Source organism: Lampetra planeri, chromosome 56 (assembly GCF_965212315.1).
Source record: "Lampetra planeri chromosome 56, kcLamPlan1.2.h2, whole genome shotgun sequence".
Lineage (NCBI taxonomy): Eukaryota > Metazoa > Chordata > Hyperoartia > Petromyzontiformes > Petromyzontidae > Lampetra > Lampetra planeri.
Window position 1 is genome coordinate 2,879,940 of NC_136162.1, and position 234,876 is coordinate 3,114,815.

At 50.1% G+C, this 234,876-nt stretch overlaps 1 protein-coding gene and 1 long non-coding RNA gene across 2 annotated transcripts; one reads left to right on the forward strand and one right to left on the reverse strand.

Annotated features, from left to right (window-relative positions):
- The first annotated feature begins 1,818 nt into the window (after positions 1–1,818).
- On the forward strand, positions 1,819–168,202 carry MYO16 (myosin XVI). Its single transcript, XM_078618109.1, has 34 exons — positions 1,819–2,157; positions 23,806–23,876; positions 27,448–27,591; positions 28,868–28,976; positions 34,210–34,334; positions 40,226–40,351; positions 42,105–42,180; positions 43,007–43,163; positions 46,738–46,879; positions 50,293–50,403; positions 57,490–57,555; positions 58,969–59,096; positions 68,769–68,874; positions 72,570–72,687; positions 74,727–74,874; positions 76,847–76,955; positions 81,867–81,984; positions 92,081–92,152; positions 95,186–95,324; positions 100,794–100,866; positions 103,457–103,606; positions 105,222–105,410; positions 106,567–106,642; positions 107,201–107,400; positions 116,449–116,532; positions 118,946–119,151; positions 128,244–128,346; positions 143,508–143,604; positions 154,152–154,386; positions 155,247–155,695; positions 156,829–158,061; positions 159,225–159,389; positions 160,326–160,474; positions 167,431–168,202. Exons 1-34 carry the CDS (start codon positions 1,857–1,859, stop codon positions 167,878–167,880), a joined length of 6,225 nt encoding a protein of 2,074 aa, XP_078474235.1. The 5' UTR covers positions 1,819–1,856; the 3' UTR covers positions 167,881–168,202.
- Positions 168,203–224,107: 55,905 nt separating this feature from the next.
- LOC144735677 (uncharacterized) lies at positions 224,108–226,561 on the reverse strand. Its single transcript, XR_013588672.1, has 2 exons — positions 225,790–226,561; positions 224,108–224,634 (listed from the first exon to the last, which is right to left on the reverse strand). It is a non-coding gene; the product is annotated as an uncharacterized LOC144735677 (long non-coding RNA).
- Between the last annotated feature and the right edge of the window lie 8,315 nt (positions 226,562–234,876).

A 234,876-nucleotide genomic window follows, 5' to 3' on the forward strand; every position in this document is an offset into this window, starting at 1 on the left:
TCATAGGAATGTGAAAATTCAAACATTGGCTCAGAGGCACCTATGGAGAGAGAAGAACACTTCACACCCTCATTTTATAATCCTGCTTCGGCCCTTTGTCAATCCACTGCTGGATGAAGGCATCCCGTCACCAAATACCGTGCGTGCTGTTTCCCCGTATTTCACAACGCTGGTTCGAGCAGGATGGGGTGGAGTGGTGGCACAGCGGTTAACACTCTGCCCAAATAATCCATCGAGCTGAGTTGTATCCAGGGCCATGGCTAGCATCAGTTGTGAGCAAGATCTGGACCAGTCCTGCGCCCTCCACCGTCATAGACACTATTAATAACGTCTATAATTATTATTTATCTTGAAAAGCCGCACTAAAATATTGAGACACTTTCGCAGGAGAGACCGAGACCTGCATTTGGACGTTTGGCCAATACCATTGAAGTCACGAAGGCCGGAGATCCCAGAGAAATCCCCACGCGTGTGAGGGGTGAACACTCGGCACTGTCATCTCGTGGTTACACCTCACAGCGCCACGTCTACAAAACCTGGCAAGCCCTGGGGTTCTGTTCAACTGCCCAACAATGATCAGCCCAGCTTCTCTGCTGAGATCCGACTTAGAGCGGGCGCGTTCGCAGTGATCTGCTCATCGAAGGCTTTTGAGCATTGACATACTTGACTTTGGTAAACGAACAAGCAGAATTAGTGTTGCACAAATTCCCACGGACAGATTATGATAATGAAAATAGCGTTGACCGCTAAAGTTGAGTCAGGGAGCTCAGGGGAGCTTGACGCCGTTTTCAGTACCGCTGAGATTCTGGGTTCACGCCCCAGGTGGCCGGATCGGTAATTCACCACCCCCCTTGTAGCCAGCTCACACAAATAGACTCCGTCACCAATGGCTGCACAAAAAGAACCATCCCATAAATTGGGCTTGGCATTTAATTTAGTTTATTCCCACTATCATAAAAGTCCAAGTGGGTTCCCCCGCTCAATTGAGCGTCCAGCAGCGCTCAACTCCTGTTTATAGCCCCGGGCAAGTGCTAAAAATTCCACATTCCTATGCCGGGGGTGAGGCTTTACACAGACTAATTGCTGACAACTGCCCCGCAAGATCAGTACTCGTTCCGTCAACCCAGGAAGGTTGTAAGGCTGAGCTGACCTCTCACCAGGGATTTGAGCTCACGACCTTGCGCTTGCGATCCGCGTGCTATCACCCCTGTGCCTGCGGCTGGCTTCGTTCGTGCTGTGATGGCGATGCCCGTAGCTACAGCCGTGGAGCGGTTCGCGGAGTGAACGGCTCCTATGAACAGCTGGTGATGCGCCATGAGAGACCCCCCCCCCACCCCCCGATGTCTCGAGTGGTTCTGTGTGGATGACTACTTTACACTGCGCCCGAACGGAAAAATAACAAATGGGTTTCACAGTTATCCGTCGATACACAGAGAGAGAGAGAGCAGAATCGATAGTGGAATTTTTGGGGTTTTTAATGCACGTTACGTGTTTTGGTGGCTACATTTGTATAGGAAGTTCCATGCCAAGGTTACTGTTACCGTGATCTTCGCACATGTTGAGAACTCGGTCTACCAGACTCACTCTTAAATCCCTTAGCACTGTGTCCAATCATCATGCAACCCACCCACCCACTCACACACTCACTCACCTACCCACCTATTCACCCACGCACTGGGTAGACAAAGGCGGTCGGGCGCGGTGCTGGCCACCCACGCCCTCGGTCTCTCATAGGTGCCACTCGGGAACAGCACTCGCACCCAACAGTCTGCTGAGGCTCCACGTGGGGACCGTTGTCTTTGCTGTGACCCGCCCCAGGTTGCTACCGCTTGTGCCATGCCTTCCGCTCCTATGACATGGACGTGGAGCAGTGCCTGCTAGAGTCCCTGCCGCTGGGCCAGCGTCAGCGGCTGGTGCGGAGGGCTCGCTGCGCCCAGCTGCACGCCTACTACCAGCGCGAGCGCGAGCTGCGGCGGCACGGCGGCCGCGGTGGGGCCGGGGGTGAGGCCGGCGGTGGGGTCGGAGGTGGGGCCGGAGGTGGGGCCGGAGCGCCCAGGACGGGGAGGAGCGCCGGAGGGCGCCGGACCGTGGCGCGAGCGGCGTTCGGCCGCCTGGAGATGCTGCACGACGCCATCCTGCAACACGACGATAAGGAGGGTACGTCACTCGCTCGCTCGGTCACTAGGTCGGTCACTCGCTCTTTCGGTCACTCAGTCAGTCATCGGTCACTCGGTCGCTCGCTCGCTCGCTCGGTCACTCGCTCGGTCGCTCAGTCGGTAGGTCGCTCGCTCGCTCGTTCACTCGGTCGCTCGCTCGGTCGCTCGATCGGTCACTCGGTCGCTCGCTCGGTCGGTCACTCGCTCTGTCACTCGGCCGCTTGCTTGCTCAGTCACTTGCTCGGTCGCCCGGTCGCCCGTTCGCTCGTTCGGCAACCAACCGCGCTCCCTCGGGCGCACCGCCCCTTGTGACCGGATAACGAGGAGCTGTCTCAGCTGTCAGTGATCATTGGCGTCGTCGTGGAGGATATTAATAACTTCACGAACGTATATACTGTATATAAAACTTTGTAATTGTGGAAATAACTTTATAATTATATAAAAAATGTTTGTCTTCTGCGCGACAATGTTCGTGATTACGTTGAGTTATGTATTGTGAGATTATTGCGTTGAACTCGGATCCCGTAGCGTCAAGAGAGCCTTCTTGCCTTGAACGTCTGGCAGCTCGCGAGCATTGATTCAAGCGAGCCTCACTCTGCTGACGATCACTGAGCTTGGAAACCGGTCCAGCGGTTGCTTGTCTTGAGACAATGCTGCCGAATTGATGTGTTCACTGGGTCAACAACCATTACGGACCGACGTATCTGGGCCACGCCGTTTATTCACGAAAAACTATTTTTTAAAAACACATCGATAACGACTTTCTTCCAATAGTATCATTCAATTTCAAAGAGCAGCATTACACAGCGAAGCACTTTAATGCAGACTCGCACCCATGATTCATGAGGTCTTTAACTGATAATAATGAACGTGATCATAACAAACACCGCTTTCATTCATAATAACTGCGCCGCTGAAAATGGTATTTATTTTTCATAATCACCGTGCAATCGTGAATGCTGGAATTAATCTAATCGCTAATTAATTAACAAAAAAAGATGCGGGGCAAACGAGGCAATGCCATCTCTGCCGATGTAGCCAATGCGTTGCTCTAATAATAGTAGTAGTAGTAGTCGTCGTAGTTGTTATTATTCAAGTCATGGAGGTGTTTCGGAATTGCCTTTTTTTCACCGTGAGAGCGCCGTGTGCATAATGAGCCGACGTACACTCGGGTGATCATTCTGCTTAACTGCCTGTGTCCTGGCCTCCTCTGTGGCTCTAAGTGATTTACTGATTCCGCAATGTGGCCCCGGCGCTTAGCTACATCGGGCCTCAATTTTGCTACATCGCACGTAAACACGCACACACACACGCACGCACACACGCACGCACACACGCACGCACACACGCACGCACGCACACACGCGCGCACACACGCGCGCACACACGCACGCACACACGCACACACACGCACACACGCACACACACTCACACACAGAGGGCCGCCAAAGACGCCGGCCACATTAGCATTCACGTGCACGCCACACGCTGGGATAAAACGGGCATTCGTGCGTTGCAGGCTGAAATACAAATATCTATATTAGATTTGTCTTTTTTTAATGTAACTTTATATTACGTTTATTTGGTTAACAACATTTCAACGCAGGTGTGAAGGCAGCACACAGGGAGGCAGTGTAGCCATCTGATCACAAGACAATAGGAAATGTGTTCTTATTGCCCGGCGCGTTGCTCACAAAGATTGTGCTTTAAAATAATCGGATTAGCAAACGATTTAGATTGCGGCCACGCTTTAAAAAAACTATTTTAATTTTTGTTTACAGGGAAGGCCTTCTATCGCAAATGATAGCTCAACGAAGTGGCTTATCATGTGGAAATGTATGGCAGCAGCCAAATAGTCTAAACGCGCGTTTCTAAATATGGAGGGGTAAACCCGGAGAAAAATCCACGCGACCACGGGGAGAGAGAGACACGCAAACTCCAAATGTACAGCAGCAGGCGTCAGGGTCGGGATCGAACCCACGACCTCCTGTACACCAGGCGAGACAGTTAACATCTCACCAACGTTGCTAATCACTGCACCCATGACGCGAGGCATATCAATCGCCGTCCGAAATCCATCCATGACATATTTACCCCCCAAACAAATGGAGTACTGGGGAACGCGTCACCCGTGAATGGGGCCCCCTTGGGCGCATCGCGAGATGCACCCAACGATCGAGGGGAAGAAACACAAAACTAGAAACCGCTCCACTCACGCCGCCACAGACTCCGCGAGTCGAAACGGACGCATCGGTCAGAGAGTCGGCGACGCTTTGCACGAAGAGGGGCGCTCGATCGCATCGGGCGGAGTAACCAGAGGGAGTGCAGCTTCGTGGTGAGATGGGAAAGGGTGGATACCTCCTCGCTCACAGCGACGGTCGAGACCAGGGGTGTAGAACGTCTGACCCGCGAAATCATTTGGTCTTGCCTTGCCAAGGCAACCGCAGGTGGGACTCGAAATTTAATACATTTAGGAGCAAACGTGGATAAGCAGTTGCGAGTAGCAACATCATCAATACCAGCTAACATCATCACACGCCTCACCAAAGAGAAGCAGTTCCAGTCATCACATTAGGGGTGAGTTAATTAAATGTTTGACCAAACATAACATGCAAATTTTTAAGTTGATAATTTTGTATGGCCCGCGAATTATGTTATAAATATCCGAATGGCCCTTGGCAGAAAAAGGTTCCCCACCCCTGGTCTAGACGGACGGCCACTGGCCACACTTTATTACCCCGCCTGGGCAGTTCGCGTGGAGGTGACGGACGGTTTCTGGCGATGTCCGCGTGTCACCTGCCACACAGTGGCCACTTAAAGACCTTTTGGTATCGTTTCATTGTGCACATTAAATCCAAGGAATTCAGCTTTAACCGCTTAGCCACCCTGTCCACCTCCAGAGTCCTGAATCATGAGGATGAGTTCCATTTCCGTTTTTATTGTTGCCGTTACTGTGGGCCCTTTGAAGACGGAGTGAAATCACGCGAACCTCCGAAGCTGCATTTCCACCCAACTTGTGCATATGTAGTAGTACCGAATTAGGTGCACACACACGCAGCTTGGAGGCAACACTATTTATTAAACGGCAAGTAATATAACACTGTACATAAGGTGGTGACCACCTTCCTCAACTCACTAACACTCTGGAACACGACACAGACTGGACCAGGCAGGCAACGGCCTGCCTGGCCCAGGACGACGACTCGGGACTTGACGACCGATGATGTCTTCACTTTGGAGTACAGTACAACAGCAGCCTCGCTCTGCGTTCACACCACGCTTATATTTGGTTTGGCGTGGCTGGCTCCGCCCCGGCGTGGCTGGCTCTCTTCAGGCCACGCCTCCCTTCCCAGGACACGCCTCACTTCCCCCACCTCTGGGAGGGTCCGGATCCCTCCACCACGCGACCCCCCAGGCACCCCCTTGGGGCCCCCAGCCTTCGTACGGGCCGACACAGTAGTGACCTTTCTCTGTCACTACATCACCCCCCCCTGTATAAACACACAGCCGTCCCCGGCTGTAACACAACTGTGAAACATCGAAAAGGTGTGCCTCCGAACCAACAACATCAATAAATGACCGGCGACCGATAAGAAATACAATCACGTAATATATACAGAATCGACGAGGGTAAAAGGGAACCGCATAGAAAACGGGGAATTAACAACAATTATACATGAAAACTGGCTAACCCACTTACGCTCCAGCACAGCCCCCCCACCCGTTAGAATCACGCATGCAATGACAGTCACCCATTAGCACCCCCCCGCCTTTCCGACGTGGCGTCACAACCAGTAGCACGCGTCGGCCATATCGGGGGGGAATTTCCATGTTACCACCCCACCGCCTTTCCGACGCGGCGTCACAACCAGTAGCACGCGTCGGCCATATCGGGGGGGGAATTTCCATGTTACCACCCCACCGCCTTTCCGACGCGGCGTCACAACCAGTAGCACGCGTCGGCCATATCGGGGGGGGAATTTCCATGTTACCACCCCACCGCCTTTCCGACGTGGCGTCACAACTAGTAGCACGCGTCGGCCATATCTGGGGGGGATTTTAACCCAGTCTCTCTCCAAGACTCGCATCGCAGCATATAGCTGTACCGACCAAGCCGAGACGACCCATCGTTCACTCACTGCACAACATGCACCCTAACAACTGAGGGATACAGTCTCAACGTAACAGGACAACTCCACCTGAACCTTACGAATCTCCAGCCCACTGTTTCAACGCACCTCGGAGTGTCTCACTCTCCGGGCCGTCAGGTCAAGCCATCAGACACAGCATGATGGGACCACACTCTCTGAGCCATGTGAGCGCACAGCCCACTTGGCTAGACAAGCCACGGAGTGTCTCGATCTCCGGGCTGTCAGGTCAAGCTGTCAGACAGCATGACGGGACCACACTCTCTGAGCCATGTGAGCGCACAGCCCACTAGGCTAGACAAGCCACGGAGTGTCTCGATCTCCGGGCTGTCAGGTCAAGCTGTCAGACAGCATGACGGGACCACACTCTCTGAGCCATGTGAGCGCACAGCCCACTAGGCTAGACAAGCCACGGAGTGTCTCAATCTCCGGGCTGTCAGGTCAAGCCGTCAGCCATTGCATGACGGGACCACACTCTCCGAGCCCTGTGAGCGCACAGCCCACTAGGCTAGACATGCCACGGAGTGTTTCAATTTCCGGGCTGTCAGGTCAAGCCGTCAGCCATTGCATGACGGGACCACACTCTCCGAGCCCTGTGAGCGCACAGCCCACTAGGCTAGACATACCACGGAGTGTTTCAATCTCCGGGCTGTCAGGTCAAGCCATCAGACACAGCATGATGGGACCACACTCTCTGAGCCATGTGAGCGCACAGCCCACTTGGCTAGACAAGCCACGGAGTGTCTCCATCTCCGGGCTGTCAGGTCAAGCTGTCAGACAGCATGACGGGACCACACTCTCTGAGCCATGTGAGCGCACAGCCCACTAGGCTAGACAAGCCACGGAGTGTCTCGATCTCCGGGCTGTCAGGTCAAGCCGTCAGACACAGCATGACGGGACCACACTCCCCGAGCCATGTGAGCGCACAGCCCACTAGGCTAGACAAGCCACGGAGTGTCTCGATCTCCGGGCTGTCAGGTCAAGCCATCAGCCATTGCATGACGGGACCACACTCTGAGCCCTGTGAGCGCACAGCCCACTAGGCTAGACATACCACGGAGTGTTTCAATCTCCGGGCTGTCAGGTCAAGCCGTCAGCCATTGCATGACGGGACCACACTCTCCGAGCCATGTGAGCGCACAGCCCACTAGGCTAGACATGCCACGGAGTGTTTCAATCTCCGGGCTGTCAGGTCAAGCCGTCAGCCATTGCATGACGGGACCACAACGTTCATGTTAGACACGCAACACTCACTGGGCCATCCTGGTCAGGACCTGCGCCCCAAGATAGGTGACAGCCAGCAGCACAATTACAAATCCCTGGCAGCATGTCACCATCGCAATTTAACACCATCACAACACATACAATTTGAATTATGATCCCCCACAGAACTGATCCAATGCCAAACAGGTACGCACAATTTGTGACGATCCCGAATATTCAATGGTCACAACAATACACCTCACATCCCGTATCCGTACACATCATCTCCGAGACTCGCATTGCAGCATGCAGCTGTACCAACCGAGTGGAGAGAGCAATGCAATTTGACGGCAATTAACGGAAACGCACCCCCGATCCATACAGAACACAAGGAGCATTCCCGCACAAAAGACATCATCTGTGCAACAACGGACAGGAACCAACCAGCGAGTTTGAAACAAACCGAACCTGTCATTTCTAAATCCCCTTCAACATTAACCATGGGACTCAGGGCATTCGAATTTTGAGAGCAAAAAAACTATACACAAACCCCAAGAATCGCCGAATTGATTAATACAGTATATGCAGTATACGAAGTTCGTACAGTAAATCGTTTGGCGCAATGCTCCATCCAGTCCCCACATGGCAACACACACAATCAATACTCCAGACAATCCGTACATAGTAAACAATCACAAGCAAGTACCCAACATTCCATACACTGTTAACAATTCCAAGCAAAGCTCCATACGGTCTGTACCTTGGCAACAATGACGATCAAAGTTTCTTACAGTTACACGTGACAATCACGAGCGAACCTCCATACAGTATACACAATAACAATGGCGATTTCGCAACAAAACGATGTAACAACACGAGTCGTTAACACGGCAACCTACAGCATATCAACGGAGCTCGGGACACCAACAACGAATTAATCATTAACTACACCCAGAAGATACCGATCTCGACGCCGTATTTAACCGTCCGCGAGGAACCCAAAACCGGAGAGTCAAACTGAAAAAGTCCCTCCCAGCAGTGTCTCCAACGTCGAAACCCTCTCTTCAATCACGGGCCCCTCTCGCTCTCACCACCGATGCCCTCCCCCGCTCTTCTTACTTCAATGTGGGGAGGGAGGCCCGTAATCACAGGGCTGCAGCAACGCGCCGCCAGGCCGGCGCAGCACACAAGGCGCAAAAGGCGGGAACGCCGCCATCGCGAAAACACTGCCGCGGTGAAAATGGCGGGAACGCCGCTGTGGGAAGTGCGGGAACGCCCACACGTTGAAATGGCGGGAACGCCGTCGCCGCGGGAACGCTGGCACGTAAAAAAAATGGCGGGAACGCCGGCACGTTGAAGTGGCGGGAAACCCCCGGCATGGTGCAAATGGCGGGAACGCCGGCGCTGTGAAACTGGCGGGAACGCCGCCGCAGTGAAATGCAGGAACGCCGGCACCGCCGAAACGGCGCGAACGCCACAGCTGCGTCATCTTGCAATTTCGCCATCACTCACCAACACCCGGCCACTCCCTTGCCACCAGCAGCTGGTCGAGTTGACGAGCGACGTCGCTCCAACTCGCCGTCGATGGCGACCAGCCCGGGCTCGCAGCCTCCTCCCATGCAGGCTGCAGTCGCCCATCCCCCGGGGCACATCCCCGGGGCCCCAGACTCCGTGGTCGTCGCAGGGAGAGGCCAGGTGCAACCCACACCGTCCATCCGCACCTCCGGTTGGGTCTTGCACTCCGCTGCCAGCTTTTACACCATGGCAGCGAAGGGTACAGCTTCTTCAAATTAATCAGCGAAAGTTCGATGACCACTTCTACACCAAATGTAGTAGTACCGAATTAGGTGCACACACACGCAGCTTGGAGGCAACACTATTTATTAAACGGCAAGTAATATAACACTGTACATAAGGTGGTGACCACCTTCCTCAACTCACTAACACTCTGGAACACGACACAGACTGGACCAGGCAGGCAACGGCCTGCCTGGCCCAGGACGACGACTCGGGACTTGACGACCGATGATGTCTTCACTTTGGAGTACAGTACAACAGCAGCCTCGCTCTGCGTTCACACCACGCTTATATTTGGTTTGGCGTGGCTGGCTCCGCCCCGGCGTGGCTGGCTCTCTTCAGGCCACGCCTCCCTTCCCAGGACACGCCTCACTTCCCCCACCTCTGGGAGGGTCCGGATCCCTCCACCACGCGACCCCCCAGGCACCCCCTTGGGGCCCCCAGCCTTCGTACGGGCCGACACAGTAGTGACCTTTCTCTGTCACTACACATAGACGATGGTTTGGCTTGAAGGGAATTAACGTCCCACAACATCCATTCCTGGACGTAACTGTGGATTGCAATCTCAACGTATTGTATCTTGATCATTCTGCTTCTGCAAGGCAGGTGCATGGATGGATGGTACAGTGGGTACGGTATCGTGCTGTGAGCCCAACGACCCGAGTTCGATTCCTGTCCACAGCTAACGATTGAGGATAGGTGTGGATTTGGTATTTATTTACTTACCTGCACAGGTGAGGGCACGGTGAATGGCAGTAAATCGCCTGCACGGCAATGTCTCTGTAAGCCATCATCGGCGTCATCATTTGGGCTTGTTTTAGTATCATTCACGAAGTAACTAAGCCAGGCCATGTGCGTCTAAACATGATTTTTTGTTTTATTTGACACGGTAGTAAAATCGCACAGACATCTGGAGTTGTTGTTTTTTTCAGTCACCGAGAGGGTTTATACTCGCCGGAGATCGACGCCAATTAAGCACGCACGCATACACGGCTGTAAAATAACAGCAACAGCAACAACAGCAACACCCCCACGTGCATCCGTGAGCAATGGCCACGATGAAACGATTCGTCTCAATGTTTCGCCAGACAAGAATCCGAAAGCGCGTCGGAGAAGCCTCTAGCGCGCAGTCGCGACGAACCCGCGCCAGCAACACATTTGCTCTCACGTAGAAAGAAACAACATTGAAAAAAAAAATGAAATGCAACACCGCCAGTGATGCGAAATCCCATCGCAACGGGGGAAAACGCGTGCAGGCTGGAAATAAATCGAGTGAACGTGGCGTGAGCACGCACGGTGGGAGCCGTGCGTCCCTGCCGATTGCGAGCAGCACACCTTTGCGTGTTAAATCTGTTAGGTTTGTTGGTCCCAGCCTTCTTAAGCCTATTCCGATTAAAGGCTTGCAGGCTACATTTGTTGATTGCGTCGCAAAATCACATTGAAAGAGAGATGACACTCCAGAGGGCGACAAGGTGGTGGCGTGGTGGTGAAGCTCGTGCCGCACAGCAACAAGCAACTGGGTTCGATTACAGACTCGGGCGACTTTCTGTGTGCAATTCTCCCCCAGTTCTGCAATGTGTGTGAGTATGTGAGTGTGTGAGTATGTGAGTATGTGAGTGTGTATGTGAGTGTGTGAGTGTGTGAGTGTGTGTGTGAGTATGTGAGTGTGTGTGTGTGAGTGTGGGAGTGAGTGTGTGCGTGGGGAGCGGTAGTGTAGTTGTTAGCGTGCTGCGCTGTGAACCTAGCGACCGGGGTTCGATTCCCGCTCACGGTCAACACCAGTGACGATTATCTGAACCGATCCTGGGCCTCCCCTCGGTCGACTCAGCCACAAATCAGTACCTTGTGGGGTGTGTGTGGTGCTGGCCACCCACCCCTTGTGTACTGTGCCGGCCTTCATAAGTGCTCGCTAACAGCACTTACCCCTACAGTCTGTTAAGGCTATACGGGGGAGCTTTGTCTTTGTGTGCATGTGGCGTTGCATGTGGCGTTGCATGTTCTCCCGCTGTCCTGAATGGGAGTTCTGAGTTTTCTGTTTTTTTCCTGTAGCAAAAGAAACACACTCACAATGGTATTGCTATTGGCCAAACATCCCGATGCTGAAACATTACCTTTAAATCCCTCATTTGGTGTTACACACCAACATCACCACCTTCTGCGAGAGAAAAAAAAACTTAGCCGAGACCCTCGTAAAAAAAGTCTCGAGGTTCAGCAGAGGCTTTCCTGGGTTAACAAAATAATTCTTGAGAGACATCTCATCGTTCACAGCCTTATCCAACTGTCAGCAAACTCCTTTATCTCGGTCAAATGCCTTTTCATGTTTATAGGCATAAGCCCCATCTGTCAGCCCCCATTGGCTGCTCCGTCGGCAGATGCGCTATTAATTAGAAGTGCAGATAGATACGATTGTGAACGCAAGTCAAATTAAACCAGCTCACAGCAAGTGCATTGCAGTGCTATGATTATTCGTAGTGAATTTCAACTTGGCTCACTGTTACATCAGTGCGTAGTCGACGTCGTTGTTGTCTTGGACGCGTCCTGCGTCTCTCGGATGGCATTCCACCACGTGCCCTCCTGTTTGTGTTCATCGCTAAGATGTCTCAGATGGTGTGTCTGCCCCCTAGTCCACGTGTTCCCTTCAGTGTCCCTCAGTGTGGACCGAGTGTGGTACGAGTGTGGTGCGAGTGTGATACGAGGCGCGCATCTCCCCGTGCTTATTTGCGTACTTCTCAGTGTTTGTTCGTCTTGTCAATCTTCATATCCATGTCATAGCTGGCACTGTGCACTGGTTGAAAAATATCTCCTTAAGATACATTCCTGCAGACAGAAAAAGGCTACAAAATAACGGATTAATTCCCACACATGCTATTTAGTGGTTTTAGTAGAAGCCTGAGAAATGTTTTGTATAAGCGTTCTTGTTTACCCAATAAGCCCTGAGTCTCAAGACACATTTTCATGACCGTCCTGTCAGGTTTCCACAGTCGAGGAAATGTTCCCTTGAATCATTCCAATTCAATAATTTGAGAATGATTTTTTGCTAGCAATAGGATGTTTGGCCGACAGGAAATACATTGCATGGGGCAGGTTATCTATGGGAAGAATGCGGAGAACCCGAAGGGGAAGAACGCACAAGCACTGTGCCACCCTGTCACATAATTGCTGAATCGATGAAGAGAAATTGCGTGCCTCCGTAGTCGTTATGATGAGCAGTGGAGAGACACAGAGAGAGAGAGAGAGACTGAACAGTCTGAATTGGGTCAAACCAGAGCCCCGGTGTTGTGGTGCCGCGGCAGCTCGGGTCAGGGTGGAGGCCCCCGATGCGGGTCAGGAATGCATTTCGCGAAGGGAAAACCGCGACCCGGGGGTCACGCTGCGAGCGCTCGGTTTTTGTGCTCTACAATCGAGCAGAAATGAAAGAGTTTCAACACTGCCGTTGCCGCGGCCGGCCGCCCACACTGACTGCCATCGCGGCCACCGCTGCTAGATGGGGCACCTCCTGCCACCTCACTGATGGGTTTACAGCAGCAGCAGCGCGTCATCTATATAGAGATAGACGCAGGCCCCCCGTAATAGCCTCGACAGACTGTTGGGGCAAGTGCTGTTAGCCAGCACCGATAAAGGCACGAATGGGTAGCCAACACCGGCCGCCTTTGTCTCCCCAGTGGCGATGTTTACACACCGCACAAGGTACTCATTTGAGGCTGAGTCGACCTAGGGGAAGGCCCAGGATCGGTTGAGATAATCGTCACCGATTTTGGGCGTGAGCGGGAATCGAACTCGGGTCACAAGATTCGTAGTATTTCGCGATAACCGATACACTACCGATTATCATCTATACAAACAGGCACAAACACTGCATTATATGCCCCGCTGAAGGGTGAGGGTCTAACCCACGCCTTGCGGGTCACCGGGAGAAGTGTTTGACCATACTTCACCACGTTGGTCAGTGAATGTGCTGCCCAGGGTTGGTTCCAGATATCCCTCGCCGCCAATGTTAGCAGAAGACGTTCATCAAACTCAGGTCTCTGGGTTTTTATGGCCGTTTCCGCTCACCACCGCGCCATGGCTAAACCTCCGATCAGCACGGTTGGCTACGTACGGTGCGAAAAAAGTTCACAATACGGATGTACATGAATACTCTGAAGTAGAAGTTGCGTGTAATTGGGTCACGTGACCTCTTCAGCCACTGAGGTTGCTGCATCCACGACTCTTTATTAACTCTCTCGCGTTTCAAATTACGCAAAGCAAAATGTGTGCTTTTGTTCAATGTGAGTTTGGCCTAAGCAACCCACTCGAATACGATAAACATTTTTTTTAATCATAAAATGTATACGCTCAATAGCTGATCGTATAAATGTCAGCGGACACGAGATGCCACGATTCCTATGTTGCTCCTCGTGCCTCTGCGTCATTGTCTCTCGTTACGAGTGAGCGGATAGCGTGCGGCGGGAGCGTTACAAGTTGAAATCATTATTAATTATTGTGATGTCCCTGCGAGAGAGAGCACGGGGTGAAAGGTTCACAGATGAAGGGGAATCCTCTTTGGAATTGCAAATTACCATTCAAAGCACACACATTATACGCTGGCCACAGGCTTCGCTTTAGAGGGAAGGGGAAATCATCCAGAATTCCTACTGAGTTGTATTACCTCTTGAAACAAAGCACTGACATTTGCATCATGAACTTGCAGGTGTTTACTGCAGACAGAGGCCCAGGCGTGGGTGATCCTCCGATTCGTCTCTTCTACACTCCCAGTATCGCGGAGCATTCGGTGTGTGGTGGGGTAACTCCGCTCCACTCACCACGCCTGATTTGAGCAAATTTGTGAAAATGCACATGGGACTGGAAAACTATGATTGCCCTTGGCCCGAAATGTGTGGGAGATTCATGGGCGTGAAAATTGTCCTTGAAATCTTCAAATTGAAAGAAAGATGACCTTCCAGCAACACTGAATGACAAGATAGCAAATGTTAGGCACACTGAGATCTGGTGTGTGTTGGTTTCACAGCACTATCACCCTCGCTGTGCCTATTCATGGACCCAATTGCTACATTTTTTTTCAAACATTATTTGCGAATGCAGGAAGATAATTAAATCTAAATTGCTGATATTATTCCAATTTAATTGTTTTGTTAAACAGATAATCGACGTGAAATTGGTTCTCACCTGCTGATAAACACTTTGATATTTAGCGCCGTCATTTGTATCGGTTTTGTAATAATTCCCTCCGCCCCGATTTTGATTTACGTTCACCGTTGTATATTTGTTTTTTTCTATAATTTCATTTTAAAAAAATCTGTTTTTTTTCTTGCGTTGTTGTTCGGCTTGCCTATGCGACGATGCTGTGATTATGATTCACGATCAGTTTTAAAGGCTGTAGTTATGGCCGCTGTTTGCATGAGTGTTATTGGTTCGTGTTCAGTCATTTTTCAATAACAAAAAAAACGATCACGTTCACAAATTATTTGGCTGAGGAAGTGAATTCCCCATCAATGGAAGTGACAAGACGAGTGTAAAGATATTAATTGAATGTGGCGTTCTGATTGGGAGCCCTTCCAGCTAAATCTATCTTCCTATCCATTTAAATTTAGGAGAAACAGTTCTCTCTCTCTCTCTCACAGCAGCATGAAATGAAATATCTACATAAGATATGTAAATATTCACCCCTATTGAAATCCATCGCTTTCGCAAATTCTGTATGGCTTTACGTCAATCTGTTGCTGTATGATGTCTTCACCACGCCCGTGTCATCACGTGGGTAGATTGACCATACTTCACCACGCTAGCCAGTGGAGGTTGGTGCTGGTTGGTGAAGGGTGGGGGGGGGACTCGTGACCCGGTCGGATATCACTCACCGCCGGTGTTGGCCAAACTCAGGTCGCCGCGTTCGTAGCGCAGCGCGCTAACCACTGCGCCACCGTCCACTCGCTTGTTATAGCTCTGCAAAATGTAAGGTTCAGCCTGTTGTGAGTCTGATCTCACTCTCGTACGCTGAGCAGGTGTGAAAGTGCTGGCCTCTGCTGCTTGCGTAGATCTCAGAGGTAGCTCTGTGATCTCCGCTTCCGTGGGCCGTTCTGCGACGCGAAGCGACGTGCACCCTGCTCTGTGAAAGGCCTGAAACGATGCTACGTCTCCATGACGCGACGCCGACATCGCAGTCAGGACACGACTGGGGGTGGAATAAAATTCACGACAACAAAAATCTCGAACAAATGCGGCTCGCCGTGAGCCGACGCCACACCGCCGCACGCTCGCGCTCGACGATCGGGCGCGAGCACGCTGACCGCTGCAGCATCGAGATCGCTGCTAAGTAGACGCGTGGCGTTTTGATTTTGGACAGGCGGCGACCGGGATTTCACAGCAGGGCAGTGAGCGAGCGAGCGAGCGAGCGAGCGAGGAGGTTCGATCGAGGTGGGGGCGGTTGGGGGTCGTTTGGCCGGTGGGTGACGGACAGGGGCCGCGCTGGGCCGTGCCCTGTTGTCACGTCTCTCTTCCCGAAGTCACGCACGTGTGTGCCTGTGCGTGGAGCTGGACACCCACACTCCCCCACCTAGTGTGCCGTGCTGGCCTTCATAGGTGCTACTGGCGAACAGCACTTGCACCCACCAGTCTGTCAAGGCTGTGCGGAGGATCGTTGTCTTCTTTGTTGTGTGTGTATTGTGGTGTGTGTTGTGGTGTGTGTGTGTCGGGAGCGGTGGTGTCGCGGTCAGCGCGCCGCGCCACGAACCCGGCGACATGGGTTTGATTCTCGTTCACAGCCAGCACCAGTGACGATTATCTGAACCGGTGTTGGGCCACCCCTAGGTTGATTCAGCCTCAAATGAGTACCTTGTGCGGCGTGTAAACATCGCCACTGGGGAGACAAATGCGGTTGGACGTGGTGCTGGTCACCTACCCCCTCGTGTACCGTGCCGGCTTTCAAAGGTGCTCGCTAACAGCACCTGCCCCTACAGTTTGTTAAGGCTACACGGGGGATCTTTGATTTGTCTCCATGGCAATGGTAAAGCAGCAGTATGTGTCACTTTCATTCTGATAGCGTTGCCTCGTCAGGTAGCTTAGCTTGCGACATTTAAATCCAGGCAGTTGTGGAGTCATTTTGAAAGGGTTGATTTGAAAGTGCAACATGTGGTCCAAAGGAAGGCTATTTTATCATATTCTACAGAGCCAGACTCCGCAAATTTGGAAATTGCAATGTAATAGTAAGAGAACAAAAATATTGTTTACTCATTTCTACGCAATTACTGTCACTCGAGTCTGTCTACCAAGAGACGTAACAAATCTCAGTTGGCCACCATCTGGTTAAATAACCCCCAATTATATTGTCTTAAACTGCGAAACATTTAAAGCTTCACATCGTGATAAACTTAGGACGTGTGAGTGTGTTTAATTTTTTGAAATTATGGTGAAAGAGAAGAATCCATTTAGCATTCACATTGCCAAAATTGGCTGTAATTATTGAACCTAAACCAACCCGATATGAGACGCTGATTTCGGCTGTTCATTCATTTACAGTCCAACTGCTTTCTGGACAATCTCTGACCCTCTAGCTCGAATATCGGTCAGCCCGTTCGTCTCCCTCATTGAACCAGCCCATGAAATAAAGCCATCGAGGCACGTGGAGTAGCATTGCCCTCTTTCGCAACGGGCGATTTGGTTACATCACGAACAATTGAAAGTGCACAGTTTTAAACAAAGCTTATAAATGTGACGAATCTGAACTCAGTTCACAAATTATCTGATGATGCCGAGTTAGCAGTTGGGGCATCAGCAATTATTTTTTAAACTATCGTTCACTCGGATATGATATGCCCTGTGCATTCATTGTGCCGTTAGAATGTTTAAGGGGGGCTGAGGTTCAGCGACTGGTGGCGCGGAAGGGGGGGGGGCATAGCCCCCACCAGTCCCCACCCCTCCCCCCCGACAGTACAGGGGGCACTCAGGGACACTTGGAAGTGGATGGTTAAGCCTTAGTAATGCTCTGTATGGGCCCAAGCTTGCCACACACTCCACTGGCCTATCCATTCACGTAATATGAAATATGTTGTAATTGTTAAGTTACTGCTGGGTGGCTGAATTAGCGAGTGTGTGGCAAAAACTTGCGCTAACGTAGGTGCATTATGAAAGCTCAACCGTCCACCTTTAATGAGGCTAACGGAGGAGGGCATTTATTTGAATTACAATTAAACGTTGGGTCAAGGTGAAAGCCATTTCAGACGCAATTTGTCATTGGCGAGAGAAACTTGCAGAGAAACAGATTGAAACCCTTGGCAGCCCTGGGACCTTAACAAATGCCATGTAGCTTGCAGAGACATTGCTTGACGTTGTTAGTTTGTTGTTGTTGTTGAAATTACGCCGCTTCCCCATCACCACGTGACTCTGGCACACGGCGTTACGCCAGCCAAATATCACATCGCTCCATTACTCATAGTGGCACAACAATTATAATAATAACAAACACAGTAAAAGCTAAGAAAATAATTATACCTGGACAATATTTTGGGTTAGAATTAGACACATCCAAATCATACTCTTTGGTTCTTTCGGTAAAGTCTCATAGGTATAAAAGAAAATAAATTAAATCACGACGTTTCGATTGCAACACAAGCAATCACCATTAGGTACCTGATGATTATAATGACTTTACCGAAAGAGCCAAAGAGTATGGATTCCTGCAGTCACGAAAACTTCAAATCTAGACATCCAAACCATGTTCATCATCAGCTATGGTAGAGCCACTGCTAGATTGAGGGCTATTCGAGTTATCATCGTCGTCATTATTATCCCTCAGGACCCTGCAATGCAATCCAGTTCCATTCTTGGACGCACGATGATCTCGCTCCATCTCCCTGGGGGTTCCCCCTCTTTAAAGCGAGACTTCTTCAATCTTTGACTTCCATTTAGCCATAAGCCTCCATCCACCAGCCGTCACACGTTCTGTCAACGTGTCCTGCACAAAGATGAAGATCCCCCGTATAGCCTTAACAGACTGTTGAGGCAAGTGTTCTTAGCGAGCACCTATGAAGGCCAGTACAGCACACGAGGGGGTTGGTGGCCAATACCACGCCCGGCCGCCTTTGTCTCTCCAGTAGCGATATTTACACACCACCCCTGGGTACCCATTTGAGGCTGAGTCGACCACACACACAGGCCCACGTTTACTCAGTCACGTTTTACACGTCACGTGTCTCTCATTTGCCTTTCTCTGGATTTTGTCCGTGGCATTCCTTCTTTCGTCATCTACCGCACTCCGTCTCTCATTGAAATTCAAATACTGTCACGTGTCGAGGTATGATTCCATAAAAAAAAAGACGCGGAAAATATTTTTTTGAAGTCCTGGAGAAGAGGAGATTGGTGGTGGCGATGGAGGCGGAGGGAGGAGGTATCCATGGCGATGCGCGGCGTGGATCTCCAAGGGAGCGTTCGCCGAGTCCCAGTGCAATGCAGTCAGAGGCCACCGATGCTGCTGCTGCAGCCGCTGCTGCTGCCGCTGCAAGGTCACACTTCTCATTTATCACGCCATTACGCGCGCCCTAGCCACCACGTCGCGCCGTCGTTCGCCGTCGTCCCGGCAACGGGCTGACGAGGCAGTCGACCGGCGCGGGACCCCAGCGAGGCTCTGCAGGCTGCTGCTGTGTACTGTGCGGTGGCTCACGTGTCTACAACACGCGACAAGGATGAAGACCCCCCCACCCCCGACGCCCCACGTGTAGCCTTGACAGACTGCAGGGGCAAGTGCTGTTAGCGAGCAGCACCTATGAAGGCCGGCACGGCACACGAGGGGGTGGGTGGCCAACACCACGCCCGGCCGCCTTTGTATCGCCAGTGACGATGTTTACGCACCGTACCAGGTACTCATTTGAGGCTGAGTCGACCTAGGGGAGGCCCAGGAATGGTTTGAATAGTCGCGACCGATGTTTACCGCAGCTGAGACGTGAATTGGCGCGGACGGGATTCGGAGCGCAATGCGCCAACCGCTGTGCTCCCAAATACATGGACGCACACACACACACGCACACACACACGCACACACACGCGCACACACACGCACGCACACACACGCACACACACGCGCATACACGCACACACACGCACACACACACGCACACACGCGCACACACACACACGCACACACACACGCACACACACGCACACACACACACGCACACACACGCGCACACACGCACACACACGCACGCACACACGCACACACACGCTCACACTCAATACACAAACACACGTGTGATGGGGCGCATGCTTGAGCACACAAACACACGCATGCCGTAAGCACCCAAATTCACATCCTCACGGGCACCACCGCGTTCGTGTTTGCCTTTGGCGCTGCACGGCTCCCTAATGTAAAACTTGGGGGGCTGATACAGCGTTGCTGTTCGGCATTCCGTCGGGCGTTTCCGTTCCTGAAGAAGCACCCAGGATGTGTAGTGAAACGTCGGACATCGTGCCGAGCAATATGCACCGTTACCCGCAATTTGCCAAGGTTGGCCCAACATTGGCATGCAGTCGAAACCGTCGCACCAACGTTGCTCCAACGTTCGACGTTTACTGTGGCGGAGAGTTCTGCAGACACGGATGCAAGCACGCGCACGCTTCAACATGTGCATGCACACACATACACACACATGTAAGCACGTTCATGCAAATATTGCGTACAGAGGCAAGCACACACTCGCATGCACTTACGCATAAATACATACATATTACGCACGCAGATACAGCACACACACACACACACTGCCTTAAGTACGCCCACGTGAACATACACACGTAAACACACTGAACACGTATTCTTGGGCCAACGGTTCCAACCACATGCCAACGTTTTCCCAACGTTGGCATGTTTATTGGGAATATATGAACACGAGCGCATACAGAGACAAAGGTCCCCGGTATAGCCTTAACAGACTATTGGAACAAGTGCTGTTAGCGAGCACCTATGAAGGCCGGCATGGCACGCGAGGGGGTGGGTGGCCAGCACCACGCCCGGTCGCCTTTGTCTCCCCAGTGGCGACGTTTACACATCGCACCAGGTACTCATTTGAGGCTGAGTCGACCTAGGGGACGCCCAGGGACTGCTTCAGATAATCCTCACCGGTGTTGGCCGTGAGCGATGGACATGCAAGCCTACACCACCTCTCACCAAATTATGGTCCATTTATTTGTATTCCATTCATAGGGAATAGAGTATACAACATTGGAGATCACCATTGTGCGCATTACATCAAGGGCAGTTCAGAGTTTTCATTTCGTATTATTATTATTGATATACAATAGGTGGGGGTGTAACAAATGGCATGCAATTACAACCACAGTTTTGTATTGCTATCGTATCTCAAGGCCATTGGATCTCAAGGCAGTGTGGTACGTTGCTGAATAAAGACCTCGCCACGCCGTGTCGGTAATGGGGCGTTGTGTTTGACCATACTTCACCACGCCTGTCAGTGCAGGTTATTGAAGGGGCGGGCGCAAGACCGCTTCAGATTATTACGAGCAACTGACGCTAGTCGTGAATCAAACTCACTCAACCCCTGTGCAGAATGTGCATTTGCACGCAGCTGCTGGATGAGTACCATGGGAGAGGGCAGGTTGTTTGACCACAATGCACCACGCCTGTCAGCGCTGGTTGGTGCTGGCAGACAGCACAGACGCAGAAGTACAGCGCAGCAATGCATGTATCTGCACTACTGCATACCGCGTAGCTCCGCAAACCCTACAACAATACTGTATGTGCACGGTGCTCACCAATGAAAACACTCGTCCAGGCTTAGCCCGGTGAAGTTGATGGGATCGGGTGCATTCCAGGTGATTTGGTGGCAAAGCGTGTCCTGAAATAGCAGCTGTAAAATTGTGGAACAGCACACAACTTCCAGACGTCTCGCCGATTGGACAATCGCGGACACGCTGTCCCACGTACATTCTCACCACGGAGCCAATCCATGTTGGGGAGGAGGTCGATGGTTTCATTCCTTGGGCCACGCGGTGATTTCTCTTTGATTTACGGCGTGGCATCATGTGCTGTAAATGGCCGTAAGAAAAAGTGACACCATTGATCGTCAAGAGGTCGCTGCATTCCGGGCGTAACAGCCTGAAAACTGCACTTTTGGGACATACAATTGCAGTCTTTTTTTTAGATTGTAACGACCGCTCTGTAATTACAGGTTTTTTTTGGCAAGTTCTTGTCTCTGCGCAGCAGATGGGGGCTCCGTCAACGTGATATCCAAAGCGATGAGGTTGTGAGATCAGACTACGGGTTGATCTTGATTACATTATTAATTTTATCATCCATAACCATGTCAAGTGGACGCTACCGTCGTGCTAACGGTACGGTTAGCACCACGGGACTTGCGACCAGAGGCCGCCAGATCGATTCTAACTCCCGGCATGGCAGCAGAAACAATTGTGCGAGTTTCTTACATTTTAGAAATTGCTGCCAACTTTAGTCTTTCCTTAAGTATACTAAAGCAGTCTACGTTACTAATGTACTTTCTTCTTATCAGAATGCCTCGTCCATTAAACAAAACAGACGCTTCTCTCTAATCGCCCCAACTTTCAGACTGGTCCTATGAAAATGTGTAAATTTCCTAAATTGCTCTAAGATTGCCATTCAATAGCATTCTCTTTTACCGTGGTGCCCCAAATAAACTTGAACAATTCTGTTTGCCTTCCCAGACATCCAGACGGCAATCAATAGCAATGTTTCTGGACAGTGACAGCCTAGCAAGGTCGCTCATGTCTGAGCCGCTTGCCAGGCAGGCTGCAATGTCATATTATATATCAGTGTTCAGAGAATTTTAGCGTTTGTTTATTGAGTTTAGACACATTTTTACGTGGGCACAACGTTCACTTTGAGGTTGAGGATTTCAAGCAATCGATAGAATTGTGAAATTGTAACGATGGCGAGAGCCAAACGCCGTTTTAAATCCAATGCGTTCGGCCAAGAATCAGCGTCTCATTGTTGGGGCACTTTTAGAGATGAATTTGAATCTGGTGGGACGAGACTGCAGAATGTCGCACTTTGTCTTCCGCTTGCTGGATAATCTATAAACAGGCCCTCAATTTAATTTCCCAGTCTGCAAGCTAATAAACGAGACTTAAAATTCCATTATCCATCTTAGCCTTTGTCTTGTCAATTAAATTAACTTCACACGGTAATGGCAGCATTGATTTGTTTTGCGTATTATTGTCAATTAAAGTTCGGTTTAATCTGAGCACCGGATGCTTGTCTTGTCGGTTGCATCAGCCAGCAGGGATCGCCGGCTCGGTCACCCGGCGTGGCAGTCGACACAACGGGGCACGTTTCTTAAATTTCCCCCACCCCCCATGCCTACCTCTGTCCAAATCTCAAATCTCCCCTCGCCTGCAACAACGGTTAGTCGATCGCCACCGCCTGTAGTAGGGTAACACGTTCGGTAAACCCACCTCTTCCGAGATGTCTGGCCAGCGTGGAGGTGAAGGCCAGGTACCCACGAGAAGAGGGCCCCTCTAGAGCCCTCTGCAGCGACGGCCCATCCGCCAGCAGTTGTGCGAGCAAGCGATTCATTGGCCACAACGCTTTGTGCGTCATGTGCTTGTAGCCGTTGACTACCAAGCTACCTACCATTAGCAAAACATGAGGTAGGAACCCGGCTTATTCTCGTCCTGCGTGCGCGTCTGCGTGTGATATTAACGTGGATGTGAGCGGCGTCAGCTCGGCAGCTCTTGATGTGTCTCTGTGATTGTCCTGCGCCAAGCAGCCTCTCACCCAGGGTGTGGTTGACGCTAAGCAGGACTGTCAGCTTCTGATTTTTAGTAAAATTGCACTGGGCATTGCCATTTGCCAAGAGGCCACACATGTGGCTGTAGAGCCACCATGCCCCCCTCCCTGCTACAGGCTCAGCATCTGCGAGTCGTCGATGTGTGAAATTGATTATAAATATAGAGGAATACCATTTGCAATGAAATGCGAGTGTTCACTTAGTAAAATTAAAATTGTATTTTATTTTTCTCCTCGGGAATGAGACAATTATCTTAATTTGAATCTTCTTAACGTAACGAGCCTTGGAACTCTGGGAAAACCCGCGACGGATTCAAGCGTGCAGAACGCGACACGAGGTTTGGAACGCGTCCACACAGTGGTTGACGTTGCAGGTGCGAGGTGGATGCTTGCCCGAGGGTACTGGCGGTGGCCTGGGAGGGCCTTCGTCCAGCAGTCGATTGAGCATGGTCAAAGATGAGGATGAACACTTAGACGTTGTACTCATGAAGAGCATTTACAAAAATATCAGCGTGACTCATGATAATATTAAAATTTTCATAAATAAAAAGTAAAACCCACGACTTTTTGTCGTCGGGTTTATTTTTCATTTTTATTTTCTATCTACGTGACTTTACCGAATGAACCAAGAATATGAAAATGGGATGATATGCCTTACAATTCATCAATAGCTTGCTCACTGTGAACAAGTCGGATGACCGTAGGCTACGTTGTGTGTGTTCTCTCGCCACAGTTTTGAAGCTGCTTAAAGTCTCCTTCAACCCCAACGCAAAAAACCTGAATGGAAACTCGCTGCTTCACACGGTGAGTTCGCGATGGTTGTTACCGACCGTGAGCTCAGTGACAATGATCTGAACCAGTTTTGTGCTTCCCTTAGGTCGACTCAGCTTTAAACGAGTACCTTGTGCAGTGTGTGAACATCAGCACTAGAAGGCGCCGGGCATGGTATCTGGCAAACCACCACCTAGTGTGTCATTGCGGCCTTAATTTGTGCCCGCCAACAGCACTTGCTCCAGCAGTCTGTTAAGACTACACGATGAATCTTAGTCATTGCTTCATATAGATATTTGAAATATCTTAACTTGAATGCGGTCTTGTCTATAAAACATGGGACGTTAATATACACAAACGTAGACGTAAATGAGCGGTCATCGGCCGTGTGTGCGGGTGCACAATTACTTTATTTGCACGTGAACGGACAAGGGAAAGGTAGTACCGTGGCGGGAATGTAGGAATCGATTTTGCGCGAAATGTCCGGGCATCATTGTAAGCCGCCCAATCATCCAACACAGCAGCCCGTGGCATCAACGTGGGAGTGGAACGGGGTGAACATGCTGCCCCAATCAAACTACAATTACAGGCGGCCGCCGCTGAACAGAACGTTTTAAATCCGACCGATAACCGTGATGACACTCCCGGCCTGATGACGACGGCCAGGTATGACGTTGTGAGTCCTGGGCTTTAGTGAATCGTGGCAACCCACTGACAATAGCTATCTCGTGGTCTCCAATAGGCGGGCCGTAATTGTTGAGAAAGATGATATTGGCTGTTGATGATAATGACAATGAGTTAATCACTACACATTATGAGGCTCAATTTGATCTTCATTTCCTCCGTAGTGTCAGGGTCAAGTGTAATGGATAGAAATGTAATAGGGCGGTGATGAAGAAGAACACGTGCCGAAAAGGCTAATAACTGCGCTGTTATTATTTTCTAATTTTCACTGATCAAATCACGTGGATTGTAATGCCAATGCATTGTCATTCCTCTGGTCGCCGAGATAAGAGTTACCGCGTGGCATTTCATTGACAGTCGCGCGATTCTATATAAAGGATTGTTCAATAATGGGTCTTTGCAGAATGCACGTTGCTGTGTGTAATAATGCATGAAAGCGCCCCAGATTGGACGACTCCTTGTGCGGGACTGTTCCAGTGTAGGTATAAGCCTCGTACGAGTGCAATATACATGGAGATTTCAAAATGAAGCACACGTTTTTGAGTGTGGGTAGAGAGGGTGGTGAAACACCGATGAGATGGTTCTGCTCAAAAAAGAGGTGAGTCGTAAGTGCAGAGAGTACAAATAATATACATTCATTCATGACAACGTTTTTTTTGGTGTTTGATTGCATAAATGCAAACGTGTCGTAACCACACCTCCACCCGGTACACGTGAACGAAACCGTGTGTTGGAGCGCTAATCCACAGCGTTTACAATTTGAGCATGACGCTTCGCTGTTGCTCGCAACCAGCATTATGTGGCGACTGCCAGAATTGTGGATGAAGACTTCTCCACGATTTTTCACAATTATGGCAATAACCTGATCATATTCGCTGAGAATGCGATGAATTTGCCACGTGGCTCCTCTTATCCCTGACAAAAATTGCGAGCATTAAGAGGCCACTTTGCTACATTCACTCTGGGCGAATAACCACAGATAAGGGGAAGAAATAGGGCCGCGGATTACAGTAGATTTCGTTAACCCGACAGCTACCGTAGATAGGATTAGTGAGTAATAGGGCCACGGAGAGTATGATTAGCGGGTAATAGGGCCACGGATGAGAGGGGTTCTCCTATAGGGACCGTACCGGCGAACGCTCGGTCGTGCAGGAAAACACTTTGACTTTTGCTTCGAAAGAGGAAATGAATCTGAGAGTAAGACGACGTCATGTTGAATTTACACGTGTGTAATATAATTTACATGTGTGTAATATAATTTGGTAAGCGTGCGTCACGTCGCTTGAAATGCAATGTGGATGAATGGCTCTGATGAAAGTGTACAAAACGAGGCAGAGTGGAAGCAAGAGAGATCGTTATGATGGAGACGTATTAAAAAGACAACGCGAACTAGACGGCTCGTGCAGACAGTGCCGAGGTAACGGATGCCCTCTGCGCGGAGAAATCTGGGAAGGGAACGGGCAGTGTGTGTGCCAGACACAACTGGACATGTGGAATGAATGCAAGCACACTCGAATTGCCCCTGTCAGAATGATATTAATATCATGCCAATTTTATACAAATGCTACTACTTTTAGGCTGACGAGTGAGATAGACAATACAGAGACAAAAAATGTACTTCGTTTGGTAGAAAGAATTATGGTAGTCGCTCTCAATGGTTATGGACTGGCCGCCAACGAATGGTATGCCTCAAGGTAGAGATGGAGCGATGGAATCAGCACACACGTGCAAGTACCAGGTGCATTATTACATCGCAGGAGCTTGACAGATTGTGATGACTGTAGGCCTTCATCCAGCGGTAGATTGATAATGGCTGATGATGATGATGGGTGCAATTTCTATTCACTGGAACTATTCATACCCTTGTCTCTATTCATCTGTCCAGATATTTGCCCATAGCAGGAAGCTAAGGTTCCTGCTACAGAGCCCCTTCAAATAGTGGAGGATATGGGTTTTAATAATTCATACAAACCAATTTATTTCCGCACACATTGGCATGTAAATATTTCATAATCACCACCTCAACATTTTTAACCTCTGAGCAGTGGCAGTGGCATGTTGGGATTAAATATGCATTACCCAGCATGCATTGCCTCAACTTTCACAATAAAACTGTCCCCTGCACTCAAAACATTGGCAGCCCGCGACAGGCATGGGAATTCCACATTTTTATGCCAGTCTATGCGTAGGTTGACCACGCTTTGAAAGGCTTTGAGACAAATGACATTGAATAGAAATCAGTCACAGCCTTCCAGTGTGGGCTCTCAGGACCCCTCACCACCAAAGAGCTTGTGAAACAGCACGTACAGGGCTCCCACTCACTAAGATCATGAGTCATAATTGAGTTGTGGGTCAGATCGCGTGAATTAATGTGTCGTGCACCCTCCTCCATCCGACACAGACAATTGATAAAGTTGACACTTGCACAAACGTGTCAATGTATTACTGATTCAGCACCACAGGTGTGTTGTTGGAGAGCAATCCACATTTTACAATTGTGTGCAGTTGTACCCAGTTTGGTACAGTTGTACTCAATTGTTAATTGGTGTGTCTCCATGTTCCTGTATACCCCTGACCTAGTCTCCCTCTATCCTGGTTTCCCCATGTTCCCCCGTGTCTCCGAATCTCCGTGTCCCCATGTCCCTGTATCCCGATGTCCCTGGATCCCTGTCTCCATGTGCCCCCGCGTCTCTGTATATCCGTGTCCCCATGTCCCTGTATCCCCATGCCCCCGTATCCCGTGTCCCCGTGTTCCCGTGTCCCTGTATCCCCATGTCCATGTATCCCCATGCCCCCGTGTCCCATGTCCCCGTTCCCCGTGTCCCATGTTCCCGTTCCCCGTGTCCCGTGTCCCCGTGTCCCCGTGTCCCTGTATCCCCATGCCCCGTGCCCCCGTGTCCCCATGCCCCCGTGTCCCCAGAGTGCGCGCAGTAACAACGTGCTGGCGGCGGAGCTGCTGCTGGAGCGCGGGGCGGACGTGAACGCGCAGGACGACGACTCGTGGACGCCGCTGCACGCCGCCGCCGCGTGCGACCACGCGGACGTGCTGCTCCTCCTCCTTCTGGTAGGGCACCTCCGTTCGTTCGTTTTGACACCCGAACACCATCGTCACCCTCAGTGCAAACCAGAATCTCGGGCGTGCTGGTTCGGTTCTTCCAGAGCCACGTGGCCATCTCCGGATTTCTATTTAAAATCATAACTCTGACGACGACGATGATGATGATGATGCTGATGACATTTGGTGAAATGCATGGCTTTAAATTTCACCAATAAACATGGAGAGGGGAATAGTTGTAATGAAGTTGGGAGACAGAAAAGGAGAGCACGCTCATTAAGGGAAATACGCAAGTTGATGATATCATTCGTACTGTTGAAGGAGTGCTGGTGATGGTTAAGAATAATAACGAACTGGCAAACAAAGAAAGGTACGCGAGTGGATGTCCACTGGGGAAATGGACCGAATAAATCAACGTCTCTGTAGGTGCTAGGTGAAGTGTTGCATTACGAAACAATAAAGGATAGCGGTGACTTTGGGAACGCTTTATCCAAAAGAGAGTTGATCATGTATGATGATGATGACGATGGTACATGCTCCACCTGCACAGCTCACAATGACATGTATACACGTCTATCAGTCCAGTAGTTCTATCCGAGGATGCTCTTCCATGTTTGCTCATGGACAAGGTGTTTCACCAGATGAGAACTAAAGGAATCAGCATGAGTCTCATTCACAGGAGTGACCTGGGGTATTCGTCTGTCAGTTCGGGGGCGATGATTTCTGCCGTGTATAATCCCGATTGAGTAATTTGCGAGCCATTTTAGGATTTGGCAATTTTGGGCCCTGACACCGCCACACAATGGCCTACTTTTACGAATAACATCAGAGGATATTTAACGTCCACTGTGAAGCAGAGGGCAGCGTACGATGATTAAATCAACTGCAGTTATTGACCATCGCGACCGCTGGAGTTCGAATCATGAACCTCTGCAACAAGTTCCGAACTCGCTGCAGCGGGGCCACGTCGCCGCACTACCGTCACCGCAGATTTTTAATCTCTCAACGAACTCGTCGTGAACATACACAGAGAGAGATAGAGAGAGGGGCCTTTGGAGGGTCTTCGGGATGTGCAAGAGGGCAGATGCGCCGATTGCAGAGTCGTGCGAGAGACGACAGCACGGCGAGGCCTTCATCCCACAGTCGATTGACGGTGGCTGCTGCCGCTCACAACGACGATCGCTTTGCCGTGAATGTCTCCGTCGGTGCGGGCCACGTGCAGCGACTGGCCCGTGCGCTGCGGTAACGCCACCCCCCACCCCTCCTCCCGTGCCGCTGCCCGCAGGCCGGAGCCAACGTGCTCCTGCAAGACGTGGACGGGAATGTCGCACTGGACTACACGCACGAGGGCACCCAGTGCCGCCACCTGCTGCTGCGGCACCTGGAGGAGAACGGTGGGCTCCGCAGGCGACCCACCCACCCACCCACCCCCCGCTACTCACCTCCACGTCGCTCGGCGCGATTCGAGGACTGTTGTTGTTGTTGCTTGACCCTCTGTGTCTTCGTCGTCATCATCGTCGCCAACTATATGCGATAATCGCTATAGATCCATCGTTTTAGTCATGCATTCATTATTGTGTATCTTGTATCATCACTACTGTTGCAAACTATGGTTTGACAGTTATGATATCACAAGTCTAATTTACACTTTGTGTAATTTTAACAACTATAGCTGTGTTTCTCATTTCGATATGATTTTGTCTTATTCGATTTCACGTACAATTGCGTTTATGTATGCCTGTGTACAATGTAACTTCCTCTACAATTTTCCACCATCGCCAGCATAGCCTGCCTCTTCATAGTGCATCGGGTTCTTCCAGCTTCAAATGTCTATGCTCTCATCACCAGCCATCATTGCGAGTCTATTGGTCGCTACAATGCACCGAAGTAAATTGAACTTCTTTCGCACCGTGCGCAGCAAACCGTGCTAATCGGTGGTGCTGCGGGTGGGGGGTCGGAGGTCAACAAGCTAAACACAAAAAGTAGATCTACAGAAATTGCTTGTCAGCCTAATGGAGAGGACTGGCCTCCTCGGTGTGGAAATTGGAATTCCCACCACTGTGGTGAGAGGCCTCGAAGAAAGGCGAGCGACGCGGTGTTGCTCGCTTGAGTGGGGAGACGGCCTGGACCGTGACCACATCGCGATGGACCTACTGACGAGCGAATTCGCGGAGTTTAATTTCCGAAAGCTTTAATAAACCATGCGATGCGCGCGTGCATCGTTTCGTTTTAATGCAGATTAATGTACATCGGGACCATTCGCGAGTAGCATTAGATGTTAATGTACATAAACATGCCAAACACAAACAGCGTAGCCTGCAGTGCATCATTTGTCCATGGAGGTGCCCCCCCCCCCATAACAGCAGCTCCCCCACAACACTCCCCCAGCGCTCGAGAGCCAAACATTGCCTCTTTGTTTGATGGGGCATTCCGCTGGAAGGGAAAACAAACAGCTCTCCCTTTGGTCCTTTTTATTTTCATGGAAACCAACATTGGTATTCCTGGGAGTACTTGGGAAGCAGTGCGAGAGAGTGTGTGTGTGTGATAGAGGAGGGCCAGTGGTGATGGTTAGCACACTGCACTCCAACACACAGCAAGCTTTATACCCGGCCACCATTGGGCGACGATTATCTGAACTGGTCAAAGGCCTCCCCCCTAGGTCGACTCAGCATTAAGTGAGTACTATAGCTGGCCTGGTGTGTAAACACCATCGAGCCACACCGCCCCTCGTGTGCCGCTCCGGCCTTCATCGGTGCTCACTCACAGCACTTCCCCTAAAAATCTTTAAAGGGTTTATGAATGAACTTTCTATTAATGATTTTGTTTACACAGTAAAACATGTACATTGTTAGCATGAATAAAAAAACACTCACCGCATGAATTATCATATTATCATCGCTCTATCATGGACAAAAATATATATAAGAATATGTTGGGCAATGGCCCGTCTAAAGGGCAGCACACGTAAGTGCATATTATAGTGTTGTGTATGAGCGAGTGAGTGAGATAGTGAGCGAGTATTCCATCAGAATAGCCAGCCATTGTCCAGCATGTCGGCCCACTATATTGTTCTGTTGTAAAGCAGTGTTAATGATGCACGCAGGCACGTTTGTGTGAGTGCTTTCTGAGCTGTGCCCAGGGATTAATTTCAGCCGGGTTCTGTGCGGGTCAGCGACCTGGAAAATATATTTGCACCCAACACACCACATCCAGTATAATGTACCTGTGGCTATTGCTGTGGCCACTATTCCCATGCCAGCCACTCCGGTCTACCAGCGACCGGGAAAATATTCAGTGAGTAATTAATCCCTGGCCGTGCCTTCTGCACCCACTGCCAACAGCAGGCCCCGTAATTTATTTCCGTCTCTTTGTGAGCAGCGCAGCCACTGAATTATTTCCCCGAGCAAAGATTTACATTCTGGAAATTTACAAAGGTTAATGGGTTTCAGTATGTGCGTGGCAGTTAATAGAGTTCATATCAATGACTGCACGGCATGTCACTGTAAGCAATAAACCCTCCGCGCATTTACGCTTTTTCTTGACATCGGTGGGGAGGTCCTTGCGTGGAGACCAAACTGCCACTCCCCTTCGGAGCAAAGTCGTCTCTGTCTGACCGCTCCGGTGGAGATTTAGGGTTATTTGTTACCATTCCCGAGGGGCTGTGCCCTCGAAATCTAGGGTTGCCCTCACACCTGCTCCCCCATAAATGGAATTCTCTGGAAATGGCCCCTCTTCCGTACAATGCCATTTAAAGGCTTCTCTTCGTAGATTAGCACCGAGTGTTGTTCGGCACGATGTCGAATGTCCCGCTCCACGCGCTGGGAGCTTGTGACGAACTGAATTCCTCAAGGTACTGAGCTCCCGAAAAAGCTGCCAGGTACCTGGAGCTGAACGCATGGCTGTCAACCCATACGGTTAACCCGTATTCTTGTCCAGGGAAATTGAGTTTTCAGGTCCATACGGCGTACAGCCGTTTCAATACGGGAAAATGTCTATTTGGTTGTGTTTCTCCCTTGTGATGGGACTTTGTAGGATGAACGTTGAGATTTACAAGGGCATGGGGTGACCAATACGGTCTGAATTGGTCTGTAGTAAGGTAGGCACTGATAAGGGGTTGACAGGTATGTAAACGTCGGACATCGTTTTTGAACAGTACCCTGTTACGACCCGAAAACACAACTCAAGAACCAGACAATGCAACCCACTAGAACCTACGAGGTAGCAGCAGCATCACTTCATTCATTGTTTATCTCAGCTTATTAATATTACATATGTGGAAATTAAGAATTTCCCATTAGAGTCCGGTCAATATTTTAAGTGTAAATGTTTAATATTTAGCATGATTAAGCGAGCAGTGATGGTGGTTTTCCCCACCCACGCTCTCGCTGCTCAAAGAAGAATGGTGCAGCGATGATCTGACCTGTCCACTCACCCACCGGGTGTTGCGGTTCACAACCGTAAAGGGCACCGATCACAACAAATATTGATTAACTTATTGGATCAAATGACTGCGATTCTCTCCTCGTGCCCGTTGTAATGCTGCCAATTCCACACCCCCAAAGTTCCTGTTCAGATCAAAACCCAAGACTGTCTGTCGTCTTGTCTTCTACCTGTGACTGGCCTGTCTAAAATTAAACATTAATATTATGTATGTTGAACTTCTTTCGCACCGTATGTAGCCAACCGTGCTAATCGGAGATGCAATTATTGTTCCGCTTGTTTAGCCAGAGAATATAGCTCCTATGTTCGATAGTTTCACTTTAATTGTGCAATGTCCTAACTTTGTTGTGTTATTTGTTTTGAATTTAATTATCGGGCTCTCATCTCCTAGGTCATGCAGAGGTCTTGGGGGCCTTCGGGCCTAATTAAAAATTAGGCTTCATAAGTAAGAATTAGTAAAATCTAAACTCCTACTCTGAGTAAGAAATGAATACACAATAACATGAAGGAATAGTTTAATTAATTACATAAACAACGTATTAACCATTCATAATACTATAACATATCACAAATTCAGGTAGTTGAGTAACAGACAAACTCACACTTGCTCCATTATAGTATTTCTGATGATGATTGCGATCACCATCGTTACGATGACTGTTAATGCCTTGCGATACGTTTGTCTTCGTGAAATTACAATGTTTAATTATTAATAGATAGATAGATCGTTTATTGTCATTGTCACCAGTACAACGAAATTTAAAATGCTCACCAGTCAGGGCATCATTCATAAATTTAAATTAAGTAAAACAAGAAAATAAAAATTAAATTAAATGAAAGATAATCAATGTATACTATATATAAAAACAGCCCAAGTATACCCACATACCCACATAAGGTTACATTTTGTCATTGCACATCTCTATTTCACAGTCAATTGAAAATACTATTACTTAATAATTAATTAGCATTATTGAGTGTGGTGATCGCTGTAAGATAAAAGCTCTGTTTGAATCTGTTTGTCCTTGTTTTGACTGATCTGAATCGTCTGCCTGATGGCAACAGCTCAAACAGTGAGTGTCCAGGGTGAGAAGAGTCCTTTATAATGTTCTGTGCTTTTTTGATGCAACGTGAACTGTGTAGTTCTTCCAGTGTGGGGAGATGGCAGCCGGCGATCTTTTGGGCTGTGTTGATGACCCGCTGGAGCGCTTTCCTCTGAGCCACTGTGCAGCTGGTGTACCATACACAGATGCAGTATGTGAGAATGCTCTCGATGGAGGCTCGGTAGAAGGACACCAGCAGTTTCTGTGTGATGTTATTATTCCTGAGGATTCTCAGTACAGAATTACAGTACAGAATTACATTTCATACTGTCGTTTATGGACCGCATTCTTATTTCATATTCCTCGTGCGTAAACCAATTCATATGCACTGGGTTCACAGTTTCATTCTTTCTGTTTTTTTTTATTGTGCGACAGCTTTGCAAATGCATTCCGGGGGAGCAATGCCTTCTCATCGTCGCTGCTCCCATGTCACTCAGCTCACGGCTCTGAACAATCGACGAATGGGGGAAACTCGCCCCGATGTCGGAGTCGATTCGTACCCCGCGTAGCGAACCGATCCCTCTCGCTGGCGAATCGCTCTCTTCTTCTCGCATGTCATACTCTCTCTCTCTGCACCATCCTTCTGCATTCTTACTCCCGGGGGAACGGTGGCCAGCGATTTAATTACAAACACCGACCCACGCTGCCGTGGAGAGAGAGAGAGAGGTGGTGGAGCCCGCGCTGATTGTGGCTTGTGGTCCAGAACGTCGCTGTCCAATCCAAAGGCTTTTCTCTGTAAAATAAACTCGTTCTTCCGCGCGATCTGCATTAAAAAAATGCACCCCCGGTCATCAATCAACATCCGACAGTGTAACATTTTCTTTCCCACTGAAGGGGGCTCGTGGTGGGGGGGGGGCTAAATTTATTTTTATTGCTTCACCCCCCAGGGTTGACGCTCCCGAGGTGCTGACTCGGCTCAGCACCATGACATTAACCTCCTTAGCCAGCCCATGTCACTCCTGCGCCCCCACTGCTTGATGGGACAACAGCAGGGGTCTCAATAAAGGATGCACAACGCTGTAGGGCTGGTGACTGGTTACTTTAAATTCATTTGCGTCTCCCTTCTCCTCCGCACCCGGCTCAGGAGTGGACGTGGGAGCCCTCAGGCAGCTCAGGAATCAGAGGCCCCTGTCCATGCTGGCTGACGTCACAAAGCTCGTCGCCTCGGGCAGCTGTGTCAACCTCCCCAACGAAGAGGGGGTCACGCTGGTGAGTGACGCTTCCTCCGCCCACACGGACACGAGGCCTCTCTCCACACGCACACACACCAACACACGCCGGGTCTCGCCATACAAACACACCAGCAACACCTACACAAGACAAAGATCCCCCGTATAGTATTTTTCAAGGGATACGCGGATTATATAGCAAATGCTATTTTTATACTGTATATATGTATGAAAGTCAAAGATCCCCCGTATAGCTTTAAAAGACTCTTCGGGCAAGTGCTGTTAGCGAGCACCTGTGAAGGGCGACATGGCGCATGAGGGGGTGGGTGGCCAACACCACGCCCGGCCGCCTTTGTCTCTCTAGTGGCGACGTTTACACACCGCTCTAGGTAATAATTTGAGGCTGAGTCGACCTAGGGGAGGCCCAAGACCGGTTCATATAATGGTTACTGGTGTTGGTGGCCGTGAGCTGGAATCGAACTCAGATCATCGGGATCGATGCGCAACCACTACGCCACCGCTCCTCTACCAGCACTCTCCATACATACACGGTCCCCATACACACACCAACACTCTCCTTACACACACACACATCGGGGTCTCTGTAAAGGTCAGCACTGCCTTGCTCACCAGATTAAAAATTTCGTCTGGGTTTTGACGTGTCGCTCGTGTCGTTTCCTCTCTCCCGTCTCCTCCGCACCGGCCTGTTCTCGTTTGCATACGATCTGCACACATTATAAATGATCGATTATTACACGCGCAGCCACAATCCAATGCGTGCAACCGTAAAATTATGTTTAAATTGATGGGTCGACGTGTCGTTAAGATGCCTAAACTGCGTAGAGCCTCTCTTCTTATCCGCGAACCCCCCTGCCCATACCACACACACACACGTCAAGTCTGCACACACGTGTTTATATGTGGACAATTTCCCTGCCCCCCCCCACCCCCCGCAAACGCCCATTATCTCTCTGTACACTTCCTATACCACTGCCGCAAGCAGCCTTTGTCGGCAACATACCAGAACGCCCGTAGGGGAATATGTGTACACAGCAAATTTCACACTCGCAACAGCTGCGATTGTGATGTTTACACGCCAACACACCCAGGCCCTGCGCGTTCTCCTGGATGTGTTTGTGTTTGGACCGTTACCTTGATGGGGATTCACCTGCGCTGGCTGATCGCTTCCCATCGTGTTCACGCCCCCTCTGTCACTGCTGGTCGTGCCGTAGTCGTGGCCAGGGGCTTTTATCTTCCAATTCCTCGCGAACCTGATGTTCTCTTGCTGCAATGTACTTGGTGCAATTGACACTTTTTGCTCATGTGCCAAATTCGTTTGATTGGCTAAGTGGGTAGTGGAGGGTTATAGTGTAAAAAACAATGTTTACATACCTACACGATCGAATCAAAATTAAACGAATTGTAAAATCGTATTGGTCGTGACAGACTACATATAAAATGAACGAGTGCACACGAGATTATTCACTCGTAATAATAATGTACATATACGTGTTTCTGTTAACTTTAAGTCGATCGGCTCATAACCTCCTGTTGACGGATATCGGTTGGTGGTGGTGGGAGGGTCGCTATCATACGTCCTCAAAATCTGTCAAATCGTGGGGGGACATACCTCCCCTGCCCTTCCCCGTAGCACCATCCGTGCAGCCGTGACGTTAACGGCGAGAATAGAATTCCCAGCCATTCACATTCCCTTCCTTCTGCTGGCAAGATTCGATGAGTTTGGAGTGAAAGCTCAGATCGCGTTTGGATTCGCACTGCCAACTTCGCCATGCAAACGTACATACATCGTCGCCCACTCTGTGGCCTAATTACGTTGGAACTATTTTTTTGTGAAATCGATACGCCCCTCTGAGCCTTAGATAATGCGATTACTGGCAGTAGAGGATGACACGCGTGCCCATGTAATTATGGAATGATTAATACATGATGACTAACATAACAGCAGTGCTGTCGGTCTCAGGGTGGGAGGGGGAAGGGAGCACGGGCTCATCATGACCAGCCTGCCAATTCTGCCCGACAGGTGTTGGCCAATTCAGGTGTCCGGTGGTTGCCAGTCATTGGGGCCCTGTTGGGTCGGTCCCCACTATAAAGCAGAACACCTTAACAACGCTAGCCTGTTCATTATAACGATAAACAAACTGCACACCACCGTCGCCACCTATGTCTACTCTGTCCCTGCCATGGTTGATGTTCCTGTGAATCTCACTCATTGATTCCTCACCCATGCTGACGACTCAGTCTGCCAGACTGACTATTTAGAATCACCCCCACTGTGTGAACCACAACGCAACACTCCTGCTTCTCCCCTCGTGCTGCTCAACAACTCCTGTAATGGATTATCTTCCCAAGATCTCGCGAGAACTTTGGTTCAATAATTGAATAATTATTTCACTCTTGTCTATTACGACTTTAATTGGCGCCGTTTCATTTTGGCCGCTTGCCATTTTGGGCCTTTGGGGCTATGCCTTTCACTCGAGATTAAAATATATATATACAGTACGCGAGAAATCTCTCACCGCCACAGGCTTCCGTGCCCCACCAATATATCTTTCCTTTGCCAGCGTCTAAAGGCCGAATGTGCAGAGGATGTGCATTCTAGTCACGCACACCTGATTTACCTGTCAGGTGCAATTTATAGAGCCTGAGAAGGCGGCTCGTTAAAATAGTCCGTAAATCTGCCCATCTCAGTTGCCGAACAACGACACGTGACCCAGTAGGTAGCTCTAGATTTGAAGCTTTCGTGACTGCAAGGATTCATACTCTTAGGTTTTTTCGGTAAAGTTACGTAGGTAAAAATAAATGTTAAAGTCCAAGTTCGCGAGCTTGGAACTCAGTCCTGGACTTTACGAGAAGCGAGTACGGTGTGTGCAGACCTGATGCCAGGTGTTTGACCTCTTGCACCCTTTGTACCAAGCGTGCTGTTTAATTCGGGGATTGTCGGGATTGGTTGGCAGGGCGGAAGTGGCATCGCAAGCATTACTATCGGTGTATTTCACCTCATTTAGCCTAAAACTAGGGAAACTCTTTATCGATGAGACACTGAAAGGCCCTTCTTGAAGTCCCTGACACCAATTCTGGGCTTGGCCGGCTTGCCACAATCCTTTTTTACTAAAAATTATTTCTGTCGTAATTTTCTCTTCAAAGTGAGCCAATCTCATTCCCCAAAGTTCAGCACTTGTCCCTTCAAACCAATCCGCTTCAACGCCCCCGTCTGTACTGCGCGGCGCTTTGTGCCGATTAAATTATTTTTCATTCAATTTCCCATTTTTCCTTGAAAAAAAATGATACTGTTTAGGAAACATACAAATATTTTTTTTTACACTTCAATCTACCGCTGTTTAAGTAAAATATATCAGTATATATATACCAAGCAGAGAGAAACACAGGTTTCCACATTCTAACCATGTTACAGGTATAACACATTGACAATGAATTCGCATTTCAAGCAGTGGCCCATGTTCAGAGATAAGACTGCTGTGACAAAGGGGCATTGTACATCACCGTGCCTGCAGTCCCGTCATGTATTACTTTGATTTTTACTGATCGTAAATTTATTGATTGTATCTATGTTGCCTCCAACGTTTCTCTGGGTTCACTGGTTTCCTCACAATCGCAAAAAATAACTCGGCAAAGAAAGTGACCAAGCCCCAAGTGGGATAATTGCGAACATACACTGTGCCTTGCGGAGTGTCAGTGTGGGGCAAGGCCATTGTATTGAGTCTTCTTCTTTTTATGGCTGATGGAGGTGTAGAGCAACAACTATCATTTTACTTTGAGGTGATCGAGCCAGATCAATGTGTCTGGGGTAGTGGAGTGGTGCACCATCGCTGTGATGATGGCTCAGGCGTGTTTGTGAATCGGGCTTTGAGGCAACCTGCTATGTTCTATGGTTCTGTTCTGGGTGACCACAGTGGCACACCGGACAGTTTTTATCTTTCCATTCTTGCGTCAAGTATCCGCATGTTTTGCCATGGTTCGTGTGTGGAAGTGGTTTAGCGTGGCCCATGAGCTCTGTGGAAGATGGAAGCCAGGGATATTCCTTGCCGGGTCTTTCACGAGGTCTTCGTGACTTCTTGTGACCTCCATTTAGCTTTCCACGCACCATCAGGGTCGAAGTGGCATTGCTGAAGGTTAAGGGCCTGGATCCAAGTGGGGGTGGTGGTGAGGGGCGTTATTGAGATTCCGGTTGGTGAGGAGACGCACGGTTTTCTATGATTCTCTGGACTTCCTGGAGGGTTTGTGGTCTTGCGGCGATTGGATGGGATTTGGTGACAAAGTCCAAGCGAAGAGATTTGTGCCAGTGGTCATAACGTGTCACCTTCAAGGTCGTTGCTTGACGTGACGTTGCGTTTAAAGACGCATCTAGAGGTGGGGTTCACATGTGGCATGGCCGAACATCAAAGTGCCTGAGCCAGCGGTGGAAATTCCACATTGTCATGGAAAGGCACCAGTCACTCCCTAAGAGAATACCGCTGTTGTATTCTCACAAAGTGGTTGCTTATTTAATTGACCGAACAGTTGATGGGCTGAGTAAATTAAATTTATGATAGCAATCGAAGCCAAGTGCTACGAGCAAAGTGTGCCGACACGTGCAATAAAGAGAATGGCACTGGAGGCGTGTGAGTGTGACTTGATGGGCAACACTGAGCACTCTGTGTGTCACTCGGCAGTGACACACACAGGGGATTCACACGCGTTATTTACAGAGCAGGTAAGACTCTGCTGAGACCGAACGACTCGTTTGCGAGAGATACGCAGATTACAAAGCGAATGCTATTACATATACTCTGTATATAAGACATATAGCCTTAACAGACTGTTCTGGCAAGTGCTGTTGAAGGCACAAGAGGGGGTGGGTGGCCAGCGTCACTCCCGGTCACGTTTGTCTCCCTTGTGGCGATGTTTACACACTGCACCGGGTACTCATTTGAGGTTAAGTCGACCTAGGGGAGGCCCAAGACCGGTTCAGATAATCGTCACTGGTGTTTGCTGTGAGCAGGAATCGAACGCGGGTGCTTGGGATTCATAACGCAGCGTAGCGCTTACCACGACACTTCTAATATAAATAGACAAGCATGTAACAAAACATGTCAAATCCGGCATCACGCGCAGTGACAGAGTATATTGGAAACGTTAAGTAACAATTACAATTGGTCAATAGAAGGATGAGTTAAACGTTGAGTGAGATTAGACTATGATATTGGATGTGACTTAATGGTTTAACAATCATTGAATTCTTAGCTTACGCTGCTTTTAGTTTGTTTGTTTTCCGCTGTTGTTTGCATTCACCAACACGTGCTCCCCGGCACTGAAAACGAGAATCAAAACAAAATGCGTCGACATTTAGGAAGCTCGGCATTTTACAACGAGGGGGCCATGGAACACGGTCATGATGGACCACGGAGTGGAAGCCGAGAGACAGGACGCATCCCAGAGGATCCCAGCTGGATGCTTGGCATCGTAGGATCGTCAGACGAGGTGGGAAGGCCCTCAACCAGCAGTTGATTGACCGAGGCTGTGGTGATGATATTTCGATGATCACCATCATTATCACCGGCCATGATCTTATCCACCAATTTACAAGATCCAATTGTTACGTACGCTGCAGCTATGCGCCGTTACGTCTCTGGCTGTACGGTAACGTGGGGTTTATTATACGCGAACGTCCGTGACGGAATTTTAGTTTTTGATTACGCGCCTTTTAAGCGAATTGTCGTCTATCCTGTTTGCTGTGGCTAAGTTGAGCACGTTCCCTTCACCCTGCGCTGGACTCTCACCGCTGTCACTCCCGACGCTCGAGGCCTCGATGGGGGGCTCATTGACCCCTGCGGCAGAGTCAGCGCCTCGCAAACTCTCTCTCTCTTCTCTCTCTCTCTCTTCCTCCCTCCGTCTATGTGTCCGCCGCGGAAGCTGCACATCGCGTGCGCCAATGGCTACGTGGACGTGGCGAGCCTGCTGCTGGAGAAGGGCGCCAACGTGAACTGCCTGGACGGGACCTTCTGGACGCCGCTTCACCTGGCGGCCAAGTACGGCCAGGTGGGTGGGTGGGCGGGTTGGTGGGTGGGCGGGTGGGTGGGTGCGTGGGCAGGTGGGTGGGTGGGCGGGTTGGTGGGTGGGCAGGTGGGTGGGTGGGCTGGTGGGTGGGTGGCCAGGTGGGTGGGTGGGCGGGTGGGCAGGTCGGTGGGCGGGTGGGTGGGCAGGTGGGTTCAGGTGGGTGGGCAGGTGGGTAGGCGGGCGGGTGGGTGGGTGGGTGGGCGGGTGGGTGGGCAGGTGGGTTGGTGGGTGGGCGGGTGGGTGGGTGAGTGGGTGGGTGGGTTAGCAGGTGAGTGGGTGGGTGGGTGGGCGGGCGGGCGGGTGGGTGGGTAGGTTAGCAGGTGGGTGGGTGGGCAGATGGGTGGGCAGGTGGGTGGGGGGGGCGGGTGGGTGGGCAGGTGAGTGGGTGGGTGGGTGGGCGGGTGGGTGGGCGGGTGGGCGGGTGGGTGGGTGGGTGAGTGGGTGGGTGGGTTAGCAGGTGAGTGGGTGGGTGGGTGGGCGGGCGGGTGGGTGGGTGGGTGGGTTAGCAGGTGGGTGGGTGGGCAGGTGGGTGGGCAGGTGGGTGGGTGGTTGGGCGGGCGGGCGGCTCGGAACACAGCGGGCGAGGGCGGCCTCCGCCAACGGGCCCCCGCTGTGGCACTCGCGAGGCGCTTTGTTGTGATTGTTGTTGTTGTTATTGTTTGTAAACACGAGGCACAAAAGGCCCAAATTGCCAAGGGCGGGCTTGCAACAAATATAACTACCCTAGTTGTAACGGATATATTTTTTCAATCAGAGGTTAAGAGGGCTTCGGAAAATATCAATGATGATAGATTGATAGCTCATTTATTGAGAACTGCTTTATGTGTTTAGTTTGTTGTCCTTCCCCCGCACCTCCGATTAGCACGGTTGGCTACGTATGGTGCAAAAGAAGCTCAACGTACGCCACATACGACGACGAGGGCGAATTAAACGAGAGGCACTGATATTGTAATTCATGAATTGCTCTTTCAAAGGGTCTCAAGGGGGTGTTGGGGCTGTCATTGTTTAGTCGCTTTGAAAGCTCACTCGGAGCACAGTCGCACTGCAAGATGCGGGTTTGTCCTCGCCGTCACCGATGGGCGATTCCCGGCTAGCCAGCAGTGCGACAATGGCATTGCCATTCATGGCGTTCTTCCTGACTCAACCCGGCTCGATGTAAATTGTCAGCTGCTACAAACTGCAGCCACGCGGTTGATCGACTCTGCGGAATAGGGGAACAAATGAGCACTTCCCGCCAGATATGGCAACATCTGGATACCGACGTTTTGAAGGTGAAGCCGTGAATTTGCGCCCGATTATTTCAGAGCCCACAACCCACCCCCCCCCCCCAGCATCCTAGGCCCGGCCACTGTAATCCATCGCGGCCAGGCCCCCCCCCCCCCCCTGAACCCATCTGCCTTCCAAGCATTGAAATAAGTTTCGTGAAATTAGCGTCGTCATTATGAAGCCCCCTTTTCCATTGCAACGTTGGTCATGCCCTTCTGTGTCTGTGTTAAGGTGAGTCGTGAAAGCGTGCCTCGTTCCTATTGCATTTAAATAAATGAGCACGTTTTTTTGTTTGGAGGACGTGTGGTTTTGATGCTTAGAGGCTGATGATTAATTATTGAGCGAGGTATGATCCATTGGCTTCCGGCAATGCATCATGCCTTGGATTGGCCCTTTTGATGAGAGGCGCAATCCTGATGTGATTACCATTATCGCTGTTGGACCCGCGGTCTTCCATTCTATCTCTCAGACGTGCATCGTGAAGCTGCTACTGAAGCACAGCGCAGACCCTAACGTCATCAACTGCAACGGAGAGAAGCCTTCAGGTGACGCCCACACAGACACACAGAGAATCAGAATCTTTATTTAGACTGGAGAAATCCGATTAGCTACAAAGCTCTTTTTTTCACAGATACCCAGTAAGTGCAGGTCAGGACGTTACAACAACAAACAATACAAAAGCACGATAAGAGTGCAAAGTATAAGAAAGGTAAAGAAATCACTTCAAAATATATAGAAACAAACTAAACAATATTTATAGCATCATGTAAAGCCCACTGAGCTATTAGCTTCTTTTTCAGAAGCGACCTGGCCGCAGATGATAGATCAACGAAGTGACTCATCATCGGGTGGAAATGTAAAGCAATAAAATAATCTAAATCTGAACGCATGTTGGCTACGTACGGTGACGAAATAAGTCCAACACATCATCAGACCTCCTTTGCCTTTGACGCCTTTTGGCATCCTCTGGTCGAGCACCAATTGAGACGAGGCTCAAAAGAAAGCCGTCTCTGGTGTGGACCAATCAGTTTCAAGGACAATGCATATATTATCAGAGTGTGTTTTTTTGCTTGCATTTTGACCACAAGTATTGTGGTTAATGCACACGTGATTCCTCGTAGAAATGTTTCAGTTTTGTTGCCAGAAAAAAGTGGAAAAACCCTATCATTATAAGTCTAACACACATACACGAGATAGAGACCCATACACTTGGGAGGCACGCAGAGATCGCGTTCAAAAGCTCGCGCCGCTGCGTCAAACTCACGCCGCTGCCGCCGGGTGCTCGCGAAGGCGTCCATCGGTGCTGATCCGGCGCTTGCCCTGTGTTGACACCCGGGGGTGGATGGGGTGCGGGGGGCTTGCCGCACGCAGAGGTGTCCGACTCGGACACCATCGAGGAGTTGCTGCTGGAGGCGGAGGCGGAGAGCGGCGAGCGGCAGCGCTACCGCCCGCTGGCGGTCGCCGGAGCCGACACCGCCGGGAGGGCTCCCGACGTCGCCACAGACGACTCCGCGCTGCTCCGCAAGCTGTACGTGGCACGCGCGGCCACTTGGCGTGCAACTGCTCCCCCATCTCCCCTCCCCCCCCCCCCACGTTGCAGTATTTTCACTTGCATTTATTACCCCCCCCCCCCCCGCTTTGCCCAAGAAGGGCTCACAAGCGATGTCATCACATCTACCACTCTGTTTAAGGAACCAAACAGGAGGACTTCTCCACAAATCTGGCTGTCGCCTGATGAAGCTGGTTGTAGTTACTGGCGAAACGTCGTACTCAGATTGTCAATGTTGTGGCTTGGCTCTCCAACACACCGGCGTGCTGTACTAGCACACGACACTATACACTACACTATACACCAGAGGTGTGGACTCGAGTCATGTGACTTGGACTCGAGTCAGACTCGAGTCATGAATTTGATGACTTGCGACTCGTCTTGGACTTGCATAACAATGACTTTGTCCCACCTCTGCTATACACTACACTACTATACACTACACCATACACTAGTGCTGTACTAGTGACGAATTGGCACGTTCTGTTTACGTGACAACCCTTACTAATTCGCTGTGTCGGGTGGTGTGGGTTTTAACGACACATTTATATATTTACGCGATCTAACCAAAAAAAAAACCTCTTATGGATGATTTCGGTTGCCAAAGCCTGCGTGTTAAAATATCCTAACTCGCTGGTAACTGCATGCGTGACGATATTTGTTTGTGCTCGCTGGTTACTCTTGGAAACCACATTGTTTACGACCAATGAGTTTATAAAGGTCTTTTAAATCGCTCTACGTTACCATATGGATTTCAATGTTATCAGAGTTATTTTATTTTTGTCAGATTCATACATTATTCAATTATTCACCGATGAATATCACGTATGATGTAACTTCACACATTTATCAACCACCTTTCGCACCTCCGACCACTTGTGTTGCGATCGAAACGTCGTGATTCGTTATAACATCGTTATAACATTGTTACAACGCCATCGATTTGATTGAAACGCGTTCCTCCAAAATTCATTCCACTTTTAACTTGCGCACCAACGGGAGTTGAACGTCGCTTTCCCCTGCCAACAGCCACGACGCAGAGACGATTGCCAAGGGTCCCGTCACAACCGATCACGCACGTTTTAATTCCGTACGCACACGGTGGGAGGTTTGTGTTTTTTCAATCCAAATCGGAAGTATCCAACGTTGGAATCTTACCCGAGGGCTTTATTCCATGTATATTAAATCCGCCCTTGGTGTGTGCATTGCTGGGTTCCCTGGGACGGCTACGGATTGAGCAGCGATGAGAGACGTCTGTGTTGATCGCCCCATGTTGCTGATTTCCACCACGGGGAGTGTGACCCGCCTGAGTCCGCCTCCTCTTGAGGTCCTCTGCTAACTCCTTGGTCACAACCTCATTTTAATTTAACAGCAAACGACAGCCTAACCTTTAGCTAACAGATCCCCGGCAGCAAACGTGTATGTCAGAAGGAGAAAAAAAACAACATTTTAGAACAACAGTTGGAGGTATATTTATGTCAGCAAGCTGCCATTCTTCACGAAAAACTTCATGTTGTGAGCACTCATCATTTTTAGGGGTTTTCTGTCAACGCTCCCCATTTGTGCTCCATTGCATCTCTCCCACCTGCGTTCAATCGTATTCGCTCGCACGTCTCACGCCATCGCCAAGCGCTCGGGTCCAAGGCTCGAGATTTCTTTGGCTGCTGGGTCCTCATTTATTAGGCTGTTAATACCGACTTTTGGGGGGTACAATTGAACTAAAATGTAATTGCTGACATAGCATGCAATTTAGACTTCATCGAGCACGTCCATCTGTAGAGAGATTTTAACATTGGCCCATTGCATTCGGCGTGATATCCTGCGCACATTATCTCGCCCATTGTAGGTGGTTGCAGTGTAAGAAAACTGCACTGTTTGATGCACCTCCGATTAGCGTGGTTGGCTACGTTTGGAACGAAATAAGTTGGCTATACATACACGCGCTGCCAGCACAACATACGGGTGTTCACAATTTAACTGCTTGAGTACATTTTTTAAGTGTCAAATGTACGTTCTTGTGAATAGTATTTTTTGTTTTGTTTTCGGCAGCTACATTTATTTGGTTTTCATTGTAACTTTCAGATCAGAGTTTTTTTACGATAAAACATCTTCATGATTTTAAACATTTCCACGGTCACAACGCGGGCAAGCGACGGCTTATTCGCACGTCCTGAAGGTCGCCGTGGCTTGCGGCAGGGATAGCGATGAGATGCGAGGGTGCGTATGATTGACAGGTGTTGCGCCAAGATGAAGCCGTGAAATCTCAGCGTAATCTCAGCGTATGTCAAGCAGCCTTCGAGCACGTCTGTTTTGAAGACGCATCTCAATTTGCTGTCAAAGTAATTCTCCTAGTGCTCGTCGCTCGTCTACAGCCCTGAGTCGGTGGTGGAAACTCCACATTGCTATGGCGGGGAGGAGAGTCGATCCGTAGCACAACCACCGGGACTTTTCCGCCAAAGCGGTGCTCGTTTATTCGACCCTGGAGAGGATATGGGCCTAGTCAATCTCCCCCACACAACAAGATTTGAACTCGTAACCTTCAGGCAGGAAAGCATGTCTGCCCATGTGACTACCTGATTTGATTGGCTGTGGCGAGTGGTGGAGGGTTACGTTAAACATTATCCATCGTAAAGGTTTTTTTTTCGTTTATAACGCGGAAATATAATAAATGTGCCGTTCAACCGCCACCACCCGATACAGCCTGTTAATAAGGTTTGCCACGTAAACAGAACGTGCCAATTCCTTACTCGTTCACCACGCCGGTTTGTTTGAGAGTAAACCCAAAACATTTACAAGTAAAAAAGTGATGTACATTGTACCTACACGTTTATGTAATCAAATCGAAAATTATTATGAACAGAAATAGAGACCTTCATTGCATTTAGCGCTGTCTAGGCCACGTGGTATGTGTTTACCAATCATCAGGTATGTCCAGCGTGTGACAACTATGTTTTCTTTTTAACGGAGAAGATCGATCGGTGGGTCGTTAAAACTGTAGGTTGGGAATCTCTGCATGACATCGCTTTTTAGTAGCACATGCAGAAAGGCGAATATGCATGAGCATGAGTGATGACACGTTCTCTCACGCGTTGTAACACATTTTACATCTTGACACCACTCCAAAATCACAGCAGGTGATGCAGAACATGCTTTGAGTGTTGTATGAATGGTATACACTCAATAATATTGTGCTGAAGCTGCTGTTTACTGCTGCTCCTGCCGTTGTTGGTTCTGCTGATGACGATGATGATGATCGTTGAATGATCATCAATTAATTAGCGATGATGATAGCAATGGTTATAAATGATCATCGTGATGGATTGATGATGATCCTGATGGCTCGACGAATAACGATCATCATGAATCGTTGGCTGATCGCGATTGAGAAAGGCTGAATGATGACGTTGATGAACTCGTAATGCTGATGACGATGACGACGATGGGATGGAATCAAATTCAGAGAACAATTCGTAACCACAGCTCACCGCACCTGTCACCTGGCCCCGCGAATGCCCCACGATCTTCACTCGAGCCCTCCCTTGTGCCGCACCAGGAAGCCTCTGCTGCTGCCCATCTCGAAGCAGGACAGCTTTGCGGAGAAGGACGCCATGTTCAAGGGCAGCGCCCTCTTCAAGCAAGCCTCGCTGGACGACAGCAGCGGCGGCCACAGCCGCATATTCAACAAATACGAGCAGGTCGGTACCCGCCACCACGTGCCGCTCTCCGCGAACTCACGGTGTCTCGCAGGCCAAACTGACGGCGGAAGATGTAGTGCAGTTCGAATATTTGTGTAGGTTAGTTGACAACAGGCGATGTCATTTTCACGAATGGGAACTTAAAAACGATCCAGCAGCGTGCGACTGTAGTCATCCACAACAGATCATACAACGCATCACGATGCAATGCCCGATCCACAAATACGAAGAAGGAGAAATCACGGCGGTACACTCCACTGCTACTCATGACGCAGTTATCTGGCTTGACCAGCTGAAGGTGAAATTGTAGTTTTGCTCTGCATCTACACGAGCCATAGGAAAGACAAGCAGCGATAGCCTTCATCCAACAGTGAATGGATCACGGCTGCTGCTGCCGATGATGGTAATTACGATGTTGTTACGTCTATGCTAATGGGGCGAACACAGCTGTGCAAGCGACACGAGACATTTAAAACTACACAAACGTGTTGGACAAAAAAAATACAACAAGAATAGATTCTTGATTAAAATGTTACCCTGAATCATGTTAATTCACAGAATTACTGGGGGAGTGAATCATTACATGCAGAACAATGATGATTATGATGAATGCACTAATTATGGCAATATTGACATTAATGGCAATGACAATGCCGGTGATGATGTAAGTATATATGTTGAACTTCTTTCGCACTATACTTAGCCAACCGTGCTAATCGGAGATGCGGGGGAAGGACAACAAACTAAACACAAAATGCAGTTCTAAAGAAATGAGTTTTCAATCAAGATTTAAAAATCTTCACGTAGGTTCAATCCTCACTAGTGAGAGGAGTCTTGTAGAAAATATATCAAATATATTTAAGAGGCATTGTACGATGATGTATCTGCAATGAAGAGACCAATGCCCCCAGAATGTTAAAGTGACTTTGTGCTCTAATGAGCATCGAGGCATCGGTGCTCATCTGACGTTTACAGCTCTGCAGAGCCAGGAGTTGTACTGCCCAGAATGCATCTCTCCATTGATTAATTCATCCCAACGTGCACATTAGCCCAGGGTTGAATTTTTCACTGAATATCAAGTTCCAGAGGCCACATAACTCGGAGCCATAGGCATCGCCGCGAGAGGTTCACTGGAAGTGCTTTGTTGGGTGTGGAAATATTATCCCGGACGCCGACCAGAATGGACCCAGCTGATATTGACTATCATGTTTTTTTTCTTCTTCAAATTATTGTGGCGTATTACTTTGCGTACGCAGTGTATGTAATGTACATGTATCGTTTCACACTGACTTCTGTACCAAGCAGAGATTTATGCGGGCTGGGTAATGCATATTTAATCTCAGTACATCATTGCGATCACAATAAAATGTATAGCGGATTAATTATATATGAGACCATTAGATCTGTGTGACAGGAGGAGGAGGAGGAATATTCAATGACACGTTCTTGAGAAGCATGTACCATCATCCGGGCAATTCACTAACGATACAAAATCATGCTGTCTATTTCCATCAATTTACGTATTAGTTTTCTAAGCAAAGCATCGACGAAGCTATAGATTTACAATTGGTCCGTTAACTTCTCATCAATAAACAATTGTTAAAAATTATAATTCCATGATCTTACACCAGTACGATTTACAGTAAGACTTTACAAATGGTTTATATATCCACAGTATTAAATAATGACAAACATCCCCCACATTGCCTTGACCAGACTATTGGAGCTAGTGTTGTTAGCGAGCACCTATTAAGGTCGACCAAACACACATATATATCCTTTACATATCTGACCCTGCACGTTAAAAATCAACGTATTTTTTTTTCATGCTTCCCATCAAATACAAGGACTTCCACGGATACATTATTTCAGCAGCATTGGTTCAATACAAGCCAACTCTGCACTGGTTTCGGCATAAAAGTGTCTCATCAGCAGTCAGCCTTGCTTGAACCAATGTTCTTTAAGATATAGATCCTTCAAATATGATATGCTAAGAAGGCCTTTAACCGTGATTGATTATTTGTTACTCTGCTGACAAGTGAGAAGATTACATTACCAACAGTGTACTGCTGGGCCAAATAGAATATGAAGAAAATAAGAAATAGGATGGTGCTAAAACATTGTGAGAAATAGCTGATACAAGGTGAGATTGCGCACGCAATCATCCTTTTGGCACTATCTTTCATGGCCATGCAGGGGTAACCGTATCACCAGATGAACATGGGTTATCTATTTGCATACATTTATCTTATCGATTGTAATGCGTTTGTGAAAATTCAATATTCCTGGCTAATAAAGTAATTCCTTTACATCTGCACATTGCCGCTATCACCGGCCGCCGTGTGTTAATGTGAGGCTGCATCCATCATCTTTGAGCCCAGGGTGTCACCTCTACGGCAGCGATAAGCGTTAGCTTGCGTGCTGACTCACAGCATGACCACATTTGCCATTGGCTGTGCGGCGGTGCGTTGAATATCTATCTGAGTTATTTCAAGAGGATGGCGGTAACGAATGGATTAAATGCTTTGTTTATAAAGCAGGTGAGAGCCCTTTGGGCTCAGTGCTGTTAAAGATGGTGTAATCCGTTACTAACTCTAGGGCACAAAGGCTACACGACAATAATTTGCCACAGCTAGTGATGCGCAGCCACGGAGGAAATAGGGATGTATTTCCACGCGCTTAGGTAAAGGGCGCCACGGTAGCGAGATGTTAACTACCTCGCCTGGTATGCAGGACTTCGTGGGTTCGATCCCGACCCTAACAATGCCTTGAAAAATGGGGTTTGGATGTTCTCTCCGCGTGGAATTTTCTCTGGGACCTTCGGGTTTTCCCTCCACATTGAAAAACATGCATTTAGAGTTTTTGGCTACTATAAATGTCCACGCAATAAGCCACTGCATTGAGCTATCATTTGTGGCCAGGTCGCTTCTGAAATAGAGCAATACAGATCAGTGGGCTTTACCTGGTAAAATAAAAACAATTGTTTCGTTTAGAAAAGAGCAGTGATGAGCAACATCAGATGCTCGACCGCTCTTTTCCACTGGCACAACCGAGCCGTGCCAGGGACCGTCCCGAGCCAGCCCGGCATGGCTCACGAGGCACAATCTTTGTTTTTCCACTGCATAAGCCGAACCGTGCCACCGACGTCGCACGCAGCGAATGAGTTGAGACGCGTGTAGTTGACGCGGTGATGTAATGTACATTATGACAGCTCTATTAGCCCCACCCCCTGGCGCTGCTTGGCCACATTCAGTGGCTCAGCAAACCAACGTTAACAAAGAGCTCCCCACATTTGTCTCGGCTCGGAAATGCCGGTGAAAAAGTGATGTGCAGGCGCATGACCTTTTTCTAGCGATGCTTACATTCGGCTGACCCTGCGCGGCTTTCTGCGTCCGCGTGGCACTGGCGAGCAGGTGAAGCTGATGCCCCCGGCGCCCAGCGACGACCTGGCCACACTGAGCGAGCTGACGGAGAGCAGCCTCCTCTACGAGATACAGAAGCGCTACAGCAACAACCAGATCTACGTGAGCACCGCGGCGGTCGCGGCGGCGGCATCGCAGCTCACTCTGTCCCGGGTGATACCGTGTCTAACCCTTCCACAGAGATTACACCAATTATTTGGTGATGCTGATGGCTGCTTTGACAGTGGTACACAAAGTAAAATATAGTATATATATAAACAAAACTCAACACGTTCGTCAATAACGCTGACTTAAAAGGAAAAAGGACAATAGTTCATTGATTATAACTACAATGGGACCATTGTCCAGTGCCGAACACAACGACGTGTCACGTGTAAACAGGCAAGAGTTATCACAGATGTGGCTTACTCTAAAATCACATTATCTCTTTTTAAAATAAATAATGATTTTGGTTGGAAAAGTCCTCCTTCCAGGCATTGGCAGTAAGATAACATAAAACTGTACTTTCCTGAATTATAATTTAAATTTTTTTAAATATATTTTTACCATTGTCCAATCTACCAACGGAAGATAGCTGCTGCATGTACCAATTAAGTTCAGTTGGGCATTGGCCCTTCCTCCGAGCACACCACAGTGGTTTAGTAATTGGTGGCATCATTATCATTGTCATTATCGTTGCCATTGTCAATATTGTCATCAGTAGTGCCGTCATTAATGTCATTATTGTTTTGCATGCAACGATTCACTCCCCCAGTGAGTCTGCGAATTAATACTATTCAGGGTCAAAGTTTTCATCAATAACCTATTTTTGTTCTGGTTTTGTTTCCATGACGTTTGTATAGTTTTTCCATTTTTAGTGTCACTTGCATAGCTGTATTCATCCCATAAGCATAGACGTAACAACATCGTCATCATCAGCAGCAGCAGTCATGATTCATCCACTGCTGGATGAAGGCCTCCACTGTTGTCACGATCCCGCGTGGTCCCTTGATGTTACGAGCCATCGAGCTCCAGGGCACAAGCCTATGTAATCTCAACCTCATCTCTCGGGCGTATTCCATTTGTCGGCACAACCACTCCCATCGCCAGTCTCGGCCACCATCGCCCCTCACGTCCCCGTCCTCCACGCCAACTTGAACAGTCACGCCCCGAACGCCGAATCTCGTGCCGGGTCTCGTCAGCGCACCGCGCGTGTCTTCTCGCATTATCTCCGCCTCTTGGTGCGTAACCGCCACACTGCAGTAACGAGAGGCCGCGCTGCGTGGGTTTCATTAAGCGGGAATGTCGCGGGTGTCCCATTGCATCTCAGTAATGGAACCACGCTGCGCTGTGTCACATTAGCCAGGGAGCTCGTGGCACGAGTCATTTTGACCGAGTCGTGGGGGCAGGCTCTGCATGCTCACAGCCACAAATGCTTCCTCTCGGCTTATCTCGTCTCGGTCGATCATGAAAGGATGCTTGTTTTGTTTCTACATCGCCAGCCTTGCCATGCACATGCCACCACGCCAAAGTGGTCTCTCGCTTCGAAAGGTTCGCGTTGTCTCGTGTTCACCCCCCCCCCCCGGTGTCTTTTGGCGTGCGACCTCTGCTTAACAGATGTGCGCTACGTGGTACAGACTAAAAGCGATGTGCTGGCACGTTTTATTCGGTTGTGCGTGCAAGAGGATTGCCAACTGAGTTTGTCTATGATCCTAAAGAGGATGCTTCCAAAAAAAGTCTTAAGACTTGCTGAGGCTTTTATATCTAAATAAACTCTGTCTTTACCAATTAAGAATGTATATAGCGCTATCTATATATAACTGCCACGATATAGGTTACTCTGGCGCACGGGATATGAAGTCTTATTTGATCTTCGCTTGATAGAATAACGGATATGTAATGTAACGTTCATTACTGTCAGCGGTCGAAATGGAAATGAGGAAACGTGAATACAGACTGAATATGAATATGTCTTGATTGGGAACATTCGAGGTAGCACAAGACACCGTGAGCAATTAGAATAACTGGATGCAACGGGGACGAGAATCTAAGGCAGAGGAGTTCTTGAGTTTACTTCTGTATATTATTTCGTGTGGCTTACGAAGATGCCGAGCAACAACAAAGAGTTCACCTCCAGGCGGTAAAGCCAGAGAGCCACGTCAGGAGTGACGGAGTGGATCACTGTCACGTCTCCTTCATAGTTGTGGATCGGGCGTTTGCGTTGTTAGTGAAAGATGGCAGCCTTCACGTGGCCCCCCTCTTTTGTTGTTTAGTGAGAAATCGCGACGAATGTCGTCAACGAGGCGACCGAACATCGATCGTCGATCTCCCGGTCCACAGAGCGACAACAACAACAACACGAGCTCCTGAGTAAACATCATGGACAAGCGATCAATGTGTAGGGATGGCCACGATCGCCCGTTGTCGTTGCGAGAGAGGGAGAGTCTGTGCGCGGACGGGAGTTCCTCTCCCCACATGATTGGAGGGGTGGCACAGCTGCGGGTCTCAGGCAGCGGCGATTCGCAGTGCGGCTGCCGAGCGCCGATGCCGCCGGATTTCCCACAAATCCTCGACGCCTCGAACAAGAAACGCCCCGACCGATGTTTTTTTATTGCGCGAAGTTAATTCGTGACGAGGGTAAATCTTCGGGCCGTGCGAACTGTCTGGGCACACTGCCGTAATGGGGGGGGGGGGGGGGATTGAAATTGCCTCGTTCGCTTCTAGTTCCTGCTGAAAGTTGATTTTTAGCACGAAAATTAAAGACGGGCTGTCATTTCTTGCACAATTACTAATGCCCACGTACTACATTATAGACTCGTTCATCTGTGCACGCCGAGAGGGAATGGAGTGCACCTGACGTGCATCGAAACCATTACATTGAAGAGGTAATGAAAGCTGCGCTAACCACGTTATATTAATTTGTGCGATCTCGTTCGACGTGGGAAGCTGTTCAGCGGGTGAGCTTGTTGCGTGCTTGGATGGGATACTGCCAAGTGAACATACCAGGTGTGGTAGGCTTGACCTGCACGGAGGCCAGAATTAGATGGCGCTGCAGCAGCGAATGCCTGCGTGTGTCGTTTTTTCGGCACTTTCGAGTGCTCCAGCTCACACGCGTGATTTCCCCCCCCTGCTTTTCTTGTAATGAAAACATTACAATTCGAGGATTAACATAACGGCGACACGTCACGTTGTTACAAGCAGCGGATTTAGAACAAAGTTTAAACGTGTGAGCGCTTAACGGCAATAATTGCACATCGTCGGACTTTTTAAACGTTTTTAAATGCAGAAACATCGAGTTCCATAGCAACAACCGCAGCAAGACGCAAGAGGCAGCCAAATGCCCAATGCCACTGTGCGGTGCGCCGAACGCCGCCATCAAAGCGGCCGACAAAATGAAAACAAAACCTCGAGTCTACGCGTAGCCACTGCATTATTCATGAGCGCGATGTATGCATTACGCCGTCGCATTAAAGCCTCACCTCCGCGCACGTCAAATTATCTCATCGAGACCCCGCCGAGGGATGGGGTCAGCGTCGGGATATGACGGCCTCCCTAATGCCTGACCGCACGGGCGGGCCGCCGTGCCGGTTGCCGTTGCCGTCGCATCACGTGGCCGCAAAGTGAGACGCTCGGACGCATTCGGGACCAGGCAGAGAGGGGGCCCTTGACAAGCGCCGCTCTTAACGGGCTCATCCCCTGGCAATGCTGACGCACGTTTCGGGCGCTGTAGCAATCGTGCGGTGTGGCTCTCCGACGGGTTTTTGTGAATTCACTCTCTGAATTAAATTCGGTGCCGAGCGAAAGCTCCCGGCACTTGGGGGAAAACGTCGGCATCGTGCCGAGCAACACGAATACGGCGATACCTTAGCGGTCGTAGCCATGCCAACGTATTCAACGAAAATTATTGTTGGATTACGCCTTCGCCAGCCCGCGCTGAACAAATAACCCCGACAAGCCATGTGCCGCGGGGAGGCCCTCATCCAGCAGCGCTGCCCACGATGAGCGTCGGTGGGCAGAGGCTGAGACGTGACCCGCACCCAGTCTAGCTCGGGGTGACCTACCGCGATCATCTCGATAAAGACGGGCTTGCGAGTCAACACTCACGATAAATTGCTTGGCACGCCCGCTGGCTCGTCGCGCTCGTTGGCGGAACACCGCGCTCCTGTTCGGGGTCGGGCGTCACCCGTGGTAGCATTCGTGCACGCTATAAGGACGCCACCGTGGCGAGATGTTAACTACTTCACCTGGTATACAGGAGGTCATGGGTTCGATCTCGACCCTGACGCCTGTAAATTTGGAGTTTTCGTGTTCTCCCTGTGATGGCATGGATTTTTCTCCGGGTCCTCCAGTTTTTCCCTCTACATTTAGAATAGACGTGTTTAGAATATTTGGCTGCAATAACTTTCCACGTAATAAGCCACTTCGTTGAGCTATCATTTGTAATAGCCAGATCGCTTCTGAAAAAGAGATAAATAGCTCAGTGGGACTTACCTGGTAAAATAAAAAAAATAGTTTAGTTTTTGTCTTGATTTGAAGCTTTCGTTACTGCAGGAATCCATACTGAGTCACCTGAAGACGGACGCTTGTGTTGCGACCGAAACGTTGTGTTTAATTTTGTTATTTTTTCTTTCTACGTGACGTTACCGAAAGAACCAGAGAGTTGAGTTTATATCTGTGTAAATGCATGGTCATACGTGCGATCAGAGTAGGTTAATCCCATGTGAAATCTTAAGCCGTCACTCTGTGTCTTTTGATCACGTGTGTCATTGCCGGAAGTCCAAGGAACCTACAGATAACGTAAAAAAAGTCAATCATAAGCCTGCGGTTAACAAGAAAAAATACACAGTCAATTTTAAGCCAGCCCCAATCGATCAAAGGTGCAGCAGATAAGATGGTTGCAGATAATAGGAGATTTCCTCCAAGCAGTATACAATACAGGGATTAGAACTACTGTACGATACAATTCCCATGACCAGATCCTCTCAAATACGTCCACAATTTCAAATAGTAAAAAATAGATAATGTTTTTTTTTAGTCAAAGGTTTCTCATGATTACCATATCTTATATTCCATGGGGGTTCCCCCCCCCCTCCTCCCCTATTGCACCTAGAGTATGATTGTTTACGCTTGCCATTGTTTAGTGGATTATTGAGCTGAGACCCTTTGGTTTACTGGACATCTGTTAAAAAGAGCTTGATAGGTCATCGGATTTCTCCAGGATAAATAAAGATTCTGATTCTGAAAATCGTGTAAACCACCGATGACCAAACTGGAACCCCCACCTACCACGTGGGTGCCATGTAAAAATTAAATGATGATGGTAAATTGTTATTTGATTAACATTATTCCAACACGACAAATACACAAAAGCACATGGTCAAGATACACTGTGAGCGTGCAACTGGCATGATCAACTCAGAGTCGTTCTTAGCTCGCTCTCCATGCACAATAAATCCATCTCAATTCGTGCGTCTTGTTACTTGAGAAGGAAACGATTATTTGTTTGCTCTATTGATGCGTAGCATTACTCTTTAGAGGGCACATGAGATGCGTGCTGCTGGTGTGGATGATGCGATGATTGTGTACGGCAATATTTGATCACATTTGTTGTTTGGATATCAACAACAACAAAGTCACGAGCATTTTTTTAATATTAAGACGAGGAAATCGACAAAATGTATATTTTACACGGTCTTGATCTCGCTGTGACGTCTGTGTGTGTGCATGCACATCCAGACAGCACTGTTTTACTGTTGTATAGCGTCAATAAAAAAAAAATCCTTAATCCGCAGTGTAGCAGATAACACGCAGAAGCTAAGTGAATTGTGTTTATCCGTGATGGACCACGGAACATTGTGCGCAAGAAGTTGCCCATCGTAGCATTCCAGTCGGTGTGAATTCCGCCGGTCCCCGATGCTCCCGTGTTACTGAACGGCCGTTTAATGCGATGAATGCTCCCGCAAGCCGAGCGGTGGTGGCTGCCAGCTTCCCGAAGCGTAAAACTGTCGCTGGGCTGCCCGCCTGCCGCTTTGAGCCGGCCGTAACTGCACCTTGGTATGTCAATTTAACGCTACAAGATTTGATTACGGCTCGGCAGTTGGCTGGCATGGGGCACCGCGGCCTCGTATAAATTTGGGCCGCGGAGAGCGTGTTATTCTACGGCTTTCTTCTGTGGCCCTTTCTATGCTCATTGGATATTAGGAGGCACGGATTACGTCTGAGAGGGTATTTTAATTATTATAATTTTTTTAAATAGGTAAAGGTGCAGCCCTGCATTTTCTTGCTCACTCCACTTCTGGCAGAAGGTGCCTCCACAAGAGAGGGAGCTTTAGAGAGAGAACTTTCTAGAAAGCTCTAGGAGGAACTTTCCAGAGAGCTCTGGGAAATTGGAGCCGAGCTCCTAACCAATCACAATTCAGTTACCGCAATTGGCCATCTCTACCCGACCCAGTTTCACCAGGTCAACATTTCCCCGGCTCCAACCTTCAAATCCGCTGACTTATAGAAAGAGGGAAACGGTCTGCATTCAAAGCTTTAACTCCCACATGTACTCCTGCGCCGTGAATACAAATATTATATTATCAATAAACAAGTTACGCTCTAGCACGGTAGGCTCCGTACGGTGCGAAAGAAGTTCAACATACATATGTACCACTGCTGGTCGTGCACACCACTCCCACCCCTTCCACCACTGCCCTAACCAGTCCAGCCGCGTATCCCGAGGAGCTGGCGGTCGTGTCTGCCATTGGTTGTCCGCCTCAAGGGATGGAAGGCCGATGGCGTGCGGTCTCTCCATTCCTCTCTTCGCCTCGTCCAAAGCAAGCTCCGTGTGTGCACTGGCATTCGTGCAATATCTAGTCGTCTTACGACTCGCAGATGACAGTGAGGCAGTGGTTGCCGAGCCGTTCTCTGCATCACATGCGTGTGCCTGCTCCTCCAGCTCAGGTCGTGCCCTTTTTAAAAAAACAAAAAACACTCGTATTTTGGAAAGAGGGTATTTTTATTTTTATCTTTTCAGTGATTTACTCATCCATTGTGGTACTTTAGCTTAGTGAGTTGCAGGCAGAATGGTAAATAACAAATGCCTTTCTGCATATCGATAGTAGCATAATGAGCTGCATGGGCAATGTTCGTAGGGTCAGGGGCGAGGCACTGGAGATGTTTACCTGTCCCATGTAACCGACGCTCTGACTTTTGTTGTCATTGCAGACGTACATCGGAGATACCCTGCTTGTTGTGAACCCTTGCAAGGAGCTCCCAATTTATTCGAACATGGTAAGTGGTATGGCGCGGGTCCCATGTATTAGTCTGTGTGTCCCTACACAATATCCCTAACCCCGTAATTCAAATTTCGCATGCATTCCGTGACTCTGTGTTACGTATGCATACATCTGATGTCTTCAGCATGATATATGCTTAATGCTTTGCGGTAAACCTACCGATGTGTGCTGGCTGGCTGACTCATTCGGTGGGTGGCTCCAGCCGAGATGGTGCTATTGGCAGGGCACTTGGCTCACAGGTTGGCATGTTGAATTGAATCCCAGTTTGTGGTTGACCGCCAAATCATCCTTCTGGAACTGATAAAATGGGTATTCTTTTGTGGGTACATTTTTACAGTTGTCTTCGGAAAAGTATTTTGGCCTGCCTTGTGAACATGTAATATCTACCACTGTTTCAATAGCGCATTGCGATAAGAGTACTACCTCATGCTAATTTGAGGGTGATGGCACTTCATTATTTCGTTGGTGGCCCATGAACTGGTGGCTGTGTTTTATTGTTGATAAAATCCAGATCAGTGTTCGATTTTGCGTGTCCGTAATATGTTTACCCTGAATCCGGAGCCCCATGAGCTACTTGGGGGCCCTCAGCTCTTGCTCCTGCCAACCTGGCGCCAGCGACCGCCAGTGGGAGGTCAACTGCACAATTGGATGTCTGTATGTCGATCTTTGTTGGCACCGTACAAAGCCAACCGTGCTCATCGGAGGGTGCGGGAGAAGGACAAGGAATAGGATTGGAAATATGTTATGCGCTGTGTTCTATTTAGTTTGATTTTAAACAGTTGCTGAGCACAAGCCTTAGGACCCAACAGTGTTAAGCGGCTAGTAACAAAGACAGCACTGTGAAAGCTGTAACACATATGGATTAGCACGTTGCTGGAATTTTTTGCAAGGCTTGGGGTAAAAGACGCGGACTGGTTCCACGGCCTTCTCTTACACAGCATCCACATTCTGAAATGTCATCATCACCAAACTTAATACTCCACATGTACCTTCCCTAGCCATGTTTGTGTTAAGTTCATGCTGCAGGACCACCTGTGTGTGCTCATAGATGCATTAACTAAGCTACGTTATGAAATGAGGCTGTACATATACGGTTTATTTGCATATGTCGGTGGCATGACATTTTGACACCGTTTGTTACTTGTATTTAAGCACTGTTTATTAATTACCCTGTTTGCAGTAAGTTTTGGCAAGGTTTTCGTGTATGTAATTGGAGGTGTTTTTGCCCTTGTTAAGTTTCCACATTCCCTCCGCCCCGCGATGGGCTCTTACTGCTGCTACTGCCGAGGGATTCTTGCAACCGAGCTGCTCGGCCCAGTGGGGCCTCTGCCGGCTGAAATAATAAAAGCCTGAGACAGCAACGGGGAATTAACTCCGCTGCGGCGTGCCTCGCCCTGTCCCCGCCTAGGCCACGCAGCTGTACTCGAGCCACTGCGGTCGCTTCTGCCCGTCGCTGCCGCCGCACGTCTTCGCCTGCGCCGAGCGCGCGTTCCACACGATGCTGCGTGAGCGGCGCTCGCAGTGCTTCATCCTCGGGTGAGATTTCATAGATCATAATCGGAACAACAAAAACTCGGTTTTTGTGAAGCGCCTTTTAAATGGGCGGTCTCAAAGCGTTGCGCTGTGCGTCAAAGGTAACAAACAAAAAATGTTATAAAAATAAAACACTGGCACACCAGTGAAAACCCAATGACAATAGAGTATAATCTTGATTTGAAGCTTTCGTGACTGCAGGAATTCATACTCTTTGGTTCTTTCGGTAAAGTCACGTAGGTACAGTGAGGGAAAAAAGTATTTGATCCCCTGCTGATTTTGTACGTTTGCCCACTGACAAAGAAATGATCAGTCTATCATTTTAATGGTATGTTTATTTGAACAGTGAGAGACAGAATAACAGCAACAAAATCCAGAAAAACGCATGTCAAAAATGTTATAAATTGATTTGCATTTTAATGATGACGGTATGTGTAATCCACTATTCGCCCCACTGCGCATCTGTTTAGCAGAAGGGCATGGTGGGCAAATCCGTTTGTCAAAAACTTCCCAGATTGGTGAAATATCATTGTTTTCAGCTATATTCCGGGCTGTATTTTCACCTAACGTCTCAGCCCTCCCCCCCCCGGGTTTAATTTGACGAGAGACAAAGCCCCGACTTCTAGGCACACGCGGCACTGTGACTAACAAACCAGTAAAGCCCTCACACCGCACGATGGGTACGTTTCCACCCCCTTACGCTCAAGGTGTAGTCGTCTCTTTCCATGTCTTTTTTTTATTTCTGTAGATTTTCATTTTTTCACGTTCTCGTGTCGAGCACTCGGCGGGGGGCCCTCAGTAAGGCCGCGTGTATAACGACGTTCGTTTTAAGAGCACAATTTAGGTAGCGGTGGGGGTTCAAGCCTCACACTGCGCCACGGGTTTGTCCTATTAAAATATTCAGCTCTCCACCACGTTTCCGTGGGGCCTTGGCGTTTGCTCAAGGCTGGCCGAAGCGCACGCTGTTCCCATTATCTTCTGTCTTGAGGATTTCGAATCGTCTCGTAAAGTTACGGTGATAATAATAATTACTTTCATTTTTCGATTTAAAGCTTTCGTGACTGCAGGGATTCATCTTCTTGGTTCTTTCGGTAAAGTCACGTAGAAGGGAAATAATAAAATAATAAAAATAAAACATTCTAAAATAATTCTCACGACGTTTCGGCCACAACGCAAGCAGCCGTCCTCAGGTGGAGAACAGGTCTGTTGGAAAGACACACAAACAAACCCATTGACATGCACACATGTCAGACCTGTTCTTCACCTGAGGACGGCTGCTTGCGTTGTGGCCGAAACGTCGTGAGAATTATTTATTATGTTTTATTTTTATTATTTAATTATTTCCCTTCTACGTGACTTTACCGAAAGAACCAAGAAGAATTACTTTCATTTTATGCAGCTTCATTCATGCAAACAGCATCCCACAAAGCTGTACGTAAATTGATAGATATATACAAGGACCAAATCGCGTATATGCGGTTGGCTGCGTTACGCCATGAAAGAATCCCAATGTGCGCACGCATGTACACACCAAGCAAATTAAAGCCCTCCTGACAGGCAACATCAAAAATGAATAAAAAATAAAGACTTGGCACCAAAACAAAAGACGGTGAAGGATGTATTTCAAAATATCAGACGGGTAATTCGTGGCCGTTTTTCAATCCACTTCTGGATGAAGGCCTGCCAATGTGGGTGATGTTCATTGGAGGTTGTTTGACCATACTTATATTTACATACTGTTTATAAACAAGATTAAGCAAGACGGCTTTTGTGTGCGAGCCAGACGGACCGAATGACCTTCGCTTATCCAAAACACCTCAGGTTCTCTTTATTAAAATATACGATGCTGGTTCTATTCCACCTTTGGGAAATCTTACGCGAGATTGGTTGCAACACGAGGCCTCGTAGATTTATGAGACTTCTCTCGGATAAATGACGTGCACGGAGAGGGATTTTAACGGGGACAGAAAATATTGTGTTTGTGTGTCTTGTGGAAAATGTAACGGCATTAGTGTTGTGTGAAAATGAATAAAATCTGTATTGTGAGCAGCACACAAAAACTTCCTAACGCTTGTGCATTTCTACATGGAGGCTAGCAGCCCTCTGTGTGTTTGCAGGTTTGACCCAGGGAAATGCCGTGAAGCATCATTGGGGAAGGGCAGGAAGCATTACGTCGGCACATTTACACGCTTCACTGCCATAGCCTGATTGGCATGGCTCTGCAGAGAGTTACAGAAGCATTGATGGTGCACCATCTGATACAGAAAAGGCTTAATTAACACGTAGTAGGCTTCTGTGACCGTTATTACGATTAATAATAGATTTTGGGTCAGATCGCGTACGTAACATGTGCATCACAATTCTGGCAACCGCCTGAATATGCTGGCTGTAACTACCAGTGAAACGTCGTACCCAATTATTTTATGTGTTGGGCATTGCTCTCCAACTCGGATGATTTGAATCCGCACTTTGCTGTACCACTGCCTCCTGGCACCTCGATGCCCACGGGAACGGAGTTTCACCACGTTTAAGTGATCCACCAAACACCGCTACGACAGTGCTGGATCACAGGCTACGTGCATAGCCACCGGCCTGCATGTGTAGAGGTCTTACGGAGGAAATATGTGTCGAGCTGATATGTATGGGATCCTACGGGAAACTAGCACAGTGGGCGGGGCTACGTCAGTGCACGGGCAGGTGCCCTCTACGACGTCCTCGCTTCGGACGTTACGATCCCCCGGGGCCCCACCCCTCAGGGAGGGGGATGTATAAAAGGGGAATGTATCGGGGGGCTAGGGAGAGTTGGGTTAGCTAAGAAGAGAAGACGGAAGACGTCCGAGATAGAGCCCTGGTCTCCCCCTGGTACGCCGTCCTTGTCAGGACCGCGCAGGCTCGAGCCAGTGGCGTGGTGCCAGAGCCAGAGCCAGTGTTGGTCTGGACTCTGAGTACCGGGCCCGACTGACCAGTGTCGGGCCAAGATAGCCTCCCCTAGTCCACGAGAGGAGGACTCTGAGGCAGGCTAGGGTTAGCTAGGAGGTGTGTCCTCAGATAGACGGGTGAGGGGGCCAATACCCCCTCAAGTGTGTATGTCACAACGTTTGCTGTAATAAACCTCAGTGTGCCTCAACCCCGGGTGTCGACCTGTATTCGACGGTACTACACATGTGCCACACGTGCGTGTGTGTGTGTGTACGTTTAAAGACATTGGCAATTTTCTTTTCACACCGGATAATAACGCACCAACAAGAATCGGCTTGAACCAGTTCCATCATTAACGAGAGAGCGGTGATTGTGTGCGCGCGTGCCTATTTCCAAGACGTTCGCACACAGCGGTGCGAGCAGGTGTTTCGGTGCTGGGTGGTAATGGATTGCAAGCGGCGTTGCATGAATTGCGAAAATGTTGCAGCAGCCACCAATCGCGACGGCGGCGGTGGGCACACACAGCGGGGGATGTCGCTGGTTCACCACCCGCACCCCTTCGCGTCCAGCTGAGCTGTGACCCCCCCCCCACTTGCGCCGATAGTCCTCGTGCGTTATACGAACCAACGTTCAGCCCAACCAAAGGGAATTTCCATCCACTGGAATAAAAATAACAATAATCCATAATAGAGTTTTTTAGGTTAGATCGAATATAAAAGTGTCGTTAAACCCGCCGCCACCCAGCGCAACCAATCAGAAAGGTTTGTCACGTAAACAAAACGTGCCAATTCAATACTAGTACAGCACACCGGTGTGTTGGAGAGTAAACCCACAACATGTACAATTGGAGTACCACGTAATTACCACTTGCATCATCAGGTGACAGACAGAGCTGTCGGGTTTAACAACACATTTATATTTACGCGATCTAACTCTAAAACCTCTATTATGGAAAATATTTGTCTAACAATAATAATTGTGTGTATAGGCCAGGACAGGCGAGTGGTACGTGATAAGGTTGTTGCCGTTGTTGTCAGCCTGTAACTTCCCACGACTGGGCAAAAACCTGCCACGCTGTTTACTTCCATTGCATCCTCCCCTTAATGCTTTGTCCAATGGGGTGCCTCGGTAACGAGATGTTAACGACCTCGCCTGGTATGCAGGAGGTCATGGGTCTGATCCCGACCATGACGCCTGCTGTATATTTGGAGTTTGCACATACTCCCTGTGGTCGCGTGGATTTTCCTCTGGGTCCTCTGGTTTTTCCCTCCATATTTAGAAACACGCGTTTAGAGTATTATTTGGCTGCTATAAATACCCACGTGATAAGAAACTTCCTCGAGCTATTATTTGTTGCCAGGTCGCTTCTGAAAAATATCTAGAGCTCAATGGGCCTTACCTGGTCAAATAAAAATTTGTCGGGATCAAATCCACGACCTCCTGTATACCAGGCGAGCTAGTTAACATCTCGCCACCACAGGCAAATTGGAACATCATGCGACAATGGGCAGTGACGCAGATCCCGAGAATCTAAATTCACGGCCTCATTATAATACGGGAAGACTACTTCTATTGCGTACGTGACGTGACTCAAGTGTGCGTATCTGTGTGCATCGCTCGTCGCGTGACACGTTAAGACAGACGGAAGGCGTTGACGGTGAACGGCATTTTGATCGAAAAAAAACCCTCGGTGCTTCGCAAGCCTCACCAATAAAACCCGCACGCAATACACGTGTGCAGCTCGCAGATCGGGTCAACAGCTTGAACAAGCTGAGCACGTGGCCTTTTGAAAGCGGCAAAGCAATTGGCGATTCTGTCGGGGGAAGAGCCGTTGTATTGTAACGCCGTTCGTTGCGGTGGCCAGAGCTGAACGGCCGTAAAGCCAGGATCTGTGCTCATTTAGTCTTGGGAATGGGATTGTTGAGCGTGCCAGTGCCCAATTTGTATGCAGGCCCTCCCGTTTGGGTGAAGAGAGTCGTTGTGGCTAATGCCCCCCTAGGCAGGTATATTCGTAGCGGTGGGGTTCATAACAAGTCTGCGCAGTAACGACCGTCCCTAACGAGACTGAAATGTTGCCCGCGTCGGTTTACCGCTGCGAGATGTTAAAGCCGCTTTCACCCAGTCAGGCTCGTGGCTGAATGAGATTTCACTGCTCACGAGATGAATAATTTGTTGTGCGATTCTTAATAGATTTTTGGGGGATTTAGGCCACGTAATGATCTAACCGAATGTGGATCGTGCTGTGTAGCGAATCGTTACGCGTTCAGTACAGTGTACGGTGGCTCCTCAGGAATCGAGCAGAGTGTAGGAGGACTTGGCTCTGATTAGTCTAAATTAGCGCTCATGTTTACCCAGTAAAGCCTCACTCAGTCTCAAGACTCGTTTTTCAAAATGGTCCTGTCAAGCATTTTTCTCAGTATGGCTCTCTGGCCCAACAAACCTGGAACCAGTTAGCGACAGATGTTCAGGGTCCTTCCTTGCGTGTGAGCCAGTTTTGGCTTTAAACAGTTGTTGTTCCAAAGAGCGTACACCGTGTGATCAGCGCGAATTTGTGATCGGACTGGACTCACAAGAGAGTGCAATAACACGTGTCGACACTAACGTTGCCAGTGTGGAATCTCAATTGAGTATTGCAAAGGTAACTTTTCAGCATTGGGTTGTTTTTGGTCCGTACCAGTTAGATTTAACGATTTGTTTATCTAGCTACAAGAGGGACAGGAGAACCATGCATAACAGGGGCAGCATATAACAACTCCATACATACAGGCAACTGAGCCAGGAATCGAACCCAGGACCTTCCTGCTGTGAGGCACAGGTGTATAGTTATGCCGGGTGGCCCATCCCTCTGCTGCCTATACTTAGAGATTCTAGATTTGAAGCTTTCGTGACTGCAAGGATTCATACTCTTAGGTTTTTTTCGTTAAATTCACGTAGGAAAAACTAAATAAGAAAATGGTAGAAATAATAATATAAATAAAAAAAATCACGACGTTTCGGGCGCAACACAAGCGTCCGTCATCAGGTGGGACAACCACAGCACGAAACAATTGAAGTGGGCAGGCCACGACATCAGGCGAGATCACATGTCAACACCTCTCTACGTGACTTTACCGAAAAAACCTAAGAGTATAGATTCAACTTTGATTGTGTGGTTCATATTGCGTGAGAAAAACGAGTGTCATCCACCTTCCACCACCAAACACAGCGATCAGCAATTTGTTTCTTGCTGTGGTTGTCCCACCTGATGACGGACGCTTGTGTTGCGCCCGAAACGTCGTGATTTATTATTTTATTTCTATTATAATTTCTATCATTTTATTATTTATTTTTATTTTTACCTACGTGACTTTACCGAAAAACCTAAAAAACCTAAGTGTATGTGTATGTACACTTAGAGATCACTGCACCAGCATCAGGCCAAACAGAACTGCGTACGTGCCCCTGTTACACCGATCCATCTTGGGATTCGGTCACTGCAGGGCATTGTGTGTGGTGCGATGCAGGTAATTGAATGACGGTCGTTTATTTGTCGTGCAAAAAGTCTTCAGCGGCGCTTATTAAGTCTGAAATATTAACTCGGCTCGAGCAATAGTACGCAAGTGGAAGCTGGGAGAAGAATGATTTTGTAAATTAATGCAGACGTTCGCGAGTCGTGCCGGGTGTGATTAAGGAGTTGGCCACACGCTGCGAATGAAGCGGCCGGGGGGCCCAGTACGATGCGCATTTCTGCATTTCCCTTGCCATGTCTGCGTTGACGCAAGGGAGAGGTTTTCAGCGGCGGCGGAGGATTGTTTGCGCAGGGCCTCTGGGTCTGAACGTGAAGTCGCCTACGGTTGAATTGCAAATGAGTGGGGAGGTGTGTCTACCCCCAACACCCCACTGATTTACGAGGAGGTTTTGTTGGGCAGCGTTCACGGAGGGGAGCGCACTGTCCTCTCGGGCGCTATGAGATCAGCAATTGAGAAGTGGGAGTGCATGGATGGAGATTGCAGCTGGCCCTTTGTGGAAACCTCTTGCCCTTCGGGATTTCTTATGCATCTAACGCAGATTTCGGTGTTATTATGAAATGTTAATGGGCTTGAAATGGCACTGTTTTTTGTGCAAATTTTCTATCTTAAAAAAATTGTGGGAGTTTTTTTTTCTTCCTACAAACGTGACTTGATACGGACCCTGCCTATCTAGGACTAGGCCTGGATAGGGCCTGATAGCACGTGGCACCTGGAAGAACATTCTAAATGGTGGCCCTATCGATGGCTTATGTACTGCTGCTCGCAGGCCTGATGGATGTTTAGTTCACACAGTAGAGTTACTATGGGAACCTGGGCCCTGCCTGCTAGGCCAGATCTCGAACAGAGCCTATATATTTGATCAGTTTTCAGGGAAAAGTGTCATCGGCTCACGGTACCTCTAGATCTGGTTTAGTGGGAATCATCCTCTCTGTGCCACTTGGTAGGCACAAATGGCTGTTATTTATTTTTTATTGAATTTGTAAAAGTATTATTATGCTCGTTCCTGCCCACAGCAATGAAGATAAGCATTGCCCCAGTGTTTCCAAAGGCTTAACGTGTGTTCTTGAAGATGGAATTTGTCGAAGTGCAGAGATGGAGTTTTCTCTTGACTCAACACAGGGAAATACACCATTGCCCAACCGTGACGAGGTCCATGCAACTACCAACTTAAACCCATTTGAGTGACGTCCTTTAAAAGCCTCTGCAGCTTCAAGAGATCAGATATATCTCCTGGCCTCCCTGAAGAAGTATCGCCCCTTCCGAGGCTTCTCTCCCACGTGTTCCTGAAGAAGCTCACAGAACGTGGAGCGAACGTCAGGCCTCGACACCGAGCCGCGGCCCGAAGTCTCACCGGGGCGCTGTGTAGATTTACGCCTCCGATGAGCACGGTTGGCTATGTGCGGTGTGAAAGAAGTTCACCGTGCACATGTACATATTGGGGGCGTCCAGAGAGCAGCAGCCCAGGTGAATTATTGAGGATCTTGCAGCCGGTTGCCCGTGACGCTTGTCGTTGCTTGGAGCCGCTTACCGATGAGGGAGGAGGGAGGGTGATGTTTTTAGGGGTTGCCTATGGATGTGCTCGGCAGTAACTCAGAGAGCATTGCCTCGTGGGTGGGGTGGGGGCGGCGGTGAAGTGATCGTGACTTCACGCAAAGCCGTCTCTCTGATATTGAAATATTTGACTGCCTGCAGCCCTCCTCATCCTCCACAGCAATGGCTATTTGGCTCATGTTCGCCCCCCAAAGCCACCTCCGATCTCGTCCCCTTTATCTTTGTAAATTATGTTCTCTCGAGCCTAACCCATGCAATCTTGGGACGAGCCTTACCTCTCCCTCGCCACGCTCTCCCAAGGGTTATTACGGCTGCTGCTGCTGCTGTTGCTGCGGCTGTGAAAGCCTCTGTGAAGCGTCTCATTCGAAATACCGAGGCTGTTTCCAAGATGAAATGCACCACATCCCCTCCACTCTCTTTGCCTCTCACTCCACGCCGCTTGCGACTCCTCTGTTCTCTAACGAATGCAAAGGTTATCGTCGCTGTTTTCTGAGCGGCTGTCTCCATCAATGTTCAGTCTCCCAATCCTCCCTTCTCCCCATCCATAAAGAACTTTTGCTCTTTTTTTTGTTATTAACGTATTCCAAAACTAGAGTTGAAAAGCATGAATGCGTTAGCTCTGTCTGTCCGTACGTCTGTGTGTGCATCTGTCCGCGTCCGCCTGGTTGTACCATGGGGTGACACAATGACTCTCGTAAAGAAGAACTGAGCGTTTGCTCATGCGGTCAGTTGGTCCTGGATTTGGTCCATCGCATACTGGGCCCACCTTCAACATGAACTCAGCTGGCCAATGATTGGCGCTGTGGATGCGTGTGTCAGAAGGTGGCCAATTCCTCAGGACCGATGTCCTCTGTGGACGCTGGCTTGACCTCTCTCTCTCACTCTGACTGTAAACATATTTAATTTTGACTACAGAGTACATCGGTGTCATCTATGTGTGTGTGTGTACTCTTTGTACATAGCTGGGGAGTGGTAGTGTAATGGTTAGCGCTCCAAGCCGAGCAACCCATGTTCGATTCCGCTCACGATCAGCAACGGTGGCGAATATCTGAACCGGTCCTGGACCTCCTCTAGGTCAACTCAGCCTTAAATAAGTACCCTCTGCGGTGTGTGTGAATATCAGCACTGTTGAGATTAATGCAGCCGGCAGCATGGGGGTGCTGGCCCCACCCACCCCGTCGTGTGGCGTGCTGGCCTTCATAGTTACTACTCGCTAACAGCGCTTGGGGGCCGTCAATAAATGACGTCACGCGATTTTGGACGATTTTTTACCTTTCCCCATCGTCACACGGCGTCACAAAGAAGTCAGACCCCCCCCCCCTCAAATATGACGTCACAAAGCTCTGCCCCCCCCCCCCAAAAAAATATATTAAACATGCTTCAAATCGTTTAATCTATTGTCATTGTAGTGCGTATTTAATGTGGCGCTGCACTCTAATGTTGTAGGAGAAAACATTTATTTAAACGTATATTTAATTAAGTAGAACGTGTTGTCGATATTTATTTAAAGTTGCGCATTTTGATGTGACGTCACATTTCTCACCCCCCCCTCCCCCTCGTCACACATCGTCACAAATGTCTGACCCCCCCCCCACCCCCTAGGTGCGTGACGTTATTTATGGACGGCCCCTTGCTCCATCAGTCTGTTGAGGCTATACGGGGGGGGGGGATCTTTGTCTTTGCGTGTGCGCGTCAGTGGAGAGAGCGGCTCGGGGAAGAGCGAGGCGAGCAAGCACATCGCCCAGCACCTGCTGCGCCGCGGGCCTGGGGACGGACCCGAGCTGCAGGCGCGACTTCTGCACGTGAGTGTTTACGAGTGGCCGTTCGGAAACTTACGATGGCATTTTTCGATTTAAAGCTTTCGCGACTGCAGGGATTCATCTTCTTGGTTCTTTCGGTAAAGTCACGTAGAAGGGAAATAATAAAAATTAAACATAATAAAATAATTCTCACGACGTTTCGGCCACAACGCAAGCAGCCGTCCTCAGGTGAAGACCAGGTCTGTCGGGGAGACGCTGTCTCCGACATGCCATCGTAATCTTCTTGGTTCTTTCGCTGTCTCCCCGACAGACATGGTCTTCACCTGAGGACGGCTGCTTGCGTTGTGGCCGAAACTTCGTGAGAATTATTTTATAATGTTTTATTTTTATTATTTGATTATTTCCATTCTACGTGACTTTACCGAAAGAACCAAGAAGATTACGATGGCATGTTGGAGGAGGGGGTGGGGGGGGAGAGGCTCCAGAGTCAGAGAAACACTGAGACAGCATCGTCATTGCGATGCAGGGGTTTGAATCCAGGTATTCGGCGGCCCGTAATTAAACCGCATCCTCGCTTTGTAGCAAGCGACAATGATTTCTCACTTTGCAGGGCGTGTAGGAAAGGGGGTTCCCCTCGAAGTGTCTGGATTCGAAGTTACGTGAAGGCATCTCCAAAGCAGCTGCGATATCACCATCCACAGGCTATTCTGACGCAGCAAGGAGGCAGCAAGGATTCCTGCAGTCACGAAAGTTTAAAATCAAGATTTAATAGCAACAGAGTCATACTGCTCTGCGTGAGATCCAAATGTATTCTTTATGCAGACTAACTAGTTATAAATGACATCTACGTCTAATTATCCGGCTATATCAAGACACGTCTATGCTCACCTTCCCTTTTTTTTAATGTCACATTTTCCCTCTCGGTGTAATCACCAGCAGGCCTTCACCCAGTAATGATACCCTAGGGGTAACAATGACGCTCTTAAATTAAACATTCCCGATGAAAGGTCTCGACTCGAGACGTACCTAATGTGATCCCCAATTACTGCCACCAGCAGAGACCTTCACGTGACGGACAGGTTGTCACGTTCAACATAATACATTGAATATTGATGGCAATGGTGATGACATATCCTAGCGGTGCCAGTGGATCGTGGTTCTAATCCAGCAGGCCACCCTGGTTATTGCCACGGGTGTATTCATTATGAAATACTGTGCCCCAACTACTACACTGCGGACATTGAAGGTCTCCTGACGTCATTCGAAAATGAGTTGTGCCATTGACATGCTGGAGTCACGGTCGACATTCGCTGTGAAACGCCGCGCGTTCGTGATGGACCGTGCAATGTAAGAATGCCGAAGCAAGGTCTCGGCACATCCCCCACCCCCACCCCACCATTCTATTCTAATTAAATAGCGGGGGGTTGGGCATTATGTCAGCTGGAGTAGCGAGCGCTTCGTTGAGGCTTCCTAGCGACCACAGCGTGAAGAAGCTCGCCTCTCGGTCGGGCCATTCGAATACAAAACGGTCTGCGAACGTTTTTGGAAGCAATGCGGAGATGTCAGTCTGTCGTGAGTTGGTGGCGTACGAATGCTGCGATCCCTGCTGCCCTTTTCGCTTTCATGGCTAAAATTATTTTAATGTAACGCATCGCGAGCCGATGGCCTCGTAACGAGTCCATGGAGTCCCACGCACCGCCGCGATGGAGAATTTTTCGTTTTAATTTTGCCGCAAGTTTCCTAAAGTCCTCGGCGGCACCGACGTCTGTCCACCATGCAGTATAGATGGGGACAACCGCAGTGATCCGTAGCGAGCGCACGTGTTGCCGTGGGGTAAGGTGCAGGTGCTCTCACCTGTTCCAAGCGTCTACAGCATGGGCGATGTCACCCCACCCCCCACCACCCCCCACCACTACTGCACAGGGAAAGCTGCCGCTGGGAGGTCTCTCTCCCACCCCCCATCTCCCCCTTCCCTCCTACCTCCCCCAATCCCCCTCCCTCGCTTTTTCACGCCATGCCAGCCACTGTCATAGACCTCTTAATTTTATCCTTCCATCTCACCTTCCCTTATCTTTTTTTCCGTTCAAATAGTTGAAGTGGCGTGGAATCTCAGTGTCTGCACGGAGCGTGAGTGCTGCGTGTTCAATGTTGGGAGTTGAGATGTCGCGTGTTGTTGTGCTGCTGATGTAAGCGCACTTGAGGTACGGTAGAGTAGGGGAGAGGGGGTGGGTGCTGGTGTATTCCTGGAGAGTCCTCGAGCCATTTAACCTTTAATTTTTTGAACGCGTAGATTAGATTAAAATATGACCAGGTTGGCTTTCACGCCTCCGTGTGCGTCGGCAGCTGTGTCGCTCTCAGGAGGGGCACCGCGCAAATAGAGAGGGACCCCCCCCCCCCCCTCCGTGGCTAATTATCTCCCTCAAATTGCACCGAAGCAATTCGGGTTGGAGGAGGCGGGGTGAAAGGGCAAGATTGCCGCGTGTGTAAGTTCAAGTGGCGGCGGTGGCTGTGATTGTAGGCGAAGAGGGCCCGCGTGCTTGCGTCCGATGCTCTGCCACGAAAATAAAAAGCAGCACCGAGTGAGAATCCGCCGCGGCCGAAAGCGCCCGGTGATGTTCAACTGCATGGCTGCATCGCGTCCCCCGCTAAGCCCCCCGCTAAGCTGGTGACCACCGCTCGGTGCGGATACAGCTCGGCACGCTCTCCGTTGACTACGGTTTTAACGGAGTTGCGATCCGCTCGGAATTGCGGGGAATTCCGTACTTGCGTGCAGCATTAATACGGCACCGGGACGAGCGTGCGGCACCGGACGTACGGTTCTCCGTGTGTTTGTACGTGTGTTGAACTTCTTCCACAAACGTACGTAGCTAACTGTGCTAATCGGAGGTGAGGGGGGGGGGAAGAACAGCAAAGAAGGGTGGTGGAAGGGCGGGTGGCATTTTGGCGTTGCGCTGTGCAGCGGGATGAAGGGATTATGCGAGCAGACCTCGCCGAAAGCGGGGGGTTACGTTCCTGGAAAATGCTGTGTTAGGAAAAGATTTGTTCGACAAATAAATCGACCTCGTGGGGAAAATAGGGTTGTGTTCCTGGTTCTGAAATGATCACCGCCTCCCTCTTTGTTTAAATAGTGCTACGTGATTTCCGCCCTTGTTTTTGTACTAAAGGATGCAGAGTAGCTCTCCATTCCTTGTGTGTGTGTACACTCTTTATTTAGTGTGTGTCTCCATTCCTCTTCCCGCACCGCGGCACTCACGCCCAACGCTCGACCCGAACAATTAAAATTCCAGCCCGATGCTCGCACCCTCAGACTCGTCATTAATCCATGATCAGTCCACTGCTGGATGAAGGCTCTCCCCAATTCGCAGCCATCTTCGGAAGTCAGGCGCACGCCTCTATGATGAGTGGCATACAACTCGGTAGTGCGTGGGACTGAATGAAGTGGAGCTCTGCAAACCGAAGATGTCCACATGTAAGCAGGCGATGAGAGAGAGCGATTGGATTGCTCAACTGATCGCTCAGGTGTTGAGCTGCCCTTAGCCACAATGGCATTTGAAATTCACTCGTCTTTACCAGATTCTGATGAGAAAATCCCTGGTTAGATTGGGTTTGGCCTTGGCGCCACGTGAGCACACCATGATTGTGTGTGTGTATGTGCACTTGCCCCACAGGTCTGTTGAGGCTATACGGGGTGGGGGGAGGAAACTTTGTCTTTGCACGCTGTGCCTGTTGCCGGACAGGTGAGCTGCCTCCTGGAGTCGTTCGGCAACGCCGTGACGCCCGTGAACGCCGAGTCGAGCCGCTTCTCGCAGCACCTGGAGATCCACTTCGACGCGCGGAGCGGCCGCCCTGTGGGAGGTGCGCGGTGCGCCAGCTTGTGCCGCCGCTCGCTTCAGGCTGGAGCGGTGCCCCCAGCCGTTTGTGAAACATAAATTTTGATGACACGCTTTCATTTAACTCACTTTGTCTATTGTTGTTGTTGTTGTATCCTCAGATTTTGTAACTCTATTTTAACCCACTTCCCAATGTGGTATCGACTGCAAACTTGGTATGATTATGTCTTACTGATGACAATATTATATTCTATTATAAAAAAATATATATTTTTTAACATTATTTTTTATATGTTATCTTTCGGCTTGAGTCTAATTGTCCACGGTCAACTAACGTTGGCTGTAATTGGCCACGGTCCCTTATGTTATGACAAGCTTCGGGGCCACTTCCTGGAGTCGTGGAGTTCTTCCGTTACTATTTAACTTTTTAGTACATTTCATGAAAGCGTGTTTTTAAAACGTTTTTTTATGTTTATTTTTTAATTCCTGGCGGAGCTATACAAGTGCAGAAGTTACCGTGGCTACCTGGGTAGTAGCCAACCGATCAGCACGGTTGGCTACGTACGGTGCGAAAGAAGTTCAACTTACATGCTCGCAAACCCGACTTGTGAGTCGGGTTACCTGAGTAGTGGGTGGGGCCTACGAGCAGTGGGCGGGGCCAATGGCAGGAGGGGGGGGGGGCAAGGTGTGGCCAGAATTGCGTGTTGCTGGCCTGCATGAAAGGAAAAGAAACAGCAATGAGAAAGAAAAAAACGCACACACATTACAGCGCCAGTTGAAAGATTTATAAATACAGTACAGGCGGAAATCCATGGGTTCCGCGTGTCAGACCAGCACCTTAGCAGCGGCGACAACGCCGGTGTAATTGCCATCGGAAGGTATCGCCTCGGCGAAGCGTGACGGGGGAGCGCGTGGGGGGGGGGCGATGGCCAATTAGCGGCGAGCCTCACCCGGCCCATCGCGCGGCCGCCGCGGAGTTCGGGACCCGCCAATTCGCGGCCGTTAGCCCCGCACCCAGGAGCGTCTCGCGACGAAGCTCCGCCGTGCGCGTGCAAATTAGCGGTTGCTCGGACTCCGCAGGCGGGGCCGGCGTGGTGCGTGAGACCCGCGGCACTGACGTGCCGAGGGCCGGTCCTCCCCGCGCGTGGCTGCGTTGGTTTGGCGCTGGCCGTGCGCGATGCGCTCATTGCCTCGCTCAGCGCGCTTAGGACGCGATCCCTGGAAAAGCGACGCGTCGAGACAAAACGCGTCAAGCGAGGGATCACTTTTGGCACGTACGTTACGGGGGCACGAATTAATAAAACAACGCGAAATACGATTCGCATTTACACTTTATGTATATTAATACAAAAAATCTGCCTGCAGCCATCCCACGGCGGGGAAAAGATCTGAGACTGGCTGCTCGTGAACTGCAGTTTCCCCAACACCCTGTGAGGGCGATGTATGTGTTGTATATACAACCCTGTGCACACGTACTTATCTGTGTGAGCACGAGTATGTGCTTGTATACACATCTCCAAACCTGTGCGTGTGTTTGTGATTACGCGCGAGGAGAAGCGCGTGTAAGGTAATGAAAGGACGAACGAAGGTGTTCATGTTAACTTTAATCATAACGCTCCCCGCGACAATCTTGACTCCTTCAGCTCCGCTGAGCAAATTACAACGCATCCTATTATCACAAACTATACATGTAGCATTTACCATTTCGTTTTTAGTTTGTTGTCATTCCCCCGCACCACCGATTAGCACGGTTGGCTACGTACACGTACAATAGAAGTTCAACGTACAAACGCACGTGACATATTGGATTATCCATTCGCCTAAAGCGCAGTGTTTGTGAGACGTCGGGGAGCAACGGTCACGGGAAGAATGGCTCGTCTCCCGTTCTTCCCTCGTGCCCCGACTGAACATCTGTGAAAAAACAGCTTCTCAGCTCATCGGATTCCTCCTGCAGTATAAACACACGTTCTGGTTCATTGGCGTCTCTCGCTCTCTCGCTCGCTCGCTGCTTCTCCTGCCCGTGAGGCTGACTTGGTGGGGTTGTCTCCCTCCCGCGGCGCGCAGCCCGAGTGTTCACCTACTGCCTGGAGAAGTCTCGCCTGGTGGCCGCGCCCGCGCACCAGGGAAACTTCAAGATCTTCCGCCTGATGTCCGGCGGGCTCACCGCCGACGAGCGGAGCTACCTCTACCTGTCCAACATGGCGTCCTTCCGGCGAGTCACGCCGCTTGCCTTCACGAGCCGTGTGGTTCTGTGCCATGGCCAGGTGGTTAGGCCGTGAACTAAGACCGCTGTTCTTCACCGGTTTTCAGAGGGGGGGTGGGGGGGGTCAGTTTTGTCGATAAGACATCAATCAACGTGAGGGCCCCCCACACATTTGAAGCCATTGGAGGTTTGACAGCAGCACGGTGATGGGGTGTCTTCACTATATATACTCTTAGGGTTTTCGGTAAAGTCACGTAGGTAAAAAATAAATAATAATAAAATATAATTGTTATCGCGGCATCTCTTGAGGAAGGCCAGCGTCTCGAGAAGCTGTGACTTCTTGTCTCGTTTTCTGTTAAAAACTCTAACAGATAGGTGGAATTTCTCTCCGTAGAGGGTGTTAATTCTAGATTTGTAGCATTCGTGACTGCAAGGATTCATACTCTTAGGTGTTTTACCTACGAGACTTTACCGAAAAGCAGTCACGAGAGTTAACACCCTCTACGGAGAGGAATTTCACCTATCTGTTAGAGTTTTTAACAGACTTTACGAGACAAGAAGTCACAGCTTCTCGAGACGCTGGCCTTCCTCAAGAGATGCCGCGATAACAATTATATATTTTTTTATTATTTAGTGTCTTCACTATTTCTGTGTTGTCGGGGGCCGCACGTCAGGGGTTACACGAAAGGTCACCATGGGACGCCAGTGACCCGCGGGCCTTGCAATGAAGAACACTGGACTAAACGTATTTTAAATCTTGACTTAAAGCTTTCGTGACAGCAGGAATTCATATTCTTGGATCTTTCGGTAAATTCTAGATTTGAAGCTTTCGGTAAAGCCACGTAGATAGATCAAATAATAAGAAAATATATACTAAGAAAATAATAAAAATAATAACAATATCACGACGTTTCGATCGCAACAAAAGCAATCGTCATCCGATATATTTCTCACCTGATGACGATTGCTTGTGTTGCGATCGAAACGTCTGATATTGTTATTATTTGTATGATTTTGTATTATTTGATCTATTTACGTGGCTTTACCGAAATACCCAAGAATATGAACATATTTAGATTTTTTTAATCGCTTTTTGTGTTGAACGGGCCCCCATAATTTATAACGTCTGGTAAACCAGGCTAAATTTGAGATTGAAGAGGCTGAAACTGGTCCAGAGTTTGCTTGCTTAAATAATGCCGCTGGGTGATATTGGTCTGGAAAGCCAATTGAATGTTAGACTAAAAAAACCCATGATTTATGAATGGAGAGACAGAACAGAGCCATTGCTAATATAGCTTTGGTTTTGGACCTTGAGCAAATGGGCATTTGCTGATGGAGCAAGTTGGGCCATAACACACTGGGCCCCACTTCAAGCTGAACCTCGATCAGCTGGCAAATGGCATACACTGCGGTGAGCGTGTGTGGGTTGGCCAAGCTCCAGGAACAATTTCATCGCAAGGCCTGGTTGGACAGTGGCACAATTCAACCCTGGACCCAACCAAAGCAACGATCTCCAGAGATCACAGCAGCTGCTGCTGCAGTCGGTTTGGCTGCTGTGCGCGCCGCCTTGCAGTGTGCATGCTGACATATGTTTACGGGTTGCACACACAGTAAACCCAACAACGTTTTTATTTTAACAGGTAAAGTCCACTGAGCTAGATGGCTCTTTTGCAGAGGTGCACTGGCCACGAATCATAACTCAGGGAAGCGGCTTACGTGAACATTTATAGCAGCCAAATACTCTGAACGCCCGTCGATTATAAAAGCGGAGGGACAAAAAACGGTGGTCCCGTAGAACAATCCATGCTACCTTGGGGAGAGATACACCACAAACTCCAAATATACAAGAGGCGTCGTCAGGGTCGGGACCGAATTCCACGACCTCCTGTATACCAGGCGAGGTGGTCACCATCTGGCCAGCTCGGCGATGGCCCTTCGCGTGGCTTAGGCAGTGAGTCGGTGGCTCTGTGTTGAACGGCAGGTACCTGAAGGAGAGCACTTGGGACAGCACTCCCACGGCCAGCACGAGCGACAAGGAGAGGCTGGACGCCGTGAAGACGGCTCTGCAGGCGCTCTCCTTCAGCAACAACGTACGCGCGCCCCTCCCACGACGCACACACACGCACGCACGCCTCGTCGGCAAAAACCGGTGCAGAGAAACGTTCACGCGGGGGCGTCCTAGACCAGGCGTGGGCAACCAGCGGCTCTTTAAGGACCGCTTCGTGAGACGTCGTTTATTGAGGGCCACTCCGCCGTCTTTGTATTCACGCGCTTCGCGGCTATTGATGCTTTGTGTTTTTTTATTTACAAATTTCGAAAAAAATGCCTTTTCTTGTCATTTTCGTTGCCGACCCGTGTGCTAGACGTGCATGGTTTCGCACGGTGCAGCAGCAGCAGTAGCTCGAGTCACAACCAAGGGCTCATTGCTCACCGAATATTTTCCGATTCACCGGTTGACCGATCAGCAGTCGCGGCCATATGTGAGTGGTATCCTGGATGTGGTGTGCCATGAGTCCGGAAATATTGTCAGACCTGAGTGAGATGAAACCCCGATTATAACCATACGGTGCTCAGCATCCGCAAGCCTCAGAGGCCTTGACTCCTGCCGGGGTCAATGCTGCCCTTTCAGAGCCGAAGATTAGGCCAACATTCCCTTGAGAGAGGCTTTCTGAAGCTCTGCATTGGATAGCTCTTCTGCCAGCAGCGGTGTGATGAAGCAGTTTCAGGACTGCACGTGTCACCTTTCATTTATGTGCCCGTCGAGCCGGCTGCATGTGTGTAGCAAACGAAATAAGGCAAACCTCAATAGCAGCGCCGGTAATTGCTTGCACTTTATGCGGCTTCAGTACCAATCTTCGTTCCCTCCAATGCACCGGTGTCACCGCGCCTCCGATTGGCGCGGTTGGCTACGTACGGCGCGACAGGAGTTCAACATACATCCAGTGCCAACATTTAGTCCCCTTATCTGCATCGGCAGTGCCCGACCCTGACGAAATTTGTGATTGCGCGCACGACGCGGCTTCAGTGTCGGCGCCCTCTGCCGGGAAGTAGGGCTGAACGATTTGGGGAAAATATCTAATTGCGATTTTTCTGACAGAGATTGCGATTTGATTTGCGATGACATTTTTTTAAGTCACGCTTCAGTTCGATATTCACTGTGTAATTGATTTAAAACATGTGATGCAGCATTACCACATGATACCATCAAAATATGAGCTGCTCTACATATTCTAATGCAAGGATGAGAACTTAGAATATATTAATTGCTTCCAACATGTATTTATTAAAATGTTTTAACTGAAATAGAACAATCAAACATAGATAAATTGTTAAGTTAAATGAGTAAAGTTATAATAATAAATAATAAAACAATTCCAACAATAAAGTAATAGTACTTTTAAAATCGCAAAAAATCGCAGCCTTTGCGATTTGCTAATCGCATTGTTTTAATGTTCGATTTGAAATCGATTAATCGTTCAGCCCTAGTGGGAAGCGTCCCCTGCCGCGTGACGTCAGCTTCAGTCGCTCCCAGTCACCGGTCGCCTCAGCCTCTTCACGTTGCCGTCACCCCGACGACTTTAGATTTAGAGAGGACGCCGTCAATTTGTGGCGTGAAAATATTCCTCTGTCTCTCTCTCTGCCAGCGTTGTGTTCTCCTAGTCTAGCGGGGGCGCGGGGCATGAGCAATGTAAGGGAATCCTCGGGAGCCCAAGCAACAACATTCAGGGTGAACCAAATCCCAGCTCAGATTCAAACCACAATGAGCATTCAAGAGCTAATGAATCTATCATCACCGGCTTGTCTCATCTGACTTCATGTTTGCTTCTTGTCTGTGTCTCTCTGCCCTGCATCTGTCCCATTTTCTCATCTCGCTACAGTTCTAGATGTTGTCAATATCTCCTCCGTCATCTCGTGAGGAATTTTTAAGTCAACTAGCTTGTTTGCCCGTCCGAGGACGGGTGTTTATTGCAGTAAATTTGAAATATTAAATAGAAAAATTGTTCAGCTCATGATTATTAATGAGGGGGGCGGAGTTGCCCCATGTGGAATGACTTCACGCGCGGGACACACACACAGTCTTTTTTTTAGCTCGTTATATTCGTTGCTGCGTTGATTTCATTATTAGCTTTACTTTACATAAAAAGAAAGGTCAAAATGAAAGCTGTTTTGCGTAAACAAATGTTCGTTTACGCTCCACCTTCTTCATGCGGAGTGACGTCACCCGTTCATGATTATTAATTAGGGGGGCTGGTCGACGTGGCGTGACGTCACGCGCGTTACACACAGACATTCTTGGGTAAATAAAGTAGTCAATATAGTAGTCAATATAGTCGTCAATATAGTCGTCAATGTAGTAATCAATATAGTAGTCAATACTGGGGGTGGTTTTGGGGGTAGAAATGGCCACCAAGGTGGACCGGTCCTGGGCCTCCCCTCGGTCGACTCAGCCTCACAATGAGTACCCGGTGTGGTGTGTAGTAAACATCGCCACTCGGGAGACAAAGGCGGCCGGGCGTGGTGCTGGCCACCCACCCCCTCGTGTGCCATGCCCGGCCTTCATCGGTGCTGCTTCTGCTCGCTAACAGCACTCGCGCCTACAGTCTGTGACACGGGGGGCGGAGGGGTGGTGGACCCTTGCATTAGTGTGCCATCCACGCTGGCCGGCCTGCGGTTATTAAACCCGAGCACAGCAACCGCTTTCACGCCGCCAGAGAGCCCACGCTCGTTTCTCAGCTGTCAACGCCGTGGCCTCAACCCCCCCCGCGGCAGTCCGGACGAATCCATTCATTATTATTGCCGGCTACGGACGAGGAGGCCCGGGGAGGGTGGGTAGGGCGGTGGGGGTGCTCAGCGGTGGTGCGCAGTGCCGATAGTGGAGTGGACGCGACACATTGATCCACCCTGGTGTGCCTCGCCCCCTCCCCCCCCCCGGGGAGCTCCACTGATGGATGGTAAAAAGAGGGCCGATATAAAATCCGTGGGAGCGGTGAACGCGACGTTTTCTCGCTTCAGGGTGTGGATATGATCACGCGCCCGCGTCCGGCCCGGATCGAAAGCGCACACAGCCCATTAATGGTGCCAATGCGCCGGTTTGAGTTGCAGAATTGTTCAGGGGTTTTATTCAGGGATGTTCGTCCCCCGCTGTATTTCCGTGGCCTCTGGCCGGCAACGGCCATGGTGTGGAACGGAGGGCGGAGTGGGGAGGCAGATGGTAGTCGAATGGCTAGGAAGGCTTTGCCTACAGCACAGTGAGCCCTGGCCATGAGCAGCCATAACAACGCCTGCCTGCCTGCCTGGCTGCCCTCCCTGCCCTCCCCTGCCACCCGGCAGATAATTACGTTCGTGAGAGGACGCAGACCTCAGGAGATGGAGTGATGATATCGATTCGTGTGCGCCGGTGCCGGGTGGATTATCGCTTAGCGGGATCGTGGGAGGCGGTGGGCTGAGGATTGGGCAGGCCTTCGTCCAGCAGTGGATTGATGACTGCTGGAGAGGGCGATGAAGTTTGACCATCGTCATCGCGTTTGAAAGGCGACGTTTTGTGTTTGCAGGGCTCGAGAAGCTCCCCCATAAAAGGGATCGCTCTTCGTTAAGCGCAGTGCGCTCCACATTTAGGGGGAGAGAAAAAAAATATGTCACTGCCTTCGATTGCTGATGAATTGCCTCGCAGTGAGCTCGTGTACCACAAAGTCAGTTTACAAGGGGTGAAAGGTTTATTTTCCCCGAAGTGTCTGGGGAATTGTACAAGTGCCACCGTCTGCTGTGCAGAAGACATTACAAGCTGTGAGGTCATTTTCAAGATCCGGCTATCCTGCGGAGAAAGGTTACGGGCAAAAATAAAATCTACAATCTTTACGTAGGAACATTACGAATAGCCTCCGTGCAAGTATAGCCAAAAGTGGAAAATATGTTCTGTTACGGTGAGAACACGGGAAGTAATCACATGTGAATCCCCTTAAAAAGAAACACATATTGGCCGCGCGATCTTTTAATGTACGGTTAGCGAGTGATGTGATGGTCAGCGCGCAATGGATTTGCAATCAAGAGGTCGCCGGATCGATTCCATTTCCCGGCACGGCAGTTGAGACAATTGGTGCAAGTTTCCTAAACCACCCATCACCGCCTGCGCCCACCCAGCAGCCAGCAGTGTAGTCAGATTCACCACAGTAAGTCACGCGCGGTGGGATAAACCGGTCGACGCGTCCACCTCCTCCAGGATGTCTGTCCAGCGTGAGAAGAGTAGGCCAAATACCCACGAGCGGGCAATCGCAGCGCTGCACCCTTCCCGTTCACGCTCACTCTGTGCCCTCTCATGGCCGTATCTGGTGTTCTTCTTTTGCCCGGCTGCTGATGTAGATGCAGAGCGACAACTACAATTTCACATTCAGTCGGTCAAACCAGATAACCGCGCCAGGAACAGCTGAGTGTATCTCCGTGATGTCGCCTTCGTAATTGTGGATCGGGCATCGCGTCGTACCTGGCTGTACGTTTGATCGTCCAGTGCTGCCAGCCTCTTTACGGGAGGCGGCGAAGGGAATGCGGCTGTGGGGCACGGCGAGAGCAGAGCGGCACCCTGGACCCGTGTCCACTGCGGACGACTTCCGGGGGCAGCGAGGGATTTTCACGCTCCGCTGAGCCTCCGAAGCCAGCGGCTGGATTCATAACCGAGAAGTCCAATTAGAGCGGCTACTCAATTCATAGCAACACAGATAGAGGGAGGAGAAGGATGAGCGGAAGCGTAAATCTTGACTTTGCCTGGCTCCTTGACAGGCAGCTCTCCCGAGTAGCGCGCGCTCGCCGGCTCGCCGCTAACGATGACCGTGCGGATTCCTTGCGTGCGGACGCAGCTGTCCTTTCACAGTTACGCAGGCGGCTGTGCACCACCGATCGCATTCGTTGACAGAGAATCCGCCAGCGCTCACCGGGAGGCCGTGCACGTCGGGTGTGAACGGTCCGTGACCGGCGCTCGCTAACTCTCTCGCCCGCGCTGCCTCCGGCAGGACGTTGAGAACCTGCTGCTCGTGCTGTCGGCCGTGCTTCACCTGGGCGACCTGCACTTCCTGGGCATCTCCAGCACGGAAGCGGCGCACGTCACCGACACGCGTCTCCTGCAGCGCAGTGAGTGACACGCACGCGCCCGCCCGCCCGGCTCCCCACGCGCCCGCCCGCCCGGCTACCAGAGGTCGCAACCGGGTACCCGATACCCGTACCCTACCCGATTCACGGCTACCCGTACCCGGCCAGGTACGGGTACCCGTTTGCGACCCTGGTGCGGCCGGGTACGGGTAGACCGTGAGTCACTGGTGAATAACCGTTTGTCACTCATTTCCCAACGTCTTGTCTCTTCTCACAATTCAAGTTCCTAGAATCAACCCACCCGCGCCTGCAACATGACTTCATCCCAGAGGTCGCAATCAGGTACCCGATACCCGTACCCTACCCGGCCGGGTACGGGTAGGGTACGGGTACGGCCGGGTACGGGTACCCGTTTGCGACCCTGGTGCGGCCGGGTACGGGTACGGGTAAGGAATCAAAACCCGTTTGCGACCTCTGCCGGATACCCACGCACCAGCTGACTCTCGACCCGACTCCGCAGTCGAGCGTCACGACGCACGCCAGACTCGACTGCAGTCTATGCACAGGACGGAGAGTCTTGTAGACTTCTCGTGAAGGGGCGCCCATTCGCTCGCTCACTTCCTGCTGCTCAAATGAGCATTGGGGCATTGGCGCTCACCTCCCTTTTACATCACCGTGTCAGTGCAGGAGATATTAACAATAATCATTTAATTTCACATCGTGTCAGTCATGCTAATTGCATCCCACAACGCTGTACGTTAATTATATATAAGGGCCAATTCCTATATATAGCTACTACCAAGCAAGTGAAAACCCTCAGGAAATCAAAAATGAATGAAACATGAAGAAAACTCAATTCTAGATTTGAAGTTTTCGTGAGTGCAAGGATTCATACTCTTTGTTTTTTTCGGTGAAGTCACATAGGTAAAAAATAAAATAAATAACAAACAACTAAATTAAATTTAGTTGTTTTTCATTTAATTTAGTTGTTTTTCATTTAATTTAGTTGTTTTTAATTTATTTTATGTCTTACCTATGTGACTTTACCGAAAAAAAAGAGTAAGAAGAAAACTCACCAAAACAAAAGGCGCAAACAAGAAACAAGTTTACAAGAGTAGGTTTTACCCTTTCTGACAACAAAACAGCCGTATTAAGATGTTAAAACACCAAACAGAAACCTTTTGCAAGGAATCATGTCTGCATTAACCACATATACTTTTGGTGAACATTCAAACAAAACACAAACTCTGGTAGTATATGATGCATTGTCTTTGAAACTGATTGGTCCTCACCAGAGACAGCTTTCTTTAGAGCCTCGTCTCACACAGTGTTAGACCAGAGGACGCCACAAGGCGGACAGCACAAAGACAAAGCCACTCTCAGGGCATTGAGAGCTCGGATCGAGCAGCTACATTATGGGACCTCCCTTGCCAGCATCAATGCAGACATGATTCCTTGCAAAAGGTTTCATTTTGGTGTTTTCACATCTATAACACAACTGTTTAATTGCCTATTCTTATATTTTGATACTGGCAAGGGAGGTCCCATGATGAAGAAAAAAGTTATCACAGCGGAGAAACGAGTCTATTAGGTCAGCATCCCAGACCACAATCCCAACTTCTCACACAAGCAGCCAGGAGACCTTCACTGGAATGGCGGTGGAGTGCCAGAGCGTTGTGACTATTGTGGGGGCGACCCTGCCCATAGGATGACCACAGTTGGCTTCCCACACAAATCGGTCCTCATGTTATCGACCCCCCGTGGGGAATTAGGAGCTTAATGAACCGGAAAAAAACGGGATTTGAACTTGGCAGCTTTTCCGATCGCGAGCCGCTCGCTCCACCGCCGCGTTGAATCACCAGCTGATCCACGCATATGCCCACGATACATGCTTCATATTGAGAGCATAGTAATCTTCTACTAAGGTTATCACGTGTCAATCATATGGACCTGATGGCGGGACCCCGGGGTCCCATAAGCCCCCGGCTCTCGCATAAACTGCGTTGCGACGTCATTTTATGTCTGTTGAAGGCGAACGACACGGCAATCTATTCCTCTCAACGAGCTCTACACGACGCGCTAATCATTCTAAGTTTTGTTTCTTCTGCGCATTCGTCCTCGCTGCTGCGCTTGGACACGACACGGCAACGGAACGATCCGCGCCAGGCGGGTCGCGGCGTTTGTGTGCGCGGTGGAATGGAGTCGCCAAAAAGAACTAATTTAATTTCGATTTTGACTTCTGTTTATTCGGGACCCCGGGGTCCCACTATAAAGTCAATATGCTAATCAGGACCGGCTCCAGCTCGTCTTCATTTAGGAGGCCAGTAGGAGAGCTGTGGTGTGTGGGGGGCCGTCATATTACTACTATACTATTTTATTATCTTTATTTTACCAGCTATGGCCCACTGAGCTGTATAGATCTTTGTCAGACGCAATCTGGCTGTCACAGATGATAGCTCAACGAAGTGGCTAGTGATGTGGAAATGTATAAATGCCAAACGTGTGACGTTGATTCTAAATATGGAAGAAACACCCGGAGGACCCGGAGAAAAATTCACGCGACCACGGGGAGAGTGACAAAGCAAACTCCAAATATACAGCAGCAGGCGTCAAAGCTCGGGTTATAACCCACGACCTCCTGTATACCGGGCGAGATAGTAAACATCTCACCACTGTGACAATTTAAAGCATAGCGCTCAGGAGGAGAGTGAACTTGAGTGGGCTATAGACCCCTTGTGGTCATGTTGTGAGGACCCACTCCAGACACTCTCTGGTGGCGGCCCTGATGCTAACTTAATGGTAATGGTCCCTTCCTGAGCAGCGGGTGAACACAGCTAGACAGACGGAAACAACAAAAGTAACACAAACGTATGGCGCAGTGCTCGTTGCCGGTATAACAACGTTCAATAACTCCTCGTTGGCTCGTTCGGTAAAGTCATGGAGAAAGAAAAAATAATTAATTAATAGTATACGACGTTTCGATTGCAATACAAGCAATGTTATGTTAGCCGACTTTCTGTGTTGTATTGCATTATATATTTTTAAGTTTGCTATGTTTTCTCTTTCATTTGAACTTGATGATGATTGCTTGTGTTGCAATCGAAACGTCGTATGCTATTATTTAATTCATTTTTTATTTCTACATGACTTTACCGAAAGAACCAAAAAGTAATTCCTGCAGTCACGAAAGCTCCAAATCAAGTTCAATAACTCCGTGATATCTGCGTGCCCGAGTCACAGGTGCCCCCTTGTGGCTCTCTGCAGAGCTAAGATCTATGCCCATGGACGTTAACTCGGCTACGATTTGGAGGAAACTCACCCGCTTTCGAGGTCTGCCTGCAGTGTGTTGCTCATAGTACACGTCAATGTAGTTTGTAGTTCTTACTGTCTGTGTGTCAGCATGTGCGGTTTGTGTGTGTCCGCACGTGTAAACGTGAGTCCATTTGGGAATGCGGTGTTTTACTTCAACAAACGTTGGGACATCACTAGGCTTCATTTGTGGCCGTGTGACGGCGGAAATTCCACATTCTTGTTGACAAATGGGTCTGTTGTAGGTCAGCAATTGACCTTGATACATGGTTGTCTGGCCATGCTTTGTTTAACATCGATCTTACAAAGAAACACATTTCTCTTGTTGCTAGATTGCTTTGTACGATCTTTGTTATTGTGCAGCTATAGCAGCCGTATATAAAGATAACCACAAACGACTAACCAGCCTCGTCAAGTACAGCATCTGCTTTCAAACACTTGGCACAGCGCGGTGTTAGTGAACAAAACAAAACGATAAGACGCACATACTTAGTATTCAGCAGCTATCAAAGCAGAGCCTACACGTTGTAAATAGCATGGATGACAAGACGAGATGTGGCTTAACACCATATAAGTCACGGTGGCGAGATGTTAACTCCCTCGCCTGTTACGCAGGAGGCTGTGGGTTCGATCCCGAGCCTGATGCCTGTATATTTGGAGTTCGTATGTTTTCCCCGTGGTCGTGTGGATTTTTCTCCGGGTCTTCCGGTTTTTCCCTCCACATTTAGAATCAACGTGCTTTCGGATTATTTGGCTGCTATAAATTTCTCCATGATAAGCCGTCATTTGTGGCCAAGTCACTTCTGAAAAAGAGCTACATAGCTCAGTGGACCATAACGTGGTAAAATAAAACAATGTTTAGTTTGAAATCGTTCCTGTTCTTGTCTCTGTCCCAAGGCCTTAATTATAATATATATTGCGGGGGGGGGGGCACATCCCCCCCAATATTCAAATATGTTCAAAATGTCCAACCCCAATATATTGCTATAAACAATATTTTTTTTTAAATTATATGCTATGTAAAAAAATAACAAAAATTGCTGAACCTTGGCCACAATATCTGGACTTATCTTCATATAACACTGCATAGATTTATGTTTATATGATTGTGGTTATGGTTGTACTTTATAAATCCCTAATCTCTGTCATTACATACAATGAAACAAGAAAAGGTAAAAAGAAAAAAACAGAGCAATGTAATACAATACACGATTAGACATTATTGTAAAATAAATTAACAAAACGCCCATCCCATGTGTTAGTGAATTTTTTTTTTAATATATTTTAGCCAGGAAATGGCAGGAAATTTGTTTTCAAATTTTTATTTTTTTTCTGGGGGGGGGGGGGGGGGGCTAGACCCCCTGGAAGATTTGGTCCCCCCCAATGTTGACTCCATGGCTACGGCCTTGCTCTGTCCAATTCTGAGCATGCACCTCTCTACACCTCGTTGCGCACTCCACGTGTTTGAACCACAACTCAAAGCTGGTCATAATTTACTCGTCAAACAGTTTCTTCTTCAGACCAGACACTTTGATTTGTTGACGTATCATTTTGAGCAAAACAACAACGACAGCAATAACAAAAGTCACATTCCGCAAAGGTTGCAAAAATAAAACAGTTGTCGGGAGACAAATTTGAAAACCGAGCAGAATATGAATCCTTTCTCCTCCAGCTGAGATGTTTACCTCTCGGCATGCGCCTCCACCTGAGCGTCTTCTCAAGTCACATCCACCGTCCTCGTAGCTTGCTCCACCACACCAAACCATCTCTCCCTTGGCCTTCCTCTGCTCCTCCTCCTCCTCCTTCGGCTGCCGTGCGCCCCCCGTGGCATCTCTAACGCCTCATTAATTGCATTAGGCAGAATATTCATGAATACCTCTGGTGATTATTGAAGGCTGATCAGGATCAAAATCGATCAACAAAAAGGCAAACAAGATAAAGATGGGAAGTGTTTGGACTTAGTGATTTTCAGGACGGAGCATGTTCGAATGTATTTATTTGAACGCAAGCTGTCCTCTTCACTTGCATCCCTAATTGTTAGTGGCTTTGTGAAAAGACCATTCCAGCAGCGCAATTCTCGAAATATTTCCCTGTGGTTGTCGTCGCCGCTATTGACAAAATGCTAAATCGCATCCTCTATACGGAGCACGTGTCCGACCTTTGGGATCAAACCTCTCGGGGGCAGAGGCCTGCGGGTCAATCGTGGGGGGAAGGGTGGGGGGGGTGTGGGGAAGAGCAGGGGGGGGGGGGATTCCCACACTGCCCGAACACCGCGAGCTCGTGGAGGTCAGTGGGATTCCTGCGCACGATGACGATATCTGCTCTGCGTCAAAGCGACAGCGAAAATGCTGATGAATGGCTCCCCTTCCCCCCCCCATTGGGCCGGCCATCAGCTGTCCTGCTGTGGGACGTTTCCAAGGATGGTCACAATGTCACACATTCCATGGCTGGTCAGTTGTGTCGCTTCTCTGCGGAGTCCGTGGAGGAGAAGCCCAAGAGGGCTTAGCCCTGATGACTGTACAGGGTCGCAGCCCTGCAGCGCCACCTGAAACATAATCTACGTAATAATATTTTCATAATAATATTTGCATTTATACTGCACCCATAACATAGCAAAACGTTTCTGAGCGGAGTTTGTTTTAGCCTAGGAGACCTCCGGATGTCAGAAGTGGCACCCAGCCACAATCAAAATTCGAAAGTGGAATTCACAATCAACTCGTTGGATAATGATATTGCATTTGTGTCTATATTTATTGACTTCAACCGAAGAGGTATTGCAAGAAGACTGACAAGTATTTGCCGTATGCATCGCAATACACACAAATATCAATCCTGCAAATGTTCAACCATTTACCACACAATCTATTCTCATAAAAATCCCCACCCCTGGCCACCCCCTGGCCTAGCACGGTTGGCTACGTTCGATGCGAAAGAAGTTCAACGTACATATACACATACCTCAACAACAAGCCCTGCTAGCACACCTCCTGATAAGTTCCCTTTGACCCTGGTGTGTCTGTGTTGAAGCATTAAGCAAAGAGCTGCCCCCTTTCAAGACACGTCTAGTAGTGTTAAGAATATCCCCTTCCCATCCCCAAGCCACGGTTTAGCTGTAGTGTAGCCAAAGATGCTGAAGGCCATCTGGCCAGATCCAGGCCCCTGGGCTTATCTCTGGCTGCCAGGAGGCGTAGCTGGCCAAACAGGGCATCTGCGGCCGGCCCCTCGTAATTAAAACGACGAGCAGATTTCCCGGCGAGAGACGGGAGCCCAACGCGCCGTGCAGATGTCTGCTCGCGACCCCCTTCAGCCCTCCGTCAAGATATCATACGGGGGAATTTACTGGTTTCGGCAAAAAAATTCATTACGGCACGCTTTTTACTGCCCGCGATATTGTATCGCGGGCACGGTGGCAGGGTGGCATTTTGAAATTCACAGCGTCGTGGCGGTGCCCCTAATTAAAAAATGGCATTTCCCCCCCCCCTTAATTTAGTACAGTGCTTTGATTAAAATGCAAGCAGGGATTTATCGTGGCCATGAAATATCTGCTTATTAAAATACCGAGCGTCACACTTAAAAGTTTAAAGTCGAATTGATGTATTCGCGTCGGAAAGCAAACGCTGATAATTTTGTGGCCCTGTTTTATCGTTTTGGTGGGTTCGTTTTAGCGATCTGCATCTAACATACCCGTCATAGCATCTGCCATACTAATGTGGAATTTCTATCACTGGCTAAGGAGACACCAACAAAATTGAGCACCGCCAATGCTGCAATTTTAGCAAAGCACATCAATTGATGAATGTATCTTGATATAGGTGAGTGAACACAGCAAGCCATTGTGGTGTATTCTCAACAGAGCCTTGTTTCATCGTCTACCGGGGCATGTGGGGACCATGCCAAATTGACTGGGTTTACATGGCCAACTTTTAGCGCGCAGATTTGTCCGATTGCGTGCCACTGCGAAGGATTCTATAACGCAGCGGATGCATCGAGAGCGCCCCCTGCCACCCTGAGTTGTAACAGCAGGGGGGGCATGAACGTGCGCTCAGAGCTGTGACGCTTCCCGCCCTGAGATTCACTCTCAATGCAATACAGCACGACCGGTAGTTTGACTGGCGTGCACTTATTCTTTGGGTCTTTTGGCTAAAGGGGCCGTCCATAAATGACGTCACGCACCTAAGGGGGGGGCGGGGTCAGACATTTGTGACGATGTGTGACGAGGGGGGGGGGTTGAGAAATGTGACGTCACATCAAAATGCGCAACTTTAAATAAATATAGATAACACGTTCTACTTAATTAAATATACTTCTGTCATTCAGACGCTGTCTTTCCGACAGACTTGTTCTTCACCTGAGGACGGCTGCTTGCGTTGTGGCCGAAACGTCGTGAGAATTGTATTATTTTATTATGTTTTATTTTTATTATTGTATTATCTCCCTTCTACGTGACTTTACCGAAAGAACCAAGAAGAACTTCCACCTTGCTGCGCAGGGATACCAAAGTGTAAAACTCTGCATTGCAACTTCGGCATACTATTCATCATTAAACCCCTCCATATGGCAGCAACTGCAATTGAAATCAACAGCCGTTCAGAAAGAACTTGTCACCTGCATCGCTTCTGCATGGCCAGCGCACACGATCCATCCTCCGCGTCGTGCGATCCGGCACGCGGTTTCGCGTTTTTCGGGACGTTTGCTTGTGCACGCGCGTCCCCGGCACGCTGGGTCAACGGGGAGCTATAGCGCAACGGGTTCCTGCGCGTTCACTTGCGCGGAGCAGCGCGGCCGGTGGGGAAATCAGCCAAAGACGACGTCTGTTTCCCTGTCCTTGACGCATCAAAACCATTTCTTCCGGTGCGGTGCCTGCACCGCCTCCGCTCGAGTAACATCGTAAATGGCGTGCCTACAGCGAGCACCTTAACCACATGAAGGTACCAAGCGGACACTTACGACGAAACAATTCGGTCCCTTTGGATTTCTGTTAATAAAAACACGTACTGCTCTCTCCGTATGTTAATTGCGTATAGACACACGAGCAAAACTCTGTATACCGTACAGGCAAGAATATATCCTAAGTGTTTGGCTTTGCTTTAGGGAATCGTACCTTTCTCTTCACGTGACTCGTTGGTTTTGCCCGCGATTGAGGCTGTGCAGGAATACCCACAAGAGGTCAATAAATGAATCGAGTGGCAAAAGCCGAAGAAAATTGTCCCAATAATTTTGAGTAAAAATTGCTCTTGTCACCATCGGTGAGGTGAATCCCACCAGACTGTGTTCGATACTGTCTTATCCAGACGTGTATCTGACCCTAAATGGAAGATTCCACGCAGATCGATAAAGATATCCCCATAGATCTGTTAAAATTAAAGAAACCACCGCTGCATCTTCAACTTCTCACGTTTCCCTTGTAAAAGTGGGAATTAACATCAGTGGGCTATTATCTATTCAAATAAAAGACATTAAACCGTGATTGATTTTTTTTTTCAACACCGGTAAATGTGCTCTGGCCCATCTCGTATCGCCAGCGCCGACGCGTGGAGCCGTTTGTCGGCGGTGTTTGTTGATGAGTGAAGAGCGTTGGGTGTGGGGCGCCTGCCTCTGCTCCCAGGATTGTCCCTCCAGCCCAGTGGTGATTAGAGTGTGCTTCCTCTGCCCAGTTGTTATCAGAGTGTGCTTCCTCTGGACCCACCAGCGAGTGGTCTGGGACGTTCCTCCAGGTGGTCTGCGGGGCAGTGGTGTAAACGCACGTTGATCGGGAAATAATGACCATGCTTTTCACTTTTGTTCCGTACGTTAATTCATATTTTACTCAGGATATTGGATTTGAAAATTGAATTAGGTTGTCTGCCGTGATTAAACTACCATCACCGTAAAATCTAAATACCTTCACCCTAACAAAAAAAACTTACAGCTGCGTTTAACAAAAAAAATGTTCCGGTAACACAGAAGGAATCATTTTGTATTACTGGCATTTAAGGGCTGGGTGGTCCGTGGAAATGTTTGCATCGGCTGAGTGGTCCGTTGGCCCAAGAAAGTTTGAGAAACACCGCTCTAGTATCACGGGGAACAACCCACAGGAGTCCCGGGGCAGGCCTCAACGAGCGTGGCCCAACGCCACTCAGATCCCGCACCTCCGATTCGTGTGGATGGTTACGTACAGTGCGTAAGAAGTTCAACATACATACAACCAGCATCGGAACATGTATTTATGCTGGAGGAATTCGATGAGCGGTAAAGCTCTTCTTCAGAGATGTCTGGTAGGTGCACGGGGTGAGAACGTCACAACAACTCCTTGTTCATGTGACTTGGTGGTGTCCCGTGCCTTCGTCAAACGCCGCGCGATCCCTGTGAACCTCGGACGTTCACGTCGCACCCGAGGAATTGCAAACGTTGCCTCTGCCTGGTTTTGAATCTTGTGCATGAGCACTGCATCAGCAGAAGCCTACATTTATTTAGATTTTGCTCTGAACCTCTGGCATTAACATTGAACTGTAAGAATCTGAAAGGTGCCTTAGTCTGGCTCTATGGGCCTCGCTTCTGTGTCCCTTTATGTGTGTCGATATATATGCCCAGCTGCTGTGCAAGTGGCGAGTTCATGTATACGCGGAATGTGGACAGGAAACTAAAATGTAAATGTGACCACAGTGACGTTTGCTGCCCGTTGTGACGTCTCGCGATCCAGCGTGCCGTTGACTTTCTCGTGACGGACGCAGCTGATTGACGTTGACGAGGGCACGTGCCGCGTCCTGGAACAGTTGATGATTTGAGCATCTCTGTGTAACCGCGCACGCGTGTCCACTGCTCACGCCCGCGGTCGTCACTCTCTTGGCAGTCGCCTACATGCTGCAAGTGTCTCCGGAGGAGCTCGGCACAGCCCTCACCTCGGACACGATCTACACTAAAGGTATCGCGTTGCGTACGTCTTGGGTTCGCTGACTGTGAATTAAACTGTTGTTTTTTTTTAGATGTTCTTTAGCAACATTTTCGACGCATGGTACGTTCCAACGATACACACACTGCCCGGAATTACAGGTCCTACGCCTACTTATTTAAAGAGCTCCTTGTTGGGATGAGAAAATTTGAGGTTAATGGGTGACCGAACACCACCGGCTTTCTAGTAGAAGATTTTTTACCTCCGTGACTTTACCGAAAAAAACAATGAGTGTGGAGGAGTAATAATTCCTGCAGTCACGAAAGTTCTAAAATTAAGATTGAACCACTTCTACGGGGAAGTTTTAAGCTTATCTTTTTTCTCTCTCTCTGGCGACTTGTTTTCTCTGCCTGTGTCCTCTCTTTAGATTGTTCACACTTAAATTCTAACTTAGCAATCTTTGAAATACGTAATCAACCAGGCTATGCGTTAATTGTGTGTTGACCGACCCTCTGTGTTGTATTACATTACATTTCGATATTTTACTAGGTTATTTAATTTTAGTGTGTCCTTCTCCTGATTTTCAGGCTTGCTTGCCGTGCCATCGCATTCGCAGCACCACGTCTGTTGACCACTCATTGATATGCTAATTTTTTCTCTAACCCTCCTCCCTCTCTCTGCCTCCGCCCCCTCTGTCTATTTAAGGCCACCACACAGAGACGATCACCCCTCTCTGTTACCTGTGTTGCTCTCGCTATGTATCTTGGTGATATCTGTCTGCTAATATGTCTGTCTATAGTTTTCTGGTTAGATTTTATGTCGCTATTTCATTATACCTGATGATGATTGCTTGTGTTGCAATCGAAACGTCGTATTCTATTATTTAATTTAATTTATTATTTTATCTTTAGACGTGACTTAACCGAAAGAAACAAATAATAATTCCTGCAGTCACGAAAGTTCTAAAATTAAGATTGAGGAGTGAGTCGTTGGATTTTCTCGAGCTAAATCTGGAGTTTTCTGCATATTTCCGGCAGTGGCGCTGTCTTATGTTGGAGTAACAGGCGCAGCGTTGAGATGAGCTCCAGTGCTGGGTGGATACAAGTGGAGGCGGTAGCGGCAGCTGCTGGCCAACACAGCATGTGGACGCGTCCGCCCCTCCACTCTGGGGATCCCAGGCATTATAGAGAGCTGCCCCTCGGCGTCGCTATCATCGCAGAGCGCGAATTCCCGCAGGAACTGGGGCAGCAGAAGGGAAGCCCTCGTTGCGTTGCGCTGTGCACGGCAGGTGGCTCGCCGAGAGCCGCAGTCGGTCGTGTCGGTCCGCCTGAGTCCGCAGACCGATTGACCCGAGCACCGCTGAGAGTGAAGCGTGAGTGAGGGATTGTCTCTGCTCGACCACGTGATAACTGCACCGCACTCGTCTCGCTGCTGAGACAATTGCGGCGCTTTCGTCGCGCGCGGTGGCTAGGAGATGTTAACTACCTCGGCTGGTGTGTAGGAGGTCGTGGGTTCGATCCCGACCCTGATGCCTGCTGTATATTTGGAGTTTGCGTGTCTCTCTCTCTCTCTTCCCGTGGTCGCGTGGATTTTTCTCTGGGTCCTCCGGTTGTTCCCTCCACATTTAGAATCAACATCACGCGTTTAGAGTATTTGTCTGCTGTAAATATCAACGTGAAAAGCCACTTGGTTGAGCTATCTTTCGTGGCCAGGTCACTTCTGGAAAAGAGCTTTCCAGCTCAGTGGGCCTTACCTTGTAAAAGAAAAGAGTTGATATTTAGCGATGGAAATGGTTTTATTGGCGACATCAGTTCGCAACTGTCAGCTTTTTATGACATGTGCAATGCTTTCCAGGCATTGCACTCGTAAACTGCAGTCTGTTAGCCAATCTGGCTACGCTCTATCTGTTTTTTTTTTCTTCCAGAAGGGCCATTGCCTCCTTACATCGTTCGCTAACTCTGTACGCTGGTCTTATAAAAGCGGCGTTAATGGCCCAAGGTGGTGAAGCGATTACGGCCGCACAACTCCTTAATGCAGATGGCCTCGTGGCTGAAGCAGACGGTGTGGTCAATCTGGCGTAGGGGACAGCTGTGGGCTCGAGCAGGGATGCACGTGTGAGCGATGGGCCGCGTGGTCTCTGTCCAGAGGGAGCGGTGCACAGCAATCTGTGACAGAGGCTCCATGATCCCGCGGCCCGGGATGGCCTCGAACATCAACAGCACTGAGCCTGGCACCGCTGCGAACCTGGTTTTTGTCATTGTGCTGACCCAGGATCGCTCTTGCAAATCAGACTACATCATGGCCTCTTGAGTTCTCTTACATCGTTCAACAAAATAGACTTAGTTCAGACCTACCCTCTATTGTCCTTGCGGCATTGCCTAAACTCACCTTGGCTGAGGATCAGCGATGGAGATGCAGACGGACGGAAGCGGCGTTACTTAGTGAGCGGAGAGCGGTCGTGGTGTGAGGAGGAGGATCAGGAAGGGGCGCCACGGTGGCGAGATGTTAACTACCTCGCCCGGTATACATGAGGTCGTGGGTTCGATCCAGACCCTGACGCCTGCTGCTGTATATTTGGAGTTCGTGTGTCTCTCTCCCTGTGGTCGCGTGGATTTTTCTCCAGGTCCTCCGATTTTCCCCTCCACATTTAGAATCAAGGTCACACGTTTCGAGTATTTGTCCGCTGTAAATGTCCACGTGAAAAGCCACGTTGTTAAGCTGTCTCTTGTGGCCAGGTCGCTTCTGTAAAAGAGCTTTACAGCTCAGTGGGCCTTACCTGGTAACGTAACCGGGCAGCAGAAACCATCCATCAAACAACTGCCACCCCCCCCCCCCAACCTTGTCCACCCCCCCCCCCAACCTTGTCCACTCCCCCCCCCACCTGGTCCACCCCCCCACCACCTGGTCCACCCCCCCCCACCTGGTCAACCCCCCCCCCCCACCTGGTCCACCCCACCTGGTCCACCCCCCCCCCCCCACCTGGTCCACCACCCCCCCCCCACCTGGTCCACCTCCCCCACCTGGTCCACCCCCCCCCCCCACCTGGTCCACGTGTGGTTGGCGCAGCAGGAGAGCTGCTGGCGCGCAAGCTGAGCGCCGAGGCGGCGTCGTGGGCGCGCGACCTCCTCGCCAGGGCCATCTACGGCCGCCTCTTCGGCTTCCTCGTCCAAGGAGCCAACCGCTACCTGCAGGCGGCCACTGGCAGGTACGTCTCGGCCTCCCCGGCGCCGTTTTGTGTTTGACACGTTTACCGCTATTTAACCAACTCGTTATTTTTTTTTACTTATTTCGCACCACCGTACGTAGCTGACCCTGCTAATCGGAGTTGCCGGGAAGGACAACAAACTAAACACAAAAGCAACGTAGTGAAGTCCGCCGACCAAGTAGCTTGACAAATCTTATTTTTTTAACTCTGCTAATTTTCCGTCAACTGCCACAGCTCCCTCGTGTGCGGCACGTGTCCTCAAAGTCCTCGCCTCCAAACTCAAGATGATCCGTAATGCCACTTCCTGGACTGCAAATTAAACCGCGCCACCCCAATCCGCAGACTGCTCAGGCGGCTCCAGTCCGGTCCCGGATCGCGATTGCCCTCACCATCTCGAAGAGACTCCTTGCCTCTGCTTACCTCTCTCCACTCGTATTTCTAGATGTCGACTTCTGGCGTGCTGGTGGTGGCGATGACCATGATGATGATACAGTGGTGCCCGTCACATATTTAAACTCACACACCGTGTCTACGATGGCATCACTTGCGCCGCTGCCGCACGGAATTGCTTCCTCTGCCGATTTTAAGTCGGTGATAGAGTTCTGTGAGGACTCGAACACGCGCACACAAACACGGCGCAAACCCACGGAGTTTGCTTGAGTCACCGCTCTCCCGATAGAGCGTCATTTATTATTTATTAATGTTTTCTGCCGAGGCAAGCGCGGGCGAGAAGCCGCGGGAGAGAGATATGTCATTGTCCCGTCGGGCAGGCTCACGCACGCGCGCTACATTACGTTCCCATTTCATACACATCTCTTTTACATGTTAATACACTCACGGCCCCGCATGAGCCGCTGATAAGGGCTGGGACTCGGGTACAATTTATTGTGTTTGGGAGGAGTGAAGAACTGCATTATCACGCACCTCAAAAAGGGCCGCCGGAGAGATATCGGGGCCTCGCGGAGTGTTTTGGAACGATAACATTTCCCGCCGGCTGTTTATCGATTGCCGTCGTTCCCGCGCTCGTTACTCACGCGGCCACCACGCGCCGCCGCCACCGTTGCGGCATTCGACGCGAGCCGGACGCGCCGGTCCATCGCGCGGGCGGCGACGCGGCCCGCAAAGACGCGTCAACCGCTACGATGCATGGCGGCGGCGGCGGCAGCGGCGTCTCTATAAGCGGGAGGTGTCACGCGACCGCGGGTGTTTATTTCGAGGAAGAAATTTAGCGGTAAACATATTCGCGGGGCAAATGTTTTTTTTTTCATTCTTCCTTTTGTCAACGCTGGCCGTGAGTGGATGAAAATATGTCCAGCGTGACGACGCGCCGGCTGCTGCCCGCCCGTCAGAGACCGAAGCGCTGACCGCGACGAGACGAAATGACGAACGAGTCTGAATGAGGACGTGGACCCAAGTTATCGGTAATGTTATTGGAGGCTGCGGTGGACAGGAGGAAGGACCATAGCAGGCAATAGGCTATTTACTGCTTCTGTATTCAATGTTTTTTTGTGTTACGGAGTTCACCGATGGGCTGAGCTGATAATATCGGCATTGTGGAGGGAGAATTGTGCTCATCTCACACCGGCGTTTAGAAACCTGCGAGTGTTTGACTACATTTTTTGATTGCTTCAGCCAACTTGACCAAGGAAATGGTTTAATGAAAATATTGACTTGACTCAAATTGACAGCAACATCTACAACAACATCAGCATAGAACGCATCGACTAAATTTCTGCAGGTCATCGTCAACTCGAGTAAGGCCGTGACCGAGACTAATTTGAACCGTTGAACTCAATGATGCCGGCCAAGTCCTCTGACCCGTAAGCCGCGACCGGCTCCAGCTCGGCCCGGCAAATTCTACAGTGAATTACCGAGCGGCGTTGCTACCAACGAAATCTGTGACATCATTCACAAGAGAGGCCCATTGTACGCCCACACACATCGACTGAATCAAAATGATTGATAATGCATCTGCAAATAAATGTAATTAAAATCGGGTACCTCAATTTAATCCAGCTTTGCCAATCTCCCCATCAGAACGGTGGGGGTGGGGGGGGGATTTAAACGACTACTCCACCTGGTTCTAAACAAGTGGCAGCAAAATTGAACTGAAAATTACCTTAACTTGCCCCTCCACATGTCCAGGCCTCGGTTACATAATGGAGTTGAGCACGGACATTAACCTTCCAGTGTCATTTACTCTGAGCAATTTGAATTTTTGCAATGTGTACGTGGGGTTTTAATTTCTCTCTTTTCATGCCGACGTTTTTTTCCGGCACCACAAATGAAGACGGTGGCTCTCCATCGTTGCCGGGTTGTTGCGGTCACAATCATGAAGGGATCTGAGGATTTGGGCGACGTGGGTGATGAGTTTGGCTGTTACATTCTCGATGATTATGTATTTTATTGGCGAAGGATTTCTGGAGACCATCTAGGAGAGTTAGAAGTTTCACTGCATCGCGCGCTGTCAGATGCGTTTCTGCGGCCGTCTGGAACGCTCTTCCTCCCGATATTATGAAGCCACTGGAGCTATGCTGTTTTAAATCTATATTGAAAAGTAATTTCTTTAGAAGTGCGTTTTGTGTTTAGTTTGTTGTCCTTCCCCCGCACCTACGATTATCATGGCTACGTACGGTGCCAAAGAAGTTCAACATACATACATACATACACGTATCAAGAGGAAGGTGGTGAAGGCATATATTTGTATCGGTCACAGCAGTAGACGGGATATAGAAACAGCAGTGGAATTATCACCTTTGAGGAAGACGTCAGTTTTGGCAATTTCTAATTGGGTGAAGTTCGAACCAATCCAAGATTGTGACAGAATACAATGCGGAGTGGCTTGTGTTGCGTCGATGAAATCGCAGATCTCGGTGACATGAGCAACGACACGAATGTTTACGTTGAAGCTGGAAATGAGCAAAAAGGCCCAACAATGAAAGGTCATGAAACACCGCAGCAGACATAGGTATTTTTTTAGAAGATGACAGCTCATGTATGGAAACATTTTTCATATTAATTTGAGAGGCAAGAGCGGAAGCAGGAGAGCTGTGTTGACCGGTAGCTATCGCTTCAGAGGACGTCGTCATCGACGCACACCTTCTCTTGGGAAATGACCATCGCCGTTGTGGGTCGGCGGTGGCTGCTATGCACGTGATCCCAGCACTCTGGAAGCGAGTGGGTTTGGTAGATCGAGCAGAAACGTCGTGAAACCTCCCTTCCCCGTGGGGCGCCGAGGAGGTGGTTGCAATACCCTGGCTCGCCAGGAGAGGGCGGTTAAGCGGACGTGGACTCCACCTGTTCCATCTGTGCACGGAAGAGAGCTTTGCCCCCCCGCCTCCTCACACGCGTGTGCGTTTTTTTTTTCCTCCGGGATGCTCCGGTTTGCTCCCACATCTAAACGCTCATTCGGGTATGAAAAATTATAATAGGTTTGCTCCCACGTCTAAACGCTCATTCGGGTATGAAAAATTATAATAGGTGTCTACCCTTTCTGGCAATTAAACAGGAGGTGTTAATCTTGATTTGAAGCTTTCGTGCCCGCAGGAATCCATACTCTTTGGTTCTTTCGGTAAAGTCACGTAGGTAGAAAAAATAAAATAATAATGTATTATTTTTATACCTACGTGACTTTACCGAAAGAACCAAGGAGTAAGCAGGTGTTAAGATGTTCAAACACCAGATGGATTCCCTTTGCAATGAATCAAAGTCTGCATTAACCACACACCATAATTGTGGTGATCATGCAAATAAACGTACTCTGATATATACTGCAGATATAATTTCATATCGGCAAAAAGGTCCCATTAAATAGCTGCTCACCCCAAGCTGTAAATGTTCTGATACGTGCATTGTCTTTGTACTGCTCGCCTTTTAGCGTTCTCTGGCCTAACACTGGTAAGTCTAGGCCAGGGGTCGGCAACCAAAATAACAAGAAGAGCCATTTCTTTCCAATTCGGTACAAAATTCAGTATTTCAAGAGCCGCAATGCATCTATGTACATACGTACATATCGTCAAGAAGCAGCCCGTAAAGAGCCGCATGCGGCTCCGGAGCCGTAGGTTGCCGACCCCTGGTCTAGGCCAATCAGTTTCAAAGACCAAGGCAGTTATTATAATATATTGGGGGGGGGGACATCACAATATTCAAATTTGCTCTAAATGTCCCCCCCAATATATTGCTATTAAATAGATTTCTGTTTATGTGATTGTGGTTATGGTTGTACTTTATTAATCCCTAATCTCTGCCATTACATACAATAAAACAAGAAAATGAAAGAGAAGAAACAGAGCAATGTAATACAATACACTATTAGACATTATTGTAAAAAAAAATCCATCCCGTGTGTTAGTGAATTTTTTTATATTTTAGGCAGGAAAAGGCAGGAAATTCGTTTTCAAATTTAGATATTTTTTTCTGTAGGGGGGACCCCCACACCCCCTGGAAGATTTGGTCCCCCCCAATGTTGACTACATGGCTACGGCCTTGTCAAAGGAAATGCACATATTTGATACTGGCAAAAAGGCCTCATTATACTTGTGCATGTACAGGGTGCTTAAAAAAAAATGTGAACACTTCCGAGAATTTGCAACTACACCACAGGAAATTTGCTGCCTCCGGGTTTTGGAGACCACCTGGAGAAGATTCCAGGCAACGCGTTGACAACGATGGCGAGCAAGTGGGAGAGACTATTTGACTTTTTAAAGCTATTAACATTACATTTGTTATCATGTCACAGTGTATTCTTATCCGTTGTTTTTCCATAAAAAACGATATTCCCATGTAAGTCTTCGCATTTTTTTGAAGCACCCTGTATTTGGTTTTTAAGCAAAAAATAAATGACAACTTTATTCGATTGACTCCATTGGGCAGTGAGTGGTTTTCGTCAAGACAAACACACCTGTGGAAGAAATTACTTTGGCTGCACCGACCGGTATGGGACGCCAGAAAGTGTCTTTCCCCAGTGAAGCCCATCAAGCTACACTGCCCTTCTGCAAGCACAACCCGCCCAGCAGACAAACACGATTAGCACGGTTGGCTACGTACGGTGCGGAAGAAGTTCAACATGCTCACACCGTACTCTTTGGTTCTTTCAGTAAAGTCACGTAGGTATAAAATAAAATTAATCACGACGTCTCGATTGCAACACAAACGATCATCATCAGGTGGGAAACCACGGCAATAAATTGATTTCTTGCTGTGACTTTACCGAAAAAACCAAAGAGTTTGGATTCGTGCAGTCACGAAAGCTTCAAATCTAGATGCTTACACGTACGTAACAATATCATCTTAAACATGAACACCGGGCGTTCACTCTTGCTTTCTGTTCCATCGACGCTGGGCAGTCCAGTCAGGTGAGGCGTGGCTGATCTGCCACCCATAGGGTGCGCACCGCACATCGACGTGGCGACGGTGCAGGATATCTTGCGATGTCTCCTGCCCTGACCGCCGGTACGCTTTGTGTTGCAGCGAACCCACGATGGAAATTGGCATCCTCAACATTTGCGGCTTCGAGCGATTCCAGAAGAACTCCTTCGAGCAGGTAAACGACCGCAAGCCATGCGGCTGCGCCAGCGGACGTGTGGAGAGAGAAAATGTTGCGCTGGTTTTCATCGTACTCGGTTTTATTGGCAGACCTCTCCCTCCTCGCCTGCCAGTCTCCCCACACTTCGTGTCCCCCCCATCGCTCTGAATTGTGCGTTCAAGCAATTTTAACTCCCCAGCCGCGTGGCATCGTAGAGTAGCGGGAGGTTGCCAACTCGAATCTCGATCATTGGGGTGGAACCTGGCTCTAGTTCGTGCATGGCCCCGCCCATTCTTATCTAAGCCCCGCCTATTTATGTTTAAGCCCCGCCTATTAAAATTTAGGCCCCGCTTATTTATGTTTAAGCCCCGCCTATGTATCTTTAGGCCCCGCCTATTTATGTTTAAGCCCCGCCCCCTCCTCTGGACGCGGGGTTGGGCTGGTTTTGGTCGTGGTGGGGGGGTTGTGGACGGAGTAGCAGTGGTACCTGTTTGTGTTGAACTTATACTCTTTGGTTCTTTCGGTAAAGTCACGTGGGGTAGAAATACAATAAAACTATTGCTTGTGTTGCGATCGAAACGTCGTGATTTGTTTTATTTTATTTCTAACTACGTAACTTTAAAATAAAATAAAACAAATCACGACGTTTCGATCGCAACACAAGCAATAGTTTTATTGTATTTCTACCCCACGTGACTTTACCGAAAGAACCAAAGAGTATGGATTCCTGCAGTCACGAAAGCTTCAAATCAAGATTGTGTTGAACTTCTTTCGCATGTCACGTAGTCAACCGTGCGTGTCGGAGGTGCGTGAAAGTACGTAGCGGGTGCGTGAGGCTAATAGGTATGGGTGAGCTGGCTTCACAACTAAGGACCAGATATCCTTTTCGGACAATATCATAATGGATTGGGAAAATCGAATGTCCTCTATAGTGGAGCAGCTACGATTCCATTACATAGGAGATGTGCTACTAACCCATTGGAACTTTCGAATGCGATTCAAGAGTAGTTTTTGCACTTGTATGTACCTGTCAGTGAGCTACAGCTGTTTATTAAATCATATGTAATGGGCAAGGTTTGAGGATCAGTGTGTTGAGTTTTATACCAGTAAGGGCTGTTCCATAAGATACAAATAAAAAGGGAATTAAAATGTTACAAAAATGTAACTTTAAACTTTTCTAAGAAGTGAAATTACAGCCATTTTTTGCCCAATTATTTCAACGTAACTGGATTGGATATTTTATCACGTAAAGAGAATAATTCTGTAAAATTTAAAACGAGTTTTTCGTAAAAATTGTACATTAAATATCGTATGATGCCAGTACTCGTGCAATATGGATTTTCCTAAACCTGCCACTAGATGGCAGACTCGTAACGTGATCAGAGATGGTGGCACCGTTGCCCATCTGCACATGAGAACGGCGACAAGCTGTTTTGTCATTTGAACTCTGAGGATGTAAATACAATTGATATTGTATCGAAGAAATGTGGCAATCGAGGCATTAACCATTTTTGTGATGGCCCAGTTGCTGCTGCAACTCCACCCAAAGCGGGCTTGTGTCGAGATTGATTTTTGAAAATGCCTGACTTCATCAGAAAATTGTATATTCTTTAAAAATAATAATCATAAAGAAAAAGCTAAAGGAATTCCATGACAAGCATGTACCCCTACACTCGAGTTGACAACCCTCCAGGATTGGCCAGAGTCTCTACCGGAATTGGCATCGACCTCCCCGTGGCTATTGAAAGAGATTTTATTCGGATATTTAAATAAAATACATTAATTAGAAGAAGAACAAAACATCTCCCGGAATATCTTCAAGTCATAGTTGGCAAACCATAATTTGCACACTGCATGTACCGGTGGTGCAGTAATTGCCTGGGACAGTTTGAATGGGATCTTCTGGAGCACCTGTCACACAGGCCAGATCCGGGCTCGTTGGATTCATTAATCTGTTGGGACGTCGAGAAGAATCTGTAGCTGGCAAGTGGTGGGACATTGACGAGTGCTTTGAAAGCAGCGGGGAGCCGTGTGGCCTGCCTGCACACGATTGTTTCAGTAGACGCTGCCTATGTGGGCAAATTGGCTATAGATGTTTTAGTTAATGTTTTTTTTATAGTAAACAAAAATAAGTCTATATCTTGAAACACTCCTGGATGAGTAATATATAAATACGTACATGTTATATTTTACTCCATGCTGATAGGAAAAACATACATTTGTCGAATGTGCGCACGCGGTGTTTATGTTAGTTATATTTTAGCATTCTATCGACCCAATCGTAGCATATACATGTCAACTTGTAGAAGATCCGTGCACGTGCATGTGTGTCCAATTGCCTATCTGCGTGTGCATGCATTCCTGTATGCATTTGTGTGTACAAGTGCACGTAAAAATGTGTGTGTGCCTGTGTGTACAAATGCCTATCTGCGTATGCATGCGCGCGTGCACAAATGTACGTGCATTTGTGCACAAGTGCCGACCGGCTTGTGCGTGCGTGCATGCCAGTGTGCATGCGCCGATCAAAACGCGTGCAGGTGCCTATCTGTGCGTGCGCGTGCGCGTGTGTTTGTGCGCGTGTGTGTGCGTGCGTGCGCGTGCACGTCAGCTGTGCGTGAACCTGGCGAGCGAGCGGCTGCAGCAGCACACCGAGCTGCAGCTCTTCGCGCTGGAGCAGACCCAGTGCGCCCAGGAGGGCGTCGCCACGGAGACCGGCAGTCTCCACGGCAACCAGCGCCTCCTCGACTTTTTCTTCCAGGTGCCACTGCCGCCTCCACCGCGCCGTCTTAATTGGGTTCTGTGCCAAGGATGAGCCTTTGTATTTTCCACACGGAGACGGGAGAATTGTTGCGCCGGCTATATTTTGGTGTCGCACGTTGGGCTTTTGCCAAATTTGTTGACGGGTGCTTCTCTTATACATATGTACATGTGTCAAGCGGTTGTTGTTGTTGTGCACAAGCCCAAAGGCTAAACATTGCCAAGCGGCCAGCAACGAACAGCACTCGCGAAGGTGTAATAGACAACGCGTGTCGTGCATGTCTCGCATGTATGCATTTCTAACGTGCATGGCGATGCTGCCACGGTTGAAACAATGCACGTGTCTTAAATCGCGCCTCGCCTCTTTCCTGCCAGCAGCAAATAAAACAAACGTATGCCGCAGTCAGTCGATCTGCCGTATCACGTCTGGACGGTGCGGAAGAGTCGGGACAAAGCACCGTCTAGAAACGGCTCGCCGAGATCACTTTCCCCAGCAAGTCGATAAGACTGAGCAGAGGCTCGTCGCGCTCTGTGGCTGAATAGCGCGCGGTACACCTCCTACCCGTACGGACGCAACGGGGGGTGGGGGGGGGGAGATTACGCAGCGCCGGATCGCGCTGCACAGATGGAGCACACATTCAGACGGTGAATCAAAATTGATTCTGCGTTCCCCTGCTACCCCATTGCCGCCCCCTCCCCCCCACGTGCCGCACCTACACGGACAAATTAAAGCGGCTGCAAATGACGATGTTTAACAAGAGCGCAGCGCAGGACACGGGGATGGGATTCTCTCTGGGGCGGGGAGGGCGGCGTTCAGGCGCGTGCGCGGGAACGGGCCTGCGGGGACGCTGAGGGTTTACCTCTCTGCGTAGGCAGGGCCCGCGTCAATGATTGGTCGGCGGGTCATCAATCGCACGCCGGAGCATTCTACGAATTCCGATAGTAGTGGGCGGCTCTACCCATGTGAGACCCACGAGATGTGCGCATTTGATTTTGTGCGTGGGTAACACGTGCGTGATATAAATGCGTCCCCGAGTGACCCCCGCCCATGAAAAATAAGCGGAGTTCCGCTGGGAGGTGGCTCAGGTCGGGCCGTTGAGCTGGCACCGCTGAGTACCTGGATTCGAATCCAGGCAGCCGCGTCGCGGTTAAACCGTCCTCTCGAATGTAGTTAGTCGATGGTCTTAGCCCGGTCGCAAATGATTGCGAATAAATACCCATCACTTTACATTTGGTTCTGGCTAAATTCGTATGTATGTAAAACTTTTGTCGCACCGTGACGTAGCCAACCATGCTAATTGGAGGTGCGATTCCAGAACTGAGAATATATTGGTTTAAAGACTCCCATGCGACGAACATCACTCTCACCTGCGTAACGGACGGGAAAGTGCCGCCCTCTAAGAGACGTTTGGCCCGCACAGTAAAGAGATCTCAGAGGTAGTCCTGTGACATCCACTTCCGTGGTTCGCTCCCTAACACGAAGGGTTTCACCGCTGTGCGAGGGATGTATCATGACAACGCTCCGATAGCACAATCGTCATGAAACGGAGGAGGTGGTGGCGCGGGGGTGGTGGTGGTGGATAATGATGACCCTGTGATTACTCTGCGGCACACAGAGACCGCAGGGCATGCTGCATCTCCTGGATGAAGAGAGCACGTCGCCTCAGCCGTCAGACCAGGCCCTGGTGAAGAGGATACAGGGCTCCATGGAGAGGAGTCACACCAACGGGGTGCTCAGCATGCCGGGGAGGGACCGCAACGGCAACGCCCAGACCCTTTTCACCATCAAGCACTTTGCCGGAGAGGTATTGACCCCTGTCCGCCGAGCCTCTCCTGATGTGTGGGGCGGTGACGCCGCCTCGGTTTGCGGTCCGAGTCCAGCAGCCGCGCCCTGGGTTAATAGTCGGAGCGATTTCTTGTTCAATTGAGTATTGAGTAGGCATTACACGTTCCTATGGCGGGGGCGGGTATTCCCCATAGGATAACCACCGTTAAATTCCCGACTGAGTGGTACTCATTTAAACGACTGGAGTGCCGGGAGCTTCTTCAGAAAGCTAGCGTAGAATGTTAAACTCCCAAAGAAGCTCCAAGCGCGCGGAGCGAAACATTCGGACGTCTTGCCAAACAACCAGCGAGCGCATTGGAGAGCCGTCCAGCCAAGAAGTCGTCGCCTTCCGCTACCCTCGGCGCTGATCTCGCCGTCCCACGGCATGCCCTCGGTGTGCTCTGCCCACCGCTGATATTTCACAATAATTGGCCGTTTGTTTTTTTTTCAACAAACCCGACCCAGGGGGAGTGTAAATCTAATGAAAAACACGGCTCTCACGTCTCGTTCGGAAGTGCCTTTGTGTGCCGGACCATTGCTCTCCATTACAATAAAGCGTTAATTAAATTGCGGTACCCTTAACGTGCAAATACATTAATTCTCAGTGGCCGGTTAGGATGACGGGAGGTATTGCCAACAACTGGCGTTATTCAAGAAGTGCCCGCGTCTCGTTCCGATCTGCTCGTGGCAGCACTCTATCCCCATAAAGATGGAAACAGATGGCGATTAGTCCACTTGCTGTACTGAGCATGCTCCACCTCGATGCCCACAACATCCTCCAGTATAAATAAATATTCTGATTCTGATCCACCAACCCTCGATGCTGACACAGTCGTGGATCGCAGGCCACGTGCGTAGCCACCGCAGTCCCATCATGAAGGCCCTCATCCAGCAGTGCATCTACTAAAGGGCCCTACATGATGCCATGCGGCGCACGAAACGCAATCGGTCTGGGCGGCGTCCTTAGAAGACCGACGTGACTGCTGGCTGACTTGTCCCGTTTCCGGACCACCGTTCGGAGTTGGGAATGACAGCGGACGCGTCCTGAGTGGTGCGTCAGCTGGCTGCGGTGAAATTCGCGTCGCTGCAGCCGTGGAAGCTGTGCGTGAAACGCCCTCCGGTGTCTTTCTTCGCAGGTCACCTACGACCTCATGGGTGCGGCAGCAAAGAATAAAGACCAGCTCCCTCAAAGCCTCCTCTTTGTCATGAAGAGTAAGTGAGCGTGCATGCGAGCGGGCTGCATAATGTGACGTGCGCGTGTATCCGGAACCAATAAAACGATAACGCGGTGCTGATGATGTTGATGGTGACGGTTGATTTTCATGGTGATGATTGTAGTGATTGATTGAAGAGGTTTTAACACAAACCAGTGCTGAAAGCATGACTGTATTTTCAAATATGTATTTTGCAAGAACACGTTTTGGCCTGCCCTCTACACCATTGGCTTCCGTGCTGCTAATAATAAACACATCCGAGGACAAACGGCTGTTGGAGAGCAAAGGCCAAGACGGGAATATAAAAACGGCGGAGGAAGAATTGGCGAAAGAGTTAGCGAATCAAAATCAGAGTTCAAGGCTCAATGCTCGACAAGGACAACGAAGGGAAGGAAGGAATGGGAGAGAATGGTGGGTGGGTGGGGGGCTTTTTGCGAGCAGTGGGAAATCACAAGCTGACAACGACGACGACGACGACAGAATCCATACGCATGATTTTCCTTCCTTGTTTTTTGACATCATAATTATTGTTTTTGTTGCTGCTGTTGTTGTGCAGCTAGCGAGAACGTGGTGCTGAGGCAGCTGTTCCAGGCCCGGCTGTCGCCCACCGGGGCGCTGCTGCCCCCCACGGGGAACCGCTTCCCCTTCCGCCTCGCCAAGGCAGGCCGCCTGCACCCGCAAGCAGCGGCAGCAGCAGCCGCCGCGGCCACCGCCACCCCAGCGCGGCCTCGCGAGCCTACGGCGCTCACGAGCAAGGTGCGTGGCACGGCCCCCAGGGGTGGGGGGTGGGAGGGGGCGGGGGTGGGGGTCAAGCGCCCCCGTCACTTTAGGTGAATGCCGCAGTTATAACGCCGTGCGGAAAACGGGCACAGGAAATAAAAAAAATAACTACATTATATAAACTATACTCTTTGGTTGTTTCGCTTGTGTTGTGCCCGAAACGTCGTTATTTATTTCATTTTATACCTACGTGACTTTACCGAAAGAACCAAAGAGTATAGATTCCTGCAGTCACGAAAGCTTAAAATCAAGATTAAATAAACTATTTTCTGAAAAGGTAAGGCCCACTGAGCTGTCCAGCTCTTTTTCAGAAGCGACCAGACCACAAATGAAAGCTCAACGAAGAAGGCTTTCATCGTGTGGATATTTATAGCAGCCAAATACTCGAAAACGGACATCCATTCTAAATGTGGTGGGAAGAACCGGAGAACCCTGAGAAAAGTCCACGCGACCATGGGAAGAGAGACACGCAAACTTCAAATGTTACAGCAGACATCAGGGTCGGGATCGAACCCACGACATCCTGTATACCAGGCGAGATAGTTAACATATCACCACCGCGGTGAAATGGGGTGTGCCACGCAGAGCACGATGCGTTCTGGGGGCGGGGAGCAGAACATTGCATGAAATGTGTTTTAGTTGTCATAGTTTTTAGTTTATTGCATGATATGCGGACCACGATGTACACGGCATCGACGCGCCGCTATCTGTGTGCACGCACGCAAAGGAGCAGCCACTCGCGTACCAATTTCCACGCTTAGCACGGTTAGCTATGTACGGCGCAAAAGAAGTTCACATTCATACACACGTAATGAGCGACTGCCGAGACCCCTCGTGTAGAGGGGTCTCTAGTTTAGCTACACACAGCCGACCTCTCGTCATAGTCCCATCGCCTACATCCAACCACACGGCTGGCTGATTGACTGGTGTGACGATGACGGCGATGGGAGCCGTGCGGAGGATCTTCCATGCGGCCGGACGACGGGGACAGATGACTGAGAGAGATGATGGAGAGAGATGATGGAGAGAGATGAACGGCGAGCAGCGACGCAGCCAGGACCCGGGACCCTGCAACAACCCTGAACCTTCGGTTCCATCTCCCTTATATACCTCTCGGCGTGGCCAGGCCCCGCCTCTGGCCACGCCCCCTTTCCAGAACCTTCCAGCAGGTTCCCGGAGCTTCCCGACTAACCCCAACTTTTAGCTTTAACCCAGATACGCCCCCTTCTGATTAGTTGTTACATAACCTTGCCCATACCCGCGATTACCCGTCCAGGCCGGCAGGTGGCACCCTGTCATTACACACACGCAGAGCACAGTGCACCAAGATAAAGGGTGCAGCTCTGCAATTGCCTGCTGTCACTGCCGCTCGCAGAAGAGACCTCCACGTTTAGAGCTTTCTCTGGCCCTCCAGAGGGTGTTTGGCCTACTCTTCCACGCTGACCAGACATCTTGGAAGAGGGTGGGAGCACCCACCGATCAACTCACTGGCGAACGCGATTAGATTGCCCTGGGTGGCTATACGCAGGGAGATTCATCCTCTCTCTCTCTTTGAGAGTGAGTGGATACTGTGCGGTGTGCGTTACGAGTTGAAATTATTAAGAGGCAAAGAACACTGTGATGTGACAGAATACGATGCACAGCACACAGAATATTACGAACGCAATTCAGAACACAGTATACAGTGGCTAATAGGGGGCATGTGGGACCATTGTCGAGGCCAGTGGTTCTCTGTGCTTAATTTAGAATCTAATTAAGGTATCCACAGCAATCGTGGAAATTAGACGAATGAAAAAATATATATATTAAAATGCCAGTGACAATTACAAATATGTTACAATATTTCTTCGCATTCATTACACCGAATATGGCAGGCTAATTAAGGCGCTGTTCCCAGTGGAGTTCGACTCATTAGTGCTAATGATTTAGGTTGAGGAAGAAGCAGTTTGGGCAAATATGTAATGTTAATTCGTAACTCCAGTCACAATCCCACACCTGTGGATCAACCCGTACGCGGTCTCGTAAGACTTCGTACCAAACCCCCATTGCCTTGCAGCCACATTCTCACAGCTGCACACAAGCTGATCTCAGCCGCCGCTCCATCTCCGTGGTGGATGTCCCCTCGGACGCGTTCAATTCATCCGCTATTATCCCTGACCATCGGTCAACGTCCCTCCGAGCGACGTGTCCCGTTACACACACATATATATGATTTTATACGTAAATATATATAAATATATATAAAATCATGCATATGTACGTACGGTAGATCATCGATTATCCGGCAGCTTCGGAGGGAAGGGGGTGTCTGATTTTCAAAAACACCAGATAATCACTATTAATCGTGATTTAATATATATTATTTTAGCACATTCTTTCATAAGATTATGTTTACAGGTGTTGTGTATGTTTTAAGTTTGTTTACTATGTGAAATTGGTATAAATAAACATACACAATAGAGGTTGTTTTGGGTTAGATTGCGTAAATATATAAATGTGTCGTTTAAACCCGCCACCACCTGACACAGCCAACTAGTAAGGGTTGTCACGTAAACAGAACGTGGCAATTCGTCACTAGTACAGCACACCGGTGTGTCGGAGAGCCAAGCCACAACATTTACAATCTGAGTACGACGTTTCGCCAGTAATTACAGTAGCTTCATCAGGCGACAGCCAGATTTGTGGAGAAGTCAACCTGTTTCGTTCCTTATGTAGAGGCGTAGATGTGGTGACCACGCTTCTGCGCTCTCGCGCAAAGTGGGAGGGGGGGGTTAATGAGTCAACGTACATTATGCATTGTGCGAGCCCATTGAACTTGTCCTTCCTATTTATTGTGTGTATTAAAATAGCCGTACCAACGGTAATCTCTATTGAAGTATGGTGGCCTGTATAGGCATGCATTTAAATAATGTATTATTTGATGATTCGCTTCCACGCAGCACTAAGGCGGTAGCTATCTGAACAGTAAAAGTTATTTTTATTTCTTTCAATTTCGATAGATTCTAGAATTAGTCTTGGCCAGTAGTAGCTATTTTACACAGAACTTCAACATTATCAAAATCAATTGAGTGTCCTCGTTGGCACGCGTGTTCTGCTTCTGCTGACAGTTGTATTTGGGATAATTTCATATTTCTCTGATGTTCTTTTAGTCTCGTGCTGATCATTCATCCTGTTTGCCCAACCAAACATTTGCAGTTATTCCTGTACACACCTTCTGTTGATAGCTTTGTATTTTACGTACCGTGCCAAATCTGACTCGGATGTTTATCAATTACTCCCGCAATGTACGGTATTTTGATCGTTTTAATTACTTGGGCAGTTTGAATGCTCGTGTTATTTGATTTTGTTTTGGCATTCAATGCCTTGTTGATTTGTGCATCATTGTAACCGTTCATTTGCAGCGCTTCTTTAACATCTTGAATTTCACTTCTCAGACTGTCACCATCTGACACTTTCTTAGCTCGATGAATGAGCGTCTTGATAAGAGCAGATTTCTGTGCGGGGTGATGGTGTGACTGCATTCAGACCAGGACTGGAACTTTTTGGAGTTTTGTTTTTCTTATTTACCCACTGAAAAGCCAGGAGGCTCCTACATTGGGTTGTTCGCCGACACCTAAATAATGGCACCGTGTGCTTTTACCTATGGGAGGACACCGGAGAACCCAGAGAAAATCCACGCAGAATATGGGGAGACCCTACAAACTCCACACGGAAGGGCGGCGTGAGTCGGGAATTGAACCCAGGGACTCCTTGCAGCGAGGCACGAGTATCACCGCTGCGCTACTGCCCCCCTCTTCGCATGCATTTTAAATTTGTATTGAAAACTCATTTGTTGAGACCTGCTTTTTGTGTTTCGTTTGTTGTCTTTCCTCGGCACCTCCGATTATCACGGTTGGCTATGTACGGCGTGAAAGAAGTTCAACGAACATACTGTACGCACGCACCGTCTGAAGGCCGGTGCTCCAATGTCCGGAGTGCTCGCAAACATTTAGTGACCGTGTCCGTCCCGCCAGGCGACGGTGTTTCGTGTGCCACTGCGTGGTTTTTACTTCGCAGAAAGGAGACTTGCCCGACAGCGGCCCAGCAGCTGACCCGCAAATGGGAAGGTTTGCTCACTTAAACTTTTACTCGGCCCGTACTTGTTTTTCTCCAACGTTGATGTATCGACTCCCGTCTCGTGGGAAGCAGCAGGGGCCTGTGCTTCAGATAGACTGCTCCCGGTGAAAACGGTGGCATTTCCATCATGGAATTTTCATCATGGAAATTCCATAGGAGGGGTAGGGGGGAGTAGCGTAAACATAAATTAGCACTACCGTTCATTTGCATGAACAAGGAAACGCTGACTTTAACAAAAACATGTTATTTGACTGTTTTCGAGCGTCTGAAGCGTGTTGTGTATTGTGTGCGCATGCACGCGTTCCTCACGTTGCACACGTTTCAGAAAACGCAACGATGCACACGTCTCGACACAAAATTTTGAATGCAATCTGAAATGAACACGTGCAGGAACGAGTGGATGAACGCGTGCACGCACGCAACGTAATCATGCATGCGAGCTGACACGCGGAGATAAATGCGTACGAGCTAGCGTGCAGAATTAATTGCACTTTCCTTCGCAACGTGCATTAAAAGACTTTCAATTTGCCATCAAAGCTTTACACAAACACAAAGACAAAGATCCCCCGTATATCCTGAACAGGCTGTTGGGGAAAGTGTTGTTGGCGAGTCGCACCTGTGAAGGCCGGCACGGCACACGAGGAGGTTGGGGGCAGGCACCACGCCCAGCCGCCTTTGTCTCCCTCGTGGTGATGTTGTACACATAGCACCAGGTACTCATTTGAGGCTGAGCAGGACTCCACTCCTGCTCTGCCAAAGCTCTGTACACACACGCACACACACCTTACACACGCACGCATAATATACAGAGGGCGTTAATAATCATTAACATATGAATAATGAATGAAATACAAAGACCATCTCGAGATTCTGTACGGTGTAACCATATAAACCGTGAACCGTGCACATCGAGGACAATTATAATGAAGCAGGAGAATAAAACAACAGCCGGTGTGAGACCATGGGGACACTTCAACAAGCGGAGTGTTTGGTCTGGTTAGACTTTCAAAGTCAATGCTGTTAGCGAGCACCTATTAATGTGCATGCGAGGCAGAGCAGTGGACCATTCGTTAATGTACGTAGGTATGTTGAAATTCTTTTGCACCGTACGTAGCCATGATGATCATAGGTGCGGGGGAAGGACAACAAACTAAACACACAAAGCACTTATCAAGAAATACTTTTCAATCTTTGTTCGATGACCGGCCAGAAAATGCACTGCGCAGTCAGCCCAGCGACTTGCGTTAGATCCCCCAGCCACCACGGCTAACATCAGTGGTGAGTAGTATCTGATATGAGTGGTGAGTAACATCTGACATGAGTGGTGAGGAGTATCTGACATGAGTGGTGAGTAGTATCTGACATCAGTGGTGAGTAACATCTGACATCAGTGGTGAGTAACATCTGACATGAGTGGGGAGTAGTATCTGACATGAGTGGTGAGGAGTATCTGACATGAGTGGTGAGTAGTATCTGACATGAGTGGTGAGTAATATCTGACATCAGTGGTGAGTAGTATCTGACATGAGTGGTGAGTAATATCTGACATCAGTGGTGAGTAGTATCTGACATGAGTGGTGAGTAATATCTGACATGAGTGGTGAGTAGTATCTGATATGAGTGGTGAGTAATATCTGACATCAGTGGTGAGTAGTATCTGACATGAGTGGTGAGTAATATCTGACATCAGTGGTGAGTAGTATCTGACATGAGTGGTGAGGAGTATCTGACATGAGTGGTGAGTAGTATCTGACATGAGTGGTGAGTAATATCTGACATCAGTGGTGAGTAACATCTGACATGAGTGGTGAGTAGTATCTGACTTGAGTGGTGAGTAGTATCTGACATGAGTGGTGAGTAGTATCTGACATGAGTGGTGAGTAGTATCTGACTTGAGTGGTGAGTAGTATCTGACTTGAGTGGTGAGTAGTATCTGACATGAGTGGTGAGTAGTATCTGACATGAGTGGTGAGTAGTATCTGACATGAGTGGTGAGTAGTATCTGACATGAGTGGTGAGTAGTATCTGACATGAGTGGTGAGTAGTATCTGACATGAGTGGTGAGTAGTATCTGACATGAGTGGTGAGTAGTATCTGACATGAGTGGTGAGTAGTATCTGACATGAGTGGTGAGTAGTATCTGACATGAGTGGTGAGTAGTATCTGATATGAGTGGTGAGTAGTATCTGACATCAGTGGTAAGTAGTATCTGATATGAGTGGTGAGTAGTATCTGACATGAGTGGTGAGTAACACCTGACTTCAGTGGTGAGTAGTATCGGACATCAGTGGTGAGTAGTATCGGACATCAGTGGTGAGGAGATGTTAACTCCCTCGTCTGGCGCGCGGGAGGTCGTTGGTGCGATCCCGGACCCAAGTGTTGTATGAGAATAGGATTTATCTCTTTTGTCTGGCAACAAAACAGGTGTTAACTTGTCAAAGCATCAAACTTAAACCTTTGACAAGGAATCATGTCAGTTTTAACAACTTAAAACCTGTTTTTTTGCCAGATGAAAGGGGAAGAACCTATTCTCATATTGTATTACTGGCAAAGGAGGTCCCATGATGTAGATGACCCAAGAGTTGTATATTCGGAGTTAGCATGTTCTCTCTCACCTTGGTGGTCGCGTGGATTTTTCCCCGGGTCCTTCCAGTGCTGTGCCACCCCCCCTCCCCCCCTTGACATTTATAAACATGCCTTTCCCTTATTTGGCTGCTGCTATACATTTTTACGTGTAATGATGATGATATAGCCACTTCGATGAGCTGTCGTGTCTGGCATGTATGGCCAGGTTGCCTCTGAAAACGAGTTTATTGCTGAGTGGGCTTTACCCTGTAAGGAAATGAAATAGAAAAATACGACTATCAATAACTTTATAACACTTCCCAAAAACCTAAAAAGAAACGTACAATTCATGGCACAACGTGGCATCATTGCATTTATTATATCTTCATGCGTGTTAGGCAAAGCGAGGCAGGGTCCTCCTCCCGCCCCTGCTGTGCCAGGCATGACCCCGCCGCTTGTCGCGCGTCGCGACGAGCGGAGCCGCGTCGACTCCGTCAGACAACGGCCACACGCGGTGCTCGTCCCACTAAGACGCCACCGCCGCCGCTGCGGTGAACGTGGGCGCTCCCCCTCTAGCCCCCTCGCCAGGAACCCCCCCCTCCCCCGGAACCGCGGGGGCCACTGATCGATGGGCAGCAATAAGCGAGCCGTTAGCCGCAATAAGCGCCATTGCCGCCGCGCTGGATACGCCCGGGGTCCGCGGTCGAATTGGCTTCGGTAATTGGGCAGGCGCCCAAAACCTTCAGAAGCGGGGGGAGGGAGGGGGAGGGAGTTCCGCGAAGAGAATTCGCCGCAGGAATCACCCTCGGAATTACTCTCGGCGTCCAGCGTGAGAGAGAGGCGTCCGTGCATCTTGTAACCGCGCTCGCTCGCGCGCACGACCCGAGTTCAAATCGGTGGGTCCGGTAGTGGAATGCTATGGCCGCTGCAGCGATGAACGATTCGGAGCCCGGCTTCTCGTCGCTGCAATTGCGGTTACGCCGTCGTGCGAACGAACTCACCGCGCTTAAGGCGTCCAATGCGGCGTGACGAGCTCTGGGTCCAACTGCACGGTGCCAGGTGCAGCTCGCGAGCTGCAATGCTTTGGAAGATGTGATGCTTCAAATTCGTTTTTTTGTCAGATGATCTTACTGGCTTCACGATGGCTCCAGCCAAGTGAGGCTGGGGTGGGCACTGCCGTGCCTTCTCACAGCAAAGCAACAAGTTCTAGATTTGAAATGTTTCTCCCCGCGTCGACACGTGCTTGCTACGTATATGTGAGCTGGCACCCTGGACACCCGTGCAAATGAAGTGTCCCATCTGAAGCAATTATCCAGGTGGAATGTTTTAAGGAATGAATGTGTCACACTGCAGTGACATCACGCACTGCTCTTCACTACACATCATCCACTACACATCATCACGCACTGCTCTTCACTACACATCATCCACTACACATCATCACGCACTGCTCTTCACTACACATCATCCACTACACATCATCACGCACTGCTCTTCACTACACATCATCACGCACTGCTCTTCACTACACATCATCCACTACACATCATCACGCACTGCTCTTCACTACACATCATCACGCACTGCTCTTCACTACACATCATCCACGGCATGCTGCTGAATCACTCGAGCAGCATCACAAGCTATCGCGACTCAACCAAAACTTTTGTCGAAACCTGGGATCTGGTAATAGGTTTTAACCCTTTGATCTGGCAACAAAACTGACACCTTTATACCAGAGATCATGTTTGTATTGACCACAAAACTTGCAGTCAAAATGCAAACAAAAAGACAACTCTCATAATGTATGCACTGTCCTTGAAATTGATTGGTCCACACCCGAGACAGCTTTTCTTAGAGCCCAGTCTCACATGGTGTTGGATCAGATGACGCCAAAAGGCGCACAACTCAAAGACAGCACACCATCAGAGTATTGAGAGCTTGGGGTAAGCATTTACATTATGAGACCTCCTCTGTCAGTAGCAAGATATAGTAATAGGTTTTTACCCTTTTTTCTGGCAACAAAACTGACACCTTTATACAAGGGATCATGTTTGCATTAACCACAACACTTGCGGTCAAAATGTGTTTGAGCGAGGTGTGGTGGTGGCATCTACAGCTTTGGCCACGATGGCGTCTTGATCTTGACTCTGCATGAAACAGATGCATCGGTGCGTAACCCTCATCGTACACGAGTGTACGTATGTTGAACTTCTTTCGCACCGTACTTAGCCAAAGCGTGCTGGTCATACCTTTCCGCCCGCGTCGCACCTGTGAGATAGCTGTCGTGTCGGCGAACTCCGAACGCGTTGTCGCTCTTTTCTCTCCTTCTTCCTCCTGCAGCTGCTCAAGAAGAAGGGCGAGACCAGCAGCCTGGCAGAGAGCCTGGAGCATGGGCAGCAGCTGACACTCACCTCTCAGCTGCGGGTGAGTACACCTGCTGATGACGACGACGACGATGATGATGATGATGATCGAAATCAGGGGCAGGAGATTACGTATAAACCATAATCCGCTTTTTTATTTTACTAAGCAAGGCCCACTGAGCTATGTTGCTATTTTTCAGAAGCGACGTGGCCACCAATGATAGTTTGAGGAAGTGGCTTATCATGTGAACATTTGGGCGGCCAAAAAATCTGAACGCCTCTTTCTAAATGTGGAGGGAAAAACCAGAGAGCCCGGCGAAGAAAAATCCACACGACCACGGTGAGAAGAGGCAAACTCCAAATATACAGCAGGCGTCAGGATCGGGATGGAACACACGACCTCCTGTATACCAGGCGAGGTAGTTAACATCTCACCACCGTGCCGCCCCTGTTATCACGTGCAGCTGGCAATTTGCACAGTCTAGTAGAGTTCCATAACGATTTTACCCCCCGTGTGATTGGGCACATTTTCATGATTCATGATCACGATTCAATTCAAGCATCGAATGTTTCTGACTTTTTGGTGAATGTAGCAGCTCTACCGGTGGCAGGTTGTGTGTGTGCTAAACCGAGCGCAGTGGTGGCCTCATCAGCACCTGCAGATGCCTGTGTTAGCACGTGGAGAGAGCTTCAGAGAAGAAATGATCAACTCGCGACCTCATCCGGGAGACCACACGTTGTATTCTGTACGCACGGGAAAGTAATGGAGTTAGCCGGGTGGCCCAGGGGTCGGAGCACTGAGCCCGGCACCACTCAGTACCTGGGTTCGCATCCAAGCACCCACCGCCATGATTTAATACGGTTCCCAATTGTAATGAGTTGCTGGTTTTAGCCTGGTCACAAATTACTGTACACAAACATGTATGTTAAATTTAAATTTTCACAAGAAATTAAAAAAAGATATCTGCTTGATTTGTGAGCAAAACATTTTTTTTTTCGTAGGGAATATGGAATAGTCCAGCATTTCCTTTTGTGCTGGGAGGAAAACGTAACGTGAAGGGAATTCAGAAGTGGTTCTGTGATATCTCCTTCTGCGGGTCATTCTATAACAGACTGGGTATGCACTGCTGGGAGAGAGAGAGGTCTGAGTGAACACTCCATCCAGTGACGTGACACTGGAAGCAGATTATGAATAGGAATAAGACCCAAAAACAATATAGAAAATAAACACATAAATGCACAAGATATCTTTACTCAGCAACATGAATAAACATTCTAGCTCAACATACAAATCACGGGCACGTGCAGCACATATTTCATTTATGCAAACACGGAGCGCACGTTATGACATTATCAGTCTAAATCCCACCTCTCATATTCATCCTGCCAAGAGATGACTAAAAATTCCCGGATTTCTACTGTAAAAAAAAAAACCTTGCTCACTGAGATACAGAAATTACAAAATATGTGTGCAAACGTTGCAATAACTCCGGACCATACCCGTGGGTGGTGTAATCGGAAAAAAAGCGGAGGCCACAGCTGATCGATGACACTGCCAGACGTGAGAGCAAACGGCTTCGGGGCAGAGGCATCAGCCCCCCGCTGAGAGAGGCATTACAGGCGAGAGACCCCACACTGCCCCCCCCCCCCCCTATGGAGCGTGGCGGTGCAAAGTGCTCGGTCGCTTTCGCGTGACCCTCGACGCTATCGCCGCCGCTGGTTGCCGTCACATCCCCGCCCCGTGCCGTCACCTGTGCTCGCCGCCTGTGAGTGCATTTATCGGAGAGGCCGAGCTGCGAGCGTGACCTTACGGAGGGTGGGGTGGGGTCACGAACGGTCATGCTCATGAAGTGCTCAGGGAGGAGGGGGGTGACCGTTACATGGGCCAGAGAGAGGAGTTTGGTGCCAGCTGATGTGGCAGTAAGAATAATGTTCCTTTATTTATCCAGCAAAAAACTCGCCAAGTCTCAAGACATTCCAGTGGAGGGTGCTGCATTGGAATGTTTGGAAAATTCAATAAGTTAGTGGTTGATTCGACTTGAAAAATACGTCCGCTGCTATAATTACGTGAGTGAGCTTGGGCAGGAGACATTGCGCGAAGAGTTGAGATTAACAACAGTGGCAATGCACCTCGGACAATGTCCATGGCTGAGACGGAGCGATGACATCGGCTAATAGAAGGTTGGATCGCAGCATTATGCGAGATGCTGACGGGGTTGGAGTTCTTCATCAAACAGTGGACTCATAATGGTTGCTGCTGCTTATAATTCCAGAATGTTTCTACATTCGCGGTCATTGATGATCCAGCACTCACCGACTCGCTCTCCGGCGATCGGTCGCATCCTTTACCACCCTCCTATCGCTACTACCTTGGTTACTGTTCCCAGTGACCTTACCTCATTGATTCCTTCACCCATGTTGAAGACTCTTGTCTTCCCGAGTGACCGTAACACCCCCGTGCCGGCCTCCATCAGATGTCGCTGAGCGACGCGCTGCTGCGGCTGGGCGGCTGCACCCAGCACCACCTGCGCTGCGTGCGTCCCAACGAGGCCGGCCGGCCCGACGCCTTCGAGGCCGAGCTGGTGTCGGCCCAGCTGCGGCACGCGCGGGTGCTGCACACCGTCCGCCTGCGCCGCTTCGGGTTCCCGGCGCGACTCCCGTTCGCCGACTTCCTGGACCGGTGCGTTGCCCGGCGCTGAGTCTCTGTTTGGTGCAGTGTCTGTTGCTGCGTGCGTGCGGGTGTGTTAGCGTGGCGGTTAGCGCTACGCTGCGCTATGAAGCTGGCGACCCGGGTTCGATTGTCGCTCACGGCCAACATCAGTGACTATTATGTGAACCGGTCCTGGGCCTCCCCTAGGTCGACTCGGCCTCAAATTCGTACCTGGTGCGATGTTTATACATCGTTGCTCGGGAGATAAAGGCGGCCGGGCGCGGTGTTGGCCATCCACTCCCTCTTGTGCCGTGCCGGCCTTTATAGGTGCTCGCTAACAGCACTCGCTTCTACAGTCTGTTCAGGCTATACGGGGGATCTTTGTCTTTGTAGTGGTTAGCGCGCTGCGCTGCGGTTTAAGCAAGTAATCGCAGGGCTGCACCATTACCCCTTACGGTGTTAAAATAAAACTACAACTCAAGATGCCGTACCGAGCCATTGCCAAATTGTCATGGATAATAATTGGAGTTTTACTGGATAGTGAATTTGTTGCATCGATTTGAAACAATCACCACGTAGCTTGCTCTCAGCGATGAGTGCTAGTCGATGCTTAACAATGCACTGTGACCTTCCACCTCTTTGCTACTGGTGGCTGCCTCTTCTCTGTGCAGTGCCTCCAATTGTGCCTGACCTTAATATTGAAAGCCGTGACAAAATATATATATATAATAGGCCGATGTTTCGGTACATGGCCCTTTTTGAGGGCACAATAAAATCAATCGGAAAAGACTAAAAGCGATCGATCGAAGACCGATTTCCAACGAAGCAGCTCCGTGTCCTCTTGTCACCTCGGCTACGGCTCCTCCGAGCGGACGCCGTTTTTTTGTGTTTTCGTACTTGAACGTCGTCGAGCAACGCACGACGTCTCCCGGCCCTGACCCCTGACTGACTTCCACCCTCGTCGAGCGTCCAGCTCGTGGCAGTGGCTGACAACCTCGCCAGGCCTCTGTGATCACAGCAGCGAGCGACACGGAAAGAGACGACGTGGCAAACGCAGCCTCGGTGACGTCGCGAGTCACCGTCTTGGGTCGCGCGTCTTTCTTAGGTCGCACGAGCCTCGCTCTCGAATCCCCACGGTGCCCTGGCGTAGAACTGCCCCCTGCCAGGCTGGGACGCGTTGCCTTCCCTCTCTTCCCCGAGGGGTGCTGGTGATGGTCGGGGGTGATCTCTCCTTTCTGATTCGCGGCGGGCAAAATATCTGTAGATGTTTGAAGCGAATCATTCGGATTTTGCCGGTGTGTCATTTGCTTTTGTCCATGCTGTTTAGCACCCTGAGAACGATCGTTTATAGGTGCTTCATAAGTTTAAATTATTATTTTATTTATACATAAATAAATAAAAACTCAACATATTCGTCAATAACACTGTCTGGCCTTAAAAGAAAAAACTGTATTTAACAACGACCCTTCTTCATAGTACATAGAGGGCTATTGCCCGAAACGTCACCTATTATACATGTTCTCCTTTTAAGGCCGCAGTGTTTGTTGATGGATCTGTGCGTTTCTTAAAGGTGCGCGTGCACCACTCAAAATGCAGCAGCGTAATCGCCAAATAATTTTTATATTTTCAAGGTTGCCTTGCACAGCATGCTGGTGCAATTGCAGGTCTTTAGACACAACAGCGTACAGATAATAATCATTATCGATGTTTAGTAAACAATGCTGTCATGCCAAATGATCGGGTAGCGCACGAAGCAAGGGGTCCTTGGTGCACAGCGGCCATGAAGGAATGGAGCTCCCGCTTCCCTTCCAGGTTTAACCCCGAGACATTCCTCTCCATTGCCTCCCCGAAGCCACGGGTTTCAACGGCGGCTACAACAACAACAACAACAACATCATCATCATCATCAACAGTCGTCCCCGACGCACGTTCTGACGTTTCGCTCATTCGGCTGAAAAAAAAGAAATGTATCCCCTGGGGAAAAAGAAAATGAAAGCGAACGTGGCGTCGCTGACGGGCCGAGCGTGGAAAGGTCGCCGGCGTGCCGGGATCTGTCGTCCCGCGCGCGCCGTTCCTCCGCCGGTGACAACCGGCCTCGTCGCTTTCATCCGCGAAGGTCGCCGCGCCGCTTTGCTCCGGAGGACTCCGCCGGAATCCTTTTTAGGTTCCGCCTCCCCGCGAGCGGACGAGGGGCACGGCCGCTGTGATCAACCGCCTGCGTGTGCCGGGCCACCGCCGCGTATTAAAAATACATTTCAAGGAGAGGAATAGAAACAGCCGCGCGTCAAAATAGCGGCAACGAGGCCTGCTCGCTCAGTCGCTCGCTCGGTCGCTCGCCTTCAACCCTCGATCGAGGCGAGTGTGCAGCGGTACGTAATTGGGCCGTTGATGTGTGATGTTGAAGGACGTAAAATCTCGTTGCGCGCTTCACGTGTCCATCACCCTGCGAGCTCGACGGTGTTTACACCTTAACCAGAGTCCCCTGGGGCGCGTGTGTGTGTGCGCGTGCGCGTGTGTGTGCGCGCGTGCGCGGCGAGGTGAAACGAGTGCACGTTTGACCGACGCGCAAGCCGGCTCGTGGTTTATCCTCCATGCCGAACGCCGTCTCCACGGAGCCACGTGGCCGAGTTTGATTCCTACAGCAGCCCACGGTGCGCACGATGCGGTCGTCGGTCGCACCGTGACATCAATCACAAGAGTAATGCCGATGTGATAACCTAAATCTCAAATTTTCACAATTTAAATTAAGACAAATGAGAGGGCACCCATGGTTATTTGAGGCCCCACTTTGGGGCCAACATGGGCCTTGAACCTCAGGCCGCAAGGACCACTGTCCGTGGCCTGTTGCCGTGGAGGTCACGATGACCTACCTCCAATTAGCACGGTTGGCTACGCACGGTGCGAAAGAAGTTCAACACGTGCATATCCGTACACGCGTATCCCTAGCTTTGGTGTCCACGCTCAAATATCACGAGAAACAAATGGTGAAAAACCCAGCAACTTTCCCAATCGCCAATTGTCCAGGAAACGATTGCAGAAATACGAGGGCGACAGCAACTTTGATCACGGCGATTTGGAATTCTCTTGCCTTCGGTCGCGAGGCTTCCAACGCACCAACTCGTTCATGTAAATTCGAGCCATGAACTCGCGACCCATGTGCAAGAATCGATGTTCTTTTCTATTTGTGCATTGCCTGTAATGAGTTCACGTGACCCCGGCAACCACGAGCGGCCACTGCGTTCGCCAAAATTCTTGAATCGAATCCCGAATCTGATTTGCGACAATGTCTCGGGACAGTAAGGGGGGGGGGGGTAAGTAGGGCAAAATGGGGGGCAGGGCGAGGTACAGAGGGGGGGGGGGGGGGGATGGGGGGGGGGGCTGGACCGGGGGGGGGGGGTTGGGGGTTGAACACAGTGCTGCAACTGAGACGACGCAGTCTGATGGACCGAGGCTGGTTGCTGTAGATCACGTCACCAGACTTTCAGTCTGAACCTCACGGCAATGTGTGTGCTTGACTGGCACTAAAACCAATATTTTTCCAAAAATGTCTTCCTCTCCTCTCCATCCCAGGCTCTGCGAGGTCTCGTGGCTCCTCAGGCCATTCCGGAGGTCTTCCTCCGCCTATTTCTGTAAACGGAGGAGCTGTTGGCATTGCATTCGTACGTCCAATTATTCGAGAGTGACATCCATCCGGTCCGCTTCTGTGGACCTCTTTTTCCCGCTGTTGCCTTCAACTCTCGTTTGCCGTGGGCATTGTGCCCGCACGTCCGTCACGTGGCATCTTGTGGGCTGTGGCGAATTAAAACAGTTGATTCGTTGCTGCCCCATCACAGGCAGAAGCTCGGGTTGCCGGTGGCCAGGTTTAAATTGAGCCTCGGCAAATGTAACCATTAACGCCCCATTGATCTGCGGTACGATGGTTACCTTGTAATTAAAGACCTGACATTTGTGCGCTGCGCTAATGGAAACGTTCAGGCTTGTCCGAGGACGCCGTCTTTTCGGCGTGAGTGGCCGGGGGGAGGTGACGGGGATGGCGTATGCAGTGCGGGTCCCACCCCACCCATCTCTCTCAGCTGGCAGGATGAAGGCTGCACTTGCCCGCAGGAAGTCTGCGATCGATGGGGAGCGAAAGGGACAAAAGGGCTTGCGTGAGGTGCAAGCCGCTTGCTGCGCCAGTTTATGCAGTTTCAGAGGTTCCAATCACGTCATTATAATGACAATGATCTTCCCGGCTTGTGACGCGCCGCCGCGTAGGATTTGCTCGCTCTCGAAGAAGAGAAAACCTCTCAGAGTGGCGAGGAACCAGAGGGAAGTGGGAAAGGCAGCAACAACGCGGTTAGCCGGCACCAACAGTTGGCCAAGATCTGCAGTCCTCTTATATATGAAGGTGTTATCGGCGAATTAATGGTGTTTGCTCGTGGTGGGAAACTGGAGCACCCGGAGAAAACTCACTTGTGCCCGGGGGGTAACCCTCTGTCCCGTACAGACGGAACAGGTGGAGGCCACACTTGGCTGTACCGCCTTCTTCTGGGGAGCCAGGAGACGGCACCACGGGAAGGGAGAATTTCAACATCTGTGTGGTGACCCACCAACCCTTGCTGCTGCCTCCACGGGGCTGGATAATAAGCCACGTGCATAGCCACCACCACCCGGCTAAATTCCATTTCCCTGACCCAGCGTTGTTCTGATAATTACCAAAGTGGGCCACCTGCATAGCAAGAAATACAAGTTGTTCATCTGTGAGTCAGTGAGGCTGTGAGTCAGAGGGCCTGAGTGTGTTTTCAGTGTAGAGTCGTGAGTTGACTGACCACAAGGGACCAGTGGAGCCTAACGTGGTAGTAATGGTGAGCCAAGCATAACCTGTGGATTTTGACCAAGACAAAAAAAACGGAGCAAAACAGTTCACCATGATGATCGTCAAAGGTTTTACACATTTTAAACAACTTTCCCATTTCTAGATATGGCTTTGATTTATTTGAGGGTTAGGAATATGAAATATATTTATGGGTCATTATTTTTGTACTTTTGTTCAATGTACCTTTCATTGGTTGTGTACAAATGATGAGGTTAAAAGTGATTGGATGAGGCTTCAGGTCACTCGTACAATCATACCATGCAGTCATGGAACGCCTCTGAAGGGACCTCTACTGAGGAGATGGAACGATTAAATCATCTCGTGTGCAGGTGCTAGGTGGATTATTACATCGCAGCATCGTAAGATTGGTGAGGGCACAGAGAGGCCATCGTCTAGCAGTGGATTGATCATGGCTGATGATGATCATCATCATGCATTACTATTTTGAGCGTGGCCTTGTCGATATGCCGATCATCGATGCACTGTCTCATGCCTGGTTTTCATTTGACGCTTCTTGCAAAATCGGCGTAAACTTGTGTCCGCAATTAAAACGAAGTTACCGGCTTGACTCGACACCGATAGACAACGATCGTCTGGCTCTCACCTGCGCCGCTCATAAATATTATCACCCTGATGAGAACCTACCTGGGCCTGGTCCTATGACTGGGACCATGGCCCATGAAAGCCTTTTGTCTGCCATCAGCAGAGGGCACTGTCTTCTCTCAGAGCCAGAGCTCAGCCGTTGGCACTGCACCGTGGCTCACCCAGTACTGTGCGTAGGTTTTTAATAATGAGACCTTAACCAGCGGTCCTGTCTGCTGGACATCAGTGGCTTTCATATCTGTGTTCTGCGTAAAACATATTGTGGCAGCAGATCGACAACATTTCTCTACTCTTGAGCACACCCAAATATCTGGACAATTCCTTTGTTAAAGTTACTTCGTTTTCCACCTTGGCAATGTTTGTCTGGACAAGCAAGGTGTTTACTCCCTCCGGGCTAATGAGTTAAACGCACATTTGCGATGTACGCACATAAGCAAATGAATCGACGTTTCGCGTGCGTTTGCGAACAAATCGGTGTTTGTATTCAGACGGCGCCTTCGGCAACAAAATCGACCGGCGCGTCGTACACGCAAAACAAATCGTGAAAAACAAACAAACGACTGCTCACACAACAACATTAATCGAAGAAAATAATGAATACAAGATTATGGACGGACGTCAAACCTCCGCTGGCTGAGCCGAGCGAGCGAGCGCTTGCGGCCGTGGCGAGAAATATTTTAGAATTTCCTCCCATTTCCCCCGGGAATGAGATCAGTTGCCAGAGACAATAATGACGCCCGTAATGGGGCAGCTGCCTCGCTCCGTCCTCTGCTCTTGCAGATGATGATTGTCGTGCCTTCTGCTGGCGTCAGGTTCAAGCATGTAATGGGACACCGGGTCTCCCATGCACACGCTCACTGGTGTATCGTCCTAATGACTTGTCTCAATTACACCCAACTCGACAGCCACTTACACTCGGGCTGGCATTTCCTCTGCTTGTGGTGGACGGGAATATGCTATTAAAACGGTAATGCTATTAGTGTCTGAGGTGTGGCTGGGTGTCTCTGGGGCCTAATGATCCTCCTTTGTCGTAGCCGTGAGCGAGCTTCGCTGGGATAGCCTGGGTTCGAATTCTGATATCTCACTCGAGTTGCCAGGAAAACAACGACGTGAGACTAAGTGCAAGGATGAAGAACGGCGTGGTTTTGGATGCGTCATGAGACTGATCCCCCCGAACATGGATCCTGTACTTGGCCGTGTGATTACAAAAGTGGAAGGAATCAGGAGTAGAGGCCAAGACGGTGAAATCGAGGCAACGGTTCAAGATGTTGGAGGGAAATGATTGAGACTGAGCGACGCAGTGATACTAGTTAAAGACAGAGAACGGTGGTGGAAATGTATCAAGTCCCGTTGTCGTTAATGAGCTGAAGAAAGGGAACAGATGGTGAAGATGATAATGATCGCTTTTGATTACAACTGGTCTTCAAGTATCAGGAGTTTACACTCTTTGGTTCTTTCGGTAAAGTCACGTAGGTATAAAATAAAATAATCAATCTAGATTTGAAGTTTTCGTGACTGCAGGGATCCATACTCTTTGGTTCTTTTGGTAAAGTTTCTTACCTATATAGCCTCTTGTCACAGCAGCCCTTTTGCCCACTTCAGCAATTGTTTCTTGCTGTGGTTGTCCCACCTGATGACGGACGCTTGTATTGCGCCCGAAACGTCGTGATTTAATTTATTTTATACCTACGTGACTTTACCGAAAGAACCAACGAGTATGGATTCCTCCAGTCACGAAAGCTTCAAACCAAGATATCAGGAGTTTAATTACCTGAGTCTGGCTATGTATTAATGTGCAACATAAAGACATTCCTTTATTAGTTTGTTTTTATTTCATTCAGCCTAGTTCACTCCCGAGACGTTGTTCAGTCAACACATCGGGTAAATTTAGTTCACTGGTACAGCTGAGGTGACCGACTTCTGTCGAGTGATTGTGTAAGATGATGCGCCTTTTAAACTTGAGCCCATTGTGCAAGGGAAACACGTGTCTGTGTTGTAAGCAGCATAGAGGTGTAACAATGGATCACGTGAGAACCGCCGAGGGGAGTCACGGGGTAAAAGAGCGTTGACCAATATACATCAGCACAGTCCAGAACGGAAACGGCATTGTAGCTGAGCAATACATTAAAAGTTAAGTAACCCTAGCCCGCACTGATGCCCGTGGGCCAGCCGGTAGACTGTCCCCGGGGTGCCGTGTGAACACACAACCACGGCCCCACCTCTTGACCTCGCGGCATCGCCCCAGGGCTCCCCATGGGCCATTACATCCTCCTAATGGGGGGCACGTGGTCACTGTGGGGGGGGGGCAGTAATGACAGGCGGTCTGCGTGCACTCTGCTGTCGTGCGCGTTCCGTGAATTATGGCGATTGAACGGGGACCAGAATTTACGTTCATCGCACTAAACTCATTTTCATTTTACCAGGTAAGGCCCACTGAGATATATATTTTCAGAAGCGACCTGGCCACAAATGATAGCACGTTGATTCTGACCATGGAGGGTAAGCTCGGAGAAAAATCTACGTGATCACGGTGAGAACATGCAAACTCCAAATATACAACAGGCGTCAGGGTCGGGATCAAACCCATAACCTTCTGTATACCAGGCGAGGTAGTGAATATCTTGCCACTGCGACACCCCAATGAAGGAAGGAATCCTGCTTGCTGGTCAGCTGATGTCTGTTACAGGCGGAGTAAGGATGGGTTGGAAGGTAAAATCGGTCCAGGATCACCAAATGCTCAATCTCTTATGGGTAACTTGACTATGCGTGGAGATATTCGCCATCCCTTCCCATCAGCGATTCAACGAATTATCACGATAAAGAGTCTATTACATTAGTACACATCGTGATACTCTGTACACCATTACTACTGGACATCTGTGTAAAAAGAGCTTCATAGCTCATCGGATTTTTCCAGGATAAAATAAAGTTTCTGAAAATACATAGAGACGGTCCCTCCGTGCTAGTAAAGGATAAACTGGCCACTGCCACATGAACGTGGAATGGCTACCATCGAATCAGTGCCACCAGTAGAGATGAGTGAGGCTCCCACGCTCATTTGCGCGCGGAGACAGTTTGACGTAAAGACGAAGGTCCCCCAAGGTCAAATGCTGGCAATCCCTCATGAGCGCTCGTCTCGAGCAGTCGTGTAATATCTGGATGGGACCCGTTTAATTCCTACTTTGCAGCTCACCTCGGTCGTCTCCCAATTGTGAGGGCGTATCCTGAATGAATGTTGTGCGGTGTGGTGATGCTCTGGTTCGACTGTATTATTATTCTGGGTTTTTTTCGCTCAGGAAATCCTTATTGAGTTTGTTTGTAACTTATGACTTTTTATGTCGACCGTGCTTTGTAGGTTGACGGTGATTTTGGCTTTCCCACCAAAACGCCATCTTATAAACAGCAGGCCTGCGCCACAGTGGTTACAATCCCATATTGGGGGAGGCCTTGCAAAGGAATTGACACGTGAATTGACACGTGGTTTGACACGTGGTTTGACACGCGAATTGACACGTGTTTTGACACATGAATTAACAAGTGGTTTGACACGTGGTTTGACACGCTAATTGACACGTGGTTTGACACGCGAATTGACACGCGAATTGACACGCGGTTTGACACGTGGTTTGACACGCTAATTGACACGTGGTTCCCATGTTGACAGGTACAGGGAGCTGTCCTTGGTGCTGATCCCTCTGAGGAGCAAGATGGCCCCTCAAGAGAAATGCCGTCGCATTCTGCAGTACTGCGGACTACAGGAGTGGCAGGTAGCACGCAGCACAGCACTGCTCTGTACAGCGTCACTCTCTACGTCACTCGCACATACATCACACACGTTAGCATCGTGTGATGACTTGGGCGGTGGTGGTTATGCCGCATGTGGCCTGTGATCCAGCACTTTGGAGGCAGTGAGCATTGGCAGATCACCCCAAAGATGTTGTGACGCTCCCTTTCCGGAGGGCGTCGGGGACGTGCCATACCCTAGCTCGCCAGCAGAAGGTGGCACATCAAAATGTTGACTCCACCTGTTCCATCAGTACGGGATCGAGTGTTGTCCCCTCACATGTGTGAATTTTCTCCAGGTGCTTCGGTTTCCTCACAAGTGTAAACACTCATTAATTGGCCCATAGCAGCTTAACATAGAGGATCGCAGAGCTTGGAAGAAACGTTGGCACTGGCCCCTCTGCCTTGTTGGCTGCCTTCTCACTTTGCCTGTGGTTCCTCGTACCTCTGAGTCATTCCGTCTCTACGAGAAGCGGGTGAGCACGGTACAGCGGCAGCGCGTTACAAGTTCTTAATATTATTAGCATCACAGCTAAGCGTCATCAGACAATACCACAGGCACAGCAGCATCACACAGAGCATCACAAATGTTACCGACTGCAGCGTTACACAGCATCACACACGGCGTCACTTGCACGCTTCGTTACTCACGTGCATCATCACGCGTGCAACATTGCAGCACAGCATCAATCACAGATCACCGACTTGCAGCATCGCGAGGCAGCATCACAGACCCCGTCGCACAAAGCGTCACCGATAATAATTGGTTTTTTACCCTTTTATCTGGCAACAAAACTGACACTTTTTTTGTATTGTGACTGCAGGTATTGTGGTCAATGCAAACATAACTCCTTGTAAATAAAAAAAAGGTGTCAGTTTTGTTGCCAGATAAAAGGGTAAAAAAACTATTGTCATATTTTGCTATTGGCAAATGAGGTTCCAATGGTGTTAAAGCGGCACTGCTCAATGTAATGCCGCATGGCAACCTGCTATTCTACCCCTGACATGCATCATCAGGCGCAGCTTCACTCACAGCATCGCGCTCAACTTAGTCCCGGCTGCCCCCTCCGCCATGAAGTGCCTGTGCCCGGCGTGTTTGCTCACGCAACCGAGAGAGTGTGAATGGTGAGGCGAGTGAGCTTTGTTGTCTTGTGTGTTGTATGCGCATTATACTCAACCCACATTTGGTGGGATGTAAGTTCAAATCCCAGTAGGGGATCGACTCGGCTCATCATTCCGAACTGGGTTAACAAAGCGAGCACGGCAGTGTGAGACGCCACTGGGATTTATCATACGGATCTCCTGGGCTTCACCATAGAAATGGGGAATTGCCAACACTGGCTCTGGGGCCACCAATATGAATAAGATTCCGCTCCACAGGTATTCGAGCACTAGTACACTTTTATTTTCTATATTAAAAAAATATGTATTCACTTAATTTTGGATATTATTCAGAATATGGTTAGATGGACAGAGTCATTTTAATGATCTTGAGAAAGGGGCTCTTAATGCACTGGTGATATATTTCAGATACATTTAATAGCATAAATTAAATAGAATATATCCATGAATGCAGTTATCTGCACTCAATTAAATCGTGTTTTCCCCATAAATATCCATTAATTATATCGCTCTTGTCGTAGATGCCCATCACCATTCATTCACATTCCACTATGTCCACACCTGCTCCAAACCTCAACTCGCCGGGTAAAATCTGCCACTGAATTTAGCCTCATGCCTGACCCAAAATTTATCTGTGCATTGTTGACTGCATTTTGGTCCCTTCCTTTGTTACCGAATATAAAAGTCTGTCGGTCAGGCTTCGTGTTTAACGGTCATCGCAAATACGCGTATCGCACAACAAAGGTTGCTCCTCTACTTGGTTCTTTCTTTTTATTATTTTATTATTTCCCTTCTACGTGACTTTACCGAAAGAACCAAGAAGATGAATCCCTGCAGTCACGAAAGCTTTAAATCGAAACGGTTGCTCCCTCAACCCGCTAACTCTTGAAGCTTCTGCTTTACAGACTTTGAGCGTTCCTTCCATTTTATAGTTCTCGTGCGCAATCTTTCCATGACGTTATGCACGGACAAACCTGGTTGTTTCACATCCTCACTTCTGATTTTTTCCAGCCGGGTCGCTCGACCAGCCACGTGGCTCAACGCGAGTTCAAATCCCGGGTTGGGGGTTGACTCAGGGGCATCATCGCCTCATCCCGGGATCGATCAAATGAGTGCCACTTTGTGGGAAATCAACAGCGAGTGTCCTGTGGTGGGATTTTCCCCTGCCATAGTAATGTGGAATTTGCATTACTGGCTAAGGACTGCGAGTAGGAGACGAGCACCGCCTCAATGCTCATTTTGAAAAAAAAAAATCGACTTTTTTCTGCATTTAATTCACCCCTAAGGTCTCATTTACAAACGACTTGTCATATCAATAGCGTGCTACCCTTGTGGGCTGCTGCCCTCAGCTGACCCATACACGGCCAAGGGTATTTTCACAATCGCTGCCGGTGTAACTGCCGCGTGCATTACAGGCTTGCACGGAACAAAGACAGAGACAAAGAACTCCTCTTTTAGCCTTAACAATAGACTGTTGGGGCAAGTGCTGTTAGCGAGCACCTATGAAGGCACTCCCCAAAATATTCACACACACACGCACACACGCACGCACGCACACACGCACGCACGTGCACACACGCACACACGCACACACGCACACACACACGCACGCACACACGCACGCACGTGCACACACGCGCGGAATCAATGGCAACCGCTTGGAGAAAAGAATTTGAAATCAGAGGCAGCAACCCCCCTGGGTGTTCACGCTGCGTCGGGGAAAAAAAGGGCCTCCCATTTACCCCCCCTCCCCCCGACCGTCTCCCTGGGCTGCTCCCTGCGTTCGCTGGGCCGTGCATGAGCCACGGGGCCTCCTGCGTCATACCGCTCCCGGAGCGAATCTCGTTTGTAGTTCCACCTCGCCGGGAATGATTGCGACGAGCGTTATGACGTTTGCAGGGGACTCTGGAAAGAGCCGTGTGTTGCCTCTAACGAGATCAGCCTGAAGGCGCCGAATCTCGGGAGCCCACCGTGACGCGTGTGCCCGGTGTAGTCGCTGGATCGGAGACTGCTGGGGAAAATCAGCTGTGGTGTTTATAACAAAATCACGTGACCACAGGTGGTCATTTTTTTGGGATGTAATAACTTACTGGCAGCGCATGAACGATGATTGCGAATGACACTGGGAAGGAGCACACTTACTCTGTACGGTGTAAGAAGGTCGTACACGCGATGATGGCACCATCATTGTCGTTGTAATTGTTTTACATAGATGGACTCGTCCATCTGAACAACTGCCAAAATCGCTTTCCGTGGTACTGACGTTAAGAAAAAACCGCCACGTTTTTCTAAATTTCTTGCTGTGTTTTTTCACACCTGATGATGATTGCTTGTGTTGCAGTCGACACGTCGTGATAATTTTATTGTTTTGTATTTTTATTATTTTATTGTTTCCCTTCTACGTGACTTTACCGAGAGAACCAATACTATTCTAAAGATATTAACATTTCTACAACAGCCAGTCATTTCACTTGCGTCCGAGGTAAAGGCAAGAGGAGCAGCCCCTGCAATTGCTCACTCACTCCGCTGCTGGCGGAAGGGCATCGATTAGGGGGAGTTCCAGAGAGCCCGTATGAAGTTGTATTTGGCCTACTTTTCTATGCTGGCCAGACATCTTAGAAGAGGTGGAAGTATACTCTTAGGTTTTTTCGGTAAAGTCACGTAGGTAAAAATAAATAATAAAAATAATATAAATACAATTATAAATCACGACGTTTCGGAGGCAACACAAGCTTCCTTCATCAGGTGTAAAAAGGCACAGCAAAATAACTGTAGTGGGAGTTATTTGTGATGGGGAATAAATATATAGGGTAAGAGGAGGGGGGGGGAGCCAAGGGGGACGGGTGCAGGATGGGGGTGTGGGTGGAGCCAGGAAGGTGAAGGTGGTACTAAAAGACGGCGCCACGGAAGGTGGAAGGGGGACGCAGAGCGGGGGAGAGTGGCGGTTGAGGTTTAACATGTCATTAACATGTCATTAACATGGTTAATCACATCTTTCCAATGATTGCTCCATCTTCTCGCTTGAAGTTATGTCTGTGTTTGTATATATGTATGGCTTCATGAACAAATCTTTGGTGGTGTCCAGACGGTGGGAGTATCCCACACTTTGCCCCACCACACGCGAAGTACACTGCAGTATAGCCACGCACGCTGCTGGGTGGACAGGGGGTGAGCTGGGGGTGGGGTTGGATTTAATAAACTTTCCCGCTGCAAGTCCAGCGACGCTGACTGTTCTCACCGTGTCAGCACCCTCTCTCTGCAGTCGAGTTTGTGTGCCCGTCTCACAACACGAAGAAGTGCTTATCAGCGGCGATGCCGTCCGCGTCTCCTGCGTGGACCGCTGCGAGCGGCGAGGCCACTGCGTGCCGGTGAGCAGCCGGAGCTGACGACAGCCGCCGGTCGTTCCCAGCGTCGCGTGTGCCGGGAAGCGTCGTGCTGCGGCTCACGCGACGCGCAGCCTCGGAGGGCCATGGGGCACCCTCGCTGGCCACACCGCCGCCGGCGGCTCTTGCGCCTCTTCATTCGTTCGTTCGTTCGTTCACTCGTTCGTTTGTCCTCAGGGCTCATCGAGATGGACAATGCAAGAGGTGGCCGGGGAGACTGGAGGTTAATGCAGTCGGTCATCGTGCATGGACAGCGAAGGAGCTTTGTCCCAAACGCGTGACCTCACAAACTGCTCTTGCTGCCATAATTTCTAGGACTCAATCACAACGCCTCTGAGGTTCCGGGTCAAATTTGGGCTATTCAAAGCGGGTTCTCGACAATAATTTCGCCCCTACGATTAGCACTGTTTGACTACGTACTGTGCGGAAGGCATTCAACGGACATACTGTAATGATTTGATGATGTCAGGCAACTTGTCATTGGCCGCACGAAGGGACCATTGTGTAGGTTTAGCGTGCGTCTTCATTCCGCTGAGCCTTCCGAGGCTGCAGGAGAGAGCAGGTGTGTGCTATCCGCGGCAATGCGGGGGTTGGGGGGTGGACATTGGGGATCTTCATATCGGCGAATTCACGTCGTTTTTTTGTGGGTTAACTGAAAATATGATGAATTTTTTCCAGATGGCCTCCACTTATGCGCAATAAGAAAATGTGACACGTAACAGGAGTTGCGATGGAATTTTCTGCAGAGCGTGTTGGGGGGTTCGGGACATGGCCAGTCAGGACCCGCGTATGATAGGATACGCTTCCCAATGTTACTCCACTTATCAACAACAACAAAAATCGCAGATAATAGGAAGCCATTGCACTATGCAGGATTGGAAAACATACGTACATTATGCACGTGCATAGACAGAAGGACAAGTTCAAAGGGCTCGCATAATGCACATGCATAAGGTACGTTGACTCAGTAATCCCCCCCCCATCATTGTGCAAGAGCGCAAAAGGGTGGTCAACACATCTACGCCTCTATATAAGGAACGAAACATTAAGACTTCTACACAAATCTGGCTGTCGCCTGATGAAGCTGGTTGTAATTACTGGCGAAACGTCGTACTCAGATTGTAAATGCTGTGGCTTGGCTCTCCATCACACCGGTGTGCTGTACTAGTGACGAATTGGCCACGTTCTGTTTACGTGACAACCCTTACTAGTTGGCTGTGTCGAGTGGTGGCGGGTTTTAACGACACATTTATATATTTACGCGATCTAACACAAAAACCTCTATTACGTTTCACTTCGTTACATTCATCAGTTAGCGATCGCATCGTATGCCGTGCGAGTGGTGGTTCTAAGAACGCGTTCACGACGTACGAACCTTTCTCCCTTCAATCTTGATTTGAAGCTTTCGTGACTGCAGGAATCCATGCTCTTTGGCTCTTTCGGTAAAGTCACGTAGGTAGAACATTTAATAAAACATAAATCACGACGTTTCGGGCGCAACACAAGCGTCCGTCATCAGGTGGGAAAGCATGGTCTGCTGCTGCCGATTCATAGTTTAACGACGAAGGGAACAAAGTGTCGCGAGGTGTCTTCTTCTTGGTTCTTTTGGTAAAGTCACGTAGAAGGGAAATAATAAAATAAATAAAATAAAACATAATAAAATAATTATCACGACGTTTCGGCCACAACGCAAGCAGCCGTCCTCAGGTGAAGAACAGGTCTGTCGGGAAGATAGCGTCTGAATGAAACACCCCAGGCTTGTCGCGAGGTGTTTCATAGGTAAGCCGGCTTCAGGCTGCAAGAGCTCACGATGCTGACCAGCCGTGGGGAACGCAGGTCTGGGAGCTGTAGATGCAGGCAGTCCTGCGATGGAGGCTGCTTGGGTTGGTGAAATGTATTCAGTCTTCTTCGTCTGCTTTCGTATGTCACGGTGAAATATTTGCAACATTTTATTTGTGATTATCGGGGCTCTTGAGCAGTTCAAACCGTTGATCAGCCTCGGTGGATGCTGGGGGATGTCTGGGGATGGCAGTGCTGGGTCACGTGATCCACGGTGCAGGGGGCAGCGTGAGAATCAAACCCGCGTCTCTTGTCCAAAAAGTTCCAAGTTTTACTTGAATTTTACCAGGTAAGGCCCACTGAGCTACGTTGCTTTTTTTCAGAAGCGACCTTATCGCGTGGAAGTTATAGCGGCCACATACTCTAAACGCACGTTTCGAAATCTGGAGGGGAAAACCAGAGGAGCCGGAGGAAAATCTACATCGCCACTGAGAGAACACACAAACTACAAATGTAAAGGCATCATGGTCGGGATCAAACCCACGACCTCATGTATACCCGGCGAGGTAGTTAAGATCTCGCCACCGTGATCTATACAAACCTGATCACGCACGCACACACCTACTGGATTACAATCAGCACCCCCAACAATCCGGAGATTACAGGGTCATTGTTCCTCTTTTGGACCGTGTCATTGACCAACGCGCGCACTTTCACCACGCACACCCACACTCGGACTCCATTGACGTCTCCGTCCCGAGCACCGTGCTTGGGGCAGAGACGAGTCCGCTCCTCGGCGTGCGATCGCCTCCCCTCTCTTCGAGGTGCCCACGCGCCCTCGGCTCCCTCCGGCTTCCCGCTCGCCGCTACGGGTGCCAAACGCTTCGGGCGGTGGCGGCGAGAGGAGTTCGCTCCGATCCACACGCACCCCCCCCCCCCCCCCCCGTGCAATGAGCCATCCCTGCGCCCACACCCCCCACCATCCCCCGCGCCATCCTGCGCTGTGGTGGCGGCGGCGGCGACGCGCCAGCCCTGCCTTCTTCATCGCGGCGAAGCGCACGCACCTGTGCCTTGATAAAATTACTTTGCAGCGCGCCGGACGGAGGAAGGAGCGACGCTCGAGATCGCGATAGAAGCGGCGGCCAGGCGATCCGAGACCGCGTACGCACACACAGACACACGCGCGCAGAAGCCATTTATTTTTTCATATTTCGCAGAAGCAAGACATTTTTTTTAATCATGTTTTTTTTTGCAATAAATAAAACGAGCCCGGAAGGCATTTCGATGGGTTTTATAGCTTGCCGCGCCGTGCTCGGATACTAGGGTCGGTGTTTTGGTGGTTGCCGGCATCGCCGCCGGACTGACTGCTGCGAGAGCACTCGCCGCTCGTCGGCGTGGGTTGTTGGTGATCCACGCTCGCTCGCTCGCTCGCCTGCTGCCCCTGCCAGCGCCAGCTCCTGCCGGGAAGCGGCGTCACCATGTTGGGGTTGCACTGTGACACTAGAAGTCTGCCCGTGTCGGTAATGTTGAGTGTGCTTCGCGCGCGTGTGTATGTCCTGTCTGGGGAGGGGTAATCGTCACGGTTAGCGCACCGCGATTAGGACGCGGCGCGATTTTCGATTCCCGCACGCGGTCAACATCGCTGGGCGAATATCTCAACTGGTTCTGTACCTCCCCTAGATCGACTTGGCCTCAAATAAGTATTGAGAGCGACGCGTGTAGACATCGGCGCTGCGGAGACGTTGGCGGCTGCGCGTGGTGTTGGCCACGCCACCACTCGCGTGCCGCCCTGGCATTCATGGGTGCCACTCGCTCGCAGCACTTGCTCCGACCGACTGTGTAGGCTTCACGGGGGATCTTTGTCTCTGCGTCCTTGTGTTCTTGTACGCGCGCGCACGCCTGCGTTTGAAAATACGCGCGTATGTAAATGTGATTGTCGCCGCTTTGGAGGTCACTTAGAGGGTGATGAAAGAACCTCCCGTGTATCTTTTGTACATTTTTTTACACGAAATAACAAAAGACGAAATGTGTGTATGACCTTGGCTTAGAAACCCTGTTAATGTCATTATTGAATCCACGCTTGCTTTGTGTAGATTTCCTCGAAGAGAGATAACCCTCTGCTCGCAATGGCATTTTAATTAAACAGGGCAGACATGAGAGTTGTATTTTAACACATGCCAACGGTGTTGTGCGCGGCATTGTATCACGCTTTTTCTATACGGGTAGACGGTTACTGAGGTTAGTAACTCGGCACGCGCACTCTGCAGTGTTGTTTAATTCTATTAATGTATGTCCAGGTGAGAACACATTCGACAACCGTAAGTCTTAGCAATGAATGAGCTGGGTGGTGTGATGATTCAATTGCTACAGCTGGCAGACGATTTTTGCGAGGAAATTCACCAAAGCGTGCCATCTGCCGTAGCCTGTTAAAGACCGCGTGTGTCGCACCGTCGGCAATGATGTTCTGAAGAGGATTGCAGTCCCCGCATGCGTTGTTAGGTAGCGGTGAGAGAAGGGATTGCGACAAAGCGTGGCGACAAAGCAGACGATTACACAGTTGCGGTTTTCATGAAGTGGAGTTGACTGTTTTGTTGTTGTAGTTTTAGTTTCAATGCCATCGTGTGCATGATCGTCTACAAGCTCCCGTGTTTCGCTGCTGGTCTGTGCTGGACTGCGTGGTGTTCGGACTCGTGAGCGCTGGGTTGTTGCGCCCTGGGCCCGTAGCGCTGCATTGATGCGCCGTGTGACAGCCGCCCCCTTATCAATGGAACATGAATTAACTGACCAAGCATCTCAAGGCTCACTGATTGCTTCACCCATGTTGAACGTTCGGTCTACCAGAGTCTCATCCGCACCGAGTTCAACCACCGCACCGCAGCTCACCACACTCCTCTTGCCGCGTCTTCCCTCGCACCACTCCACTTTGGAATTTCTCCCATCATCTGTTTCCTGTCAAGCTCATACAACAACATCGCGCATTCCTAGAAACTTGTTGCACTCTTATCGATTACAAGTTTACGGTGGTGGGGGGCGTAGTGAGCTGAGAGGGCACGGATCGGCAGGCAGACGTGAGGCAATGGAGGAGGATCGTAGGGTGCGAGCTCGCGGGTTGATGGTGGTGCCTGCCGCGGGCCCAAGGAGCATACCGCGTGAACGCGCGCCGCAGGAATTGGCGTTCGCTCGGTCAGAATGTAAACACCAGAAGTTCAAATGTGTCTTTTACACCGTGAGAATTTGAGGCTTAAAATGGGGCTGGGCCTGGTCAAGGAAACCTTTGAGATTGTCGAAAAGTCTTTGGATTTTGTACTTCGTCATTACATTTAGAAATAATGACTCAACACTAGACTCGGTCAAACACACAGACTCAGGCTTGATTAACATGCCACAGTTAACTTAAACACGGTAGGTTTTTTGTTTTACGGCCAATGTTACGATTCATAATTGGTGGTGGTTTTTTTGTTCAGAAATAATTTCTTTTTACATGGCCTAACCCGCCCAAAAAAACAATAATGAGTCGTAAGGTTCGTCGAGCAGACTTAAGACTAAACACACTGCCATGTTCACCACCACAGGCCGCATATGTCCTCCTTTGCAATGGGTCTATCTCGCGCAGCCACCACCCCCAGCCCAGTGTCCTTCACTCATTTTCAGATGGGGGGCGCTCTCGCTGATAAGACATCATCAGTGGGAGGGCCACCACACCGTTTGAAACCATCGGGGGTTTGACAACAGCACGATGATGATGGGGTGGTGTTGTCACTCTTTGTGTATTGTCTGGGGCCGCATGCCAGGGGCCGCCAGTGCAATGAAGAACACTGCTCTGGCCTACACTCCTTTTTCTGTGTGCAGATGCACGAGTTATTTCTCTTTAAATGTTTACCATGCATGTCAACAATACATATAGCACTCACACAAGGATAACTCGGATAGAGTGGAGAAAACAATCCGTTGTCAATGTTGGATTGGGGTAGCAGGAGGGGAGGGGGGGGCTTTGGGTTGTTCAGTAATTGATGGCCGCAAAGAGGCTATTCAAACACACGAGAATCCGATTTTGTCTCTCGGGCGAGTGGACCGGGACTCAATCCCCGGGCTCTTAGAGTGCTCTCACGTCGGTGTCATTAGCCTCGAAGCCACCTCGTGTTAAAGCGATCGCCAATGTTACTGCATCATAAAAACCCAACATTTCCGTGCGAAAGCCACACATTTTCTCAAACCGGCGATCGCTTGAAATATTGATGAGCTCTCGGGCTCCATGTTGGGAGCGCGGATCCCTGCTTTGACTTGCTAATCGCTCTCCGTTTGGCAGATGGTGAATGACTCCGTTGAAATTAATTACTCGACAGATCTCTCAGACAATAACGTGATATTTTTTTTATTCGTATGTGGGATGAGCGATGGTTTTTTTCTCTCGTTAAAAATGTTAAATGCTTTCTTTTGGTTGTTTGTGCTCTGATCCAAAACACGCGTGTGGCACTGCGCTTTTTTTATTTGTTTCAAATTTTAGGGGGTAGTGGGGGGGTTTGCACTTGCTTTTACGTGGCACTTCCATTGTCATGGCTCTACCGTCAACGGGCCGGCATAGTTGCGTTGATTTTCATGGAATGTATCGCTGTTGGAATGTGTTCATCGAGCTCGCACATAAGTCTGCTGTTGTTCTCCCCTCAAGCTCGCCGTTGAGGCCAGCACCACAGAGCTCCCTCGCACCGGGGTGGTTACTTTGGCAAGGACAGACTGACATTTTGATAAGATTCTTCTTCTTTATGCAGACTGCACTCTCAGTTAATTTCTTCCCCCATTGTTGATTGATAGCTAATTTCTTTAGAACTGCTCGTTGTTGTGTTTAGTCTGTTGTCCTTTCCCCGCGCCTCCGATTATCACGGTTGACTACGTACAGTGCAAAAGAAGTTCAACATACATACAAAAATCCACATTTTTGTTGTTTTAACGATTTTGCAACTGCATAGGTTTGTGCTATCATGGTGCTGCTGCTGCTGCGGCTCTCTGAGAAGTGTGTTTGTGTCTTACCGCGTAGCCTTGTTCAGAATTGTGTTGTACCGCGTAGCGTTGTCTAGAAGCGTGTTTGTGTCATACCGAGTAGTGTTGTCTAGAAGTGTGTTTGGGTCGTACCACGTAACGTTGTTCAGAACGATGTCCGACGTTTTGCTGCGTATGCGTGGAACTTCCAGCATTGTGGGAATAGGATTTCACTGCTGGGTTTACGGTACAATTAAAGTTAACATTTTCCAGTCACGTGTTTGACAATTAAATATTGTTCACACTTTGTATTGCCTCGTTTAAATTAATCTGGACAATTAAATAAAAAAATGCTTTTTTTTCAGCGATAACAATGTAATTTTATCCATAGTGTGGGGTTTAGCGGTCGTTAACTGACGGCAATAAACCTGGTGACCTGAGATCAATTCCCGACCGTGGTTAAGATCAGTGGCGAGTGGCATCTGAACAAGCCCAACACGCGTTAACCGGTGTGGTGGAGTAAGGTCAAATAATCTCCACGGCGGACACTACCAGAACAAAGAGACTTTCATTCGGTCGTAGATTCATAAAGGGGGCCGTAATTACGTACGCCAATCCATTTCAAAGACAATGCATATATTACCAGAGCATGTTTGTTTGCCTGTTTTGCCACAAGTATGTGTCGTTAATGCAGACTTAATGCCATGCAAAATATATATTTTTGGTCTTTGAACATCTGAACACCTCTTTTATTGCCAGATAAGGATAAAACCTATTATTTTATTTTTTTTATACTGGCAAAAAAGGTATCCCATAGATTTGATTGCTTTTGTTACTTTGTTTAAAAAGAATAGCGATCGCAACGTGAATCCAATTTCCTTTCGCGGCGTCGCTCGTGACGCATCGCGTCCGCACTGCACGCATCACTGCAGCGTCCTCGCTGCCTTCCGTCAGTCGGACAACGGTGTTGACGCTCACCTCCTGCGTCGGCGGGGTGTCGTGCGGGTTGGTCGGTGTTTGCGAGTTCACCCCCCCCCCCCCCCGGACAAAGCGACTCCATTATTTCCACGTCTCCTTGAGGGAGCCGTCAAAACAAAGCGTGACGCGCGAGGTTTGGGGCGTGAGCGAGCGCAGGACGTTGACAGAGGGGAGACATCGCCATGATGACCGGTGGACGGGGGGAAATCCACTTATCTTTCGTAATGAATTTATAGGGAAATCTGGCTCTGCTGAAATGTCGAACACAAGGGTTATCTGTTGTTCTCGTGTTATGCGTGAGTGTTGTGATTTGTGTGAGAGTTGTGTGTGTGTGTGTCTGCACGTGTGTTGGGTTTGCCTGATTGTGATGTCTGTGTCTGTATGAATGCGAGTGTGAGTGTGCGTGTGTATTAGCACGGTAGTTGGGGGCAGGTAGCGTGCTACGCTATGATCCCTGCGACACCTGCGAGCCGAGTTCGAATCCAGCTCATGGCCAAGATCAGTGGCAATAATCTGAACCGCGCCTGGGAACTCGACTATGTCGACTCGGCCTGAAAAATGAGTACTCCATCGCAGTCTGTAAACACGGGCACTGGGGAGACACTGCATGTCGAACCCCGAGTTTTCTTGTCCTGAATAAATTCGACTGAAATGATATAATTATCCACTCCCGTGCGGCTAGTAGATTTGGCAAGAATTACTTTTTTTCCGCGTTTGGAGAGAAGGATATGTGAAGGAAACGTATGTTGAACCCATCAACGCGGGCACCGCCGTTTACCCACGGTGCTGCACAAACGACATTCATTTCACTCCCCATTGAGTTCCGATGTCTTCGCTCCATCTTTCCCGCGGCCATCCCGTTGCGCGCGCTGAGACGTCATCACATCACATTCCTCCAGACGAACGCGGCGCTGCGTAGAGCGATGATGTCGTGTGGTTTTTAGAATCGTGTGTTTTTAAACTCGTGGGTTTTTGTAACTCGTGGGTTTTTAAACTCGTGTGTTTTTAAAATCGTGCGTTTTTTAACTCGTGCGTTTTTTAACTCGTGCGTTTTTTAACTCGTGCGTTTTTAAACTCGTGCGTTTTTTAACTCGTGAATTTTTTAACTCGTGCGTTTTTTTAACTCGTGCGTTTTTTAACTCGTGCGTTTTTAAACTCGTGTGTTTTTTAACCCGTGGGTTTTTTAACTCGTGCGTTTTTAAACTCGTGTGTTTTTTAACCCGTGGGTTTTTGAACTCGTGCGTTTTTAAACTCGTGTGTTTTTAAACCCGTGTGTTTTTTAACCCGTGGGTTTTTGAACTCGTGCGTTTTTAAACTCGTGTGTTTTTAAACCCGTGTGTTTTTTAACCCGTGGGTTTTTGAACTCGTGCGTTTTTAAACTCGTGTGTTTTTAAACCCGTGTGTTTTTAAACTCGTGTGTTTCTAAACCCGTGGGTTTTTTAACTCGTGGGTTTTCTTGTTTAACTTGTGGGTTTTTAAACTTGTCACACTTGGCGGGCGGCGCTGACCGCCTCCGCGTTCTCCGCTCACTGCAGAGCTTCACGATTCGACTCCCGCGGCCGCCCCGATTAATGCCACGACCCCCAAACAGGAGGAGGAATTTCCTTCAAGTCCGGCCGTCGCCTGATGAGGCTGCGTGTAATTACCGGCGAAACATCACGGTACTCGAATTGTAAATGTTGTAGTGGGTTTACTCTACAACACACAACCGGTGTGCTGTACTAGTAACGAATTGGCATGTTTTGTTTACGTGTCGGGCGGTGGCGAGTGTAACGACACATTTATATTCACGCGATTTAACCCAAAAAACCTGTATGATGGGTGACCCACCTGCGTCGCCAAAATGACAAATCGTGAAACAAGTCGAGTAAAGTGCAGCGATGCAGGCAAAATAGAAATGGGAGCAAAATCAGCGGCGCCACCGCGAGTCATCGGTGTGCGACGAAACCTCCGACAAAACGTCGGACGTCCGGACGAACGTGCGGTGCGATCCCGCTGGAAAATGCGCGAGAGACGGGGGCAAATGTAACCCTCCTTCACTCTCGAGCAAGCGAGCACCACTGCAGGCAAACGCAACCATTCACACGCGACGCCGAACCTTAAATCGATCATCCCCGCGGCTTCTTCCGCGTCAGCGTGATAACGGACGAGGTGTAATTGAGAAGGACCGCGGCGTTTCAATCCCGCGGCGCGTAAGACGCAACATTTGTGTGAATCGTAGATCAATCGAACCCACGTCCATCGTGGAGGGGGGGCGGGGGGGGCGCCACGCGTTTGCTGGAGACGCGGGCGCAGGCAGGAGGCTGTTTGTTGCTTCTCGTGTGCGTTAATTCCACTTACTGTGTTTCAAGCCACGCTTTTTCACAATTGAATGGCCCTTTGATGTCTTGAGCATGCAAAGTGACAGCCTCTCCATATGTCGGATTGATTTGATTTATTCGGTGCATATAATTGGGGTTCGTGCCTTAAGGGTGATTGTATGTTTTTGCACATTAGATAGTAATAATAATCATGCGTGTTACCGTGCTCGCCTACAGTGCATATTTGCTCATGGCACAATGTAATTACGTTTGATTGCTGATGTGTGCATGCGTGTGTGTGATTGCATCATGGGGAGCGGTCCCGCAGCGGTTAGCGTACCGCGCTACGAACTCTCGACGATCCACGTTCGATTTCCCGCTCGCGATGACGAATTTTTGAACTGGTTTTGGTCCTCCGCTAGGTCAACTCAGCCTTAAGTGGGTACCTGGTGCGGCGTGTAAGCATCAGCACCGGGGAGCACGGTGCTGGCCACCCACCCCCTCGTGCATTAATAAGCGCTCGCTTACAGCACTTGCCCCAACAGTTTGTTCAGGCTATACGGAGGAGCTTTGTCTCTTTGTCTGTGTGTGTACGTGTGTCTCCATTAGTTGGGTCCCTCACGAGTCCTGCTCAAGCACTGGCACGGAGACCAGCTGGCCGAGATCTGCCACCAGCTGCAGCGGAAGGTGGTCGTCTGCCAAAAGGGTAGGGCGCTCTAACCCCTCGACGGCCACCGGGCAGCAGGGCGCACCAGAGACAGAGATCCCCCGTATAGCTTCAACAGGATGCCGGGGCAAGAGCTGAGGAGCCACGAAGTCCGTGCTCAGCGCACGACGGGGTTGGTCGCCAGCACCGTACTCGGCTGCTTTCATATCCCCGGTTCTGATGTTTTATGCACAGCACCAGGTTCTCATTTAAGGCTAAGCCGACCTAGCAGAGAACCATGACTGGTTAAAATATTCATCACTGCCATTGGGCATGAGCGGGAATGGAACTCGGGTCACCGGGTTCAGGGTGCGGTGTGCTAACCACGACGTCCCCACCGCCAACATGGCACACACACACACGCTCACTGCACCTTCTCAGCGCTGGTCTCTCACGGGGATGTATACACATATGTCTATGTACAGCCACTGCTGGATGAGCGTCTCACCACGCCGCGTGGCTCGTGGGGTGTGTGTGACCACGCAGGTCATCACGCACGCCGGGGGGTGCGGGGTAGTGGAGGCAGCGATCAGTAACTGGCCAACGAAAACAGAGACAAAGAAGATAGCAGAGAGAAAGTCACGGTGCCAGATGAGAAGAGAGTCGAGACAGACTTGGCGCCATGGGGATATACTAATAACAGGAGCAAACGATCGGAAGAGTAAGTAAGCACATTTATTCACACGTGACTCTTGAAACCCGGGTTATCATGAGTGGCATGAGCTCGTGCCGACCGCACGCACGGAATCGCTTCGCGGCAACAACTGGTGACCAGGATGCTGCAACATGCCCACCTCCGGGGCTTTACGAATTCAACTCTAACCTCAGCTCTGGGAAAAACAATGTTTCGTGAGAACACTGACCAAAGCCGTGAGCTTTTATGCCAATTTGTGCGGATTTAAAAAAAAATCTCATTACGGTTCATAATAAGAGCCCCTTGTTTGTGATCTGATGTATGGATATATAAATAGATCACTCGCCACGCCACCATTGGCAAATTCTCAGATTGTCTCTGCACTCGAGCGCTTGCCAGGGCCAGATGTCCTCGTGCTTAAAACTGAGCCGATGTCACTCGGAGCTCAGCTTGCACCCAGCACCATGGCGCACGCACGCGGACGAAGGCAGTCACGATGAAGATGATAATGATGTCTGAAACTTTGTTTAACCACGTAAGCTTTCGCGACCAATATTGTCCATGATAAAGGTGGATATTGTTGCCAATTCTGGCTGTCGCCCGATGAAACTGGTTGCAATCACCAGCAAAACGTCACAGTACTCGAATTGTAAAATGTTGTGGATTTACTCTCCAACACACCGGTGTGCTGAAAGTAACTAATTGGCAAGTTTTGTTTACGTGACGAACCTTACTGATGGGTTGTGTCGGGTGGTGGCGAGTTTAACGATAGATTTATATTTACACGATTTCACCCGAAAAAATCCTTTATTATGGATAATAACGTTCCCTCATTTTCCTTGCAAGGCCTCACCGAGACTCGCCACTTTTTCAAGGAAGTTCTAATTTTAGGTTGTTTGGCCGATTATACTAACGAGCATGTCACGTGTCAGAGGAAACGACACAGTTTTTTGAGAAGACACACTTGTGCAAGGTGTGACACTTATGGAAGCAGGTGACGTGGTAAAAGCAATACAAGAGTGATAAGGTAGCCACCGAAAGTTAATGTGTGATTGGAGTGAATCGGGGAACATTTGAATTTCAGTAAACCAAACTGCTTTCGCGTTGGAACTCAACTCAGTTCGTAAACGGTCCATGGCCGATACAACAACAAAAATATACCGTTTTGCTGCTAGTCAACAGGAGTAGTTGAATCCAAGGTCTGGCCCCTTCCACATCAATGGCCTTTCCACTCCTGACCCAAGGCCATCATTCGAGGCAAAACCGTTGAGATGATTCCATCAAAACGCTCGAAGTTTTGATGAAATCATCTCAACGGGTTGGTTTCTTTTTCCCTCCCAAACTTGACGAGAGGTGCAGCTCTTCGATGCTTCTTTGGGTTGTACGCCTGTACCCGGATCTGTGTTGTCCGGCATGATGTCCGACGTTTCGCTCCACGTGCTCGGAGTTTCTTCAGGAATTGAATTGAACGAGAAGCTCACAAGATGCTCGCACAACCGTGAAAACAAACGTAGTAGGTAGTTAGTCAATAGTTCAACGGTGACAACCCCCAGAGTAGTTTAGACAATAGTTAAACCGTGAAAATACACTTCGCAGTTTAGCCAATAGTTAAACTATTAAAACACACAGTAGTTTAGCCTTCAAATAAACCGTGAAAACAAACGTAGTAGGTAGTTAGTCAATAGTTCAACAGTGACAACCCCCAGAGTAGTTTAGACAATAGTTAAACCGTGAAAATACACTTCGCAGTTTAGCCAATAGTTAAACTATTAAAACACACAGTAGTTTAGCCTTCAAATAAACCGTGAAAACAAACGTAGTAGGTAGTTAGTCAATAGTTAAACGGTGACAACCCCCAGAGTAGTTTAGACAATAGTTAAACCGTGAAAATACACTTCGCAGTTTAGCCAATAGTTAAACTATTAAAACACACAGTAGTTTAGCTATCAAATAAACCGTGAAAACACGTATTTATTTAACCAAAGGTTAAACCGTGAACACTCACGTCGTAGTTTAACCAATGTTAGTATTACTATTAAATAGTAGTTTAACCAATCCTATTTTTACTACTACTACTACTACAAGTTGGAGACTTAGTGTCCAGTTTGACGGTGGGAAAATGGAATAAGCACCATGTGGCCCGGCTGCCAAGACGCCTGGGCATGTGTGAAAAAGAGCTTCTTAGCTCATCGGATTCCTCCAGTTTAAATAAAGCGATTCTGATTCTGGCGTCAGCCGGTTCCTTGTGTTCCGTCTTCTCCCCTCCGTCCACGTGGAACGGACCACGTGCCACCACTCTGCCAGGGCTGAGAGCAAAGGGGGCAGCTGGTACAGCCGCATAGAGCCCCTGATCTCACCGCTCGCAGCTGAGCCGATCCCAGCCGGGGGACTTCTTATGCCAAAGCGCGGCATTACAAGCTCCCGGCTTTGCAATAGTCCAAACAAACAAACGAGTCGGTGATTTCCTGCTCGAATTAACATTTAGACGGTACGTACTCATCTCCCGTTTCCTGCCCTGTGGCCAGAGGTGGAGCGGATATTCCACATTCTGATGACAGGGGGCAAGTCATTCAACAGCATATTGACTTGCCCACAAAGTTGTACTTATTTTATAGACCCAGAGGGATGATGGGCTGAGTCAACCCCCCACCACGCCAATGAGGATGTGAACTCGCAACCTTTCCCATTGCGAGCCGCCTGCTCTACCACGGAACCATCGGGTCAGTTATTGTGATTGAAGGTTGTATTTGCAAGTACATGTTGGGTGTGTGTGTTTTAGCGGTAGTCTAGTGGTTAGCACGCTGCGCTATGAACCAGAGGTCGCAACCGGGTACCCGATACCCGTACCCTACCCGATACCCAGCTACCCGTACCCGGCCGAGTACGGGTACGGCCGGGTTCGGGTACGGGTACCCGTTTGCGACCCTTGTGCGGCCGGGTACGGGTACGGGTAAGGAATCAAAACCCGTTTGCGACCTCTGCTATGAACCCGGTGACCCGCTCACGGCCAACACCAGTGACGATTATTTGAACCGGTCATGGGCCTCCTCTAGGTCGATTCAGCCTCAAATTAGTACCTGGTGTAGTGTGTCAAATCGCCGCTATGGAGACAAAGGCGGTCGGATGTGGTGCTGGCCACCCACCCCCTCGTGTACCATTCCGGCCTTCATAGATGCTCGCAAACAACACTCGCCCCTACAGTCTGTCAAGGCTATACGGGCGATCTTTGTTTTTGTTTTGTGTGAATAGAGCCGACCTAATGTGAACCTATTGAACATGTAAGAATAGCGAGGAGGGTCTGGTGCAGAACCGTTCTGCAAAGCTGTTTTGCTTCATTCCATTGACATTCACTTCGGCTCTCCGTAATTTTTCAATTCCAATTAGCAGATGAATGTTTTTTTGTCCGCGGTAATTTGCGCTGCCTTAAAGAGCGTCGCCACAGCGTCGCCGTCGTGCGGTGGATGTGACGGGCGAGGTGGACGGGGGTGCGTGTGGGTGGTGCCGAACAACATTTTGACATTCTGCGCCACAGCTGAAGCTGGCGATGCTGAGATTGAGCCGCCCCTGCTGTCTTCCGCCGCTCACGTGTGCAGATTATTTCCAGCACGAGTGTTTGTTGTGTTTGGGTGGGTGGGGGAAGGAGGTGATCACTGGCCATCTGCCAAGCCGATGATCCATGTCACCCAGCATTGATTAGGACAGCGTTTGATGTATTAGTCAGTGGTATGCAACTGGGGCCCCTTGACCGACAACACGTTTTTTGAGAAAGAAAAGAATGTAACACAGTTCGACTGTACGTGCTTGGTGCAGTGCATGAACCACTGCCCGAACGCTCCCTCCGCCTGTTCACAAACACTAAGCCGATGGGGGTTGCTAATTTGTCGACACAATTGGGGACTTTATTAGTTTTTCGCTAGTTTTCGTCATACAACGGTCCAGTATTTTTTTGAGAATTTGTTATTGTAATTTTAAAGTTGAAGTATGCAGAGATATATTTCAATACCAGAACACGGTTCACATGCAGTCATAATATTTTCTTTCGTCAATATTTAATTGGTCAAATCCACATTTCAAATGTTTACTTTCAGGATCGGTGTAAAAAAATAATTGCTAAACTTGAATAATTCTTAACAGTTTAAGATTTGAATCGCGACACGTACATGTAAGCATATGTCAATACAAACTAGCGACAACGTGTGCATCATGTAGGTAAAGGAGGCGCGCATATGATACATTGGCGCACTGAGATCCCTGGATACATTGCGCCTTATAAATGTAAATTATTATTTTGTACGTATTATTTATATTTTAGAAGGCTGTCATAGGGGAAATAAACAAGGGAAGGTATTAAGCCTGGACTTGGGCAGGGAGTGAACAGCATGAGTGACTGATGGGAGGGAATTCCAAACTACAGAGAGGAGGAAGGTCGAGGAGAGGCAGTAGAGGATACGGAGCAACATCTCACTAGGCAATCTCCCACTATTATGGTTACATAATTTATACATGAACTACGTGGTCAACAAAAGAAAATCCATCCATCCGTGTAGGAGCTGATCCTCTTGAACATACACCCATGCGATCTGTTTCCACGTTCGATTTTCATTCGGAACATTGCACATTCTTTGTTATTTCTCACCCAAAAAAGAAAAAAACGTGTCGTCAAAGTCGTCTTACATGGAAGGGCCTTCGGACGAGTAATGTTTTCTGGACCCTGGACAGAATGGATCCTTTCGATTTAAAGCTTTCGTGACTGCAGGGATTCATCTTCTTGGTTATTTCGGTAAAGTCATGTAGAAGGGAAATAATAAAATAAAATAAATAAGTATAATAAAATAATTATTTTATCATGTTTTTTATCTGTTACTTTAATATTATAATTTTTTTCTTATATTTATTTTAATTATTTTATTATTTCCCTTCTGCGTGACTTTACCGAGAGAACCAAGAAGATATTTGTCTTTTGTCAACGTGACACTTTTTTGCTGATCGGCCGTGTCGGGTGGTGGAGGGTTACGACACATTTATAAATAACGCGATCGAACCCAAAAACGTGTATTATGAGTAAGAGGACAGAAGGCTCCGTGTGTGCAGCAAGGGACGGGATACCGGGTGTACGACGACAATCCTCTGACATACTGTAAATACCGAGGTGTCATTTCTCCAGCCGCGTTGAGACTCCGACTAATTACCTCCTTCATGATACAGTTGTTTTGCGGTTAGATCGCGTAAATATATAAATGTGTCGTTAAACCCGCCACCGTCGCACTCGATGAAAATGAGAAAGGAAGATAGACCTTTTAGAAACATCCGTTCAAAGTATCTGGCTGTTATATACTTCCACGTGATAAGCCACTAAGTTGAGCTATAATTTGTGACCAAGGCCGCTTCTGAAAAGGCGCTATGTCGCTCAGTGGGCCCGAGCTAGCAACAGCAACAAATAAAATCGTGAAATCGTCGCTTCGAAATGCATTTCGGCACATTGTCTGCGAACGTGTAGGGCTGGTGCGTGGGATCGCACAATCATCCACCTATTAAAAACTCAATGACTGTATAATGCACGGTGGTTGTGTTGCACAGTAATGATGATGATGAGGGTAATCTGCCAGGATGCCCCATTCTGGACAGACGTCCCCAGCTGCCACATTAGCGGGGGGTGTCAGGTGGGATTAGCGCATTAAATGGCTTGATAAATACGCTGGTCATTCATCACGCATCCACCGCGCATCCCTGAGCCTCTTAACCTCCTTCTTCTCTCTTCTCTCTCGCCGCGGCTCCGAGGGAGGAGATCCCAGCAGCGCACGCAGGAGCAGCTGCCAAAATAAGTGCGTTGAGTGTGTACGATTCGTGCGTATGATTAATCGTGTAGTAGTAATAATAATACTGTTTCAAGACTTCTGGTCAGCGTTGAAGAGTAGGCCCCTAGTGGGGCTGTATAAACCTTCATATAAAGCTTTTTATGATATCTTTTTTTTTATTCCAAAAAAATCACTTGTATTCGGGCGATGATTGGCTATCCACTTCGCCTGTAATCCACCAATGTGGAGGCAGCGAGGGTTGTTTGACCACCAAGAGAAGGCAGCACAACAAAGTACAGACTAATACCACGTGTTCCTTCTGTGTGGGATACAGCGTTGCCCCTCGCATGAGTGGGTTTTCTCCAGGTGCTCCGGTTTCCTCTCACGTGTCTAAACACTCATTAATTGTATTCATATTCTGTGGGTCTTTCGGTAAAGCCACGTAGATAGAAAAAAATAATAAAAATGAAAATAATAACAATGTCACGACGTTCCGATCGCAACACAAGCAATCGTCATCAGGTGAAAAAAATTGCCTAAAATATGTTTATATATAGAGGATTGCAGAGCTTGGGAAATAATGATGGTGGTGATGATGATGGTGGTGGTGGTGGTGATGATAATGGTGGTGGTGATGGTGATGATGGTGGTGGTGGTGATGATGATGATGATGGTGGTGGTGGTGGTGATGATGATGATGGTGGTGATGGTGATGATGATGGTGGTGATGATGATGGTGGTAATGATGATGATGGTGGTAAGGATGGTGGTGGTGATGATGATGGTGGTATGTACTTCAGCACCGTACGTAGCCAGGACAGCAATCACACGCAACGGCCCCAAGTCGCCCTAAGTGGATGTCCACTCACTCGGGAGGAAACTCGTGAGTGTGAACGACAACAATGAGAGGGACTGGATGGCGTGTGTTTTCTTCGGCACGTAAGTGTCGAGGTTCATCATCGTAGTTTTGATTTCAGAATGTTTCACGTTCGTCTCGGCTTGACTCGCTCTCTGTCTCTTGTTGCCGCTCATTTGTTCTCTCTTGTTAGCCTGCAATGTCACATCATTTGCATGTAATTGTCACGAATCATGAATAATTGATTTTCAGACACACACACCCATCTCAATGCCAACATCGTTGGCGTGAGAATTGATTTGTATCAATGCATCAACGGCTTTGTTAAATGCCTACTATATGGATGTGCCGTGTATTATCGCATGGGGATTGTTATCAGTGTAAAATTGGTCGTGAACTTTATGAATGATAAGTGCAACAACCTTGTGTCAGATTTGAAATCCAGAGGTTGGCGATCCAATCTCCCGGCGTATTATATGGGGCACCGCAGTTAGTCGATGGTCATGTGTGGTGGGGTAAACGTGGGTATTCCCACTCTCCCAAGACGCCTGACCAGAATGGAAGAGTAGGCCCATACCCTCGAGAGAGGCGCTTGAGACTTCCCTCTGGTGATGATCCTTCTGGCAGCGGTGGTGTGAGAAGCAATCGCAGGGCTGCACCTTTACCTTAGTGTTGTGTTTCATGTTGTCTTACCCCAGGCCTACATTTAAAACGTACTTTTTCGACTCATTTAGTTCTTGCTTGGTTAAAAATAAAGAACATGATCATGGTGATTATCAAGTTTTCAAGTTTGAAGTTTCATTTATTAGGTAGAGGCCTGTGAGCCATGCTGCTCTTGAGTCGGGTGCAACCGCAACAAACAAAATTATAATTTATCTTCAGTAATTTGATTTTATGATGATGATATGATGATAATGATCATTTATAGTCATTTTATTTTCAACATCTCAATTTGCAATGCTCCTCCGAAGCTGTTGGTGGTGAGCCAACTTCGGTGTCTTTCCAGCTCGCAGCTCCAGTTTGATGGCCTTGTCTCTCGGTTTGCAATCTGTTTGCTGAGCTCAAAAAGAAGGCAAACACATGGAAGGCAACGGTCAGGACACATTGTGTGATACATATTTGCTTCTGTGGAGAAATTAATTAAAACGTTCAACAAACATTGCGCAAAACGTGTGGGGGGAGAGGGGTACTAGTTTAATCACCAGATGAAAACAAACATTTATCTTAATCCACCCATGTGTCTGTCAGTTGCTGCTGCACGTACGTTTCGGTGAACTTCTTTCGCACTGCACGGTGCCAACCGCGCTAACTGGAGGTGCGGGGTGAAGGCAACAAGCTAAACACAAGAAGCAGTTCGATAGAAAGGAGTTTTCAATCTCGATCATTTAAAATTGCTTAGCTCCAGTGGCTTCCTAACATCGGAAGGAAGAGCGTTCCAGACGGCCGCGGAAGCGCATCTGAAAGCGCCGCGTGATGCGGTGACCTCCGTCTTTGTAGATCGATGGCCAGCCAAAATCCGCTGCTGTGAAGACGACCGGAGTTTGCGCGAAGGTTCATTTTCCTTGATGAAATCAGCGAGGTATTGTGGTTCATTGACGAGTGGCAAGCACTTTGTTGTTGTTCATTAGCATGTGAATGTGCCAGCCCGTGTCTATCACACGAGCCTGGCCAAAATAACATTGGAGCGGGGGGGGGGGGTGGGTACCGTTATTTAGAATACCAATTTGAGTTTACTTCAGTTATCCACATCCCATGTGGCAAATGATATCATGGCAAGAAGTGTCGGCCTTCGGTATACTTCATCACACAGTGCCCATAACATCTGATGTAATGGGCATGGTGGCCACCTTGTGTGTGTGTTGAGAAAAAACTTTTTTTTTTAAACTAAACTATTTTTATTTTACCAGGTAAGTCCCACTGAGCTATGTAGCTCTTTTTCAGAAGTGACCTTTGGATCACAAATGATTTATCACGTGGAAATTTCTAGCAGCAGGGAAAATTGGAGGACCCGAAGAAATATTCACATGACCACTGGGAGAACATGCAAACTCCAATTATACAGCAGGCGTCGGGTTGGGAATCCACGACCTCCTACATACCAGGCGAGGTAGTTAACATCTCACCACCGTGGTGGTCCAGCTGGCCATGATTGGGCAAGGACATAGGCCTACTCTTCACTCAAGAAGCTAGAGAGCACAGACTTAGACCTTTCTTGACTTACCGCTGTAACAACAAACAATGACATATGTTTAATAATGCACAATTTTTCAAATAACTAACACATATCAAGCGCTATCGAGGCTCGGTGCTGCTTAGCTTCTAAGGTCTTCTGGGATTCGGTGCTTTCCCCGGTGAATTTATCAAATCGTAATACGTGTTCGCACATGTTTTATGCGAAATGTTTTGTTATTTAAGATGAAGCTGATCAGAAAAGTCTAAAAACCAAAAACAAGGGTCTCCCGTAAGAGTTCTCGAGGCTGGCATGACTTTACGATCCAGACGACCCGTGTCCTTAAGCGTAAACTCACGTGCCTCTCTGCGCGGTGTCACGCAGAAACGTGCGCGTTGCGTTTAAATCTGCGGTCGATATCTCGCCGGTCGTGAAGAAACCCACCCGCATCTCCGCCGGCCATCGGTAAAATAATCTCAAATCCCGCAACGCGATCGCGTTTGTGAACGTACTAGAGTTTGTTTTTTCTTGGTTTAGATCACGTAAATATAATTGCGTCGTTAAACCCGCGTTGTTGGGAACGTTTACCGTGGGCGGCGAGAGCGACGCGGAGGGAGAGCGCGGTGGCCAATCGCGACGAGCGTCGCGCCGCTTTGAGAAATTATTCTGTGCCACGGTGGGGGGCGAGAGAAAATTTGACTTTGTAAGCATTCGAGGGAGCCTCGGCGCCCCCACCAGATAGCGTTTTAATTCCCAATCGCGAGCGCACACAGGGGTGGGGGGGGGCAGCACAACCCATATGGCACGCGTGCCTCCGCCAGTCGCCCAACAACAAAAAACACAAACCACTCCCCGCAAAAAAAAAAACATTTATAAAAAACCCTGTTTACAAGGCCAGCTGTGTGCTAGTGTCAGACCCAATCCTCCCGGTCCCTGGGTCCCACGTGTGCCTTTCATATGTAAAGAGACCCCATTTCCATGCCGTCCTTTCACGTGGGCTGCCCCCCCCCTGTAACCCTGCCACTGCTCCCCCCCCGCCCCCCCCATTCTCTTTCTGTCGCCCCCCCCCCCGCCCCGTTCCTTCCCCGACAGCGGTTCGGCGCTTCATAGCTCGTCAGCGGCTGCGTCAGCGGCTGGCCATGCGCCGCTGGGACTCGGCGTGCACGGAGGGCTTCCCGGGCTCGGCGCAGGACGCGGGGCTGCGCGCGTGCACGGCCGCGGCGGCACCGAGCGGCGCCGCGCGCTCGCACGCCCGGGCGCGGGGATCCACCGCCAGGGCCGTGGCCGCGGCGCGCCGAGGTCTGGCCGGCGGCGACCCCGCCAAGGGGTGAGTTGTGTCATCTCCGCCCTGCCCCCCGCCCCCCGCCCGACGGGCGGTACCTCTGCCACGCGCACGCCGCTTCGCGGGTGACGGCCGTCAGCCGTGCGGTGCGCCGCCGTGATCAGGCTTCGCCGCCGGCACCAATGCCGCCGTCGTCGGCGTCGTCGGCGGCAACGTCGACGTCACCGCCACCGTCATCGTCACCTCGCCTGCATTCGCCTGCATCTTTTCCAACGCATAAATCGTTTCCTTTGCCACCATCGCGGTGGATGCCGAATAGAATTTTTCCGCGGTACGAGCTTTCATTGACGTAACGGGACGACGTTCAGGGTGGCCGGCGCCTTGAAGGGAACACTGGGGGGGGGGGGGGGGGGGTGGAGTTGAGGGTGGAGGTAGGCAGAGGGAGGGAGAGGAGGGCTGCCAGGTGACGTGCAGGTGGCAGCACGCCGATCGGCAAGGGATCCTCCGTGAGTCTGTGTGGAGCTTTGAGTGTCGTTCTCCTCGTACACAACTCTGGGGACTCCGGCCTCTTCTCCTCCTGCCATGAGGAGCACTGCTCGGTGCCCGTGGTCAAAACATCTCAATGCAGGATCGCCTGTGCCTACGTCTGCATTCTTCTTTATTCCGCACGGTGTGCTTGGATGAGAAGTGGCCCTCTCTCTTTCCCCCACCGGTGCAATGTGAGCATGCGTTGCTTTTATCTGAACTGTGCCTTTGTGAATGACACTGTGGCCACACTGTGGCCTTAAAATGAAATGTCGACTGTAATAGGCGACAGGGATAACCGATAACTGACCGACGGTGCTATTCTGTGAACGCCGTCGCCCGCCCGACCCTCTGCCCCCCCCCCCTCCCCACGCTCGCAGCACCTGCGGAGGCCGAGCAACGAACGGAGGGAAGGACGGAGGCGCCGCCACCGGCCTGGGCCGCTGCTGCTGTGGCTCGGAGGGCCCGTCCGGCGCTGGCCGCGGCTCGCTGACTCTGCCAGCGGCGGCGGCGCTGCGTCCCGCGGGCCGCTCCATCCCGCGCTCGCCGTCCCTCCACTCGCTGGCGGCGGCGGCCGGAGAGAAGGTGACTACGGGGAACGAGAGGGGGGCGGCGGCGGCTGGAGGGAAGGGGGCGACCGGGGCGGGCGGCGCGGCCACGGCAGCGCCGGGGTCCGGCGGAGGGGCGGCCGGTTCACCGCGTAGGCAGCCGCCGCCTAAGCCCAAGCGGAACCCCAGCACGCGGCTCAGCGCGTCGTACGAGGCGGTGGGGACCGGCGGGACCTCCTCCGCCGGCGCCACGAACCAGGCGGAGCCCTTCGACAAGTCCGGTGAGATGCCAAGCGGCGGGGAATAGATAGTGGGTAGTGGACTCAGATCGGTTCTTGTGAAGGGCAGGTCAGCGTATGGGAGGAATGTGTTGTCAATTTTATTTTTAGGATTGATCTGGCAAAAAATCTGAAGATAAATTATTAAAATGTTTTTATTTTACCAGGTAAGACCCGATGAGCTATGTAGCCCTTTTTCAGAAGCGACCTGGCTACAAATGATAGCTCAACGAAGTGGCTTATCACGTGGAAATTTATAGCAGCCAATTACTCTAAACGCATGTTTGATTCTAAATGTGGAGGGAAAAACCTGAGGAACCGGAGAAAAATCCACGCGACTACGGGGAGAACATGCAAACACCAAATATGCAGGCTTCAGGGTCGGGATCGAACCGACGACCTCGCCACGGTAGCGAGATTATTTTGGATGATCCGTAGAAGACCTCGTTTTCAGATTCATCTGACGGTATGATGTCACAGGATATAACATCATCAATGTCTTAATTTCCGTGCTGTTCTCACCAAAATAAGTGTCAGCGCTAAATTATGTAACTTTTGTAATTTCATGTAAATGAAAAAAAAATGTGAAAAAGCACCTGAAATGTTTGTTAAAAATCTTAAATTCGTACCTAGCAGGTAGCCATCCGATTTTTAAATCACTTGAAAGCCCATAAATATGTGCTACGACCCGTCGTTGGAGCAGTGGCGAGAGTTTTGTCTTTGACCAAATCGCCCCAAATGTGGTGGATCTTGTTTAACGTCAGACTGCCAAGTGGCAGTCAGCTTGATTAGAACTCTCTAGTGAACGGATCTCAATTCTGATCCATTTTAGCTCATCGCAATTCTCTTCCTCATGGCGCCTTTACCTTTATTGCCTAAAACCGTGCCAAAATAATGCCCTGTAATAGGGACCCTTTATACTTATTGGGTAGGGACTGTTCAAAAGCATTGAGGTCTACCAAAAGTAGAGATGCGGTGGCTTCATGTTAACCTAGCAGCTATCCACGAGATCCACACGGTCAACCCTCACTCACGTGATCTGACTGGCGACCGTGTTGACAGCTGGTCAGCCGTACGACGACTTGCTCGTGAGCGGTCAATAAAACAACCCTCGCTGCGGTCCCGCGCCCCGACAGAGCTGAAGCCGCGGCCCCACAGCGACGACTACAGCACCATGAAGAAGAACCCGCCGCCCAAGCCCAAGCGCAACCCCAGCACGCGGCTCAGCGGCTCCTACGAGGAGATCGGCGCCCAGCCGCAGCCGCCCGCGCCGTCTGCGGCCGGAGGCGAGCCCGGCCGCCTCTGGGCGGAGGAGGCGGACGACGGTGAGCCGGTCTACATCGAGATGGCTGGCGACTTCGGCAGGGGCTCGACGCCGGAGGCGGCCGAGTCCGAGTACGAGGAGATGAAGTACTTCCACCCGAGCCCCGGGCCGGACGACTCGGGGGGCTCACGCCGCGGGCGCCTCGCCAGGCCACCGCGGGGCGCGGGAGACGAGGACGACGGGCCGGGCGAGGGGGCGGCCGCGACGCCGCCGTCGCCGCCGTTCCTGGCGCGGTCCCCGCCGCCGCCGCCGTCGTACCGGATCCCGGCGCCGTTCCCCGACCTGCTGCCGCACCGCCCGCCGTTGCTCGTCTTCCCCACGAGCGGCGCCAACTGCTGCCCTCCGCCCTTCGACGAGTCGCCGCTCACGCCCCTGGAGGTGAAGCAGCTGCCTATCCTGGACACGGCCATCATCGGCTACGTCTCGCGGCCGCCGGACGGCGCCGGCCCGGCGTCCCCCGGCGACGAGGAGGCCCCGGCGCTCGGCGGCGCAGCGAGGGCCACCACCCCGCCGCCCCCTCCGCCGCCCCCACCGCCGCCCCCGACCGCCACCGCGGCCGCGCCGCCGCGCGGGCCGCGAGCGACCGCGGCGTCCCTGCGCTGCCGCCAGTCCTCGCTGCCTTCGCCCAACGAGCTGGCGCGCGCCGCCAGCAGCAAGGCCCAGCGGCTGCAGGCCCTGTCCGGCGCGGCGAGGTCGTGCCCCGCGGGCGCCGACTTCGCGAAGGCCTCCGAGGACGCCGCCGACTCGGCCGCGAAGACCCAGGGGAAGGACGGGCAGACCGGCGGAGGCCGCGGCGCGCGTACCGCGTCAGGCGAGACCCTGCCGGCGATCGGCCGGAAGGACGGGCGCGGGGCGCGGGCGCCCGGCGGGTGCCACGCGGCGGCCGAGCGACCACGGTGGACGGCGGCGTCGTCAGCGGCGGCGGCATGCGGCCCCGCGGCGCAAGCCCTCACAAGCCCCCTGGACGAACTCAACAGCATCTTCAGCACGGGGAAGCTGCCACTGCGCCGGTCGTCGGCCGGGAGACGCATCAGGCAGCCGAACGGTGAGCGGCGATTGTGAACGGTAGAGCCATCCACGGTTCCTGCAGGAATGGAATTAAACTAAACAATTTTTTTACTTTACCAGGTAAGGCCCACTGAGCTACACAGCTGTTTTTTCGGAAGCGACCTGGCCACAAATAGTAGCCCAACGAAGTGGCTTGTCATCATGTGGAAATTTATAGCAGCCGAATTCTCTAAACGCGTGTTGATTCTGAATGTGAAGGAAAAGACCAGAGGACCCGGAGACAATTGTATTGCTACTGCTAGATTGCTGCGTTGCAAGGCTGTGAGAGATGTCGGTGGCTTAGGGAGGTCTTCATCCAACAGTGGATAGATTATGGCTGATGGTGATGATTAATGCTTCTTGTTTCTGACAAACACAATCATGCGTGTGCTGGGGCACAGATGAGATCCTGAATCCGGGCGACCGCCTGTGATTAAAGCAGGTTATCTTGGTAAAACCACGAGGTTGTCTTGGTAAACCCCCGAGGTTGTCTTGGTAACACCACGAGACTGTCCTGGTAACACCACGAGGTTGTCTTGGTAAAACCAGCAGAATGCTATAATTCCGCAATTACGTCAGATAAGTAAGATGTCGTGAGGTTTGCAGATCGCACTTGCACTGTAGCCTGTGCCTTCAATGCTCCCCTTGTGAAGGAGGGTGTACGCATCGGCCCGTCGATGTTCGCCTAGATGACGGCATTCGCTGCGCTTAAGGTGACGTGAGGACACGGAACGGGTGGGCCCACTGCGAGAAGGAGCCACCTTTTCCCACCCATTTGACCCTTAGCTAACCCTCGAACTTGCAGCTCACCATCGAACGAAGACGGTGGTCACCGCATCGCGTGGCACTTTCAGATGCACTTCTGCGAGCCGTCTGGAACGCTCTTCCTTCCGATATTAGGAAGCCACTCGAGCTGTGCGCTTTTAGATACACATTGAAAACGAATTTTATTAAAACTTGTTTTTTGTGTTTCATTTGTTGTCTTTCCCCCGCACCTCCAATTAGCGCAGTTGACTACGTACGGTGGTGCAAAAGAAGTTCCACCACACACACAAACGCGCGCGTACATTTACCGTGCGAATGGGAACGTGCAAAAGTCGGAAAACAACCGCGTTCTCGCGTGACACCGCTGCGTTGTTCCCGCGCGGCGATCGCAAACAGCGCTGCCCGTGGCGGAGGGGAGCGACTTGCTCAACGGGAACCCCAGCCTCGACGAGGAGGGGACGGCCACCATCGCCACCACCGCCACCACCGCCGCCAGCAACGGAGCCAGGAGCGCGATGCCCAAACCCAGCAGCACGGCACCGGCAGAGGCACCGAACGCCGGTGGGACCCGCGGGCGGACTCCAGCGTTTTGAGGGCGAATGGGATTTGTCGAGTCCGGGTTCTGCGTTTGAAGTTGCCGTTTGTATTGTTGAACCAGGCGAGCGCTCCAGCGACAAGGAGAGCGAAGTTTGTAACGGTGAAGTGGGTCGTCAAAATGACTAAAGTGGGAAAAAAACACAGATAACAGCTTACGTGCGACGGTTAGGCAAATAGTAAATCAGAGTTAAAAAAACTGGGTTGCAGAAAAAAATCGAACGCAGTGCACAAACAGAATGGATGTGTAATACATTTCCCGTAACAAAAGTTGTAGTGGGACAAAATACTTTTAAAGACCATTCATACGAAAATTAAGTGATTAGTTGGTGATCATAGGTTGGTGAGCAATGGAATTCTGGTGGTGGGCAGAGACTTCTGTGTTACACCTTTGCAGGTGGGGGGAGCAGGGCCCTGGAGATACAGGGAGACAGCGAGAGAGAAGGGGCAGACGAGAGACCAATACAGAGAAAGGCATTTAAAAAAGACGTTGAAAGAGAGGCAGACGGAGGAAGATCCAAGGAAATACATTTTTGGTTTCCAAGTTTAAAGGTGATGGGTTGCGAGTTTAAAGGTTTAGTTTGATGGAGATGTATTCTTGGTTGGTGTTGAATGGTTTGACGATGATGCTTAATTACGATTAAGTGTCGTACTCTGTGTACCTAATATAGGAACAGACAACAGCACAATTTTGACTAAATCGCGTTCTTCTTCAACAAGCAATTCTCACGAAACTGTTGTTGTTGTTGCTTCATCTCCCCATTCCCCGATGCTCACACATGACCACACACATGCACCAACACGCACGCACCCGCACGCACACGCACGCACACGCACGCACACGCACGCACACGCACGCACACGCACGCACACGCATGCACCCACCCACACGCACGCACACAGCTCCCAATGGGCCAGAGGCACCCCCAGGGAGCCGTCCTCCACAGCCGAAGCAGCAGCAGCCGCCAAGCGCCGTCGGCAGCACCCAGTCGCCTCCACCCGTCGCCCGGGCCCCCAGCGCCCAGCACGAGGCTGCTCGCAAACAGCAGGTAGCTCCAGCCACGGGCAGGCTGCCCCCTCAGACTCGCCCCCACGCACAAACATTGTGGCCTGCACGGCCTGGTGGGGAGAGCGCCGCTTGCGAGCGCCTGCAAAGGCCGGCACGGCCCACAACGGGGTGGTGGGACAGAATGTAATGCTCGACTGCCTTTGCTTTAACATCACCAGGCACTCATTTATGGCTGAGACGACCCAGGGGACGTCTGGGACCGGTTCGGATATCCGTCACCGTTGTAGTCTGCGAGCGGGAATCGAACTCGCGTTATCGGATTCGGAGCGCAGTGAGACAACCACTGTGGTAAACCGGAAGAAAATACACGGGTCGCTAGTATTAACCAGGGCAGCCACCGGACTCGAACCATGAACCTCAGGTGGTGAACGCGCTACCACAAGGCCGTGTCACGGCCCAATTTCCTGCTAGGCTTTATCAAAGTGATACAGCATTGTATTTGAACCAACATAGAGTAGGATATTTCCTTCATTGATGGGCCCTCAAAGTCTGAAGCTCCGAGTTAGAGCCCCTGATGGCCCCTGTGTTAATCCGGCCCTGAATATGACTTGGGAATTATGCAGCTAATTATTTGTTCGTGGTGGCAGTTCGCGTCCCCTAATCCAGCACTGTGGAGGGTTGGTGGATGGCACAGATGGTGCAAAATTCCCTTCCCGTGGGCATCGAGGAGGTGGCGTATACTAGGGCTGAGTCAACCTAGGGGAGGTCAGCTGTGGCAGACATTGTAACTCTGGTGGGTTCTCGTTAGAATGCCCGAACCTCCGGACCAATACGCACACAAAGATCCCCCATATAGGCATGACAGACTGTTGGGGCGAGTGCTGTTAGCGAGCACCTATGAAGGCCGGCACAGCACACGAGGGTGTGGGTGACCAACACCATGCCGGGCCGTCTTTGTCTTCCCAGTGACGATGTTTACACACCACACCGGGTACTCATTGGAGGCTGAGTCGACCTAGGGGAGGACCAGGACCGGTACAAATAATAGTCACCGGTGTTGGCCATGATCGGGAATCGAACTCGGGTCGCCGGGTTTGTAGCGCAGCGTAGCGCTAACCGCGACACCACCGCTCCCCACGCCCACACGCCCACACGTGCACACGTGCACACGTGCACACGTGCACATGTGCACACGTGCGCGCGTGCGTGAATCTGTACGCGGGCAGGCAGTTTTGGAAGGGGAGAGTTGCCTGTTCACTAATTGCCATTGACGGGGGGGGGTAGGGGACACGGTGTTCGTGGCCCGGGTGGGACGAGGGTGCCGAGACAGATGGGGCTGAAGGGACCTCGTTCCCCCCTTCCTTCAACTCCTGGGCTCTCGTTGTTCTCCAGTCGGCGGGGGGAGCGGGGGGTTAATAGCCGGCGCCACGATCGCCTCCCCTGGCAGGTGTGCACATTCCCACCGGGCTCGGCTCGAGGCCGCTCGTTTAAAGCCGCGTTCATCGTCGTCGTCGTCCCCCGCCCGGACCCCACCCAGGCTGCCACCTGCATCATTTATCGTTGTTTGACCCCAGTCAAAGCAGCAGGTCACGGTGCCCGCAGTCTATTCGACTGTTCGCGGGTGCCTGTCGTGCCTGAACAACCAGGCCCTCATTAATCCCTTGCCTCTCCTCAGTGCCAATTAAAATGAGGAGTGCCACCATCCACATTTGGGAAAGCGTTTTTTCTTTCCTATTCTCCCACAAATGACACCTCATTTTTTTCAGCAGGACGTGTACCCCCCCCCCCCCCTGTTATTCAATTTTATTCAGTGCCACGTCATAAAAATGTTGCTTAAAGCGACAGTTTTAAATTAGGCTTATGCCCAGCATGGCTCTTGCTACTTTTTAAAATAAGGCTGCAAAAGTCAAAATGTGTCCGCTGATTCGGGTCATCCCCATTGAGTTCTCAATTACTCCCTCTTGTCAAGTTGTGGCTGTAGTTTAAGCGTCTTCAGAGTTTTATTTATTTATCTAGATGTCTCTTCGGTGTCTGTCTCGTCTGGTTCTACATTGTCATTACGCCAGGTATGTATATTATATATTATATCTAAATGTTCCTTATTAACCATCGGTTTTGATGCGTGACAGCTCATTTGTATCAACCCTGGTATAATTACAGCCTCGTGTGTCCTGATGCCGCGTGGCCGAACATTTGACGCGGAAAAAAGCTGACGGTGGCTTTTTTGCGTTTTGTTTGTTTGATTTTTGTTTAATTCTGCAATATGAAAAAAAAATACCCGTGCTACTTAGCAAAGCGGAGATTAATGCCGCTCACGAACCTTGCCCCTATTCTGCTTTGCATTCATTTTCGTTTCTTCCGTTTTGACTTATAACCTCATCCCCCCACCCGCGCCTGCCCCAGTTAAAAAAAAATACTTATGCAGTAAAAACGTCATCGTAGTACAAATCCTTCGGTAATTTGCATCATGTAATGACTTCAAATTGTGTTTGACTACATAGTTGCCAAGACTCTGGGTCAGATTAACCCAAGGGTAAATATTGTTTTGTACCTGTCACCGTGCTTGTTAGAGGCACTCACACCCAACGGTACAAAAGACAAAGGCAAAGGTCCCCCGTATAGCCTTCACTGACTGTTGGGGCAAGTGCTGTGAGCGAGCACCTATGAAGGCCGGCACGGGGTGGCTGGCCAGCACCACGCCCGACCGCCTTTGTGTCCTTAGCGGCGATGTTTACACACCCCATTTGGTACACATTTAAGCCTGAGTCGACCTAGGGGAAGCCCAGGAGCGGTTCAAATAATTATCACTGATGTAGACCGTGAGCGGGAATCGCACTCGAGTCGCCGAGTTCGTGGCGCAGCGCCCTACCACTCCCCTCCTACCTCCACAATCTCCATGAGACAAAGGCTCTTTTCATCGCACCCATCACCTGCGCCATCGAGGTATCCAGAGTAGCTGGGTGGCTGAGGAGACAAATGATATTCACGTCAGCGTACATACTGAGCCAGCACTGCTGAGACACCCAGTGGGGGCCATTTCACCTGCAGTGGCATGAGCAAGCAATTGCAGTGGCTGCGCATTTACCTTTTACCCAAGATCCAGAAGTTAAGTTAATAGGGCTCACCATCTGTCGTTGCCACTTTGACAATTCCGAAACAAGTCGATGCACTTGCGTGCCTTTGCTCACGACGATGCTTGACATCGCCAGTCCACGCCAACGACGGCCCTGGGTTCGGTGGTAGAAAGTAATCGTGGCGAGGTGACGCTTACATTGTGCACCATTGAGCTGTGACAGAGAGTGTGCCTCCCTCATTGTGTGCGCGGGATCTTTAATAACGTATAAGTTACAGAAGATGGCACAATTTCTCTTTGCGTCAACAACCACTGCCTCCTAAGCCTGCATCCCCCTGGGATACGCCTTTGCTATTTCAATGGGCGGTCGCTCCCTCTTTGGTGCTGCTCTCACTGCTCGCGCTGTCCGTTCCACCATGCACGTGATCCAGGTCTCCCTTGGTCACAGATGCACTGATTCACGGTGAATTCTCACGTGGTTTTGATAATAACGAAATTTTGTATTTATTAGCAAAATTACCAACAAGATTAGGGCTTCATTTTTCACTCTATTTTCCAGAACGCCGCAAGTGGCTGGCTTGGATGGAGTAGGGTTTATCGGCATAAGGTTACAGTAAATAATGTTGTAGTCCTATGTTCTGACAATCCTCTGAACAGGTTTCAATGCAGAAATAAGGTGAGATTTATGCGTGGCGTGGCGTGGCTAAAATAATGTCTGGAACAGCGTTCCGGACTCTTCCGGCTGAATGAATCGCCGGGTACGACTATCACGAAGCTTGCGTCGTACAATAAGCCGCAGTTATCTCGGTGACCCTACCGGGGCCTCGCCTGCGACATCACGGGGCGGCAGTGCCCCCCACCCCACTCTGTTCTCAGAGCGTCCCACGCGGGCAAAGCCCCACGCCTCCCCCGGGGAGAAAGCCGCCCACTCTCGCTCGCTGTGCCGCTCGCTGCTAACACGGTCGCGCTGACCCGCGCTGCTGTCGTGCCCAACCAAATGTCGCAGCAGCGAGTGAGCGCTCCGTGGGGGGGGGGGGGGTGAAGGGAGGGGTGGAGCGCAAGCACCGCTGCCTACTGCCAGTAGCGCACAATGTCCCCGTGTGGGTTTTATCACAATTGAGTGATGTGATCAAATTAGACATGGTCGCACTGAAAACCGTGTTTAATTCCGCTCTTGCAGAAATCGCCGGTGCTACTTACGACAGCGGACGGTGATTTTGTTCTGCCTCCAGTTTTTTTTTCCTTCTGTTTGACCGACGTTCGAATAACGTCACGCAATCTTTACCAAAGTCCACTGTGCAGGAGTCGGCGCGCAGTATTTATGGTTCGTGTACACGAACGCGCCGCCGTGGCGAGATGTTAACGACCTCGCTTGGTGTACGGGAGGTCGTGGGTTCGATCCCGACCCTGACGCCTGCTGCTGTATATTTGGAGTTCGTGTGTCTCTCTCCCCGTGGTCGTGTGGATTTATCTCCGGGTCCTCCGGTTTTTCCCTCCACATTTCTAATCGACGTGCGTTTAGGGTATCTCTGATTGTCGCGGTTAGCTACGTACGGTACGAACGAAGTTCAACATACATACATCTGGCTGCCATAAATTTCCACTCGATAAGCCACTTTGTTGAGCTGTCATTGATGGCCAGGTCGCTTCTGATAAAGATCTGTAATCCTCAGTGGGCCTTACCTGGAAAAATGTTAAATAATTAAGAGTATCAAATAGAAACATTGCTATTAAGCACGGTGTTAGCGGTTTTTTTTTGTACTTGGTTTCTATTGCGCCACCGTTGACGCGTTACATTACGCGCTGCGTGTTTGTGTACGCGCGCACTTTGGGAACGATGTGAACACGATACCGAATGGGTGTTTCGTTTTCAGTGTTCAAGTTTATTTTGTTTAACCGGGGTTAGAACTTGAGCCGAGGGTGAGTCTCATTTGCTTGTTTCATATGGCAGTTGAATATTATGCGAGTTTAATAGTATATCTAACAGTATACTATACTAGTATAATAGTATAGTGTACTGTTATAATGAATCATATTATATTATACTAGTATACTGTTATAATCGTATTGCGAACTGTTCTAATAGTATTATATACTGTTACAATAGTAAAGTGTACTGTTATAATAGTATAATATACTGTTATAATAGTATAGTGTACTGTCTTATAGTATAGTGAACTGTTATAATAGTATCCCATCATCATGTGTGCCTCTGAGCCGATTTCACTCTCGTTTGTGGTTCAATTCCCACGGGTCGCTCACGTTTCGCCAGTCTCCTCTGAAAGTGTGAACCTGAGAGACAAATGGTGCTACCTTCATTATTGAAATGCCACTTTCAGAAATATCTTTTATCAATGTTCGCCATCCATTAAAAAGGTTGTAAGGATGGAAAATAGATTTGAAAGATTGGCTTTCGCGACCGATGTTGTGGTTCATGATTGACTTTTGGGGCAGATCGCGTGAATACAATTCCGAAGTGTGTCGTGCATCCCCTCAACCGCCCGACACAGCCAGTTCAGAAAGTTGTCACGTGGTGAACAAACGTGTCAATTTGTTACTGCTTCAGCAGCATGAATTGTGTGTTGGAGACCGATGCACAGCATTTAAGTAGCTCGTTACTGTTGCTGATTGCTCTTTTTCGCGTGTGCTCTCTTCCAATGAATGGCACATTCAAGCCAGCCCAGCGCGGGTTGATTTTCCGCTGCAGAAATGCGAGGAGACGTGCTACTGCTGACGTCGTACGCGAACGCACTCGTCATCAGCCCTGCCCCCCACCCCTGGCCCTGCTTGGCCCCCTCGAGCCAGATTTAGATGTCTTGCGAGGGTCGGCCCTACGCTGGCTCGGCTCGGATGTGTACCTGAGAAAAGTGTTATTGCTGTACCCACCCGTAAACCGTGGGAATCGCGACCGAGGCTGCAAACTGGACCGATTTGCTTTTATTTTTTTTGTGAGTTGCGCGAGCAATTTGTTGGTGAGAGTTGTCTGGGACACGGCGCTGTGACTCTCGCTCACCGCTGGCTCTGGTGCCTCCCGTGGGCCACGAGAGCCCCCTAGCCCCCTCCTGCTGCCAGCACCCTGTGTCCTGCTGCCAAGCCGTGAATGCCGCCTCCGTAACAAAAACAAACAACAAAAAACATCGCAACAGCGGCAGCGCAAATAATGAGCCCAGGGGTCGGATCCCAAGGGTACCGGAACTCTGACTGTGGAAAATCAAGGAGAGCTATAATTAATACATTGCAGTTATTACCAGCAAACGGAACACAATGGCCTGTGACATGAATTGGATGGGGCTTCAACTCCACAGGGGTCATGTTACCCCCCCCCCGCCATTGAAATATCCACCTGCCATTGTGCTATTTAGTGGTGCCATCCGAGACGATAAGTTGCGATGTCACTTTGGTGTCTCGTTTTACTCGAGTCCACGTTGCGGCGCCTTCATGCTTGGCGCAGGCGGAAGTCACACCTGCCGTTCACAATATCAGATTGACGGCATCATCATTGCCATTCACAGGTCGGCATCGTCGTCGGCCGTCATCATTGTCGCGATCATCAATTGTTCATCGATGAATCCACATCGTCGTTGTCTTCGTCATCTAATGCTGCGGCCGCATGACAGGACCATCGTCAGTCGAATATCACAATGCGTGATGTGGCGTTCCTCGAGCTCACTGTTCTGTGTCTGCACTCTGGGCAGGAGATATAGTTGACTTGGTTGGGCAGTAGACTTCCAGGTCGCAAGATCATGGTTCGACATCACCAACATCATCGCCATCACCGTCATCAGCGTCATCGGGGGGGGGGGGGGGGGGGGGTGCGGGGTGGTGTGAAGGATTTACCACTCTGGTGATTTGGCGAACTTTCGCGATCCAGCGTCGCGATTTGATGGTGTCGACGTGGAGTCTGACTGGAATCCTGTGTGGGCCAGCAGATGTGGCAGCAGCTGAGCACGGAGCGGGACCAGGCGGCGCTGCGCGAGGTGCTGGAGTGGCGGCGACGTCTCTGCGAGGAGCCCTGCCCGCCCGCCGAGGCGTCCGCGTCTCCGGGCACGCTGCCCGCCGTGCTGCGCAAGCAGGGCTCCCTGGGCGCCCGCGTCGAGCCGGGCCCCCACCTCAACGGGCCCTCGGAGAACGGAGGGCCGCCGACCCCGCACCCCGCCGCCACCGCCCCCGCCGCGGCCGGCGTCGTGCGCGTGGACGTCGGAGCGGCCCGCGCCCCGCGACCTCGCGACGGCTCGGCCGAGCCCGGACCGCCCATCGAGAACGGAGTCGGCAAGGCGGGGGAGGGTCGTGCCACTGCCGCCGCTGCCGCCACCGCCAAGGTGCAGCAGCAGCAGCTGCAGCAGCAGCGCAAGGGAGTGTGGGATACCGCCATGTGACCGCCGAGCGGTCGCGGGGCCGCGAAGGGAGTGGACCCCTCGTAACTTTTTGTCTTTGCGCGCCGCCGGCCATCGCCGCAGCCGCCGCAGTTTTCTCCGACGGGGAAAGTGGACGCTAGCGGCCACGTCTGGGACGGCGTGGCGCTCGCCAGTTCCGAGGGAGGGCACCGTGCTTGGGTGTCGTGGCGGTGCGTGAGACCGTGATTTTCGACTCCCCTGGGCCGGGCCGTGTGGAGCGAGCGTCTCCTGCCGGCTCGGCCAGCTCGAGGTGCCGTCCCTGTGGCGCTTCTCCGCTGTACAAATTGAAATGTGCTCTTGTCAAAGCCGTGGGTTGGTGGTGGGTGGGGGGGTCTTTAAAAAAGCGATCGTGCGTCGGTCATTGTAACGTCATGATGAATTTTTCAAATTCAGGTTCGGTTTAATTTATTTATTATGTAGTTTACTACAAATATGCAATTGAGTGTAAAAAAAAACAAATATCTTTAAACAAAAAGTATTGCGGACGATGTATTGGTCCCCGTGCACACAAACCTTTGTAATATTCCACGCAGCGCTCTTGGGTTTATTTGGTCAGTGGGATTTTACAGAGGGACTTTTGAACGCATATCACTTTTGCTTTTTACATTTAAGGTTTTGCATAAGGTAGCGCCGCCACCGACGATTTTGATACACCGTGGTCCATGGTTCAATACACGTATATATATATTTACACTCGCGTCCACATTTTGATACGTTCATTTTATGTACAAAAGCAGCTGTGCTGTAAGACATTTTTGTAATCGGTGTTAGCAAGCTTCTTCTGCGCGGAATTCTTATTTTGTTTTCTTGGCATGCGAACATTTGTGTGCGTGCGTGTGTGCGTGTGCGCGCGCAACCCCCCGCGCCCACCGTTCTCCTGCACATTGGGACTGCTGACAACGCTGCGACGATTTCTACCTACTTCACGAGAGCGCCCCACCCTCCCTCCTCCTTCCCCCCACCTGAGCCACGTCACTCCTCACTTACCCCCCCACCCCCCTCCTTTAGCTGTGTGTCTCCTGTGAACGTGCAGTGACTTATTATTGAGAGGTACCGTTGTGTGTGTGTAATAACAATAATGTACATAAGCACGTTGAACTTCTTTCGGGCACCGCGACGTAGCCAACGGCGCTAATCGGAGGTGCGGGAGAAGGCCAACAAACTAAACACAAAAAGCAGTTTCTAAAGAAATGAGTTTGTCAATCTTGATGATCTAAAAGCGCGTAGCTCCAGTGGCTTCCTAATATCGGAAGGAAGAGCGTTCCAGACGGCCGCAGCAGCGCATCTGAAAGCGCCGCGCGATGCGGCGACCGTCTTTGTCCGACGGCTGTCAGCCAAAAGCCGCTGCCGCTGCGAGGATGAGCGGAGTTCGCGTGATGGTGGTTTATGCTCCTTGGCGAGATCAGCGAGGTACTGTGGTTCATTTGTGGCGGGCACTTTGTTCCGTGTGTGTGTGTAATGAGTGCGACCTCATGACGTATTCGTTCGGCAACCGGATGCCAATGTAGCTCGGCGAGCCACTGGGCGAACACGGTGGGAATAAATGTGTGTCGCTATTGAACGAGAGCATTTTCACCATTTTGAACGTGAAGGCAAGTGACTGAAGTGACGCGCGATATTAAAAGAAGTGGGCATCCCCTCACCCCACCCCTTTAGTTTAAACAGAATGGATGCTGAGCTCGGATTGAGAGAAGTTTGAGAGACTGATCACAGCAACAAGTCACGAGAGAGCGGTTTGATCAGGCAATACTCGGGGTAAACAACACTCCTGCTGTATTGGCAGTGATGCACAAGCACACTCAACAAACAAATCAATGACATAGGCCACAGAGGGAGAGAGAGAGTGGACGATTGGAGTTGGTTTAGACTGCATGTTCATTTTCTTTTCTTATGTATTCGAATGACCAGTTGGTTTTATGTGAATATTAGCACATCAATAGTTGCCGAACAGAAGCTCGTCAGTAAATATTCATATACCAATTTAGGATAAAAACTGGTCATCAGAAAACGTTTTAAAAATAAAATTCAGGCCCCACGGTGTAAAGTGCATTCTCAAACATTTTTTATTATACACTTATCTTTCTGGCCTCTCCATTAATGGTCCATGAAGAAGCGCCATTGGCCACTTTAAAAAATAAAATATATTTAAAGTCCGGTCCACACAATGTGATTGTTTCTGCCCTCGCATTGCGAGTGAAGAACGGACGACGCCTTGACGACCCGGCGGTCACCACCGAGGTGCTGGCTCCGAGTGACCCGTGAGTGAAGTCGCGGCTCAAGCTTAGCGAGTTCCTGAAACTCGACTTGCTCACAAAAGTACACACGCAAAAACACACTTGATTAGATTTGTTTTGTTTTTTTTACCATTTGTTTTTGCCAAATTCCGGTTCCGACAATTAAAATTGTTGCTTTGGCTGTGCTGAGCTTCTTTCGCTTTATTTTCTTAATTTTTTTCACGCTTCTTTCTCTATAGTGTGGCGACATCCAGTGCCCCATCGTGTGGATAAAAGGTCACTTGAAGGGACTTTGGAAGCAGTTCTGTGGCATCTCCTTCCACGGGCCGCACTCTTGCGCGGTGTCGCATGCGTTGCTCTGCCACTGAGCTACCAGTGGCATGTCTCTGATGGCACGGTTGGGAGAAATGTGGAGGGAGTGTTTTAGTTGTATTATCATTGACGTCCTGGACTTGTATGGAAATAACTCACGAGCCTCAAAAGCGCCGATTTATTGCCGACCAGTAGCCGATGACGACCCGTCGCGCTGTCCTGCACGGCGCAACGTCGCGTATCCGACCGCCGCGTATCCGACCGCCGCATATTCGCCCTGGCCGAAGGACAACCCGCGCACGCGCTGTGGTATACACACGCACGGCTCCACCGTGCGTGTTATAACGCACGTTATACAAATCCCACCTGGTCGCACAGCAGTGTATATTCTGAATCCCGCGTACGTTCGCTTACTTCTGCGTGGCTGTCGACCCACGCGGTTTTTACCCCGTAGTCTTGTACAGGGAAATTGAGGTTTCAGGTCCATACGGCGGACAGCCGTTTCAATACGGGCGACAAAAATGATTTCGTCCTATTCGTGTTTCTCCCTTGTGATGGGACTTTGTCGGATGAACGTTGAGATTTATAAAGGGGCACGCGGATGACAAATACTGTCTGAATCGGTCTGTAATAAGGTAAGGGCACTGATAAGGGGTTGACAGCCAAATGTGCACGGCCAGTTTGCTCGACGCTTTTGACGACCAGCAAGCCTGTTCTTGCACCAATGTGATGATTATGTAACTGACATATTTACGCTCACGAATCCGACCTTTCTGGCGTGTCCGCCTACACCCCGAGTTCCCCAGCGAGTCGAACACGCGGCCGTTGCACTGCGGCCGCCGCCGCCCCAGCCGCTGCTGCTGCTGCGTCCTCGCTCGCAAATCTCTTCGCGCTCATCGTCTCCGGACAAGGCAAGAGCTCGCGTCTACCTCGTGAGAAACTCGCCGGCTGCTTCAGATTCCCCTCGCACTCTCCCTCTCTGTCACGCTCCCTCCCATCTCCCTCTCTTCCCTCTCCCACTCTCTTTTTTTCTTTTCTTTCTACGAACAGTGGAAACAAGAAGATGCTCGGTGTAGTCGGCACTTTGCTTTGTTCATCATTTCGTAATTTTGTTTTAACTTTGCTTTATGTAAACCCCCACCTTTCGCTCACTCTCTCGCTCTCTCTCTCTCGTTCTGCTCTCTCTCTTCCCTCTCCCACTCTCTCCCCCCTCTCCCTGTCTCTCCCTCTCTTATCTCTCCCCCCTCTCTCCCACCCATCTCCCTGTCTCTCTTTCTCTCTCTCTTCCCTTTCCCTCTGTGCCGCTCTCGCTCTGCGCAATGCAGAACGAGCCGTCCTCCCGGTTCCTCATCAATTCACACGTTTTCGCAAATGAAGGATTTCTCTCTCCCCTGCCTTGGCAAAGAGGCTTACGATCCGCAGCGATTCAGAAACGCATTAACCAGGTGGGGATTTATCACATTTCCTCTCTTGGCCATCCAAAGCTCTATTCCTCTAGGTATTTAGCCAATAGCTTGACAGAACAGTCTCTACTAAGCAATACCTCCTCCCCCATAAAGGGCAGGCTTCTGATCAAGTTGCCTGTTGGTTTCAGCTCAAGTTAAAGCGATTTCCTACTCAAATGAGCAATGCTGCGGGTGCCCATCTCCCGTGTTACAGCTCTGTGCCAGCGATGGAAATTCCACATTTCTATGACGACGGCGAGTCTGTCCACGGGGCAAGGAAATCACTGTTGGGTCCTGTTCAAAGTGGTACCAATCGTATCCACCCCCTCGTGAAGCGGCACGCGACGTCGCTGTGTCCGCTGAGTCACCAGCCAGTTTCACTGCAAAGGGGCTGACGGAATCCCCCGGGTTGCGTTTCAATTACAACTCCTGCTACGGGCTGGGTACAAACCTCAAACTAACGCCAGAAGCAGCAGCAGCAGCGAGTGGGCGCATCGCTTCCTCTGCCTGTAACGAATCGCACGAACCCCACGGCGCACGCCGCGCGTGCATGTTACACAACGTGGCAACTCTAACTCGTCCGCATCGATGCAAAGGATGTGCGTATACGTTGAACTTCTTTCTCACCGTACGTAGCCAACCGTGCTCTATCGTTGGTGCGGGGGAAGGACATTGAAACTTGGAAAGGAAGGAACCTCAAGCTCCCCCCCCCACTCCACACCTCCCGCCCTCCACTCTCCAATGTTCGCGGTGCAGCACCGCAGCAGCAGCAGACAGCCGTCAGCCCCCACCTCCGGGCCCACCCACCTACCCACTCGCCCGTGCCCGCAGTGATAAACAGGGGGCTTCAAAAAGATGTTAACTCTTACATGGGACCATCGTTTTTAATGGAAAAAGAACGTATAAAAAACTAGATTTGAAGCTTTCGTGACTGCAAGGATTCATATTCTTAGGTTTTTTCGGTAAAGTCACGTAGGTAAAAAATTAAAATTAATAAAAGTTTAATAAAAAAATAAAATAAAAATCACGACGTTTCGGAGGCAACACAAGCTTCCGTCTTCAGGTGGAACCGTCACGGCACGATAGCTGTATCAAGTGAGGGTTCCACCTGAAGACGGAAGCTTGTGTTGCCTCCGAAACGTGGTGATTTATTTTTTATTTTATTTTTTACTTTTATTAATTTTAATTTTTTACCTACGTGACTTTACCGAAAAAAACCTAAGCATATGGATAATAAACTGCCACGTGATAACATGTGATGTTAGTAGCTTCAAAAAGCCAGAATCTCTCCCACTTGTTCGCCATCGTTGTCAACGCGCGCCTCGAATCTTCTCCAGGTGGTCTCCAGAGCACAGAGGCAGCGCATCTCTCGTGGTGTTGTTGCAAATTCTCAGAAGTGTTAATAAAACTAAATTAAGCATCCTGTTAATGTGACCCAGGACTCCGCCTGTCGCGGTGCGTGTCGTGGTTCGCGTGCTGGACTTGCGACCTCCCGGCGCGGCAGTTGAAGTAATGGGAAAAGTTTTGTTTAACCCCCCACACCACCCCCTACCGCCGATATCCACCCAGCGGCACAAATGACTGAACCACAGTCGATCGGCAGATTGCACGTGGTGGGGTAGAATGTGGATACTGCCACCTTTTCATTTACAAAACGTCTTGCTCGCATGGATGGTCGAGGTCAAACACTTCCTCAAAAGGGGCTGTCTACAGCTCCCTCTAGTGGAGGCCCTTCTGCCAGCAGTGGCTTGAAAAAGCAATTCCAGCGCTGCACCTTTCTCTGTTATGTTTTATCCCCCCACCACGTTCCCCATCCTCCCACGGCCAGGTTAGGTCACATCGACCCATGCTCTCCAAAGGTTGCGTTCATCTCTCAACACCAGCTAATGATTTCATTGCAGAGTGGGGGCCCCATTAATACCGTGCACGCCCACGCTTTCATACATTGGCTCGGACATCTTTGGGATGGAACCCCCAATGGCCTTTGTGCTCATTAATGGGCAGATGTAGACAGAGCCGTTCAACGATCCCAATGTCTCCGTTAAATAAGGAAAAACAATATTTTGTTGTTGTTGCTAGATATTTCATCACACTGTGATGGATGGCACCGCTTGCGTCATTTGAGCATTTGATTAATGATGACCCCGACACGGGGAGATGCCAATAACTCATCAGGTTTCAAATATCTCTGCGAAAATTCCTTGCGATGCGCGACAAAACGGCGTGCGATAATAATGCTCGCGGCTCGAATTAGAATTGTCTCGGCTGGGTCACGTCGCCTTTGTCATTAACCAGTCGAATTTTTTTTTCGTTATTTGATAGGTTCGCAAAACGTATTTTAAAACGGATGGATATCTTGTCAAGGTCATCAACCAGATGGTCATCTTAGCAGATACCGTATTCTCTCGAATATAACACCCACTTTTCATCCCTTGTAATTTAACGTAAAAAAAATTTGGAGGGTGCATCTTATACTGTAATCCCGTAGGCGCGTGTCTGCGTGTGACCAGATTCGTATAACTTGATTGACGCCGGGCACACTCGCTTCGCCCGTCTGAATTCCTGGAGCGTCTCCTAATCCAGAGAATACGGTATGCTCTGCCTGCTGATCGTGTTCTCTCGTTCTTTAATGGGCAGGCTGCATAGAGACGCAACGGGCCACCTAATGTTTCGTTGACATTGGTTTTGATGATCTCGAGTCGGTGCAGGGGTTTCGGCACTCATTACAGGATCAGATGCCGCCTGAACATAACCATTCATGCCCCACCCGACCCCCCCTCCCCCCCCCCCCATATTCCGCACTCCGATTTGGAACCCAGGAGCGTGAGAAAAGCTGGCCACGGATTATACTCCTTCATTCTGCAAGCCTAAGGCGGCAGACATTTGGGGGAACGAATCGTCGTCCCATCTCCACACCTAATCAGAATCTTGTATTTACACGGCTCGAGGACTCCAATGAGCGATTAATGATACTGGTCGCGAAGCCGACGTGTTTAAGCTATAAAGCTCTTTTTATTTTCACAGACGTTCAGTAGGGGCGGTTAAGATCGTTGAGAAAATTCCGAATCCTCTTTCCTCGTGGTGCTTCGCACCACGTCTTCGCGAGTGCCGCGCGTCTCTCCGGGTCCATCCATCCAGGGGGAGGGAAGTGAAGCCATGAATTTGCCTTGGCTCGTTGTACTCAAGCCTGAGTCCACCCACCGCAGGTGCGGCTCAACGCCCCCCGCCCCTGTTAGCTAAGGCAGGCTCGGTGCGTACGGGCAGTCTCGGAGGCATCGCCGTTGAGCGTTAGACAAACGAACATCGTCAACCCAGACGAAGATGAATATCTGGGGGGGTGGGGGGGAGGATACACGGGCCAAGGAGCCGATGTGGGTCTGGGTTGCTGTGCTGTGGTGGGCTAGCGAAGGCATTGTGGGGGGGAGGGTCCCCCCTCTTTGACATTGTGGCCTCAATATCTTTCACCTTAACCCGCATCCAGTGAAATCGGTCTGTGTTGCACAATTACTGCAATAAATGTTTGTACGGGGTTTACAAGCGCGTGCGTGTCCTTGGCGGTGTGGGGAGCGGTGGCGGAGTGGTTAGCGCGCCGCGCTGCGGTGCCGACGACCCCGAGTTCGATTCCCGCTCACGCCCAAGAAGAGTGGCGAATATCTGAAACGGTCCCGAAGCCTCCCCGAGGTTGACTCAGTCTCAAATGAGCACCCCGGTGCGTTGTGTAAACATCATCGCTGGGCAGAGAAAGGCAGCCGGACGCGGCGCTGGCCACACCACCCTCTCGTGTGCCGTTCCGGCCTTAAAAAGGTGCTGAATGACAGCACTTGCCTCTACAGTTAACGGCTACACGGAGATGTTTGCCTTGTTCTTTGGTACAATGTAGGCTGGGCCTAATTTCAACTGGGTCTGTCGGGTCGGCAACCGCGATAAATAAATTAACATATCCACCCGGCACACCACATCCACGATACCTCTCTGACTGTGGCTACGAGTCACTGGGTCGACTTCAGTGACCGGTGGGTGGCCCGGTGATATTCAGGAGAACATCAAGCCCCAAGTTCCAATTCCTGACAAAGACAAACAGCTCACCGTGCCGTACAGTATATATTTCGACTTGCAATACCTATTTAGGGGAGCCTCAACGAGTCCCCATACTCTTATAGGGGGGGGCGGTGGGGGCTGCCAAGTTTTGACAGTAGGAGGCAATGTTGTGTGTAATCCAACTTGAGTCATTTTCAGCATTGGGATGTTTTTTCCCCCCAATCCCAGTTACATTTTTATTTTGTGTTGCTTTCGTAGGAAGCCAGAGAACCCAAAGGGACCCCGCGCTGAAGAGAGGGGCAGAAGACACAAACTCTCGCCACCTTGGTGGCGGTGACCTCAGCACAACGCCTCTGCCAGGCCAGGTGCACTGATGCTGGCAGGAGGTCACGGCACAGACCCAGGTGTTGTGGTTTCACTGACTGAGATGACTGGCAGATGCACCACCGCGTTCTCCCTGCTGTACCATACTTGCTGCGTTTTATCCGTCCAGCGCTCCGCTCGTTGTTATGAGCCTCGCTCCCCTTGCCCTCCGCTGCTGCTGGAGGGCGACTGCCTCCAACTTCCCAGCAGCAGCAGCGTCCTTCACGAGCCTCTTCACGGATTATGATTGCACTTGCGACCACACACTATTAGCCGTGGCCCCGACTCAAACTTGGCTTGCACAGTCTGCAACATTGTGCCACTGCTACACCCCTCCATAAGTTTAATAAACAAATTAATCACGAGTAATTATGTTTGATGATTGATTGATTTGTGTGTTATTCGAAAGCAACTGTTAGTGTAGTAACAATTCAGCCGCCAGTTTGAAACGGTTCATCTGGAAACATTATTTGTAAATGTATTTCTCATTAGGCCCCACGGTGTAAAGTGCAGTCTCCAAATATTGTCATCCACGCGATCTCTCTCTCTGGAATCTGTATTTGTGTGTTGTGAAGAAGGTCCATTGCTTAAAACGTCGCCTGTGATAAAAATATATATTTTAGGGTCATAATGTTATCGACACGCGTCTTGTGTGTTGTTTGTCTTTTTAAATTGTATTGTCTCTATAGATATACAGTATATATTCAGGCAATAAAAAGTTAAAATCCTGACTTAAAGCGCTCGTGACTGCAGGAATTCATATCAAGAAGGAATTCAAATCAAGGAATTCATATTGTTTGGCTCTTTCGGTAAAGTCACGTAGATAGGTTCAAAGAAAACTAAATCTGCGACGTTTCGATCGCAACACAAGCGATCACAAGCAATCGTCATCCTGATGACGATTGCTTGTGTTGCGATCGAAACGTCGCAGATTTTTTTTTGTTTTTTCTTTGAACCTATCTTCGTGACTTTACCGAAAGACCCAAAGAATAAGTTTAAATCCCTCTTAATTCAAGTGATGGCAGAAAACCAACGGGGGGCTTTGCGGTGCAGTGTGACCCCGTGACCCACAGCGGCTGTCCACGGCTGCACTCGTGTCCGACGGTAAGAGGGGGGGACATGCCGAGTAATCGCCCCCCCCCAACCCCTGCCAGCATCCATTATTAACGATTAGCCGTGTATGAATAATGCACGCGTTCGAGCATACTTAAAACAGTATTACAATGCGCTCCGTTAATTCGTCACCCCCTCCCCTGCCCTACACCTCCTCGGTCAACGCGTGGTCGGTCGGTCGGCGCTGGGAGTGGACTGGCGGCTCCGTCAGAGCGAACGCGGCCCGCGCCGGATGATCCGGGGTGAGTTTCCACGTCTCGAGATCAAAATCGCGGTGGGCCACGTCACCCCCCGCGCGTGTACGAGCTTCACCTCCTGCGGCTCGTTTTGTCGGACCCCTGCTGGATTGAGGGCCTCCCCGTGCTGCGTGGGGTCGTGGTCCGAGTGCCGGTTGGTGGGGGCGGCGGGCAGCATAGACATAGCGGAAGAGTGCAGTACAACAATGGACTTTACTGCACTTCCCACTGATATGTAGTCGGACACCAGCCGGGCAAGGCGGGTAGCCCATTCAAACACTGTCTTAGGCGACTTCGTCTTTCTAAGCGTCTGACATCTGAACAGACAGGGAAGGATTCTATGTTATCCAATCATATTTTTTTTTATATAGTCTTAACTGTATAACAGACAATGTGTGATGCCATACCGACATACATGTTGCGACTTCTCATCTCTCGGTGGTTTCGCGCACTCAACGGACATTTAGTATTCCTGTGGGACAGGTCCATCCAGAGGACATCCGATTTAAAATTCACGAAAATTGATGAACATTTTATCCAACCCTGGAGGGTGAGTGGGATGACTAGATGGACTTGCAAGGCGAGTGGTCTGCCACATCACTTGATCGTCCGATAGAGTAACGTAACGACCGCAATGAAATCAACAAACCCTGGGGATACATGGTTTTTGATATTTGTCTTGTCTGGAATCTGAAAATGCGTGCAAACCAGGGTGTTGATCTCAATACGACCGTGTGGAGAGCTCAGAAACCTTTTTTTTGTGATGTACCCTCATCCACGGGACACTTTTGTATCCCTGCAGGTCGGTAGCTTCGTGCGTGTGACCGCCACCGTGACACGCACCAACGCGGCACGCACCAACGCAATCACCAAAGCGCTGCGTGCGCTCGTTTCTCAGTCCGCATATCCTGGTGAGGGTCGCGGCGGCAGCGTGCTGAGTCGTGGTGGTCCACACCTCCCTTTCCCTGGCGACAGACTCTAGCATTACATTACTATACACTACACTATACACTACATTATACACTACTACACCACTACACTACACGATACACTACAGTATACACTACACTATACACTACACTATATACTGCGCTATACACTACACTATACACTACACTACACTATACACTACACTATACACTACACTATACACTACACTATACACTACACTATACACTACAGCAGCGCATTAAGTCGTGGTGGTCCTCACCTCCCTTTCCCTGGCGACGGACTCCTAGTTCTACATTACTATACACTACACTATACACTACTACACTACACGATACACTACTATACATTACTACACTACACGATACACTACTATACACTACTATACACTACACGATACACTACACTACAGTGTAGTGTAGTGGTGTATAGTGACTACACTATACACTACTATACACTATACACATAGAGTGGTGAGTGAGTGAGTGAGTTGTTGTGATCTGCAGAGTGGTGAGTGAGTTGTTGTGACGTGTAGAGTGGTGAGTGAGTGAGTTGTTGTGACGTGTGGAGTGGTGAGTGAGTGAGTTGTTGTGACGTGTAGAGTGGTGAGTGAGTGAGTTGTTGTGACGTGTAGAGTGGTGAGTGAGTGAGTTGTTGTGACGTGTAGAGTGGTGAGTGAGTGAGTTGTTGTGACGTGTAGAGTGGTGAGTGAGTGAGTTGTTGTGACGTGTAGAGTGGTGAGTGAGTGAGTTGTTGTGACGTGCAGAGTGGTGAGTGAGTGAGTTGTTGTGACGTGTAGAGTGGTGAGTGAGTGAGTTGTTGTGACGTGTAGAGTGGTGAGTGAGTGAGTTGTTGTGACGTGTAGAGTGGTGAGTGAGTGAGTTGTTGTGACGTGTGGAGTGGTGAGTGAGTGAGTTGTTGTGACGTGTAGAGTGGTGAGTGAGTGAGTTGTTGTGACTTGCAGAGTGGTGAGTGAGTGAGTTGTTGTGACTTGTGGAGTGGTGAGTGAGTGAGTTGTTGTGACGTGTAGAGTGGTGAGTGAGTCAGTTGTTGTGACCTACAGAGTGGTGAGTGAGTGAGTTGTTGTGACTTGTGGAGTGGTGAGTGAGTGAGTTGTTGTGACCTACAGAGTGGTGAGTGAGTGAGTTGTTGTGACGTGTGGAGTGGTGAGTGAGTGAGTTGTTGTGACCTACAGAGTGGTGAGTGAGTGAGTTGTTGTGACGTGTAGAGTGGTGAGTGAGTGAGTTGTTGTGACTTGTAGAGTGGTGAGTGAGTGAGTTGTTGTGACTTGTAGAGTGGTGAGTGAGTGAGTTGTTGTGACCTACAGAGTGGTGAGTGAGTGAGTTGTTGTGACGTGTAGAGTGGTGAGTGAGTGAGTTGTTGTGACGTGTAGAGTGGTGAGTGAGTGAGTTGTTGTGACGTGTAGAGTGGTGAGTGAGTGAGCTGTTGTGACTTGCAGAGTGGTGAGTGAGTGAGTGAGTTGTTGTGACGTGTAGAGTGGTGAGTGAGTGAGTTGTTGTGACGTGTGGAGTGGTGAGTGAGTGAGTTGTTGTGACGTGTAGAGTGGTGAGTGAGTGAGTTGTTGTGACGTGTAGAGTGGTGAGTGAGTGAGTTGTTGTGACGTGTAGAGTGGTGAGTGAGTGAGTTGTTGTGACGTGTAGAGTGGTGAGTGAGTGAGTTGTTGTGACGTGTAGAGTGGTGAGTGAGTGAGTTGTTGTGACGTGTAGAGTGGTGAGTGAGTGAGTTGTTGTGACGTGTAGAGTGGTGAGTGAGTGAGTTGTTGTGACGTGTAGAGTGGTGAGTGAGTGAGTTGTTGTGACGTGTAGAGTGGTGAGTGAGTGAGTTGTTGTGACGTGTGGAGTGGTGAGTGAGTGAGTTGTTGTGACGTGTAGAGTGGTGAGTGAGTGAGTTGTTGTGACTTGCAGAGTGGTGAGTGAGTGAGTTGTTGTGACTTGTGGAGTGGTGAGTGAGTGAGTTGTTGTGACGTGTAGAGTGGTGAGTGAGTGAGTTGTTGTGACCTACAGAGTGGTGAGTGAGTGAGTTGTTGTGACTTGTGGAGTGGTGAGTGAGTGAGTTGTTGTGACCTACAGAGTGGTGAGTGAGTGAGTTGTTGTGACGTGTGGAGTGGTGAGTGAGTGAGTTGTTGTGACCTACAGAGTGGTGAGTGAGTGAGTTGTTGTGACGTGTAGAGTGGTGAGTGAGTGAGTTGTTGTGACTTGTAGAGTGGTGAGTGAGTGAGTTGTTGTGACCTACAGAGTGGTGAGTGAGTGAGTTGTTGTGACGTGTAGAGTGGTGAGTGAGTGAGTTGTTGTGACGTGTAGAGTGGTGAGTGAGTGAGTTGTTGTGACGTGTAGAGTGGTGAGTGAGTGAGCTGTTGTGACTTGCAGAGTGGTGAGTGAGTGAGTGAGTTGTTGTGACGTGTAGAGTGGTGAGTGAGTGAGTTGTTGTGACCTACAGAGTGGTGAGTGAGTGAGTTGTTGTGACGTGTAGAGTGGTGAGTGAGTGAGTTGTTGTGACTTGCAGAGTGGTGAGTGAGTGAGTTGTTGTGACTTGTAGAGTGGTGAGTGAGTGAGTTGTTGTGACTTGCAAAGTGGTGAGTGAGTGAGTTGTTGTGACTTGCAGAGTGGTGAGTGAGTGAGTTGTTGTGACTTGTAGAGTGGTGAGTGAGTGAGTTGTTGTGACTTGCAGAGTGGTGAGTGAGTGAGTTGTTGTGACGTGTGGAGTGGTGAGTGAGTGAGTTGTTGTGACGTGTAGAGTGGTGAGTGAGTGAGTTGTTGTGACTTGCAGAGTGGTGAGTGAGTGAGTTGTTGTGACGTGTAGAGTGGTGAGTGAGTGAGTTGTTGTGACTTGCAGAGTGGTGAGTGAGTGAGTTGTTGTGACGTGTAGAGTGGTGAGTGAGTGAGTTGTTGTGACGTGTGGAGTGGTGAGTGAGTGAGTTGTTGTGACGTGTAGAGTGGTGAGTGAGTGAGTTGTTGTGACGTGTAGAGTGGTGAGTGAGTGAGTTGTTGTGACGTGTAGAGTGGTGAGTGAGTGAGTTGTTGTGACTTGCAGAGTGGTGAGTGAGTGAGTTGTTGTGACGTGTAGAGTGGTGAGTGAGTGAGTTGTTGTGACGTGTGGAGTGGTGAGTGAGTGAGTTGTTGTGACGTGTAGAGTGGTGAGTGAGTGAGTTGTTGTGACGTGTAGAGTGGTGAGTGAGTGAGTTGTTGTGACGTGTGGAGTGGTGAGTGAGTGAGTTGTTGTGACTTGCAGAGTGGTGAGTGAGTGAGTTGTTGTGACGTGTAGAGTGGTGAGTGAGTTGTTGTGACGTGTGGAGTGGTGAGTGAGTGAGTTGTTGTGACGTGTAGAGTGGTGAGTGAGTGAGTTGTTGTGACGTGTGGAGTGGTGAGTGAGTGAGTTGTTGTGACGTGTAGAGTGGTGAGTGAGTTGTTGTGACGTGTGGAGTGGTGAGTGAGTGAGTTGTTGTGACGTGTAGAGTGGTGAGTGAGTGAGTTGTTGTGACGTGTGGAGTGGTGAGTGAGTGAGTTGTTGTGACGTGTAGAGTGGTGAGTGAGTGAGTTGTTGTGACGTGTAGAGTGGTGAGTGAGTGAGTTGTTGTGACGTGTGGAGTGGTGAGTGAGTGAGTTGTTGTGACTTGCAGAGTGGTGAGTGAGTGAGTTGTTGTGACGTGTGGAGTGGTGAGTGAGTGAGTGAGTTGTTGTGACGTGTGGAGTGGTGAGTGAGTGAGTTGTTGTGACCTACAGAGTGGTGAGTGAGTGAGTTGTTGTGACTTGCAGAGTGGTGAGTGAGTGAGTTGTTGTGACGTGTGGAGTGGTGAGTGAGTGAGTTGTTGTGACTTGCAGAGTGGTGAGTGAGTGAGTTGTTGTGACTTGTAGAGTGGTGAGTGAGTGAGTTGTTGTGACGTGTGGAGTGGTGAGTGAGTGAGTTGTTGTGACCTACAGAGTGGTGAGTGAGTGAGTTGTTGTGACGTGTGGAGTGGTGAGTGAGTGAGTTGTTGTGACGTGTAGAGTGGTGAGTGAGTTGTTGTGACGTGTAGAGTGGTGAGTGAGTGAGTTGTTGTGACGTGTAGAGTGGTGAGTGAGTGAGTTGTTGTGACGTGTAGAGTGGTGAGTGAGTGAGTTTTTCTGACCTGTAGCGTGGTGAGCGTGTGCATTGATATGACCCAAAGTACGTAACGTTCAGCCTGGTGGACCGATTCCTCAACACGAGTTTCCTCCCACAAGCCAGAACAACAACAAAAAACATCACCGATGGGATTGGTCAAACATCCCTCCCGCAACGAGTCTCGAGACTTGGCGAACGACTTAAAGGGCCTTAAACTAAATAATGGTGAATTATGTATCCAACGTGTCGCCCCGCTCGTCGGAGTGGGCTCATCCCGGTGAGCATCCTCGATGCAAGTGCTACATTCCTGCAACCACGAGTCAGTCTCTCCGGGGGCTTAGTGCACGTTCAAATCGAATGAAGAGAAACACAAACAGCGGGGAGATGCGACAAACAGACGGCCCCAAGTGTTTGCGAAAAAGGTCTTTGGACGGCCACGGAAGCCCCTCGAGCAGTGTGGCTGTGCAGGCACTCGGAGTTGAGTGCGTCAGGGAAGACACAGCCGAGGACAGCAAACAGCTGTTATCTTGTAGCTACACTAAACTATAAACTCAACACATGTGTGTTTTTTTTGACCAGGTAAGGCCCACTCAGCCGCTCTATAGCTCTGTTTTCAGACGCGACTTGGCTATCACAAACGATAGCCCGACGAAGTGGCTTATCGCGTGGACATTTATAGCAGTAGAATGCTCTTAACGCGCGACGTTGATTCTACACACCTATGCCACGTGGCCCGAAGCCTCTTTCGTTCATAGAAATTAAGACATTTTTTTTTCATTCGCGGTTGATTGGCGCCATCATTGCGCTGGAGTGACATCGTTTACGGACGCATTGATGCACAAATGGAAGTTTAACATCAATAAATGAAACCCTCCGTCAGTGGGCGGCGACCGCGGCCACCGAGAAGGAGAGAGAACCCGTGGAGCTGTCACGTGTGGACTCGAAGCCCGAATTCACAAACACACGGAGGAGGAGGATGGTGAAGATGATGATGATGCACCACTCTGCAACTCCCGAAGCAAAACGTCTGGCTCAACGACTGCCGCGCAGTGCCGGATGAAACTCGTGCGGGGCTTGTAGCATATGTGATAAAGGGACCCTACTTAAAAAAAAAACATACATCTTAAAACACACACATTTTTAACTAGCATAGTAAAGTAATTGTATTTTTTAATTAGCTATACAACCAGATAATACGACAAATCGCTAACCTTAAACACCCAGTCGTTCATGAAAGTTGAAGGCGGTATACTACTATAGTAATAGAGCAAGTGCAGATTCACTGAACCGGAATTGATAGCTTGAAAGCATTTAACGCGGGGCCCTTGAAAGTACGTGGCCCGTAGCATTTGTAGCTACTTGTGCTGCTACGATAATCCTGCACTGCTGCAGCGTACAATAAGAGTTGTTGCTCTTCATCAACATCGGCTACAAGGAGGAGGAGGATTTAAATCGCTTCGTCGGTGTATTAGAGTGATGCCACTCGAGTGACATCATGGATGTAGCTTACAAGTATATTTTAACGACTTGCAGCTATGGTTGAAAACGCCAAAAACATTAGCTCTGTCTGTCCGTGTGTCTGTCTGTCCGTGTGTCTGTCTGTCCGTGTGTCTGTCTGTCCGTGTGTCTGTCTGTCCGTGTCTCTGTCTGTACGGGAGGAGGTGGGAGTCATGATACATCTCCTAAAGATGATCCAAGACTTAAGCATCGCGTTGCGTTGGCTATCGAGGGCTCGCCCTACAGATGCCAGAGACAAATTGACCAAAGGGTTTCCAAATTCGTTGGTGATGAAACATTAAAAAAATAAAGTAGCACTACTGAGGCACGTCTGAGAAACCACTTACAGGCGACCCATCGTCAAGGATTGTCCGTGTGCTGAGAATCATAGGAATCGCGGTTAATACGCTGATGGGAAAGAGGAGTTTCGTGGTATCTACAAGGTCAGAGCTGATATTTGGGTTGCATATTCCTTGAATTCGTAGTTTATGGGAGGAGTCTAAAAAAAACCGTGGCAGTCCTGTGATTACTCAGGCTTCTTGCGGGTGGAAAGGCCTCCACTCCGGGTCGTGTTGTCAACTATTCCAGGCTGCCCAAACATCTTGAACAAGTTGGGAGTAGCCTACATTTACCTCGCCACAGACGACCACCGGGTTAACTTAACCCCTGTGAACCCATTTAAACTTCTGGGTGGACAGAGGCAGTGGTGGTGGAGGATTGAAAGCGATGTTTTATTTCACCAGGTAAGGCCCCACTGAGCTATGTGGCCCTTTCAAAGAAGCGACCTGGCCACAAATGATAGCTCAACGAAGTGGCTTATCACGTGGAAATTTATAGCAGTCAAATACTCCACACGCGTGATGTCGATTCTAAATGTGGAGATAAAGCCCGGAGGACCCGGAGAAAAATCCACGCGACCATGGGGAGAGAGCGAGACGTGGAAACTCCAAATATACAGGCGTCAGGGTCGGGATTGGACCCATGATCTCCTGTATACCAGGCGAGGTAGCTAACATCTCGTTATAAAAACAATCATAGATTAATTTTGATAAAGAAAATTGTGTTTAACACGTAGGCTTTCGCGACGAATATTATTCATAATTAACGTTTTTGGGTTAGATCGCGTTATTTATAAATGTGTCGCAACCCTCCACCACCCGACACGGCCAATCAGTAAAAAAGTGTCACGTTGACAAAAGACAAATAGTTGACTACTTTAGCCCACCGGTGTGTTGAAGAGTGAATACACAACATTTTGTCAACGTGACACTTTTTTACTGATTACCCGTGTCGGGTGGTGGAATGTTGCGACACATTTATAAATAACGCGATCTAACCCAAAAACGTTGATTATGGAAGAAAATACTTGCCAATTGTTTAAACTGCCGCGCCGGGCGATCGCATCGACCAGGCGACCTCTGCCATTGCAAGCCCAGCGGAGTTGCTCGCGGTCCCGTCCGCTGTGGCAGAGCGCAGCTCGCGTTCAGATTGAGAATCGAAAACGTTTCATGGCGAGAAGTGACCAGCACGGGGCAGCACTTGACGCTGAACCTGAGCCCTCGATTCGTTCATAATGGACATTTTCCTGGGCCTCCTCCTCCTCCACCAACCGATGTTCACGCATCCTTGTTTGTCCAAATGATTAACAGGCGGCAGGAATTCGAGTGGCACACTGCCCGTGCTCGGCACGTCTGAGCAGCGAAACGATTCGCTCGCTCGTCCCCTCGAAGCTCACAGCGCGCCGTGTTTATTTCATTCCGCGGCGAAGTGATCCCGCACGCTGCCCCCATCCCCCCCGCACTCCAGGGCTATGAATCATCGTTGTGCATCGCTATAAAACATACATTTCATTTAACAACAACTAAAAAAAAAGATGCATTAAGTGCGGCGATGACATTTACCCTTTTCCCTACATTTATGACGGACCCTATTAAATTGTTCCACCCCCACCCCCTTGGTTTGTGCCCTTCGGAATGTGGCGCCCTGTGACGTACGGGCCCCCCCCCCTCTCCACGCTCGGGCCACGTTGGCAACGTCGCTGAACCTCCCAGCGTAGTTCGCGTCAATCTTTCCTCCTTTTTGTGCCCTTAACTTTGCCAACTCCTCGTTCGCGCGACGAGTGCGGTTGTCGCGGACGGGGAGCTGACGGGAGGCGCGAATTCCCGACGTCTTGCACAAGGAGATGTCAACTACCTCGCCTGGTATACAAGAGGTCGTCGGTTCGATCCCGACCCTGGTGCCTGTATATTTCGAGTCTGGATGTATCTTTCTCTCCGCTAGTCGGGTAGATTTTTCTCCAGGTCCTCGGGGTGTTTTCCCCCCTCCACATTCAGAATCAACGCGCGTTTAGAGTCTTTGGCTGCTATAAATACCCACGTGATAAGCCGCTTCGTTGAGCTATCAACTGACGCCAGGCCGCTTCTGAAACAGGGCTACATAGATCAGTGGGCCTTACCTGGTCAAATGAAAAATAGTTGAGTTTAGCATTTATTCGCAAGAGTGTGCCGGCGTCAGGGTCAACATTCCCAAATTCGAAGCCTGACGCCCGCTGCTGTGTATTTGTAGTTTGCGTGGCTCTCTCCCGCGTGGTCGTGTGGAGTTTTTCTCTCCAGCTCCTCCGGTTTGTCTCTCCACGTTTGATCTGGTCGAGTGGTGAGTGTTTGGCTGCCATGAATGAACACGATGATATAATCCACCAACTTTGTTGAGCTATCAGCTGTGATAGCCAGGTCGCTTCTGGAAAAAAGCTGTATATAGCTCAAGTGGAGCCTTAGCTGGTAAAATAAAAAAAAAGTTTCGTTTCGTTTAGAGAGGCACGAAAACGTGACAGAGTGTGGCCCGAAACTAAGAGCACCGTCGATCGTAGATCAGCTAAGAACCATCGTGTCACCTGCAATTAAGTTCACCCATCCCGCTGCCTTTACCTGAGATTGGATACGTTTACAGTAAAAAAAAGTGACCATTTTAATCGGTGTCCTCGTCCTATTTTATGCCCTCAGAACGTCAGCGATGCCCTTCAAACATGACCGGGCAGCCACGGGAGTCGAACTGTCGGCTCTCAGCCTGCTGACCGACGACCCCGTGACATTGCGGCACTCCCAGAGCTGCGTGAAAGTCATCGAGTGGCCGTGCTGTGGGGACACGCTGTCCCGTGCCATGGGAATGGCGATGCTCTTACCGCATCTCGGAGCTACCAACAGTGATGAGGACTGCCCTCGCCGCGATTATTTGAACAAACGACACTCTGACATTTGCCATGTTTAATGGATGTCATCGACTACAAATGTAAAGGTTAACGATGACCGGAATGGCCTTTATTTGTCCGGTATAGCCTTACTTGGTATCAATACTCTTTATTTGTCCGGTAAAGCCTTACTTGGTATCAATACTCTTTTTTTGCGTGTCAGGAGGTTCTCAGGGCATCACAATGTGTGGTCAATTCCATCCGACACCGACGCTGAGATCGCATTTCCATGTCCTGTGTGATGAGCCCAATACGCGCGGGGGGGGGGGGGCATTGCAAGCAGGGCCGATAAGCACGGGATTTCAGGTGTCTGCCGAACCTTTTGAGTTTGGCGACTTGATATTGATTGACAGGTCACCGTCCGTCCGAGGGATCCTCGTTTCCTTGTTGTCGGAGGCACCCCCATCGGGGTTGTTTCAGCTGGCCGCTAATCGCACCAAGAATGCCGAGCGTAGTTTCAAGAGGTCGTGTTCCAGAAAGAGACAATAAAAGATGGGAAGGAAAAAAGTGCCAGCCTGAAAAGGAAAACAATCCTGCAAACGTTGATACAAAATCTCTCGTGGATATTTTAAGACCCCCCCCCCTCCTCTCTCTGTGTTGTTGCTGTTGTTGTTTGCTGGTTGTGAGTTTGCGAGTCGTGGGGCAACTTCCCTCTGTGCGCTTTGGCTGGGCTGCACTTTGCACGGACACCGCCAGAGGTCCAACATCGCCTTGGCGCACGCGAGATCGCGGTCAGTTCATGAAGCGCTCGGACGCTCAGACAAGCCGGGCAGCCCGTAGCGTGGTCACGCGAAAACTTGTGGCAGCCATCGTCCAGTAACGCGGCACCGCGTGGACTTTCACACGCGCTCCACTCGATAGCCGCGCGACCTCACAGACCACAACACGACAACGCCGGCGGTATAACTTGGCAAGGCAGTCTAAACAAGTTGTACAACCTGTTCCAATGCAGGCGCGCATGTGTGTGTGTACCTCTGTTAAGGCTATACGGGGGATCTATGTCTTTGTGTGTGTACACAGTGGGGAGCGGTAGTGTAGCGGTGACCCAGGTTCGATTGCCGCTCACAGCCAACACCCAGTGACGATTATCTGAACCGGTCCTGGGCCTCCTCTAGGTCGACTCAGCCTGAAATGAGTACCTGGTGCGATGTGTAAACATCGCCACTAATGAGACAAAGGCGGTCGGGCGTGATGTTGGCCACCCACCCCCTCGTGTGCCGTGCCGGCCTTCATAGGTGCTCACTAACAGCACTTGCCCCGACAGTCTGTTGAGGCTACACGGAGGATATTTGTCTTTGTGTGAGAGCACAAATCAGGGCAGTAATTAGCCAAGAAAGCCTCGCCAAGGTTCAAAACTGCTACCCAGGAGAATCCCGCTTTAGGATGTTTCGCCACTGTTATCAATTAGTGATTTTATATCTTTTTCATCACAATGTTTATCACCATCGAGACTTGGAACACATTAATACGTGGATAAATCTTGCACAGCAGTGCGTCCCTTGCATCAGAGGACGTCTGCAGATGCGATTTTAGTGAATTTTGCGCTGAAACATTCGTCACGTGGCCGCTTCTTTGTGAGTATTCTGCATCGGGAAGATTTGTGATTCCTTTCTTTAATTCAAGAAGTGTTGTTTGTTTTTAGTTTTTACTCAATGGTAAGAAACCAAAGTAAGAACGGATATTTGTGTTGAGTTTCTTGTTCTTCCCCCGCACCTCCCCTTTATAACATCGTGCTACAGGCCCCGCACTCGCTTCATCCGGCACTGCGTACATTACGCAGGCGGAGTGATCCCACACTCGGCACCCCCCCCCCCCCCCCCCAACGAGACCCCCAATCTGAGTCACTCACCAGGCTCGACGCCTCTAGAAGCAACCCAAGGTTCCGACGCGATCCGCGGCGTGAATTTAAAGTTGATTTGGTGATTTAAAAAACGAAAATCTGCAAAGTTGTTTAGTGAGTCGAGCACTCCAGCCGACAGTTGCCGCCCAGCCGGATTATTGACGATTCAATTGCGGGCGAATGTTGCGTGCGATTTAAACTCCCGACACCGAAGAGGAATCGGGCCCGCAACCGCAGAACGGCAAATGCCACGCGCGACGTCACGGCGTTCATTGTTCGCACGACGTGGGCAAAAGTCCCTGGCAGACGTTACGCGAGAATTGAACCGTTAACTCCAAGCGAACCGGCCCAGTGGGACGTGTCCCGAGTAGCCTATTGACAGCGCGCACGCGCCTGTGCGTCCGCGCGTGCGTTGTTCGCTTTTGTGCGCGTGGGGAGCGTCGCACGCAGTAACTCGCACGCAGCCTCACTCGATCCGGGTGACCCGGGCCTCAATGTTTATTCACACGCAACACGAGCCGCAGCCGGAATTTAAACTGCAGACTGTCCCTGCGACTTGGTCAACTCGGGTCAAAGTAAGTTTCTGGTGTGGCGCGTGACCGCCACTGCTGTTGGGGAGGACGGGGGGGGTGCATAAATGATCCGAAACGTTTGACTTTATTAACGTTCTGCCACGCGTCGAATGCGGTTTATTGGGTAACACGAGCCCCGAGCTGCGTGTTTTTGTTGTAAATATTTGCTTTAGATTTGTATTACAGAGCGCTGAGCTCGCGCCGCTGAGGTCATAGGTTCGACACCAGGTTTCAGCCACCCCTGGTTCAACCTGGTTTCTGAAGCGTCGAGAGTCGGTGGGTCTCAACCAGGTCACAAATGGCTGCAAAGACGCACAATCACGCAACACACGCCGTCCTGGGAAACGTCGTGAGAATTTTTATGATGTTTTATTTGTATTTTCTTATTATTTCCCTTCTACGTGACTTCACCAAAAGAACCAAGAATACACGCCGTCCTATTCAATTTGGCTCCGCACTGAAATTTGTTAGATTCCGGATCTGCGAATTAAAAAATATCGGTTTTAGGGGCGAACATTACTAGCAGAGAGACCAGGTGTCACTTGAAGGGATCTCACAATCAGAATCTGTATTCTTAGGTTTTCGGTAAAGTCACGTAGGTAAAACAATAAAATTAAAATTAATAAAAGTAAAATAAAAATTAAATAAAAATCACGACCGTCACAGCACGCTGTGACGTTTCCACCTGAAGACGGAAGCTTTAGTTGCCTCCGAAACGTCGTGATTTTTATTTTATTTTTATTTTACTTTTATTAATTTTAATTTAATTTTTTTACCTACGTGACTTTACCGAAAACATAAGAATTTGAATCCTTGCAGTCACGAAAGCTTCAAATCTAGAATCAGAATCTGTATTTAGACTGGAAGAATCCGATGAGCTATGAAGCTCTACTTCACAAACGTCCAGTCGAGGTTGCCCTGTGGAATCCGCACCCGTGCGCCGTTTCTCCCACACGGAGGGCGACTTTTATTCTGCTTCTTCCTAAACTGTGACTCGGTGGTGTGCAAGTCAACAGCTGATCATCTCATTCCAATCCGTTCACATTGACAGGTTGCTCACGGTCCACTCCTCCTCTTCGTCTCTTCGTCTCTGCCTCTATTCTTTTCCTGCGTATCGTGGCAATATGTTCGGGAGCTACATGACAACGTTGAGGTCCGCTGCGAGCCACGAGAGGGCTTCAGGAGGGAGTTCGCGTGGCTGTGCTGCGTGTGTGTTGACTCGAATGCGTCATCCAACTCTGTCGAGCAACCCCATGGTTATTGCGGGGTCGTCTTTAAACTCAGCAGTGGCTTCAGCGTAACAGACAAGAAGGCGTTACCTTGAAAATAACGATCTTGAATTTTGAGTGGCATCCGAGTACAAAGCCAAATACAAAGACCCCCCGTATAGCCTTAACAGACTGTTGGGGCAAGTGCTGTTAGCGAGCACCTATGAAGGCCGGAACGGCACACGAGGGGGTGTGTGGCCAGCACCACGCCCGGCCAACTTTGTCTCCCTATTGGCAATGTTTACACTCCGTATCGGGTACTCATTTGAGGCTGAGTCGATCTAGGGGAGACTCAGGACCGGATCAAATAATCGTCATTGATGTTGGCCGTGAGCGGGAGCCTAATGCTCACACAGCATACACGCACGCACACCATAGCCAAACGATGCGGCGTGTAAACGTCCAAGATGAAGTCACAGATGTTCGGCCACGTAAGCACGCGGACACCCACACATCGCCAAGCCAAACAAGCCCAAGCCGTGGGCCAGCCATGCGCGCCCCTTGAGTCGACTGCAGATTTTGTCTCCAGCGAGACCTGCACACCTCAAGGAGCAGGCAGGCCCAGGCAAGCGTTTGCCCCCCACCCCCGCCCCCTCCATGGCTAAAGTCGATGCACGCGCCCGGCTTCGACAAATCTTGGCGTCACGGGGAATCTGACGTCCGCGCGTTGGGCACAACCGAGGTCGAGGCGGTGCGTTGGCACCGTCTGGACGGGCTGCCACTTTCTGCGTCTGCACACACAAAAAAAAAAATCCGGCGTCGATATCCAAGGTTACTTGGATATCGCCCGAGTAAACGTCGCCCCGCAGGACAACTGCCAAGCGACATTCTTCGCTAATGACAGGGGTTTGTGTCGTTGTTCAATATGCAACGTGATAAGAATTTGCGGCCGGGGGGGAGGTGGAGGGAGTTTGACGCGCGCAGCCGCCCGAAATGTGTTTATGAAACGCGGTCCGTTGGGCACGGAGTGAGATGCCGCGTTATGCAATCGCCGACCACGTTACCACACAACCCCCACCCCACCCCCCTTTGCTCATCGGCGTGGGGGGCCTTCGGTTCCATCAAATGAAGAGAGTCGTGGCGGGGGTGGCGGCTAACGAATGATCGCGAACGCACGACGGCTCACTCGACGTTGCACCGCGCATCGATTTACACGTCTCGCTGGGAAACGCAAACCTCTCTCGCTCTTTTAGTTTTTTTTTGCTCGATCGTTTGCATGAGATTTGTGTCACTTCGTAACGTAGCACCTCCACACCCCCCGCCCCCCACACACTTTTTTGTATCCCGCTACATTTCTCGCCAATCGCCTCCTCTCACGGGATTCCGAGAAGTCATCTGAAAAGTGGCCAAAATATAGAGGGGGGGGGGGTGGGGGAGAGAATTATCGGAGCTTCGTGTTCTGCCAAGAGCCGCTCTTTGACACGGCCGGAGCACCGCAGACGCGTTTCACAACAACTGCGGAAAGCGCCTACGACTGCGACCAATTTGCAATTTTAACATCGCTACTTTTGCCGCGAGCGACGCCGCCTCTGCACTGAAGCGGCCTTTGTCGACTCGGTGAGCGGCCGAGAGGCTTCCAGATTGGCGAGGACGCGCGGGCGGAACGGCATTTGCCGCGGCCACGTGGCCAGACGAGGCGCGGAATTCGGGGAACGCTGCGCGGGCGAAACCCAAAACGTGCCCAGCCCGCGCGCCGTCGGTTGTCTGAGCGCCCTCGCGAGCTCCGTTCGCCGTGGAAAAACAAAAAAGCCAACGAGCTCACGGGCGTTACAGCCTCCTCCGCCTCCTGCTGCTGCTAGGGCCACGGAAGGTGCATCGACCCAGCCTCGCAGGGAAAACTCCCCGCACCGGTGCAGGCGCGGCGACACTACCTTGATTTGTGGGCAAATCGACTCGCTTGGTCTGGCCGGCTTTGTGAGTTCAACTCCGACTCGGCCTGCCTTCCACTCCACGCTCAAGTGCAAATTAAGTCGGCTTGCTGACTTGCGTGTCAGTAAATAAGTTGGTTCGTGCTATGAACAGACTGGCCACCGCCATGGGAATGTGGAATTTCCACCACTGGATCAGGTGCACCATTGGAAATGAGTGCCACTCTATTGCTCATTTGGTCAAAGAGATTGCTTGACAATTGACTCAGCTTCTAAATTGGGGCTTGAATTAGCGTTAGAGCTCGGGTTATGGGTGTGGGATTGTATTAAGGTTTAGAGTAGAGTTAAGACTAAGTCTTAGATGAGTATTCAATTGAGGAACAGTGTACTTGCTGGGGCTAAAGCTAGGGCTATGATTTGGGGACTTTATTTAAAGTTGTAAATGTCCCGGGTTAGGATGATGGCTATGCACAGCAATGCGGGCCGGTCAACGCTATTGCAAACGACGTGGGACGGTGCAAGTTGGTTCTGTAAATCCTAGTGGTTACGAGCTGCCCAGAACTTGCGCACTCGGCTGCAAGATACTACGACTCTATGTTTCTGCTCCAAGTGTGATTGTGGTTGTTTGTTGTGGTGAGGCTGTCCCCCGCCTATCCCCTCACCTACTGCTCCACAACGCCCCACGTACACCGAAACCGGCCCAACGCCTTGTCCCGGGGGGATGGTTGGAGAATCGGGGGGGAGGGGCTAAACAGAACAAGGGCGGGGCCTAAAGAAGAAGGGTTGGGGCCTGTAAAGGAAAGGCGCAGAGCCTCAGGAGGAGAAGAGGCAATGGGGCCTCATCAGGAAGGGTTGGGGGCATGAAGTGAGAGGGGTGGCGCCAATAGAGGTTGAGCTTCCCTGTCGATTTGATGATAAAACATGGAATAAAAATATGTTGCAGCGTACCATTGGTGCCTCGAATGCGGCCACACGCAAAGCGACTTCATTATTGTTAATGTGGTTAAGTGGAATGCACGTTGCAACGTTTTGAATTCCAAGCCGAGCACTGAAAGGCATATCGCACGGTAAGGGTCTACCGTTACACTAATTATTTCTGCTAAGCTAATTTATCAACTGGGCCCAAGGAACTAAACTCTTCTAGGGCCAATTTGGGGATAATTTGTTAAACCTTTACCGTGAAACTGTCTCGTTAGCATGTCTGACTAGAGTAATATCTCCATGGACCTTGTCTCCCGGCAAACTTTCTCTCCGCTCAGCGTGACGCTTCGCGAGACGGAGCAAGGTGATTTAGACCGCACATCATAAGCCGCCGTGTGCATCCTCGAAAACAATTAGGCAAAGTTGCAACGAAACGGGCTCATGGGTTTAAAACGTGGTTCCATCGCGCCCAGCGACGCATTCGTTGTTGCCGTGCTTGTGGTCAAACGGCCCCGGATCCAACAACAGCGGGGTTGACACGCGGCGGTGACTTCGTGGAGAAAAGTGACCCCGTGGTGGAGCTCTGTGGCTCGTGCTGCGGGAGGGGGTGGGGGGGGAGGGAGCTTCTCCACGAGTGGAACTGAATTGTGCTCCCGGCACGCCTGGAGCGAGGCGTCGGAACTTCGTTGTTCGGACGGCGCGCGGCGTGACCCGAACACGCATCGGAGCAGCAGCAACATCAGCAGCAGCATCAGCAACATCAGCACCAGCAGCAGCATCAGCAGCAGTACAATCAGCAGCAGCGCAATCAGCAGCAGCAGCATCAGCAGCATCAGCACAACTCACGCACGTCAGTCGCGTATCGGATACATTCGCGAGCTTCGGGAGACGCACAATTCTCGTGTAACTAAAAGGCCGAAGCCATCGCTTATTTATTTATTTAGTGTGTGTCTCTCTCCCCTCTGCCCCCGACAAGAAGTCGACTTTCTGTCGACGACCGCGCCGCGTGCAGCAGACGCGAGTCACGTTCGGGAGGCGGAATTGCTCTGAGCCAAAGTGTCGCGTCGCCACGTGCTTGGGGGTGGGCGCAGACCCCCCCCACCCCTGCCCCCCCCACCCCCCCCCCCCCAAATCGGTGCCCTGCGACGTGAGAAGCCCCTCGCCAAGGTTTCCCTGCCACCTGGGCTCGTAAGGCACCCAGGCATCAACGTCGATGGGTTGCCACCTGTCCTGTTTTGTTTTCTCTTTTCCAGGATCCTCTTTTTTGAGGTAGCATTTGTCGCAGGTTGTATGTGGTTCTTCCCGAGATCTTGATGCGCTGTTTGGAGGTTACATGTCACAACTTCTGCCTTGGATGCAATATCTAACTTAATATACAAAGGAATCGATTGCTAGGTATATTTGCGCTTCTTATTGGTGCGGTTTACACGGTGGACATGGGGATCGACTCTGGACCCAGGTGTGGGGGTGAACCCACGCGTGCCTCAGCACAGGAAGGGTCACCACCCCAGGTGACCCAAGGAGTCAGGGAACTGAGCCCCGGCTTCGCTGAGGTCCTGGGTTCAAACCTGAGGTCGCGGGTGTCAAGCCACTGTCTGTGGTTTATCTGGGCTTTCAAGTTTAGCGAGTTGGTTGTCTAACCGCGCTGACCAATGACCACACAAACTACATCGTACGTATTTCTCCAATTACTTTGATTCATCTAAACGCAAACAAGTGGATTTAGAAATTATGGTTTGAATGACATTTTATGAACACTACTTTTGCAGGGCGTATACAGAGACTCCCACCCAAGTGTGGGTTGAAGAGGTAAACATTAAAACATTAAATGACTTCGGAAGTAGTTATGTGAGGTCATCTTCGCAGGCCGTTTTCCTAAACAGGATGATGCACTGCTCACTGCGGTACTGGCGAGGAAGGCGATGAGTCTCCGTGTGGGACGGCACTTCCACGGGCATCAACATGTTGCGGTCACCTGCACGGCCCTTACAGAATGTGCACTGCACAGTTATCACAGTTACACGAATAACGCCGTGCACGCGCGCGCACGCACACAAATTAAATGAGCATTAAATAATGGGACTGCATTTCCAAGTGAAAGCCAAGGAGCAATGATTGTTTCTTATGTACCCACCGCGTGTCACTTACAGCCCTGAGCCAGTGATGGAAACTCCACGTTGCTACGGCCAAGGGCGAGTCTATTCATGGGGCGACCACCCTTGACTTCCCCCCACAGAGCGGTAGATATTTAATCGACCCCCCAATGGATGATGGGCTAAGTCAACCCCCCTCCTTCCCCCCCACCAAACCAGGATGCTAACTCGCCCGCCCTCTAACGGGTGGTTGGCGAAGGGACGCTCGAACGGCTGCCGATGTGAAGTCGGCAGTCCGGGTCCAGAGGTGGGCAACCAGCGACTCGGGAAGAGGGTGTCTGCTCCTCAATGGCCGTGTCGTGCAGACGTTCGCTCGCTCGTTCGTTTGATAAGGATGCCACCACCCGCCACGTAATCGCCACGTGCATTGTGCGCCTCTTGAAATATTGAAAGGGGTTTTTTTGTCTTGATTTGAAGCTTTCGTGACTGCAGGGATTCATGCTCTTTGGTTCTTGCGGTAAAGTCACGTAAGTAGAAAAATAATAGATCACGACGTTTCGATCGCAACACAAGCAACCGTCATCAGGTGGGACAACCACAGCCGGAACAGAAAAAAAAAACTGCTGAAGTAGGCGAGGGATCTGCTGTTTTACCGAATTCGAAAAAAAAAATGTCTCCTCTTGTTATTTTGGTAGCCGACCCCCTCGTTGTTCAGTCACACGGACAGGCACAGAGAAGGCGCACGTGGAGACACGCGGTGCACGTGGACAGAGACACGAGGTGCACGTGGATGGAGACACGAGGTGCACGTGGATGACATAGGTACATGATACCCTGCGACAAGACCGCAATTGCATCCGGTGCATGTAGCCGTGTACAACGTCGCCCTCATCACAGCCGCAACCCGACGCTTTGCCCTATAGCCCAAACACCCTCGCAAGGCACAGCCTCTGCTAACGTTCTAGCGATTGTCTTTTTGCGTCGCTTAGCTCCTAATCCAAGCCTGCACATTAGCCCCAAACCTTCACGTCAGACTTTACCTGCACACTCGCCCTGACTGTATCGCTCACCTGTAGTCTACACCCCCCCCCCCTCCCGTGGAAATATTTTAATATCGAGCCCCAGACAGCACTGGCTGTTCCTACCCACAACCTCAACTCAAAATATATCTTCAATCCCCATCCTAACCACATTCACAACCCTAATTATATATACAACCATTTATCTTAGCCTTAACCCTAACTGAAGTCTCGTTCCAACTCTAGTCCCAATCGTAAAACCCCAACCCATGCCATAACCAAACCCCTAACCCTACTGACGCTCGCTCTGATCCCAAGCCCCAACCTAACCTGGTCTCAGCCTTCACGCCAGCCCCACCCATACAGCCACTCCGCTACCTCTAACCTGAGCTCTAACCCGAAGTCCTAATCCCAGTCTCAATCCTAATCCCCTTCCACCGCTCCCACCACCTCCCCAACCCAAGCGCGAACCACGACGGCTGGGGAGGAGAGAGAGAGAGGCTCCTCGCGGGAGCTTCGCTGTTCGCAGGCTGGGCACGTAGGGACCGCGCCGCCACGGAGCACGCCGGTCTGGCCCGAGTGGGGGTGGCGGGGGGCCCGGTGGGTGGCTGGCTGGGTGGCTGGCTGGGTGGGTGCCTGGCTGGGTGGGTGGTTGGCTGGGTGGCTGGCTGCCTGGGTGGCTGGATGGCTGGCTGGGTGGCTGGCTGGCTGGGTGGCTGGATGGCTGGGTGGTTGTGTGACTGGCAGGGTGGCTGGCTAGGTGACTGGGTGGCTGGCTGGCTGGGTGGCTGGGTGGCTGGAGGAGCGGCCGGGTGGGCGGGAGAGAGGCTGCAGGGAGGCGGGGAGGGAGGGGAGACGCGGGGATGTCTGCGAGGCGAGACGGGACTGCCGGGGGGAGAAGTGGGTGTCGAGGCGGTGGGCGGGAGCGGAATGGGACGATCCATCCATTCCCCGTTAAAACAACAACAACAACAAGGAGAAACAAAATCTCCAATTCGTTTTTTTTAACCCTCTCGTGCTTGAATTGTTTCAAAGAAAACCAAACCAAAGTTTCACGTGATTTCTTTTAACGGCCGATGGTGAATTATAATAGTAATAATTATAAGAGTATATAATTATATAATAACAACAACAACGGAATGGAATGCGTCCGAGGTCCGACCAACGAGGAGGAGATGGAGCGATGACCTCCGTGTGCAGGTGCTATAAGCGGATTGCTACATCGTCGGATCGTGACAAGTGGTAGCAGCTAACTTTGGCTAGGTATTCATCCAGCAGTGGACTGATCATGGCCCATGACGATGAATTTAATTTTAGACGAAGCAGCATTCCCAAAAAGTGTTGAAATAAATCGCTCATTTAATTTATTCGTACACATTATTATATTATCATGGTGTACATTACAATGGATACTGAGCATCCACCAGCCACTCCCAACTTGAATAGAGAGGGGCGAGGAGGTGGGTGAAAATCATCCACACGATTATAGTTGGAGTGGCAATGCCGATGTGCACGTAGATCCTGGGGGTTCTCTTGGAGAGTGAAACGACTTTGAATGAACCACACGCGGAGAACTGCAAAAGCCCCCTGAAAAAAAAAAGCGATTATAACAATTAAAACATTCATTGCAAGCTGTCGGAATAAATATGATCCTTACGCTTGATTGATTTGTTTTCTCTTACTCCCCAATTCAATCTTGAGCGATAATCAAATAAATAAATATACGCTGCTTAATCTTGATAACAACCATGTTTAACTAATGTAGGTGTCTGAGTTATATATATATAACGTTAAATGGCAGGTGCCATGGAAAATAATTGCCAATGCGAAACTAAGCAATGTAATCATTGTTGCGGCGTGGGTCATGTGGAAAGTCTCACAGTCTCGAAACCCCGGAGCGGGTTGATGCCATTCCTAACGCTATACCTTGGGCTGGGTCAGGGTGACCCTCAACTCCCCCCCCCTCCACCCTCACCACGCCTCCCTCCCCATTGTATAATCTCACAATACTCCTCTCCCCACTCGCGTTCCTACCAGCACAACAACTAGAGAGGTGGCTGCGGGGACTTAAGAGAGCTGATGAGCCACCGATGCTAAGTGCCTGGATTTAAATCCTGAGCTTCCACCCAAGACAAAATAATGGGCTGTGTGTGTGTTGAGAGTGGTATTAGCATGGCCTTCACAGGTGCTCGATAACAGCACTTGCCCCAACAGTCTGTTACGGCTATACGGGGATATTTATTTTTTATTGTGGTTATCGCCCTTGCGCTACGAACCGGGCGACTTGATTTTATTCCTCATGGTTAACATCTGAAAAGGGATCCGGTGCCTCCCCTAGGTCGACTCAACCTTAAATGAGAACAACAACACTGATGACTACACAAAGGTGGCCACACCAACCTCTCACGCACTGTGAACCCAACGACTGGCATTCATGGGTGCTGCTCGTGTATATCACGTGCCCCAACAGTTATACAGGGGATCATTCTCGTTGCGGTCATTGGGCTTAACATTATCACACAACCAATGTTTTTGTGCAGTCATTGGCGGTGATGTGGATTTCAGCTAGCTATGATTTGATGGTCTTCAAAAAAACTATGGATTTTTTTTACTTTCCCAGGTAAGGCCCACTGAGCTATGCAGCTCCTTTTCAGAAGCGACCTGGCTGTCACGACTGATAGCTCAACGAAGTGGCTCATCGTGTGGAAATGTATCGCAGCTAAATACTCTAAACTCGTGATGTTGATTCTAACTGTGGAGGGAAACACCAGAAGACCCCGGAGAAAAATCCATGCGACCACAGAGGGAGAGAGACACGCAAACTCTAAATATACAGCAGCAGGCATCAGGGTCGGGATCGAAGCCACGACCTCCTGCACACCGAGAGAGGGAGATAACATCTCGCTGCCGCGGAAAGACGAAATGGGTGCTGAAGATGCGGGGGTATGAACTTGGCGACTTGTGGGTGCATGCAGGGTTGAGAGAGACTATTAGATCATGGTAAACACTTTGCTGAGCTTATGCAATATGGGGAGGAGGGATTGGTGAGAAGTGGGTTTTTGCCATCTACGAACATTCTCAGACGTCTCCTTTTTTTGTCCGAAATTAAGCAAATGATTTGGTGATGCCTGCCGCTGCTGCTGCTACGTTGGCAGTGATGCACAGGCACCAATTAATACATAACAACAAGCTCACCACGTTCGTCGATAACACTCTGCCCTTAAAAGGAAATATATATAATTGTCGACGTTTCGGGCAATGGCCCTTCTTCGTGTGCTATGAAGGAGAGGGGGTGGGGGGGGGGCACTTCCCGATCGTTGCTGATTATTATCTTCCGTTCAGCCCACGATGTTCTTGTTGAGTCTTTTGGTGTTTAACAAAATATGAAACAGTACTTTGCTAATCTTGTTCACGAGCGAGACGAAACGCGTTTTATTTTGTTCCCCTTCAGAGGTATAAGCATTTGTAGGAACGACGCTTTCGCCAATAAACCCCGTGGCTTCGAAAGGAAATCTACAAAGGTGTAGCGGCTTGAGACGATGGCCATTTCTTGACGATGCGCTGCGAACAAGGACCTATTATATATATGTTTTACTTGTTAAAGCCACACCCAGTGCAATGGTTCCCCGCCCCCTACCGAGGGATTAGCCTGGGGGAACACGAGGTGGAAGGGCAGAAGCGGTCAGTTTCAATTTCATATATTAGGTAATAACCCTGTGAGCCATGCGGCTCTTGACTCGGGTGCAACCGCAACAAAACAAAAACACGAACAATAAAACATCTTAAAGTGAACTACACGCAACAGCAAACTCCTGGGCAAAAAAACAGCAAAGTCTTCCAGAAAAAAACACCGCATTTCAACGCTCTGTGCAACAAAAAAACATGGGAGGGGAATGCGAGCCGGGTGCTGTGTATCACAACAACAGAGACGCGTCAGACGACGGCGGCGGGTGTCGTCGTCGTTGGATTTGTTGTGCGCGCCCGTCTCCTCGTTCCCTGTCGCTGCAGCACCACGCGCAAGTGCATTCGCGTTGCCAACGGCATCTCTCATTTGAGCCTTTTTCACATTATAAAGTCAGTAACAGCATCATACGACGTGCCATTCTCACGACGTTTCGGCCACAACGCAAGCAGCCGTCCTCAGGTGAAGAACAGGGCTGTCGGAAAGACCGAAAGAACCAAGAAGATGAATCCCTGCAGTCACGAAAGCTTTAAATCAAAATACGACGTGCCCTTATGAGATGTGTAGCCATCCGTATGATATTATTTCAATACTGTACATTTCAGGAAAGTTCACTCTACCCAGCTGTAATTATGATTTTATATAACATCGGTCGATTGCACCAAATGTGACGTCCGACGTTTCTCCCCGCGCGGCTGGAGGCTTCTTAAGGAAGTCAGCGAATTCGGTGCCTCGAGAAGGAGGAGCTCTGGGGAAGCTCCCTGGATGAGTTTGGGTTCACTCGAGGTGTTCCACTACGGCTCCTGAAGAAACTCTCCCCCAACCAGCACCATGCGGACGCGCTCACAAACCTCCATCGCAGAGCGGCGTAACCACTCAAACCTGCTTGGGGTTTTCTTGGCAGCGGTCTGAGGCCACTTTGCTCAAATATTCAGGAATCCCCCCCCACCACCCCCATGGGTGATGGGTGTGAGCGCCGCACGTCTTAAGGAGGTAGGGTTAAAGCTCGGCCTTGTCGTATAATTTTGGCTGCGAGCCTGGCAATGCGGTACTTGGAATTTGCAGCAACAACAACAACAACCACCACCGCCAAAACAAAAACAAACCAACACTAATGTCTGCCCTGGCCCATTGATTGTGAGAAGCCAGAGTGTTGAGCGGGCCCGCTGTGGTGGCGTAATGCCACGTGGAGAGTGGGAGGAGGGCGCGTTCTGAGTGCAAGTCCCGCGTGTACGCCAACGCGTTGTAATCTGGCGTATCACCTCCAATAATAATAGGGTGGGTGTATGGGTGGTGACCTTTTGCTAAAAGTTGCAAATGCTGCCGGCAAGCGGTCGTCTTTGAAAGACGCACCACGATGAACACCCGCACGTCACGGGACACACATTCTGGATGAGCGTCAACGTGTGGCGTCTGCTATTTTCTGGCCACGGTGCCGTCCGGGTAACACGACTTTCAAAATGATTCGCATCAAATCATGTTGAGAGCAGGTGCCATCCTGACTCTCTGAGCAAATGAAGGCTCATTTTTCATATTCTTAGGTTTTTTTCGGTAAAGTCACGTAGGTAAAATTTTTTAATTAATAAAATTAAAAATAAAATAAAAATCACGACGTTTCCGAGGCAACACAAGCCTCCATCTTCAGGTGGAACCGTCACAGCACGATAGCTGTATCAAGTAAAATAAATTCCAAGAAAACAGTCCTTGTACATATAGGCTCATTTATTCGGGAGTGTATAATATTCTAGGGGAGTCGAGGATGCAATGCGTGGAAAGATTAAAAAAAAGAGAGCACGTCCACTGCGGAGATGGAGTGATGAAGTCAGCCCCGGTGCACGCGCTGGCTGGATTGTCACATCGCAGGATCGCCTTCATCCAGCAGTGGATCCAGCATGATCGCCGTGGCCCTTTGTAAATCCGCAGCCAGATGTGGACTTGCCCACGCCGTGTCGGTCATGGGGGTCATTCTGACCATACTTCACCACGCTGCTCAGTACGGGTTGGTGAAGGGAGAGGTTCCCCAGGACCGGGTCAGATGTCACACGCCACTGATGTCAGCAGTGGGCAATAGTCAAGAAACCCACAAGTCGATGGGCTGGAAGCTCAGCGGTGCTAACCACCGTGCCACCGCTCCACCCAGAATACAGTATATATATTTTATTAATGTTCATCAGTAATTGTTTGAGCTCAACGATAATGATGGACAATACAACGTTTTTCTCATTCAAAAATCTGTAAATCAGCCGAATTTAATTTAATACAATTGCACGGCGCCTCTCCTGAAGCCATCTTTCCCAATCCACGGTTGTTGTTGTTGTCGTCACGTGACCTTCCACGGCGCTCTCAGTTGCATCATTCGTCTCGGTGATGCATCAGGGCCGCCACTAATCCATCCCATCGAGCGCAGGGTGCCGTCTTCTACGGGCAGCGTCGTCGTCGTCGTCGTCGCCATCGTCATCACGATCATCGCACGACGCACGACACCGCAACGGCCGTGCGACGTGGACGCGGCCTCCGTGAACAGGGAGCTCCGTCTCTGAACGTGAAATGCACGACGGGGCCGCCGCTGTTGTTGATTTTTTTTTGACTTCACGTTTATTTCGTTTTGTTTGCAAAATGTGTGGTGCTGGTCTCCCCCACCCCCTACCCCCCTCTCCTCCCACCACGTCACGCAAGCCGGCAGCGGTGCCCGCAGAGAGCAGCCTGGGCAAACCGGCGCATTGTGTGACCCTTCCAGAGCCGTCAGTCTGGGACTCTGCCATCTCGCAGCCACGATACGGGAGGGGTGGCAGGGAGACGGGGAGGGCGTTCATACAGAGGGTGGTGGGGTAGATATTCAATAATGAAGCTTCCCAACAAACACAAAAATAAAATCCCCCCAGATAACCGACGCACCACCACCACCAGTCACACACCCCCACCTCTCCGCATCGCCATCTCGGTTCAACAACGAGATCATCACCGACGCCAAGAAACATTTTGCAAGAGGTAGCGAGGGGGGGCCCCGTAGGCACAGCGAGCAGCAAGCGGGAGATGTAAGAGACGTGGTGGTGGTGGTGGTTGTGGCTCCACCTCCCCGCCACAACGATCGCATTTGGTGCCTTCCCCCTCCTCCCAGTCGTGAAATGAGCACAGATGTGTTTTTTTTTCCAAAGCGACAAAAACACATCCATCCATTCCTCTCTCTCTCTCGCTCGCTCCCTGTTGTTGTTGTGTGTGTCGGGGTGTTTTTTAATGTCTGGCTGCAAGGTCCCCCAGCCCTTTTGGAAACGCACGTGACGTGGTTATTGTTTTTTTTTTAAACGCCGCAATGATACACGCACACACGCGCGCGCGCACATTTTAAGTCGTGCAATTGTAGAGAGAGAGAGAGAAAACACATCGGTGGATGGAGGAGGGTTCGTCTCATTTCACTACGAATTTCAAGCTCCCGCACAGCTTTGCGCAAACCGCGTCCCCCGCCACTCCTCGCCTGCCCGCCGCCCAAAAAAAAACCCCAAAACGCCTCGGTACAAAATAGCAGCAGCAGCGTTGCGGGGTCGCGGTGCAGCTGTGAGCTGCTGCTGAGCGCCGATGGCTCAGAGCAGCCGTGCAAGACGTGGCCCCGTCCGCCTGCCGTGATGCACACAGGAGGACCCCACATCTGTAGCGACACACAGATAAAGATCCACCCCCCCCCCCACGTATATGTGGAAGCGTGCACAACACACTATTCAAGGCAAGTGTTGTTCTCGAGGAGCGCCTAAGAAAGACCGTCACGGCACAGGAGTGGGTGGCTGGTCAGCACCACGCCCGGCCGCCTTTGTCTCCCCAGTGGCGATGTTCACACACCGCACCAGGCACTCATTTGAGGCTGAGTCGACCTAGGTGAGGCCCAGGACCAGTTTCAGATAAGCGTCTCTGATGGTGTTGGTGGGCGTGAGCGTGAATCGAACTCGGGTGGCCGGGTTCGTAGCGCAGCGTAGCGCAGTGCCAAGCAGCGTGCACCCACTACAAACCACAGCAGCAAGAACCCACTCACAAGTCCACGAATGTGTGGACGCAGCCCTGCAATAGCTTGCCCAAGTCACTGCTGGCGGAATGTCCTCCGCTCGAGAGGCTAAGACTGGAGCTCCATTCAGTGGAGGACATTTTTACTTTGGCCTACTCTTGCACACTAGCCAGACGTCTTTTCCGAAGAGATGGGAATACTCACACTTTACCCAACCACACGCAACATCCACAAGCGAGTGGGGGGGGGGGGTTGAAACACGTGGCCCCATAACTTCAACTGCCGTGCCGAAAGATCGAACCGGTGACCTCTTGGTTTACAATCCCTAGTGTGCTGCGAACCACGACGCCATGGTGGTTATCATCACTTTATCTCAGGGTGTTTTATAATGGCGCAAGTGTGAGTTTGTCACTGTCCCGGAATTGTATTTCTTTTAAAGCCTATTTTTTTGTTAGCGCGTAACATATGCGAAACGTCACTATTCAATTAAGTATTGATTTTATGTTTTTTTTATGTAAGTAAAAAAAAATATATTTTCAGTTTGGGAAACATTAAATCCGGTTCACGACAGTCCGATTTACGGCACAGAAACTTCGCTTAGGATACAGACACTTAACTTATGACACAGAAACTTCACTTAAGGCACAGAAATTTAACTTACTGCCCATCTCCCCACTCGTCTGAACAGCGATGGCGCTACCGTGCAGCGTGCTACAGAGACACTCAGGTTTAGTTTTCTAAAGGTCAAGGCACTTAAGCAGATGACGAAAGAAGACCAGGTAACACAAAATAACGTTCAACATTTTTTTTATTAGCCGTGTCCATTTCTGTAAAAAAACATGTTCAGTATTGTACACTTAACAATATTATTGGCCTATTGACTTGTAGCATTAAGAAATTACAATGCAATGATTGCTCCATGTTATTGTCTTTTCATTTCTTCCTCAAAGTAGTTTAGCCAGGAGGCCCCAAAGCTCTCCACAGGCTCCATAAGAAGAGGGACCACAGGGCCTGCAAATATTCAAGTGCCGCGAATATTTATACAACGTGTCGACAATATTTGAAACGCGTTTAACGAGAGAGATATATTCTGCGTGTGAGCCAGGAGGCTGTTTCCGTAACGGAATAATGAGCTTCGTCAAACATTAATGTACGCATTAATGTGTCGTAAACAGTTTGTCCCGTACATTGACTGCGTGGAGAGGAGCATGACGCCTCGAATGCAACGAATAGATTTAGCAATTATAGTGCCATCCTTGTGTGTGTGTTTATGTTTTGTTACCAAATTACGGCTAAAATCGTTTCAAAGGGTAAACGTTTTCCACACGGTGGACTGATGCGCAAACTCGACTTGCGATGATTGATTCGATCTCCCGGTGTGCCAGTTGACACAATGGGGCGAGTTTCTTAAATCCCCCCCCCTCCATGCCTATGTCAACTCTTGTCTGTTACAACTTCCAAAGTGCCCGTTTGTTGCTGGCCGCTTGGCGTTTGGGGGGCCTCTGGGCGTGTAGCTCAGCAACTTTGTGTTTAAAAAAAAAAGTAGAACGCATTGCAAAGGGGCTGGTGGTGGTTCGCGATGGGACGGGGAAGTTGTAACGAAGTTTTAACGATCTATCACAGCCATGCACTTAACACAACAACGCGAGCGGCGATGACGACACAACAACAAGAATACAAATACCAGGATTTTGTTAAAATTCAAACAAAGATACACAAGCAGGTGTTGAATTCAACACTTGCCCGTAACAAAAACGGTCTAACGCGTTTATGCATCAGTGCCGTGTGTCCATCCATACCAGGGTTGGTGTCACTCTAGATCTCCTACAGATCGAATCTGAACGAAATGTTGCTAATGATTATTACATTTGTAGTGGTGATACGCGCTGGGGTAGCGATCAGGTGCCAGCGCGTTGTGATTGGATGTGTGGGTGGTGACGCGCGCTGACGGTGAGGGATCAGGGGTCAGCGCGGGATCGTGGGTTGTGTGGTGTTGATTGGCTGGGTGCCGGTGACGTGCTGGTGTGGGAGTGATCGAGTGGCAGCGCGGCGTGATTGGTTGGTGAGTGGAAACACGCGTTGGGGAAAAAGGATCGTACAGATAACGTGTTGTGATTGGTTCACTAACAAGCGATGCTCGCATCGAGGTCCGCATCCGCTCCGTCTCCCGGGAGGAACGACTATATAAGGGGATGCGCACAGGCGCACGGGGAGAGTGTAACCAGCGAAGACTGAAGACGGGAAGAAGAGCCAGGGCCCTGCGGTACCTAGTCCCGCTGTCCTGCGAGGACCGGGACTCTGTGTAACCCAGAGGCGGGGGTAGTGTGAGCATGCAGTGTCAGCATGCCGAGTGTGTAGCCGGGGCCTAGAGTCTACACGAGACGAGTGATATGGGTGTAGCCAGAGGCATAGGGTCTACACGAGACGAGTCTACACAAGAAGACTCTACACGAGACGAGTGATGTGTGTGTAGCCAGAGGCATAGGGTCTACACGAGAAGAGTCTACACGAGACGAGTGATGTGTGTGTAGCCAGAGGTATAGGGTCTACACGAGAAGAGTCTACACGAGACGAGTGATGTGTGTGTAGCCAGAGGTATAGGGTCTACACGAGGCGAGTCTACACGAGACGAGTGAGGCGTGTGTAGCCAGAGGCTTGGAGTCTACACGAGTTCAGTACGGTGTGTTATAAGAAGAATAGAGGTTACGAGTTGTACCGGTGTCTGGTGACCGCACGCGGAAGAATAGAGACTACACGTTGTATCGAGATAAGCGAAGATTTAATAAAAGAAGTGTGTTACCCGTCAAGGAGTTTCCTGCCGTCATTTCCAATACTTCAACTGGCGTCAGAAGTGAAACTGTCTTCCAAGCATGGATACGAGGAAGACCGTTCGGACCCACGGGAGTGACCGCGAGGACAACCTTGACGACCCGGGCCAGCTGCCGTCGGGGGGTGAGGACGAAGAATGGCCCACGCTGCAGGATCCGCCGGCGGCGCCGGAGGAGCGGCGGGGGACCGAGGCCGTGCTCCGGGAGGCGCACTCTCGTCTGGCGGAGCTGCTGCTCGCCGCCGCGTCCATCCTGGCGGAGATCAGCTCGTCGGCAGGAGCGGAGACGGCAGCGGACATTCTACAGGGTCGCCCTGCAGATTCCCGCCAAAATGACTTGGCGATTCCCGCCATTTCATCGGCGGCGACTTTTGGCGGGAACGGCGACCGCCACGTGGGTGCGGGTCTCCAAGCCCGCCATCTTACGTCATCGACGCGCGCTGCGGACCGCCATCAGGCGTCCGCCATTGGAGCCGCCATCTTACACACCGATGGCGCGGCGGGAAGGAACCACGACGCGGAGGACGACTTCATTTTTCAACAGCGCCTCCCCGCATTGTCAGCCTTCAAGGCGGAAGGCGGGGACTGGGGCCAGTTTCAGCGCAGATTTTTGGCGCATCAGGAGATGTCGGCCTGGTCCGATGCTACGGCGCTGCGGGCATTGCCTGCCATGTTGGACGACAACGCGCTCGCGGCCTTCATGTCAGCTCGGAGGTCGGACCGATCCACGCTTAAGGCAGCGCTGGGTCTCATGGCCAGGGTCTACGGACCTCCCTCGGCGTGCCGCCATCATTTTTATGCGAGGCGGAAGGCGGACACGGAGACCGCGCTCGCCTATCGCACGGCGTTGCTGGCTCTCGCCGATGCTGCATTCCCTCGGATGGACGAGGAGGGCCAGGATGCGATGGTTTTGGAGCAGCTGCTTAAGTTGGCACAGGACCTGGGGGTCCCCATCAACACGGCCGACGAGATCGACATTTCTTCCTTACGGGTCGCCACGAGTATACAAGCGCACGAGGCCCTTCAACGCAAACAGGGGGTCGTCTGCAACGCTGCTGTGGCCTCAACTCCGGGTCCGGTGATCACCGAACTACAAGTCGTCAGTCCGCGAGAGGAGGCGTTCACCGCGGGACGACCGGGGGACTGGAGGTCGGGGGGTCGGTCGCCTCTGCGATCGACCCGCAAGCTGGAGCAACCGAGATCACCGACGACCCTCATCACGTGCTACAACTGCGGCCTCCGGGGCCATGTGGCGTCCGGTTGCCGCGCTCCCCGTCAGCGCGCCATGGGATCTCGGCTGGACGACGACCAAGGCCCCAAGGCATCCCTACAAACCCCGGCAAGTCGCGGCACCTCACATGCTCGGCCCACACACTCGACACGCATGGGCCGTCGCGGAGCGACGGAAGAGGGCCGGTTAGGGTTCGGGGATTCGGTACGGCGAGGGGGTTTCGGCCGGGACCGGAGAGACATTGAGTGGTCGGAGTTGGGACATAGAATTGTGGCTGCTTCAGCGGGTTCATCCGTCGTTGCGGGTTCTATTGATGGGGTAGAGGTCAGGGTATTGGTGGACACGGGGGCGTCGGCGACGATTATATCTGACCTCATTTATAACATTCTCCCCATCCAGTGCCGTCCACTGCTCCCAGTGGATGTGCCGTTTTTCGCCGCAAATGGGGGATCGTTGGGCATTATCGGTCAGATTAGGGCGTCCATTTGCATTGGAGATATCAAATTGTCGGGACCCGTTTTTGTTTCGTCTTCTTTGGCGGTTCCTTGTCTATTGGGCACTGATTTTTTGGCTAAGATGCCCATTAAAATTCTAATCGATCAGCGTTGCATTGAACTACCTTCGGGTCGCCGCATTTCATTTTTGACGAGCCCTACTGAGATTCGGACGGCGTGCGCCACGATACAAGCATTGGCGACGCAGACCGTGCACGTGCCCCCGGGTTCACAGATGTTAATTCCCCTCCGGTTAAGGAAACCATGGGTAGAGGGGACTTCGGAACAAGGCATGCTTTTGGGACCTTCTAACAGGGCTGTAGGAGGGGTCGATTTGTTGGTGGCTCACACTTTGGTTCGGGCGGACAAGGATCCGTTTGTGATGGTTTTAAACGCTGGATCGCGGCCAGCCGTCATTCAGCAGGAAACCGTGCTGGCTCACGCGGCGCGGGTTCCTGCGGGGGAACGGCTGGTTGCGCATGTTGATCCGAGCCCCACGCAGAATATTGAACCGAGGGAGGACCTTGAATGGGTCCATTCGCTGTGCGCGGGCTGGGACGATTTGTCAGGGGTGCAGTTGGGTGCGCTGCACGAGTTACTAATGGAATTTTCTGATGTGTTCAGCAAGCATAAATATGACATTGGGTGTACGGATTTGTTACGCCACCACATTGACACGGGCAATGCGGCACCGGTCAGGTTAAATCCCTTCCGGCTGAGTCCTGCCGAAAAGGAACATGTTCAGTCGGCCTTTAACGATATGCTTGAAGCCGACATTATTTCGCCTTCCTCCAGTCCGTGGGGAGCACCTATTATGCTGGTTAAGAAGCAAGATGGCTCCTTGCGATTTTGCGTAGATTTCCGTCGCCTGAATAAGATCTCTGTGGCTGATGCGTATCCGCTCCCCAGGATGGACGAGTCCCTCGATGCATTGTCTGGTGCGCGATATTTTTCGACTCTTGATTTGTTATCGGGATTCTGGCAGTTGCTGCTCGACGAAGAGTCTAAACCTAAGACAGCATTTCGGACTCCAGGGGGCCTGTTCCAGTTTAACCGGTTGCCCATGGGACTTCACTCCTCTCCAGCGACGTTTCAGCGCCTTATGGAGTTGGTTTTGTCAGGCTTGCAATAGGAGACGTGCTTGATTTACCTTGACGATGTCATTGTTTTCAGTAAAACATTTGAGGAACACCTCCAGCGATTGAGAGGGGTGTTCTTGCGAATGCGATCGGCTAAATTGAAATTTAAACCGGCCAAATGCCACCTTTTTCGTAAGTCCGTTAGATACTTGGGTCACATTGTCGACTCTTCGGGGATCTCTACCGATCCCACAAAGACGGACTGTGTCAGTTCATGGCCGACACCCACGTCGGTTGCAGACGTGCGCAGTTTCATTGGGTTTGCTTCGTATTATCGCCGATTCGTTGAGCACTTCGCCACTATTGCAAAACCCTTGCACGCTCTCACGGCGAAGGGTGTGAAGTTCAAATGGGGACCGGAAGAGGAGGCCGCGTTTTGCGCCCTCCGGGACGCCTTGGTGGGTGCCCCACCCTTGCGTTATCCGGATTTTGCGAGTCCCTTCTTGCTAGACACGGATGCTAGCAACACGGGCATTGGGGGGGTACTGTCCCAGGTCGTTGGGGGAGTCGAAAGGGTGGTCGCTTATGGTAGCAGGGTGTTGTCTCCGGCTGAGCAGCGCTACTGCGTCACCCGTCGTGAACTGCTCGCCATTGTTTTTTTCGTACAACAGTTCAGACCGTATCTCTATGGGCGTCACTTTACGGTCCGGACGGACCACGCGGCGCTACAGTATTCATTGAGGGTCGCCCAACCCTCGGGCCAATTGTCACGGTGGTTGGAAGTCCTCCAAGACTATCAGTTCACGACCACATACCGTAAGGGGTTGCGACACACAAATGCCGATGCCCTGTCGCGGTTGTTGCCGTGTCAGAAATGTGCGTGTCTATCGGGATCGGCGCGCTGTAAACCGCCGGTTGTGGAAGATAAGGGGACATTGGCTGCGACTGCGAGCGCGCCAATCGGGGAGGTCCCCGCTACTTGTCAGGATCGGGACTCGCTGCTCTCATTGTCGCTGGGCGAGTGGGGCCGCCTCCAAATGGCGGACAGCTCCCTGCTAGCATTGCGCCGCAGGGTGGGTGGTCCTAAAGAGGACCAGGAGCGAACTTGCTCCTATGTACTTAAACAGGGCATGTTGATGAGATGGGACAGTTTGTCCCGGCGGCACGCGCTGGTGGTGCCTTCTGCTGTAAGGGGGAAAGTTGTTTTGGCCGCACACGAACGCCTCTTGCATTTGGGAGTAAACAAAACGCTTGCCCTGCTTCAGCGTGACTATTATTGGCCGGGAATGGGGAGTGACGTGGTAAATATTCTGAAGGGGTGCGTTGAGTGCGCCAGACGGAAACCACCGCCCGTGCTAGCTAATCCACCGCTGCAATCGATTCAGGTCTCGCGCACTAACGAGCTCGTTGCACTCGATATTTTGGGGCCTTTTCCAGTCACGCCTAGAGGGAATAAATACCTGTTGGTGGGGGTCGAATATTTCACCCGGTGGCCTATGGCGTGGCCTCTCGCCAACCAGTCGGCAGCGGCTGTGACGGACGCCTTTGTCCAGGGCTATGTCCTGGACAAGGGGGCTCCCGAACGCTTGCTGACCGACCAAGGTAAACATTTTTCGAGTAAATTGTTGCAAGAGGTGTGCGATTTATTGGGTACTAAAAAGGTGCGTACCTCCCCGTACCACCCGCAGACAGACGGGATGGTGGAAAGACTTCACAAGACTTTGACTTCTATGCTGTGCCAGCAGGTGTGTGAGGCACATGTAGATTGGGACCTGCAGGTCCCGGGGGTCCTTGCCGCGTACAGAATGGCCCCCCATGCAGCGACAGGGTTTTCCCCATTCTATTTGATGTACGGTCGGGAAGCCGACCCGCCCATGGAAACGCAGCTTGGCCTGTCCGCTCCACGAACCAATTCTAAATTGGCGGAACATATTAAATTCAATATTCACAAGCTAACAGAAGCAAGGGAGGCCGCACGGCTTAATTCGCGGGCTCGCCAAATTGCTAACGAACGACTGCGGGCACGGAAGGTGTCCGTGCACGAATGGAAACCGGGTGACAGGGCCTGGCTGCATTGCCCTCAGGCGCCCTTGAGGCCATGGCGGGGGCCCGTGGAGATCGTGCGCGTTGCACGGCCCCAGCGCGTTCAGATAAAATGGGGAAATCGACGGTGGTACGTCCACCCCTCCCGACTGAAACCGTTCTCGCCTCCATATGGCCTCCCATTGTGTCGTGAGGGCCGAGCATGTGACGTGACCGACGACCCAAAGGGGGAAATGTCTCTGCCTGATCCTCACATGTCTCCGCCTGATCTGCTCCCAGGTGTCTCGGAACTGACAGCTGCCGACCACCGGCGGCCGGATCTTCGCGGCGGGGCCGGGCCTTTCAGGCCCGTTCCACGCCGTCTAGAGCAGCCGGAGCCGCCTGACGGTCGTCAGTGTCCCGTCCCGTATGACGGACCGGCCAGACGGACTCGCGCCAGGTCGCGCTACTTTGTTTCACCTGCCACGTGAGGAGTCGAGGCAGTAGGAGCGCCTCGTCACTTCGTTAGTTGCAGAGACGCGGGGCGCGTTCGTTTTCTAGAAATCGCTTTTATTATGTTGTTCGTCGGGCTGTATATAGTTTTTTATATATAAGGTGTTGTGTGTGGTATTGTTAACTTTTCTTGCGGTTATTGTCAAATTGTACATAGGTTGCTGTTGTGTTGTTGTTGTGTTACGGGGCACACTGGGGGGGAGATTTTTGTTGTGTTAACGATGTGGGAGGTTGTTGGTTAGCAGCCGGGACGGCTGCAAGCTATGTGGGGGGGGGGGTGATGTAGTGGTGATACGCGCTGGGGTAGCGATCAGGTTGCCAGCGCGTTGTGATTGGGTGTGTGGGTGGTGACGCGCGCTGACGGTGAGGGATCAGGGGTCAGCGCGGGATCGTGGGTTGTGTGGTGTTGATTGGCTGGGTGCCGGTGACGTGCTGGTGTGGGAGTGATCGAGTGGCAGCGCGGCGTGATTGGTTGGTGAGTGGAAACACGCGTTGGGGAAAAAGGATCGCACAGATAACGCGTTGTGATTGGTTCACTAACAAGCGATGCTCGCATCGAGGTCCGCATCCGCTCCGTCTCCCGGGAGGAACGACTATATAAGGGGATGCGCACAGGCGCACGGGGAGAGTGTAACCAGCGAAGACTGAAGACGGGAAGAAGAGCCAGGGCCCTGCGGTACCTAGTCCCGCTGTCCTGCGAGGACCGGGACTCTGTGTAACCCAGAGGCGGGGGTAGTGTGAGCATGCAGTGTCAGCATGCCGAGTGTGTAGCCGGGGCCTAGAGTCTACACGAGACGAGTGATATGGGTGTAGCCAGAGGCATAGGGTCTACACGAGACGAGTCTACGCAAGAAGAGTCTACACGAGACGAGTGATGTGTGTGTAGCCAGAGGCATAGGGTCTACACGAGAAGAGTCTACACGAGACGAGTGATGTGTGTGTAGCCAGAGGTATAGGGTCTACACGAGAAGAGTCTACACGAGACGAGTGATGTGTGTGTAGCCAGAGGTATAGGGTCTACACGAGGCGAGTCTACACGAGACGAGTGAGGCGTGTGTAGCCAGAGGCTTGGAGTCTACACGAGTTCAGTACGGTGTGTTATAAGAAGAATAGAGGTTACGAGTTGTACCGGTGGCTGGTGACCGCACGCGGAAGAATAGAGACTACACGTTGTATCGAGATAAGCGAAGATTTAATAAAAGAAGTGTGTTACCCGTCAAGGAGTTTCCTGCCGTCATTTCCAATACTTCACATTTACAGAGCGCTTTTCGATTTGAAGCTTTCGTGACTGCACGGATTCATCTACTTGGCTCTTTCGGTTATTGTCACGTAGAAGGGAAATAATAAAATAATAAAAATGTAACATAATAAAATACAATTCTCACGACATTTCGGCCACAACGCAAGCAGCCGTCCTCAGGTGAAGAACAGGGCTGTCTCATTCAGACGCTGTCTTTCCGACAGCCCTGTTCTTCACCTGAGGACGGCTGCTTGCATTGTGGCCGAAACGTTGTGAGAATTGTATTTTATTATGTTAATTTTTTTTTATTTTATCATTTCCCTTCTACGTGACTTTACCGAAAGAACCAAAAAGAAGAGCGCTTTTCATCAAGGATCTCAAAGTGCTGGACAGGACACAGCAGCAACAACCACTAGGCATATATTATAAATGCATTTTAAGAATCATTTACGAAATGGGCATATGAGCAGGGGACCCCGGCTACCTGGAGGATTTTCTTGCTCGCCATCCACTCCCCTCCTCCTCGTCGTCGTCGTCACATCCGCTTCGGTCCCTCGCCGCTGAGCGATCTACAGACAGCAGCGGCCAGCGGAGCGACTGAGCCACCTCGTCCGTGTCCCCCGTGTCTTTGGCCACAGGCAGTCCACGTGGAGGTGCCCACGCCTCATTCACACCCAGTGCCGGATGAAGCTCGCGCGGGGCCTGTAGCGTCTGTTATAAAGGGGCCCGAAATAAAAATAAAAACACGTAAATATTGCAACACACAAATGTTTTACTTGCGTAGTAAAGTAATTGTATTTTTTCACGTGCTATACAGCCAGGTAATACGACAAATCGCTAACCTTAAACACCCAGTCGTACGTAAAAGTTGAAGGCGGTATAGTACTATAGTAATAGAGCGAGTGCAGAATTACTGAACCGGAATTGATAGCCTGAAATAATTTAGCGCGGGGCCCTTGAAAGTGCGGGTCCGTAGCTACTACACATGTAGTAGCTACTACATGTGTAGCTACTTGTGCTACTTCGATAATAAACCAGTCCCGTCCAAAGTTAAAACGAACCGAAAACACTGAACAATGTGCCTGTTTTATTAGCCTGGCGGGGGCACACCTCAATTGATGTCACAAAATGCATGGTCGCAGATGAACCTAGCGATCACTTTAATCGCTTGTAATGGAGAGATACATCGTTAACGCACAATGAAAGGCGCCTTTAACGAAAGATAAAGTTTGATTGAGTTGTGTTGCGATTGCGGACTTTTCTTTCAATGAAACCCCAGACGAATTGATCAAACGTGGGGTGGGGGAGGGTTATACCACCCCAAACCGGATCGATACATGGGACTGTTTGTAAATGTAGTTTTTGTTTCACATCTTTCCTCCCCTAATGCTTCCGTAGCAACTATCAGCACGCGCGCACTCCCACATCGCTTTGGGAAGCCTCGCGCGATGCCGGCACGCGGCCACGTTTGCTGCTATTTGGTCTTCTTCCCAACTTTTAAGTCGTAGTTTGTTGTTGGTTCTTTTGCACAAAGGGGTTTGTTGTTGTTGTTGTCGTTATCTTTTATCGAACCACTTTTAATTTGTGCTGTTGCGGGAGAAAAGGGGGTGGTGGCGGAGTGGGGTGGGGGGAGACCCCCAGATCGTCGAGTTGATACCGCCAGATTCGGACAAATGAACGATGCAAAAATTGAGAAAATAACCGGGAGAGGGGGAGGCCAAGCCGACATGTGGGGGAGGGGGTGGTGGGGGTTCTTCTAAACACCCGAAGGTGTTGGTGGGGTACGGTCCGTGCCGGATTATTATAGTAGCACAAGTAGCTACACATGTAGCAGCTACATATGTAGTAGCTACTACGGGCCCCACACTTTCAAGGGCCCCGCGCTAAATGCTTTCAAGCGATAAATTCCGGTTCAGTGATTCTGCACTTGCTCTATTACTATAGTACTATACCGCCTTAAATTTTTACGAACGACTGGGTGTTCAAGGTTAGCGATTTGTTGTATTATCTGGCTGTATAGCAAATGAAAAAATACAATTAATTTACTATGCTAGTTACAAATTTGTGTTTTAATATGTATTTATTTTATTTAGGGCCCCTTTATAACATTTGCGACAGGCCCCACACTAGCTTACTCCGGCACTGGGCAGGGTGATCGTGGTGGTGGGGCAGCTCTTAGACGTCGCTCGTGGGGTGGCGGTGGTGGTGACATGAGCCCGGTAAACAAATTATTTGGCCCTTGATTTGAAATTATTTGGACCGACCGAGAGAGAGAGAGCGCGCGTGAGTGCGCGGTGCGCGCGGCAGGGTGGCGTGTACCCCCCGCCCCCACCACGGCCCCACAAATCTCCACGGACCGGAACGGATTTTGCCGCAGCCACAGAACACGACCTCGCCAGGCAGCCCGTAACGACGAACGCGATGTTCATCGTTACGTGGGCACAGACGAAGCCGAGGCAGGGCGCCCTGGCGGCTGTCGAGACGAGCGGCACACGAGCTTAAGACTGTGCGGGAGGGAGGGGAGGGATGGGAGGGGACATCGATTTGTAATGCCAGCCAGGGCGAGCTGTCAAAACGCAGTGTCTTGCTGCTGCTGCCGCCGCCGCTGCAATTGCTGCATAGAAGCTGTATAATAGGAATAATTTTTCGTGAGTCTTACGATTTTTTTTGCGAATGAAAGTGGGCCACAGCAGCGCAGTGGGTGACACGTGTCTCTCACAGCAAGAAGGCCCTGGGTTTCATTGCCGGCTTGGGTGCCTCTCGCGCGTGGAGTTCTCTGTGAAGTTCTCTCCCCCTGTTCTGGGTGGCTTTCCTCCGGCTTCTCCGCTTTCCTCACATCGCAATTCGTTTTTATTTTTATCGCCGTTGCGAGTCCAGAGTGGCCAGAGACAAACACGCGAATCTCGATGTGTTACTCAGTATCTCCATGTGTCTCTGTGGGTCTCTACATCTCTATGTGCCTCTGTGTATCTCCATGTGTCTCTGTGGGTCTCTACATCTCTATGAGTTTCAATGTGTCACTCGGTATCTACATGTGTCTCTGCGGGTCTCTACATCTCTATGTGCCTCTGTGTATCTCTATCTGTCTCTGTGGGTCCCGACATCTGTGTGAGTTTAGATGTGTCTCTCTGGGTCTCTATGAGTCTCTGTTGGTCTACACATCTCTATGTGTATGTTTATATTTCGATGTGTCCCTGTGTATCTCTATGAGTTTCGACGTGTCTCTCTGAGTCTCTTAGTATCTCTATGTGTCTCTCTGTATTTCTATGGGTCGACGACATGCTCCAATGTTTGCATGGGGGCCGTCCATAAATGACGTCACGCGATTTTGGACGATTTTTTTATTCCCCCCCCCTTCGTCACACGGCGTCACAAAAAGTCAGACCCCCCTCAAATATGACGTCACGAAGCTCTGCCCCCCCAAAAAAAAATGAAACATGCTTCAAATCGCTTTAAACTATTGTCATTGTAGTCCGTATTTAATGTGGCGCTGCACTCTGATGTTGAAGGAGAAAACATTTATTAAAAAGTCTAATTAATTAAATAGAACGTGTTGTCTATATTTATTTAAAGTTGCGCATTTTTATGTGACGTCACAAATGTCTGACCCCCCCCCCCCAGGTGCGTGACGTCATTTATGGACGGCTCCTGAGCGCTGTTAACGAGTCCTCGACGCAAACAGGTCACGTGGCTCCTGTGCGTGGACGCAGAGGTAACAAAAATAAAGCCCACCCGTGCAGCTTGCCCAGACTCTAGGGGCAAGTCCTGTTAGCGAGAAGCACATATGAAGGCCGGCACGGCACACGAGGGGGTGGGTGGCCAACACCACGCCCGGCCGCCTTTGTCTCCCTCGTGGTGATGTTTACTACACACCGCACCAGGTACTCATTTGAGTCTGCATCGACCTCGGGGAGGCCCAGGACCGGTTCAGACAATCGTCACCGGTGTTGGCCGTGAGCGGGATTCGAACCCGGATCGCTGGACGCTGGGTTCGTAACGCAGCGTAGCGCTAACTGCTGCGCCACCGCTCCCCTGTGCCACGTGGAGATAACCCCCCCCGCCCCGACGCGGCTGCAGAGACTTTTAAACCACTTTCATTGCTGCCAGCAGCAGCAACAGCACTGGAGCCGATTTCGATACGAAACAAAGTCACCAGCGACAAATAATTACCAAACACAATGAAAAAAAAGCCACGTGGCGCTCGACGCGCCGCGCGCAACGACACAAAAAAACGTCACGTGGTGGTGGTGGTCGTGAGAAGGTGAACAGGAGGGTGCCGTTCACGCCGGTAAAGAGGGGCTTTTCCTGCCCCCCCCCAGCCCTCCCCCCCCAGCGTTCAAAGAAGAGGACGCGGGCAGAGGATAGCGCTGAACCCATCTCCGACTCGCGCCACCGCGCCTCACTCGCTCGCTGCCCGCTCTTCGCCCGGGGCTGGGGTTTCGCAAAATCACCACCACCACCACCCCTCGCCGCGAAACCAAAATTGTGGCCGGCGTCGAGAGAGCGGCGGCTCCACCGGCAGGCGGCTGCTAAGTGAAAATTTCGATTTAAAGCTTTCGTGACTGCAGGGAGACATCTTCTTGGTTCTTTCGGTAAAGTCACGTAGAAGGGAAGTAATAAAATAATAAAAATAAAACATAATAAAACAATTCTCACGACGTTTCGGCCACAACGCAAGCAGCCGTCCTCAGGCGAAGAATGAGACATTATCAAGCTAGGAGCTTATATAGGTGTAGCGAGGAGGAGCGCCTTAACAAAAGAATGTGCATATGAAGAGGAATTTAGCATACCAATGGGCAATGCGTAGGAGGTGGGCGGAGGGGTTTCAAAGTCCCATTATGCCCATGCATTATGCAGGATCAACAGCACCACGGGGGGCGCAAGGAACAGCGTTAATAAAGGAAAGGAATGTTAATGATATGTAGCTGCATTTACCAAACAACCATGTAGAAAACCAAAGTAAAAAACTACATAAAAAACTAAAATATAAACTGATACTTACTATACTCTACAATAAGCTGAGTTACTAACAATAAATAATAAATTACAATTCTACGTCGTAAGAAGTATATAATATACTTCCATCTAAACTTTATTCTCTTAGCATATAGAGTACTATATACTGCCATAGATAAACCCAACATTAAATTATATACTGTATTGCTGTAAACCACCCTATACTTTATACATTTTAATATAACACTATGTATTATTCAACTCACCCTAATGTGTATCGAAATGGTTTATTACGTCCTTCCAATGATTGCTAAGCCTGAATCCATCTTCTCGGTTAAAATTGTCTCTGTGTTTGTATATGTGGATCGCCTCATGAACGAATCTCTTTCTGATGAGATGCCGCGACTCTAAGGTAATACCAAACGCATTTACACTAACATCTGCTGCTGTAACTTCATCTAATGCGAAACGAATTCTGTCTAGAACTAGCTTAGCTCTTATCTCAGAGAAAATCAGACTTACGCGCACCGAACTAGATCAGTTAGACAAGACACTCTACAAATCACACTTATCTTTGAGTGCAACAATGTCCACATCGGATTGGGAACACGTGGAAAAAATGACTGCCTCTTCAGCTGCCGCTATGTCGACTAAATGTAAGGACAACTTGATTTCCAAATTCAACCGCCTCTCAAACAAGAAACCGGACCCACACATTGAAAAGCTAGATGTTAACAAAGTCGTAATTAATCGCAGTAACAGTCCTATTTCTGAAGGTTTGAAATCCGTTTTAGCTAAAGGACTAAACTTTGCAGTCACACCTAGACACATACCAGTTAATGATATAATTGCTCGAGTAGATGTAGCTCTCAAGGGCTTGAGTCACATCGCTGCAGACGTAGCAAGATCTGAAATCTCTGTAACCCTCAAAAACGCTAAGATGCCAGCTAGCAACATCAGCAAAGATGAGCGTTTTGAATTAGCTCAATTAAAAAAGAGGGATGACATTGTCATCCTCTCAGCCGACAAAGGCAATGCCACTGTCATCATGGACAAAATAGAATACAACAACAAAATTCAAGAACTACTCAACGATGGCAGCTATACAAAAATAAAAAGAGACCCCACCAACAGCCTCGTCTCCAAAACCAACAACATCATTTCTGCTTCAACCGCATTAATTGATCAGACCAAACAGTTCTCGTTGAAACCTTCTGCAGCCAGGCCACCAAGATTGTACGGCTTGCTAAAGATACATAAAGAAGATACACCTCTTCGTCCCATTGTCTCTACTATCAACTCCCCCACTTACAAACTGGCTCGTTTTTTGTCCGAAATCCTATGGCCTTTCACTGGAAAAACCACCTCTGCAGTACTAAACTCTACTGACCTGGTATCGACAATCAAGGGGATTGCCCTGTCCCCAGACGACCTGCTTGTCAGTTTTGATGTGGTTTCCTTGTTCACCAAGGTGCCTGTGCCTGACACCATCGCAATCATTGAAGACTTGGTTCATCAAAGACTAAATGCTGGGGTACCCCCCCTGGTGAGACACTGCTTAACCAATACATACTTCACCTGGAATGGAACCTTCTACAAGCAAATTGAGGGCACCCCAATGGGCTCCCCCCTATCTCCGGTTGTAGCCAACATCTTCATGGAGAAATTTGAGATGGACGCCATCCAGACTGCCACTCTACGCCCGACCTTATGGAAGAGGTACGTAGACGACACTTTTGTCATCTGGCCACATGGCCGGCCTGCTCTAGACCAATTTCTCGACCACATCAATTCCATACACCCAGCCATCAGATTCACCATGGAAGTCGAAAATGATGGCAAGCTACCCTTTTTGGATGTCCTAATCAAAAGGAGACCTGATGGTTCAATGAGCCACTCTGTCTACAGGAAAGCCACCCACACGGATGCTTATCTAAAACCGGATTCCCACCACCATCCATCCCAGAAGAATTCCCTCATCAAGACTCTATATCATAGAGCCCAATGCATCTCCGACCATGAACACATTTCCAGTGAACTCAAACACGTACGCCAAGCTCTTAAAGCTAATGGTTACTCCGACTACACAATCCGCAAAGCCATCACTCCAACCATCAAGAAGGATCCTGTTGAGGAGCCTTTCAAGACCATCACCTTACCCTACATTGCTGGGGTCACAAAAAAGATCTCCAAAATCCTGATTAAACACAAGATCCAGGTCCGATTCAACACAGTACATAAAATCCGTGATCTGGTACCGTCTGTAAAAGATGTGATTCCAGACATACAGTACCCTGGCGTCTACAAACTAAGTTGCCTCTGTGGTAGCAGTTACATTGGGGAAACCAAACGACACGTCTCAGACCGCATTCGTGAACATAAAGCTGATCTAAAACACGGTAGGACAAACACCTCAGCCGTGGCAGACCACTGTTACAACTCAGTGGGCTCACATGACATTGACTTCTCCAAGACGGAGGTTCTCTGCAAGCCAACTGGCTATCATGAGAGATTCGTTCATGAGGCGATCCACATATACAAACACAGAGACAATTTTAACCGAGAAGATGGATTCAGGCTTAGCAATCATTGGAAGGACGTAATAAACCATTTCGATACACATTAGGGTGAGTTGAATAATACATAGTGTTATATTAAAATGTATAAAGTATAGGGTGGTTTACAGCAATACAGTATATAATTTAATGTTGGGTTTATCTATGGCAGTATATAGTACTATATATGCTAAGAGAATAAAGTTTAGATGGAAGTATATTATATACTTCTTACGACGTAGAATTGTAATTTATTATTTGTTGTTAGTAACTCAGCTTATTGTAGAGTATAGTAAGTATCAGTTTATATTTTAGTTTTTTATGTAGTTTTTTACTTTGGTTTTCTACATGGTTGTTTGGTAAATGCAGCTACATATCATTAACATTTCTTTCCTTTATTAACGCTGTTCCTTGCGCCCCCCCGTGGTGCTGTTGATCCTGCATAATGCATGGGCATAATGGGACTTTGAAACCCCTCCGCCCACCTCCTACGCATTGCCCATTGGTATGCTAAATTCCTCTTCATATGCACATTCTTTTGTTAAGGCGCTCCTCCTCGCTACACCTATATAAGCTCCTAGCTTGATAATGTCTCATTCTTCGCCTGAGGACGGCTGCTTGCGTTGTGGCCGAAACGTCGTGAGAATTGTTTTATTATGTTTTATTTTTATTATTTTATTACTTCCCTTCTACGTGACTTTACCGAAAGAACCAAGAAGATAAGTGAAAATTAATCACCCGCCCGTGGTGCCAACGGGATGTCAACCGCGCCGTTTAGTTACCCTCGTCAGGGCGAGAGGGCAGGATGCCTGTGGGGAGTCATTCGTACCTGGTTCGTACTCCTCCTACCTGATCAGTGTAGCACGCGGCCAGGACACAGAGTGACGGCGAAGGCGTCAACGTTCACGGTCCGCCAGACGAAGCGCGTTGACTCCGCTATGGCTTCCACGTTCCTTGTAATGTACCCCACGCGTCTTCCCTCGTCCATGGCTCACAGCAACGGATGAACATTGGAGGGGGGGGGGGGTCACGAGGGATCTCATCGCGGTGACGAGGCCGTCACGGCTGCTCACCACAAATACCGGAACCCATAAAGCGAAATTTCAGCTCCGGTAATTATTGTGGGTTAATCATTATCATGACGATTATTCTTCACGAACGGTCTGCTCACGCGGGCCACGCTCGCGGTCTATGGAGCCTTCCCCATTGCGCGCACGGGGTCACAGCCGCCTCCACCTTGCACTCCTCATCTCGTGACGCCTTGCAGCCCTGGGCCGGTGGTGGCAATTCCGCGTTCCTATGGTGGGGCTGAGTCTATCCCAAAGGAGAAAAAAAAAAGCTGCCGAATTCCAGACAAGAGTGGTGCTCACGTTATTGAGCCCAGGGGGGGGGGGGGGTGATGGGCTGAGTCATCACCCAGACAGGGTTTCTCATTGAACGCTGGACCAGGTGGCTCGGCTCGAGAGCGAGTGGCTCGTGATCGGAAGGTTTGCGAGCTCGGACCTTGAACCGCGAGGGTTTGGCTGTAGTGGGTCCGGCATAACCGAGGAATTTTTCCTGAAGTGTGCAAATGCAGGGGGTGGGAATCCGGTGAAGCTCCTCATTCGTAGCTGATTTTTTTTTGGGGGGGGCACTATTGACGCATCGTATTATCCTCGTGCAACCAAGAAATGAACTCCGCTGTATCCATGCGGTCACGTGAGTATGAATGCGGATAATAGGATGAATGTTTCCGCAAACTTTTGGGCAACTCCTCTTACCCGTGAAATTGGCAGGATTTCAGATTTATCGTGTAAATATTTCTCCACAGCTCCCAGCCACTTCATTAAACATGCAGCAGACTATGCACGTGCGCGTCTGCGAGTGAAGCTCCATGAATTAAACATCCGTAAATAAAACTGCCTACTGGTTAACCTTTGCCTGCGCGTGACCTGCGTTCCCTGGTACAGACAACGATTCGGCCGCAGCTACGAGCTGCACAAGCCTCCGGGTATGCGGTTTATTTCGTGAAAAGCCCCGTCGGATGAGATACACACTCTGAATCGTAAAAAAAACGCTGGCATTCCCATTGAGAACGGTGTCTTCGCGATGTTCGGGCATTGATTAAAGCTCATCAATCATCACCATCAGCCAAGCTTGATCGCCCCATTTGTTGGAAGGGTTGTCCATGCTTACCACGCACTCACGTTCTTAGTCATAATACAAGTGCTTTATCGAAACGGGCTGTGGCATTCCGCTCCTTGACTCACAGTTGGGGGAAGTGGCCAGTTCAAAACCCGGTCGGTGAATGACTCGGCTCCTCGGCCCTCCGGGATCAATGTGGAGCACTTTGAGAGACGTCCACAGATGTCACCTTTTAGTCAAGAACACAAACAATACGGTGCAGCTCTGCAGTGTTTCTATTAAACTATTAAACTATTTTATTTTACCAGCTAAGGCCCACTGAGCTGTGTAGCTCTTTTTCATAAACGACCTGGCTATCATAAATGACAGCTCAACGATGCGGCTTATCATCACGTGGAAATTTATTGCAGCCAAATATTCTAAATGTGGAGGGGAAAACCGGAGGACCCGGAGAAAAATCCACGCGACCACGGGGAGAGAGAGACACCGCAAACTCCAAATATACAGCAGCAGGCGTGAATGGAGTCGTTGTGCTGATGCGGTGTAGAATGTTACACATCAGAATAGGGTCTGATGGGAGCCTGGAGTTTGTACCCAGGGTCTTCAGCAGTGGCGCCTCAGTGCTCTGGCAAGGATACAGCTCCAGTCAGTGCTGCCGTAGCCACCTGGCCACCCCCAATGATTACAGGTATCGTGTGTTTTCTATCACCGATGATCAGCCAGGTGTGCCGTCATTGTAAATCATGCTACGTGGCAACTGCCATCCACAACCGCAGCCGGCGCAAACTTGGCAAAAGTGTGCCCCCTGGAAAGATGATCGCACGAAAAACCCACTGCTTGCCAACGAATCTCTTGAGCAGCGCACCGTCGACAGAAGGCCCCCCCTGGGCTCCGATCTTCCGCGAAGCATCTGGTCACCCGGAAACGACCGCGAAACATAGGACGTGGACTCAATGACCGATTCGCAAATACGAAGAAGGCGTCGATGCGCCGCTCTGCTACTCCGCACGCGATCGTCCGGCTCAACCGCCTTCAATGTGCAATTATAATTGTTGCTCTACGTCAAGATCGGCCGCCGGACGACTAAGAAGAAGATCGACATTTGGGAGGATCTTGCGAACGACAAAGAGTCACGTGGCGTGCTGCTGCTGCTGCTGACGTGCGCTCGAGTGTTCAAGACGTACCATGGCCTACAACAATCGTTTATTCACATTCAGATAGAACAATGCACGTATATTTTAGATTTGAAGCTTTTGAAGGTTCTCTGCAAACCTCCTGGCTACCATCAAAGGTTTGTACACGAAGCCATACAAATATACAAACACAGACATAATTTCAACCGTGATGATGGTTACAAACTGAGTAATCATTGGAAAGATGTGATTAACCATGCAAAAAAGATTTAACTACACTTATTTGGCCAATCTTATTTGACAGACAACTATTACAGGTTTACCATGTTCAGTTGTTTTCTCCTTGTCACAGGTTGAGTCACAAACCGTACCTCTCCATAACAAAGGCTCACCCTCTTAAGCCTCACCTTACCATATGAATAAAAAGTGTGCTGTACTTGCCGCTTCCCCCCCCCTCTCCAACCATTATATAAACGGAGTGGTAGCTCCTGCAATCTCTCATTTACTTGATAGAGCTGTCGTGGCTGTGACGGTTCCACCTGAAGACGGAAGCTTGTGTTGCCTCTGAAACGTCGTGATTTTTATTTTATTTTACTTTTATTAATTTTAATGTTTTACCTACGTGACTTTACCGAAAAAAAACCTAAGAATACGTATATTTTACCCATAAAGCCGTCCTCAGGTGAAGAACATGTCTGTCAGCCCGACAGACCTGTTCTTCACCTGAGGACGGCTGCTTGCGTTGTGGCCGAAACGTCGTGAGAATTGTATTTTATTATGTTTTTTTTTCCTTTCTACGTGACTTTACAGAAAAAAACCAAGAAGATGAATCCCTGCAGTCACGAAAGCTTTAAATCGAAAAATGAAGGCAGTTTAAGTGTGAACATGTGTGTGTGTGTGTGCGTGTGACCCGGGTAAAACCATCAACTCACTTCGCTCGAGAAGCTGGTTTCATCACGGGTGGCTGCCCAGATGAAACCCCCGAGATCTCGACGGTTCCCTGACATTGCCGTGTGGGTCTGTGGAACAGCCTCGGTGGCAGCACTGGGCACAAGGCAAACCCAAGCAAAAGCACACGTAAGGGCCTCAATCAGCTCAAGAGGAAACACGTGGGTGCGTCAAATATCAGCTTATATGCAAATCGTAATTAACATAACACTACGATTAACATAACGTGCCCTAATCTCCACTGGTGCCTGCATCTCTCATCTCACTCCATCCCCCATCCGTCACACATTTTTTTCTAATCTTGCCACATCTATGACTGCCTCTTGGGATGTTGTGCATTGCAGTTATTAATTTCTTCTTCGGGCGCACCCCAATCCCCCTTCAGTGTTTACAAAGCCCGCCCTCGTGAGATGGCAGACGATTCTGTCGGGACCCTTCAACTCCGCACCTCAGATTATAGCCGTTGGCTACGTACGGTGCGAAAGAAGCTCAGCGTACATGCATACATACTCGGAGCCCTTATTGCGAGCCCCTACACCCACCGACTGAACCACCCCGCAGCCTAACACCGCGACGCCTGAGACCAAGCTACAAACCATCCACGCCGCCACCGCCACCACCACCGCCAGCCAGTGAAGGAGGAAACTGCCCCCCCCCACCCCGAACTCTTCCCACTCCACCAGCCGCCCCACTACACACGCAGAGAGAACGAGCGAGCGAGAGAGAGCAATTGCCCATTTTTAAACTCCGTCGTTAGCAGCCTTTGAGAGGCCGCTATCAAACATGCGTGGCGTTTAGAGAGCGCGGGAGTAAAAGCAGCGAACATTCGGTGCTCTTCACTGTGCGTACAGCAGCAGCAGCACGGGTCATCAGTACCCAGAACGCCCCATTAAAGGAAGAGGGAGGAGGACATCGTGACCCGGCGCAGCATATTGTTTGTGCCGTAAGGCGGAAAAAAAAAGCATTAAATGTGGTGGTTGGTTGGTTGGTGGTGTTGGTTCGAGCTTCAAAGAATACCTGGGGTATCAATGTCAAAGGTACGTGATGTATTGTGCCGGGTGGCTGTTAAGGGTGTTTGCGAGTGCACGGAGAATATAAATGCGCGAAGTGTCTTGGCGGAAGGGAGAGGGAAATAAAATAGAGCAGCACCGGCTCCGGATTTGGTGTTTTGTTTTTGATGTTTTGGGGCGTAAGCGAGTGGTTTTATTCGGCACGATGTCCGACGTTTCACTCCGCATGACGGGGAAGTTATCTTCTCACCCAGGCGCTGTACATACCTGGGTATCTGGATAAATATCTGGGTACGCACTAAATGACGTGATTACAATTTTCAAACGAATACAAACAAAAGCGATCCGCAAATCGAGCTGCGATGAGATTTGAAATTTTGCACAATCCTGGATAAAAAAAGCACGCATCGGATCGACCTGAAATCACGATGTCAACCAAACATGACGACACATTCACTCCGCCTCTCTATACGCTGTGAAGAAGGGGCATTGCCCGAAACGTTGCCCTAAGTGTCGTTGATAAATGACGACTTTTTTTGTTAACCATTCTGGTGCGCCACTGCCAACGTAGCAGCAGCAGCATCGCCACCACCACCACCACGACGACCACCAAGCAGCGTGTTTACATCTGCAGACAACAGCTGCCAAACCTCCTCCTGCCTTTAAAGACCTCCACGTGCCATGCGGCCACGTCTCTGTTAGCGACTGCGCCTCTTCGTGGCCCCTCCTGCGAGGCCGAAGCACTCGGCTATCGCGCTCCCAGGAGGAGGTAACGTAAGAAAAAAAGTGTCGGACACTGTTACCAGATCTAGAGATCAAAAAAGCTTCTATCGACTGCGGGGGAAAAAAAAACAATCGGAACTTTATGGGAAGAGGTGGACAAACTAAGTTGCACAACGTTCCACTGCTGGAATTGTTAACCTATCTCAAGTCCCAACATTCTATATATTTTTCTTTTAAACGAGGAAATTGTTTATAGTTTTTTTTTAGTTTTACCACTTGTAGGCCACTGTTGCTGCATTCCCCTTGTGCCGTATAGCTGCCGTTGTTGGGGGGGGGGTAACCCTTGGCTACACTGCAAGCAGGGCATGGGGATGGTTGAGACGTGATGATGTCAGGAGCTTTGAGGCTCCAAAGCATTCATAAGCACCCTGTAAATGCAAATCCTTATCGTTAAAATATTTTTTTATAATAATCATCATAAAAAATACTCCCACCGCTGATTGTAAACCCAAGTGAAAGAAGCCACCACAGCAGACAATGAATGTTTGTCCCAGCACGTTCACTGCCGGTCGGAGAATGCCACGAGCCTCTGGCGTCTTCACCAGGGGGTCGAGTTCGTGCCCCGTCACAGGGACCACGTGGTCAGATATCTGAAGAGGAGATGCGTCTGCAAATTCATCATTTGGTGATGCGGCCGCTGCATTTGGCAATGACGGTGGCCTTTTAAGGAACAAAAATACATATATATGTAATGTCAACGTTTTGGGGAATGGGCCTTCTGCATAGCAAATTACATTTAAGCTTGTTCATTTAACAATTTACATTGTTGACAACCATCCGAAATTGTTTTATTTTCTTCATGCGACCTCTAGATGGGGGCAATGTCTCTAGTCTGGCAACACGGGCGTGAGGTCGCGGGGCAGGCTGCGCCCACGGAGGATGACCGAGATAAAGGGGGTAGCAGCAGTAGTAGCAGTAGTAGTGGTGGTGGTGGTGATCTCGTCAAATAAAGCAGTGGGTCGGGGGGGAGGGTCGATGCATCCCCATATATGCAACGCATTGCACCCCTATGACCCTGACCTTGAGGGGCCCGGCCACAGCGCTGTGCGGTCAAAACGCACGCAGGCTGACTTGGCATCACCCGTGTGCCTTGCTTACAGGGGCAGCTGCCGCCGGGGGTTCCCCTTGGCTGGACTCTGCAACGGTCCTGCCGGCGCCGTGAACGCATTTGGCAATGTTGAGTGGGCTGCTCGTGTCTGTGTCTGTGCCTCCGGGGGAACCCGTCCTCCCAGAAGCGCAGAGACGCCCGGGTGGCGTGGGGCCGCCACGACACGACCCACCGCCGCGAAGGGCTAGGGCAGCAGAAGCAGCAGCAGCAGAGGCAGAATCAACAGCAGCAGCAGAAGAAGAAGCAGAAGCAGCAGCAGAAGAAATAGCAGCAGCAGAAGCAGCAGCAGAAGCAGCAGAAGAAGCAGCAGCAGCAGAAGTAGAATCAACAGCAGCAGCAGAAGAAGCAACATCAGCAGAAGCAGCAGAAGAAGAAACAGAAGCAGCAGCAGAAGAAGCAGCAGCAGCAGAAGTAGAATCAGCAGCAGCAGCAGAAGAAGCAGCAGCAGCAGAAGTAGAATCAGCAGCAGCAGCAGAAGAAGCAGCAGCAGCAGAAGTAGAATCAACAGCAGCAGCAGAAGAAGCTGCAGCGGCAGAAGCAGCAGCAAAAAAACATCAACAGCAGCAGCAGAAGCAGCAGCAGCGAGCGGGCCCAGCACCGCTCCGCAGCCCGAGCCTGTTCTCTTTTGCGCATCGAGAATAAGCCGCCCGTGCGCCTCATGGCAAATGGCCACGACGCCTTCCTCTCCATCGCCTGCACGCCGCACTCGCCTGTCTCTCTGCCACGCCACAGACGCACGTTCTGCCCGCGTGCGCAACAATGCAATCGTTTTTGTTTTAAAGCGCACAGGTCAAACGTGGTGTTAATCGTCACGACGCCGACGACAACGACGATTAATGCAGCAACAAAATACAAAATCATTCAATGACCGCACGGCGCATGAATTTGCGGGCAGCGATGCACGCGCGCGCCGCACGAGGGCTCAGGAGGAGGAGAAGGCGACGTGAAGACGCCGAGCTATTTTTAGACTAATGGATGCTCTCTCTTTTTTTGAGGACAGAACGTCCAGGCATTGACACTGTCGCACGCGAGACCCTCCCCCCATCCACCACCCCCTCCTCAATAAGCGCCGCTGCTCCGGCGTTGCGAGACCTGCGGTTTGCGCTTCCCGCTTCAGGAGCGGTGCTGTTTGGGGTTATGGGGGGGGGCAGGGCTCGGGGAGCCCCGGGGGAAGTGAAACGACTCCGGGTTTAGGGGGGGCAGGCGAGGGGATGGGGGGGGCAGCTCTGCCAGGCGTTCGCAAGCGAGCAGACGTATGGCTGGGGGGGGGGCTCGGAGCCGAGCGAATCGATGCGGCTGTCGAAGTGTAAATAATAATAATAAAGTATTCATAATAATAATAAAGTGTAAATAATAATAAAGTGTTACTAATAATTTAAAAAACCACTGCCTCGACCTCTCTCCTCCCCATTGGCTGAGCAAATCCTCGTTTGAGTAATTCTCACCACCCTAACCACCACTACCACACCACCACCCTAACCACCAGCACCACCCTCACCACCACCACCTTCACCACTCTCACCACCACTATCACACCACCACCCTCACCACCCTCACCACCACCACCTTCACCACTCTCACCACCACTATCACACCACCACCCTCACCACCACCACCCTCACCACCACCACCACACCACCACCACCCTCACCACCACTACTACACCACCACGACCCTCACCACCACTACCATACCACCACCACCACACCACCACCACCACCCTCACTACCACACCACCACCACCCTCACCACCACCACCACACCACCACCCTCACTACCACACCACCACCACCCTCACCACCACCGCACCACTGCGTCTCAAATAAAACGCAGACGCCAAATTCGGCCTGGCCAGAAAATAAATATTTAACCCGTTGGCCTCGCACGAAGACAAAGATCCCCCGTATAGCGTCAAGCAGTCTTTTAGGGCAAGGGCACGTCGCGGGCAGCTTCAAGTCCGGCACGGCACACGAGGCGTTTGTGTGACCAAAACCGCGCCCGGCTGCCTTTGTCTCCCCAGTGCTGATGTTTTGACACACCGTGCCAGGTGCTCATTTGAGGCTGAGTCGACCTAGGGGAGGCCCAGGACCGGCTCAAAGTATTCCGTGTTGGGTCGTGAGCGTGATTCGAGGTCGTGTTGTACCGTGCTCGTAGCGCAGCGCGCTAACCACTGCGCCACCATTCCCCGTGGCCTTGGAACACACGCGCGCGCGCGCAATGCCCGTGTCAAGTCCCCGCTAATGTCACGTGCACGTTGTTTTTGCTGCTGTTGTTCTGTTTACAATGCGTGCAAGTATTGTTTTGCTGTGACGCACTGTACGCGCTTGCAGATTGCCGGTACGCGTGAGCGCGTGCGGCGCGTTATTGCGCGCTGTGCAATGAACGCTCTTCTCCGGTGGACACTCATCCTCGATGTGATGACTCCCACCAAGTCGACCACGTGTCCTCCATGCGATAGAAGTAGCTACGGAGCGCGTCTCCCGACTCGTTGACGCTTGGCCCGTGGGGGTATGGCGACGGCTTGGGGAAGGAAGCCTTCACCCAGCAGTGGATTGAGCATGGCGAGACGATAGCGATGATGATGATGAAACATGTCCACATTGACCTGTGTGTTTGTGTGTGTGGGTAGCGGCTCACATGCCCAATGCTTCGTAATTCAGTGGCAATCATGAAGCAGTGCGAAGATAACGGCGTGTCCATGGCCACGGCTACCATAAGTGGCGGTATCCGATCCAACCTGCGCCGACCGGCCGTTGCGAAGAATGGTCCAACAACCTTCGGTGACCGACGCAGCACGAGGAGGCCTTCGTCCAGCGGTGGATGAAACGAGGGACTTTTGAAGACGAATCCTTCATATTATCCGCACTTCTCTGCAGATGAGAGGAGTGACCGCCAGAAGTGGCGTCATTGTCACCCCCCGATGATCCGCATTTATCCGCGGAGAGCTGCACGGATAATAGGACTAAAGTCACAGACACAAGTGTGGACAATTGGATCTGCCAATAACGATACCCGCCCGCTCCGCTCCCCCCCCTCCCCCCCCCCCAAATCACCGCGCAAAAGATGAGTTCCCCCCGTGCATCGCATTTCCTGCTGGCTGTTGCTTAAAACACTTTTAAGTGTAAAGATCTCGGTGCTATTCTCTGCAGCGTGAGCTTTTATTGAAGCTACATTTCCCTCTGCCCACCAGTCTGGGGGGAGGAGGGGGGTCCATGCGTTGTACTGCGTGTGCTTGAATTGGAGAGCATCAGCGCGTTCCTTGTCTCGACGCCTTCATCTGCATTGTCACCATGACTCTTCCGTCGCATTCGGAGGCCAAATGTACGAATTTTGACAGTTTCAGAAGCCAAAATCCCACGCCGCGTTCTCGCAGCGTCTGCGCGCTTTGACGAGGCAAGCCGGCGTGCTCGGTAGCGGCGATGGCTATGCGCGTGGCCTGTTCACGGAGCACTGTGGAGGCAGCGAGGAGTAGGTGGATCACGCGAATGTTGTTGTCGGGACGATCCTGGCCGATCGTCTTCCCACAAGTTGGTGTCGACGACGTTGCCACTCGCTCACGTTGCACTCGATTGTATTCGGACGACGTCATTCCGAGATCAGCAGCTGCTGCTGCAGCCTTCTTGTTCCTATGGTGACTCAGCGGCGGTGCGAGGCGTAAGCGAAACTGAGTAAAGCTTGGGGCGGCTCCAAGCAGCCCAAGGGGTCACGGAGTCACACAAAAAAAACATTGGGGTGACACCAAATATCAGCTCGAACTGAAATCCTTCTAAATAAAAACGCGTACCATTCAAATGACACCGACACATTCATTGTAACGGGTCTGTTGCCATTGTTTGGCACACCTGCAATATAAAATGTGCGGAGCCTGTCCGTCGCGTACCGCTCGCGGTGGTGCGAAACACCGACAAGATTGTTTGATTAGGGGGCCCCCAAATCGACGCTGGACTCACCCACGGATGGTGCCAACGCTCTGATAATAGGGCCACCTGCATATGTAAGGTGATCAGTGCTCCACATTTACAACAATGCAGGTTGGGTTTCTGTGGTAACAGCTCCACGGCCGGCCCCACGCTCCCAACAGCTGTCTACAAACAACACTCGCTTTGTTTCGCGTTCGTGAGCTTTGTCATAACTCGAGTTATAACCGTGGCCTTCTGTTCCAGGGCACGTGTCCACCACGCAGCCAAATGGTATTACTCCACTTTAACGGCGCCAGGGTCGTACCTCCAGCGGGGTGAGACGGGCCTGATGACGGAATGGATCGTAGGGCCCTAAACGTTCTCAAGTAGAGTTGTACCATTTGGCTGTGTGGTGGACACGTGCCCTGGGAAATAGAGAATTTTAGTGAAATTTCTCTCTCCCCCGAAACCGTTTGGCGGCATTTTGGTTTTAGAAGAATATCTGAGCTGGCGCCTCACCGCAGTTCGTGGCCACGTAGTTTTAGAAACAAGCGTCTAGACAATGTTCATGATTTCTATTTAAAGCATTCGTGACTGCAAGGATGCATATTCTTGGTTCTTTCGGTAAAGTTACGTAGAAGGGAAGAAATAAAATAATATAAATATATTTTTATTTTATTATCTCCCTTCTACGTGACTTTACCGAAATAATCAAGAACATAATGTTAATGATTTCTGCTGCTGTGGATTGACACACAATAAGCCACTTCGTTGAGCTATCATTTGTGGCCAGTTCGCATCTGAAAAAGCGGCTCATGGCTCGGTGGGTCATACCTAGTAAGATTAAAAAAATTTGTTTAGTTTTATTTGTACATATTTTAAAGTCTTTTGTTTCCCTTGCATAAAATGTGCACTCCTATCATGCTTTTGTATTATTATATACGTGTTGTTGTTGTTGTTGGAACGTTCTGACGTGCCCCTACTGAGCGTGTGTGAAAAGGATCTTCATAGCTCGTCGCATTCTCCCTGCAGTATAAATACATCTGAGTTTGAGACGATTAATAATGACGCCCGTTTTAATCACGTGTTGTATTTACCTGCGGTGACACGGAACAGCGAGCTCTGCTTACGCGTCTGATATCCGTATTATGGGGGGGGGGGGAAAGAGCTAGTTTCTAGGGGCCGCCCTGTTAGGCCACACGGTTCAAAACAACTCGGTGGAGGGGTGCCTCCCTGGGCCGCTCGCTCCGCCGTGCGCCACGCCGCGGGCGTTCGGGCGGCGCGTCGGGAAACCGGCGGCCGCGCTGCGCTGCTCACGGCTGTGAAGACGCCGCGCGCTGCCGCCTGTTGGCACGATCGAGACTCACGGCGTGGTCAAGTGTCCGCGGCGGGGGAGGCGGGGGGACGCTTTTGCCGGAGATTAAATCGGCCTGGGGCCCCGCTCGCCGTTTGCCATTGACCTCGAGACGTCGCTTCGAGGGAGGCCGCGCGACCAAAGCGTCGGGACCAAGACGACTTGAGGGGGGCCGCGTCGATCTTGGGGGGGGGGGGGTCACGCGGGGCGATGTTTCCGACTCGGCGCGATGGAAGAACTCCCGGGGGCTGACCTCGAGCTCGCCGCTTCGAGTCGGGCGATATGAGAGCGGCTTCCACAAGACGCTTTGGTGAGCCGCGTGTGGCGTTCGCATCCGTACGGCAGCGAATGAGCCACTGGAGGAAATTCCGTTTTATTATTAAGGTGGGTGAGGTGCAGTGTCTTTTTCGGACAAACAATACAAATGAGACGGCTAGCTTAGACAGATTAGACAAACGAGACAGATTAAAACAAGCAATGCAAATGAGAGAGACGATATCAACAAGACCGGCATCATCAATGAAACAATACAAATGAGAGGGTACAGCTGAGACGGCATTGAATCAATGAACTCGTTCATTAAAACACCCTCTGGGTGAGGTAGCAGCGTGCGGGGCTATGAATACGCTGGTAACTCTAGCCTCGCCTCTATCGCATCTCACCACCACCACTCCCTCCTCTACACTCTTGGGCTGATTTTCCCCATCGGAGTCTCGGGTCAACGCAGGGACAGCCCCGACGCTCCGGTCGAATCCCACCGAGCGGTCCGAGGCGGATTTTTAAATTCCACTCCCCCCACCCCCCACCAGGTGCGGTCGACGGGGCCCATTGTGCAGGGTGGCTTGTAACACGAGAGCAGCCGTCAGTCACTGCGCCTCCATCGGCGTGCACGTGACAGCCGCGATTTCAAAGGGTCC

What these genes read in the sequence shown, in the direction of transcription:
- MYO16 (XM_078618109.1), top strand. Translation starts at nt 1,857, where the DNA reads ATGGACGTGGAGCAGTGCCTGCTAGAGTCCCTGCCGCTGGGCCAGCGT. An exon ending in TCCAACATGGCGTCCTTCCG is followed by an intron (nt 74,875 to 76,846) that starts GCGAGTCACGCC and finishes GTTGAACGGCAG; the next exon opens with GTACCTGAAGGAGAGCACTT. An exon ending in GGACACGATCTACACTAAAG is followed by an intron (nt 92,153 to 95,185) that starts GTATCGCGTTGC and finishes TGGTTGGCGCAG; the next exon opens with CAGGAGAGCTGCTGGCGCGC.